General features: G+C 41.0%; 1 protein-coding gene and 2 long non-coding RNA genes across 9 annotated transcripts in view; all 3 read left to right on the top strand.

Moving 5' to 3' along the window:
- Window positions 1–19,619: 19,619 nt before the first annotated feature.
- On the top strand, window positions 19,620–28,787 carry LOC134297397 (uncharacterized). The gene is made up of 2 exons (XR_010004121.1): window positions 19,620–20,921; window positions 28,053–28,787. It is a non-coding gene; the product is annotated as an uncharacterized LOC134297397 (long non-coding RNA).
- A 72,685-nt stretch (window positions 28,788–101,472) lies between these two features.
- cd47 (CD47 molecule) lies at window positions 101,473–186,399 on the top strand. 7 transcript variants are annotated; one of them, XM_008107790.3, is made up of 11 exons: window positions 101,473–101,984; window positions 106,421–106,771; window positions 140,841–140,930; window positions 154,270–154,371; window positions 156,786–156,878; window positions 158,428–158,523; window positions 161,695–161,790; window positions 166,434–166,465; window positions 173,553–173,577; window positions 174,218–174,245; window positions 183,911–186,399. In XM_008107790.3, exons 1-10 carry the CDS (start codon window positions 101,936–101,938, stop codon window positions 174,241–174,243), a joined length of 960 nt encoding a protein of 319 aa, XP_008105997.2. In that variant the 5' UTR covers window positions 101,473–101,935; the 3' UTR covers window positions 174,244–174,245; window positions 183,911–186,399. The 7 variants fall into 7 exon arrangements, with proteins under 7 accessions (XP_008105997.2, XP_062830924.1, XP_062830926.1 ...); XM_062974854.1 differs by lacking the exon at window positions 101,473–101,984 and adding an exon at window positions 102,225–102,699; XM_062974856.1 differs by lacking the exons at window positions 101,473–101,984; window positions 173,553–173,577 and adding an exon at window positions 102,225–102,699.
- A 60,615-nt stretch (window positions 186,400–247,014) lies between these two features.
- The window catches only part of LOC134297396 (uncharacterized), a 15,401-nt gene continuing 1,399 nt past the window's right edge, over window positions 247,015–261,016 (top strand). Inside the window, exon 1 of the long non-coding RNA XR_010004120.1 lies at window positions 247,015–259,073. This is a non-coding gene — a long non-coding RNA (uncharacterized LOC134297396). The remainder of the gene's footprint in view (window positions 259,074–261,016) is intronic.

Raw genomic sequence — 261,016 nt, 5'->3', positions numbered from 1 at the left:
TTCAGTGTTCTGAATTTTAATCTATAAAACTCAGGTGTTAGTTGGAGTTTTTGCTGCACCTGTTGCTTGAATAATTTATAATCCCTATGGGTCTCCTCAGACATGTCCCCATAGATCTCTAAAAGTTTCCCGCTAATCTGAGGTCTCAAATAAATCATCCACTTCTCCTCACTAACTTCAAAATCCTTACAGCACCTTTCAAATGAAATTAAAAACTTTTCCACATCATCGTCTTTATTATACCTAGGGAATCTCTTCAGAATCATGTCTGATGCCTCAGCTCTAGAATTCCCTTCCTGGGTATTGATATGTGGTTGAGATAGTGTTAACCTCTGTTTTTCCAATTCAATCTCCAATCTTCTTAATTCCAACTCTTTCCTCAATTCTCTTTCTTTTTCTTTTTCTCTTTCCTCCATTTGTAACTTTCTCATCTCCAGTCTATATTTAAGAGTCATTTCTGACACTGGTGTTTGTTCAGAATCTGAACTCTCTTCCTGAAATGCACCTTCTTCTTCAGCAACCTTTTTCTGTCGTCTAGTGGCCATTTTTGTCAGATTTTACCTCACGGTTTTCTTCTATAAGCGATCTTAAGGCACTAAATCAGGGATGTTACACGAATCCCGCCGCTGCCACCAATGTGAAAAAAAGTGTCAGACAGAGGGGAATCCTTTCAGATCCCACCCCTATCACCAATTTGAAATGATGTAAACTAAACTTAAGTGTTACACTAAATCTCTATACGCTGCCACCAATTATATACTGTGTGTGTGATTTATTCAATTAACTGCCACCAATGTGGGGTTTGTTTTTTTTTTGAATTAATACTGATGAAACTTGGCTCCACAGACGCAAATGGAATGAGATGAGACAGATATTAACAAATAACAACAAATTTATTTGTACAAAGCTTAGTTGCGGGTTTGGATGATTAACTTATATAACTCTAAATAGACAAGTGGCTTAATAACTCTATAACCGTAGACTTTGGTGTAAATCTTCTTCCACTTTCTTACTGATGTTACCAAATTGTAGCGAACCCTAACCACAGTCGAGTTCCTTCGTGGACAATGTCCCCACTACAATAAGACTAATAATTTGATCCAATACCGATCAAATCTCAGATCCCTAGATTTTTCCCCACTAGAGATCTTACTAGATTCCCTTTAGTCTGTCCTGACTAAGGGTTTCTGTGCCAGGCCTATCTTTTCAGTACTTTCTGACTGAACAAGCCTACAGCCATGCACACACACACCCTCTCCTTCTCTCCCACACACTCTTCTCTCTCAACTCCCAACTCTCAACTCCCAACTCCCAACTGAACTGGCTTCTCTTCTTTTTTTAAAAAACCGCTCTCCTTTCCTTGGCTCCGCCCACTTCTCTCTCATGAGCTAACCAGCTTCATCTCCATGGCAACCCAACCACTGTGAAATGAAACAAAATGTCCGCTGCTTTACTCATGTTCCAAAATGGCTACTGTTAACTAAAACACAAATACACACTCCAACAGACAAAAATTAAACACAATAACTATGACTTCTCCACAGTCACATTTTAACTATGTTGTGGTGATTCTCCCCATGTAAACTGCCCTGAGTCCCTTTGTGAAGATGGAGGTGGGATACAAAAATAAAGTTGTTGTTGTTGTTGTTGTTGTTGTTGTTGTTATTTTGGAGTATGTGGGAGTATTTTGGAATTCCATATAAGGGATTCTCAACTTGTCATTTCCTTAGCGATGCAGCTAAATCTGGTTCAAAGAAGGTGGCCTTTTTGCATAGAGAGCCCATTTGTATTTTGTTGTAGTGTTTTTGTGATGGGTTTGGCCATTGCAAACCCTCCGGTGGCTCAGTGTGTTAAAGCACTGAGCTACTGAACTTGCATACCAAAAGGTCCCAGGTTCAAACCCAGGGAGCGGAGTGAGCTCCCGCTGTTAGCTCCAGCTTCTGCCAACCTAGCAGTTTGAAAACATGCAAATGTGAGTAGATCAATAGGTACCGCTCTGACGGGAAGGTAATGGCATTCCATGAAGTCATGCCGGCCACATGACCTTGGAGGTGTCTACGGACAACGCCAGCTCTTCAGCTTAGAAATGGAGATGAGCCCCAACCCCCAGAGTCGGACACGACTGGACTTAACATCAGGGGAAACCTTTACCTTTACCTTTACCTTGGCCATTGCAGAGTTACATTTTTATGTCTCTCTATATAACAAAGTTCTTATGGAGGAAAGGTCCTTCGCAGGAAAAAAAACAACCCCTAATTTACAATCAGAGTTAAGGTTGTGGGGCTGTACCCACTCCACCCAAAGCAACAAAATGTGGAGAATATATAGCTCCATCAAGAAACATCTGAATGCTGTATGCTTTCACATTCATTGCTTTCACCCCATGTTAAAACTAGAAGTATATTCTGGTCTCTGATACAGATAATTAAAACCTGGAGTCAAAGAACCGACAATGTTTCAGAACTGGAGGCATTTCTGAATGGACTAACACACAGCACAGATTTCTTTGACCTTGCTTTAGTTATCACTAAATTCCTTATTTGAGGTGAGGATTAAATGAGGACGATCATTTACACTTAGAAACAGGTAGCACAGGAGGAAGAGGACCTTTACACATAAAGGTGCAATTGTTTCTGTAAATTACACTAAATTTTACAGAGAAATTCTATATAGGTAGCTAACCTGGGACTAAGCGTATGACATACAAGCAAGCTCCCTTCTCTTGAATGTAGCTCAATTGGGCTCTGCTAAGAAAAATGGAGTAATTATGCCAAAGACTGTACTGCAGATCACTTTATAGATAGTGACACTATTAAAGTCCATGTTTCATTTTAGATTTTCTATACCACCAGTGCTTCATTAGCTGCTAGGAAGTAGTGACTGTGGTATTGTACTGAATTTTTCATTTCAGCTGGGAGTTAAGGTATAAGACAGGCCCATCAATGCCCCCATGTTTTGAGTTAGCAGGAAGTGGTGGGATGATAGCACAGGGGGAGGGGGGTGGATTAGATTTCTGACTAATGTTTCCCTTAGTTTGAGTACTGAGAGGAAAAACAGATACAGATACTGTTCTGTCTTTTCCTTGACCCCTAGGCTAATATCAACTTGAAGGGTGGATTACACTAGGGAAAGGGTTAAACGCTATCTTCCAGAGTGTGTCTCCTCTGATCTTCAAAGGTGCTGCCTGAGGTTGCTAACTAATTAAAAAACAAAATGGAGATGATTCTCCCCTGTCATGTCTGATTTGGCCCCCAGTTATCCATAAAGTCGGTCCACATGCGTGGGCGTTCATGGGTGTTTGGGCAGCTCACCCACACACAGCCGCAGCATGAGCCACCTTTCGGTTTCCACCACTAGCTCAGAACCCAGCATGCACACAAACGCAGTGTTGATAAGTGCAAAGCAAAGTACATCATAAATAATCTTAAAGATTCATGATGATGGTTGTCTTTCATAATTCAGGATGACACTTCGATTTCTTCCCCATTTCATGCCGGAGCTGTGAATTCAGATGGAGAGATGGAGAGCAGCTTTGGTCTGATTGGAACAGCATGATGTGGTCAGGGCAAGAATAATATGGTACTGATGAAGGTTTGGTTCCCCCCCCCCCCCCGTTTTCCCTCCCTGCCCCCCAGCCATGAACGTGTGAAGTTTTGTTTCTGTTGGGGGCTGCTTAGGAGAAAAATCCTATACCTTGGTATTTCTCATGAAAATGTACATTCCTTGTCTGATTCTAAAATTCCTTAGATTTTGTAGGCTTTTATTATTTTACTGTTTTATCTGGGTAAGCTCTGCACGGTGTTAACAAGGCAACTAAGAATTATTGTAAAGAAGAGTAGGCTACCGAAGGTGCTTCCAGATGATGCTTTTTTCATGTAATCACCCATCAGAGAGTCCAGATGGTGTTATCTTCCACTTAAAAACCTCCTGCATTTTCCCTGCTGTTTCTTCCATTATTTTTTCACATTTGTATTTTTTTCTTTTTAGGAAGTACTTAATGATGTACTTTGCTTTGCACTTATTTCTGCTACACTCAGATCTAAACCAAGGGTGAAAATCTGTTGCGGCTGTGTGTAGGACAGCTGTCCAAATATCTGCTAATATTCCCATGGACAGACACAATGGCTTAAAAAGGAACCAAATTACACAATACCCTAGAGTTGTGAATGCTACCAGGACCCACCATTTGGAAGAAGGGTTCTTGAGTCAAGGTTTGTATGATTGTATCCAGAGCTTTGAAGGACAATTTTTGGACTGTACTTTCCATAAACCCATAGTCCACACAGCCAGGGAACAGAGGTTATGGGGAAGAGGACATGCTTTGCATGAAGAAAGTCTCAGGTCTAATACCTGACATCCCCAATTACAAGATGTGGGCTGTATGTAATTGGAAACACAGCTCAGAAAACCACTGTTTAGACCAGGCATGGGCAAACTTTGGCCCTCCAGATGTTTTGGACTTCAACTCCCAGAATTCCTAAAAGCCAGAAGGAAGTCCAAAACACCTGGAGGGCTAAAGTTTGCCCATGCTTAGTTTAGACCATATGTGTCAAACTCAAGGTCTGATGGTCGAATCCGGCCTGCCATGTCATTTTCCTCTGGACTCCAACTCTTGCATTCTTCATCATTTGATATCATGACTAGAGTTTATGGGAGTGTGATACAGTAACATCTGGAAGGCTGCAGTTTGTTTGGTTTAGTCTAAACAGTGGTGTTTGGATTCAGACACAAGACTTGTGGATAATATGATGTCTGACTTTAAAATGACTTTAAAACCTTTCCCCAGCCTCAGAGCCTAAAGTGTTGCTGACTTGCAATTCCCATAATGCCAAGTCCACAAGACGGATAATCAAAAGTGTTGAGCCTTGTCATTCAATAACATCTGGAGACCCAAATTATGGTAGGTATACACACACACACACACACACACACACACTGTATATATATATCCCTCTGTATTCATTGAGTCTCCATCTATGGATTCAATGGCCCTTTGAAGGCAATCATAAAGCTGAATGTGGCCCTCAATGAAAATGAGTTACATTTCTGGTTTAAAACTCCCAGAATCCCCCAACAGCATTTCCACTAGTCATGCTGACTGAGGAGTGTTAGTTTGCAGTCCAAAAAAGTAACTTTGCCAAAACTGGATTTCTTGCTAACCTTTGATATGATTTTACTTTATATCAGATAAACTGTTTATATTACAATATTTTGGTAGCCTTTGATTACCTCCTAATTTTTCCAAAGGCAGATGAAAACATTACAAAGTAAAACATACCCTAAAATTCTTTGACAGGTTTCAACCAACATTTTATACCAACAGTAATTATATTGCTGGAGCTCTTTTTTATTTATATGAACACAGATCTAATAAATTACAAATATCAAAATACTTAACATTGATTAATATATTTCCTTAACCTTTCTTGTTATTTCAAAAGTCAATATATTCTTACCAAAAATTTGCTATAGAGCTTTTTTTATAGTCAGTGAAGGCGTTTAGTTATCAGGAAATTATCTGACCCTCCAAATTAGTCCATATGTATACAATTTCTAAAATATTACTAATTGCAAATACTAATTGCTACACCATAAATCTGCTGTTGCTGTCTTGATTTCTACAAAAATCCCCAGTAATTAAACACCTACACAAATTAGAATTCAACATAAGTTCAGGTTAGAGACAATTAATTTTGAATTACGTATTTGACAAAGCTATTTCTCACTTTTTTTTCTAATTAGACTTAAATGTTTATTTTCTTCTAGATATCTGTGTACCAAAGCTTTCCATTGTTCATACTTTTTATAGGCTTTTTCCTGCTTGTTAAAAGATAAGAAAAATCAATACAGTTTATGACCTTGTTTCATACCTCTCAATCATTCATGGTGATGTGCATCTACTCACCTTTTGGATGTTGACAAAATTTGCTACTTTGTCTTGGACCATCCCTACAAATGCCAGCCCTCTTGTTCTTTATTTATTACTCTAAATCCTTAAGACATGCTCAAGTGCCTAAGGCTTCCAGCTACAAGATAATCATTGCTTCTTTGTGAGATGGGCGGTGACCAGAAATGGTAGCAGGCCCCCTATCTCAATCAATTAGATACCTTGCATCACTACCACCACCTTGCAAAATATTAGGCATAAGCACAAGAATTGTAACATCAGTTCCGGATGATTCTGGGCACCTGACCAGAAGGAGTGTAATGTTTTCAACAGATTGACTGCACAGATAACCACTTAATTAATATCCATTACATCCCAACGACTTGAGGTTATGGGAAGAATAGATTTCACCTAAATATTAGGAAGAACTTTCTGATGGTAAGGGCTGTCCCACAATGGGAGTGTGATGGAGTCTCCTTCTCTGGAGGTTTTTGAAGTCTGGATGGCCATCTTTTAGGAGTACTTTGATTGTGTGTTCCTGCATGTGGGTGTGTTCTTGCAAGGAGTTGGATTGGATGGCCCAAATGGTTTTTCGAACTTTAAGTTCCTTCCTTTATATGCCCATATACACAAAGAGGGGACAGAATGCAAGAATAAGTTACATTATGCATGCAACGTGATTTTATTGTAAGTAAGTAAGTAAGTATTTTTTTTTACAACAGACATATCCCACTGGCAGAAGTATAAGAATTGCACATATGAGGGCACATTAATGTACAAGGAGGAACATGTGAATTTACATTGTTTCTATGCATTACCTTGTATACTGCACATTGCAATTACATAATAGGTTTCTAGTCATGCCCCCTGATGTTTGATCCACCTACATTGCACTATGTTGATATTCAAAATTTGAAATAACGTAACTTCGCTGGCAGATATTTATGAAGCAGTGTAGGATCTCAGCCAATCTCAGCCTTCACTACATAAAGCTGAAGTGCTATGATTACAAGATTTCTTGAAAGGACAGTTTGCATTCAGTCGTCTAGCAGGGTATGTTTTCCCATCACTTTGTTTCTCTACAATGATATGATGGTGTAACTTGTGGCCTTTTTGATGCGTTGAATATAATGCAGGGCACACTTTTGATGGGCAGAGTTAGCTGTCTGGTTTATTCATGTTATCACATATGTCTGCACCCTTTTCATTCTGAAAATGAAACGCTCTGTGCTTCAGTGACACAACTATCAGCAAGCCTATCATTAGTGGCTATAGTTGAAGGTTATCTAGATGATAAACAAAGTTCTGAAAGCATTCTTACATTTTTGCTGTAACTAGGGAGATTTTACAAAATACACATTAAGGCTGAAATACTTTCCTCACTTACTAGGAAATAGGCTTGTTTGAACTTGGTAAAACAAAAATGAATAGGCATGTACAGAATCATGCTGAAACTGTTACTATCCTGACCTCATATAAAGTGTACTTTTTTCTTCTTAAAATGAATGAATTTTCGTGTCCTAACTTACAAGACAATAAACTCCCATTTTTACAAATGAGTTTATAAAAGAGTAAGATATTTTAACATTAAATTCATCAGAGTGAGATAGGAGCTTAAATAATTTGTTGTTATTTGCCACTAACCGAGTTCCTTCATGGCTTCCTTTCCAAGTCTTAACCTTCTGACTTCTTGACTAGGTAAAAGGGATATTCACAATTGTTTTTGCCTTTGATGAAAAGGGTGTTTCAACACATGAAGACACCCTGTTGAGAAAATGGGCAACTAGCTTGTTTCCAAAAGGTACCTAATCCATCTGAACAAATTTTACAGGAATTGGGAAAAAATGTGCTGAGGATATGCATTCTTTTGCTATAAAGTGCCATTTTCCAAGACCTGTACCAAAGTGATTTGATACATTTTGATAATTTTGATCAGTACACAATATCATACTCCTCGCCAATAACTTCCTGCCACCTACAACTCATTTTTCAATTATTTTGGATTTGGTACTTTTTGGAAACAAACATGACAAATAATTTTGCATTTTTTCCAGGGAAAAAAGCATTTGCTCTATAAAAATGTGCAGACAACGGTTCTGTGTAAAATACACTTTTCTGCACAAAATATTAGATTTTGTACAAGAAAAGAGCTTTTTTGCTGAAAATTCTTTTTGCCCAATGTCCCAAGAATAGAAAAGATGCACAAAAACCTTGCACAGTCATGCCCATTAGGAATAAAACATTTCACATTATTTCATCTTGCATATGAGGACAAACTAAGGAAAAATGTACATCCCTAGAACACGGCATCATAGATGCTGGGACAATGGGGAAAATTGTGAGGTATTGGACACAATTCAGTGTTCCATGCAACCTCTAGGTAAACTTGCTCCTTCTACCTGTGTAGCCTGTTAGTAATGTTGAAGAAAAAATGTAATTGTCAGTCTGTTTGGTTTCTGTGCAATGGATGAGGTAGATGTGGGTGACATGTTGTGCTTTATCAGAGACAGTCAAATGCTGTGGATCAGCTCAAGAGCTCTCCAACATTTGAACTGAGCCACTTGGCAGCCAAATCTAAAGCTCTTTGAAATTATCTTGCAATTGCTGAAAATCTGGAACTCAAATCTGTTTAACCATAAGAAAACTAAACCAGATGTTAGAAACTGTAGATTTTTGGACACCTTCTAAGATTCCCCAGCCATACATGATGTTCATTGGTCATGTTGATTGGAGGAATCTTGGAGTTGTCGTTTTCTGTGCCTAGGATACAGACTGTACTCTTTAATGATCCCACTCTGCCTCTCACTGACATAACATGGCAGTAACTTTGGACAATGCCATTGTATGCCCAAGTTGTGAAGAAACGGTTAAATGCCCAGGTGTATAACACTGGCTACTTGCCATTTTTACTAAAACACGGTGTCTTGAGCAGGAAATGACAGAAGAATCATGCCTTTCTTTGATAAACTGGAAGGGTCAAATGTGAGTATCAGATACCCAGCAGAAAGCCTACTTTAGAGTTCACAGCTTGTACTCGCAGTGTTAGAAGAGGCAAAGCAACATTAAATAGTAATAATAGCAGCAATATCATATAGCATCTGTGTAGTGCTTCAAAGTGTTCGAAGCATTTCATGTGTATTATCTCAACCATCCAGAGAGTAGGTCAGTACTATAGGTAAGTCGGTATTATTATCCCTCTCTCTTCCAAAGGCTGAGATACTAAGTGGCCCAACAGAAACTGCAGGAGTTCACGGCAGGAACAAAGTTTGAAATGAGGTTTGACTTTCTGCATCACAGCTCTGTCTGTTCTTACCTACCACAGCTAGGCTAGCTCAGCCTCTTGGCATGAGTCTTGAGTCATTTTCTGGTTATCTCCTTAGAGGTATTTTTTGACATGTGAGAAGCAGCTTTTAACGGCCCGTCCAGTATCTGCTTATTGCTATGCTTGCTGAGCTGACTGCCATTATGAACTCACACTGAATGAAATCAGCATGAGCCAGGATCTCTTGTATAACACAGTCTAGAGTTAGTATCACAAGAAAGGCCAAATGAGTCAAGTTTACAAAATTAGGAAGTCGCCTGCAATGCATGGACTACTGGGCCCCAGGGGGAAATTAGCCCTTTAGGATCTCCTATAAGACTATGACCTTTACATTACATTACATTAATGTTTGTTGATTTCTTAGCTTTTGGATAGTATATCCTCCAGTTCTAAGGTTCTTTTACTAAGATGTAGTTCCCAGAACAGTGAGATTTAAAATATAATATACTAGTATTTTCAGTTCTACCTTTTTGCCTTTGTCTCAATTCAGCTGGAATGTGGTCTCCAAGATCCTCAGCTGGAATTTGGCCCATAGGATGCATTGACAATATTGGGCTAGATGGTTAGATGACTCTCTGAAGGCAGGGTCCTATGCTCCTGTGCAGCTAATGGTGAAGAATGATGCGAGGCACCAACCAATAATATCTGGAGGACCACATATTCCCTAGCCCTGCTATAATGCTTGTTTAGGGTGTCAATGGAGGTATTTATACCCTTCTTTTCTCCTGTCATAGAACCAAAACTTAAAATATTCAGCTAAAATCTTATTTTACAAAAGTTTTAAAAAGTTCAACAGTTCAACAAAAAAACCCACAAAGGGTAAAGGATTTCTATTTTTATTGCCATGGCAACATCTTATGGAATAGGCAGTTCAGGAAATGAGAATTCTCAGCCAAAATGCTGAAGTTCCTCTCCAAAGTACACAACCCAGGATTCCATAAAGCGCAGTTAAAGTGGAAGCCTAATGCTACACCTGTGTAATGTGAAAGCCCCCAAAATTGAGACAAAGTGTCACATAGTGGTCACAATCCTACATGATCAAAACATGATGTATGAGAGATCCACTAGTGGAGATATGCTATGCTGGCACTACACAACATTTATACAGAACACAAGGATTATGCAACACAATTTCATGAATGGGCCCTGTTGTCAGTTCATAATGACAGGGCACAGATGTTATACAAATGCCAGCACAGCAACCCATGGGCCAAAAGGAAATGCGTGCCTGTAGTCTCATGTGCCTATGCAGCTTCACCCTAGGCAATCCCAAGAGGAGCTGCAGGATGACAATATGTAACATATCGTGGGCATTGGACTGATTTGGACAGGCAGTTGCCCCTCACACTTAGATGAGTATTCTATCTGAAATGAATCATCTCTCCAATTGGTGGCATCAACTGGCCCACCCAAAGGTAAAAGTCCACTGCACTGAACCTCATTTCCTCCAGGGATGTTCCATCGCCTAGGTTTCTGGGTATTTCCTTCCAATGTTTGTAATTGTTCCACTTCTTGCTACGCTATAGTCTGGTTCTTATGCTGAACTTGAGCACTGACAATTCCCTGGTTAGAGTTCCACATGCTTTCATGGTGTCAGTGGTCTCGTGGATTATGTTCCCAGCCAGAGCCATGTCCCAGTTCTCTTGGAAAAACTTAAAATGATTGTTTCTGCTATCACCCAGTTGACACCTCTGTCTGCTCCCTGGCCCTGGTGCCAGGATGGCCGTGACTCAGGTGCCTGGGTTCCTGATGGCCTTGCATCTTTGTCTGTCATGGTAGATTGGACACAACTGTTTTTGTGTGACAACTAGGCTTGATCGATCCATGAAAAATTTGATTCTAAACTCGTTTCAAAACTAGAGGGGGGGCAGCTTTTCGTTTCTGATGGTATTTCCGAATTTGGCCCCCAAATTTTTTTGAAATTAACGAAAATTCGTTATTTTCTAAATTAATTCGTTAATGGCGGACGCGCATGCGCAATTCCCAAAAACAGCACAGAGGGAGAGGACTTTACAGGACTCTCCCACCCTCATTTTTTGAGTGATCTTCTTCAAACTTGGTACAGTGGTAGAACACATTTAACACTGATAGCTCACCAAAATTTGGAACGTTTCCCTTATCCTCTGATTTTTGGAGAATTTTCATAGCTTTTATAATAAACCATTTTTTAATAATTGCAGAAATCTGTTCCTGGTTTGAAAGTCTTATTTCCTGTTAAATTGGGTTGTTTTTACTGTGAAAGTCATTGTTCTACTTCAGAAACTTTGTTTTTGTGGCTGAAACTTTGTTAAATTGGTGTGTGTGTGATATATACTGTATATAGTCCCTGCTTATGTGTGTGTGTGTGTGTGTGTGTGTGTGTGTGTATAGGTGAAGGTAAAGGTATCCCTTGACGTTAAGTTCAGTCATGTCTGACTCTGGGGGTTGGTGCTCATCTCCATTTCTAAACCCAAGAGCCAGTGTTGTCCATAGACACCTCCAAGGTCATGTGGCCGGCATGACTACATGGAGTGCCATTACCTTCCCAGAAACACCCAGAAAATGGGAATTCCAGACAGGAAACAATCAGGGCCAGCTAATACCTCCCAACAAAGGATTCCCCCAGGTAGGAAGCAGCCAGGCTTTGAAGCTGCAAGGCTATTCAATGCTAATCAAGGTGACCAATTGCAACATTCACACTTGCCTCCCACAGACAAGAGTTCTTTCTCCCACCCTGGACCTTCCACAGATATATAAACCCCACTTGCCTAGCTTCGCACAGACGTCAAAACCTCTATGTCTGCCACAGATGTGGGTGAAACGTCAGGAGAGAATGCTTCTGGCACATGGCCATAGAGCCCGGAATACATACCACAACAGTGTGATCCCAGCCATGAAAGCTTTCGACAACACAACCACAGTATCCATTCAAGTTCATGTAGCGTGGTATGGACTGGAGACCTGTATTGGGGGGAGGGAGGGTGCGAATCTGGGCCCCTGGGAGTCGTAGTCCTCCCTCCCTCCCTCCCCGGGAGCAGCCGAGGACAGGCCTGGCCCACACCCCCTCGCATCCCGGGCCTCTTCCTCCTCACCGCTGGGCCCCTCTCTGTCTCTCCAGGCCTGAGCTGAGGCGAGGCGGCGGCGGCGGTGGCCATTTCCCCCCTCCGTCTTCCTCCTCCTCGGCCTCCTTCCCCCTCACCCCCTCCCATTGGCTGAGCCCGTGACACCCCTTTTGCTGAGGGGCAAAAGGAAAGGAGTTTGGGTGATTTGCAAAAGCTTTTTTTTCCTAACGAAAAAAAACGAAGAAATAAGAAAAAACGGCCTCTCGCAATTCGAAACCGCGATATCCAGACGTGTGGACAATCAAGGTCGTATATTGCTTCAAAACAAACGAAAATAACGAATTAATAACGGGTAACGGGGAAATCGAATTATTTGAGCAAGCCTAGTGACAACCCATAGTGGATCTAAATGAAACAGCAGGGCTGTACATGAACTAGGTAACCTCATGTTCTCAGCCATATGTGGTGCAAACTGCATCAGATTGGCCAAATTGAACCACAGCAGAGGCGTCTGCTGGTCTCAACAGTGGGGTTTTCAAACTGGAACTGATAAATATTAAAAGGCCTTCCTTGTGAGATATCATAATGGTATGCCACATTCTGTTTCTTCAGTGCTGTTGCTTGCTACCGATGTCCATTTTGCAAATGCCAGGGACCATAAAACATCTGTGCCCTATTATGTCTTTGATCTGCACATGAAATTGCCATCTTTGCATCTCTGGCTGTGAATGATTTTGTATTGCTATTCAGGCTTTGCAAATGGATTTGCACGTGTGGAGAACAGAAAGATGACATGATGGTGTGCTGATGGTATTTTTCTCCCTTTTTATTGAGTCAACAAATAGACGTAGTGCCCTTTTCTAAAAAGTAGAAGCTTAACACTAGGCTCAGCCACAAACAGCACAAAAGCCTGCAGTAGGAGAGAGAGACAGAGAGAAAAAAGCAATTATCTGTGTCATTTATTCTGCTGATGGATCAATGTGAGAAACAGAAGCAGCATTAAAGCTAAATCAGTCACTTCAGATTAAGTTCATGCCGAGTGCTTGCGTTTGAGGCAAGGGACTCAATCCATATGATTAATAAAATTAAGAACTATTTTTGTCACTCCGCGGTAATGAAATATTCTGTGAGGCCAAATGTTGGTGAGAAAGGTGATCACCCAACTCAGATTACCAAGACAAATGGGGGAAAGAAAATAATGCACCCAGCATTTGGCATTATTTAGTTGTGAAGGGGGTGGGGTAGGGAGAAACACTCTTCTTGGCTGAACTCCTAGGCACCCTTATTTGGCACTGAACTCAGGAGTGCTTCAGAATGGACTCAGTGTGACTCTTGAGAAAATGGGAATAGGATCAGCCTGCTCAGCTGCACAACTGGTCCGGACACTAGAGAATAATTCCCTCTGAATGCAGTGGACTTAACGTCTAAGTAATAATCACATATGGGAATGGGCTGCTAACCCTGTACATTTTATAAAACATAGCTATTTGGTAGAGCTAGCCCACAGTAGTCCAGTCGCTTCCCAATTAAACTACTGTTACATGCTCTGCTTGGGGTTGCCCTTGTAGCTGGCTTACAGCTAGTCTAAAACACTACAGTGAGGTTGCTGAGTACTATATAAACACCACATAACACAAGTCTTAAAAGAATTGTACTGGCTGGCAATATACTTCCAATCTGAATTCAAAGTGTTGATGGTTAGATTCACACTGTGACATCACTAGAGGTGTGGCACAGGGAGGAGGACTGCACCGATGACACCATAAAGTTGATATTAAAATCCTCCTCTTGCTCTAAATGGTTGGAGGGTGTCTCCTTCTCTTCCTGCTCCTCCCTCCCTCTCTCCCTTCCTTTCCCTCTTCCAAACAGGCTTAACCTCCCTGGGCTGTGGCCACCTTCCATATGCCACAGCAGTTTTCAAATGAAAGCCAATGGGGTGGGAAGGAGAGACCTGTTGCTGCAATGATGGCTTCATCTCAGACAATAATCTTACTTTTCCTCCTGTTCACTCAGCAATTGTAGCTCCCTGCTGATTCATAGGATGACTGCTCTGATAAACAAGGCAACAAGTTCTCAGCTGGACTCTCTAGTGGCCAACGATTTCCTAGTGCCTGGGCCCTAGTGTGAGGCTCTCCCCTTCTCCACACTAGGAGACACCAACCCTAATGAAACCACTGCATTAAAAGCCCTAAATCAGTGGTTCTCAACCTGTGGGTCCCCAGGTGTTTTGACCTACAACTCCCAGAAATCCCAGCCAATTTACCAGGTGTTAGGATTTCTGGGAATTGAAAGCCGAAACATCTGGGGACCCACAGGTTGAAAACCACTGGGAACTTAATGCTTATAGGAGCATAGTCCTGGGGCAGGTTTCGGTTGATTGTTTCACAAAAAAGAAATGAGGATGAATGGGTCCAAAGGGCTTTGCACACTCCAGTGTGCGTGTGTGTGGCCGGGGGGGGGGGGGGAGGTTGCAAAAATACCACAAGCTGCAATATCCACAACCCTGCTCCAGGTAATGATTCAGGAAACTTAAATTCTACATCTTTGTTAGACCTAGTGATGTGTGCGAAATTGTATGAGGGCCAGCCAGAAGTACCTGAGCCAGACTTTAATGATGTCACTATGTGGATCACAACTATTTGTAAAATGGTTGGAGTGAGTGAGTGGAGTCATCTTCTCAAGGTAATTCTGAGAATTATAGTTCAAATAGAGTAACATTTACAAGCTTTGCTCTAAGATCACATGGCAGGCAATGCGGCAATAATGGCTATTCTGGCAGTTCACAGCAAGTTCTTATCGTCAACTGGAGAGTCAATGACTAACTCGCTAGAAGGCTTCCATAGATCTGCCACTTGACCTTCTGACTTCTCCTTTCCTTCTTCTAGGTTGTAAATCCTTAGGCATCTTGCAGCCCCTTGCCAACAATTATGGCCACAGGCCAGGATCATTTCAATAACTATAATCCTTCTGCTAGAATACCATGCCTGGGGCTGGTCTAGTCTGGGGCTGGAAGATAGCCCTCCTCTTTATGTAATTTGACATTGCCTCAGAAATGTTAACATCAAGATAGAAAAAACAATTCACCAGATCAGTAGTCCTCATAAATCCGGAGAAAAAATATTGAAATATTTATCTCAAGATTATATGCATGAGGCATGGCTGATTAAGATGTTACTGTTGGTAATATTAATCTCTAATATACTGCACAGTTGGTCAAGAGGAAGCCTTGAGAGCCCCCTGCTCAATGAAAAGAGACTGGGCAGTGGGGAAGTGAACACAATGAAGATGGCACCATTATGCTCAGCTCCATGTCCCTTGCACAGATGAATTTAAATTGATTGAGCAGCATGCCTGATTACAGCACTTTGTGACTGTTCGAAATCTAGATCTGTGACGAACAGCCAGGTCTCCTTGGTTAAATCTGACTAAGAGTCCCAGAATACAATCCCCAGCCAGCATGAACATTAGCAATGCCAACTTGGGGGTTGCCTGGAAATTATAATTTTAAAATGTTTTTAAGTTCTGGGTTTTTTATATATAAAAAAGTAAGATGCTGTTTCCTTAAATTGCAGCATTATCCTTCTGAGAATGTCAGTGTTGAACTGTGTCCTTTCTGCACAGTTGGGTGTGAGCATGCACAGAGTTACACATATAGACAGTGGGAGGGAGGAGAGGCACACAGAGAGAAAACAGGAATATTCTCCACATTCCATCCCACTGTTATTCTGTGAGGAGATCTGTTTGTGCTCTAGCAGCCATGAAGCATTATAGTGTCAATGCCCTGTGACCAAAGTCACATCTCCCAAAGGCATTTATTTCATCACTAGGATTTCAGTTAACAGTAATTGCATCCGCAACAGCAGTTCACTTCATTTCCTGGCAAGAGGTTGCAACAGAATGTCAGTCAGACCAGGTTGTGATAGTTCATCACATTGGTCAGATGTGGAGCTATCTTTTTATTGCTGGGTATTTGTTGTTCAATCTTGAAAGGGTGCGGGAGACACAAAAACCCTTAAAAATAAAATAAAGGCTTTAAAAAACCTCTAGGAAAGAAACGTAGAGGGAATTCTCAAGTGAAATTCAGAACAGTTAAAATCATCAAGATAAGCTTCTGCATGGCTACTCAGAAGTAAGTCCCACTCTTGTCAACAAGGCTTTTTGGTTGCTATGTGCTGTCAGATCAACTCCGATTTATCAAGTCAACCATATCATAGAGTTTTCTTGGCAAGGATTATTCAGAGGAGATTTGCCATTGCCTTCCTCTTAGACTGAGAGAGTACATCTTCCGTAACGGAGTGGGGATTCAAACCTCCCAGAGTCCTAATCCACTGAGCACAAGGTTCTTGAATAAGCCTTGCTGCCAACTAAATGTATAGAGCTGGAGTGGGAAACGTGGAGTCCCTTCAAGATGCTTGGTCAACTATAGCTCCCTAATTCCTCACCATTGACTATGCTTGCTAGGGCTGCTGAGATGTGTTGTCCAACCACTTCAGATTATTCTCACCCTTGGCAGAAGTTTACAACACAGCCACATTGATTCAGAGCGATGGATTTGTTAATTTCAATTGGACTTTCCTTGGCTTTGAATCTCAGCGGAAAGCTAATGGAAGACATCAGAAGAAGCACTTACCTGGGTTGTCATATGCTCGCCAGGGGGGAATCAATCCTCAACTTGTCCAACATGTTGTGCATTTTCACAGCCAGAATGTTTTGTGTCCCCTTCCCTTTCTCCCCCCTCTGACTCCTTTCATCCTTAAATTCCTCCAGGCAGCCCAGCTGCGCAGGTGGCCAGCCATCAGCCGTAATGAGTTTTGCACTCCGCCTCCACCTGCTGCTGCTCTTTAGAGCTAGTTTTCAACCCGAGGCACAACCGAGTGGCCTTAATCTGACGAAAGACGAGATAACTGTAGTGCTAAATGAAACTGAAGGGGGGTGGGGTGGATTGGGATTGTTCTTTTGCTGTGAAAAGTTGGTCCGCGTGGCTGAGCGCATGCTGCTACATTAAAAGGAGGAAGAGGCGGTGCTGATTTTGTACTTGCCACTTAACCGAAAGAAATGTGACAGTGGCATCCTTTGTTCTCCTTCACCTCCAACTTGAGCCACATGGAGACATTGCCGACAGGCCAGCAAATAATATGGCCTGGTCTGCTTTTGAGACTTTGATGGCTTTTCAGAAATTGACAGGCAAAGCTGAGCACAGAGGCTGTTAAACTGTCCACGTTAACAAATACTGCTAAAAGCAAAGCTCTTGAGTTTCTTGAAAACTTGGCTCCTTTAACACAGGAAGAGGAAAAACTTGTGGAAATATGAGTTGGTAGAAAATTGCAAATTCAAAGGATTCCTGTCAGAGACAGGAGTATAAAAACCCACCTCAGAAATCTAGGGAACAGGCAGAAATGCCATGAGAGACTATTCGTCCATCTAGACCTGCATTCTTTACTAACGCTACCAGAGCAAAAACTGGAGGGGGCTTCTGAATTGTTCAGCAGATGTTTACCTCCAAATGTCTATGCTGACTGACAAAGCATTTTGAGAACTACAATGTGGAACTGTGAGGTCCTCCAGATGTTGTTGGATTGCAAATCCCATAACCAGGGCCACAGCCAGAAAAAAAAAATCGTGGGAGGGGAGTTGATTTTTTTTTTTTTTAGTGAATCATGAAGAGTAGTTCCATAACACAAAATAATTTAGGAATCAGCTTCAATCGACAAACTTCAGTGGACACTCATGGGGATTTGATTAATCAGTTAAAAGTAATCAGTTTTTTTTTCAAACCTGAAAATTTTCAGGAGGGTTTTGAACCCCTCCCCCCCCTCCCCGGCTACAGCCCTGCCCATAACACAGCCAGTACAAAAGAATAGTGGGCATTGCAATCCAACGGCCTCTGGACAGCTACAGGTTGTCCACCTGTGCTCAACCGTAATATGCATTTTGTCTCATTTGCTACTTGGTGGCTCATTCAGATGGAAAATATGTGTTCTATTGATACAAAACACGAAACAGTTAATGCTTGGGACTCCATTTCCAAGATTTCAGGGTTATTCTGGCCAGTGAATCCTAGCAGTTGTAGTCTAAAGCAGTAATTTTCCCAACCTGTGTGCTGAATTATAGTTCCTTGCCAGAGTATGTGTATAGCCTTTCAGGAAAACACTGGCTTTATCAGAAAACACTGTGAAGCAATTGCCTGAGTAGATTTCATACAAGATGCCCAGTTTCTGTTTTTGACCTCCATGGCTGTGTGATGTTAAAAATGCATGGAGGGTAGGGAAAGAACATGTTCACTTCAGGTAAAAACAATATCTAAGGCTGGTAGTGCAGATAGCTTTTTCTTGAGTTTGCAGTTAGGACTGTGCCTGAACATACTCCAATAGTAACGGGAAGAGGCACAGCAGCACTTTTGTAACCTTCGGTTACACTTAATTTTAATAATTAAGTGTTGGAGGCCAATGTCACAGCAGTGGGGATACCTGCTCTGGATTTTTGTTTGAACTTTAAAGACCCTATCCAAAGTAGATAGGGTTAAACAATTTTGATAGCTCATGGGACATAGGAACATTAGTAGTAATGCATCATAGAAGGTTGGTTTTCATAATTCACACTCTCAAACAGCATGGGAGAAATGAGTAAAAATACGCATTAAAATACACAATAACTGTATTGTATGTGTGCATGTACTCACATGACCTGCTGGGTTATGGCAACCCTGTGAATTTCACAGGCAAAGAATACTCAAAGGCAGTTCTGCCAGTTTCTTTCTCTAAAATATAGCCTACAGCACCTGGTATTTATTGATATTCTTCCATCCCAGTACTATTTATTATTTTATTTATTTACAGTATTTATATTCCGCCCTTCTCACCCCGAAGGGGACTCAGGGCGGATCACATTATATACATATAGGGCAAACATTCAATGCCCATATACACATAGAACCGAGACAGAGACAGACGCAGAGGCAATTTAACAATCTCCTGAGGGGATGTTCGATTCTGGCCACAGGGGGGAGCAGCTGCTTCATCATCCACTGTGACAGCACTTCCTCATTCCAACATCGTAAATTAGTTAAATTTGCCTCCCCACTTTAGAAGTGGTACCTTATTTCCTACTTGATAGATGCAACTATCTTTCGGATTTCTAGGTCAGCAACGGGCAGGGGCTATTTTTTTTATTTTTTTAATTGACGGGCGCTCACCCTGCCACGGGCTGGCCTCAAACTCATGACCTCATGGTCAGAGTGATTTATTGGAGCAGGCTGCTCACCAGCCTGTGCCACAGCCCGGCCCCTAGTCAGAACTGCTCCTGCTTAGGTACCAAGATCAGACAGGATGTAGTGCCTTTAGGGTATTTAAGTCATAATAACTACATGGGAGTTTTATTATAGAAATTATATTATAGAAATTCTGACAGGAAATCAACTAGCTAATGAGTCCTATGTGTACTAGTGTGATGACTCATGGGCCTTGTAGTCCTGTTCCTAGTACTATTGTGGCAGACGAAGAGGAAAACATGGGGTTTTCGCCGGTTCAGCAAGAGCCGGAGTCCCTTCACCTGCAGGATGTTGATGTTTGCCCTCAAGAATTCAGCCAAACAGGCCTTGGGCAGAACTCCCCTCCGTTTCCCAGGAAGGAGTCTTATTCTAGAGAAAGGGGAGTCAGAGAAGCCCAACAGAGGAGTTTACGCATAGCTGCCAAACATCAAGCTGATTAGGCCTGCTTCCCTTGGGAAATTCTAAGGAGTCACACATCTGGACAGAGTTGGGTTTCGCTTCTCGTTCTCTAGGGAAAGAGTTCTGTTGGCGGGAAAACGAGACCCAATATAGGTGTTTGGCGCGAGGGATTCTTTGCGGAGTCAATTGATCACCTTCAGGAGAGAGATCGTGTGTGGACTTCGTACCCCAGTTCCTTGCTTCCCGGATCAAGCTTCAAGCCTTGCCCTGCCTCGCGGTTTTACCACAGACCCTGCTTCATGCTTCATGTTTTGCCTTGTCTCCAGTCACGGACCTAGTTAAGAATCAAGTTTATTTCCAGCCTTGTTGTCAAGCTTCATTGGACTCTAAGACTCTGTTATTTCCCCACACTATTGCTTGGCAAAGTGTGTGTTTCGGTCAAGTGGATTAAAACTTTGAACTCTAATATCATTTATTGGACAATACATTTTTGGACTATATTTGACCTCATTTGAAAGGTCTGCTTCTGAACTATATTCTTCACTTGTTTTTATTGATTTTATATATTTCTTTAATAAAGATATTAGATAGAGACTGGCCTCTGTGTAGGGTTATTGGTGCCCAGCAGCCAGGGACCTGACAACTAGGTAAACAAAGCAAATAAATATAAGTAAATAATATACAATTCAATGAATCAGGCTTTGATAAAACGTCAAAGGGCACCATTTCCTGCAAGACTGGGGGCTGAGACATTTCTTCAAAACTAGGCTTCAATTGTGAAGACAATTTCAATTCCAGGAAGCTGTTGAGGTTAGGTCGAAGCAAATTCAGGGATCAAAGTTTCTTGGAGGAAAGAGCTACAAAAGAGGACTTGAGAAGATGAAAGGGAGGAAAGTTGTTTCAAGAGGTTTTCATTTCTATTTTTTGGATATAGAAAGAAGCACAGAGATTAACCCTCACACTGGGTTGCAGTCACATAAGCGGAGAGGCGAACAATGGGGAAAGGTGAGTCTTGAGAGTTAAAGTTAAAATCAACATGGGAAGAGAAACTAGACCCAGTGCTATGAGTGCAGAAGTCTTGATGGTCTGGTCTTGAACTCTTGTAAGTTCAGCTGTTTGTAGCGCTGATGAATAAGGATGGCCATCTCCTTATGTGATCAGCTCATGGGCAAGAACAAAACATGATCTTCTCTCCACAGTGGAAACAGTTGCACCTATTGAATTTGGCCAGTGATGATTAATGTGGTTCATTTTTTTGAACAGTTAATGTGCTGCTCAATGAGCAAATTTCTTCATATATTTTGAGATCTTAAAAACTTGAATATGAGAATCTGAAACTGGCAGATTCATCCACTTCTGTTCCCCAATCATCCATATACAGTAAAGTCTCACTTATCTAACATAAACGGGCCAACAGAACGTTGGATAAGCAAAAATATTGGATAATAAGGAGGGATCAAGAAAAAGCCTATTAAATGTCAAATTACATTATGATTTTAGAAATTAAGCACCAAAACATCATGTTTTACAACAAGAAAACAACAGAAAAAACAGTTCAATACATGGTAACATTATGAAGTAATGACTGTATTTACGAATTTAGCACCAAAACATTCCAATGTATTGAAAACATTGACTACAAAAATATTGACTAATAAAAATTGACTACAAATAAAGATAGAATTGCATAAAATGAACTTACAGTAACAACATTGTCAGAAGTTAAATCCATAAAAAGTTCAGTCCTTGTTGCCTAGAAAAACAGCTGTGGATCTGGGTGGGAGGCAGACTGAGTTGGATAGTCCAGAACATTGGATAAGTGAAAGTTGGATAAACGAGACGCTACTGTATATACTGTGTGTGTATGTATGTATGTATGTATGTACGTGTGTGTGTGTATACACACACACACACACACACACACACACACACTAGTACAAATGGAATAGCTGCTTAGGCAGAGATCAGTAGGATCTGGTTTCATTCAAGTCAATGGTGAGGACCTCTTGATTATGGCACTTTTTGGGGGTGAAACTTACACCACTTTTTGGATTATAACATACAGAATCCATTAGCCAACAGCTGGGGTTTGGGGAAAAAACAGAATGGAAGTACATGCAATATAGAAATTACACTACAAAGAATTTACTCTTTCATTCCACCTTAAATACTATCTTATTCAAAGGCAAAAGAACCTATTCCCTAGCTCTAGTAAATGCAAATCCAAGCCCCATTTACCCTATTTACAGTATTTGGTTATTTATAACTTGTTTTCCAAAAGATTATATGGTTGGCTGACATGGGGAGTGTCTAGACTGCAGAAAATCACAAGTTCAATTCATGGCAGCTCCATTTATCTGGAGTAGACAGTTCTCGGCTACAAAACTCCAATTTCTATGTGACAATTTCATAACAGTTTTTTTTTTAAAAAAAGCACCCTCCTTATTAATTACATTTGCTTGGTCAATACTCTGGATTTCTGCTACGCACTGTAACTATGTCCTATGTCAGATGTGACAGAAATGTATTGATTTCTTTATAACTGTATTTATAAACCCATATAGATGAACCTGTTAGGCATGGGGCTTTGCAAATCTGAAGGCAGTATGAATAAAAGTTATAATAAAATTCTTTGATGAGGGTGTGGAAGATCAACAAAGTAGGGTTTGTAAAAAATAATCAGAAGAAATTGCACCTTTTGTAATATGACAGATGTCTGTGTGCTTCTGGGAACAGAGGCTGCATCTACACCAGGCGAAATATTCTGAAATATAGCTGCACCAGATATACCATGGGGGTCCTCCAAATCTGATCAGCAGTACAGTTGGTCAACCAGGCAGTCAGTGGATTAGCAGTAGTGCCCTGTGGCCACCACTATTGTTTTGCTGGCCAGAAGCATCTCTCCACCAGAGTGCCCAGCCATGTGCCCATCAGAAACAATATCATCTGTGAGGCTCTTCCAGGGAGCTGCTTCTGGTTGGTGAAACAGTGGCAGGTCTTTCCGACATGTGGACACTGGATCATTCTGGATCCAGCCCAATTCAGCTGTCCAAAAGTCCAAAACACTATGGAGTCACTCAGGAGTTTTCTAGAAGTTCTGGAGTAACTTGCAATTCTTTGTGTGATGGATTAAAGGCTGGAAGAAGTAATTCTGCTGTGGAACAGTCCATATATCACATAGACTACTTGTAGTAAGTTTGAGGTGAGTACCGTATAAACTCGAGTATAAGCCGACTCGAATATAAGCCTAGGCACCTAATTTTGCCACAAAAAACTGGGATAACTCATTGACTCGAGTATTATACAAGGCTGGGAAATGCAGCAGCTATTAATAAATTTCAAAAATAAAAATAGATACCAATAAAATTACATTAATTGAGGCATCAGTAGGTTAAATGTTTTTGAATATTTACATAAAATTGTAATTTAAGATAATAACAAGACTTTAATAAGATGACGACTCAACTCTGATTACCTATATACTCAAGTATAAGCCAACCCGAATATAAGCCGGCCATGATCCTCACTCGAGTATAAGCCGAGGAGGGCTTTTTCAGCCCTAAAAAGGGCTGGAAAACTCGACTTATACTTCAGTATACTTGCGTATGATGCACCTAAGAATACAGAGATTGCAGCCTAAACCATGACATGAGAAATGAAACTGTGAAGAGTTGCAAGTTGCTGTTGTAAGTGCCATTGACCGCCATGGATATTACTTCTGAGTTCGTATAAATAAGATGGTCGATTAGATAATTTCATAATGTCATCACTGTTTTGAAAGTCTTACCTTTTCACTGAGCCTCTACAAGAAAAATAATGAAAAAGATGATTATGGTGTAATTTCAATATTGAGCTATCAAAGCAAAGCAAAGCAATCTTTTATATAAAAAAGCCCAAGATCCCATGTTGTCAGATGCAACTATAATGATGGAGCTCTGTTGTCATTGTTATGTCTAGTAATGCCACCTCTTTTTAAAATGTCAATCTTTCTTTTTGTATATTTGTAGGATTTCAATGTATCTGAAAACTTCCAATTTAAAAATTACACACATAGTCCTCTGCTTTTCAGCATAGCAGTGCCCCACTGAAGGATTGCTTAAATGCTGGACTTATGATCCTGTAACTACTGGCAATTTAGGTTCACAATTATTTCCAACCTAATGTGACTCCCAATCCCCACATTTCAGCCTGGCAGCTTCCCAACAGAGAGACCTCCAGGTTGCTGCAGATCAGGGCACTGGGGAATGATGACTGCAGTACTTATGTGATTGTGAGATGCATGGAAAATCAGCAACTGGAGAGACCCCTTGAATCTAGAGTCTCAATACTAATAATGGCCAGGAGAGTGCTGCAAATGTCATTTTTGCAGTGCTTTGGAAATCCTTTGGTTGGGGCCCTGTCAGGCTAAAAGGTGGTATGTAGGGGGTCACATTTGTTGTAAACCTAAATCACCCAGCAGTTTTGAGGTTCTAAATTTAGCTTATGATCTCATAATTATTGAACAGAATGCCATCCATACTTATGTTTAAGCAATCTTATAATATTTCTAGATATTTAACACTGAGGCGGATTAAACAATGAGTATAGCGAGTGTCCCATTAAGCAGACTTTACTCTTGCATTGTTGGTTAATATCATACCGTCAGGCTTTTTGGATCCATCCTATGGTTGTTTCTACTGCTGTTGCTACATGTCTTCAAGTTGTCTTTAACTTATATTGACCCTATCATAGTAACATACTCATAGCCCCCACCCACCCACCCCCAAAATCAAAATCTTGGTGTCTTGGTTTTTACAGATGTTCCTGGGGTTATTTGGGGGTGCTGATTAGACTGCATCAGCTATAGTTCCTTCAATATATAGTTATCATAATTCCTTATGGATGAGCAGATGAAGAATATTATTTGGCATATGTTCTGTAGCTCAAAAACCAGAGCTGACAGGGAGAAACTGGTGCCATTTTCGGAATCAGCAGATCAAATACACCCAGAAATAGTTCTAATATTGATGCCCCAAAATGTGTGTTGGTCAGGGAAGAGGTTTGCCATTGCCTGCTTCTAACTCAGTGGTTCCCAACCTGTGGGTTCCGAGATGTTTTGGCCTAAAAATCCCAGAAATCCCAGCCAGTTTACCAGCTGTTAGGATTTCTGGGAGTTGAAGACCAAAACATCTGGGGACCCACAGGTTGAGAACCACATTTCCCCCTGGAGAACTCACTTTGGTATAAGGGAGGGGGGTGTCTAGATCTCTAATATTTATTTTTGGTGACATAACTATGGTTGGTAAACATCCCCACATCATGCATGCAAATATATGTATTTATGTTTTAAATATAAGGATCCAATTGCTGTTGTTGTCTCCTACATCTGTATTCCCATAGGATAGGATGGCTTGTAACTGCTCCTATTTACCTGCCCCACCTACTGCTAACTCCTTTATCACTTTTCACAGCAACACGACTTCAGAGGGCCGGCCACACAACAAAAATCTAGGATAAAAGGCAAGGCTTTTTTGCATCAGATTAAGCCTTCATGTATCAAAAAGAGCCGAATCCAAGTGAAGTATCAATAATGCCATGTGTCCAGACCATAGCAGCTACGAGAAGATGGGTCCTGGGTCCTATGTGAAGATGGGTCCTATGGCTGTATATCTTTGCTGTGACTAGAATACTTCTATTGCTAACACAGAATGAACTTATTTACCTCCATTTGGCAGCTGGCTCATAAGGACTCACCGCCGCTTAGCTGTAGATTGCTTGTAAGCATTTTTATCCCCAGAATTTCAGATGAAGTTATGAAATATAAGCTTTTGTCCTCAAGCCTTTATTGAAATAGAATTACAGAGATTTATGAAAGAGGAGTCAAACAGTATTGGGTCATCAAATCTGTTTGTGCTGCATACAGAGTGGGTAGCAGTCTTACGTGATCCTTTGAAGCTTCCTTCTCTATATACATATTCTAAGTGCACTTAACTTGTATTTTATATAAGAACATGATGCTGGGTAACAGTTTTCCTTAGAATTGGCCTTTAATATGTCATTCATTTCATCCTTTCTGCAAGAATCTATGGCTCAGATTAGGACAATTTACCCTTCAAGTTGCCAGCATATCATTTCTATGGTGTTACTAGATACAAAGGCAACATTAAAAAAACCCTATGCAGAACCATGAGACAAAAAGATATCCACTTGTGTGGAATCCCTTTTATTAAAATCAACTAAAATATCTCAAGAGTTTGGAAATTGTGACTTTTAGGCTCTTTATCAAGTTTAGTACATAATAATAATAATAATAATAATAATAATAATAATAATAATAATAATAACAACAACAACAACAACAACAACAACAATTTATTTTTCTGTCACATCTCCATCTCCCCGTAGGGACTTGGGGTGGCTAACACAGGGTCAAGCCCAAAAACAAATAAAAACACAGTAAAAATACAGGTAAAACAGCATCATTAATCAAATAAAACACATTAGACCAGATGATACAGTCCAATAACAATACAATTACTGTAAAAACCAATTTAAAAATGTGAGATAATGACAATAAGGACCACCATTTAAGAAAAGTGAAGTAAAATGGGAGGGAGGTCTAGGCAAAAGTGCAGCGATGTATATTATAGTGCCATATGGAGCATAGAAGAACAAAATGCTCAAACATTCTCAGGAGAATTGGAGTGAGGTAGGACTTCAATTTATTTACAGGGGAGAGTAAAGTGCGAGATATAGTGAAATCGTTTAAATAGAGGTTTAATCATGGGGACTAGATTATTCAAAAGCACACTGGAAGAGTCAAGTTTTAACTGCTTTTAAAAAGATGATAGGGTAGGTGCTTGCCTGATCTCCCTGGGAAGGGAGTTCCAGATCTGGGGGGCCACTACAGAGAAGGCCCTCTCCCTCATCCCGACAAGCCGAGCTTGTGATGGAGGTAGAAGCGCGAGAAGGGCCTCCCCAGATGATCGAAGAGATCATGCAGGTTCATAGGGAGAAACAGTTCACGAAGGTAGGCGGGCCCCAAACCGTTTAGGGCTTTATAGGTAAGAACCTGCACCTTGAATTGGGACCAGAAAATAATTGGTAGCCACTGGAGCTCCTTAAACAGGTGGAGTTGACTGCTCCCTGTAATTTGCTCCCATTAACAGTCTGGCCACCGATAGTTAGACCAGTTGTAGATTCTGGGCCACCTTCAAGGGCAACCCCATGTAGAGTGCATTGCAATAGTCCAATCTGTAGGTAACTAGGGCGTGGACCACAGTGACCAAGTCAAACCTCACGAGGTATGATCACAGCTGGCACACAAGTTTTAATTGTGCAAAGGCCCTCCTAGCCACTGCCAACACCTGAGCATCAAGTATCAAAGCTGAATCCAGGAGGACCCCCAGATTTTGTACATAGTACAAAGAACGTAGGGTTGAAAGAAGATAAAGGAAAATCCCTAATTTGGCTATATGTTGTAGTCCTGAGATCTGTATTTTAATGTAGCCCAGTAATAAAGATTCCAGACTGAAGGGATCATTCAGAAGCAAGTGGGTATCCAACTCTGAGATTGGAAAGCTACCTTTATCCTAACCCATTTTAGATAGTTATAGCTAGTGGCTCTCATTTCATGTGGTCATTAATTTTATTTTTGCCTGAAGTTTGAAGTAGCTGTCCAAGGTCCTGAACTAATTTTGAGATCAGGTTCAACATCTTTCACTGCAGTTTTACACATTTGAGCTAAACCCCTAAGCTCATTCACTACTCAGCTGACACGGGGCACCACTGATGATAGTATTTGAGAGGAAATCCATTGCAATTATTCATCGCAGTGTTGGGAAAAAAGTAACATATTGATCTGCTCATGACTTTTCTATTACATGATGTTCATTTTTGGAAGAAAAATAACCCTTACAACTGATAGGAGGATGGTATAAAACTTTTACAATTCTCATTAAAATGCATCTAAAATGCCCTTTACAAGTAAAGTCTGCAAGTAACTAGGAACCATGTGTAGTTTCTAGTGACTTTATAATTTCAACAATAAAGTTGTGCTTATTCAATATAGTACTTTGGGCTTGGAAGTTCATTCCACTCATATCATCTCTTCATGAACTAGTCACAGCTAATGTTTCTTGTACGTTTTACGCACAGGGTCAGATTCAACCAAGCAATGCCTTCTGGGATGAGGAAGCAATGGTGGCTCTCCATTTCTGAAGACACAACCGTTGTAACTTTGTCTATCTCCTTGGGTGAAACACACAGGAACCTGAGTCAGCACGGACCAGGAAGTGAAGAGAAACACAACAAGCGTTATATGAAATATCACCTGAAAATGGTCCCCATCACAAGATGAAATGCGTTTTCATGTGAAGGACTGAAATGGCTTTTGAGCCTTGAAAGTTTGCTCATTTGTGTGAACATCTGATTGTTGTTGATGCAGAACAGAAAGCGGGAGAAAGGGACATTTGTAATTCAAATAAGCATTTCTGACTAATACAGCTTGAACACTTGACATGACAAAGCGACTGAAGCAAGAACGGCTTTAGGCCTCGTGTGAAAATGCCCTAACTCTAAACCATGGTCAATCCAGTGGAAAAGGAAATATGCTTTCAAAGGGAATAATAAACCTACTTTTCAAAGGAAATGTAATCTAGAAGCAAAGGGGATAAAACAGAGACACTTGACAGAAAAACTATAGTTTATCACAATAATACTAACAAAATAATTCTATGTACTAATGTATTTAATATCCCTATGTAATAAAAAAAAGGCCTAGCAGAATATACATTAATTCTAGTGGAGTTTAATTTTGAATAGCCATGTATAAAGTTTGCAGTTCAAAATCCAGATTTGGCAATCTGAATTATCATTAAAAGTTTGACATAACCATTGTTAGTCATATATCTTGTGCTATATATATGAGAAATTGAAAGGATTAGCCAGCGATGAATGAGGAACAATAAATGGTTGCAGAAGCAAAAGAAAAGCAACAATTTCTTGGTGCAAAATGCAATGTCAACTAAATGACTTTTACTGATTATCAGATGGTGTATTTCCTGTTTTTTGAACATCACAAGTGAACCAAATCCCAATTTCATAGTGTTTGTTGATTTGTATCCTTTTGCATAGCGATCAGCAATATCTCACTGAATGTGTCAGTTTCAATGCACCGAAGAGGAACTTCCTCCACCCAGATTTCATCTTCAGAAATGTTACAGCAATTCTGAGATTTGGCAATCTGAATCATCACTAAAAGTCTGATATAATCAATGTTAGTCATACACCATGTTCTATATATGGAGAAATTAGAGGACTAGCCAAGGATGACTGTTCCAAGAGCTCCAGAGGGGGCATTTCTTGCACTCTAAGGCCTTTGTTCCTTCTCAGAAGCAGCTTCATTTACCCCTAATATCAATAGTATGTATAGCAGTGGTTCTCAACTTGGGCTCCCCATATGGTTTTGGCCTACAATTCCCAGAAATCCCAGCCAGTTTACCAGCTGTTAGGTTTTTTGGGAGTTGAAAGCCAAAAACATCTGGGGACTCCAGGTTGAGAACCATTGATGTATAGGAACCGTAACTTCTGTCAATCCTTGTTAGGGACCTCTAGAATTTCTTCTAGTACTCCCCAAGCAATAATGCCAGAAGCTATAATATTCTTCAGCAATAACGTCTGCAACAACATAGTATACTAGATTGATAACGTAATGTTCTGGTAAGTACAAGGAGAGTTAAGAGGCTGCTTGGAAAAGTAAGCTGCATGAAGTTTTGATTCCAAAGAAAAGAGCCATGACAAAATGGCACCAAAGTGTTATGACTATGCAGTGTGTGTTTATTATATTTAAGTGGTTAGACTACATAGTAAGTGAATAGGGGTGAGGACTTGGATTTTCCCATCATAGGCCCTCTTCCATTCCTCTTTATAGCATCGTGTCACTGGACTCAGTGTTATGTGGAACTTTTCTACTGGGTCCTTCTTCCACAAACCATCAAGCAGACCACTCGCCTTATTCCTTTATTCTTATAGGGAAAACAGAATAGTGCAAAAGCAGGTGGTGTTTTCCATGCCCATGGGGTGTTTAATCCATTTCATGTTTTGGCTGTCTAAAGGAGCTCTCCAAGATCTTGTGTCTGTTCTTGGAAAGCAGTGTTAAAGGCTGGATTAAAACCTGGGGTCCGTCTATAGTCCCAGTGACATGAGCTGGGCATCACTAGCCATTATGGGAACACAGAAGTGATCTGTTCTCTATCAACACGCCCAAGAATTGGGCTGGCTGAGAGGTAGACTGGGAGCTGAGTAGACTGAGAATGCTCCCTTTTGATCATTCTGTGTATGAAGAAAGTGAAGCTAAAGCATTTTTAGGAGCTGGCTAAGTCTTAGTACAGAACAAATCAAAGTCAGAAAAATGTCTTCTGAGAGTAGGCTACAAAGTGAAAACAGCAACGATTCTCTTGTGATTGTAGGGCAATCCCTAGTGCTATCGATTATTAGAGATGGAAGGGCCTCTACATTTCCTGAAAATGATACAGGATTGGTGAAGGGTCTAGGTTAGATGAAAGCATCTGGAAGAGCCAGTTTTAATCTTATGTGAGGAATCCAGAATAGATACACTTTTCCCCAGAGTATAGATTCTAGCATATATTATTTGGAATATATTCCTGGGACAACAGTTTTCACAGTTGCTGTACAGACATCAAGTTTCAGTTCAACACACTCACAAGATGCTGTGAAGATGTGAGTTGATTTTTTATATTTGGAAAAAATAAATTTTCTTAATATACTTCAAACTACTATTCCATTAACTATGGGCAGCTGCTATGGGAAAATGCGAAGAAAATGCAATCGCGTCTTTTAAGAATAGACCACAGCAAAACTGGCCATCTAGTTCAAATAAATGAATAATTTTATGCTCTTATTAATCCAAACCCTCATGAATCAAACAACTGGCCAGCAATGCAACAATCTATTCCAGTTAAGGAAAGAATTTGCCTATTGTGAGGATAGAAGCTTTTGCTCCCGCAGCTTACTCTAATCCAATCATATATTTCCTTCCCTTCTAATTAATTTCACCCACTTACAAAATTCAGGAGTGTGAAATTTGGAGCTTTGTTATTTTTAGGGACAATGCTGAACTAGGAGAATGTTTTTTTGGTAATATCGCTGCCACTTTAATAATATATAAATTAACCTATAAAACCTGAGTTGACTTACTCACAGGTCAATGTAACCATTGTACCTTAACTCGTGTGTGTGTGTGTGTGTATAGAGAGAGAGAAGGAGAGAGATCCCCTTCTCTGAGTAAATTGGTGGAAGGTAAGCTTAATACATCCCAGGAGAACCTAAAAGAAGGACTTTTACTTTCTCTGTTGTGGTAGCACTTCTGGTGTATTTGAATGCCTGGGCAAATAAATTGTGGTGTCTGTCAAGTGGCATTAGTACTTTCCCCTCTTTGCAGAAGGGCCCTTGACTTATCCATGAGTCATATCAAAATCCATAACTGCATCTAAAACCTGACCTCAATTTATACATGAGGTTGACTTTTAATGAGTATATACAGTAATAGTAAATCAATGAAAAGATCCGTATTTCTTGCTAGTAGATCAAAATGACTGGAATGTTGCAGTTCTGCTCAGACCCCAGCAACATCACCAAAAAACAAACCTCCATGATTACAGGAGAAAAAGAAAACAGTAAGAGAGTTAATCTACACCTGGAAGTATTCTGTTATCATTACACTAGATTTATGTTGTGTGTTTTGAGGGCTGTGGGAGAGATATTGCAATTGAAAACAAATGGCAAGAGACAAAAGGGAAACATAGTAATGGAACATATTGGATAAACTTTGATAAAGGCCTAAGGAATAAAAGAGTGAATTACTTAAATACAGAACACAATCAGGAATGTGGAAAACTCTTATACATACACTAATAATGTAACAATAATAACTTTATTTTTTGTATCCCGCCTCCATCTCCCCAAAGGGACTTAGGGTGGCTTACATATGGCACAAGGTGCCTAAAACAACACATAAAATAAACACACAGTACAATACAATATAAAACCACTAGTATATAAAGCAATAATTTGAACTGAGAACAGTGTCCAATAACCTATAGTGTCATCTGTCATAAAAACATGGTCAACTGTAAACAAGAAGAAAGAAAAGGAGTAATGCAAGTTGTAGCTAAGGAACAAGGGAATGGGATAAAGGTGCTGTGCTGTATCATAATTGCAGACCACTGAGCTAGACATTCTCAAAGGCTTGTCAAACATCCAGGTCTTCATTTCCCAATTCAACTAAGCACACACGGGCTTTTTTGGTGGTGCCACAATAGTCAATGAAATAATAATGTAAAAACATACCATGGTTCTCTCTTCGGAAAGTGGTCTTAAAGCTCCAGGAACTAGGTCAAGATTATATATTTTAAAAACACAGACATTTTAGTTGCCTTTTATTAATTAGTGATAGACAAGGTTTTTTTCAACAGTGAACATTTTTATCCTGCTGTTTTTAATGGAATTATTTGCCTGCTTGACTGTTTTTATTTTTAGTTGTTAAATTGGCTGCATATATATTCGTGGTTTTTTTTTAAAAAAATGCTCTTAATTAAGTGTGTGTGTGTTTAACATAGCTTTTAATTTTTGCTACCTCCTGTGGGAACTTGTCTCTCAAACTGTCTCTCAATTTGAAAAGGGGGACTAAAATATCCCCAGTAAATACATAAATAAGCTTTGTACAAGTACAGCAATCATACATGCAGAGCCATTAAGCTGAGGCATCCCTACTGCTCCTTGGTTGTAGTGAGTGGAAGTCTGAGAGCTTAGAGGGAGATTTCAAGGCATTGAATCCAAGACAACCAACCTGATACAAACCTCCTGGATTAATACATGGATGAGAACATTGTATGTTGCATGTCTCAAATTGTTGCAGTACAGTTTGTAACTCCAAAATGCACCTAATGCATTTTGCTTGTTTCTAAACATGTACTTTATTGGGAAAACACATCCCAATCCATATTTAAATACACATTCACATAGGCTTACTTGGTGTGGATTCAAAAAGGCTTATTAAAGAAGACAGGGGAACAACATAGAAGTGAACATATGCAAATCAGGCGCAGGTTGGAAATACACCAATCCTTTCATCTCCAGATAAAGTTGAAACTTCCAGTATACAGTTTGCTTTTGGCTGCTGTGCAAGTTCCTGAATTATCTCTTTTAATTATTTTGTTTGGTACTTAGCTTCTTTTGCAGCATCTTGACGTTGCCAAATGCTTTAAATACACTGTTGTTTAAACTTTATTTATTTAAGCTTATTTGAAAAGGTTCACATGCTATAAAGAAGACATTCTGTCACACTGACTGGGAAAAACATTGTATAACTGCACTAGAATAATTCCTTCTAGATCTCACATTCTGTGTAGATACGAAGGGAAAGTGCTCATTTGTTTCAATGGCTTAGCTCTGCTCATATGAATCCCAATTAGTTTTGGGTTAACCCATCCACAGGGTCAAGATGCTATTTATACCTTTTAAAACCAAGAAGTTCAGTGCATCAGAAGTAGCAACTTAATATTCTGCTTCCTAAAGAAGGCAGTTGTGAGACCTATATTTTAAAAGCCATCTCCGAACCCCTCCATAATGGATAACTATTGGCCAGTGTCCAACCTTCCCCCTTTGAGCAAGGTTTTGGGGCATGTGTTGGTCTCCAAACTCCAGGGATTTCTGGATGACATGAATTACTTAGATTTATTTCAGTCTGGTTTTAGGCCTGGCTAATGAACAGAGATAGCTTTGGTTGCCTTGATGGATGACCTACGTAGAGAGCTAGACAGGGAGAGTGTGTCCCTGTTGGTTCTCCTGGATCTCTAAGTGGGTTTAGATACCATTGGCCATGGTAGCCTTCTGGGTCATATCACTGAAATGGGGCTGGGACGCACTGTTTTACAGTGGCTCTGGTCCTTCCTGGAGGGCTGTGCCAAAAGGTGGTGCTGGGGAACTCCTGTTTGAACCCCTGGCCATTGTCCTGTGTGGTTCCTCAGCGTTCTGTTATGTCCTCCATGCTGTTTAACATATGCATGAAACCACTGGGAGAGGTCATCTATAGTTTTGGGGTGCAGTGCCACCTATATACAGATGACACCCAAATCCACTTCTCCTTCCCATCTAAAACCAAGGAAGCAGTCCTGACCCTAAACCAATGTCTGTCATCACTAATTGATTGGATGACAGCAAACAAATTGAAACTTAATCCAGACAAGACAGAGGTACTCCTGGTCAGTCAGAAGGCAGACCAGGGAATAGGGATCTGGCCTGTGCTGGATGGGGTCACCCCCCCCCCCCCCGAAGATACAGGTCCACAGTTTGGGGGTCCTCCTGGACTTGGCACTGAACCTGGAGGCCCAGGTATCTGTGATGATCATGGGGGGCTTTGCACAATTAAAACTTGTGTGCCAACTGTACCCATTCCTTGAGAAGCAAGTCATGATGGTACATGCCTTAGTTACATCCTGTCTGGATGGCTGTAATATGCTTTACATGGGGCTGCCTCTGAATAGTGCTCGAAAACTTCAGCTGGTCCAAAGAGCTGCAGCAGGTTGCTAACTGGGGCTGGCTACAGGGAGTGGACAACCCCCCTGTTGCAGTAGCCCTACTGGCTGCCAGTCTGTTTCTGGGCACAATTCAAAGTGCTGGTTATGGCTCAGGTCCAGGCTATTTGTACAAACCTGCCGCAGGCCCTGAGATCTTCAAGAGATGCCCTTCTCTCAGTCCCACCTCCATCTCAAGCTTGGTTGGTGGGAACGAGACAGCGGGCCTTCCTTCTTGATGGCTGCCCCTCAACTGGAACTCACTGCCCAGGGAAGCCAGAATGGCCCCCTCCCTGCTATCCTTCCAGCGGCAGGCTAAAACCTAAAATTCAGCCAGGCTTTTAAAGAAAGCTTTTAAGATCAAGTCAGGCTGGATCAACACTACCCTATAACGGAGGATCTGATCCCAGATTATATGTTTGGAACTGGATTATATGAATTTATACTGCCATATAATCCACTTCAAAGCAGATAATCTGGATTCTATATGACAGTGTAGAAGGACCCTATGGGGGTGCTGTGCTTTTTAGCTTTGAATATGTTTTTATGGATCTTAACTTTGAATCTTCTAATACCATTGATATCTAAGTCTGTTTTTATGTTTGTTTTAGTAGTTTTTAAATTGTATTGAAATGCTTTTAATGTAAGCCATATTGAGTCTCCTTGTGGAGAGAAAAAACAGGGTAAAAATAAACATCATCATCATCATCATTATTAATTCCTCCCACAAAAAATGGGATGCAAGGATCATAGAGTTGAAAGAGACCGCAAGGGCCATCCAGTTCACCCCCCTGCCATGCAGGAAGAAAGTGGCTTAAAAATTTAAATGATTACATTGTAATTAAAAACATATCATTTAAACTATTAGTAATGTTACAACAACTTAACATAAACACTTAAAAATAATTAAAAACAGTTTAAAACAACAGTTTGTCATATTATGGCGCCCTTTTCAAGCCTGTGGAATAAAAAAGTTTGTGTCTACTGTTGGAAGGGCAGCAAGGAAGAAACCTTTCTAACATACTTAAGGTGTATCTTAGGGGCAGTGACTAATAAGATCCTATTTTATGTCCCACCAATCATACCTGTAAAGGTGATAGGACTGAGAGAATGGCCTACAGGAATGGGGTGAGGCTGAAAAAAAATCTTCCTAAGTTCTGGTTTCTTTTCTTCCACTTTAAAAGAAAAAAGTGAATGAATACAGGGAAGTCATAGTCTCACTCTATTCTTCTTTGATCAGACTTCACCTGGAGGACTGTATCCCATTCTAAGCACTGCAATTGAAGAAGGAAATTGACAAGTTAGAGAAGGGTGACCAAAATGATCGAAGGTTTGGAAGCCAAGCCCTATGAAGAATGGCTTAGGGAGCTGAGTATGTTTAGCTTGGAGAAAAGAAGGCTGAGAGGGGACGGACATGATAGCCATGTTTAAATATCTGAAAGAATGTCATATTGAGGAGGAGGCAAGCCTGTTTTCTGCTGCTCTGGAGACTTGGAGCAATGGATTCAAATTACAGGAAAGGAGATTCCACCTAAACTTCAGAAAGAACTTCCTGACAATAAAAGCTGTTTGGCAATGGAGTACACTGCCTTGGAGCAGTTTTAAACAGAGGTGGGATGGCCAATTGGCCATCTGTCGGGGGTGCTTTGATTATATTTTCCTGCATGGCAGGGGGTTGAACTGGATTGCCCTTGTAGGTATCTTCCAACTCTATGATTCTAAGATTCTAAAAGATGGGAAGAAATCTGGCAAAAGTGAACACATTCAAAGTTGAAGAGTGAGGGCAAAATAAACAAGATAAAATATAGCTATGAGGTTTGTTTTACATTTATGGTTGGAAAGAGACACAAACCACTGGGTAAGGGAGACTGCTCCTTGACCTACAATATTATTTTAGAATGTGTCCCAAAAAGATTACACAGTTCTATCAGTTCCATACAGCATTAACCATCATGTATAATCCCCATGGAATCTTTCTAGGAGGACCTTACCAAACTTGGATTCCATGATTCCATAGAATGGAACCATGACAATTAAAGGGGCATGAAACTGATACAACTGTATAGCACAGATGCAACAGAGCACAGAATCTGTCAGGATTTACTTTTTTCTCCTCTTATGCAAATTTATTACTCACTACACTTTCATATAACTATAACATTTCTTCTTATTAGTAGAATCTTCTCAATGAGCCGAAGCACCTCAGGTATGGTCTAAATTCTTCCTCATGGGCCCCATCTAAACTGCCATATAATGCAGGTTGTAAGTGCACTACATGGCTAGTGTGGACTCATATAATGAAGTTCAATGAAGTTCAGGGGTGTCAAACTCACTTTCATAGAGGCCCACATCTGCATTATGACATGGCAACCATAATGCAGATGTGGGCCTCGATGAAAGTGAGTTTGACCCTAACACATTACCCCTTGGCTGTTCTTTTTTTCCCTTTTTTATTACAAAAAGTGTGCTACTTGTTACTTGCTGCTTATGAGAGATGAATGATGCTGTTGACACTTTTCTGTTGTCCATTTTTAGAAAAAAAAAATCACCCAAAATGCCCAAAGCTTCCTCTGAAATGACATTTCTACATTAGTAAGTAACCTGTTTCTCATTACATCCTCACGTACACACAAATTGACCTCACTTCTGAAATGTTTAAAAGTATATGGCATTTCTCCATGTCACTTGGGGGGCTTTTGACATGAAATAAATAACTTGGGGGGGGGGGTTACTAGCATGCAATGGGTTAGTTTCAGACCTTGGAGAGAGACCCAAATGCATAACATACAAACGTTTTCCTCTTTTCTCCTGAAATAGCCTCTGTTTTGTTGCAGACAGAAGACTCAAACCAGTCAGTGGGAAGGAACTGTGCTTGTTAGGCATATTTCTATAGAAAATTGTTTTGCTCAGTGGCCTGGCTCAGCTTGTTCTGTCAAGTATATACTCTGTGGATTGAAAGAGCAGGACAGTCATTTTTAAAATCAAGGAAAACGTGTTAGTGGCTTTCTTCATCTGATCTGACCTTCTCCATCTTGCCTGATTCTTGGCCTCTGTCCACTTGCCTGGTCATCCTTTCTTCTGTTTCTGGAAGCCCCCAGGTAGTAGCAAAACTTACACTGATATCTGTCACGGCAGCCTGGCATAAAACTAGAGTAACAGCACAATGACTGATATCAGCCATAACAAGAAGAGACAGATCTTTGTCCACCAATGAGATCTGCCGACCTTTCAGCAGCTTTTTTTAAACCAGTGTTTTGAGTGCAGGAGACAGAGCAAAAAAATTTGAAAAATTCTATCTCTTCAGATTAACTTCGAATAGCAACAAGAGCAAGTGCTGCCGAAACTGAAAATCCTGGGTATAAAAGTCCTATGACTCCCCTGCATTGTTCCAAAGTCATAAACAACATGCAGCTCTTGCCTTTAACTGCTTTACTCAGAGAAGGGAATGGTTACTTTTTTCTTTTTCTTTCTTTCTTTCTTTCTTTCTTTCTTTCTTTCTTTCTTTCTTTCTTTTTTTACTATGGTTAAGGTATAGTACTTACGTTTGCCAAAGGACTGGCCAATTTGACCCAAATTTTGGGGGGGCAAATTTTTGATTAAAATTTATAGACTTAAACATAAGTATATAAAGTAAATAAAATGCATTAAGTAATTAATAATTATCTGCCCTACAACAATATCCCACATTTGGAGCAGTAACAACTACTTTCCTTGGCCCAATGGTAGGGCAGATGCTGGTTATTACTGAAGATGAATGTGTCAAAACAGGAACCATATAGTCATTTCCAGCAGCCACACTTAATAATCACTCCCTTGTCTCGCCCTCTCTTTCTATTCTGACCTTTCTCCATTATTATTCTCTTAAGAAAATCTGATTTGCACTTCTGTGGTTCTTACTTTAATCAGTAGTTAAATGCAGCATTTTGTTTGTTTTTTTGAAACCCTTCCCATACATTTGCCTCCTGACAGACACACACGTACTGCAGACAATGGTGCCATTGCTCAATCTATTCCTTATCGACACTGGAATACAAAGGCAACACAAGCAGGCTTCTGTTTCCCAGTGCGACCAGGTTAACCCTGGATGCCACTCACTGGTGCCTTCCACCCACTACAGCAATACAGCTGTTGCTGCTCTTGCTGAAGGATTATGGTCTTCTTTCATTGGTATCTGGCTGGCCAGAAGTACAGTAGCTCTTGCAAACAGACACAGATTCTGTTGTTAGACAACATTATGATTGTGGCTGTATTGTTGTGAGGTCTGATAATCTTAAAAACAGGATTTCCCAAATAGAGAAATAGGATATTAGTTGCAGAAATAATGTTTCTTTTCAAAAACAGAAGCACAGAGACTGAGAATATATTTAACTGGAAGCCTCATCCCCTAATGTCAATCATTTAGGTCCTGAGTGAGAAATGAATCCCCTCTTGTGCGTGCTCAGAGACATCTATCTTTCTTATTATACTATCAGCCTTCTACATGTACTAGAGTTAGAGGTGTAGGAGCCCACAGAAGGAAAGGAAAATGTAACTGGAAAAACACAGTTATTAATCTGAGAGAACACCTCTCTAGAAACTCTAGGTTCTCCAGCATGACTCCATAGTCAACATCTGGTGGTGGCACTTGGTGATCGGATCACACTAGAGAACCTAGAGTTTTTTTTTTAGATAAGTGCTCTCTCTAGGAATCTCTAGATTAGAGCTTTCAAAACATTTAATGTTGGTGACTCACCTTTTTAGACATGCATCACTTAATGACAAATTAGATTTTACTAGCAAACCAGAGGTTAAACCAAACCCTTATAAGAGATATAGAAACATACACAAATTGTAATAATGAAATATATGGCACCACAACATACCTCATGAAAGCATTTCAGATTTTTTAAAAATATGTGGTTTGTAAGATAGTATCAATTCCTAAGATTTTTGTCATTTCTTGTTAGGTTCATGTGACACACCTACACACTGCAGCCAACACACTAATGCGTCATGACACACAGTTTGGAAAGCTCTGCTCTGAATCTTCCAGTGTGACTAATGTTCAACTTCTGGGGCAATTAACTATAGAGCTGCACTGAAGGATCTAGAGATTGCTAGAGAAAATATTTTAATCAAATCTACAAATCAAATCTGCAAAAGTCAAACCCACAAATGTGGGAGTTGGCTGTATTACATATTCCAGATTTAAGTCCTGATATTATGTTTGCCCCCTGGGTACAGTACATGTAGGCATAATGTATGGTGTGGAATTATAGACTTGAGAGACCTGACTCACAATTGTCTATTCCTTTCCCAATGGGTTTGCTAGCACATACCTCCCTTGAGTCAGGTCACTGATGATGGACATCTCCCTCTAACTTTAGCACACAGGGCGCTGCTGTGGCATCTGTATGCATCTCTGACCATATTCATTTGTGCACAGCACAACTGGGCCCATTCATGAAAACGTTTTTCATATTCTGTCTAGAAGTTGTGTAGTGGTTGCATGGCGTATCTCCACCAGTGGACTTTTACACTATGCAACAATGATGTACAATTGTGGACACTATGTTCTAAGCCAGTGGTTCTCAACCTGTGGGTCCCCAGATATTTTGGCCTTAAACTACCAGAAATCCTAACAGCTGGTAAACTGGCTGGGATTTCTGGGAGTTGTGGGGCAAAACACCTGGGGACCCATAGATTGAGAAGCACTATTCTAAGCATATGCTGAATGAAACATAGACTCACAGAATCACAGAATTATAGAGTTGGAAGAAACCACAAGGGTCATCCAGTCTAACACAATCAAACATGCCAAGCTCTTTCACATTACAGAATTGTAGTACTTTGATCCCACTTTAATTGTCATGAAATTTAATTGTCATATGAAACACTGAGATTTGTAGTCTGGAGAGAGACTTAACATCTTTCACTATATAGAATGAAGCTCTCTGCCAGAAAATGCTTAATAATCTCAAAAACCTACAAAAGCCAGGATTCCATAGGACAAAGTCATGGTAAAGTAGTACAAAATTGATATAGTTGCATAGTGTGAATGCATCCAGAATTTTCAAGCCTGACCCAATTCATAGAGTTGGACTGAGGGTGGAATGGAAAGTGTAACCCAGAATTGTTGGCAGGGAGGAACAAAGCAAGGCATTCAAGGACATTCAAGCTTTTGGATGGGGGGATGATTCCTAGGAGTTTCTAGATACAGACATAATTTGTGTTGCAATGAAATTATGGGCTACAAAAATCCAGGAACCCATTTAAACTACACTGTACTCTTAATTTCATTTAACTACTGTGCTTCCATCTAAGTTTTGTGAGGAACTGGAGTTCTGGAGCTGAGAATTCTAAATGTTCTTCCTTAAAGATGCCAACACCATAATTCTTTAGGAGAGGATCATGACAGTTAAGTAGAATAACAGTGCTATTATTTGGTGGTGTGGCTTCAAAGAATTAATTCAGCAAACATCTCCATGAGCATGAACCAGGCTGTACATTAGTTCCATCCCTCTTTCACAATTCCCAGTGATCAGCTTGGCCAGTGTTCAAGGGCTATGGGAGTTATCATGTGTAAAACATCTAAAGGACTCCACACTATTTTTATTCTTTTCTGCACCACAACACCAAAGTGCGGCACACACAACAGAAATAAATGGATATTCTTCTGCCTATCTGCTATCCTTGATTTCATCTCCCTCTGCGGTGTTCGGTAAATGAATAATAAAATGAATAATCATAAGATGATTGAAGTCAGAAAAGAGCTTTTGATCTGAGTAATAGAAGATCTGCACTGAGAACCAAAACAGTGGCTTGATATAAAAGGAGGGGGTGAAACTGTAGCTTGAAGGGGAAGGAAATGGAGCAGCCTGAATGGAAGAGAAAGATGCCTGGCCAATTCAGTGAAGGCCAAGTACAAATCAGTGCAATTCCTGTTTACCGAAACAGGGTGTGCAGAAAAGGTTTTTAGATGTGCATAAAAGAGAATCGTAATGAGGGAGGGTTGGGAAAACTGGAGGGGTTAGTTTAGGACAGTTACTACATCAGAGCGGGGTGGAGGGAGAGACAAGAGTAAAAGGCATAATTAAATGATTGGGGAGGGTGAAGTTGCAATGCCTTTTTTTAAAAAAAGACTATAATAATGATGTTTTTCACACTGCTCTTTTCTCTAAATAGCTGGAAAGGTTCCAGTTGTTATGAAGAGGGATATTACATATCTCCTGCAATCACAAAGAGCCTGTTAAGATAAGTGTTGGATGATACAAGCAGTAGCTTTTTTGCAGTGTGTACAAACTGGGATAACACTCCCATTGTTTGCTTGATCCTTCGCCTTTTCTCCTAAAAGGGAAAGGCCAGCCAGTTTGTGTGTGTGAGTGAGTGTGTGTGGGTGTGTGTGTGAGAGAGAGACAGAGAGAGAGAGAGAGAGAAAGAAAGAGAGAGAGAGAGAGAGAGAGAGAGAGAGAGAGAGAGAGAATATATATAGTCGTTTTTGCCTTAGCCATATTCCCCTTCTTCTCACTGCCTTTATTTTAGACAGAGGTAGAGCTTGGGAAAGTTCTTTTTTCCAAAATCTCCCTGGAAGTTGTAGTCCAAAAATAAAGCAACTTTCCCAAACTGTGACAAGCCACCACCTTTTTGTGTGAATTCCTCATGTTGTGCCAGCAGGATTTCAAGGAGAGTAGTTCAGAGATGTTCCTTTCTAATGCAAACGGTTTTTATTTACAGGAGTTCATGGACTAATAAAACATGGGGCATAGTGAGAGGCAGAGAGAGAAAAGATGTTTTTAAAAAACAGCTACAGTTTTAGCAAAGGCAATTAAAGTTGTTTATGAAAATAGTGGCCTCTTTGTTTGGACAAACAGGGTTGGCCCAAATGTTGGTCAAAAGGTATTGGCACCCTGAGAGACAGAGAGAGAGAGGTTGATTTTGGGAATTGCAAAAAAGGCAGTAGTTTACTAATTTATTTATGGTTATTGTATAGGAAGAAATTGGCAAAACCTTCTCTGAGTATTTCTTACTTAAGGAAACCCTACTAAATTCATAAGGTCACCAGAAGTTGGCAGGGGACTTGAAGACACAGACACAAAGGATGAGAGTTTTTCATTTTGTCTGGTCTTGAATAAAATGTGTGCACATGGCTTCAAGTCTCCTGTCAACTTCCGTCAACCCCATGAATTTCATAAGACTTTTGAGGCAAGAAATATAAGAATATTATAACAGGAAGGGGTCACAAGGGACATCTAGTCCAATCCCCTGCCATGCAGAGATACTCAACAACAGCATTCTTGAAAGATGCCATCTGACCTTTGAAGATCTGTAAGCAAATACTTTCAAAGAAGGAGAGTGCTCCCTCACCCCAGACAGACTACTCTACTCTCAAAGAGTTCTTATAATAAAAAAATTATTCCAAAGGCTCTTTTCTTGTAATCTGAACCCATTGGTTATCATTCTAGTCTCTGGAGCAGCAAAAACCCCTCTCTATTATATGATATCCCTTTGGCTACCATGACATTTCTTAGTCTTCAGTTCTTCAAGCTAAACATACCCACTTCCCAGAGTCATTTATCATAAGACTTTGTATCCCTATCTCAATAACCATTTTGAATTGTGGTGCACAAAACTGAAACTCTACATTACAGGTGAACTCTGACCAAAGCAAAACAGACTAGTACCAATACTTCCCTCGATCTTGAACCCATTCTTCCTTTCCAGAATCACACTGCCTTTTTGGACTGCTGCATCACATGGATAACTCATATTTTCATGTGCATTGTTTTCAAGATCACCTATATTTGTGCATTCTATTTTTCCTACCTAGATGTAATACCTTATATTTATTCTTGTTGAAATCATTTTGTTAGTTTTGGCCAAGCCCTCCGAACTGTCAATATCATTTTGAATCCTGATCCTGTCCTCTGGAAAATTTGCTGTCTCCCCTCCCGTTTTGGTGTCATCTGTAAATCTGATAGTCATGCCTCCTATTCCACCATCTGAGTCATGTTAAACAACCCTGGAGCCAGGACAGAACCCTGAAGCATCATATTAGTCACTTCCTTCCAGCATGAAGGGCATGGTGAAATATTAAAGGTGAAATATAGCCCACAGCACCTGGCATTCCTTGGCAGTTCCTCATTAAATATCAACCAGGCTTTTCCTTGACTTCCAAGAACAAATGGGATCTGGTACCTTCTAGATGAGTGCAGGGGTATCATTTGCTGCTCGGCTTGAGATAGGATAATTTGCTAGGCCAGACCCTGGTCATGTGTGAAAGAGATGAATCTCAGAACCATAGAATAGAATAATAGAGTTGAAGGAGACCACAAGGTCATTCAGCCTTTGTTTGAAAATCTCCGGAGAAAGACGCCACAATATTCTGAGACAGCATATATCATTGTTAAACAGCTCTTACTGTTTGAAAGCTCTTCCTAATGTTTACACAGAATCTTTTTTTCTGTAGTTTGAATCCATTGCTCTGTGTCCTAGCAAAAAAACAGCTGGCTCAGTCTTCAATATTTCCTTTCAAATATTTAAACATTGCTATCATGTTATCTCTTAACCTTCTCTAGGCTAAACATGCTCATCTCCTTGAGCTTCTCTTCAAATCTTTTACCATTTTGCTTGCCCTTCTCTGGATATGTTTTAGCTTGTCTATAACCTTCGTAAATTGTGGTGCCCATAACAGGACATAGTATTCCAGGTGAGGTCTGGCCAAAGCAGGATAGAGTGGGATAGAGTGAGACCGAGACTCTTTTCTCCATGTAGACACTAGCCTTCTATTGATGCAGCCTAGAATCAGGTTGACACTTAAAACTCCCCAGTTCTTCTGCAACTCTCTTATAAAGTCAGACTTGAGGGGATGTTAAATTTTGCTTTGTATTTAACATGCACAGGTATTTAAAATGTAAATAGCATCAGCTGGAAGCGAGGGTAATAATTAAGAGGATCAAAGTAGGCAGTGTGTATGTGGGATTTTAACCGTTTGCTCCCATGTGGTCATCCTGAGGAAGCTCTCTTCTCTGAAGCAGGGGTTTCTTTTTAATTCTGTGGCAGTAGTGGTGGGAGAAGACCCCCATTGACATCAATTGAAGATTTCTTCGCAGTGCAGATCCTACCTTCAGAGGAAAGTTTCTCTTCAGAACATCAGCAGGAAAAGAAAGGATTAAATTCTCTTCCATGCTTACTTCAGCACCCCCGCTATTTACATTTTTAAAAAATCCTGTACACTAAATGAAATGTATTGGCTTATAGTTTGGTCCATTGTAGACAATCAGATATACAATTTTCGAAAGAACAGTTAAGATTGGCAGTGGGCAGAATGTGTCACCATTTGCTGCTTGGCTTTTGTCAGAAAAATGACTTGGGTTGTGGCTACACTGACTGCTAAAAAATGGGTTCAGCCCAGAGTCGAAATTCTCTAGAATAGCCCCAGAGGCACCCTCTCAAACCTGCTGTGTTAGCAAGGTAAGACCACATTGTTCATGTCATCACCACCACTTTCAGCCAGCTAAAGAGCTTTCTGCAAGATTCTGGCTGTTGTGGGCATCCTGTGGTAACATTTGTAGAGGCAGATGTGGAACCAGGAAGATGGATGGAACAAATCTCCCCACCTTTTTTCCTTATCACATTAGTATCAAAGAAGAATTCAGACAAATAGCCAGCTCCTGTAGGGAAAAGGTTCGCAAGGCTAAGGTGCAAAATGAGCTCAGGCATGCCAGGGATATTAAAAACAATAAAATGGCTTCTTTGCTTACATCAGTAGAAAAAGGAGGAACAAGGAAGCAATAGGGCCTCTACGAGGAGAAAATAGAATAATGCTGACAGGGGATAGGGAAAATGCAGGACTAATTAATGCCTTCTTTGCCTCAGTCTTTTCACAAAAAGAAAGCCACCCTCAACCTCAGCAGCATGGAGTGGACGAAGGATTAGGGGAAATCCAGCCTCAAATAGGAAAACAAGTCATCCAGGAATACCTGGCCGCTCTAAATGAATTCAAGTCACCAGGGCCAGATCAGCTACATCCAAGAGTATTGAAGGAACTAGCAGAAGTTATTTCAGAACCACTGGCAATCATCTTTGAGAGTTCTTGGAGAACAGGAGAAGTCCCAGCAGATTGGAGGAGGGCGAATGTGGTCCCTATCTTCAAGAAGGGAAAAAAGGACGACCCAAACAATTACCGGCCAGTCAGCCTCACATCGATACCAGGCAAAATTCTGGAAAAGATCATTAAGGAAGCGGTCTGCAAACACTTAGAAACGAATACGGTCATCACTAATAGTCAACACGGATTTGTCAAAAACAGGTCATGCCAAACTAATCTGATCTCTTTGTTTGGTAGAGTTACAAGTTGGGTAGATGCAGGGAACGTCGTGGATCTAGCGTATCTGGATTTCAATAAGGCCTTCAACAAGGTCCCCCACGATTTTCTGGGAAACAAGCTAGTCAAATGTGGGCTAGGCAAAACTACGGTTAGGTGGATCTGTAATTGGTTAAGTGAATGAACCCAAAGGGTGCTCACCAATGCGTCTTCTTTATCCTGGATAGAAGTCATGAGTGGAGTACTGCAGGGTTCCGTCCTGGGCCCGGTTCTGTTCAACACCTTTATTAATGACTTAGATGAAGGGTTAGAAGGCATGATCATCAAGTTTGCAGACAACACCAAATTGGGCGGAATAGCTAACACTCCAGAAGACAAGAACAGAATTCAAAACGATCTTAACAGATTAGAGAGATGGACCGAAACTAACAAAATGAAGTTCAACAAGGACAAATGTAAGATACTCCACTTAGGCAGAAAAAAATGAAATGCAAAGATACAAAATGGGGGACGCCTGGCTCAACAGCAGTACGTGTGAAAAAGACCTTGGAGTCCTCGTGGACAACAAGTTTAAACATATGATGCGGCGGCAAAAAAAGCCAACGGGATTTTGGCCTGCTTCAATAGGAGTCTAGTGTCTAGATCCAGGGAAGTCATGCTACCCCTCTATTCTGCCTTTGTCAGACCACACCTAGAATACTGTGTACAATTCTGGACATCGCAGTTGAAGGGAGATGTTGATAAGCTAGGAAGTGTCCGAGGGAGGGTGACTAAAATGATTAAGGGTCTGGAGAACAAGCCCTATGAAGAGCGGCTTAAAGAGCTGGGCAAATTTAGCCTGCAGAAGAGAAAGCTGAGACATGATAGCCATATATAAATATGTGAGGGGAAGTCATAGGGAGGAAGGAGCAAGCTTGTTTTCTGCCACCCTGGAGACTAGGCCATGGAACAGTGGCTTTAAACTACAGGAAAGGAGATTCCACCTGAACATTAGGAAAAACTTCCTCACTGTGCAAGCTGTTCAGCAGTGGAACTTTCTGCCCCGGAGTGTGGTGAAGGCTTCTTCTTTGGAGGCTTTTAAGCAGAGGCTGGATGGCCGTCTACCGGGGGTGCTTTGAATGAGATTTTCCTGCTTCTTGGAAGGGGGTTGGACTGGATGGCTCACAAGGTCTCTTTCAACTCTATGATTCTATTATTCTATGATGTCAGCATGGGGTGCCCATGATGGCCAAGGGGGCTCACATGGAGCTCTGTGGCCGCATGGAAGCACTAAGGCAGCAGTATGAGCACAATCCATCTCCTTTTGTCAGTGTTGATGATGACAGAGGAATGGGGATGGTGTTGGTGCTCCATGTGGGCAGTAGACCAGTGTAAATGGGACCTAGTCCTGTTGTCCACACTGCTCTGAAGCCAAGTGGTTACTTCTGAGTTTCCGGTAAACTTTAGAACATCTACCAACTTTTCCTAATAGAGGGCTGTACTGAATTAAACTGATTTATCTCACAATACTTATTAACTGATTTAACCATCAAAGTGGAGAAATATTGGGTTGTTGTATGTTTTCCAGGTTGCATGGCCATGTTCCAGAAGTATTCAGAAGAATACTTCTGGAACATGGCCATACAGCCTGGAAAACATACAACAATCCTGTGATCCCCGCTATGAAAGCCTTCAACAACACATGGAGAAATATTGCGGGAACAGCCAGGACTAAACTCCATGTAGTTGAGCCATTGAATCAACCATAGCCTTCCCTCCCACACAAACACACAAACAACAGACATAATAACTAGCTATATAATTTGATGTTAACCGCCCCAATTATTCAGCTGTTTACAGCAATTTCAAATTATAATCTGCCTCTTAAAAAATACCCTGCTATTCCAAATCCACTGTGACTTCAGCTTACCTTACTCTACCAAAGAAACAGTTAATTAGAGTTCTGTCCTTGTTCATATGTTGGAGGTGCATGCTGGGCATGCTTCATGCATGTGAGCAAATGATAGTGTTTTGGATGCAGGCATGCATTATTAAATGGTCCTGTGAGATTTACAGTTCAGCCACTATTGTGTGCATATTGAGACTTGTCATCACAATCTACTCAGTGAAGTCCAGTCAGATGAAAGTGTTCTCTCAGCAGGATCTGAAAACAGAGAAATAGCATATCATGTGTATTCAGAGAAGGTAAACCTTCGTTCAAACCTTTTGCCATTGAAAGCATCTTAATATTCTAAAAATGCATTTTGGGCTCATTAAACCTTGTTATGTGTTGTATGATTATTTGCTGGCTGATTTGAAAGGAAATTGTAGACACAAATCAAAACCTGGATGGTGTGTTTACTCTGGAGGAATGGCCCACTGATTTATCATTTATCATACACCCAGGGTAATGAAAAGACAAAGCTGTCTCTAGGTCAGACAGGTAACCTGTCTTTCTCAGTATCTTTTACTTACCCTTTTTTTATTTGTATGTCGTCATTCTCTTAAATCCTTAAAGGAATCAGATACTGAGGGTCAGCTCTGGTTAATATTTGGATGAGAGATTGCCAAGAAACATCAGGTGCTGCAACAACAACAACAACAACACAAATTCATTTCTTACCTGCCTCTCATCGTGGCTCATAGGTGATATTTCTGAGGGAGAAAATGACATATATTCCTTGCCTAAGAAAACCGTATGAAATTCACAGGGTTGTCATATGCCAACAGGCAACTTGAAGGCACACAAACAAACATTCTCAAAAGAATGTTGCTTAAGGTGGATACAAATGTTAAAATCAAACAGAACAAATACAACTATAGCAACAACAACAAAAAAAACAGATTGGAAGTCCTAGTAAAAGACAATGACTAGAATAATAACATTCATCCAGTTCAAAAAAGCTGTGTTTTTTGGTGTGTGTATATGTGCCTGTTAATTTATGGCAAGTGCTAACAGAGGCGGTCCACAGGCAAGGCCATTTAGGCGCTTGCCTGTGGCGCAATAATACCTGGGGCACAGTCGAGGCGCCCCCGCATGCGCACGGTGCCGCCGCCGTTGCCGTGTCCGTTGGCCAGGCCCGAAGGAAGGCCCAAAGGTGGGCGGCGGGCCCATCGCCCAAAAGCGGGTGGAGAGTGCACATGCTGGCATGCAGGGTGGGCCCATGCCGGCGTGGGCCCGCCCCGCATGCCAGCATGCGCGCTCTACAGGAGGCTGCCGCGGCCTCACCCACTGCCGCAGACATCGCTGCTGCCACCAGAAGGCTCAGGTGGGTGCACGCTCTATAGGTGAAGTTTTTCAGAGATTGGTTTGTGGGGGGGGGCACCAAAATTTGGGGGGAGGAATTCTCTTTGCCTACTCTTCAAAATTGCCTAGGGATGGCTCTGAGTACTAAGCAGAGCTGACCCTACTTAATTTCCAAGTCTTATGTTTTCTAATGTATGGTTAGCATTTTGCCATTATGTTGTAAACTGCTTTGAGTCCCCCCAGGGGTGAGAAAAGGGGTATATAAATGCAGTAAATAAATAATAAATAAATAAGTTCAGACAGGATCTGGTTCTTTTAACATCTAGAATCTCTGAGTTGGCTTGACTGGCAAAGACCTACCTGGATTTTAAAAAAGGTCTTTTCCAATCTGCTCTTAGGGAAAGAGAGGCCTGTTTCATCACCTGTGACCAGTTAACTAGGAAGTAGGAGCCCCCGGTGGCGCAATGGGCTAAACCCTAGTGCTGGCAGGACTGCAGACTAAAAGGTCTGGGGAGCAGAGTGAGCTTCCGTTTGTCAGCTCCAGTTTCTCATGCGGGGACATGAGAGAAGTCTTCCACAGGATGGTGAAAAATCCGGGTGTCCCCTGGGCAATATCCTTGCAGACAGCCAATTCTCTCACACCAGAAGCAACTTGCAGTTTTTCAAGTTGCTCCTGACATGAAAAAAACAAAACAAAAACAGGAAGTATTAGAGACTGAATGTGAGCAAAACAAGAGCTCCATTGCTAAACTGCGGTAAAATCCTGGTCCCCTGCAGCCATAATTGCTGCCATCTTTAAACCTCTCTTCCTCTTTGTAAATCAATGAACAAACCTTCTTTCCCCCTTTAAAATATGTTTCTCCCTTACAACCTACTCTGCTTTTTAAAACCCTTGATGTTTCTTCCGCCCTTCATTCATATTCGTTCCCCAAATAGCTCTATTTTGGGCCCATGTTGGGCATGTGTAATGCAAGACTGTGCCCAAGGCAATCCCAATAAACAGAAGAGAAATTTCACAACCACTAAAACTTCTATGAAATGTCATTAGAATATTTCATGTAGAAGCAGTAGCTGAATTATGGAAGTCATAATGGGTATTTGCTCAACATGTTAATCTTTGTTTAACATTGTTAAACTACCACTTTTACTTTGGGATGTAAAACAAATCTTAAGAGAATCTTATGTTACCTTAAATCCTTATGGATATGATATTGCATAAATGTTTGTGGAACAGAATGTCTTCCTTTCCTCCATTTTTTAAAATGTGGGGTTTTAAAACTGAGACTGGTGAGAATTTTGCTTAGTTTTTTTTAAAAAATGGCAACTCTCCAAAATTTCAAAATTTGTTCATGCATTTCATGGAAATACCTTGAAATTTCAAAAATATGAAGGCAGGCTTGCTCATTCAAGTACAGAGCTTTGAGAACTTTGTTCTGGATTTGAAACTGTATGTTCAACTTTGGGCTCCTAAAAATTGGTCAACTTGAGTAAACTGTACAGATGTTTAAAAATCTGGTAAGTGCTTATATACTTTGTGCCTAGGTTTTGGTGCAAGATATACCTTTTTCCCATTTTTCAAAACTTTATTACAGTCCAAAGATCCAATTTGTTCAGCTGAAAAAAGTGCCCAACTGCAAACAGAGTAATAAACTGATAAAACTAATTAAACGCAGGACAACATGCAATACAAGATACATATGAAAACGGGCAAAGTCACTGCAAATAGATACAGGACAAGTTTCAACCTGAGTCTAATACAGGAAGTTGTCTTATCCTGGCTACCTTAGAGAAAAACTTGGCAACAGCCAAGTCACGTGGGGGAAATTGTCTTCTAATAAAAACTTTACATGGAATTGGGCTGATCTACTGATTGAGTTTCTTAGTAGTGGGTCAATAAGATGTAGCTGAGCCTGTTTATAAAAACTGCAGGACAAGAAGATGTGATACATTCAACATCCTGATTATTGCATGGGCAAAGTCTTGCACTGTATGGGACTCCCACAAATCTACCTCAAAGCACTTCAGATAGGAACACATTGCACCTTGTCTTGGAGAATAGGCAGTGATATTTGGTCACAGTCCAGTTCTTAAAATAATTTGCTTTATGGAGAGGCCCAGCACAGTGTATACTTAAGGCGCTTGAGGAACAAGAAACATATGAACGAGAATACAGCTCACAGAAGGCAATGTCCCACAGTCTTAGCTTATTAGATTTAAGTGCCATGTCAAAACCCAGATGAGATAAGAGGGATGAAGATAGGCTGATAGAAGAGGCTTTTTAAAGACTCAGTTGCTAGCAGGCATGTAGCCGGGGGCGGGGAGGCTTGAGGGGCTTCAGCCCCCCCCCCCCTGAAATTCTCAAGGTGGTCCGCGAAAAGGCCTTACATTTATTATTTAAACTGTTATGTTTATTCATATCATGATCTGATCACTGTGCTCAATATATCCCATATGCATGGGGGTATTGGCATAACGATACAAAAGATTTGCTAGGGTAGACCCTCTCCCACTCAGACTCAGCCCCCCCCCCCCAACCAAAATCCCAGCCCCTCCCGAAACAAAATCCCGGCTACAGGCCTGGTTGCTAGTATAGTCATCCTGGGCTAGATGGTGAGTCAGACCTGAGCCCAGCCTGAAAACACTGACCTTAAGCCAATATTTAAGGGCCCATCACCAAGCTCTTTTTGACAGGTGGATTTCCCTGGATTCTAGCAGCAAGACACAGGATGGCACACATCCGGCAAACTGGAAGAAGGCCCTCAAGAACTGAAATAGCTGCTGGTCTATCTTAGGTTTTAAGCCACTAGTCCAGATGCTGGATGCATACAGCAACTGGGTAGCTGTCGGCGTTAAAAACTTATAATAGATGGAAAATACCCAGCCCCTGATGTTTACCTGTACTTTCAGTGAAATAGAAGATATGTGAGTGGACCAGGAAATAATCTGATAGAAAAGCAGTCTCAGATGTTGAAAGTTTCTGGGCCTTCCATGTCCACGTGCGCTGGCGTGCATGCTCTCTAGGGGGCTACCATCGCCGCCGCCTCATGTATTTTTCAGCAATTTGTTTGGGGGGGGGAACGCCAAAATTGGGGGGTGCCAAAATTCTGGTCGCCTACTCCCGAAAATTACCTCAGGATGGCTCTGCCTATTTGGGATTGGATTTCCCCTAATCCTTCATCCACTCCATGTTGCTGAGGTTGAGGCTGGCTTTCTTTGCGTGAGAAGACTGAGGCAAAGAAGGTATTAATTAGTTCTGCCTTTTTCCTTTCCCCTGTCAGCATTACCCCATCTTCTCCTTGCAGAGGCTCTATTGCTTCCCTGTTCTTCCTTTTTCTACTGACATAAGCAAAGAAGCCCTTTTTATTGTTTTTAATGTCCCTGGCAAGTTTGAGCTCATTTTGCGCTTTAGCCTTGCAAACCTTTTCCCTACTGGAGTTGGTTATTTGTTTGAATTCTTATTTGGTGATTTCTCCCTTTTCCACTTTCTGTACATGTCTCTTTTGAGTCTTAGCCCAGTTAGAAGTTCTTTGGACATCCATTCTGGCTTCTTTGCACTTGTCTTATTTTTTTCTTTGTTGGCACTGTTTGCATTTGTGCCTTGACTATTTAGTTTTGAAAAATTACCATCTATCCTTAACTTCCTTGTCTTGTCCTGATGTCCTTATCCATTATCTCATTTCCTCCTGCCTTGGCTAACTGTGTTGAACCAGGGTATGGCTTTTGGAATAGGTTTTCCTTTGACATTCCTTCTCTCATCATATGTCCCAGTTACCAGATTGTTTCTTTTGCCATTAGGATGCTAAAGGGATATAGGAGTTTAGAACTATATGAATTCTTTACAAAAAAGTTATATGTGTAAGACAGGGAACTTGGTATTAAGGGAGGAACATGGTAGAAAATGGGTTTAGTTCATACAGAAGAAAGAAATCCCACCCACACTATAGTTAACCATGGACTTTTTGTGTGCTAAGTTTTGGTCGTATTCGCTCCATGACTTCCATCACTTACATTCTGTCCTTTGTCCAACCTTTGTCCAATTTGATCTTCTCCATATTATGAATAGCTTTACATACTGGATTTAACTCATGCAGATGGGTAAGATTTTCATTTGGCCCATTTGTTAGCAAGCACTTACCAACATTTTAAAATAAACTTGATGGGAAAGATTTCTTTAAAAAATCTAAATATGAGAGAAAGCAAAATGGCAAATTCATTTATCCCTACTTATTATTAAAAGTTTCTGTACATAGTTTGATGCTATTATGCATGCAAAATTGTTTTACATTAATGTAAAGTTATATCAATGCCACATATAGTGCTGTTATAAATAGCTATATCTAGGCATCACATAAATATAATGAGTATAAGTGTATTTGGATCTTTGTTGAAGGAAAAACATCTGAAATGGTTAAATTGGAGTGCAGAAGCTGCCTTTGCAAGATAACTGCCCCCCATTCAGTGCAGCCTGTGGGCGTTTGCTACAAGGAAACACATATACGGTGTAGATATGCTCTTGCAAAAATCCAGTGCAAACAGGTTTGAAAGTGTAACAAGACAATTTTCAGGGGGTCAGAGCCAAAAATTGGGAGCGAAGGAACAGAAGAGTTTTGGCACTGAAACTATAAAAGAGGTTTCTGTGGAAAATAGTCTTCAAATAACACATTTTAATTAAAAAGTAGGATACGTTGTGAGGCTTCTCAAAAAAGTGAATCAATATTCTCCACAGGCAAACAGTTGTGTAAAGTACACAATAGAAACTAGGAAGCAAATGTATAGAGTGCAAGTCTGACTGTAATGATTTGAACTGTCTAATGAGCTGTGATTTCTCTGGCAAACTGGCAGATAAACAAGGCCATTTGAAACGCCTCCAAATGTGTTACTTTAAAAAGCCATGATTATTACATTTGCTTTTCTCTGATGAAGTATGGAATGCCTTTAGGGTTTCAGTACATGTGTCAAAATGGAGAATGAATGTTCACACACAGTTATAGATACATTAAAGGATAGGCCAGCAACACACAAAGTGGTCATGCATGGAAAGGCTTCCTTTGTACATGCACAATATTTTAGTAAAGTCACATGCAGGGCTCTATTTCTAACTCCGTTTTTGCATGCCAAAACATATTTTTAAGCACTTAACTGCAACTATAGACATTTGGAAATTGAAAGAAAATGTTATTGGGGACAAGGTTCCCATTGGCTGCTTCTGTAAGTATGTCCCTGCCCATGTGGGTAGGGAAGAGAGGAAAGAAGAGGATTTAAGATAAGCCACTGACAGATCTTAGCTAAGATTGTCTGAGGCTGGATCTACACTGCCCTATAGGCCAAGATCTGATACCAGATTATCTGCTTATCCCAGATTAACTGGCAGTGTAGACTCATATAATCTAGTTCAAATCTGGGATCAGATCCTGGGATATAAGGCAGTGTGGATCTAGCCTGAATGAAAACTGCCAAGGCCTCCTGCGCCTTTAATGACTGTGCAAAATTGAACATTTCAGCCACTGTTGCTTGTTACTTGGTTGTATGACAAGCAATTCACTCTTCTACATTAAAAATACATGAGTTCTTTTTGGTCTAGCAACCTAAGCCCTAAAAACTGAGCAAGAATTTAAAAAGTTGTTAAGCATTTTTAAAGAAGGACCAAAGAAGAACATGTGGTAGGATGCAGGAAAATTCATCAACCTTGATGGCTGTAAAAGGAGGCTAGGCGAATTCACCAAGGAGGAAGAAGAGGCTTTTTATGATCACTGATTATAATGAGTGTCAACATCCTTCAGTTCCAAACAGTATCCTTGGAAAAAGAGTCATAGAGAATAGATTTAGAAGGCACTCCAAGGACCATCCATGCAGGAACGTACAATCAAAGCACTTCCGACAGATAGCCATCAAGCCTCGATTGAAAAACCTCCAGAGTTAGAGATCCACCACATTCCAAGGCTGCATCAAGAAGTTTTTCCTAATGTTTAGATAGAATCTCTATCTTCTTATGTTGCAATGCTCTTCTTATGTTGCTATCATGGAATTCAATACTGAAAACCTTAACAAAGAAAGGGGTCATCTCTTACTGGCATAGCATCCTCCATGCTTTAAAATGGTAGTAATAATGTGCTCCCTTTGCACCCTCAAGGTTAAAAGTGGTGGTAGAGAAGGGATAAACACTATTGGAGGAGAGAAACATTATGAGAAGAATGGGCTTTCTCTTTTTCCATACCATTTCAGCCTTGGTTGAAGAAAAGATATGTAAGGACAACAGTGGCCCCTTCCACACAGCTGTATAAAATCCACATTGAACTGGATTATATGGCAGTGTGGACTCAGATAATCTATTTCAAAGCAGAAATTGTAGATTATCTGCCTTGATATTCTGGGTTATATGGCTGTGTGGAAAGACCCAGTGTAGCATAGTTACATAACTACATAAATACAGTAGAACTTCAGGGAGTAGAACTATGTCTATGATTTTGCAGAGGTGCTATCTCAATCAAAATGGGTCTTTGGTCTTCCAGATACTACAACTCCCATGGTTGGAGATTTTGAGAGTTGGACATTTGGAGGGTCAATGTTTCTCTGTCTTTGATATAGACACTATTGTATACTATGCATCACACTGCATCACTCTAATGTACGTTACTGTTGTGCATAGAACTATGATCTGACATGTTAACAATTCATTTTTAACACCTCAGTATAATGAATTTCTGTACAGAAGAAAGACTTTCTCCCACTTCAATATATACCAGATTGCTCCCTAAAACTGATAACGAATTTGTATGGTACATACAATGCGAGAGCCTGAAACACAGTTACCTATTACATATCGTAAAGGACTCTACTGCTCAGGGCTTTAAGAACAATCCTGCAATGTTGAATTTAATCCATTTAACCTCCAGGCAATGAAGGCAAAGAATAGAGCAGGAGAAATATGGTCATAGTTGTCAAAAACAGTACTGTAAGCAGCTGTGTACATGCTGCAAGTGGCAGAAAAGCGCGGCTGGAAGCTCACAGAAGAGGGGATTACAAGTAGAAACAAGGATACTTTGCCCATGGACCTTGCTTGACACTGGAGCTTTGAAGTTGCTTCTGACTATGAACACAGAATGTTTCGTGAGCAGAGACACTGTTTTTCTACTCCCTCCAAGGCCTCTGTGTTATTATCTACAGAGGCTGGCTTGTCAGTTCCAAGTTCACACTTAGTTGAGTGGTAAGAGCTTGTCTATTGCCCAACGTAGATTTCAGAACTCTAGCCTTTGCCCTTCAGTCTTGTTCACTTCTTGTGGTTTTCTCCTGCAGCATTAAAACCATCCTTATTTGGAAAGGTGCTCCAGTTTCTCAAGCCTGGCCGCACTATTTATTTTCAAGACTTTCTATTTTAAACATTTTATTGTCCTTTCAAAATGTAAATTCTTTATTGCTTCATGCCAAGCTGTAGTTTAAAAATGATCTTGCTCTTTTAGTATCTTATTATTTTTAGATGTCATCTTGAAGCATACAAGAAAAGGCATGATCGAAATGTAATAAGCAATTAAACAAATGTTATTTTCCATCTAGGCACAACATTCTTTGTTGCCTGGTGGCAGGTTCTTTTCACATCAAAGTATAATTTAGTTGGGTGAATGTGTTGGCAGTTGTTTTGAGCAGTTGAATAGTCGTCTCCCATGGTGGTGTAGGAAAGAGTAGATCAAAGGCATGATCCTCATTCCTTCTGTTCTTCCCTACTGCTAACTTAATTTCTATCATAAAAATATGAGAACATAAGAAGGGGCGCAATAGGTCAAACCAAAGGCATTCTGTTCAGCAGGACATCAGTACAACTATACCATCCCAATTTTGCAACCCACCAGTTGATATATAAAGACGTACAGGCATCTGGCTAGTAGCCATTGATGGCCCCATCCTTCATGTATTGAAGATGAATTTCAGTAGCAGAGAGATTTCTCTATTCATGTAGACTACTTGCACACATTAGAAATCTCTAAACTGTGAGAGAAGCCTACACTCACCAAAGTCTCCCTAGTCAAAAGAAATGATGAAAAGGGGAACAGGGGAATATAAGAAGTAGGATCATTTTTTTATTTTTTAAATGAATTTGTAATGTACTTTAATTCCAACTTCTCCACCATGTAATGGTCTAACTACTTCAGTGGACAAATCCAGCAACTCCTTTACCATCACATGCTCGCCAATATTTCACAGATGAAATCTGAAATTCGTGTTCCCAAACAACATCAGAGCACAACCAAGATCGTATAAGTTATTAATGAGGAAGAACACAGAAGCTAGGAGAAGCTGCAGCAATTTGTTTTTCCCCAAACCTATTGGGAAGGGAATGCTTCCACCAGTTCCTCTCCTCCCTTCCTGCTGAGTTAAACTCAGCTTGGAACTACTGAAGTAAGCTGACAACAAAGGGAGGAGGAAGAGAGTGAAATGGGGATATTTTAAAAAGAGCTGAAAAGTGGGACAGGAGTGGATTAATCAGAACTGCCCCTGTCAAACAGTTGGATGGTATGCCAGCACTCCATCTCCACAGTGGGCATCCTCTCCCTCTTTTCCTTATATTACATTCTCTTATCCATGGAAGCCTAACAACACAGTGCATCATGCCAGCTTGCAACAGAGGGTGACTAAAACACATTTTTTAATCCATCACAGCAGCACAGAATCCTTTCTCTTGTGCATCAGATCTAATTTTAGATTTATTGAAATGCTTTATTTATACAGTAGATATTCTTTATCCTCCTTTTTTTGGGTTGCACTTCAAGAGCTTGGAGCAAAAGCAGTGCAAAAGAAAATGGAAGGAGGACTTACCTAGGCTATGACAACTGGTTGAAAGGACTAGATGAAAAAGGCTGGACCATTGGTAACAGGCAGAGAATTGTCAGGTTTTTGACTCCTGGCTCACTCCAGATATTTTGTGATTGAAAAATATATAGTTCAACAAAGAACTTGTTGAGAATGGGCAGCAACAGCAGTGAGAGATTTGTTGTTTTAGTTCTCACATTTTCTTAAAATATCCAACAGTATTTTTGTTATTCCAGACAATGTTCTGGCAATACTCAGCACCAACCAACGAGCTATGCTTAACTTGATCTGGAAAAGTCCTATCATCCATCCATCTGTCTGTCTGTCTGTCTGTCTGCCTGATCTATGTATCTTCTATCTTTTTCCTTCTTTCTCTATTTCTTTCTAGCTGAGAAAAACATGTTGTACTAGTTAGAGTACTGGAACTGAATTGGATAGAGTTGAGTTCAAATCACTACAAAGCTATTTAAGTAGGGTAGGAAACCGTAGGCCCTGAGTTTGAATATGGCCCTTCACGAGTTTCAATTTGACCCACCTAGGGTTTGAATCTGACCAATTGGGCTTCTCTAGATGGTCGCATTCCCTCTGCTAAGTCACAACCAGCTGGTAGGTTCCCAACTTTCCCTCTCTCTGGCCATGTCTACATGGGCCAACCAAAGTGAGCTCACCTTGCTACTGGGAGTCCACATGACATTTGGCTGGTTTTACAGCAGTGCGGCTTCCAACCATCAATCTAGAACAAGGGGGACTGGAATTTACTTCATATTTTCCTGGAATTACCCCAGTGCTTTTGAAGTGTGAGCAGCTAGATCAGGCCTGATCCTGAGTCCACATATCAACAGAAGCAGTCCCCACCATAGCCTTGCTAGCTATGTCACTTCTGGTGGTCGTATGTCACCTCATGAGAAGTAATGTCACCAGCAAGACTCTGCCAAGGTGCTGCTTTTGGATGGCAAAGTGGCAGTGGCCCCAATGTGCTCTTGGTCCAGCCAACTGTCTCAACATCAAAAGGTTTCAGGGATGCTCCAAGCGATATCCAGGGCGGCTTTGGAACACAGCACTCTAGATTATTTGGGCAGCCTTAGGCCCCTTCCACACTGTCATATAAAATCCAGATTATCTTCTTTGAACTGAATTATATGGCAGTGTAGACTCATATAATCCAGTTTAAATCAGATAATCTGGATTTTCTGCTTTGATAAACTGGATTATATGGCAGTGTAGAAGGGGCCTAAGTTACCTGCATTAAGAACTAGCATTTGTGGTCCCATTATTTTGTCTTTGATCCCATGCACCAGTGAAATGCAGCCACTAGAGAACCTATCTAAATTTCTATCTGCTTTCAGCTTTCACACTGAAAAGCATTCCATTCCTTTGGTTAAACCCATTGCATATTGCTTGGCCTCCCCAGCCTAACCTATCTTACAGGGTTATTATGTTATGTAACAGGAAAAAAAGGTATAGAACTGTACATGTTGGGCCAAAAGTCACAAAGGGGTCCTGTATATACTATATATGATTCTATGGTATTGGAAACCATTTATGAGATTTTTTTTTCACTCGTAATATACATTTATTTCCTAAACATACTGTATATGATGCAGTGGCATTGTAAATGAAAAACCAAAAAGGAGGTTGGATGGCCATCTGTCGGGGGTGCTTTGAATGCGATTTCCTGCTTCTTAGCAGGGGGTTGGACTGGATGGCCCATGAGGTCTCTTCCAACTCTACTATTCTATGATTCTATGATTCTATGAGGTGTTATTAAATATTGACTTCTAAAGCAAAGTAAGTTACAGAATTCAATAGGAAATTATAAGGGCGTAGGGATTTTCCAGTGTAGTGCGGCATGATTTAAAGATTAATGAATGATAGATTCTGGACTAAGTTATAAACAATCAGTGAACATTTAAAACTATAAACTTTAGATAGATGGGTGAGATCTAGACTATCTAGACCAGACTATGATGAAATAGTCCAAAATTAGGATTGTTGTTGTGTGCCTTCAAGTCGTTTCAGACTTAGGTCAACCCTAAGTCTAAAGTTTAGGACAGGGGCCAGGTAAATGACCTTGGAGGGCCACATCTGGCCCACGGGCCATAGTTTGGGAACCCCTGGTCTTGACTCTCGTGGCTTATTCTTGGCCTTGCAGCTCTTCTTATGTCTGTGGTGGAGTCTCCATTGGCCTGTAGAGCCCAGTTTAGGTGGTTCAGTTCCCCTTGGAGGAGGTGGGGTTTGCAGATTCTATTTGCATGGTCTGCCAGGGCTTTGTGCGTCTTTCTGAGGCCATTCATAATTGACAATATATCTACACTATAAAATTTGGTTTGATGCCACTTTAACTGCTATGGCTCAGTGCTATAAAATCATGGAAGTCGTAGATCTGCAAAATGTTTAGCTTTCTCTGCCAAAGAGTGCATGTGCCTCAGGAAACTATGAAACCCGGGAATCCATAGCATTGAGCCATGGGTAGTTAAAGTAGTGGCAAACTGCATTATTTCTACAGTGTAGATAAATGAAACTTGAATGATAGGATGAGACCATAGGCCATATCCTACAACTGACTTTTATTAATGGCTTCAGCATATAATTATATTTGTTCTACATTTTAAAAACACTTCTCAAGAACTGGTAATTGTTAGGTGAGAAGACCATTTCAGTATGTTAATACACAAAATTTAAAAACCTTATTTTTAATTCAATGTGTGTATATATACTAGTTATATATATATACATTTAAAAAAATACCACGTGGCTTACCAATGAAAATTATCCAAATACAGACTGAAAATACAAAACACAAACGTGAAAAGCATAATATTATTGGGGGGGGGGGAATCAAGATTCACAATAGGCATTGGAAGAGTCATAGACCACCTTGACTAGTCTTCAAATGACTCAATAGATTTAGGTGAGGAAGTATGTCACCAAACAGTGAAACTAAATTACTTGAGATTCTTAATACAAAAGGAACAAATTCCATTAGTGAGATGGATATGTGCCACCTCATCACTCCAGGTATCTCTATGTCCTCCAATTTGATTCTATGGTCATCTTACAATGGAAGTTGATCATAAAGTCATTCTGGAAGACTTAGAAATGTCTAGAAAAGTTAAAAATAGCAATTTATTTGCACATTTTCACTTTCACAAAGGTCTTGTAACCCTCACCCAAGCAAATATGGAGAACTGCCTGTAATACAACTGGCTTTGCACACAACAAACTAACTGAACTCAGTGGCCAACTAGTTTCTCATGGGAAGCCCACAAGAAAGGAAATGAGTGCAATAGTACCTGCCAGCTTATGTTTTGCAGCAACCGCCTTTGATAAATGCTGTTATTGTGCTGCCGTTGCTTTGCTGTTACAAGGCAGCTTGCATAACCATAGAACATAACATCCTTTAGAAACAAGCAAATCCAGACAGCATATTTTTTTAAATACAGCCTTGCCCAGTTATGCCAGACATGAATAAAACACTAGCAAGAGAATAAATAAATAATGATTTTAAAAGATTTTAAGAACTGCTTGATCATTTTGAAGCAGCAGCCTTAGGATACTTCATTTAAGAGAAAGTGCTCTAAAATATTGAGTTCCCAAAACCCACATAAAGTTTCACATTTTGAAACCATGTGCATCTTAGTGGGCTGAACATGTGTAATTCTCTTGGGCCACAAGGGAAAAGGCCATGTCTCTCCTGTGCATATACTTACCAACTTATCACATCGAGAAATTTCCCAGTTGTAGGACACTTCAGTCTCTTTTCAAGCATGGAGATGGGATGAGCTCATTGCATGAGTTAAACTACTCCTGGCTGTCATGTGTAGTTGAAAAGAGGCAGAAGTGTCCTGAAAAGAGGAAACTCCAACAATCAACTTCATCCCATTGAGAAATTTTCCCCTCGTACATGACGCTTTTCAAGCATGGAGAGGCATAGAGCTCATCACATGTTCCAGGGTTGAAAAGAGATAGAAATGTCCTGAAAGGAAGGAACTCTGAACATGAGCCAGCAATCATGTTCAGAGATCCTACCTCTTATCACACTTTATTCCCATGTCTGCAACTGAAAAACAGGTGCAATGGGAACCATCACAGTTGCCTGTCCTATTTCATTGCACAACTGTCAGGAATGGTTTTAACCTGGATTGCTGTCTCTTGTATCCTGTAGGCTTTGATACAGAACCATAGGACCCCATGGAAAGCAATGGTTTTATCCTGGAGTACTTATACTTATAACCCTTATACTAGCAGTTACTTCTGACCAGTTGTACCTGTTGGTTAACTCCTCGACATAGCCACAGGGTTCACCCCAGTTTAAGGTTCTCCCCATGGTCTCATAGCACCTTAACTTCCTTCATGCTTACAAGTTTCACTCAGTGCACTTTGCCCAGTCCATTGTATGATTTTATTAGTGTGTTTTATGTGTTTTATAATGACTGTGATTTTATTTTATGCCTTTTAATTTTATTTGTGTGTTTTTTGTATTTGATACTCTGTATACTGGTTTTATATCTGTGAGCTGCCCCGAGTCCCTCTGGGGAGATGGTGGCGGGGTATAAAAATAAAATTATTATTATTATTATTATTATTATTATTATTATTATTATTATTACTTGTATCCTTGTGTCCTATGGGCTTTGATGCAGAACCATAGAATCTCATAGAAAGCAATGGTTTTATCTTGGATCACTGCCTCTTGTATCCTATAGAGTTTGGGGCAGAACCATAGGATCCCATGGACATAAATAGAAACTGGTGTCAGTCTCCTTTAATGTAAAGGACTTTGGGCAGGGCAAGGAATCTCTTGGTTTTATATATATATATATATATTGTTGTTTCTCCTGATTAAAAACAAAAAAAGTTATACTGACCTTGTGATGAATGTAGGATGAATGTATTGCCAGCTCTTAAATTTCCATGTGTGAGTGTGATGGGGAGGCAGAACTTGAAACAGGACTGCTTATTATATAAGGTCATATACTTTTAAAGGGGTGGTCACACATGCTTTCCCCTCTCAATGTGATAAGGTGGTTAATCAAATCTACAGCTGATGCTACAGGCAGGTCCTCTAAAGCAGGTATGGGCAAGCTATAGCCCATGGGCTGGATGCGGCCTGTTGGGCTCTCTGGCCCCGGAACTCTCGGCAAGCCTTCTTGCTGAGAGGATGGCCCTGCAGTCACACACGGCTGCCCAGAACTCTCCTGAGAGCTCAGGACATCCACATGTCAGAGATCTTCACTCTTTGGCAGAGAAGGCTAAAGGTCTTGAGAAATTACGACGCCCAGGACTCCATAGCCTTGAACTATGGCAGTTAAAGTGGGGATCAAACACATGAATTCTCCCCCCTCTGCATCAACCAAAACTATCCACGCACAAGCCCCCCTCCCTCCTGGCCCGGTCCAGCCCCTGTGTCAAATTTTAAAATGCAATGCAGCCCCAATGTGAAAAAGTTTGCTTATGCCCGTTCTAAAGAATATTTGAATGCTTAGGTTGGTTTGTAAGTTTGTAGGTAATCCTTTAGCAAGTTGTGTACATCTTTCAAAGTCAATCCAGCTATTTGAACTTGGCCCAGAAATGCACTAGAAACTAGAATTGGTGTCATGTCTTCTGACCACCTGGTTTCTAAGTGCATCAAAGTGAAATTCCTAAACCACCTTTAAAATATTACTAGGCTGAGTGTATTGCCATAGTATAATCTGCTTAGCCATGGGAACAGTAGGCAATTAAGGTAAATGCTAGCCTCTCTGGAGAGGATTGCAGCTCATGTGCTAGCTTAAGTGAGTAAGAAACACTTCTAGCCCCCATAGTGGCGGGAAAGGACTCCCAAAAAAGGAATGTGGTCCTTTAGGGAAAATATAAGAAGCTTGACATACAACTCTATCCAGATCAATTAACCTCCACATTCCACCCTACTTCCATATTGTATGCCTCTATACTGCAGAATTACTGCAGTTTGACACCATTTGAACTGCCATGGCTCAATGATATGGAATCCTGAGATTTTTAGTTTACTGAGTCACCTGCACTCTTTGGCAAAGAAGGCTATAGACCAGGCAAGGACAAATTTCATCCCTCCAGGTGTTTTGGACTTCAACTCCCACAATTCCTAACAGCCTTGGTTGCAATTTAAGGTCTCACAAAGCCTATATTTGATCCCAAACCTGGCACACATCAACTGCTAAAAGATATGCTTTATTGGTAGAAAATAACAAATCTGCAACGGAAAAAAACATCACTCGTCTTTAATTGATGGATTCCAACATCCCTTCCTGGCAATTACTGTAGTTGTACTGGGCCTTTATATAACTCTATTTGGCTAATCCACTGCTTCTGAAACTGTGGGTCCTGATCCAAAATGAAGCCCCCTTAGCTTAATGTTGAAATCACAAAAAATTGGCAAAAAGTTTCTGAACACCACCTAGACATTTACACAAATCTGTTAGCAGTGTTTGCAGTGGAATCTGTGGAACATGTATCAGCTGTACTTCATAAAAAGGAAAATCAGCCTGTCTAGTCAGCCTTGCGAATGTTGATTTGTTGTAAGTAAATATTTGATTTTACACCTATTTTATATACCTATATACCTGAGGTCATGTAAAAAAAAATCCTAGGTGGAAAGGGGTCTCAAGTGGAAAAAGTTTAAGAAGCCCTGAAGCCATGGCCAAAAACACTGCTCTTCATGGCTGGCTAATGGGGTGCCTAGGTATGAGGCCAATGGAAGATGGACTGTAGGAACTATAGACCAATCAGATTGCTCTCAATCATGGGAAAACTCTATGCACGATACTTATGCAAGAGACTCTCTTCCTTTCTGGAGTCAAACATCACAATTACTGATGCACAAGCAGCTTTTAGAAAGAACTATTCAACTACAGACTTTCCCATCTGCTGAGAAACATGTCAGACTACTATAAGGCAAGCTGCTTGTGGCCTTCACGGACTGGAAATCAGCATTCAATTCCATCTCAAGAAACAAACTATGGGAAATGCTGAATAAGATACTGAAAGACAAAAGACTTCTAGGCCTTATCAAGGTCCTTTACACAGACAAGAAACTTCAGATCAAATGTTGCAATCTGGACCAACTCTCTGGTGAGATGTCCATGTCCAGAGGAGTACGTCAAGGATGTATCCTTGCCCCCACCCTGTTCAATATATTCATAAATGACATGGAGGAAACCCTTCTGAACCCCAATGGACACTTGCCCAAGCTAGGAACTAGAATAGTGGTTCTCAACCTGTGGGTCCCCAGATGTTTTGGCTTTCAATTCCCAGAAATCCTAACAGCTGGTAAACTGGCTGAGATTTCTGGGAGTTGTAGGCCAAAACACTTGGGGACCCACAGGTTGAGAACCACTGAACTAGGAGAACCCCTTACTCTTTTATGCAGATGATGTTGCCATTATCTCACACTCCAGGGCAGGTCTAAGCTACTTACTAAAGAAATTCCTGAATAACTGTTCCCAGAACAACCTATAAATCAGCTATGTGAAATCTAAAGTTCTGGTATTTGAATTCCCCCCCCCCCCCATGCTATTGGTCTCTTGATGGGCATATTCTAGAACAGGTCAGAACTTTCCAATATCTGGGGCTTTTTTTCACCACAGATTATCCTGCTCTACTCAGATTGCTTCTATTACACTCAAAGCTCAAATAAGCCGTTCAGTTATTTTGTGTTTTACCACTATTAAAGGGAGGCAGTTCATACCTTCGGTCACTAAAGTCTTTAATGCCAAGGCTCCCATGGTATATACATACAGTACACAAGAAAACAAAGGAAATAAAATATGCATGCTTGACTAATTTCCTGTTCTAATAGCTCTGAGAACCACAGGAGCAGGTTGTTTACAGGAAAGTTTACTCTTGATGAATCTGGTGCTAGCTATATTGATGTACAGTTCAGTCCTATACTTGGATGTTGGTTATGTTGTTTAATGGAATTCACACTCAGGTAAATGGATATAAGGTTGAAGCCTTAGTTACATTAATCATGAGCAATTACATCTATTACATTGTTCTTAAATTTGGAATAATGACGAAGAATGAGTCATAGCAAAGAAGTTTTGAAATGATACTGTTGTACCAATATTACATAGCCAAAAAAAGCACTTCAGCACATGAAATTCACAAAACAGTCTGGCTGTATTGGTACAAACACATTTTTAAAAAATGAACAAATTAATTGTACTTGTCACTCAACTGTAATGATTATTTATTAATATTTATAAACTGGTGTGAGAGTACTGGGATGGACATGAGAGTTTCTCACAAGAGAAACTGCATTTCTAATTCCAGAAATGTTTTTTCCCCTGAAAATCTATTTAGAAAACGACAACTCAAAAAGGCACACAAATTGCAATCAGTTGCTAAAAAGAACCTGTTAGTAGGGTGGTGGTATATTTTGCTGCTTTTTTTACTTAATCATTTGGAGACAGCTAACCGTTCAAAGCTGTTAAGATCTAAAAAGGACGTTCTTTTTTTGACACAGAAAGTAGGAGGAAGTCAGAACCTTTTTTAGAAATCTGATCAGGCTTCCAGAGGCACTTGTAAAGTGAGCCAAATTTAATGGCAAAGTTAGAAGAGCAGCACAATTAAAATCAATACTACTTATAGTTATGATGGGGAGAGGCCCTCGCTCAGTGTAGAGTATGTACTTTGCATGCAAAAAGGACCCAAATTCAGTCCATGGAATCTTCCATTATTAAATGGCTGCTATCAGTTAGAGAAAAATGAACAAATGACTCCAAGTAACATAGTTATTTATGATTTATATATTACATTTTTATCCCACCCTTTTATCAAGAAATTCAGGATAACATGTTTAATAATCCTATCTGTTAGCTTTGCAACAAAAGCCATGTGAAGAAGAATAAGCCTACAGATAGTGTATCTACACTGTAGAATTAATACAGTTTGATCCTACTTTAACTGTCATGGCTCAATTCCACCAGTGAACTTCATGTCTGGGATTTGAAATTGGATCGCTCAAGTCCAATAGTCCAACCACCTTTTGTGTGCATTTGGGGAATGGCGAGATTTGTTTAACTGTACTGGTATGGCACACCCTTCAATTTTTCGCAGGTAAAATTGAGACATATCTGGCGCAGCAACAGCAGAGTATGGTCAAGATAGCAAACGTTTTCAATGAGAAAGAACTGAGAAGCTGCAGTTTTGTTTTGACTGGTTCTGCAGGGAAGGGAAAGATTCATCACTTCCTATTTTCTCCCTCCTCCAAGTTAATTGAATATGAACAACTTTTGCATTTAGAAGTCAGTTTGTAGCAACAGAAATAAGGTGCTGTTGAGGGAACAACACAGGAGAAGAAAAAAGAAACCAGGACATTATACAGGTAACTGAAAAATGGGACAAGGGATTAATTGGAGCTGTCCTTGCCAAATTGGAATTATTGGAGGGTCTTATGTACTGAGAACATGAGTTAAATGTATTCACATGCAATATTCTTTATTGAGTTCTCGGCCATATTCCATGACCAGGACATGTCACAGCTATGAGATTACTTCCAAAAGCATCTGATTTCCAAACACTATCTTTATGGAATGGCATCAGATGTGTGTCATAGTCACATGCTGAATACATCTGCAGTGGGTTGTCATTGTGCCAGTAGCATGCAAAAATCTAATCCCTGATGAGTTTAAGAGAGTGGTTGTGAAAGTGAAACTTTTGGGTCCCCAAGGCCATTTTTAATTCTTTGTTGTTGTTGTTCTTGTTGTTGTATGCCTTCAAGTTGTTTCTGGCTTACTGTGACTTTAACCTCTTATGTGGTTTCTTGGCAGGATTTGTTCAGAGGGGGGTTGCCTTTACCTTTGAGGCTGAGACCATGTGACTCACTCAAAGTCCCCCAGTGGGTTTTATGGCTGAGCTGGTCTATGTTCTCCAGAGTTGTAACTAAACAGTTGTTACTGAACAGTTACAACTCTGGCGTTCTTTTATGTACAGCCAGCAGATCAACTTTTCTCCATTTGATAGGTAAGGTCTTCGATTTCAGCTTCAGTCTGGAGTTAACACATGAGGCTTCGAAATCTCAAAAGACTCCATCAAAAGAGAAGTGGGACTCCTGACAACTGTTGGTTGTTTTTTTTCTTCGTATTTCTGATGGTTGATTCTGGGGCCATAAATGGGTTCAGCATGTATAACAAATTCATGCAGTGCCCTGCATTGTCTCAACCTAGTTGCCAGTTGGTTGTTGTGTGGCTCTTTCCTGTTTCCACCTAGTGCTGAGCTGGCAGTTCATGGCAAGCCCTTAATTATGAAAAAGGCCTCTGATGCCCCAGTTTAGCTCTATTAACACCTCAAAAAGCTTGGTTACACTGTGGATATATTAGATTATTTGAATACATTTTTAAAATATGTATTCCTTTGAAACTCATGCACTGTTCCATGGGTGTCTATTTGTATTTACTGATTGGTGCTGGTGACTCCACATCCAGCCAGGGATTGTTATGCAGAAACATAGATCTCTTTAGCTGGGCTGAGACACTGGTACATAAGTTTGGTTTATATACCCTATATATTCTTTAAATATTAGTCGAAACATAAAACCCTCCAAACCTGGGTTGGTTTATCCATGGGTAAATGTGAGTGCTGTATGTTAATCCTATTTTTAAAAAAGGAGCAATTCCTATTGTGCTGATTCTGGCTTTTCTGAATTACTTACTTACTTAGGTGATCCCTCATAGTTCGAGGATGATTATCTTCCATTTCTGTTGTCTTGGGGGTGTGTCCGTAGGTGGCTGAAGAGACCTATTCTTGATCTGCATGTTCTACCACAGTGAGGACATCGGTTTCCAGGTGGAAGGCGGTCCCGGTCAGGGTTGGCTTAACAGGCCTTCCTCTTGGCACGTTTCTCCCTTAAGCCCTCCATTTGTGCCTCTTCAAACTCCGTAGCACTGCTGGTCACAGCTGACCTCCAATTAGAGCACTCAAGGGCCAGGGCTTCCCAGTTTTCAATGTCTATGCCACAGTTTTTAAGGTTGGCTTTGAGCCCATCTTTAAATCTCTTTTCCTGCCCACCAACATTACATTTCCTGTTCTTGAGTTTGGAGTAGAGTAACTGCTTTGGGAGACGGTGATTGGGCATTCGGACAACGTGGCCAGTCCAGCAGAGTTGATGGCATAGGAGCATCGCTTCAATGCTGGTGGTCTTTGTTTCCTCAAGCATGCTGACATTTGTCCGCCTGTCTTCCCAAGAGATTTGCAGGATTTTTCTGAGGCAACGCTGATGGAAACGCTCCAGGAGTTTGGTGTGACGTCTGTAGACCGTCCACGTTTCACAGGCATAGAGCATGGTTGGGAGGACAATGGCTTTGTAAACAAGTACCTTGGTATCTCTACGGATGTCCCGATCAGCAAACACTCTCTGCTTCATTCGGAAGAATGCTGCACTCACAGAGCTCAGGCGGTGTTGTATTTCAGTGTCAATGTTGACTTTTGTGGAGAGGTGGCTGCCAAGGTAGCAGAAATGGTCAACGTTTTCTAATGTTACACCATTAAGCTGTATTCCTGGCATTGCAGAGGGATTAGCTGGTGCCTGTTGGAAGAGCACTTTGGTTTTCTTGATGTTCAATGAAAGGCCGAGCTTCTCGTATGCTTCTGCGAAGGTGTTTAGAGTAGCTTGTAGGTCTTCTTCTGAGTGCGCACAGACTACGTTGTCATTGGCATATTGGAGTTCTATAACAGATGTTGTGGTGACCTTGGTTTTGGCTCTCAGTCTGCTGAGGTTAAATAGCTTGCCATCTGTCCGATAGATGATTTCCAAACCGGTGGGAAGCTTCCCATCAACAAGATGAAATATCATAGCGATGAAGATGGAAAATAAGGTAGGGGCAATAACACATCCCTGCTTGACACCTGATTCCACCTTAAATGGGTCACTTTGGGAGCCGTTGCTGTCCAAGACGCCATCGTGCCATTATGGAGGAGCCGCAGGATGTTCACAAATTTGTCAGGGCACCCGATTTTTTGGAGGATGGTCCAGAGAGCGCTGCGATTCACTGTGTCAAATGCCTATGCAACATCAATGAATGCCATGGACAGAGGTTGATTTTGTTCCCTGCATTTTTCTTGGAGCTGTCGTGCAGTGAAGATCATGTCCACTGTTCCTCTGGAGGGACGGAAGCCATTCTGGGATTCTGGGAGGGTGTCTTCTGAAACAGGGAGAAGGCGGTTTGCAAGGATCCTTGCGAGAATTTTCCCAGTGGAGGTTAGAAGGGAGTTACCGTGATAGTTCCCACAGTCTGTTCTATCTCCTTTCTTGAAAAGGGTGATGATGGTGGCATCCTTGAAGTGTGCTGGGATTTTCTTGGTCACCCACACTTTTTCAATGAGCTGGTGGAGTTGTTGTATCAGCTCAGGTCCACCCTCTTTGAAGATTTCAGCAGGGATCCCATCAGGTCCGCTGATGGCATTGCTGACTTCTTCCAAACTAGGCAGTGCTACAAGCTCATCCCTGGTTTGTTGTTGCATTGGAGCTGCAATTCAGCAGGTTTGGTAGTTCTCTTTCCAACGTAGTGCAATTGATGTTTTGTCCTTTAGAAGTTTGGTTCCATCTGATGAGCGTAGAGGCTGTATGCCATGGTTTCTTGGTCCATAGATGATCTTTGTGGCTTTGAAAAATCCCTGAGCATCATGGGTGTCTGCAAAGTGTTGGATTTCTTCAGCCTTCTTTGTCCACCAGATGTTCTTGAGTTCTCTGGTCCTTCTTTGGACCTCAGCTTTTGCACTGGCATAGATCTTTTTCTTAGCAGCACAGTTGGTGTCTCTGCCATGTTATCAATTAACTGTTGGATCTCTTTGTCGTTATCGTCAAGCCTGTCTTGATGTTTCTTAGTTTGGTATCCAATGGTTTCTTCGCAGGCTGTGATGATGGAGGTCTTCAGTTTATTACAATGTTCCTCAACATATTCGGGGTGTTCTGTGCGTAGATGATCCTTGAGTGTTGTTTGGAGAAGGGCTCGTTTGGAGGGCTCCTGAAGGGCTTGGGTGTTCATTTTGCTCCTTATTTTTCTTTCTTGGAGTCTGCGTTTGGGGACGATCTTGATAGCCATTGTGGATCAGATTAACCTGTGGTCTGTCCAGCAGTCATCAGCACCTGTCATGGCTCTTGTGAGAAGCACATCGTGGTGGTCTCTGGCACGTGTAATTACATAGTCCAAGAGGTGCCAATGCTTTGATCGGGGGTGCTTCCATGATGTCTTGAGCTTGTTTTTCTGGCGGAAGAGCATGTTGGTGATGACAAGGTTGTGCTCTCCACATTTGGTCTAAACATAAACATAGTCTGCCTCTGTTATCCTTGACTGAACTGCCGCATCCAGAGAGGTCACCACTCTGCGGCCAAAAAATTAAAATAAACTTTGGAACATGGAACGTACGGACACTGTTGGATAACACTGACAGCAAACGCCCCAAACGCAGGACTGCTATCATTGCAAGGGAGCTGGGATGCTTTAACATCGACATAGAAGCCCTTCAAGAGACCCGGAGAGCAGGAGAGGGACAGCTGAAGGAAGAAAAAGGAGGCTACACCTTCTTCTGGAAGGGACTGCCTGAAGAAGAGTGAAGAATACACGGAGTTGGCTTTGCTATTCGAGATGATCTGGTGAAGCACCACTGGCATCAATGAACAACTCTCAACCCTCTGAATTAACCTTGCCAAAAACCAACAGGCAAACATCATATGTGCCTATGCACCATCACTAGATGTTGATGAAGACATCAAGGAAAATTTTTATTGTCAGCTGGACACCATCCTATTGGAGATACCTAAGGAGGACAAAATCATTCTCCTGGGGGACTTTAATGCAAGAGTCGGAAGGGACTCCGACCTGTGGCCTGGGATCATAGGAAAAGAAGGGGTCGGAAACAGCCTGGACAAGTCTACATACGGACCACCAAACGCAGCGCCCAAACAAGAGTCAAAGAACATGAAAGGCACTGCAGACTAATTCAACCAGAGAAATCAGCCATAGCAGAGCATTTGATGAACCAGCCTGGACACAGAATACTATTTGAGAACACAAAAATGCTGGACCATTCTAACAACTATCATGTCAGACTACACAGAGAAGCCATTGAAATCCACAAGCATGTGGACAACTTCAACAGAAAAGAAGAAACCATGAAAATGAACAAAATCTGGCTACCAGTATTACAAAACTCCAAAATCAAAACAGTAGATGGGAACCAACACAATAAGGACTTGACTAAACAAAGGATGCCCCCAGGCAAGGGACAAAACATTTCCAATGCCAATTAGGGTGATTAACTGAAACATTAATGCTGGCTCCCAGTGACAAAGAACTCTTGCCACACCTTGGACTATACACAGATATATATTCTTTCCTTTCCTTACTTAATTTATCCATACCTCACAACCTCTGAGGATGCCTGCCATAGATGTGGGCGAAACGTCAGGAGAGAATACTTCTGGAACATGGCCACATAGCCCGAAAGACATACAACAACCCTGTGATCCCGGCCATGAAAGCCTTCGACAACATATTACTGATTCTTTGAAACTGGGTTTGAAAATCAGTGTGCACAAAACACAGCTTGGCAAATTGGCCATAGGGATGTGGCAACACTAAGGTTACCTTCTTCTCTTTGGAAAAGTGTGGTTTCATGCAGACCAATGCTTCTCAAACCTTGTCACGAACTGAAATAAACCAGGGGAGGAAGGAAAGGAGGAACCAAGTTACTAAGGCAACATAAACACATCTCAGCAAGCAGCATTTATGCATACAAGCTGAAATGTGAGACAGATGAGGAATCACAAGGAATTGTCGTAAGTAATCTGCATTTGACCAAATAGACATGACTAAAGATACACGCCTTCAGGATATACACTGTTCAGCCATTATTTATTTATTTAAAAGCCATGGCTTTGAACAGCCCACTACAAAGCAGTTTATTTCATTCCTTATTTAGGTTCAATGATAATTATTTGAGGCAGGAAGAGCAAAGTAAAAAGGAGAGAAAGGAGGGTTATGTTGGCCTATAACATTCCTAAAATCCCTTAAAAGAAGCGACACAAAGAAAGCAAATGTCTTCGGTGTTGACACAAGGAGGAGGAGGAAGAACTTGATCCATTGACTTATAGTATGCTTCAAAGGTCCACCATGGAACAAAAAGCTAAGAGCAGGATCAAGGAGGAATAGAAGTTAATTTACCACTTCATTACATTGATTAAATTCCACTGAGTGCTACACTTAAAATTCGGGAAGCCCCTGTTCACATCATATTATTTTGACCTCAAGTGTAGGAGAGAGCATTCTTTGCGTAGTTTTAAGCGTGGAGGCCAGCAGTCTTCTACAACATTTCAGGAGGTGGTGGGGAAATTGATTTTTTGAAATCATCTGGAATTTTGGCCTTTCCTCTAATATAATGACATTTGTTGCTCCCAGTTTAAAATGTGGGAGGGGAAGTTGTGGGAGTATCCAGATCTTTGGGATTCAGAAGCTGGATTATATGGCAGTGTAGATGGGGCCTCCACTTATCAGAAGCAAGTAGGAATACCATGTTTCCCCAAAAATAAGACAGTGTCTTATATTAATTTTTGCTCCCAAAGATGCGCTAGGTCTTATTTTCAGGGAATGTCTTAGTTTTCCATGAAGAATTCACATCTATTGTTGAACAAAAAACGAACATTTATTATATACTGTACAGTAGTTGTCATCACAAACCAGCATAACCAGACAAACTGTGAATCCTATCAAGAATTTCTTGTTACTACCATTATTTCCATGTACAACACTCTATGGTACGTACATTTACCAATCCTTCATGCTCTGGTGTTCTGTTCAGCAGTCATGCTTCCAAACAAAAACTTTGCTAGGTCTTACTTTCAGGGGAGGCCTTATATTTAGCAATTCAGCAAAACCTCTACTAGGTCTTATTTTCTGGGGATGTCTTATTTTAGGGGAAACAGAGTAGTGCAGTGGACCACCTTGATTAGCACTGAATAGCCTTGCAGTGTCAAAGCCTGACTGCAGTTATGCAATGATGCAAGTATCCAGATCTTTGGGATTCAGAAGCTGGATTATGGCAGTGTAGATGGGGCCGCCACTTATCAGAGGCAAGTGGGAATAATGCAGTTGGCCACCTTGATTAGCATTGACTAGCCTTGCAATGTCAAAGCCTGGCTGCAATTATGCAATGATGCAAGGATCCCCTAGTAATTTGTATATGATTATGAAAGTATTATAGACCATATATGACCTTTGTTCCCAGAGCGCATAGAGCTAAGTTGCAGAGTTTGTCCCCCTTCCCCCATGCCAGAAATAACACTGAAATACCTAATCCCTCTTCCTTCCTCCCTTCCCCCCCCCCCCCTTCTTGGTAGCATCCCAAAGGGATAAACTGAGTATGTTCAGAAACTTTTTGGCTCTCACGTTAATGCAGAGCAAGGCTGAGATTTCAAAGAGAGGAGGATTTCTTTCAACAAATAATGAGGGCGGAGGGGCGGCCCCCCCCCTCAGAACTGTAATGTGATGAGAAATTAACTCAAAGAATGCTGATACATACTGAGTTGCATGGATGTGTGATGAGGGTAAGCAATTCTTCCGTTTCATAGGAAAAATCGAGCTCTACTCAGCCAAACGTTTTCATCCGTTTAATTGCCTTAATGCGATGAAGTCCTTATTAATACCTTGTAGTCAAAAGGCAACTTGAAGGTATACCTACCTACACATGTCTACCAAGTGACCAATCAGAAGCCATCCAGAAGAAGTAGCTTAATGGCTTGGAATGGATAGTTATGTCGAATGGTTAGGATCGCTTTCACCCTAGATATATAAAAACAATTTTGGGGGGAAGCAACAATATGGTCTTCCATTGAAAAACATTTGAAATTGTTAATGCTTTAGGTCAGTGGTTCTCAACTTGTGGGTCCCCAGATGGTACACTGGCTGGTAAACTGGCTGATATTTCTGGGAGTTGTAGGCCAAGGTAAAGTTTCCCCCCTGACATTAAGTCTAGTCGTGTCCAACTATGGGGGTGGTCTTCATCTCCATTTCTAAGCTGAAGAGCCGGCGTTGTTCGTATACACCTCCAAAGTCATGTGGCTGGCATGACTGCATGGAGCGCCCTTATCTTTCCACAGGAGCAGGACCCATTGGACCCTAATAATTACAGCAGTGATGCATAGATGTGGCAATGAGTTTTCAAGTTCTCCAGTTTTCTACAAGCAGGCATAATTCAATGAAAATAAATTAGAAGATGAGGGAAGAAATGGAAACAGAATGTAAAACCCAAAGTTCCTAAATCTTGCTTGGTGGATGGGCTTTGCTCCTGTATGTGTGTGTGTGTGTAGCTGCAAGAGGATTACTTCAGGCTCAGAGAAGAAAATATGGTAATGTATCAGCTTCCAACTTTCATGGATGCAAAGGTAGTGGTTTTTTTCTCCATCTCCACCAACAAGATAGTTGTCTGATACTCAGAGAACTACTCATTTCTTTCTTGAGGCTCACAGCCTCCTGAGATGGTTAAAAGCTTTTTTAAAAAGCACCATACTGCTTCAGATCCAAGTTTTGAAATTGTTCCCTTTTCCATCCGCTTTATGATTTGCTGCATTCTGGTCATTATTTTTACAACCTCTATCAGTGACCACTGAAAATATATGCACCTGAACTGTATGCGTATATGTATATGTATACTGTATGTATGTATATGTGTGTGTGTTTATGTATATATGTATGTGTGTGACTGAAACAGACATGCATTGTCTTACATCAGTCTGAACTAGAATGTTAAGTACAAGTCTGTTACATTTATACGGTTAGTAGGTTGGACATTCACTTTAGTTATCTGCTGTGGAGCGAGTTTTGAAAAAAATGAAGCAATCAGAACCTAGAATAAATGTATGTGTGTTTCTAGCTGAATCCTTTACATTTGAGCCTTTTAAATATATATATTTTTGGGGAGATGTTATCAATCACTAGCCCATGGCCATGGAGTTGGGTTGCCATTTGTAGCCTACCACTCTAAGGAGCTCTCTGTCCACTCATTTTAGAGGCTAGAAGCCAATAGGTTTCTGGATTTAATACTTTTGTAGGATGATATCCCCTAAAAGAAAACCAGCATTTGGGAATATTTGGACTACAAATACCAGAACCCTCCAATCAGGATGCCCAATGGACATGCTGGCTGGGGTTTCTGGGAGTTTTATTCCCCACAAAGTGACTTTTGCTGCTGCTAGTACTGCCATTGATCAAGCAGGATGAAATCTTCATGCATGTGTAAAGTTCTGTGCTTTAAAAGCACCACAAAGCATTTCAAGAACAAGGCCTCTCTGTTGTACAACTGGTGTCATAGGAACAGTTCTTTGTTGTTTCTTGAATGTATGGTATCCTGGCTCCAGAAAGCAAAGTAAACAGTTTTGATTTCTGAACAACAAACGCCCCTGGCTAAAAAATGCTGCCACCGCTGATAGGTATGGTATTATTTCTTGCTTTCACTAGCTGAGCACTTCTCTGCTTGCTAAGAGAGGAGTGTGGAGGAAGACTCAAAAACATCTGTTTTACATATAACAGAAGCCGCTCTTGTTGTGGTGTGGGTCTACTGCAAGATTGGGGGTGGGTGGGGGCTCCAAATGACATAGCTGCAGGATGCTAAAGTCTCTGGAGAAGGCTAGCTCACTATGGGCAGGATGCGCTGAGAAACTGATCCATACCGTCACTTAGAAGTACATGCATGGCTAGAGAGTGGTGTGCGGAGAAGAAAGCAGCTGGGAGTGATTTTGGTGGGTGTAGTTGCCAACACTTATCAACAGAAAAAAATGAAGAGATTGTAATCAGCAAATCTTCCCTTAGCTGCACCTAGGCATGCATGAACTGACACATGCACACACACTTCAGAAGCCCGACCCTTCCATCTGTCTCGTACAGGCTCTGTATCCATAGCATCAGAATGTTTTCTAATCTTTAATAGAGTGATCCTCTCAACATCGCTCTATAAACCAGGACTGGCTAGTAGCCTGCTTTATAAAAACTGAACTGTAAAATGCCACAGGGACAAGGAGGAGGCCATGGATGTGATGAAGCTATAAGTTGTATTCTCAGAATGACAGGTTCTGGTATTTCAGTTCTTCAAAAGGAAGGAAGGAAGGAAGGAAGGAAGGAAGGAAGGAAGGAAGGAAGGAAGGAAGGAAGGAAGGAAAGAAAGAAGGAAGGAGGGAAAGGATTTTAGAATATCTGCATGATGTTTCACTGTAGAAATGCCCACTCACACTACATTACTTTAGTTTTGTGATCCCTCTCAGCCAAGTCCACAACTGGCCAACCGTGAGGATTCTACCCTTTAGCTCACTAAATGTGAAAACTCGCACAATCCCACTGTGATTACCACGATGGAGGGCTTTCCTTGATCCCTGCCACTGCCACAATATAAGGAATTCCTTCTGCCCCAGCTGTGACCCCGAATGTAAGGACTGTGGAAATGCCCTCAAAATACCTAGGACAGCAGATCTCAACCTGTGGGTCCCCAGGAGTTTTGGCCTACAACTCCCAGAAATCCCAGCCAGTTTACCAGCTGTTAGAGGAACCTCCAGTGGCCTAGGGGATAAAAGCCTTGTGACTTGAAGGTTGGGTTGCTGACCTGAAGGCTGCCAGGTTCGAATCCCACCTGGGGAGAGCGCGGATGAGCTCCCTCTATCAGCTCCAGCTCCATGCGGGGACATGAGAGAAGCCTCCCACAAGGATGGTAAAACATCAAAACATCCGGGCGTCCCCTAGGCAACGTCTTTGCAGACAGCCAATTCTCTCACTCCAGAAGCAACTCCGGTTGCTCCTGACACGGAAAAAAAAAACAGCTGTTAGGATTTCTGGGAGTTGAAGGCCAAAACATTTGGGGACCCACAGGTTGAGAACCACTGACCTAGGAAGATGTTTTAAACTTCTGCCTTTGATGGAAACCACCCCATTATATTCAATGCTGCTATCAGATATCTTGTCTCAATCCAAGCTCTCCTATAGGTAGCATTTCTGGAGGCCAAAAATGCATATATAAAACACAAATCTTTATTTACAGATTAAATATCATATTTATTACATTTAAAACACCACAAACTTTCTTTACCTTTCCTTTCCTTATACTCTAATATACACTCTCTCTTTATCTTTCTTACTAGATTACCCATCTCAGCATTCCATAGGGCAGAACCATGGCAGTTAAAATGGAATAATAGCCCTACAATTGTGTAGTGTGAATGGACCAAAGGGTCTGCATCTCTGCTCAGTCATGGACACCCACTGGGTGACATTGGTCAATTCACACTCTTCCAGCATCTGAGGAAGATAATGGCAAACCACTTTTGAAGAAATCTTGCTGTGAAAACCTTATGATAAGGTTATTTACTATATGTCAGAGAGAACAACCCAACTCCTACTCTCACCTCAGGAAGTTGTGTTCATCAGGGCTTGGAAAAAAAATCATTTTTTGAACAAAAAAGGTCCCCTATGCCTATAACCAGCATGGCTAGTAACTTTGAGAGTGTGTGGTCCCTGAAAGTAACTTTTCTAAGCTCTGCAGCAGACATTTCCACAAACAAGTGGGTCAGAAAATGCAGTGCTGGAAGCCTGATAAGTGTTGCATCTATAATTTAGAAGTTTTCTAAGATGTCACCAAGGGAAGAAATAACTGAGAAACATGAAAATGCAGCTGTCTTTTGATTGCCTTCTTCAGCAAAGGCATTAGCAAGGCAGGAGCGCTGGCAGAAGATGAGACCAGCAGGAGACCAGTCCCTCTCCAACCTTTCTTCGGTGGAATCTTGTCCAATTAAAATCATCTCAGTCCATTGTGATCCGCTGGCGCTCTGCTGCTGACCTCCCAGGTTCAGGCAATCATGCCTGCGGAGAACAAATTACTTTGGTTCTCTCGAATCTTCAGTCGGAAGCCGGAGTATGCTTTTTGAATGATCGCACAGAGACTGTGTAAGCACTGTAGAGGGGCATTGCTAAGAAACAAAGATATTTTATAAGAGAAGCATCCGGGTCTCAATTAGGAAACAGGGACTTCTCTGGAAGGCAGCTGTTCAACACATTGGGATTATCTAAAGACATTAGTTGGCAGTAGAATAAGAGGAGGCAAACAAAACATTTCTCTCTGCACCTCATAATGTGGATTTCATTCATGATTCAGTTGTCACAAGATGTGATAATGTTTTCTAGCTAGGAATGGCTTTAAAAGGGGATTAGACATATTTGTGAGGAAGATGTATGTGTGGGGCCACTCAACAGTTATTAGTTGAGGTGTCTGGGATGTATCCACACTGCACAGTTATAGTATTTTAATACCACTTTAATTGACATGGCTATATCTTACAGAGACTGTGGCTTTGTGAATAATTATTTCCCATTGAACTTGAATGTTATATTTAAAGAGAGAGCATGAATATTCAACTTTCAAATCCTTGGAGTTCTCTACTGTGGAGCCATGACACTTAAAATAGTATCATCCAGCTGTAATTGTGCAGTGTGGAAAAATCCTGAAACCTATATGTTTAGAATACATCTAAGTAGACAGCAACTACCTTACTAAACCACATGAACAGCAAACAGAAAGAAATGGAGATAGCAGTTAAGCCTCATCAGTTTCCCCCCAGCATATTTGAAAAACATACTTCTAAAGGTTTGCCCACCAAAATAAAAATTCCTAAAGAAGTGGAGTCTGGTGAAAGAAAAAATAATAATCCCTCTTCTTTCCATGTTATTTCTGCCTCTGGTACCAAAGCTTCTGTTTAAGAAGTAATGCCCAGGAGCACTTCTACCTTGTTAACTGAGATATACCTCTATATACTCATTTTTAAAAGCATTTCAGCAATCTGTAGAATTCAATCATTTCAAATTGATAAACAGATAGTTAAGAGCTCATTTCTTCCCCATTTGGCAACACAACGTGAGCAAGGATTCAGACCACCCTAGGGAGAGAGTATTAATGTTGGCAATCAGCCATAAGAAGTCCCTCTTCCTTGTTTCCACCAGATGTATGTGGGGAAGGCAGTGGGGCTGAGAGAAGGGAAACATTAAAATAGAATTAAACTATTAAAATATTTAAAGAGCATACAAAGAAGAGCAATGATAAAAATCAGTTAAAGATAGTACAATTAAAACAATACGACACCTCTGAAAAGCACTTCTCAAAGCCTGTGGGTATAGTAAAGTCTTTTCTTGCGAATAAAGGACTTCAAGGAAGAGCTTTCCAAAGAGGGCTCTCTCCTGCTGATATCAACAGCTAGATTCACAATGAGAATGGAAGCTGCAAAATCTTAGGTAGCCAGGCCTCAAAGGCTTTTCTTCAGGGATGTTTACTGCCTCTTGCCTCGCTTCTTTGTTTTAGCACCTACTTTCCTTAGGGTTTTAGAGGGAGTAGAGCAAAGAAAATGTAATACCAATCTAAGCATGTATTAAACTCTCGGGCTGTAATCCTATGGATATTTACTTCCAGGGGAGGAAGTACAGGTTGAGCATCACCTATTTGGAATTTCAAAATCCTAAATATTCCAAAAACCAAAATTATTAACATAAGTGGTTACATCTTTGTTTTCTGGTGGTTCAATGTACACAAACTTTGTTCCATGCACAAAATAACTGAAAACATTGTACACAATTACCTTTAGGCTATGTTGAAAAGATACATAAGGAACATAAATGAGTTTCATGTTAGGCTTGAATCCCAGTTCCAAGATAAGACGTTATGTAAGTATATGCAAACAGAGGCATTCAAAAATCCAAAAAACCTCTGGTCCCAAGCATTTCAGATGAAGGTAACTCAACTGGTACTACTAAACCCTCTGAAATTTCCTATCACATAGACATGTGTACCTTTGCAATAAAGTATCCATAACTTTTATTAGACCTATTTAGTTGTGCAGAAAAGCCAAATTCTGTGCTTCCTCCTTCAGAGACAGCAGAAATCAGAAAAGGGGACCTTAAAATACTGTGCTTGAGGTTTTAGTCTGAGTAGGAAGGTCGTTGTGATATGAATGCATCATAATATTTGTTCCCAATTCTATTTTTCTGCAGAAACTTATTTTACCCCAGCTGCTTTTATTCCCAGTGTAGAAATTCATTAAGTATTTCTATAGGTCCTGTATAAGAAATACTATATGGGTACTTTTGTCCTTTTGCCACAAGTTTCACAGACGAAGTGGGTGATGAACCAGCAAAATGTCAACATGAGCTGCTGGAACTGCAAAACAACAGTGAACTGGAAGGCAAAATACAGCAACGTGACTCTTGTGGAGTTCGACAAGCTGTGTGCTCATGATAAAGCATCTCCAGAGACATGCTTTTAGAATAGCATCTTTGTTTGAAACAACCTACTGCTGTGAGCAGTTGTTCCTGAAGCGAACACTTGCAAAGATCCACCACCGGCTTCACACCAGATGAGAAAGGCAGTTGCGAATCCTTGGACCATTAATAGAAGAGAATGTTCAAAAACGGTCCAAACAAAAGCATGCAAATCAGAAATGGAACAAAAAAAAAAAAGGACAGGACACAATTGAAGGACAGGAAAAGAAGGCGAGCACCACACATAGTTTTTTCTACTATATAAGGCTGTGTCTGCACTTCAGAGGTATAGTGGTCCAATACCATTTAGAATGTCATGGCTCCATCATATGGAATCCTAGCATTTGCAGGTTGGTGAGATGGAATTTCTGCTGGAGAACATTTGAACTATGAGCTTTCTAGTAGAGAATTTGAAGTACCTCACAAAACTACAAATTCCAAGATCCCAAAGCACAGAGCCATGACAGCTAAAGCATACTTTGCAACATTTGACAGATGAAAATTGGGACATACATGGCCAAGCAACATCAGAGTGTGGTCAAAATGGCAAAAATTATTAATGAGGGAAAATGCAGAAGGGGGAAAAGCTGCAACAGCTAGCTTTTGCCTGGGGTACTGGAACGGCAAAACATTTTCCTCCTCTTCTCTCTTTCTGCTGAGTCAATTGAGTATAAATTGCATTTTCAGTTTCAATTAGGTTTGCAGCAACTGAAGTAAGCTGAGGAACTAGGAGGAAAGTGCGTGAAAAATCAAATGAAAAAGTGAGATGATAGTGGATTAATCAAGACAGTCCCTGCCATATTGGAAGGTGTGGTTCAAGTACTGTCAGATTTTGTAGTTCACAGAACACATTAAGGATGGCACTCTGTTAGTAATTTATGGACATGTAAATACAGTTTATGCATACGTACATTCATTTTTGACCAAGGTACAGAGGAATGACTTCTTGCCCTTCTACTCTGTCTTAAAACCTCCCATGGTTCAGAGAGACACCTGCTGCTGTTGCTTGCAGGCAGAGGAGTTAGAGAAGCTATTTGGACCATAAAGATACAGTTGCTCTGAACTCCCATGGGAAGGAAAATGTAGGTGCATTCCACCTGAGAAAGCTTTCCTTTCTCTACAACCAAGCTTAAACCGGCTGCTTTTCCATACTCTGAAATGCCTCTACCACCATTAAGTGAAAACAGCAGAGGCTTGAAAACTGATAAGCAGTGGGAGGACTCCAAGCTGTGTGCGCAGAGCTGAAGGTCTGGATTTTTTAAGGGGGATATACAGTTGACCATCTATGGCATGTGCAGCTAGTCTCCTTTTTGTTTCCTGCTTACCCTGTACGGTCATTCTCATATATAGAAATATTAATTTAAAAAATCAACCCCAAACCTGGGTCACCTTATCCATGGGTCAATGTGAGCATTCTACCTTAACTCTTAGGCCCCTTCTACACTGTCCTCATATCTCAGTATCTAATCCCGTATTATCTATTTATCCCAGATTATATGCCAGTGGATACACATATAATCAAGTTCAAAGCAGATAACCTGGGATTAGATCTTGACATATAAGAACAATAGAGAAGGGGACCTTATTATTTTTTTTAAAAGAATCAATCCTTTCTCTGGGGAGCACAGAAAAAGTGAGAGCTTAGTCCATCCCGGGAGAACCTAAAAGAAGTACCAACATCCCCTACTCTCTCTGCTTTGGTGCCTTTTTTGGCCTTTTTAATGCCCGAGTAGGGAAATGACAGCGGCAGCCATGGACAATTGGCTCTTTGAGACAACATGGGTGCTTTCCCTTCTCTACAGAATGAACCTTGGCTTATCCATGCATCATGTCAAAAATCTATAATTTTAGCTCCAAAATCTTTCCTCGACTAATACATTAAATGAGAATATACATGAGTATATACAGTATATGTGTTTTTCCGTACCCTCTCTACAGAACTAAAGGGATATGTGGGATCTTGTCCTAGGAATGGCATTCTTAGCTCTGCCCATGTTTACGTTGGCCTTCCCCACTGCTAGGACATGCTCCTTGAAAGCCTTTCCAAAAGGGAATTCTGCTCTCAACCCTTATCTAGGATATATGCATCTAACCTTTTCCCCTTGTGGGTGAAATCATCTCAGACTGGGGGAGAACTGATTTAAGTAAATAAATGAAAGACCTCCCCTAAAGATCTTAAAAATCTTGGAAGGCTCATGTGGGAAAACCCAGGCTCCCAAAGCAGCTAATACTAATATGAAACATGCAGTTATTTAAGAAAAGCAATTCCTATATGCAAATGTTCAGAGATTTAATTGATTAATTAATTGATTAATGGGCTAAGATTTCTTTAATCAGATGATAGCCCCACTAATCACTTAATTAAACTGAGTGCTCTGTGAAATAGTATCTTCTTAACTTGCTGCCTGAGGCTCAAGCTAGGCATTACATGAGAGGCATGAATGCATTTTCCACATCTGTTTGATTGTCAAAGTCACCTTGTACCCTGGGGTTAATAAGCACTGGCCTTGGGGAAAAGGTTTCTTTTTATTACTATTGTACTGCAGCATGAAGGAAAGAATTAAGTTCGTTCTCCTCACCTCATTCTTCTTAGCAGCAGTCTTCTCCTATGCTGATGGCTGCTATTTCCGTTTTTGAAAATGCTTGTACAATATATTTCCATGCATACTTCTAAATATGAGCCAGAGTGGTGCAGTGGTTTGAATGTTAGAGTATTAGTGTGGGTGACTGAAGTTCAAATCAGCACTCGGGCATGGAAGCCACTGGTTGACCTTGGGCCAGTCTCACTCTCTCAGACTATAAAGAAGGCAATAGCAAACATCCTCTGAATAAACCTTGCCAGGAAAACTATATAACACGGTCACTTTTATAAGTCAAAGTTGAAATGAAGGCACATAACAACTACTACTACTACTATTACCACTTTTACTTCTTAACAATGAGAAAGCTCAATGAGCCTCCCTTGCAAAATATTACTACAGTTCAATTTAACAGTATCAGTGCAGAGGCCAAGGGTGGGGCAAACTGTGACCCTCCAGGTATAACTGAACTGTAAATCCCATCAATGCTGGCCATCATGACCAACTGTGTGATATTCTGGGAGCTGCACTTCAACATGTAGAGGCTGCACTTTGCTCATTCCTGATATAGGCAACTTTTGACTGGCTTGATTCTGATGCCACTGTGCAAAATGCATGATTGTGCGTTCTACCACTGAGGTATATGACCCTCTGTCCTCCCAACCCTGTTATACATCTATGAAACATGGACCATCTGCAGACATCACACTCAACATCTGGAATGATTCCATAAGCGTTGCCTCCAAAAAATCCTGCAAATCTTTTGGGAAGACAGGGGGACAAATGTCAGTGTTCTGGAAGAAACAAAGACCACCAGCACTAAAGTGATGATCCTCCGCCATCAACTTCGATGAACTGGTCACACTGTCCAAATGTCCAATCACTGTCTCCCAAAGCATTTACTATACAGTGTTCCCTCACTACTTCGCGGTTCGATTTCACGGATTTGCTGTTTCGCGGTTTTTCAATAAACTCTAAAAGACTATTATAAATCTTAAAAAATTACAATTTACAGCCTAAGGAAGGGAGGAAGGAGAAGCCAAAGGGAGAGAAAAGGAGTCCAACAGGAGGAAGAGGAGGTGATTTATCAACATACGAATGGTTGATAAAGACTTAAAATAGTGTATAACTACTAAAATAATGTATAAATAATAAAATAAATATAGTGTCCCTACTTCGCGGATGGTCCTGGAACCTAACCCCAGCGATAAGTGAGGGAACACTGTACTCTCAATTCAAGGATGGAAAAAACAATGGTAGTGGGGAAAAAATAGATTTAAAGATCCGCTAACCTTAAAAACTGTGGCAAAGGTGCCGTCGAGCATTCTAACTGGAGGTCAGCTGTTACCAACAGTGATGTGGAATTTGAAGAAGCACGAATGGAGGGCAAAAGGGAGAAATGTGTCAAGAGGAAGGCATGCCAAGCCAACCCTTGTCAGGACTACCTCACATCTGGAAATTGATGTCCTTACTGTGAAAGAACATGCAGATCAAGACTAGGTCCCTACAGTCACCTATGGACCCACTGCCAAGATCCTACACCAGGAAGGCAATCATACTCGGCCATGATGATGATGGCCATTCAGAAGTCCTCAACAACTGTCAATATTTATTTTCAGTTAGGCATTATGAAAGTTGTTGTTACAATCTTGTTAGGACTACATGTTACCCAATCCTCCCTCACCTCAAAGCTGAAGCACAGTTGTGCTTCTTTCATGCAGATTGTGAGTATATTTCTCAGGAGTTACAGAACTTCAACTTTGCTCAGCTCTAGTCAGCATGGCCAATGGATATCATTAATGAAATGTGTTGTGCAACAACAGAAGGGCCTCCAGATTTTGCATCTCTGTGTTGGGACATAGAACAGGAATTATCTCTTTAAAAAGGCTCTTCCTGTTGTTGAGTTGTAGCTCTACTATCTGTGAGGGAGTGTTACCTCCCTGTCTTCCAAAAAGGAACAGATTTAGCTGAAGATACAGACAGGCAAGTTTCATCCGATTTGGTCAAAGATAGTTTACTCAGAATACAGATGTTCGTGAGCTCAGGGTTGCAAATTAATTGCGACCCAGAGCAAGAAAACCAGATACTTTTTTCTTTTTCTACTTTAGTCTTATATGTACACAATGGGGAGCGATGTATGTATACCAATCATATATAGTCACCCAATGAATTAGCACAAGTCCTTTGCATATAACCAATTGACAGTTAAGTTGCCTAATATGGCAACAACAGGAACTAGCGGAAGCATGGTTTTACAGCAGCCCATTCAATTGAAAGCTGGCGTTGCTGTCTTGGTTTAATGAGGTGGCTGCTAAACTCTATTTTACACTCTTGCTCTCAGGAGTAGGAAACAAGCTCTGTTTTCCATGCTGACTCTGTCAATACTTCTAGACTAGCAACAACTGGAATCAATATTGTTGTGTTTGTGTGCCTTCAAGTGGTTTCTGACTTCTGGTGAACCTATCATGGAGTTTCCTGGGACTTAGATTGTATGACTCATACAAGATCATCCAGTGGTTAACCACTGGGATTCGGACTGTTCTCTAGAGTTTTAGTCCAACATTTAAACCACTACACCAACCCTCTCCTAAATACATGTACATGGCATGTTGGTGATATGTATTCTGGTTCAGAACAACAAAACGTTGCAAGATCATTCATGTGCATGTGTCCTTTGAGAACATAATAGCCAATTCAGGATGTCAACTCCCTAAATCTCTCAGTGGTGACACAGAAAGAGGATTCTGGGAGTTATAGTCCAACAGTGATTTTTCCAAGATCTGGCATAGAACCTTCAATCTTGAGCTACTATCACTAATTATCAATTTTATTTATCCAGTACACTTGTTTTCCACCATTTCCTACACAGTCCTGACCTGCCTTGATGAGTTCTCATAATGCCCCTGTGAGCCTGGTTCAAAGCCACTGGGTGAGCTTGTAAGCTGAGTGGGGATTTCAACCCCAGAAGTCCCTTCAGAACACATGTCTGAATTTGGAAAATCCATTGTCATGTTTGGAGATACTGAGAGTGGCTGTCCCAAAAAACAAAAACAAAAAAGTAAGCTTTTAAAGCCCTGTGCCACATTGGTTTTCACATGGAGAGCCATGGTAGCATAATGAATCATTACTGCTGTGGTAGCTAACACCAGGTTCCTTTCAGATCTACAGCTGCTGCTATGGGCTGTGCCTTCGCTCTGCTAGACAACCAGCACATTTGCTACACAGCTGTTTTGCTGAACTGTGAATCCTTTGGAGAGGCACCACCAGTAGCTCGTTGTGTGTACGTGCTGCTGTTGCTGGTAAGCCAAATGTGGGTGTGCTAGGCAGCAGGGAGTGGGTGTGCTCAGAGAGCTTCCTTGGCAGCCAAGCGATGAGTGGGTGTGAGGCAGCTGCAGAGCTCTGGACTCAGCCGCACGACTAAGGTAGAACTGCAGAGTGATCCCCTAATATAGATGGCACTCTGTGTGTGAGCGCAGGCAAGTCCAAAAATCCAGCCTGTGCCTTGGGTCTATTCAAGTAGTTTTCTCTGAGGACTGCATTGGAAACAGCATCCTCCTCCCCTCCCTACACAGAGTCTGTTAGCTTCAGTCAATTTCAGCAGGCTATCAATGAGTGCCTTTTGACTCCCACTGCAGGGAGAAAACTGGCCGGGTATAGTGTTGGTTTTTCCCTTCTGCAAGTTTCCCCAGTCCCCGCTCATGCCCTTTTATTAAACAGCCAGCTGGGCTGAATTGCTGTAGGGAACCTTGATCACAGAGAGAGATTTCCGAATGCTCCACGACCTCTCAGGCAGAAAACACAATTAATCTAAGGTCAGGGGGCAAAGAAGTAGGCACAGAGGAGGCAGGGAAAGAACAATCTCCCCCACATGCCCTAGATCACAAACCTACATTATCTAAACTGGGGAGTTACAGGGTTCACACCAACGGAAGATGACTTCCAACAAGATTTAGACTCAGCCCTGAATCCCATTTTAATGTCACACAGGATATTCTGGATAATGTGTAGTGTGCAGTTCCTTATCACACAATAATAAAATATTGCCCATTTTCTGTCCCACAAGGAGCCAGTAGTTCTAGGCAGACCCAAGTATCTTAGTTTTAATCAAATTGACATCTGCACTTCTATCTCAGCTTCATCCAATTCATTTTTCCTTTGCTCTAATTATATTCTCTGGGCAGTGTTTATATTTACCATGCTTTGGCTGCTATTCTATGAATAAGAAATCTCCACTGAACAGAGCAGGATTTAATTCTGAGTAAATATACATAGGATTGTGCTCTCTATGAGCAGTCTGACAAAAGTGAAGTATACCACAAATGCTGAATATCTTACCTATCTGCTCACTTAACCAATGTATTGGCATTCCTGACTGTACGCTACAAGAGATAGAATAATAGAGTGAGGTTCATTTTACTCAACTTTTTAAAGGCAGCCATTTTAGTTTGTTGCTGCAAAAACAAGAACATGATTTGTAACAATTTGCAGACTAGAAACTGCACCATAGGATAAGCTTCCATGGAGAACTGCCCCACTTTATCAGACAGATAACACTTTGTGCATGCTGCAGCTATAGAGGAAATGTATGGTATACACTTGTTAGGTTATAGGTCTCACAGGATTCCTTGCCATTTTATCCAATTATATTTTACCTTTTGGCATCAATATTAAAATTATTACACTGATTAGGAATGCTATTTTGCCCCTTGTGAATAACTGGAACTTCTCAACTTAGTTACTAGTGTTAGTTCACAGGTTTTTTAAAATACATTGACTACTTATCTGCTAAATTACCAAACATCAGAGACCACAATATTGTTGTTAATATGCGGAGGCTCCAGCCTCAAGATTGGCATGCCATTATAAAGTTTGGGTATCCAAAATACTCTAAAATTCAAAATTGTACATATAGGTGGCTGAGATAATTACATCTTTGCTTTCTGATGGTTTAGTCTACACAAACTTTGTTTCATGCTCAAAAATATTTAATACCATGTATAAAATTACCTTTAGGCTATGTGTACAAGGTGCATATCTATATATATAAAAGAGTGATGGAATTCGAGCACCGAGCAAAACAGCAAAACTAAACACCCTCCAAACTCCAAATTTGACAACAGAATCCATTATCCACGCCGCCAGGTTGAAACAACAAAACATCGGGTCAGAACCTCCACAGGATCCGCTCACCCCACACTCCTCCAAAACAAGCTTTGCCGTTCCCTCTCTCTGTTACCCCTCCTCCCATGACGTCACTCCCCGGCCAGCCGACAACGGCTGTTCCCCTCGCGTGCGCCCTGCTCGCAAGCCCCACCCCCCTGGGAGACGGAGCCCCAGCTTCTCCTTCTGGCTGCCTCCTTCCCCTCACTCGCCGCCATCATCAGGATCTCTCACCAGATCACCCTCCTCAGCTTCTTCCCCAACTCAGGGAAAACGCCAGCCAAGCACACCGACGACGAGGAAGCCACAGGTACCACCTCCAGCCCAACTTGAATAACATTGAGAAGCCTACGGGAGTCCATTGTTGGCCAACTTGAATACCATGGAATACCCTTGCAGCATCAAAGCCTGGCTGCTTCACACCTAGGAGACTCCATTGTTGGCCAACTTGAATACCATGGAATAGCCTTGCAGCATCAAAGCCTGGCTGCTTCACACCTAGGGGACTCCATTGTTGGCCAACTTGAATACCATTGAGTAGCCTTGCAGCATCAAAACCTGGCTGCTTCATACCTAGGGGACTTCATTGTCGGCCAACTTGAATACCATTGAATAGCCTTGCAGCATCAAAGCCTGGCTGCTTCATACCTAGGGGACTCCATTGTCGGCCAACTTGAATACCATTGAGTAGTCTTGCAGCATCAAAGCCTGGCTGCTTCATACCTAGGGGACTTCATTGTTGGCCAACTTGAATACCATTGAATAGCCTTGCAGCATCAAAGTCTGGCTGCTTCATACCTAGGGGACTCCATTGTCGGCCAACTTGAATACCATTGAATAGCCTTGCAGCATCAAAGCCTGGCTGCTTCATACCTAGGGGACTCCATTGTCGGCCAACTTGAATACCATTGAATAGCCTTGCAGCATCAAAGCCTGGCTGCTTCATACCTAGGAGACTCCATTGTTGGCCAACTTGAATACCCTTGCAGCATCAAAGCCTGGCTGCTTCATACCTACGTGGAATCCTCTTTATGCCACCTTCCGTGCCATGAAGAAAACCCCACTAAGGACTACGCCACAGCAACGCGTGGCCAGGTACAGCTAGTGTATCATAAATTAGTTTGGTGTTTAGAAGTTGTTTTCATTTACAGTCTATCTCATTATGTACATATATACACAGATATTCTGAAATCCAAAATCCAAAACACTTGTGGATCCAAGCATTTTGTATAAGGAATACTGACCCTGGTTATAAAATTGTTTAAGGCATAACATTAATATACCAAGAAAACAATAAAATATATAGGATTCTATATGCAAAGATAGTTTTAAACTTTTATATTTTTGATTGGTAATTCATCGGAAGACTCAATTACTGACCAACAAGGTCCTGATCCTTGGCATCTAAACATTTTGTGGGGTTCAAACCAGCTTGCTCTCCTGTTTCTGGGTCCATGCCCAACGTCCAGTTTTTGCTGATACTATTGTGACCAGGACGCTCAAGTTCTATGGTCGATATATTTACTTAATCAAAAATATTTATCCCCAAGAATTGAAAAGTTTCCAGTCCAGCTCACAATGAAAGGAAAAATAAAAATTCAAAAAGGATAGCAGTATTAATTAATACAGCAAATAGCCTAAGGGAACAAACTTCGACACCTGATTGTCAGCAGAAATAGCAGTATGCAACGAGGCATTCCCCATTTGGGATATCATGACTCAAAATATATAAAGCAAACTTTCTGTAGATATAGGTCAGCAGAAACATCCTAGTCCCAGTCTGTTCAACCCTTTGAAAGTTGAAACCAGCACTTGAATTGCCTTGGAAACAGATGAATAGCCCATGAAGATGCACAGATTTTGAAGTTATATAAGCATTGTATGGGAAATTCCATCAGAATTGGGGTAAAATTCTTTTTTTATACAAGGAAAGTACATCTTTGTATTTCTTGTCCTCACAAACACAAAGAAACGATTCCCTCACTATTTTCTCCACCGCACCAAAATTATGAAGTTTTGGGGAATCTTTGAATACTAACCACCCTGAGTCCCTCTGGGGAGATAGGGCAGTCTACAAAGCATAGGCTGGCTGGACATCTGTTGGGAGTACTTTGATTGTATGTTGCTGCATGGCAGAAGATTGGACTTGAATGGCTCTGGTGGTATTTTCCAATGATTCACTATGATTCTATTATTTTTTCAATAAAATATTTTGGAGAGAAATGCGTGTGTTTTCTACAAAGAAAACATGTTTCTTCCACAAGATTTGCTGTTTTCTGCACACTAAACTCATTTTCTGTACAAAAGCAATTATTTATGAAGAAAATCCAGATGCATTTTTATGGAAATGAAAAGCGTGTGGGACTTGGCAAAGTGGGAAGAAATATATGCAGTTATTCTACCAGATATTGTTTTTCAAGCATCAAGAAACTCTGTCTCAACTGGAAACAAGTTTAGAAAATGAATATTCTTTCCAGCCCCCATCCCACACCGTCTGGAAAGAGACAGCATGTACAGCAAGACCCTCATATTCATGGGAGATATGTTCTCGGCCATATTGTGATTTACTGAAACTGCATATATGACTGAACACATTCAATTACCTGATGTCTGGTCCTAGCTGGAGGAAGTAAAGTTGAGCTGAAGTATACCTCTTTAGGAATTTGCTTGTGAGACTCTTATGGTAACCTCTGGGGGAAGCATATCAGAGACCCTCCTAGAGAAATCATTTCCCCCCCAGACACAGATAACTAAAACCATGGATAAGGGTTCAACGGATATATGAAACTTAGTGTATATGTAAGCTGCATCTCATCAACATACCCAGTAGTTTCATGTAGACCAGATGTGACCCACGGGCCAAACATAATTCAAATTGTAGCCCCTTCTGCCAATCTCTACTTTTGCACTGTTGAATTTTGCTGATGTGGCAGTGGCTGAAAAAGCTGCACAGTCCATTTATGAACATGTAGGTGGCAAACTTATTTTAAAGCACAAGCACATTCCTAGGAACCTCTCAATCATGTTGTGGCCAATGTTTTTAAAAATGTTTTTCACATTCCTTGTTCTTAAAAGGGAAATGTGGTATTTTGTTGCTATAAGGTCAAACTTTAGTGGCAAACTGGGTGATGCAATCATGATTTCAGGGGATAGGGAATTTGTCCCTTAAATCCATGGAACATGATCATCCTAACGTAGATGTTAATATTGAAGACAAAAAAAGGATTCTTGTGATAATGCATAAACATTAGGCAACAGGGGGGCATCCTTGTCATTGTGGCAGTGAATCTATTCCAGGGTTTTTGCTAACTTCATAGGACCTATCCAAGGTGCTGATTGTATTTAAGAAGAGGATACAGAATTTTAGAAAATTTATTTACACCCTGGATTAAAACGTGGGATGTCTTAATTGCTCTACTAAAATGGAAGTCCTCAACCACTATTGTGGAGCAGCCATCTTTCAACACCACCTTTTGGAGTTCTCCTAAGAAACATCTGCTGCCAATGAAATATGGTGCTTTCCGTTCCAGAAGACAAGCCAGAAGGATATCATGATTGATAGCCTCAAATGCTGCTAAGCAGTCCAAGACAATCAACAGGATCACGCTCTGCTGATCCATCTCCTAGTAGAAATTGTCAACTGTGACTATCAGAGAATTTCAGCCCCAAAACAAAGTTGTTGCTGTTATTTTCAAGTCGTTTGCGCCTTATGGCAACCCTAAAGCAAACTTATCACAGGGATTTATTGGCAAAATTTCTTATTCAGAAAAGCAGGGTAGGGCACAATTCTGCCCTTCCCATTAAAAAGGTAAAGGTTTCCCCTGACGTTAAATCCAGTCGTGATCGACTCTGGGGGTTGATGCTCATCTCCATTTCTAAGCCAAAGAGCCGGCGTTGTCCATAGACATCTCCAAGGTCATGTGGCCAGCATGACTGTATGAAGCAGTGTTACCTTCCCACCAGAGCGGTACCTATTGATCTACTCACATTTGCATGTTTTCGAACTGCAAAAGGAAACTGCTGAAGCCTTCTCTGCCTCATGCCCCCCCCCCCCCCGAATCATTTATATATTTTGCCATCTTGACCAAACTCTAACATTGCTTGGCCACATATGTCTTGCTTTTCAGACATTAAATGTTGGAGGGCATTGTTGATGTGTGCACCAAGCTATTTCTGAATTATGGTGACCCTAATGCAAAACTATCACAGGGTTTTTCAGATTTATTCAGAGGGGTTTTTGCCTTTACTTGCATCCGAGGCTGAGGGAGTGTGATTTCTTGATGTCATCCAATGAGTTTTCATGGCCAAGCTCAGATTTGCGTTTTTGTTTCCAGAGTCATAGTCTAACACTCAAAACATTATTCTATGCTGGCCAAATCCAGAGGGGGAAGCCAAATTGAAATAGGTCAGCACTATATACGAAAATGGAACGAGGGCACTGTCACATACACAGCACCTGTATGAATATTATGTGTCTGAGGTAAGTCAATAATTTTTAAAATCGGAATGATCTATTCATAATTTGCTATGATTGTCTCCTGTTGCCACAGCTTTTGTCAAGGCAGGCAGGACTACATTGACAAGGAATATTGTACACATTCCCAAACTCTATAAACTCATATATTTACATTTTTTTTAAATGTCAAGAAGAGATCAAATGTACATCCAATACTGATTAGGTAGCCAGCAAGTTCAATTAGATTGGATGCAAGCAAATTAATCCACAATGGTTAGCACACAACATCAGAGCAGTTATTGAATATTTCTCTAACTGTCCTTGACAACCAACCTGTAAAGTCATGGAACATGCTAGCTGAATGCTATCATGTAAATCCTTTGATTGCTTTGACACTATCTTCCTTAAGAAATAGGCCTTCAAACCGAGATTAAGAAACCAAACTGGATTTAATAAATGGGAGAGATTACCTAACACATTCACCAGAAATGTCTGAATGGTTGTGATGAAGAATCCCTTCTGGAGCTATAAGAAATCCACGTACAATCCAGACCCACTATCTTTTGCAAGTAGACTGTTCCAGATGGTCCAGATGGTCCCAGCATCGCTTTGAGGACGCTCTACACATTCCCCAGCTTCACCTCCCTCCAGTCCAGTAGAAAACACCAAATCACATTTACAATATGCTTATCACCTCTGAGAAATCTGTAGTCCCAGATATAATCTAAAAGTAGCCTATGACTGACATGGAGGCCATGAATCGCTGAACTCCGCAATCCCAGGACTGCCATGAAGGCCATGAAATATTGAGCTTTCTGAGTGCAGAGTAGCACCTATATATTGATGGTGCTGTTGCCAGGATGACAATCCTGGAGTTTCTACCCCGGTCTGTAAAGCCATTTCTAACTGTTTTCTCCCACATCGTCCCAACAGCCCAGAGTTGGAAAGGATGGTGCCAGCTCAATACACCAAAGTGATCACAACTACTGATTGACACAACCAAGAGAAACCTTTTTGTTCAGCCTGGTTATGAAAATTCTGTATGCCCTCCTCCCTATCCACTGGACTGATATCTTTTATTTCATTTATATACAAAATATGTCATCTTCAGGCATTTTCTAGGTTCTCTAGTATGATTCCATGGTATTTTTGGTCCAGAAATCCTTCTGGAATCCCACACATCCACACAAAGTCTGGGAATATATTTTCTAAAAATGTTAGTCATATCGTACACACCACACTGGTTGGCAAATGTAACTTCCTATGCACTCACTTGGCACAGAACATCTACACTGTAGAATGAATGTAGATCAACACCATTTTAACTGACATGGCTCAATGCTATAAAATCATGGGAGCTGTAGTTTGGTGAAGCACCAGTACTCTGGCAGAGAAGACTAAAGACCTTATAAGACTACAATTACCACAATTCAATAGCACTGAGCTATGCTAGTTAAAGTGGTGTGAAACTGCATTCATTCTACAGCGTAGATGCACCTTAAACCACCAACTGAAAACTGGGTTGGTCATAATTGGAAGACTGGAAAAAGGAAATGGGAACAATATTGAATATATTGCACAACATAACCAAATCTCGGTTTATATCATTACATGCTGGGTCTTCAAAATGCTGCTCCTGTGGGTTTTTTTTTAAGTCCTTACAAATTATTTCTATGAGTGCACTAATGAATGGGATGTTAACTACCACTAATGCACAACACTTCTGTTTATGTGGGAGATGACCAAGTGTGGCTGAATAGCATCTCAACGAGTCTCAATTTGTTGGAAACAACGAGTTGATGTCAAACAAAACAGAAAAATTAGAGAGGCTGAAAACACCTTTATTCCAAATTACATTGGTTCCCATATTCTTCTCCGAGGCCATGTCTATGGTAACACTGAACATTGAATGCAATTTCAAACTGATATTTAAGAAAGTGGTTTACACAGGAATCCTCGAACATGTTTGAGGTCCCAATGGGGATGACACAAATCACAGAGAACAGATGTGAGATTTTGGTGTGGTTTTGTCATCCAACTGTTGCAGTTGGCAGCAGACCCATAGCCAGAAAAAAAAAATCGGGAAGAGCTGAAACTTTTCCCCCCGATATGATTTTTGAGATCAGTGTCTCTTGACCTGGCATGAGATCTCAACAAGGCCCCGAAATGACCACCACTGTGCAAAGGTTCTTCACAGATAATAATAATAATAATAATAATAATAATAATAATAACAACAACAACAACAACAACAATAATAACTTTATTCTTATATCCCACCACTATCTCCCCAAAAGGACTCGGGGTGGCTTACATGGGGACCAAGCTCAGAGAATCAAAATTAAAATATAGCACAATAAAATACATTGCATTATAATAATTAAAAAACAAACCATACAGCAACCTATAAAACATAAAACCATCAACAACAAAAACCAATAGCTGGGCATGTCCAGAGCTGAAGGGGTGAGGTGGGCTTGTGCAATATAACTGTGAGGCAGGGCTCAGAATAAGGTGCTTAAACCAGATATTAGGTTAGGGTTAGAGGGCCAAGTCAAATTGATGGACTAATTAATCAAGGGTATAGTGGGAATTTCCAGAGCTGAAAGGGTGGGGGCGAGACTGTGTAATACAACTGTGAGGGTGGGGCTAGGTGCTAAAGTGCTAAATTAGATATTAGGTTAGGGCTAGAAGGGCCAAGTCAAATTGATGACCCAATTAATGAAATATATTTCATTAATTTCATTTGATATCTACTGAATCATTGCTCCCTCTTAAAGCCACAAAGAAAAATAGTTTCCACAATTTGCAGAAGTTTCTTTTTGTTTTCTTCTGATTTCCTTTATCATGATAACGGGTTACATTAGGACATTTTCCACTGTGAATTAGCAAGACATTTTCAACCAAGCGCAAGTTCTTCTGATGGTACGCTGTCTATTGGTACTGCTACTGGTGTCTGTTGCATTTTTCCATCGCACAAATGGTTTAGCAACCAATGCATCAAACTGCTGATGACCATCTTTACCCCAACTTCTCCTCTAGACACGACACCGTATTTACAGAGCACACCTTGTACATTAAATGAGTAGGCTAACCAGATCTACTACTGTGGACAAGAGGAACACCAAAGAAATGGAGTAGCCTTCATAGTTAATAATAAAGTTAAGAAAGCAGTGATTGGATACAACCCAAAAAATGATAGAATGATCTCAATTCGAGTTCAAGGCAAGCCATTTAACATCACAGTGATCCAAATATTATGTTCTTGGCATTAAATGTTGCCAACTGTTGTAAGCTGCCCTGAGTCCCCCCGGATGAGAAGGGCGGGGTATAAATGCTGGAAATAAATAAATAAATAAAATATATGCCCCAACCACAGCTGCTGAAGAAGCAGAATTAGATCAGTTCTATGAGGATCTGCAACACCTACTGGATAACACACCAAAAAGAGACATTATTCTCATTACAGGAGATTGGAATGCTAAGGTGGGCAGTCAAACGACAACTGGGATCACAGGCAAGCATGGTCTGGGACAACCAAACGAAGTAGGACGTAGGCTGATAGAATTTTGTCAGGAAAACTCAATGTGCATAACAAACACTCTCTTCCAACAACCTAAAAGACGGCTTTACACATGGACTTCACCAGATGGTCAACACCGAAATCAGATTGACTACATCCTTTGTGGCCAAAGGTGGCGGACATCCATCCAGTCGGTGAAAACAAGACCTGGAGCTGACTGTAGTTCAGACCACGAACTTCTTATTGCAAAATTTAGAATCAGACTAAAGAGAATGGGGAAAATACACAGACCAATTAGGTATGATCTCACAAATATTCCTAATGAATATGCAGTGGAAGTGAAGAATAGATTTCAGGGACTAGACTTGATAGAGTCCCAGAAGAACTATGGACAGAAGTTCGCAACATTGTTCAGGAGGCAGCAACAAAGTACGTCCCAAAGAAAAAGAAAACAAAGAAGGCAAAATGACTGTCTGTTGAGACACTGAAAGTAGCGCAAGAAAGAAGGAAGGCTAAAGGAAACAGTGATAGGGAGAGATACGCCCAATTAAATGCACAATTCCAGAGGTTAACCAGGAGAGACAAGGAACTATTTTTGAACAAGCAATGCATGGAAGTGGAAGAAGACAATAGGATAGGAAGGACAAGAGATCTCTTCCAGAAAATCAGAAACATCAGAGGCAAATTTCAGGCAAAAATGGGCTTGATTAAAAACAAAGATGGAAAGGACCTAACAGAAGCTGAAGAGATCAAGAATAGGTGGCGAGAATATACAGAAGATCTGTATAGGAAGGATAATAATATAGAGGATAGCTTTGATGGTGTGGTGAGTGAATTAGAACCAGACATCCTGAGGAGTGAGGTTGAATGGGCCTTAAGAAGCATTGCTAACAACAAGGCAGCAGGAGACGACGGGATCCCAGCTGAGCTGTTTAAAATCTTGGAAGATGATGCTGTCAAGGTGATGCATGCCGTATGCCAGCAAATATGGAAAACACAATTGGCCATCAAATTGGAAAAAATCCATTTATATCCCCATACCAAAAAAGGGAAACGCTAAAGAATGTTCAAACTTCCGTACAATGGCACTTATTTCCCATGCCAGTAAGGTAATGCTCAAGATCCTGCAAGACTCCAGCAATACATGGAGCGAGAGTTGCCAGATGTCCAAGCTGGGTTCAGAAAAGGCAGAGGAATAAGAGACCAAATTGCCAATATCCGCTGGATAATGGAGGAAGCCAGGGAGTTTCAGAAAAACATCTACTTCTGCTTTATTGACTATTCTAAAGCCTTTGACTGTGTGGATCATAAAAAACTATGGCATGTTCTTGGTGGTATGGGGATACCAAGTCACCTTGTCTGTCTCCTGAGAAATCTGTATAAAGACCAAGTAGCCACAGTAAGAACAGATCACGGAACAACAGACTGGTTCAAGATTGGGAAAGGAGTACGGCAGGGCTGTATACTATCGCCCTAGCTATTCAACTTGTATGCAGAACACATCATGCGACGTGCGGGGCTTGACGAATCCAAGGCTGGAGGTAAAATTTCTGGAAGAAACATTAACAACCTTAGGTATGCAGGTGATACCACTCTGATGGCTGAAAGTGAGGAAGAGCTGAGGAGCCTTATCACCAAGGTGAAAGAAGAAAGTGCAAAAGCCGGGTTGCAGTTAAACATCAAGAAAACCAAGATCATGGCAACCAGACCGATTGACAACAGGCAAATAGAGGTAGAAAACGTGAAGGCGCAAAGATAACTGCAGATGCAGACTGTAGCCAGGAAATCAGAAGATGTTTACTTCTTGGGAGGAGAGCAATGGCCAACCTTGACAAAATAGTGAAGAGCAGAGACATCACACTGGCCACGAAGGTCCGCACAGTCAAAGCAATGGTATTCCCCATAGTGATCTATGCTTGCGAGAGCTGGACCATAAGGAAGGCTGAGCGAAGGAAGATAGAAGCTTTTGAACTTTGGTGTTGGAGGAAAATCCAGAGAGTGCCTTGGACCGCAAGAAGATCCAAGCAGTCCATCATCTAGGAAATAATGCCCGGCTGCTCACTGGAGGGAAGGATATTAGAGGCAAAGCTGAAGTATTTTGGCCACATCATGAGGAGACAGGAAAGCTTGGAAAAGATCACGATGCTGGGGAAAAAGGAAGGAAAAAGGAAGAGAGGCCAACCAAGGGAAAGATGGATGGACGGTATCCTTGAAGAGACTGGCTTGACCTTGAAGGAACTGGGGGCGGTGACGGCCGACAGGGACCTCTGGCGTGGACTGGTCCATGAGGTCACGAAGAGTCGAAAACAACTGAACAAGTGAGACGATGACGAACCAGGAAAATATGTTGAACCATTTGGGTTGACAACCTAGACGCCTCTTCTTATCTATAAGAAATACATAGCCTGGCAATGGATTCTATGGATTCTGTACCAATTGAGCTTTCACTTGGTCATCTGAAGAAGTCTTGTTCATATAAAGTCCAAGGTCTAACAATGACACAGCTTCGTATCTTTGCTCCTGTTTCATGGTTTGGCAGGGCTTGGATTAGATGAATCAGTCAGTAGGAGACACGGCAGTTGCCACAGTTTTCACCTGCAATCCAGGTCAAATCCTGCCCCCTTGCCTTTGCCTGCAGGTAGGCCAACTTAGTCGCTTTCATTATGTCAGCTATTGCAATGTAAATTAGTAGAAAGGTAGATAATGTTATAATGAGATAGTGCTTGCTTTTCTGGAGGGACTCAAATGGTTGCTTCTTAACATAGATTTGGTTAACCAGTTAAAATTCATAAGTTTTGTTGTTTATTTGTTCAGTCACTTCTGCCTCTTGATAACCTCATGGACCAGGCCAGGCCAGAACTTCCTGTCAGCTGGCCATGCCTCCCCCCCCCCCCCCCCAAGCTCCTTCACGGTCAAATCCGTCACTTCAAGGATGACATCTATTTTAACCTTGGTTGGCCCCTCTTCCTTTTTCCTTCCATTTTCCCCAGCATCATTATCTTCTCCAAGGTCTGCTGTCTTCTCATTATGTGGCCAAAGGACCATCTTTGCCTTTCATATCCTTCCCTCCAGTGAGCAGCTGGGCTTGATTTCTTGGAGTATGCACAGGTTTGATTTTCTTGAGGTCCAAGGCACTCTCAGAATGTTCCTCTAACACCACAGTTCAGAAACTCCTATCTTCCTTTGCTCAGTCTTCCATATGGTCCAGCTCTTGCATCCATAGGTTACTATGGGGAATAATTTAACTATGCGGACCTTTATTGCCAGTCTGATGTCTCTACTCTTAGCTCTTTTATTGAGATTGGCCATTGCTCTCCTCCCAAAAAGGGAACGCCTTCTGATTTCCTGGCTGTAATACACGTCTGCAGTCATCTTCGCGCCTAGAAATACAAAGTCTGTTACTATCTCCACATTTTCTTCCGCTATTTGCTAGTTATCAATCAGTCTGGTTGCCATCATCTTGTTTTTTATGTTTAACTGTAACCCAGCTTTTGCACTTTCTTCTTTCACCTTGGTTATAAGGTTCCTCAGCTCCTCCTCATTTTCAGCCATCAAAGTGGTATCATCTGCATATCTAAGGTTGTTAATGTTTCTTCCAGCAATTTTAACTTTAGCCTTGGATTCATTAAGCCCTGCACTGTCACATAATGTGTTCTGCATATAAGTTGAATAGGTAGGGTGGGAGTACACAACCCTGCCGTACTTTTTTCCCAATCTTGAACCAGTATGTTTTTCCATGGTCTGTTATTGCCGTTGCAACTTGGCTGTTATACAGATTCCTTAGAAGACAAACACGGTGGCTTGGTAAATTTGTAGAAAGGTAGGCAATGATAGTATGAACCATCAAAATTTGGTTGAGATAGTTCTGGAGGGACTCTAATTGTTGTTACTCATAGACTCAGCATGACTATTTGGTTAACTAGTGAAAATTCACGAGTAAACCAGGTTGTAGAACGACCCTGTAATCAAAAAGTTGCCTTGAATTGTGCTCTCGATGGTTTTGCCTTAAATTGCTGAGCCCCACAATCCTATCTATGAAGGTCGTTGGCCTTAATTGCTATTGAAACAAAACAGGAAAAATCTGGATTTGGCTGTGAAACGGAATAGAAAAGGCCACTTTACTTCCGAATCCAAGGCTTTCACAAGAGATTTGCATTTGAATCCTAATGTCTGTAATATCTGTTTGGGCTGCAACTTTAGAGACTTGTTATTTCCCAATTATGTAGCAATTGTTTGGGTATGAATCCCAGACGTTTCAACTTTTCGATGGGGTGCAACAGGGCTCTGGCGCAGGCATGGGCCAACTTGGGGGCCTCCCTCCCTGCAGGTGTTTTGGACTTCAACTCCCACCATTCCTCACAGCCTCAGGCCCCTTCCTTTTCCCCCTCAACCGCTTAAGCGAAAAGGAAAGGGCCTGAGGCTGTGAGGAATGGTGGGAGTTGAAGTCCAAAACACCTGCAAGGGGGGGGGGGGGCAAGTTGGCCCATGCCTGCTCTGGAGGTTGGGGCGAATCCAAAAGCCGGTGGAAAAGTCTACCTCGACGCCCGTCCGCTGCGCCAGCATCGCTTCCTATCCACAAACTGGGCGAGGCGTGACGCAGGACTCTCCCTGCTCCTCCCTCCGCTTCGGTTTCGCCAAGAACTCGGCGTGAACTCCGAGGCTTGCGCATTGCCTGCCTCGCCTCTCTTCTGAGGAGAGACAGAGGGAGCGCGAGCGAGAAGAACCAACCAACCAAGCACCGAGTTCCAGCGCGAGCGTTAACGGTCCCTCCACCGCGGCGGGAGGGGGGGCACGCTCCGCTGTTCCCGCTGTTCCCTCCTCTCCTCCCACCCTCCCTCCCTCCCGCGGTAGAGCATCTCTTTCTCTCTCTCTGTGGTGGCCCCGCCCTTCTCGCTGCGGCTGGAGGGAGCTCGTCGTCAGGCTGCGGGTTGGTTGGGCGGCTCCGGAGAGCTCCCAACGCGCTTCCCCCACCCCCCCTATTATTATTATTAGTAGTAGTATTTTCGTTTTTTCCCCTCCCCTTTTCGTCCCTCTTGGCCTTCCAATCCCTCCCTGAGGAGTGAGAGAGACTGAGAGAGCCAAAGCCATCCCAGCGCTGGAGATGTGGGTGCTGCGCGTGTGTTGGGTGCTACTGGGCACCTTGGCTGCCGGTGAGTAGTACTGAGAACCTTTCTTTTCCTTCCTTCCCTCACGGCTGCCCATTTGTAACGGCTTGAACTGTGTTCCTCTCAGTGGTGAGTGAGGATAGGGGAGCCAAGCCGTTGGCTTGCTTGCCCCGCGCGCGAGGTTGGAGGCAGCAGTAACAGCTGCGCAATTCGCTCACCCGCTTTCTCGCTCGCGCTCTCCCTGTCTTTGGCTCTTTCTACCCTCTCTCTCTCTCTCTCTCTCTCTCTCAGTGTGTGTGTATGGGGCTCGCGCTCTCTCCTCTGTGGCTCGCGCTCCTCTATGTGCGCGCGCGTGTGACCCTTTCTCTCTCTCTGTGTGTGTGTGTGTGTGGCTCGCGCTCTCCCTCCTTCGGCTCTTTAATTGGACCGAGGCGTTTTGTCCTGAGCGACGAGCGCGTGGGAGGGAAATGGGGAAGTCGGCAGGGACGAAGGAGGAAGCGGAGGGGGGGGGGGTGGGCTTTTTGGAGGGGTCCTGCCAAAAGTGCGCCACACGGACGCCGGTCTTTAGCGTCGTCGTCCCCCGCCGTTCATCCTCTTCTCCTTCCTCCTCCTCCTTCCATTTGTTTCTTCGGGCGGAGAGAGAGGAGAGGATGCGCTCGGGGATTGGCTCTCTCCCGCTCCCTGCTTAGGCTCGCTCTCCCTCCATCAGCCGCGCTTCGGGATGCTTTCCTGCTTCGGAGTCGGCATCAGCAGCAGCCTTGTACTGTATATGGGGGGCTAAACGGGCGGGAGAGGCTGCTGAGGTGGAGGCTCCTTTGGAGGCTTTTAAACAGAGGCTGGATGGCCATCTGTCGGGGGTGGGGGGGGGGTGCTTTGAATGAGATTTTCCTGCTTCTTGGCAGCGGGTTGGACTGGATGGCCCACGAGGTCCCTTCCAATTCAATGATTCTATGAAATGGCAGAAGTTGTCATGTGCAGCTGACCCCAGGTTTTGCATGGGTGCTTTTTCTTCTCTCCATAGAATGGCCCTTGACATATACACGGGTCATCACAAAAATCCATCTGTCGGGGGTGCTTTGAATGCGATTTGAATGCGAACTGCAGTGCTTTGGACTGGATGGCCCATGTAGTCTCTTCCAACTCTGATTCTATGATTCACGAGTTCATGTAGCTCAGTACTATTGACATTGAACAAGTCCTATGAGAAAGAGCTGGGCATTGAACGTGATTTTCCTACTTCTTGACAGGGGGTTCGATTGGGTGGCCCGTGAGGTCTCTTCCAACTCTGTGATTCTATGTTTAGCCTGCAGAAGAGAAGACTGAGAGAAGACATGATGACCATGTATAAATATGTGAGGGGAAGTCATAGGGAGGAGGGAGCAGGCTTGTTTTCTGCTGCCCTGAAGACGAGTTTGCGGAACAATGGATACAAACTACAGGAAAGGAGATTCCACCTGAACATTAATAAGAACTTCCTCTTGAAAGCTGTTCAGCAGTGGAATTCTGCCCTGGAGTGTGGTGGAGGTGCCTTCTTTGGAGGCTTTTAAGCATAGGCTGGATGGCTATCTGCCAGGCCATGTATAAATATATGAAAGGAAGTCACAGGGAGGGAGTTGGACTGGATGGCCCATGAGGTCTCTTCCAACTCTATGATTCTAGGTGTACACCGCTCCCTTCCCCCCCTTTATCTCTCGCAGTCCCCGCAGTAGCCTTCTCCCACAAACAAACACATCATCCCTGCGCTAAAAGCCATAAGTTGTTTGGGTTCTCACTCCTCTTGCATCACCCATCCTGTGCCCGCCCCACCCGAATCAGTTCTTCAGTTTGTGAGTTGCTGTGAGTTTTCCAGGCTGTATGGCTATGTTCCAGAGACATTCTCTCCTGACATTTTGCCTAGACATCCTCAGAGGTTGTGAGGTCTATTGGAAACTAGGCAAGAGAGGTTTATATATACATGTCCAGGGTGGCAAAACGTTGCAATTAATCACCTATGATTAGCATTGAAAAGTCTTGCAGCTTCAAGGCCTCGCTGATTCCCGCCTGGGGGAATCCTTTGTTGGGAGATATTTTTTCTGGCCTTGATTTTTCTTCAGTCTGCTTTCTACACTGACCACTTACTGCAGTTTCAAAAAGGTGTTTCACTCGGATGTGTGGACTGCCTTGAGTCCCTGTGAGGAGAAAAGATGGTAGAAATCAAAATAATAATTCCGCATGCTTCTGGGAAGTGTGTGTGTGTGTGGGGGGGGGAGAGAGAGTTTGCTGCCTAGCTGTGGCAGCTAGCTTGGAACTGCATTAAATGGTCAGTGTGGATAGAGCCTAGCGCTTGCCCTATTATTATTTTTTCATGTCAGGACCAACTTGAGAAACTGCAAGTCGCTTCTGGTGTGAGAGAATTGGCCATCTGCAAGGACGTTGCACAGGGGATGGCCGGATGTTTGATGTTTTACCATCCTGTGGGAGGCTTCTCTCATGTCCCCGCATGGGGAGCTGGAGCTGATAGAGGGAGCTCACCTTCCTTCCCCATATTCGAATCACTGACCTGTCAGTCAGCAATCCTGCCGGCAGGGGCTCCTGGTGCTTATCATGCCTGCCGCACAAAACAAGCAGGAGAGGCAGGCGTTCTCTGTCCTCGCTCACACTGACACGTACACGCAGTGCACATACTTTTCCCGCCTTCTCCTCCCCCCCCCCACCTGAATCTACATTCCTGTGAGCCAGGCATCGTTTGGGCTTCTTCACACTGTGCGCTCCCGTTTTCTTTTTTCACACTTAATCATTCTGGGTGATGGCTCTTGCCCTTGACAGCGCCTGCCTAAATGGTCGTGACAGCGTGTGATCAGCCTCTTGCTCCTTGCTTCCCTGGCTTTCTTTCCCTCCCTGCCTGCCTGCCTGCCTCCTTCCCTGCTGCTGTGGGGCTCCCAAACTTTGGCACACACAATCGCAGTAGTGCCCCTCAATGACAGAGTCAAGGGGAAGGTTACATCGGGGTTGGATTGGGAAAGAAAGCCCCAACAGCCCCATTTCCTGGGACGTTCCCCTGTCAAGATATAGACAGATAGAATGGTCCACCCTCCACCTATAATAGTGCCTGTGCTCCTGCCTGTATGTGGATCGTAAAGATTTGGCTTCTTTTTGTGGATTTCAAGTGACAGAAAAGCTACGTGTTCCTTCTTTTCTTTTAATGCTGGGGCCTGGAACTAACATTGGATGTTTCTAGTCTGCAGAGTGAAAGGCTCTCTCAGATCGTGTGGCCTTGTCACAGATGAAAATGTAACTTCTGTTTTCATCTCCACAAAAAGTTCTTGTAAACATCTGGTGGTCTAAATGTATGGTAGTGTGTGTAATTGCTCTTGGAATCTGACACTGTTTTCAGGAGCTGAATAGTTTGAGGAATGTGCCAAAATAGTATCATTTAAATCTGTTCCAAGTTTTTCCTGTTGTCTGAATACGACCAAAGCAAGTTTTTCTCAAGGCAGTTGGCTTGTTATGAAATCAGGTAGAGCTTGTGAAAGTATTTAGGTCTCAAAAAATTGGTTTACATGATGCACTAGGATGCTTAGTCCTATGAAGCTTTGGAAGTTCAAATAATTCGCCTACTTCCCAGTGGACATTTTAGATGCTTGCATGTGGCTGATTTCTGCAAAGTTAGTTGAATTTTGAAGTTAGTTCAAACCCACTTTCCCATTGGTATGATCAAGGTTCCTTAAAAATGGATAAAACTTTCACAAAAGTATTGTAATAAATACATGCAAAAAAATAAAGAGAAAAGCTGATAGATGGCTTTGATGCCATCGTCTTCTAGAGTTACTAGCTCTTCACTGAGATAATAGAAGCAACAGAATAATAAATTCAATAATAATAATAATAATAATAATAATAATAATAATAAAACTTTATTTATACCCCGCCACCATCTCCCCAATGGGGACTCAGGGCGGCTTACATGGGGCCACGCCCAAAACAATACAATGTAAACAGCATATAAAAGAACAGCACAACAATACAATAAACAATACAGTAAATAATATCCATTACAAAATAAAACAAGGAGACAATAAAAACAAGGGCAGACCACATGAACATTAAGTTAAAACTCGGGGTGAGAAAGACATAAAAATAAAAACCACAGCGAACAGGGTCATAAGGGAGTGGGGTATTCTGGAGGATAGATATTAGGGGGAGCAACGGAAAAGAAATATAAAATGGTTACTCTCCAAAAGCGCAGCGAAAGAGCCATGTTTTCAAGTCTTTCTTGAAGGCTGCTAGTGTGCTAGGCTGCTAAATTCAACTGATGTTACCACAATTTCAGAGACCGGAAAGGAAGCAAGAGGGAGAGAAAGTTGTTCTGGCTGAAGAACAGTGTTAGAAATATGTAAATGAATACAGGCACATTCCATCTAGAACTATTATTGAGATTTTCATGATAGAACCAGTATAGATTTATTAAAACAAACAAACTGAATGACTTTGTTTTCTTTCAGGTTCTGCCCAGCTGTACTTTGAAAAGGTTCGGTCTGTTACACTGGACATTTGCAACACGAGTGCCATAATACCTTGCAGAGTAACTAATCTAATACTGCACAGGACTAACGCAATATTTGTGAAGTGGAAATTACAAGGAAGCGAATTTTTTTCTTATGATGGAGTTGAAAATAAAGTCACAAGAAACAGTACTTTTCAGTCTGCCAATTTACTGGATTTATCATTGCTACCGAATGGCACTGCTTCGCTTATCCTGTCAAGAGAAGAGGCCCCCCCAGGAAACTACACCTGTGATGTAGCAGAATCAAGTAGAGAAGGAGACACTATAGTCGAACTTATACATATTTCAAGTAAGCATTCGTCTGGTATTTCCCATTCCTTATATATTGGGTATTTGTGAACTGCAGTCCCCAAATTATGTTCATTCTTGGGTTAATAATAAAATATTTTTGACCTTCTTGACTCAATTACTAACTGTAGCATCTGCTTACAAGTCATCTGCTTTTCCATTTTTTATTTTAAAAAATTATTAAAAACTTGGGTGATGGGGAGGATATTTATGATCCTTGATATCTTTCATGTTGGAAAGCCCAGTGGCAGTTGGGTTGTTGTGAGTTTTGTGGGTTGTATGGCCATGTTCCAGAAGCATTCTCTCCTGATGTCTCACCCACATCTATAGCAGGCATCCTCAGAGGTTGTGAGGTCTGTTGGAAACTAGTCAAGTGGGGTTTTTATATCGTTGGAATGTCCAGGGTGGGAGAAAGAACTCTTGTCTGGCAATTGTTGGACAGAAACTGTGATTCGGTTGTAGCTCATGTGTCTTATGTGTCAAAGGAACCAAGTTTATTCTTCATCTCAAGGTAAAGGAGAAATCCTCAAGAACTAATGTCAGTCACTGTTCATGGTACTAGACCAGATGAATGAATAATCTGACTCATAGAATCATAGACTCAATATGTGACAGTTTCCTATCTGCCAGGAAATCAGGCAGTTTTCTCTGTGATTAGCCAGTGTGGTATAGTGGTTAGTGTGTCAGAGCAGGACTGGGAGAAATCCAGGTTTGAATCTGCACAGCACACCCATGAAGCCCTGGAATAGCTCCAAACCTGTCATTCTCAACCTAACTTCTACAAGATTGTTTTCTACTGCCCTAGAGACTAGGACACTGAACAACGGCTTCAAACTACTGGAAAGGAGATTCTACCTGAACATTAGAAAGAACATCCTAACTGTGAGAGCTGTTTGACAGTGGAACTCTCTGCTCCAAACTGTGGTGGAGGCTCCTCCTTTGGAGGCTTTTAAACAGAGGCTGGACGGCCATCTGTCGGGGGTGTTTTGAATGAGAATTTCCTGTTTCTTGGTAGGGAGTTAGACTGGATGGCCCACGAGGTCTCTTCCAACTTTATGATTCTATGATTATAAGATGATTGTGAAAACAAACAGCAGTATGTCTGTGTGTGTCTGAGAAACCATGTATACAGAAAGAATTCTCAAAATTGAGAAGTGAGCTTTTGACAGAAGGGCACACATTGTTTGAGAGATAAGGTTATCAGCTCTCCATTGCTACCTGATGGTGGAAGATCAAAAAGGACAGGGAGATAATGCATGTAGGGGCTACAGTAAAATGGTAACAGGATGGAGCATATTGGAAAAAACAGTCTACTGTGTGTAATTACATTTGAATACTCCAATTTTTAGAAATAGGCCCTTGAATTTCTGGCAGGTTTAAAGAGGAAGTGTGGTTTCATAAAATCGGAACCATTTTCATGAGCAAGTGAGTTTTAGCTGGGAGGGTCAAGATGAACATTTGCAAACTAAAGACTTTGTGGATAGAACATTTAACTGGTTCAGGAGAAGGAGAAAACAGTATTTAATTATCCTATGGAACAAACTGCTGTGTTTACATGCTGTGATTACAATTAGCCTAAGTGTTAAAATGGATTGAATAAATTCTTAGAGAATAAATGTATTAGTTTTAACAGATGAATGTAGAAAGAAAGCCTCTATATAATTTTAAAAATATGATTGTCAGTTTTTCATTTTTATATGACTTCTGTCACTTAATTAGCATACTTTGTTGTCACTATATAACTTTAACATGCTGATAGAATAATTTAAAGATGTTTTTGTTTTGATCTTAGAGAATTGGGGGGAGTGGGTTAAAGAAGACTAGGCATGCTTCTAGTGTGTATAATGATGACAGTTTTGGGTGGAAAAAACTGAGACTGGTATACATTGTTGTTTTATGATGATTAATGCTGCTTGCTACATATACAAGGAAATCTTGAGTGCCAAACTTGATATTTTGTAGTAAGTGTGGCTAACAATATCTTTACAGATTACTTTAGAAATGAGTGAGTTACAGGAGATTTACCATTTCCCATTTCTTCCCACTGCAGCATCTTACTATTGGTATCTATTGAGGGTTGTTTGCAGGACCCTCACAAATACAAAAACATTCATGCCCAAATCCCTATTAACAATGGTTCAGAGTAGTTGTGGATACAGCTGCCAGGCATTCAGATTTCTTGGGCTTCCCAGCCTCCATGAAGCCTGACAGATACTTGCTTCTACCTTTGAGGCACGAGGCAGAAACAGGTAGCTGACTGCCAAGATTTTTCACCACCTTTACTACCCTACACCATTTTAAATTGAGGTGTATTGAGTAAAGCTCACCTTGTGTTTACAGTCTCTCGGCAAGTTTTGTGAGGGAGTAGCATGCCCTGCTAGTTACCCTCTTCTGCTTTGCAACGGAGCTCTGCTGCCTCCAAAGTAGAAGTGGGCATTTGACATGTTCCTCACCATGGGCATGGCAGTAGTTCTCTGAATCTTCGCTGTGGTATATCCCAGGCCTTATTGTAAGTGACTAAAACTAAAATCATGAAATGCTGAAGCCAAATCAAGCTAAATATTCTAACTCAGGCCTCTTCCCCACAGCTGTATAAAATCCACATTGAACTGGATTATATGGCAGTGTGGACTCATAATCCAGTTGAAAGCAGATATTGTGGATTGTCTTGATATTCTAGGTTACATGGCTGTATGGAAGGACTCTCATATGGCAGTGAAGTGAACAGGCAAGACAAACAGGTGTCTGTGTGGGCTTTTGGCAGGGGAGTTTACCCAGGAGGCCCAAATTTCTGTTCCAATCATTATTTAATTCTCTACTTCTGCTAAATGTGGATAGCGAGGGAACTCATGAGGCCACCTGCAGCAGCTGTGGAATGTTTGTGCTCTTGCCAGAGGATGTGGATAGCTATACTTGCAGCAAGTACAATTTAGTGGCCCTCTTGGAAGAGAAGCCCCAGTGTCTCGAGCCTTAGCTAATCATACTACAACATACTAGAGGGAAGAGGCTGCCCTGGATCCAGCAGGAGAATCACACGGGATCTCTGAAGAGGAGGTCACTCCTCAAACACAAGAAGTAGACACTTGGAGGAATGTTACATATAGAAGTAGAAGGACCAAGAATCATTCTGTAAGTTTGGAACTAGATAATCAATTCAAAATTCTTTCCAGCATCAATAATGATACAGACAAAAAGGTGTGCAATAGAGTTTGTTCTCAGGGAATGTGCAGGGGGACCCTGGAAGAGTCAGCACAAGAAATTGCCCATGCCAAACCTGCAAGAAGACATATAGTTGTGGTAGGGATTCACTGCTGAGCGGACATGACAGGATGACTTCAGAGGTATGCTGTCTCCTTGGCACAAAGATCCAAGATGTAACAGAGGCAAACAAGGCTTGTGAAGCCCATAGACTGTTACCCCTTCCTTTTGGTCTATGTGGAAACCAATGACAATGCAAGATGTAGCCTTTGGGAAATCACCCAGGATGATGAAGCTATGGGCAGGAAGATGAAGGCCTTTGATGCCTGGGTCGAATTATTCAACACCTTTTCCTCAGCCTGTAGAGGATGGAGAGGAGGATGCAGTAAGGGAAATGTAGCACAGAATAGGTGAAGGGGCAATACAGAAATATCTGGCTAATCTAAATGAATTCTAGTCTCCAGGGCCAGGTGAACTACATCCAAGAGTATTACAAAAACTGGCAGAAGTAGCCACTGGCAATCATGAGAATTCATGGAGAGCAGGAAAAGTTCCTGCAGACTAGAAGAAAGCAAATGTCCCTATCTTCAAAAAAAAAAAAAAAAAAAAAAAAAAAGAGGGGGGGAGAGGACCCAATCAATTACAGTAGAGTCTCACTTATCCAACACTCGCTTATCCAACATTCTGGATTATCCAACGCATTTTTGTAGTCAATGTTTTCAATATATCGTGATATTTTGGTGCTAAATTCGTAAATACAGTAATTACTACATAGCATTACTGCGTATTGAACTACCTTTTCTGTCAAATTTGTAGTATAACATGATGTTTTGGTGCTTAATTAGTAAAATCATAAACTAATTTGATGTTTAATAGGCTTTTCCTTAATGCCTCCTTATTATCCAACATATTCACTTATCCAACATTCTGCCGGCCTGTTTATGTTGGATAAGTGGGACTCTACTGTACCACCCAGTCAGCCTGACATCAATACCAGGAATGATTCTAGAGCAGATGATTAAACAGACATTCCGTAAACACTTAGAAAGGAATGCTATATTCACACAAAGTCAACATGGGTTTCCCAAAAAACATTTTTGTATAGTCTTACAAGCTTGGTAGATGAAAGGAATTCTGGAAATATAGCATATTTTAATTTCAGTAAGGCCTTTGACAAGGTTCCCCATGACATTCTCACAAAAAGCTAATAAAATGGGGGCTAGACAATGCTACTATTAGGTGGATTGGGAATTGGTTGACTGTCCGAACCCAAAGGTGCATACCAATTGTTCTTCCTCATCTGAAAGAGAAGTGACCAGTGGAGTACAACAGGATTCTGTTCTGGACTCAGTGCTATTTCAGATTTTTATCAGTGACCTGGACAATGGAATTGAAGGCACACTTGTCAAATTTACAGATTATACCGAATTGGGAGGACTAGGACAGAATCAGAATCTGAAATGACCTTGACAGATTAGAGAGCTGGGCTAAAAGTAACAAAATGAATTTCAACTGAGGAAAATGTATTGTACTACACTTACAATAATAGAATCATAGAATAGAGTTGGAAGTGACCACATGGATCATCTAGCCCAACCCCTAGCCATGCAGGAAAAGCATTATCAAAGTACTCCTGACAGATGGCCATCCAGCCTCTGTTTAAAAGCTTCCAAGGAAGGAGCTTCCACCACACTCTGAGGCAGAGAGTTCTACTGCTGAACAGCTCTTACAGTCAGGAAGTTCTTCCTAATGTTGGAATCTCCTTTCCTGTAATTTTAACCCATTGCTCTGTGTCCTATTTTCCAGGGCAGCAGAAAACAATCCTGCTCCCTCTTACTTAAGATATCCTTTCACATATTTATACATGGCTATCATGTCTCCTCTGGATATTATCATTATCACTTATTCTGTATCTTTTCATTTTCATTTTTTTCTGCCTAAGTTGCAGATAATAAAAATTATATGCACAGGTAATAGGATGAGTATCTTGAAAACAGTCTGTGTGAAAATGATCTAGGAGTCCATTAAACCACAAGCTGAACATGAGTCAACAGTGTGATGCAGCAGCTAAAAAGGCCAATATGATTCTAGGCTGAATCAATAGTCTATAGTCTTGAGATTGAGGGAAGTCATGGTCCAACCCTTTTCTGCTTTAGTCAGACCTCACATGGAATACTGTGTCTAGTTCTGGGCACCACAATTCAGGAAGAATATTGACAAGCTAGAATGTGTCCAGCGAAGTGTGACCAAAATGATTGAAGGTTTGGAAACCAAGCCCTTTGAGGAATGGCTTAGGAAGCTGGGTATGTTTAGTTTGGAGAAAAGAAGACTGAGAGGGGACATGAGAGCCATGTTTAAATATATTAAAGGATGTCACATTGAGAACAGAGCAAGCTTGTTTTCTGCTGCTCTGAAGACTAGGACACGGATTCAGATTGCAGGAAAAGAGATTCCACCAAAACATTAGGAAGAACTTCCTGACAGCAAGGGCTGTTCAGCAGTGGAATATGCTGCCTCAGATAGTGGTGGAGTGTCCTTCCCTGGAGCTTTTTAAGTAGAGGCTGGACGACCATCTGTTGTGGGTACTTTGATTGTGTATTTCTGCATGGCAGGGCATTGTACTGCATTGCTCTTTTGGTCTCTTCCAACTCTTACTATTCTGTTTGCTTCCTCTTATATCATAATTTTACAGAATGGCAGGGAATTGTCTTTTTGTCCCCTGTGAAGTGCCATGCACTCTAAATGCACTGTGAAAATAACAGGTTTGATAATTAAAATGGCTGCAGGGAGTAAGTGTTCTGCTCCAGTGGTCTTCAGTTCTAACTGGAACCCTTACAGACAACCATTTTGTGTTGTTTCTTGCATCTGTCTTGTCACTTAAAAAACAGAAACATGATTGTTCTCTACCTGTACATCATGATCACCATTTCCATTTCCTATGGTAATAGCAAAACAAGTTGGTTAGATGCTTGACAGTTTGAAATGGGGATGCTCATGAATAAGGCAGTGGCTTCTACATTACAGTGAGGTGCCTTAGCTGTGAAAAGTATATACATTGGTAAGTTAAAAGGGAAGATGCAGATTGGTGTAGTGTCTTGAGTGTTGGATTGCAACTCCAGGAGACGGGATTCAAATCCCCTGTCAGCCAGGGTGATCATGGGCAAGTCGTACTTGGCCTCAGAGAAAGGCAAGGCAAATCTCCTCTGAACAAATCTTGTTGAGGAACCTGAGGTTGGAATCACCTTAGGTGCTCCACATGTTAAAAAAAAAGATCTGAGGGGACATTGACGTATTAAAAGGGGCTCCCTGCCAGACCTGGTAAAGACTTGTGAATGACTCAGCTTTATGGAAAAGGGATAGAATTGTGGGTTTCCATATGATGTTAGACTTCAACAGCAATGTGACAGCATTGCTAGTCACCCAGTATCTGGAGAGCTATACCTTGTCTGCCAACAGTATGCTGATACTAGTTGAGCAAACTAGTACTGGCTGATCAAAATTATGGAATAACCTGTATTACTGGTTGGAAAGACAACTTATTTCCTGTTTCCCTGAGTTCACAGGACCCATTGTTGTCAAGAAGAATTGCCTGTTCATGTCTGTTCACCTGAAATGAAACCTAAAATGGATTTTGTATGAGTAGTGTGTGAAAAGTTGGGGAAACACACAAAAATGAAATTCATTTTCATGCAAGTCAAGGGAACATTTGAAACCTCTGTATGCAATTGAATGCAGTATTTGATGTGGCAGTAATTTAGGTGGAATAAACCTAGTTAATAGTGTGCAGAATGTTTACAGGAGGAATTTTAGGCCTAAGATCCAAACTGGCCTCAGGAATACTCCTATAATGCAATGTTACATTTATAGGACCATCAACTTATCTTTTTATTCATTTCACCATACTTTATTTGCTTTTGTAGTTGTTATTTTGTTCCAGAATAGACTGGCTAAATATCTGCTATGGTTTGGTTCCAAGACCCCCTGTGGGTACCAAAATATGTGGATGCCCAAATCTCATTACTCAATACAATGGCATAGTAAAAGTGTGCCCCTTATATAAAATGGCAACTCAAGGTTTTCCGTATGGAATTTTGGGGAAATATTTTCAAGCCAGTTATGGTTAAATACGTTGATGAAGAATCCATAGATATGGAGAGTATAGATTTCATTTACCTGAAGGTAAGCAAATTGTCTGGATAGATACATAGCAATAAATATGATGAGTCCAGAACAGGTTTTAAGCCCCCCCCCCCACACACACACACACAGCTCAGTCTTTTGAAGACAACCATGAGGCTTATGTGGCCCTCAGTGAAAATGAATTTGACATCCCTGATCTAAGGTAACCCAGGAGGTTTCCATACCTGAACAGGGATTTCAGTCTTGGTCTCTCAATTATCCTAGTCCAATATTCAAGCTACTATAGCCCTCTGGCACTTCTGTTTGTAGAACAATATTTTTTGGAATATCAAGATTGTAATTCAGGAAGAAATTGGTCCCTAATAATATTACAAATGAGGAGCCCCGGTGACAAAGTGTGTTAAAGCACTGAGCTGCTGAACTTGCAGACCGAAAGGTCCCAGGTTCAAACCCCGGGTCTGCCGGGAGTGGCCGCTGTTAGCTCCAGCTCCTGCCAACCTAGCAGTTCAAAAACATGCCAATGTGAGTAGATCAATAGGTACCGCTACGGCGGGAAGGTAACGGCGCTCCATGCAGTCATGCTGGCCACATGACCTTGGAGGTGTCTATGGACAATGCTGGCTCTTTGGCTTAAAAATGGAGATGAGCACCAACCCCCAGAGTCAGACATGACTGGACTTAACATCAGGGGAAACCTTTACCTTACCTAATATTACAAATATGTTTGACCTGGAGGGTTTAATGTTGGGGTTGAATGCCATGAATTTTACCTTTCCTCTGTGCCCCACGGGCTACTGTATGGGAAAGTTTCAGGCAGAAGAAACAGTCAGGTAGAAATAACAGGAACAGGACACAATTACAAAGAGATTACCCACTTTCCAGGGCAAAACTGGGAATGGCCAGGGGTTGTGGGCACTACAGTCCGAATTTAGAGGATTACACTCTTGCCAACCCTTTGCCTCCACCCCCTTTTCACCAAATGACATTTCCAGGTGTGGGCAAAAGTATGGTGAAATTGCCACCATTTGGGGGTGTTTTTGGAACTATTAGAAGGCAAAAGGCCCCTCGTTGATAATTTTATATTTTGGAGTATTTTCGATTTTGGATTTCTGGATAAGGGATGCTTAACTTATATAGGAAGTAGAGTATGGAAGACCAGGTACAGCCGCTTCTTCTTACAGAACTGTTATCCTTGATATGCTGGGAGAGGCAATGGTAGCCTTATACGTGGCAGATATATCTCAGAAAAAACAGGACAGGAGGTACTCCCATATCCCAGTATTTTATAAATTCAAGGATGTACTCTAAATCTAGTGTTCTTTGGAATCGGAAGACATCCTGCATAGAAACATGCATTGTCCTCTATCACATACAACTCCACACATAGAGAAGATTACAGTGCCTGTCAAGATACTTCCCACAACAGCTATTATATTATGCAAAATAAATTATGCACATGCATATAATTTGCATAATTTATAGATTGTAAAATTGGTTTCTCTGGATGAGGTACTTTGTAACCTGTACTCTAATTAATATATTGATATTAAGAAGTAATAAGATTTTATCAATATAAATATTTGATTATTAGATATGTACACCTATAACAGTTGACCTTGGAGCAACCATAATTCTAGGTCACCTTCGGCCATAGATTAATGGTGAATGTTTAACAATACAATATTGTGAAGTATCCTTTGTGAGTATGCTTTTAAAGTTAATATGTGCATGTGATGTTTTAAAAGTAGTACAATTTGTTGCTTTGCTTACTACTAAAGAGAGAGATGTGTCATAATGAAGTTGGAATAATAGATAAGATAAATAGAATTTACAACAAAATGTTGTGGGACACCCTCATTCTGTAAGAGGAGTGCTTATCTTAAGAGTTCCAAGCAACCATGTCTGCCTCTTGATATGAGTAGAAGCCACATTTTTTACTCACTTTTAAATTTTCATTTATTTATTTATATCCAGCTTTCTGTCTCCATATGGAGATTCATTAGCTTTCGAAGAGACAAATGAATCTACAACAGAAAGTTGCAGTATGGAGAACTCCAATTCAGAATTCTAGCCAGCTATTCTTCTTTCCATTCTGATTCTTTCCCACCCTTATGTTTCATTTCTTTCTCTCAAAGAGGGACTCATTTTTGTAAATTTTCAACCTCACCAAATTTGGGGGGTTTCCTCAAACCTTTCCTGAAAATTATTTTGGAAATCATGGTGTTTGCTTAAGCCTTGTGATAAAGTATCCTTTATGAATGTGTAGTGGCATTTTGATTGCATAAATACTGGCACTAGGATAATGAGTTCATGATGTTTACTGCCAATATGTCCACTAGTTCTCACCATTTTAAAACTTATTAACCTACAGTTATACAGAACCTTAGAATCAAAGAGTTGAGGAGAATCGTAAGGACAATCTAGTTCAGCCCCTGTTGCACATGAATGCTCAACTACATCCACTTTCTAAAAGGAGAGACCACAATTCTCTGAGAAAGTCTGTTCCACTCTCAAACAGTTTTTACAGTAAAAATGTTCTTTGTAATCTTTAGGTGGAATTTCTACTTGTAATTTGAATCTATTGGTTATCAGTCTCATCTCTGGAGTAAAAGAAAACAAACTCACTCCATTTTCCATGTGGTATCTGTGGCTTTAGGTACTTAATGATACCTATCACATCTCAGTCTTCCCCCCCCCCCCCCACATTCTAAACATACCCAGGGTATGTAAATTTAATGCAGTCTGACACCACTGTAGCTGCCTTTGCTTAATGCTATGGAATCATTTGAGTTGTAGTTTGGTAAAGCACCAGCACTATTTGGCAGAGAAGGCTAAAGACTGTATAAAACTACAACTCTCATGATTGTGGTAGATGCTGGGTCATAGAATCATATAGCTAGAAGCGGACTTCAGGTCCAATTGGGCCACTGGCCCAATCAGATGACCATACAACCTTAGACATGATAATAATAGTAATAACCCCAGGGGCCATCTAGTCCAACCTGACACAACCTATGGGGCCTCCGCACTGCTGGCACAGCCTGTGGGGCTTTCATGCGCTGCCGGGGCCTCGCTTTTACCTCCACTTCAGTGCCAGGTCCCTTCTCTTCCCTTGAGACCAGATTCTGGTCCATGGCACCCCGTCTGCCCTTCGCACGGCTTGTATGCCCATCCTTGGGGGTAGCCTTGGCAGAGCCTGCTCAGAGGAAGGAGCTGCAGTCTGGGGAAGGCCTAGGTGGCGCCTGTGGGTGGCTGCTTACCGGACGGGGTGCAGGTGGCTTTTCTCCACATCGCTGGGCCACTCTTTGTGGGGATTTGGCAGCAGCAACAACAAAGTGGGAGGGAGGGGCCAATTGCAGAGCGGTGAGCTCCTGGCCTGCCATCAGCACACCATGTCACAGTTGAGAGGGACCCCAGTGAAGGCGGATAGGAGAGGCCAGAGCTTGTGGAGGAGAAGCCACTGAGCCTCACAGAGGGGAAGGAGGCAGGCAGGCGGCGGGCCGCAAGCAGGCAGCGTGGAGACGCCATAGGCTGCTCAGGCAGCTGTGGGGCTTCACAAGTCACTTTTTTCCTTGGTGGGGGGGCTGCCTGTGTTTCGCAGAGCCCTAAGGGCTCTGTAGAGCACTATTTGATAACTGCTGCTCTAGAATCGTCTATGTAGTGATTTATGATGGTTTAATGTACATAAACTTTGTTTCATGCATAAAAATTACTTTCAGCCTATGTGTATAGGATGTCTGTGAAGCATACTTGAATTTTGCATTTATACTTAAGTCTAATTTCCAAGATATCTCATCCTATATGTACAGTATATGCAAATACAATTATTCCAAATCCTGAAAAATCTACAGCACTTCAGGTCGCAATCATTTGTCATAAGGGATACTCAACTAGTACTGATATAAAAACTTCATTTTAAAAATTAAAACCTAGTGTTGCAGCCTTTGGTACATGCCAAACCCATACCAACAATTGTAGCTGATAAAGTTTTGATGCAGGCAGAAAAACTGTGAGCACACTGTTCTCCATAATCTTGCCTGGAAGCACATCATAATTATGAAAGTGAAGAATACAATAAAAATACCATAATGAAATCCAAAACAACACATACTAAAATCTGACAACAGCTATGCCTAAATCTTAGCACAACAGTATAACTCAACTTCAATGCAGCTTACACAATTGAAGCTTAAGAGGAGCTATATGAGGGCTTACCCACAGGGGGTGCAGGCTAGAAAAAGTAGAATTTTCTGCTTTTATTATATTTTTAAGTGCCTCCTTCTTTGTGCAGAAATGCAAGGCAAAGCATATGCAGTTAGTGTTATATGCAGTTGCTCATATTCAAGGGAAAGCCTGTAAAAATAAAACCTTCCTCCCTTTTCAGGAACCTGACCTAATTGAATGCAAAACCACTATAATAACTGGAAATATTTTTGAGATATTAGACTGCCTGTAATTGGGTTCTGGATGTTTGGTTAGTGTTAATATTGGATTCCTCACTGGGAATTCCTTTTTAGCTCAGGGGCTAAAATCTTGTGGTCTGCCAGATGTTATTGGGCTGCATGGCCCAGCAGCCTTAGTCAGCACAGTTAGAGATGGGAAATGTAGAGAGTTCCAGTGGTTCTTGTGGAGGACTAGCTACTTCTTCACGAGATGGTTAGTTATGATTCTGAGGCTGTAGTCCTGTAGCCATCTACCTCAGAGTAAAGTCCATCAAAATAAATGAAAATTAACAGAATCTAAGGTACACTTTTTCTTGTTTAAGGGGCTTATATTAGCTGATTTGGGGGGTGGGGGTGGGGTTTAAAACCATCTTACATCTGAGAGAGGAGGAGGAGGAAGCCCAGCCCCAAACAGCTGCGGTTTTCGAGTTTTTTTAATTGTCTTACCTCAAAGAGGGGAGGAGGAGCCCCAGCCCCAAACAGCTCTGCCAGGTATTGGAAAATAGCTGCACCCAGTTTCTGGGCACATATTCTTTTGGCAATTATGAATCTCCATGGATATGTGGAGACCATCTTTTGAAAACCACTAGTCAAGAAGAGCATGACTTTGTTAGAAGTCAATTCTTTGAACAAGTGACATTCATAAGCATTCATGCAATGGCACACAGGTAACTCAGCTGTTAAACTGAAGAATCATGTCTTTGAACTGCCAAGGACAAAGACATGCCACTGCAAAAGTATATTTGGCTAGCAGAGGATGGTTGTTTCTTTAAAGTTGAAATTGCAGTTGTATTTGCCCAAAATATGTACACTCCCTTTAAAACATTTTATAGTTTAAAATATGAACTCAGAAATAAAAAACAAAGTCTTATTTGAAAATGGCATATCTTGTTTACCCATTAACATCTTTATTAATTCACCATACAGGTACATTTATTATTGAAGTTCAGTTACAGATAGGATGTAGTTTCTCTGTGTTGAGAAACATCATTCTTAATCAATAGTTCATAGACTTTAAATATACTTGTACTCCCTGAAGCCCATAAGCATACTTCTATATTGAAGTCTCTAAAGCATATATGCATCCACCTCCATTGAGGTCTGATACAAAACACATACGCCTGCTTTCATTGAAGACCAAACACACACTGAATACAAAATGGAGTCCTGAGTCTGAACATGCTCAGTACAGTCACGCGTCTATAAGCCCTCCCACACCAAAGAGGTAAGTCAAACTGGCAAATCAACATACACATAGAATACAGGTTAGCAAATATATACATTAACAAATAAATAGTGAAAGGTTGGGAGGTTGCTATTTCCAACAGGCCATCACTATTTTGTGCTCAACTTCAGCCAGACAGCTGTTTACATCTGGCTGACCAAAGCACCACTTCCTGCTTTTGCTGTCTCCCCAATGGGACCATAGGCTTTGTAAAAATCAAGTTTCTTTATGCTCCCTTCTCAACCTACAGGAAAGATTGCACTACAAAGCCACAAAAATGGTATTGTGCATGCAGAGGAAATTCTAAAAAATAGAATAGTCACACCCGCATTTTGGGCAGGAGCGGTTCAACTGCCAGGCAAACTAGGCACTTGCCTGTGGCGCCATCTTGTAGGGGGCGCCATTGAGGTGCTCCCGGGGGCGCATGCATGCATGCGCGCATGCATGTTGAGGTGCACGCAGGAGCACCTCAACTGCGCCTTCGATAACATGGCACCACCTTCCAGCCAGCCTGGGCTTTCCGGGCGGCGTGCGCACTCTCCAGCTGCTTCAACCGGCGGAAGGAAGCTTCCTTCCGTTGGTTGAAGTGGCTGGAGAGCGCGCACGCCACCCTGCGTGCCGATGTGGGCTCGCCCTGCGAGCCAGCATGCACCCGCCCTGCATGCCAGCATGCGCGCTCTCCAGGAGGTTGCTGAGGCCTCACCCGCAGCCGCCGCTTCCTCCTCCTCCTCCTCCTCCTCCTCCTCCTCCTCCTCAGAGGTTGTGAAGTCTGTAGAAAGCAAGGCAAGTGGTGGTTATTTATCTGTGGAATAATATCCAGGGTGGGAGAAAGAGCTCTTGTCTGTTTGAGGCTAGTGTGAATGTTGAAATTGGCCAGCTTGATTAGCATTTAATGGCCTTGCAGCTTCAAAGTCTGGCTGCTTCCTCCCTGGGGGCATCCTTGGTTGGGGGGTGTTAGTTGGCCCTGATTGCTTCCTGTCTGAATTTACCCTGTTTTCAGATTGTTGTTCTTTATTTAGGCTTTTCCTTAATCACTCCTTATTATCCAACATTTTCGCTTATCCAACTCTTTTATTTTTCAGTGATTGGTTTTGGGGGGGGGGGGGTGCCAAAATTTCTGTTCGCCTACACTTGAAAATTACCTTGGATCTGCCCTGATTTTGGGGGTCCCAAAATGGGTTTCTTCCTCTCCTTACACAATTGTCACAAGTCTTTATAAAACTGAGAAATTCCATTCCCTCCAAAGACAGTTTAAACAAACACCGAGCTCTTCTCTGCTTCCTTCCCCCTAAAAGATAGTTTGAACACAGAGCTCTCCCTTTCCTCTTTGTCTTGGGGCTAACAGGTTTTTTTTTTTTTTAAAAAAATACCCTTAGAATCCAGAAAGTATCAATTTGTTTTCATTTTAAAATAGTTGCACCCCCCTTTTTAGTAAGGGGAATAAAAGTGTGACTATTATGTGAAGAAATATGGTATTAGAAGAAAATTATTTTTTCCCCCAAAATTGAAGTCTTAAAAATGGGGTACACCTTACATTCAGTTGCACCTCAGATTTGGTGTAATACTGTATTTCTGTTTCAAAATATATCATTGCACAGAGAATGTACCATATCTCATTGCATAATGGTCACCACTGAGTAATAATCATCCCCTCTTTTGAGTCCCAAATTTATTTATTTTTCTCTCCTCGTGTAATAGTTGTGCCAGTATTGTCACTTTCTTCATTGTATTGAGCCTGAAAGCACTGGGTGAAGAGAGTGACAATGCCACTTTTTGACCTTTGTCCTTCTCAATCTGTGGGCATAGGGAGCAGGTGAAGACAAAGATGGGAAGGACAGCACCGCGCTGAAGGGGCTCAGCAGCTGTGAGGGGCTGCCAGGCCAGATCTTACCTGAAGAGTGGCCTCTTCCTGCCCACAATTTCACTTCAAAGCAGGCCCTCTTCCGTTGTCCTCCACAGCTGGAGTAAAGCATCCAGAAATAAGGCAGGGGTGGAGAGATCTTTCTGGGGTGCTGTGATGACTCATGGGCCTTGTAGTCCTGCTCATGACATTGCAATGCCTGATGAAGAAGAAAACTTGGGTTTTTTACCTTCCCAGTCAGAACTGGAATCTTCTCAGCCAGATCTTTCCCAGGCAGATCTGGGAACCTTGCACCTGCAAGAAAGTTGTGTCCCAGAAGTATGTCAAACAAACCCTGAGCCTACATCTCCCGTGTTCTCTCGCCATGAGTTTTGTAAACAACAGAGGGGTTTGGAAGCAGCTTCGCGCAGGAGTGCGAGGATAGCAGCTAAGAATGTACCCAATTAAGTCTGCTTTTCGTGAGAATCTTTAAGGAGTCAGACATCTGGTCTCAGAGTTTAGCTTTCGTTTCTGGTTCCCAGAGAACTGCTTCGGCGGGAAAGTTAGACTCTATATAGGTGTTTTACCCGCGTAGTAACTTCGCGGAGTCAATTCGTCAGCCTCCGGAGCGAGTTGTGTCTGGACAGCGCGCTCCGATTCAAGTCTCGTTCCTGCTCAAGCCTTGCCTTGTTTCCAGCCTCCGCTCCTGTTTCCCAGCCTTTGTTTACCTACGGATCTTGCCTTGTTTCCCAGGATTAACCCTTGCCTTGTTTCACGGATTTTACCAAGTTATTCCACGGACCTTGTTCTTGTTCCTCGTTACCTTGTTCCACGTTTCAAGCCTTGTTTCAAGTATCAAGTTATTTCCTAGCCTTGCTCAAGTTCATGGACTAAAGGACCTTGTCATCTCCCCTCACTTTGCCTGGCAAAGTGAGTGTTTCGGTTATTGGATTACAACTTTGGACCTTAATATTTCATATTGGACATTGTTTCTTTGGACTAATTTTGACCTTTCCTGAAAGGTCTGCTTCTGGACTAACTTTTACATTTGCTTTTACTAACTTTATATATTCCCTTAATAAAGATATTAGATAGAATCTGGCCTCTGCGTATGGTTATTGGTGCTCTGTAGCCTGGGTCGTGACAGTTTGACTCCGCCACCCTAAGCACCAATTAACCTCGGCCAGAATGTCTACCGGAGCCGGACCTGGACCGGGCGGCCAGCCGATTACCTACACCATCGACAAGGATGAGGTGGACCGAATCCGTGATAAGCTCAATGCACAGGATGGGGAAATAAAGGGTTTGAAGGAACGCGGAATCCGTCTTCCGGCCATGGCGTTGCCAACCAAATTTACTGGAGAAGCTTCTAAGGTTCATGTTTTCCGTCGCCAATGCCAAGCTTATCTAGAGGCCCGTGATGCCGAGTTTCCCCAGGAAGACATCAAGGTGGCGTGGATTTACAGTCTCCTAGACGGGCCAGCGGCTAACTGGGCGACGGCTCTGTTCGACCAAGCCTCCCCACATCTAAGGTCAGCGCAACATTTCTTGGACCACCTTAAGGCGACCTGGGGAATCGAGGACAATTTGGAGGCCGCCGGGCACAAACTCCGCCGCCTCTTCCAAGGAGACAGGCCCATGTCTCAGTACATAGCCGAGTTCCGAGTGCTGGCCCACAACACCGGCTGGAACGATGTTGCCCTCAGAGGACAATTTCGGGAGGGTCTCAACATTGAAATGCTGGAGGAAATCTCCAAGGTGGATCCTCCCCAAACGCTGGAAGCACTCATCGATCAATGTTTACGGGCTGAAGTCATGATAGCCAACAGAAAACAGTGGGTCCGAGGCCAGAGCGGTAGAACTGGGGCAAAACCCCCCGCTCCCGTCAGCGTTCAGCCGCGTCCAGTGTGGAGACCCCCACCACCATCCCCATACCCCAGAGGGAGCGAGGAGGTGCCGATGCAGTTGGGCAATGTGCGTCCCAGATTAGATGCCGCCGAGAAGGCCCGCCGCCAACGCCTAAATCTCTGCTGGTATTGCGGGAATGGGGGCCACTTCGCCAGAGAGTGCCCAGCCAAAGGGAAGCCCGCCGCCCGTCTTGCGGCGGCGTCCTCCACGGAGACGAAGGCGTCTGAGGTGGCTGGCACACAGCCGGCGGGGGAAGCCAACGACCGGGCGTAGAGAGGCTCGCCAACCCGGTCAAGAAACCCATTCAAGAGCCGCCAACCGGGGTCCTGTTCCTTCTAGTGGTCACCTTATGGTCAGCAAAAAGGGGACCCGTCATGATCCACGCCATGATAGACTCAGGAGCTACCAACAATTTCATTGATAGAGAGTATGCCGACTCTCTGGGATTACAATATCATGACTTCAAGAATGCCCGTGTGGTGCAAGCCATTGATGGCCGCCCTCTCAAGACGGGCCCCGTAAGCCAGTGGTCGGAACCCACCAGGATGTGGATAAGGGAACATATGGAAGAGATTTCCTTCTTTGTTACTGAGGTTCCCCATTTCCCTGTGATTTTGGGGATTCCATGGCTGACACTTCACGACCCAAGCATCTCCTGGTCCAACAGAGAACTGCAGTTTGCTTCAAAGTACTGCCAAAATCATTGCCTCGTAGCCAAGGTCTGCCATGCCACAGACACCGAGCCCATTATCACCTTGCCAAAGAAATACTCCGAGTATTGGGATGTATTCAATGAAAAAGAAGCCGAAAGGTTACCCCCACATAGACCTTATGACTGTGCCATTGACTTGGTGGAGGGGGCCCCGATCCCGCGAGGGCATCTCTACTCCCTGACTGAACCAGAGCAAGAAGCTCTCAGGGAATTCATAGAGACAAACCTTCGCAAGGGATTCATCAGACCCTCTCAATCCCCAGCCGCCTCCCCAGTGATGTTTGTGAAAAAGAAGTCAGGGGAATTACGCTTGGTGGTGGACTACAGAGCATTGAATAATATCACCAAGCGGAACAGCTATCCCCTGCCCTTAATCTCGGATCTACTAGACCGACTTCGAGGAGCCAAGGTTTACACCAAGCTGGATCTTCGGGGAGCTTACAACTTAGTTCGCATCAGAGAAGGGGACGAGTGGAAGACCGCCTTCCAGACTAAATTCGGATTATTCGAGTCCCGAGTTATGAATTATGGATTATGCGGAGCTCCCGCAACGTTCCAGCATTTTGTCAATGACATTTTCCAGGACTATCTAGATAGGTTCTTGATAATCTACCTGGACGATTTTTTGGTGTTTTCTAGATCACAATCAGAACATGAGAACCACGTCAAAATGGTGTTACAACGATTGCGGGATCATGGACTTTATGCCAAGCTGGAAAAATGCGCTTTTGATCTACAAGAGGTAGATTTCCTTGGATACCGTATCTCGCCTCTAGGGCTCTCCATGGATCCAGCCAAGGTTTCCGCAGTATTGGAATGGCGGGCGCCAACTAACAAGAAAGAGGTGCAGCGATTCTTGGGGTTCGCGAACTACTACCGCAAGTTCATTCCAGATTTTGCCCGCTGGTCTGACCCAATCACTAGCTGCATCCGTGGAAAACGGCCCTTCCGCTGGACTGATCAAGCAGAGAAAGGGTTCCAGCAACTAAAGAAATTATTCACATCCCAGCCAATCCTTCAGCATCCAGATCCTGAAACCCTTTTTGTGGTGCAAGCGGACGCCTCTGATGTGGCAATTGGGGCTGTGCTCCTACAACCGGTGGGAGATCACCTTCATCCTTGTGCTTATTATTCTCGTCAACTAACCGCACCAGAGAGGAACTATACCATTTGGGAAAAAGAACTATTAGCCATAAAGGCAGCTTTTGAAACTTGGAGACATTGGCTAGAAGGGGCCAAATTTCCCATTGAAGTCCACACTGATCATCGGAATCTAGAACATCTAAGAACTGCCCGCAAGCTAAATCAAAGGCAGCAACGTTGGGCTTTATTCTTTGAACGTTTCAACTTCCAGATTCATTATGTGACCCCAGCCCAAACCAAGCAAGCAGACGCCCTGTCACGTAAACCGGAATACGCTGCAGGACGCAAGGAGACCTTTGAATCCCAACTACTACAACCCGAGAACTTTGCCACGCTCACAGTGGGGAACACCAAATCCACTCCCATTGATTCAACTCCCCCTAATCCAGGGCCCATCTGTGCTCAAGAAATCAGGGCTAGTCAGCAAGCAGATGCCTGGGCGCAGGACCAACTTCGTCAAGGTCTGCACTTTCCCTTTTCGCTTAAAGATGGACTGCTTTGCTATAGAAATCATGTTTATATCCCACCCGGACCGGGCAGGGAAAAAGTACTTCGTCTGTGTCATGACTGCAAACCAGCAGGGCATTTCGGACTATTTAAAACCATGCATTTGATCCTAAGAGATTTCTGGTGGCCCAAGATCCGCAAGGATGTAGAAAAATATGTTAACACCTGCCCAGTATGCCAGCGCTCCAAGATAAGAAGGGAGAAGCCCTCAGGGCTTCTACACCCCCTTCCTAACCCATCTCGCCCATGGGAAATAATTTCTGCGGATTTTATCACTGACTTACCACCTTCCTGTGGATTCACCACGATCCTAGTGGTGGTGGACCTTTTCACCAAGTTAGCCCATTTCATTCCCTGTGAAGGTCTTCCCACGGCCCAAGAGACTGCAGATTTATTCCTCCAACATGTTTTCAGACTACATGGATTGCCCAAGAGTTTGGTCACAGACCGTGGATCCCAATTCACCTCTCGTTTCTGGAAGGCACTACAAAAACTATTGGGCATAGACTCTCGTTTATCTTCAGCTCATCATCCCCAAACGGATGGGCAAACGGAGCGCACCAATGCCACTTTGGAACAGTACCTTCGCTGTTATGTAAACTACCAACAGGACAATTGGGCTTCTCTGTTACCACTGTCGGAATTTGCCTACAACAATGGAGTCCAGGCTTCTACAAAAGAAACGCCGTTCTTTGCAAACTACGGCTTCCATCCACGTTTCTTTCCCCCTGTCATTGAAACTTCAGAAGTTCCCGCAGCAGAAGATTGGCTGCAGGAACTCACAGCGGTGCAACAACTTTTGCTTCAGCAACTGGAACAAGCCAAGGAGGACTATAAACGTCACGCGGACAAACATCGCCAGCCGGGCCCCGAAATCAAGGTAGGAGATCGGGTTTTTCTGTCCACTCGCTTTTTGCCCTCCCACCGCCCTTGCCGGAAGTTAGATGCCCGTTTCATTGGCCCCTATCCAGTGGTGGCGCAATTAAACCCCGTGACTTTCAAACTCCAACTTCCGCGTTCAATGCGCATTCACCCAGTGTTTCACCGCTCCCTGCTCCTTCCGGCGGATGGTGTGCGGCCAGATGTAGACCGGCCGGCCCCCGTCCCTATTTTGGTGGATGGGGAGGACGAGTTCGAGGTTCAGGACATTTTGGATTCTCGCTTTCACCGCCGCCGCCTGCAATATCTCATTGACTGGGTGGGTTTTGGCCCTGAGGAACGCTCTTGGGAAGACGCCTCCACAGTCCATGCTCCTGATCTAACCCGTCGCTTTCATCAGACCTATCCCGCCAAGCCACGACCTCGCGCCTCGGGGAGAGAGTCCCAGTTTGGGAGGGGCCTTGAGGAGGGGGATAGTGTGATGACTCATGGGCCTTGTAGTCCTGCTCATGACATTGCAATGCCTGATGAAGAAGAAAACTTGGGTTTTTTACCTTCCCAGTCAGAACTGGAATCTTCTCAGCCAGATCTTTCCCAGGCAGATCTGGGAACCTTGCACCTGCAAGAAAGTTGTGTCCCAGAAGTATGTCAAACAAACCCTGAGCCTACATCTCCCGTGTTCTCTCGCCATGAGTTTTGTAAACAACAGAGGGGTTTGGAAGCAGCTTCGCGCAGGAGTGCGAGGATAGCAGCTAAGAATGTACCCAATTAAGTCTGCTTTTCGTGAGAATCTTTAAGGAGTCAGACATCTGGTCTCAGAGTTTAGCTTTCGTTTCTGGTTCCCAGAGAACTGCTTCGGCGGGAAAGTTAGACTCTATATAGGTGTTTTACCCGCGTAGTAACTTCGCGGAGTCAATTCGTCAGCCTCCGGAGCGAGTTGTGTCTGGACAGCGCGCTCCGATTCAAGTCTCGTTCCTGCTCAAGCCTTGCCTTGTTTCCAGCCTCCGCTCCTGTTTCCCAGCCTTTGTTTACCTACGGATCTTGCCTTGTTTCCCAGGATTAACCCTTGCCTTGTTTCACGGATTTTACCAAGTTATTCCACGGACCTTGTTCTTGTTCCTCGTTACCTTGTTCCACGTTTCAAGCCTTGTTTCAAGTATCAAGTTATTTCCTAGCCTTGCTCAAGTTCATGGACTAAAGGACCTTGTCATCTCCCCTCACTTTGCCTGGCAAAGTGAGTGTTTCGGTTATTGGATTACAACTTTGGACCTTAATATTTCATATTGGACATTGTTTCTTTGGACTAATTTTGACCTTTCCTGAAAGGTCTGCTTCTGGACTAACTTTTACATTTGCTTTTACTAACTTTATATATTCCCTTAATAAAGATATTAGATAGAATCTGGCCTCTGCGTATGGTTATTGGTGCTCTGTAGCCTGGGTCGTGACAGGTGCAGACACCACAGCAGCCGGATGACCCTCTGTCACACCTCCAGCATGGCCTTAAGGCTTGCAGGGTGCAGAGACAATCTTGTCCACCATCACCCCATGGTCTGCAAGTAATACTGACAATTTTTAATAGTCACACCCACTTTTGGCTAAAAAACAGGTGAAATAAATGTGACTATTAGGCCATGAAATACAGTGATACCTTGATTAAGAGTTTAATTTGTTCAGTGACCAAGCTCTTTACTCAAATTGCTCTTATCTCAAAGCAATGTTCCATTGAACTGCATTGAAATGCTATTAATCTGTTCTAGCCCCCCCCCCAAACCTGCTCCCACATTATTGTTACGTGCTTTAAAATAAGAAAATGTACTTTATAAATGACAAATAATGTATAAATGCACATTCACATGGCACAATAAAAAAGATAACCTTTAAAATGGTAGAAGCACAAAATTGTGGCAAGGAAGCACAAAGTGAAGAGGCAGAAGCATCATTTTCTTCAAACTTCTCATTTCAGCCTCCCTCCCTCCCTTGTTCTCTCTCTTCATGAAGCCAAATATACCAGGAATAAAACCCACACAAAATCAACTAACCTAAAGTTCCTCCAAAAGCAAAGCAGACAGCAATCTCCTGAAGAGGAAAAGCTCGAGGCACAGAGGCTGTTCCCTTGAAGCCCTGTACTCTCATGCTAGCACACTCCCTCTCGCACTAGCTCTTAACTCAAAATGCTCTTAAGTTGTGTTGCTCTTAAATTGATGTTCCATTGTATTACAATTGTAGTATTAGTTACAGTACAGCTTTCATATCTGCAGGTAATACATTTCTGAACATACTGTGGAAACAGGAAACTGTGGATCATAGGACATCCTATTGAAATGAATGACTTTTATTGGAAATTACCATAGTCTTACAGGGGGATTTAGAACATTCCTGGAGAGGTATTCTTTCAAGGAATTTGCCTAGGTCCTCCAGGATGACTCTGTGTTAACTTCTATTGGAAGTATACCATAACTAGAAAATTCTTAAGAGATAATGTATTTTGTTGGATGTGGGTAGATAAAAATGTGGTTGCTGGACCCACGCATAAAGGGGGATTGTATTGCATACTCCATTTTTCAGTAAGTGCCCAGACCTTTACTCACAGTTGAAACCACCTGCAAATTTTCAGGCCTTTTCTGTCTGTCCTGACATGGCAGAACTTTAGATTTAACCCACTTGTGCTCCTAATCCTCACTCACTTAAGTTATATTAAAACTTTAACAACGGGAAATATCCTTTTCTGTTAAGAGAAAGGGAAAGCAGGAGAAGAAAAGGAAACTACTGATTCTCTGAGTTGAGTGAAGTTCCAAGGATTTCTGAATCTGAGAGGTAGAGAAGAGAATGCTTCAGTGCTGCAATCTTTACCCCTTCCAATCCCCATCAGCTGGAATCAGAAGAGAAAGGGTGAAGGAAAAAGGAGATAGCCTTCAAGGACAGCTTTCCTTGTTTTGGCATCAAAACTGTAAATTAGGGCCAAACACAAGAGGACTAGAAAAAAGAGGAAGAAGGGAAGTTCTTGATGCTGAAGTCTGCAGAGAAAATGATAGAGGAGGGGAACAAAAAGAGCAAGCTCAGGCCGGTTCCACACAGGGGAAAAGTCCAGTCTGATCGAGGTTTAAAAAACTCTGGTTAGGCCAGACTTCTATCCCCACACTGGCCCAATATCCACGCTTTCCTGGGGGATGGTGTCCAGAAGCCCTGTAAGAAGGTCTGGCAATTTTCCTTCTCATCCCTTTTTCTGGCGCATCATTTCTACGTGCCAGGATAGGGCCGGCAGCAGGGAAAAGTTATCTTTCTTTTTAAGTCTTGTTTAAGGGGTTTTGGGAGGGGTGGGGCTGTCTTGGGTTTTTCAGGCTGCAGGAACCCAAAAATCCTGAGATAGCTGTGTGAATTGGGATCGGAAGTTGTGCGACACAATCTGTGGGCCCAATCCACACAGCACCCACAGCTTGAAAGACCTGGGTCTTTCTAGCTGTCAAAATTGGGCACACAGCAGGGTTTATCTGCTTTGTGCCGAAGGAATTCATCTTTACCTGAGGCCTCGTTTGGATGCCCCAGGTAAAAATATGGGAGGGTGCGCATTTTCCACCCTGTGTGAATGTGTCTTCAGCTGTGTCAGCCCAAATGCTGCCAGCACTGTTTTGAAGGGATGTCTCAGCTGATGAAGACTCACATTGTTACGTGCCTTCAAGTTGACACCATTGTATGCTGACCTTGCCATAGTGGTGTTTTTGTTGTTGTTGGAAAGATTAATTCAGAGGCTTGCCACTGTCCTCCTCTAAGGCTTGAAAAAGTATAACTCACCTAATTTCACTCAAGAGTTTCCCAATGGGAATGCTGGTTGCAGGAATTGAGGTCCTGGTCTCCTGAAGTCCTGGTTAGATACACCAACCATTACACCATGCTGGCTTTGAGTTTCCTTCCCTCAGTTGGACAGCTGCAGAAGTAGCAGTACCTGTAGCTGCAGGGAGTAACTGCTGTTTGCACACTTCTTGCTCTCCTACCCATAGCTCACTATCACCTAGAAAAATGGAAAACGAATTGAAAGCGAGAAAAGCTCTTATCAGGAAGTTTTCCTAATGTTTGGGTGGACTTTCTTTCGGAATGTTTTGCTTTGGATTTTTTTGTTAGGGATATATACTACATTGAAGGGATATATGTAGGGATATATACTACATTGAAGGTAATTTAGATAGGCAACAAGAAATAGGTACTGTGGAGAAGTATAATGTTCAATAGAAACTGCATTTGTTAAAAAGCAGGTATTGCCACTGTGAATATCTAAGTCTTGAAACTGAGAGAATCAGAGGTGGGATTTAATTTGTAAGTCATTTAGTCAAGGTCCTTTGGAAATAGTGAAAAAGTACCTCCTTAGCTGACCATCTAAATTTTGCTTAAGCAGGAGAGTAGCATCTTCCAAGATAGTCTTTTGTACTGCTACCTTTTCACTATGTAACATGATTTTTGTTCATGGGTTATAAATGTCATTTTAATTGGTTCTGTCATAAAAACATGGAGAAATTTATTAAACAACCAAAGTGTTGTCTTTGTGGGACATCCTGTAGCACATTTTGCTATAGTTTTTCAATGAATATCTCATCAAGTCTCAACCAATTCAACAAAGTTTCTGGAGTATAACAACTAGGCTTGCTCAAATAATTCGTTTTCCCCGTTAACCGTTATTAATTCGTTATTTTCGTTTGTTTTGAAGCAATTTTGAAGCATTGGTTGTCCACACGTCTGGATATCGCGGTTTCGAATCGCGAGAGGCCGTTTTTCGTTATGTCGTCGTTTTTTTCGTTAGGAAAAAAAAGCTTTTGCAAAAAAAAAAAAAAGCCACCCGAAAGGTGGCTACTCTCTGCGGGCCTCCAGGTGCCCCCCACGGACCCATACACTTTGCCGCCTTCCCCGGCAGCCGGAAAGGCCGCGGAGGCTCCAGGCGGCCGCTGCACATCCAGGCCTCAATTTCTGCCCTTCCCCAACAGCCGACATACATACACACGCACACACACACACACATCTCCATATCCATGTACACCCGCCCTCCTCCACTACCTCCTCGCCCCTTCCCGGGAGGGCATCTCTTTCCTGGGACGGCGTCCTATGTGAGGCCAGTGCTTGGCGCCTGGCTAGGCCTCGCCTCCCTTCTCAGGCAGCAGGCCCAGCCAAACCCTTCCTCCACCTTTCCCTCCTGCAAAGGGCAGCCGCTCGGAAGCCCAAGGCAGCAGGATGGCGACAGAGGAAAACCACCCTCTGTGGCTGTGCTCCGACCTCAGCCAGCAAAACATTCTGGACTCCAACTCCCAGAAACGCTTGCAAGCTTCTTCAATGGCTATGAATTCTGGGAGTTGAAGACCCAAGCGGTTTCCAGCAATGCCAATGGATGGCGTTCGGGACTCCAACTCCCAGAAACCCTCGTGGATGGTTCAAAGACCAGGGATTCTGGGAGATGAAGTCCACGGTACCGGTTGAAAAGGCCATTGGCCAGGCGCCAAGGGAAAAAGGACGGCAAAAACAAAGTCACCCTCCTTTTCTATATGACTGGCCTTCATGGTCTCTCAATTAGCAATAATAATAATAATCTGTGGAAGGTCCAGGGTGGGAGAAAGAACTCTTGTCTGTGGGAGGCAAGTGTGAATGTTGCAATTGGTCACCTTGATTAGCATTGAATAGCCTTGCAGCTTCAAAGCCTGGCTGCTTCCTACCTGGGGGAATCCTTTGTTGGGAGGTATTAGCTGGCCCTGATTGTTTCCTGTCTGGAATTCCCATTTTCTGGGTGTTGTTCTTTTACTGTCCTGATTTTAGCTTTTCTGTAGCTAAAAATGCATATAAAATTGATTCTATAGGGAGGATAAATGATTGGATTTCAACTCCTACAGCTTAGCTTTCTCTGCCAATAATGGTACCATATCAAACTAAACCTCCCAAGATTCTGTAGCAGTGAGCCATCTTGGATATTGTAAGGGATTTTTATTATTATCATTATTATTATTATTATTATTATTATTATTATTATTATTATTATTATTATTAGACCTTGCTCCCAGGAAGGTGCCTTCGCTGTGGCTCCCAACTTATCTATCTATCTACCTTTCCACATATTCTCCACATTGTGTGTATGTGTATGTATATTATATATACATGAGCCCCGATGGCGAAGTGTGTTAAAGCACTGAGCTGCTGAACTTGCAGACCGAAAGGTCCCAGGTTCAAATCCCGGGAGCAGAGTGAGTGCCCGCTGTTAGCTCCAGCTTCTGCCAACCTAGCAGCTTGAAAACATGCCAATGTGAGTAGATCAATAGGTACCGCTCTGGCGGGAAGGTAATGGCACTCCATGTAGTCATGCCGGCCACATGACCTTGGAGGTGTCTATGGACAACACTGGCTCTTGGGCTTAGAAATGGAGATGAGCACCAACCCCCAGAATCAGACATGACTGAACTTAACGTCAAGGGATACCTTTACCTTTACCTATACACACACACACACACACACACACACACATTATGCAGGGACTATATATATATTATATATACACAGTATATATCACACACACACCAATTTAACAAAGTTTCAGCCACAAAAACAAAGTTTCTGAAGTAGAACAATGACTTTCACAGTAAAGACAACCCAATTTAACAGGAAATAAGATTTTCAAACCAGGAACAGATTTCTGCAATTATTAAAAAATGGTTTATTATAAAAGCTATGAAAATTCGCCAAAAATCAGAGGATAAGGGAAACGTTCCAAATTTTGGTGAGCTATCAGTGTTAAATGTGTTCTACCACTGTACCAAGTTGGAAGAAGATCACTCAAAAAATGAGGGTGGGAGAGTCCTGTAAAGTCCTCTCCCTCTGTGCTGTTTTTGGGAATTGCGCATGCGCGTCCGCCATTAACGAATTAATTTAGAAAATAACGAATTTTCATTAATTTCGAATTTTTGGGGGGGCCAAATTCGGAAATACCATCAGAAACGAAAAGCTGCCCCCCTCTAGTTTTGAAACGAGTTTAGAATCAAATTTTTCGTGGATCGATCAAGCCTAATAACAACTACTGTACTGTCAAATTATGTATCATAGAATTAAACAGGTATAACACTTTCAAACCAGTAATAGAACATTTTTCAAACTTTGTTACATAGTGTTATCAGATACATGTTCCTAATGTTTAGTTCCAGTTCCTTTAATCCTGTAATTTAATTTGCAAAACTGAGGACGAAAAGCCCCAAAGGAAGCAACAAGCAGAAAGCTGATTGATGGAGGCATGAGAGCAACTTGCTGACATTTCTACACAAATTACATTCTGGAAACAAATTATTTACATTAAATTAGATTAAAGTGCTAAGAAACAATATAATTAAAACAGGCGGAGAAACACTTAATTGAGATATACATAGCAGCTAAATAAACTTGTACCAACATTTCTGTAAGAATATTTTATAGATACTGTATATTTCCTCATTCACAAAGGTGGTTTTCCTGGGTCTCATACCTTTCAGAATTTATTTATAAAAGCTGATTGCATTCACAAAGGAAACATGACACCACCTTCTGGTAAAAAAGGAAACAGCAATGATACCACGTGGCCTCCTGAAAACCATGTTATATCAACTTGTTCCATTTCAAGAATTAGCAAATAATGATAACTCTAAATTTGAACACTTTTGTAATTTTTTATGGTAAATTGTCTCTAGTCAATTTGCATTCATCCAAAACCTTGTTTTTAAAAAAATAAAAGATTGAAATTTGCCTTCAGTCTTTTTAAAAAGAGTTATGTGTAAAGAATTGTTAGATCAAATTATCCCCCAAAGAACACCTACTCATGCATGCACCCACCCACACACTATATTATTTTATTCTTGGTCTGTAATTCCCAGAATTCATCTAATGCATCTAAATAATCTTGAGAAAGATAAGAAACATAGTTGGTGACTATTATACTACAGTTTATTTTCACTATTGGCAGTCTTGCGTCATAATAAATGAGATACAAATCCTCAGTCACAAAGTTTGTTGGATGGCCAGACCTGTTTGTCCACCTGACGTTGGAAGCAAGAATCATGCTCCATGTTGATCCCTTTGGAGTAAAAGCAGGATACAAATTTAATATGAAAATGCATAGTATAAAACAAGTGGAGGTATAGTTTAGTGTTGGCATCTGTTTGGGGCAAAAAAGGAGTCCTATAGTGTGGCAAGTTGGCAACCAGCCATGAACACAGAAGTACTCATGTATTAATATACTTGGTTGCCAGTTCAGGATCGTACACACTGAGATTTCAGAGTCAGCAGCTATGAAGCCCTGTGTGTGTTCCCTAACAGTTGTAAAATGTGTGTGTGTGAGAGAGAGAGAGGGGTGGGGGGAGATTTCTGGTGTCCTGCACCACTTCTATTTAGTTACAGTAGAGTCCCGCTTATCCAACATTCTGGATTATCCAACGAATTTTTATAGTCAATGTTTTCCAAATATCATGATATTTTGGTGCGAAATTCGTAAATACAGTAATTGCTACATAGCATTACTGCGTATTGAACTACTTTTTCTGCCAGATTTGTTGTATAACATGTTTTGATGCTTAATTTGTAAAATCATAACCTAATTTGATGTTTAATAGGCTTCTCCTTAATCCCTCCTTATTATCCAACATATTCACTTATCCAACATTCTGCCGGCCCATTTATGTTGGATAAGTGAGACTCTACTGTATTTCATTTTTATAACTTTCCATTAACATTCCCATTTGGATGCTTAATAGTTATGCCTTTTCTGAAGCCCATTCCCATCCTTCCCCAAAGTCCCTCTGTACATGTTAAGGGAGATAGGATCGAGAAGGAAGAGGAGCTGTGGTTCATTTTGTTTCCAACCGGAATTCTGCAGAATATCTATCTGTCTGTCTGTCTGTCTGTCTGTCTGTCTGTCTGTCTGTCTGTCTGTCTGTCTATCTATCTATCTATCTATCTATCTATCTATCTATCTATCTATCTATCTATCTCAGGTAAGAGGCAGGGGATTTATAATGCTCTCCTTTAGGACATAACACAAGGAGAAGACAAGGAAAATTGTGAACTAGTGTGAATCTTTTAAGTGGATTCTTGAAAAGTAGAAATCCCTTTGAACCCAAATAGCAGGAATTATCACGTGCAGCAGATCCCAAGTTTGGCATGGGTGCTTTTTCTTCTCTCTATAGAATGACTCTTGACATATACACGGTTCATTACAAAATCCATAATTTTAGCCCCCAAACTTGCTCAACTAATACATGAGTATACAGGGTAAACCTGGAAGTCAAAGTATAGTGGATTCTCCAGATCCACAGGAGTTTGGTTCCAGGACTATCTGCAAATGCCAAAAAATGTGGACAATCATGTCCAATATTATTAAATGGTGGTGTTGTGTACACATATGTTCAGTATGTCCATATTCATGTTATTACCATTTTATGCATAGGACATGATTCTTATTTGATAAAAATTACAAATATGTAGGGTCCACTGTAAATTTCTACTTTGTTCCAACTTTTGCTAACATGAGGATTTTAAAAGAAATGGAACTACTAATGTTGTGCTCATGTGAGCTTTTAGCTAATGGAACAGTTATAGAGGCACAAACTAAAGCTAGAAAGGAGTCACTACCATTCATTATCTTGATGACATAAAAATATACGGTTTCTAGCTATTATGGGGAAAATGGTATTATGATGCTTTACTGAACAAAGGAAAAATTAAACCAGATGCATTTTATATAAACTGGTATCTTTTTTAAAGTATACTAATGACACAAACACCAATATTAGTTTCAGATAAAAATACAGAGTACTATAGAATAGTAAAAATAAGCACTGTAGTTTGAAGTGGTTTATTCAGTGAATTTTTAAAAGACTCTATCTTTGCAATATTCAGCTGGGCTCTATTTAAGAGTTGTTAAGATTTTAACTTTCAACATGCATACTTTTGCTTTTTTAAAAATTATGGCATAACTGCATTAATTTTCCCTTGTCAGATATTTAGTAGAATCTACTGTAATTTCATCTGCCATCTCAGCAGGGTGCAAGTCAAGGAGGCAAACTTGAATTTCTGCCATTTTAGGTAGAATCTGTTTTTATTTCCTCATTTTGCCTAGTAACCATTTGAACCAATCAGTTGCTGAAGTGGGCTGTGTTCTGCCTATAGGAACATGGGAGAGACAGGAGGTTAATCCCTTTCAAATTCTGGTGCCTTCTTTGGTAATTGCCCCCCAAAGATAGCAACAGTTTGGTTTAGCTCCCCAGCATAGTAAAGAAGACACACAAACTTCAATGTGGTTTGTTTTAGCAGTCTCATCATGCTTTCCATTGCTGCTCTTTATCCAGATAACTCTTTCTCTGGGTATCAACCTGTAACTGCAGGAGCTAAAAGCAAGGTCCATTAATTCAGAATCCAGGTGTAGGCCAGACTGCTAGTAACCATAGTAGTTTAGGCAGGGCCGTAGCCAGAAAAATTGGGGGAGGTGGGGGTTTGAAAATTTGGGGGTGGTTGAACCCCTGGCACCCCCCACCCCCACTACAAACCTGTCAATATCTGTTTGAGATAGTGCCTGGAGGGACTCTTAATGTTTTGCGTCTCATAGATTTAGCATGGGGATTTGGTTAACCAATTAAAATTCATGAGTAAACCAGGGTTTTTTTTATAACCTGAAAAATTTCAGGGGGGGGGTGTGGTTGAACCCCTAACCCCCCCCCCCCACTACAGGCCTGAGTTTAGGGTCTGTCTACACTGTTGAATTAATCCAGTTTGATCCCACTTTAACTTCCACGGCACAGTGCTGTGGAATCCTGGAATTTGTAGCTTGGTAAGGCACTAGCACTCTTTGTCAGAGAAGGCTAAAAACCTTGTATGATTCCACAGCATTGAACAATGGCGGGTAAGTGGTGTCAGACAGCTCCCCTGGAGACCACCTTAACTGCCGTAACTCCATCCTTTGGAATCCTGGGATTTTTAGTTTGTTGTAGTGCCACATCTCTCAGGCAGAGAAGGGTATATCTCACAAAACTTAAGAACCCCAAAATTCAATTTAGGGGGTATAAAATTTCTGTATTTCTGTCCTAGTTGCCTGTAACTTACTTAGTTAATTATTTAAAGAATTTTAACCCACCTTCAGCAGAAATGGCTTCCAGAATTGCCTGTAGGAGATCAATATCAAATGCAGATGTTCTCCCTACAGGCTTACAATCTGAAAGAAAAGATAGATAGGTATGGACAGGGAGACTAAGGGAGAAGGGTGAATATGAAGATGAGTTAAGCAACTTAAGTCTGTTATTTTGAGATGAGCATGTTGCTGGTTGGCTCAGCCATGTTTTGCAGCATTGCTGGTTCTTGGGCAGAGGTGTACATTTTTGTTTCATTCACTGTGGCATGCAAAACAGAACACAATATTCTCTTCCTGGACAAGAATAAAGCCATTTTAATGCATTTTCAGTGAGTTTTCTCTTTTTGGCATTTTTGGGGTTAACATTCCATGATAGGTTAAAAAAATTGAACACCTTAGTGGAAGTTACAATTTCCACAAAACCCAGTGGCTGTCATGCATTATTTTTGGAATTTTGTGCAAAACAAAGCTTTTTACACCTTTACAAAAGGCAACTGTGGTAGTTTACACTTTCTGTCTTATTGGAAATGGAAAAAATCTCAGTATTTCATATATCCCTATCTCTGCATACATTTCAAGCTAGTTTCTTTCTAGATTAGACTACTGTTCCTTTGATTCTCTGGACTATAATGATCTTCCAGATAGGAAGGCCACGGAAATAAGTGCTTTGTGATTCGGCTAGGTTTTTTATACATTATTTGATATAGCATGCTATGAATAAATTTCCTATGAGATACCACATGGCTCAGGTCTCAGCTCTTAGCTGGATCTGTTCATTGTATATTTTAAAGAATTGCATGGAGGCTGGGCTGCACTGTACTGAAGCAGTTATTAAGCACATCAGGGAAACTTTGGAATATCATTGAGTTTACTCAAACCATATGCTTTGTTTCTCCAAGAATATCATAACTGCTTTGGGTGGTTTCTAAAGGACTTATTAGCTTTTTCAGTGTGTTCTTTGACTGCTTCCCCCCCCCCCCCCCTTGTTTTCATCAGTGAAGTTTCTGCAGAATTTCAGAAATAGCTGTGTGCTTCTACTCTTTCAAGTTCTATATACCCATCCCATGCCACACACACTGGAATTGATTCAGAGTGGGTACTCTAGGCCAACCCCAGGGGGTCCGCATAGTTAGGCTCCGACCCCCCCCCCCTTCTCTCACTGCTTTGGCGCTCCAGCCAGCATCAATATATCCAATGCTCAATGACTACCAGCATTTTCATGCCTGATCATACCATTATACCGAGTCAGTGATGGTGGCACTAAGTGGCATCCTCTGACCATGGGCCGCTTGAGCCTAAGAAAGGGAGATGGCCATGTAAACAGTGCTGGATGATTTTGCTCCAACTGTTCATATAACATGCTCAAAGTGCAGAGAAGCTTTGGGGCATCCCTCAACTTCAGGTAATGTAAGGCAAGGGTGCATGAAGCAGCCTTTCTAGTTATTAGATCAAATCAGCCTTGTGCATCATTGGGATGCCATGAAGTCCATTCGCCCCTGCCCTATCTAATTCCGCCTGTGTAGATGTGTCCCCATTCAATTCTGTTTTCAAATTTAACACATATGCTGTCTTTTCTGCACTAACCTTGAGTTTTCCCATGCAACTTGCCTGAAAATATATAGTTCTGAGCTTCATAGGACTATTAAGGCACAGGGCTTATATGAAAAAATTAACAACCTCCAGTTGTGGTGTTTGTGACTGTACTTGACAATTGCTGAAGTGTGTGCAGTGAATTTGCTCCTAGATCTGTTCAATTTCTCCCATTCATGGGAGTTTGGAGAAGGGGATGCTTCCACACCAATGTCTCCTAGCACTACCATAAAAAGACATAGCAAATGTGATCCATATTTACCTTGGAACATCTGAAGTATGCTACGGACCCAGATTCTCTTCAGTGTCCCCCTGATCCCCATGATCTTGCTTTTCTTAAGTCATTAGCATTAACTGGTTTGATTAAGGAGATGTTGAATTAATGTTAGGATGCAAAGTGCTTAGAAAACAAACTCTGTGGTGGTACAGATTTTATAAGCATTTAGGATGGATAGCAAGCCATTGTAATAAAACATGTTTGGAGTTCCAATTTGTTAGCATATTGACCTGAAATTGAGCATGAATTAATGAACTTGGTGGTAGAGACTAGATTAGGAGAACAATAAAACTGAAGAATGTGCATTTTCAAATAGGGCTATACAGAGAGTGTATCTCCAGGTGTTGTTGAACAGTAACTTCCACCAATAATAACCAAGGGATGAGAGATGCTGAATATTGCAGTTAAACATCATCTGAAGAGTTGCACTTCATCAACCCCAATCTAGAACTATTTAAAAAGCATTTTAATTCAAAAGTGTCTGTCTGTCTGTATGTCTGTGGATGCCGTAGCTTAGAGCAATCCTTGCTCATGATTCTAAACTGGAACAAGTTTTTCTTCATTTCCTTTGAAAATAGTCCACTTGAAAGCAATGTAGAATTATATGTTCAAATCTTTAATGCATGTGCACATATTTAGTAACTATACTCCAGGGGATACCAGTGGATGGAATATAAAGGTTTTTAATATCTGCTGATAGTCTGCTCTATTATCTTTCTGATGTTCTCTGTAAAATGCTTATGGAATGTCAAAATGAAATTGGAGAGCTGTCTTTTAATGTTCATTTTCCCTCCTTTCCCCCTGAGAGTAAGTATATTGAGATGGAGAAGCTGCTAGTATAGGGAATAGAGAAATGTCCAAGAGACTGGTTCAGGAATATCCAGTCATGCTATCATTTTTAAGTGGAAAGAGAACAATTATGACTTAGGCTGTGAATGGTTTGTTTATCAAAACGTATCTAGAAAACACAAATGTGCAAAGGGATTCATATTTTCCCCCCAATTAATTTAGAACCAGTAATTTGTAAGGTAGCCCTAGCTTATGTTATGTATTTCTACAATAATACAGGTGATATTTACTATATTTATTTTACTTGTAGCTTCATGGTTTCAGCCCACAGAAAACTCCTTCATCATTGCCACCGTGATTGTTGCAGCTGTTTTGTATTTTTCTCAGTCAGTGGTTGTAGGTAAGTACTACGTTTCATATTCTTTTATCAGTGCTAGGGCTTATTTTATTATGAAGTACTTTCCATATGAATTAGAAATGATTAAATGGGGAGAAATGCTCTGCAGCCCCCTTCTTCAAATATTTAAGGTTACACACTTTGAGCAATGTGTAATATAACTTTTAACTAATATTTTCTATGCTTTAAATATAATATAGAATGAAAGATGGCATTACAATTAATTTGACGTCTGCCATTTTTTGTGTATACAGTACAATCTATGAATGGTAATTAATGCTTTCTACAATTGATAGTACAAAAGAAGCTTGTACATGTCTCTGGCTTTTCAACATCTTAGTCATCTAATTAACATAAAGATAGGTGCTGGCTGCTATTATATTATCCCAAACCATTCCTTCTTTTTATACAATTATTCTGTTAAGATACTAGTATAGAAATATTATGCCTTTTTGTTACGCATCTATTTCTCCAGTAGATAATATTATACTCATCCTTTCTAGACTGTTTTAAAAGAGTATTTCAAATATTCATGTTCAGCTGAGGAAAAGAGAGATATTTGAGTGTTATGAACAGCTATAGACAAGTACAATTGTAGCTTTTTGCTGTTGGTACACTGCTACAATTTAGGAGAAATGGCAGGAACACAAAAACAGGCAGAGGGACCTCTTTTTGCTCACTCTTACTTTGAGAGATCAAGACTTACCTGTGTGTGTATCTGTGTGCCTTCAAGTGACCACATGAATTTCATAGGATTTCTTAGTCAAAAATACTCAAAGGTGATTTTCCAGTTCCTTCTTCTGAAATACAGTATAACATACAGAACCTGGTATTCACTGGTTGTCCCTCATCCAAGTTCTAACCAGAACTATGCTTAGCATCCAAGATCTGGTGGGATCTGGTGCCTTTACCATATGTAGGCTATCAGAGCTTCTATCTAGAACAAAAAAATGTTCATGCTAGTTGGTGAAAGGACATACCTTTATCATTTAAAAACAAGTACAGTGAAACCTCGACTTACGAGTGCACCAACTTATAAGTTTTTCAAGTTCTAGTGTTGCTTCTACTAGTGCCCCCCTTTTCTAGCAGATTGCCTTTCAATGCATTTCAATGGGAAAATTGTTTTCAGATAAGAGCAATTTGTGGTAAGAGTTTGGTCACAGAACAAATTAAACTCATAAGTCTAGGTATCACTGTAATCCTTTCCCTCCTGTGTCATTGCACCAGGGTGAAATGATAAAGGGGAATGGTTCCAGGCACTTGAAAAGAACCAGAGAAGCCCTCCTTGGGTCCCAAAGATCTCAATAGCTATTGGCTGGTTGCTGATAATGGCTATTTCTGCTGAGATACTTAGATGGATGGTTGTTATACAACTCCAGTCAATTTTAGAGTGAATTGTGTTTCTAGATGAATTTCAGTCTAGCTTTAGACCTTGTGTCAGTCTGCTTTGATTGATTTTTGCCAAGGAACATATAGTGAGGTGTAGCCTTGCTCCTGATGTTCTGGATATGCTGTATGGGTTGGGCACTGGAGGTGCTTTGGTACAATGCTACCATTGTACCAATAACAGAATGATGGTGTTGGAAAACTATTTGCTTGCTAAAGCCTTGCTTTTTATATTGTTAGGTTCCATATGGCCCTTTTCTATTCTCCCATGCTATTTAACTTTTGCCTCAAGGATAGGAAACCTCTTTCAGAATGAAAACTGATTTCAGTTCCATAGATGTTCTGAGCAGTTTGTTTTTAGTTTTTCAGAAAGTGGTGGAAACTGTAGAAAGGCTGTGAAATTAACAAATTATGGTATTGGGAACAGTGATGTTACCATATGAAGAACTGCAGAGTGCTAGATTTAGCACCAGGGCACAAGTTTCACCTTTCTTGATATACATGATATTATTGAGGGTTTTGGGATATGTCAAAAAACAGGTGATACCTAATTTTATTAATTCTCACATCTAGTTTGAGTTAAGCAGTTTGTTTGTTTTTTTCGTGTCAGTGACTTGAGAAACTGCAAGTCACTTCTGGTGTGAGAGAATTGGCCGTCTGCAAGGACGTTGCCCAGGGGACGCCCGGATGTTTTGATGTTTTTATCATCCTTGTGGGAGGCTTCTCTCATGTCCCTGCCTGGAGCTGGAGCTGATAGAGGGAGCTCATCCGTGCTCTCCCTGGGTGGGATTCGAACCTGGCAGCTTTCAGATCAGCAACCCAACTTTCAAGTAACAAGGCTTTAATCCACTACATCCCCAGGGGCTCCTCAGTTAAGCAGAGTAATTATATAAATGAAGGCCAATAAACTGAGTCTCAGTAGAGGCAGTTACAAACATCTGACTTACAAACCACTCCTAGACAGCAGGAAGTGAGAGAAATGTACCTCCTGGAAGGGAAATTCCCTCCTGAGTTACATTGGAAAATTGTCTCCACTGAAGCTTTCTCACCAATCATTTCCAAAATAAGCCAATCATTTCAAAATTCAATTATTACAGGGACAGAAAGTGAGATTAAATCTTCTGAACAGGGGCACAGACAGCAAAACAAACACCACAGGTGAGGCCTTGTTTGTTTTTGGAGGTTAGGTATTCTTAGTTTGGTCATATGTTATGATATTTCTTAGGAAAAAAAACTCAGTCCTTCCTATTATTTTTATGAAGGTTCTCATTAGAAAATGTATAAGGATGTGGGTGAGCTACAATTCCCAAAAAAACTTGGATCAGTCCTCTCAAAACTCCCCCAGTATTCAGTTGGCCATGTTGGGTCCGTGTGCCAAATTTGATCCGTCATCTGCTGGGTTCAGTGTTCTCTGGATAAAGGTGAACTACAACTCCCAGATTCCCAGGGTAATCACCCCGAAACTGTGCCGTGTTGGGTCTGTGTGCCAAGTGTGGTTCAGATCCATCATCTGCTGGTTTTAGTGTTTTCTGAATACGGGTGAGCTGTAACTCCTGGATGCCAAATTTAATCACCCCTAAACCCTGCCAGTATACAAAGTTGGCAGTGTTAGGTCTGTGTGGCAAATTTAGTCCAGATCCATCCACAGATGGATTCAGTGTTCTCTGGATAAGGGTGAACTACAACTTTCATATTCCCAGGGCAATCTTCCTGAAACACCTGCCAGGATTCACAGCTGGCCTTGTTGAGTCTGTGTGCCAAGTTTAGTCCAGATCCGTCATCTGCTGGATTCAGTATTCTCTGAATGTGGGTGAACTATAACTCTCTGATGCCAAGATCAATCACCCACAAAGCCTGCCAATATTCACAGTTGGCCATGTTGGGTCTGTGTGCCAAGTTTGGTCCAGATCTGTCATTTGCTGGGTTCAGTGTTCTCTGAATACAGGTGAACTATAACTCTCTGATGGCAAGGTCAATCACCCCAAGTTGGCCACGTTGGGTCTGTGTGCCAAATTTGGTCCAGAGCATTCATTGGTGGGGTTCAGAGGGCTTAAGGAATACAGGTGAACTATAACTCCCAAAGTTCTTTCTTTTCTTTTTCTTTCCTTTCTTCCTTCTTTCCTTCCTCCTTCCTCCTTCCCTTACATTCTGTTCTTTCCTTCTTTTGTCTTCCCTTCCCTTCTTTTGTCTTTCCTTCCTTCTCTTTCCTCCCTCCCTCCATTCTCTTCCACCCTTCCTTCCTTCCATCCTTCTCTTTCTCCCTCCTCTTTTTCCTTCCCCCTTTCCACCTGGCAGATGTTTAGCTGGAAGAAGACAAGGTAGAGAGGGAACATGAGGGGGGAAATTGCTTTTCTGCTGCTCTAGAGACCAGGGCACAAGGGAGCAATGGGTTGAAAAGATGAGGAAGGACTTCCTGGGAAGTGGCACAGGCTGCCTGAAAGTGTAGCGGAGTCTCCTTCTCTGGAGGCTTTTCCGCAGAAGCTATCTATCAGAAGCTTTGATTGTGTCTTCTTGCATGGTAGGGGGTTGGACTGAATGGCCATTCTATATCAGGAAAGGCAATATGGGGTCTCATGGACACACTTTTTCTCTCCTGTCCACCATCTCATCCTGATCAAGGCCAACCCCTTTGGGATCTAAAGGTTTCCTGTCTGGGAGGTGTCTTTGATGGAGGGGAAAACAGAAAATCCAGAAGGAAATTGTCCCTGAATGAAAGCCTTCACTTCTGTATCGTGTTTGTTGAGGACATTGGCAGGGCTCTTGGACATGTTCATGGCACTCTCTATAACCTGCAAAACAATAATCCACTATTACATTAATAAAGTAATCACAAACATATACTTGTTCCCACAACTTATAAAGGGTGCAACAAGCAGTAATATACAATGAAACAAAAATTTACAAAGACACCAGACCTCCAGGTGGCCGGCCAATTGTTTCTGGATCTGGTTCAATTCTTGAACCATTAGCAAAATTTGTGGATGCATTTTTACAGCCTTTTGTTAAACAAACCAGGTCTTACATCAAGGACACCAAGCACTTCATTAATCTCATAGAAAAGCTTTCTATCCCTTCAGATTGTGATGACTCATGGGCCTTGTAGTCCTGTTCCTAGTACTATTGTGGCAGACGAAGAGGAAAACATGGGATTTCCGCCGTTTCAGCCAGAATCGGAGCCTCTCCACCTGGAGGATGTTTGTCCTCAAGAATGTAGCCAAACAGGCCTTGGGCAGAATTCCCCCCCCGTTTTCCCGGAGGGACAATTATAATAGAGATAGAGGAGCCAGAGAGGCTAATCGCCTGAGCCTGAGAATCGCTGCCAAACAACTAGCTGATTAGGTCTGCTTCCCTTGGGAAATTCTAAGGAGTCATGCATCTGGACAGAGTTGGGTTTCGCTTCTCGTTCTCTAGGGAAAGTGTTCTGTTGGCGGGAAAACGAGACCCAATATAGGTGCTGGTCGCAAGGGGAACTTTGCGGAGTCAATTGTTCAGCTTGAGGAGAGAGATCGTGTGTGGACTTCGTAACCCCAGTTCCTTGTTTCCCGGATCAAGTTTCCAGCCTTGCCTTGTTTCACGGACTTCTTTGGACTCTGTTCATGTTTCATGTTTGCCTCGTTTCAAATCTTTGATCTAGCCAAGAATCAAGTTTACTTTCCAGCCTTGTTGTCAAGCTACATTGGATCTTAAAGACTCTGTCATTCCCCACACTATTGCTTGGCAAAGTGTGTGTTTCGGTCAAGTGGATTATAACTTTGGACTCTAATATCTTATATTGGACAATACATTTCTGGACTGTATTTGACCTCATCTGAAAGGTCTGCTTCTGAACTTTATTCTACACTTGTTTTTATTGACTTTATATATTTCTATAATAAAGATATTAGATAGATTCTGGCCTCTGTGTAAGGTTATTGGTGCTCTGCAGCCTGGGTCCTGACACAGATGCCATTTTAATAACAATGGATGTCACTTCATTATATACCAGCATCCCTTTACCAGAAGCACGTGGTATATGTGTGTACACATTAGATTCAAGAATAAATCTACACCCCCTATCCACCTTCTATTGGACTTAATTGACATGGTTCTTGAGAATAATTATTTCAAGTTTGACTAACAATTTCATTTCCAGATTCAGGGTGTAGCTATGAGAAGTGCAGTCACCCCCAGTATTGCCAATTTATTTATGAATGATTTAGAAACAAAATCTATGCTGAATCCCACACAAAATCCGGTGTTTGACAGCATGATAAAATATTGTAGGTACATAGACTATGTTTTTGTCATTATGCGTAGCCATCAAACAGCACAAGAACGATTAATATGGGCCAACACCATTCATCCTCAGATTAAATTTAGGGGCCATATCAATTCAAATAATATAGCATATTTAGTAGACATGTGTATGAACTTCGTTCTTATATTTTCTGAGCACCTGCACAGTCACACATGCCCTGCCGCCCACCACACCCTTTGAATTGAAAGGAGGGAGGCGTAGTGGTTCCTTCCTGCTTGCTTGCTTCCTTACTGTTGCTCCATATGCCCGCAATTTATACAGGCAAAGGTTTTCAAGAATCCACACACCAAGGCTCAATATAAGTTACATCATTTTGCCACTTGTGCCACCAAAGGAGTAGTGTATGTCATCACATGTCCCTGTTCTCTCATGTATATTGGCCAAATGAGCAGGCAAGTGAAATACTGTATTGAACATAAGAGCAAGATTAGAAACCATTCAACTGACTCCATTCTTTATAATGCGGAGTCACGAAATCTTAGAAGTTGTCCTCCCCCCCCCCCCCCCCCCGCTCAAACATTGATCTTTGTACCAAACTTTTACAACTTGAATCTTTCTGGATTTTCACTCTTTCACACAACACTACTATTACTTTCTGCAACCCTGTGGAGTAGCCTTTAAAGGTGTTCTTAGAGCAACAATTAAAACATCACAAATTTCATCGCCAGGCCTCATGAAGTGTTACTATATTAAATAGCAGAGTCGGCCTCACAGTTTTGTGTTTGCTATGGAATGAAACTGAGCAGAGCATCACTCTTTGTGTAATTTTATCTTTGTACTTATAATTTGCAATTTGTATGTTTGAGGTATGTGGGGTTTGTGCTATCAAGAAGTTACTCCTTAGCCACTCTAGTTCATTCCCTTTATGTCCACTTTATTTTGTAAAATTAGAACTTTTCCACCTGAAGAAGATGTTGTCAAGGTCCTCCATAAGAAAGCATAGAGGAAAATCTTTGTATATAACCTCTTTTGGAAATTTCCTTTGACAAGAAAGAGATAATATTAAAGAGGACATCTGCTTTAAAGAGGAAATCTGCTTAAAGAAACCTGTTGGAAATTCCTTCCTACAAGAATGAAATAGTAACCAGTATTGTGAATATAACAGATCTATGTTTCATTGTATGTTTCATTGCTTGTTGCATACTTTATAAATTGTGGGAACAAGTATATGTTTGTGATCACTTTATTATTGTAATAGTGGATTATGGTTTTGCTGATCCAAGGGAATCCATTTTCTTTATATTTGCTCTCTATAACATGCATGAGACTCTTTTCTTGAGGTGGAAACCTGCTGAATGATCATCAGACAGTTCTCATGCTGTACTGAATCATGTCTGAATTGATTTGTATATAAAATGAACCTGAGTCTGTTATGTATTGAATATAATATGACTTGAGTCCAGTTTGTTTATAAAAATTCTGCTTATCTTCAGTGCATAAGTGGAGACTTGAAAATGCCAGGTGTTATTTATTTTACTTTTATGACTTGAAATTTCATTCTTATTCAAAATCTGCTGCCCTGCTCATTGGGACAGTGTAACAGCCAATATCTTGTCAGAACCCCACTAATTGCTTTGGACATCAGTGTGAGTGCAGTATATATTAAAGGTAAAGGTTTTCCCCTGACATTAGGTCTAGTCGTGTCTGACTCTGGGAGTTGGTGCTCACCTCTATTTCTAAGTCGAAGAGCCGGCGTTGACACCTCCAAGGTCATGTGGCTGGCATGACTGCATGGAGTGCCATTACCTTCCCGCCAGAGTGGTACTATTGATCTATTCACATTTGCATGTTTTCGAACTGCTAAGTTGGCAGAAGCTGGAGCTCACCCCACTCCCGGAATTCGAACCACCAACCTTTCGGACAGCAATTTCAGCAGCTCAGCGGTTTGATCCGCTGTGCCACCGGGAACCTCTACAGTATATATAGATCCCATTGTGCAAGGAGGACCCTTCACATCTATTATTATTTTATTTATTATATTTATTTATACGCTACTTTTTCTTTATTACCCTTTATCCAAAGGGGACTCAAATCTGCTATGTGATTCAGCATTTAGCATGGGAGGTTAGCCCAATGCTTGTAGGCACTATTTCTCAGCACACTGATTAAGTAAACAGTATGGGTAGTAAATACAGCTTTTTCTATTTATTTCCTATTTGTTACTGTTCTGCAGAAGTGAACTGAAAGCCAGTGACTGTATTGATATGTTAGAAAAATGGCTTTAGTGAAAAGAAATTACTGTTGACTGTTCGGCTTTCAAATGCCACTCTTTAGAATTGTATTTACAAGTACAGTATTCTTTCTTCTTTATAAAAAAAACACCACGCTGCGTCTTTTCTACCTCATACAATATATAAAGTTAAGATTCTTGACTAGAAATGTGCCTGGTAGTTTGTTTAACAATGCTTAGGGCAGAAGAGAGCGCAGCTGGCAATAGCGAGTGTACGGTTTTTCCAACTTCTTTTCTTTGGAAGACTACCAAAGTGCAGTGTAAACCTATGAACCATCAGCCTTTGAAATGAACCACTTCTATAGTATGCCTAATTTGACTGCATTTTTAAAAGACTACCATGTTCAGCTGAAATAGAAAAGAGAATGTAGTATCTGATCTGTCTCTTGTATGGAGATCTGGTGGCAGATGAGTTGAACTCTATGCAGAGTACTTGTAATTTGAAATAAAATCAGAGGTACAGCAACACTTAGTTCTAGAGCTGTAGATTCTCCTGGTGAGGTACAGCATTTGTGCGATTGAGATGGACAAAGAGATTGTTGGAATGCAGCATCTCTTACCAGCCTCATGTTGACATGGAACATGTGGGGTTGGAACAGAGGGTCTCATTTTACCAATGTGAAACCTGGCTGGAATTTTGCAGATTGTGTAGTGTATACTTTCATGGAGCCACAGGAGTGACTTCCTCTTCATAGCTGTGATTAGCACAAACCCGAATTCTGTAGGAGTTGCATGATAACTGCAAATGTGGTGATGGAGTTAAGGGTCAGGTGTTAGTTAGGCTAATGTGCAGCATCAAAACTGGGTTTAAAAATTGTGAAAGGATAGTCTTGCTTGCTGCATTTCCCCCTTTTTAAAATCTGTGATCCTGACTTGTATAAACCATAGTTAATTTTTGTATTTATTTTCCAAATATTTTCTCAATTCTGATGCTCACCCTTTTTGACTAAATTACCTTCCCAAAATTAGGGTGTACATTAGATACACGTAATATGGTAAATACATTTTTGGGTTTCAGGGTTTTGAAAATTGAGGTGTGCATTAGATTTGATTGCACATTAGACTCCTGTAAATATGGTATTTAAAAGGGTAGTTTTTTCTACATATTATTGTAATATACACTATTCCTTTTAAATAATTATCAAGACCCTTACTGGTTAAAATTAAATCGTTTTCTGTCATCCAGTCCCTACAGGTTTAGGCCTAAACTTACTTGTTTGGTAGGGGAGGCTTACTGTCACTTTAGCAAATTCCCATTGATACTATTTTTGTGCAAAGAAATTAATCATTGATGGTGCAGGGAGTGCAAAAGCAAGTGTTTTGGATCTGGAAACCAAGAATTAGAAATGCCACGGCATAGGTCATATGTTTTATTCATTTTATATATCAATGTGGGCTTTTGTCGAATCCCTGGGTTTTCAAATCGTGAGAGGCATGAGGGCCCAAGGTTACCATGCTGTTTCTATATCAGGTTGTATTATTGACTGTGAGTAGTGAATGTGTCTGTTTCTAAGGTTCTAAATACTTATGACTGTTGACAAGGCAGTATTAATACTGTCTGATATAGCATGAGAAACAGCAAGTACTGAAGGGTTTTACATCAAGAAAGCTGCCTGTCCCCTACTCCTGCTTATAACTCTGGTTTTGTATGACTCTACCTCACTAGGGGCGGAGAATTCACTTGAACAATGTGGAACTGCTGTGGAAAGGCAGAAATAATTCTGTAGTGAAAAATAAGTCAGAACTGCATGATCTGTAAATACTTACAAATAAATATAGACTATAACATATAGTAGAGCAACATGTTTTGTTTTCATATAGCAGCCTGCACATGTGTACCTTTTTTCAGTAACAATTACCCATCTTTACTTGAGACTAATGCGCAATCGAATCTAATGTGCACTTCAATTTTCAAAACCCTGAAACCAAATAAAGAAAAAAGTTTTTGCTGGCAAATGTAATGCGCAGTGGTAAAAAAGTGCACTCTTTGTAATTTGGCCAAAAAAGGTGTGCATTACAGTTGCTACATGCTTATAATTCATTCTTTAAAAACAATACTGTTAGATCAATAAAAGCTTTCAGCAATGGAAAAGAAAACCTTGGGGTGCAGCTATGCTGTAGAATGAATCCTCTTTATCTTCCCTCCTGTGGAATTCTGGGGTTTGTAATTTAGGGACACTCAAGATCCTTCTGGCTGAAAATATTAAAAGATCCTCTCAAAAATACAAACTCTTGAATTCTGCAGAAGGCAGCCAGAGGATTTAAAGTGGGATGCACACTTGAAGCAGATGAACAAAGCAGCGGGAACCAAGCAGCCTGCTCGCCAAGCAGCCAGCCAAGGGAGGCTCCCTCAACCCTCTCCAGCTGAAAGAAAAGGACAGGGGGGCAGGGTAGTGGTGAGGACCAGGAGTCAGCTGGAGATAGGGATGGATGCATGAGGTTGGGCGAAGGAAAGGGAGCCAAGAGAGGAACCAGCAGTGCCTGGAAATAAATATCTCCAAGCTTCATAAGGAGTGTACAAAGTTTCAGCCAGGCTCCACCCTCTCCATGTCAAAAGTACTTCCTTCTCTAAAGCTTCCTCAGAGTGGGGAGAAAACTAGAAATTCAGCCTTTTTAGCAAGCCCCGTAAAAGGCAAAAACATATTTTCTGCTGCTCCAGAGATTAAGACATGAAACAGTGGTTTCAAAATGCAGTTAAGAGATTCCACTTAAACATTAGGAAGAACTTTCTGATGATAAGAGCTGTTGAATATGTGTTCTTCAATATTTCCTTATTGGCAACTTTATAGGCAGAGGCTGGATGGCAGTCTGTCAGTAGGGCTTTGACTGGATGTTGCTGCATAGCAGAAATGGGGTTGGGCTGGATGGCTTTTGGGGTATCTTCCATTTCTAGGACTCTGTAAAACAAGCACATCCATTTCATTAGTATGCAAACTGGTTTTCATCTTTAATAAATAGTAAAATACCACTCTTCCAAAGAACATTTAAAAATAAAATTATGATTTATTATAGTAAATGCTTGATTTGTATACATATTTTATATACTTATATACCTGGGTCATGCAGACATTTCTCTTTCAAAGTGGGGTCATGAAAGGAAAAAGTTTAAGAAGACCTGATCTAGATCCATTTCAGTTTGGCTTCAGACTGAGATATGGGATAGAGATACAGTAGCTTTGGTCGCCTTGGTGGATGACCTATGTCAGTCAAAAACAAATCTGAGAATTGGGATTAGATTTGGTTGCACTCTCCCTGAAGACACACCCACCCACCCCAAGACCCCCAAGATTCATAAGACAGTATAGAGTACTTCTGGATTCAGGGTGACATGATTTCACTCTTTAAATACTTTAAAGGCTGTCACAGAGAGGCCTGTTCTCTGCTGCCCCAGAGAGTGTGGTCAGGTCTAAGTTTTGAAGCTAGAGTAGATTTTGATTGAAATTAGAAGGAGACTCTTAAAAACAAGAATGGTTTGACAGTTAAACTAATTGCCTAGTGAGTTTGGTGGGGCCTACTTCTCTGGATGTCTTCAAAAAGAGGCTGAACCTGCTGGGAATGCTCTAGCTGGAGAGCCTATATTTTGAGCAGTGTGTTGGACTTAGTGGCCCATGAAGATCCTTCCATGCTACTCTTTGAACTTTCATAATAATAATAACAATAACAATACCAATTTTATTTTTATATCCCGCCACCATCTCCCCAAAGGGACTCGGGGCAGCTTACAAGCGGGATCAAGCCCAATAATAACAGATTTAACCAAACAAAAACATATTTAAAAATGCAAATAATATATAACAAGCTAATAATTAAACAATTAAAACAATAAAGTATAAAACCTCATCAAAATAAATCAAAACCAATCTCAATAACCGGAACCAAGACTATAGTGGGCATATCAAGAGTAGAGAGGTCAGGGCTGGGCATGGGCTTGTACAAAAATAGATTGTAGGGTCAGGGCCTTTCGGTATGGAATAGGATCTGAGACCATTCATCTAATCTAAATTCATAATAAAAGCGAAAACCCGTATGTGTGTATGTGGCACGGATGTCTGCTCACACAGACAGCCTCTGGCCTCCACAAACAGGCTATACTTCCCAGGGTTAAAAATCTAGCAAGTCACTCTTTTCCACTGACATTGTCATTACAGCGAGCGCCATGAAAATGCAGCCCAAACCCTGCCAATGTCCTTCCCAAACACTACAGCCCACCACCCAAGGAATGCTTTCATTTGGGGAAGTTGTAGTTCACCCTGCATCAAGTCAGAGCACTGTCACTCCTACTGGGGAATATACAGGAGTTGTAGTTCACCTATACCCAGAACGCTATGAACCCAAACAAGGATGGGTCTGGGCCAAACTTACCATGCAGACCCGATATGCCCAGATTTGACTACTGGTGGGTTTGGAGGGGAACTGGACTGGAAGTTCAGGAGTAGTAGGTACTAAGATTTATAGTTCACCTGCAATGAATGAGCATCACACTTGGCACACAGAGCCCCCATAATCAATACAACATATTGGATGTTTGGGGAAAATTGAGTTATAGTTCACCTGCACCCAGATAAACACGGACCCCCATCAACAATGCACTAGGAGCACACTTCACACAGAGAAGCCTCATGACCTACTGAACATACTGCAGGTATTTGTGGGAAGGGGCCTTGATTTTGGGAGTTGTAGTTCACCTCCATCCAAAGACCACTGAACCCAGCCAATGATGAATCTAGACTTGCCACACAGACTGAACTTGGCACACAGACTGAATATTGCCTGCTGTGACTACTGATAGATAGGGAATCTGGAAATTGCAGTAGTTCACCCCCATCCACAGAGTACTGCACCACACGATTCTGGGAATTGTAGTTCACCCACTCCAAACAGAATACATAACATTAAAACACAAATAATACCATTCTCAAATGACCCGGGCATCGCCGGGTCCCCAAGCTAGTATTTTGATAAATCTTAATTGAAGTTTGTCTGTGAGGGGTTCCTGACTAGAATTATTCCACTTAATTATGGCATTTACATAAATGTATACTTAGAATTCATTAAGTACTTCACTGTGTCTATTCTAACTAGGACTGGCAATTGCATTTAAGTAGGACAGCTCTCTTAGATCTAAAAAATCAATTATGTACACAGAATTATATTTACCTTTTTTCTCTCCTTGTCTGTTTTACTTCTTTCATTCCTAGTCTTCTGTTATTTTTATAAACCTTTTTCAGACATGTATGAAGAGAAGACAGCAGCATGACCATTCTTGTATATCTTCATTTATAAATTGTGTTGTCATAAATTCTTTTCAGAAACATTGTCTTAATATTATATTGATGTACTTCCAGAAGGCATAATTTAAACATGATATGGTGTTCTTCAACTACTAGTTTTGGAAGTGTTACTTTCTTCTGTTTTTTTCTTTCTTACAGCAATGAGGTTTGACATGACACTTTCTAAGAAGATTGGCTTATTTCTTGCAGAACTAATAGTAATCTTTCTTGCTGCGATAGGTGTCATTCTTTTAATTCCAGGTAAGGTGCACCCTAACTTAAGTTCTTGAAGTAAGATCAGGCCAATAGTTGGTTGATTGTCTCAATTTGACCATGCAGAGAGTAGGTTCTATATCTTAGGGGAGCTGATGTCACCTGTTTGGAAATGCAAACTGAAAAAATAACAGCTTTTAAACCTTGGTTCTTTCCAAAACTAAGCTTCCACTTACTTAATAGCATAATCTTAAGTGAGAGGTTGGATTTTGCAAACTTACCATATTTCATCACGTAATAGTCCCATTTTTTTTCTTTAAAAGGGGGATACGACTATTATGCTGTGGCAACTATTATGCAGTCAAAAATGCCCCCGAATCAACACAAGGCTCTGTAGATACAGAGGGAACAGATGGAGGGGAACCTGCTCTCCCACCTGCCTGCCCGCCCCCTTTACTTGGGTTTTTTTTTTTTTTCCGTGTCAGGAGCAACCTGAGTTGCTTCTGGTGTGAGAGAATTGGCTGTATGCAAGGACGTTGCCCAGGGGACGCCCGGATGTTTTGATGTTTTTACCATCCTTGTGGGAGGCTTCTCTCATGTCCCTGCATGGAGCTGGAGTTGATAGAGGGAGCTCATCCACACTCTCCCCGGGTGGGGTATCGAACCTGGCAGCCTTTAGGTCAGCAACCCAACCTTCAAGTCACAAGGCTTTAACCTACTCCGCCACCGGCGGCTCTTTCTTTTACTTGCTTTACTTTACTTTACTTCGTGCTGTGTGGATTCAAGCCCCATGTTTTTAATGGTTATGCTTTTAATTTATTTTGATTTTTTGATTGTTTGATTACATTTTTAACTTTTGTATGAAGCACACTTTCTGCTTTATGGGTTTTAACTATTGTAAGTCATCTCATGTTCCAGATGGGAAAAGGCAGGATATAAATAAATATAGTAGTAATTAAACTAAGAATAGGTGCTTTAGGCAATGCACCAGCGTGCATTTTGGTTTAAATTTTATGGGAGGAAATAAACACACTGAAAACTTCAATAGACATCCATGTCCAATAACTTATGAATTATATATTTAAATATGTCTTGGGGTAAAAAAAAATCTGGGGAAAATATCTGCACAATCGTAATTCACAAATAGCACAGTGTATAGGTCATTTAAGGAGCAGAAATCTCAGTTTGAGATCTTTTGATGCAGGGAAGATCTCCTCTCCTACCTTCCACAGCAATTTCCACAGGGTCTTCCCCATGCCCAACATCTTACAAGAGGTAAGAAAGAAACATTGAAAATGTCATAGAAGAGAGGAAGATGTGGGTTCAGAATTCTCTTATTTCCCACCCATGCTGCTAAGATAAATCTAGACCAACTTGAAGGCGCTCTAGATCAGGCCTACACAACATATAGCCTAGGGTGCAGCCCCCCCCCATCCCTGCTGCCACTTGTGTCCTCTGTTGCCCCCTCCTCTAAGCCTGGTGAACGTGTGGGGAGACTGGGCTGCCCCTCACAAATTGAGACCTCGAATATGTGCCTTCCAGACCAGAAAAATGAATTATGTTAAATATAGTATTCATATATCTGCCTCTCCACTTTCTGTATTTGAAGCTATCTTGCTCCTAAACTTGGTGTCCAGCCCTTTCAACTTAGTGGCAGATGTTTCTGCTATTAGTACAAAGCAGTTATTTGCCACAAATGCTACAGTAAGACTGTACATTACATGGTTGTCATATTGAGATCATATTCCAGCAGTTGCTGGTCATGTGATCTCTTACACTACACACTGGTTCTTTATTTCCTTAGCTGTTCAAGCTATTTTACTTTTAAAAGTCATTTAAAAAACCCAGCCTGTTTTTGGGAGGAGTGGGGTGGGATCCTTGCCCAGATGGCCTGCAATCTGCGACAGGCAAAGTTTGGAACATTTGGAATAAATCCAGCATTTGGTTTAAATGGTTAAAACAAAAAAGTAGCAATTGAAATTTGTGTTTCTTTCAGTAGTCTCGATATGACTACTTTTATATTGTCTAAGTAGATTGGATGGCTGTGTAATGCATGAATTCCTGTTATGTAAACGTTTAACAGAAAAATTGTATTTTTCTCATGTTGGTTTTCCCTGAAGGAACATTTAAGTAGGTCACTTTCATAATTTTCTGCTTCTTTTAGAATATAGTGAATAAAGTCATCTTGAGGGATAGAATTTGTATTAATCCCATTTAAATACTCTGAGTCCTCCAAGTATTAATATTGCTTCCTTTATTATATACCCAAAAATAAAATGGACAAAGTGTTGGTTGGCTGAGCTATGTATTCGTGGCTCTGGTATGTGCTTTTCTGCAAGAAGCAGTTCTGTGGTTGCTTGTGAAATACTCTGAAACTCAAATTTAAATAGAAGATAGGTGCATGTTTGAAAGTCTTCTTTGTATTATGATTAATGGCTTCTGCTTTAATTGTTCTTTTATAGCGGGATATGAATCTTCACAACAAATTGGACTTGCCTTAATAGTAGTGCCTGCTTTTATTTTAGTGCCCATTCTCCACTTTCTGTTCACATCAGGTAAGAATCTGTTGATTTCCTAACTTTGAAAATTATTCCCAGAATTGAATATAAAAGACAGAAGGAGGCAAAGTGGAAGTGAGGAATTGGAGGGAAGGGGTAGAATATTCTTATTAGCTCTGTCCTGGAATGCTCCTGGGAAAGTCTTACTGTTACTGAAGTTTGGCATTTCTCAGAGTTGTGGGATCGCATGGGGGGCTTTGTGGAGTCAGGAGTTTCTTTTCTTCTGTTGCTGTTTTGAAGAGTCATCTGTTATTTTCCTCTGCCAAATGGCACATTTACATGGAATAGGTTAATGTGTGGCATTTGTGCTTGGAGCTGCCCCAGATCCAGCATGTAACTACTGGATCATGTCATATGTATCCAGACAATCCAACCTGTCATTTGCTGGCTCTTTGCTGGCCATGGAGCTCCCTGCTAGTGCTTGGCCATTGCTTGACACATCTGGTAAGATTATAATGGAGTTCCCTGTTCTGACCTCAGCAGACACTATTGCAATGGCTAGAGGTTTATAGGGTGTTCAGTGGATAGTGAGAACCCATAGCATCATGGGGACAACCCATCCCCTTTACGACGCTGTTTAGCACAGCAAAAGGGTCGTGGAAGTGGTGTGATTGTGAATTATTTGAGTGAAAATGAACCCAATCTAGCTGTTCAGACAGCCACAAAACCTTTATATACTTTGGAATTTCCCACAATCACCAGAGTATTGCCTGACTTCATTCATGTGGAGCACAGTTAAGTTCAGGGCAAAAAACTCCAGATACTTACTGGAAATCACTGTGTATCAGGTAGGGTTCAGGGTGAGCATGACCTTTTTTTAGTAATGTACACAAGCCCAAAGACAAGAAACAGAGCCAGAAAAATGTATAAGCAGGTGGGCTTGAATCCAAGACTCCTTTTAGCACGAACACAACTACATGTGTTCACAGAGAAAATCTAGCTAGTTCATGGGATTGGGCTAAGTTTCTTGTATGGTACAACCCCCGTATCCACAGAAGGTACATTCCAGAATCCCTGTGGATACCTGAAAACATGGATAATAGTAAACGTTATATTTTGACTATACTTGAGCCAAAAGCATACCATAAAATACACTGAAGAACCTAAAGAGATTCACAAACACTCCAATTTATGGACTTCCTTAGCCGCCGCCCCCCCCCCCCCCCCCCCCAGTACAGTTTTTTGATAAGCTTGGGATGGAAGAATGCCATAGACCTAGAAAGGTCCACAAACACATTTTTGGAGTGTGGATCTGAAATCATTTGATATCAGATCTGTGGATATGGGTATTGTACTGTTTATCCTTTGTATTTAAGCATATTGTTTTTATTGTGATGTTGGAAAATAAATTAGATTAGAACCTCCAGCTCTGGGAGTATTTTTTGTTGACAGTTATGCTTGTTTTTGCTTGCCCTACATGTTATATAAGACATACATTTCTCCCAGTTTAAATGAATATTTAAAACATCTCTATTTGTTTTGTTTTCATTTATGTATCAGTTGGTTTCACAATTCTTTTCTCAATAATGTATTATTGTTTCTCTAGTTTTTGAGAAGCAACCTCTGTTTGCAATTATTTTGGTATTCCTGAAAGCAATTGGATATATAATTGCCGTGGCTGGGTTTGGTTTGTGTGTGCTAGGTAAGCAATATATTTTATAATATTTTATGCATTTTTGTTGTAAAGAAATTACTTACCCTTGTATTTTCAAGAGGAGTCATGCAGCACACTGACAAGTACCCTACACAACAGCTTTTCCACATTATGAAAATCATAAAGGATTTCAAAGAAGAGAAACTTTGAGTACATTTAATATTGTTTTATCTCATGAACAAACATTGGCCTGAAGTTGGTGTTACATTTTCATCATCATGTTTCTGCCTCACAGTCCTGAATCTTGTAAGCTTGGGCTTAAAATAGGTTTGCTTTAAATTATTAACTCTACAGGCTGCACATCCTAAAGATGCTTCCAAAACTGCTGCTGGCAGTTTTGCAGGGCTTGGAAAAGTCAGTTATAACTTCCATAATCTCCCAGCCAGCATGGCCATTGGACATCTGGAGCAAAACCATCTTTTTCAAGCCTTGGCTTTTTGCAATTGTTTTAATTTGAATTCAGAAGCTTAGTATGTGCTCTTTATATCCACTTCTGAACAGTGACATGTACATGCATTCAAGAGATGAGAAAAACTGGACAGCTTTATATTTTTCACACATAACTTTAACTAATATTAAACTTTTACAAAATGACATATGTTTTATCACAAGGTATAAAAGCTGGAAAATATTTTTATGTGGTAAGAACAATTCAAAATAAGAGAAATGCAATTTTAGGGATGGGCAGCCTACGGTACTGATGGCATGCTAGACATCTTTACTGTTTGTGTTCTTTTGCAGATATCTTTGCAGCGAATGTATACAGACAGAACCATGTCTGTTCGACTTTATGTTTAGAAGAGCATGCCTCTGTGAAATTCTTCTTACTGACGCTCTTAGAACAAACAAACAAAACAAGACTATCTTTGCTGCAGGCTTTTTAAATGAAGTAAAATGTATAAAATAAGGAAGGCTATTTAAAAATGAGAGCCAAATGCTATGAATTGGCTTTAGCTGCAAGAGAGCAATTACTACCTTGTGCCTAAAGCTTCAGTGTTTGGTAAATTGGCTTTATTTTAATTACTAGACATGTTTACCTTTTATCTTGCTTAGAAGATGCAGTCAACTCACAGCTGCAGTGGTTCCTGTGGATTCCATAGATCTTTTTAAGTTATATGATATCAGCAGGGAATGCTGTTTCTGCTGTACAATTTTTAGTCAAGGCTTTTTAAAACAGAGATTACATGTGTATTTGTACACAGACAATAAATATGCGTGCTTGGGAGACTTAGCAGAGGAAGAATTTATCAAGAAAGCACAAGCGTACTTAAATTTCTGTTAAGATGCCTGGAATTGAACAAAGCTTTCTGTAAGAGATTTTTTTTGGATCATGCTGATAGCTTGTGTCATTTCAGAAGTTTTCTAGATTTAAACAACCTGTAATGCAAGTTTACTCACAGTACAAATGTGTATGTGTTAGTATAAGAGGGTTCCTAGATGCTTAAGTTTCTTTGGAGCTGGGGTGTTAATCCAGTCTCCCCACACTGACTTCAGATTGCCTATCTTAATTTGAATATTTTTTTCTCTAAGATGAAAATGAAATTAATCTGTCACTTTTCAAGAAGGTTAATTATTTCTGAAAAAAATAATTTGTGTATTTATACAGTAGAGTTCCAATTATCCGACTTCTGTTTATCCGACGCACCCGGAAAAGCCCCTCCCCATGGATGCCCAGTGCTTGGAGAGGCCCCCTGTGAGTGGCTTCCTAGAAAAACACTTGTTTCTCTAGGCAGCAAGGCTCCAAGCCGGGAGCTTGGCAGGGAGGTCAGGGACTTTTGTACAGCATGCATGGAGGAGCCCTCCAGGGGGTGCTGAGGGGAAGGCCAAACTCAAGAGGCGCCCTTTGAGCTACTTCTGAAACTTCTCTCTCTGGAGGTGATGGGCAGGTGCCTCGAGGGAGGGAGGCTCCGCAGGAGAACTCAATGGAGGTTTTATTCTCCCTGCGCCTTGCTTGCTCAACTTTGAGGAGCTCAGAGGCTCCCACCAGCTGCTCTGAGGCAGCAGATGGCAGGGGCTCCATGTGGAAGAGGGCGCGGAGCTGTGAGGAGGCGCAGAAGGAAGCCGTCGCTGCTGTGCTTATGGCACTCCCTCCTCCACTGCCACCTCCTTTGCATCCTCCTGGGGCAGCCCAAGGAAGAGGGAGAGAAAAGTCCTCCTTTCTCTCCCTCTCCCTAGCTCCCTTCGACTCAGCAGAGCTCCCTTCCTCTAGCTGCCCCAGGAAGGTGCGAAGGAGAAGGCGGCAGAGGGGGGGGAGCAGATACAGCGGCAGCACCTCCTCGCAACTCTGCGCCCTGTTCCGCATGGAGCCCCCACTGTCCGCCACCTCAGAGCAGCTGGTGGGAGCTTCTGAGCTCCTCAAAGGTGAGCAAGCAAGGTGCAGGGAGAATAAAACTTCCATTGAGTTCTCCTTCGGAGCCTGCCTCCCTTGAGGCACCTGCTTACCGCCTCCAGAGAGAGAAGTTTCAGAAGTAGCTCAAAGGGCGCCTCTCGGGTTTGACCCCCGCCTTGGATAATAGGGCATCCCTATTATCCAACAGTTCCGGTTATCTGTCATTCGGCCCGCCCCTTTATGTTGGATAACTGGTTGTTGGATACTGTATATGCAAATGTATTATGTTGAAATATTGTTGAATGAAATCCTTTGGCGGCACTAACTGGCTTAAGAAGCATGTTTAGGAGGACAGGTATTAGCAGACATAGTTGTGAAGTCAGAGGTCGTTCATTGTAACTATGTCCCATTGTAACTGGAGAATTTAAGCTGCGGCTTATTGCTGCATCAAATTGTGTTCCGGATACCATGTACAACTTTAAGTAATTCAGAAAACCATTTTTGTAACTGTCAGGCACAGTCATGCAGAAATAATTTAAACAAGTTTAGTATTTGAGAAATTACTCAGCCCTTACAATACAGTACATACATGAAAAAGGTCATTTTACATTCCAAGATGGCTATGCATCTTTCAGCCCTATAGCTGTATAGAATTTCATATAAGAAATGCATAATCAGGAAGCTCTGCATAGTAGTTATCCGCAGCCAAGGAAATAATTGTATTATAAATGTTTTCATTTTGAAAGTCTGCAGCTATTCTTTCACAATTTATTTCGAAGAAAATAGAATTTTAAAATGCTGACCTAAATATCCCTTTTCCCTCCAAACAGCATGCCCTCCCAAACAAGGTTCTATCATGATTGCAGGCTTAGCAATTATTGACATTGTAGCAGCAATTGGCCTAATTTATCTCATTGTTATTGGTGGTAAGTAATTTAAATTATACTTGAAGTTCTTTGTTTAAAATCATGTAATTCCTGAATGTTCAGAAGAGAATATTCTTGATGAGTATTGATGTGTTGATTGACCAGTAGGGATTTTTGTGTGGGAGGAAGTGTGGCTATAAAAGAAAGGTTTTGGGACATTTGAGATGGTTGACATGAATGAAAGAAGCTGGCAAGGTGTGCATCTACATTGCTTTGTCTGTAGACATCAAGGGTCTGGTTGGAGGCCATAACTCCTTTCTGTCTGTTGCCCCCAATTTTTAAAAAATGGGCAAAGAAGAAACAGGAAATTGTTGGTGTTTATTATTGGGAACAAGATCAGCTAGCATAAGCAAGTAAGATGATATTTATGGGATAGCTTGCATGTGGTCTAATACAAGTCATTAATCCTGTCCTGTTTCAGGCATATGAGAAATGTACATGTTCCTATTTATGTAACATTTATATCCAGTAATTCTTTAAAATGTAAAATGCATAGGCTATTGTGGAACAAAACCTTCTCTCAGCTCTGGGCAGTTGTTGTCTATCTATGTGTGTTTGAAAATAACCGAATTGGATTTTCATATAAAAAGTATCTAAAGGAATTTTATATGTAATGTTCTCCTACATACTTAAGAGTTCTCTGACAAAAGATATAATTTAATAAGCTAGCAAAGAGAAAATGCAGACTCACTGAAATGGAATTATCTTAAGCACATAACCTGTTACTGTATTGTTGATAGTATAGTTGTACACTGTTCATAGGCCTTGAGATCTTAAGCAAAATTGTCACTTTAATGCATGCTACAATTTGCCAGTCAACTACATAGCTTTCTCTATGTGAGTATGTCTTATAAAAGTTAAGTCTTATAACTTTCTTTTATAAGACTGTGTCTCATCTTGAGTTTTTGGGTTCTACATAGAAACAATTGATGACTGCTATAAAATGTGTGCATGTATGGCTGTGATTCTTTACTTGCACAGAAGGTGTGTGTGTGTGGGGGGGCTGTACCTCTGTAATTTGCATATTTTGTATTTGTTAGTAGCAAACTTGTTAACATTTACCCCATATCACTTTGGCTCTAGGTGGATCTTGAAGCATCAGAATAGGAAATATTCATGCGGGATGGACTTTCTTTTCTTACAACAGGGAGATGTTTGATGGTGTTGATTATTAGGGTTGGGAAGCTGTAAGAAGTAGGTTATTTTGAGAAGAATAAAAGCTTGCATTCTTGTTCTACTCGTGCATCAATTGTAGGGTGGAGGATAAGGCAGAGCCACAAGCTCAAAGGTGGAAAGGAAAAAGAACAGATCAAACAGCATGGGAACATATTCTAGTTTGCAGGAGATAGCACATGGTATGACGTTAATCATAATAGGAAATTAGCAATTGTAATGTAAAACCTCAAGTACAGTACAGAATAAACATGAAGACAAACCAAACAAATGTCTGCAAAAAATGTACTGAATGGCAACAAGGGTCTTTTTCCCTCTAAAAAATTCTAGCTATGATGAATTGAGCATTCATATGCAGAATGCTCAGTATTGGAAGTTAATGTGCTGAGCTATATAACTCATCTGTGCAGGCCTAGTAAGAATACAAAGGAATGATGATGGCTGCAAATCTGGGACACAGCTAAGTATATTAAAATTTGCACCCTGAAATCATTTTAAAAGTAACTCCATTGATTGGATTCAGGCTTGATTCAGGTAAATTGTTTTCATTGCATTGGGCTATAGCAAATATGGGAGTTGCATGAAGTTGTCATAGTTTTAGAAATGCCCAAGTTCTGAAGATGCTGATAAAGAATGTTCCGCCATTCAGATGTTTGCAGGGTATTCCAGGATAACCAGAATTTGTCAACAAGACAGATTATTATTCTCTCTTCATAGGGCAGAGAAATTTACCCTGGCCTCTCTATTATTATGTATTCTTGGCAAGCAGATGATCTTCAGTAGTCCTTAGGTCAACCTAAACATCTGCCACATTGAGAGCCTTTTTACTACTTCTGGAAATCCACATTATTGTAATTATTTAATTTAAAATACCCTAAAGACATCAGATCCTGCTTGGTCCTGGAAGCTATGCTGTGTTAACTCTTGTTAGTACTTGGATGGAGAACACCAAAAAATACCTGATATTGGCTATATTTTAGGCTATATTTCAGATGACAAAACTGGAAAAAATGTTTTTTTAGAAAACATTGTAAAATCCATTACATTGCCATTAGTCAATTGGGGACTTGAAGGCACTTCTATATATACAACTATTAAAATATCTAATATCTGATCCTAAATTGAATTTAATTTTGGTTTTCATTTAGTTCTAAATCTTTTTGGAATGCCATAATTATCATTTAAACTTAGTTTTTCTTAGAACAGAAAAATACATTAGGTTAGGCTTTATGTAAAAAATATTACTTTTATATTCCATCCCTGCTAGAAACTGACCATTTTTAGTTTGCTTGAAGATATTTATATGCCATCTTTCCAGTATAAATAGCAGTGCCTAAAAGGGAATTTAATTCATATCATGAAAATTGCAGCACAATAAAACAAAACTAAAACCAGCAGAAATAAAGAAATTAAAGATGATAATTTTGTCTGGTTGCGGTAGCCAGTTACCACCAAAGACTGGTTCACACATCCACTTACATTTGATGACTGTAATTTCCATGGTGATTTGCTTGAGTGAATGAGCAATCACAGATCTGAAGGTCAAGAGAAATGTTTTTATTTTTTAACTTTGACTGCTCTAGAAGGAAGTGTAAATGCAGGGTGAAGGTAAAGGGTGGGCAACTGAACTTGCCATTTTGATCTCTGTCTATCTTTCTCTCACTAACAAGCACACACGCACATGCTACAGCTTTTTCTTTTAGTAGCCTCCCAAGAGCAAGAAACATGATAGATTACCCCTTACTTGAAATAAGAAATAAATGGCTCACCAGGTCAGACTAGCTAGTCACCACCCTCAGAGGCAATAGTGAGCAACAAGAAAGGTAACAGATTGGGGGTATATTTACACTGTAGAATTAATACAGTTTAATATCACTTTAATTGTCATGGCTCAATGCTGCAGAATCATAGGAGTTGTAGTTTTACAAGATCGTTAATCTTCTCTGCCAAAGATTGCTGTGTCTCACCAAACTCCAACACCAAACTCTAGATAGAATTGTGCCATGATAGTTAAAGTGATGTGATGTCAACAGTACAATGTAGATGGATCCTGGGAGGCACCATGGGATTGTGAATTACTACAGCTAGGGGCCATGAGGGAAGTTTTTATGTTTTTAAAATCAGTGCTTTTTAGCAAAACAAAACCCCTCCCAAAAAAAAAAAACAACCCAATCCTTTTTTGAACTAGACATATTAGGCATTTTGTTTTTAACCCATCCTCTCACCTCCCCCCCACCCCCACCCCAATCTTTTGGAGGACTTGGGTGGGGGCATGGAGGATTAAATGGCTTTGGATGGCTGCATGTAATGTACAAACTGCACTTTTTTCACACCTGCTGATACACATGTCTGGTATGGAAATGAGCAAGGATGTTCTAAGCGGGGTCTCCTTTACTGTAGAAATCTGACCCATCGGAGGTTTGTTTTGTCATCTTCCTATTGTTCTTTCACCATGAGAGAATTTTTTTCCTATTCAATCAGGCTTTGAAAGCAGAGTAGCTGTTGAAAGTGCTTTTAAAAATTGTGCTATATTGCTTTTATTTTTGTTTTAAAGTGGCTGTGTTATAAATTGTGCCTGAACTTTCCCTTGAAGTCAAGATGACTAAACTGAAGCTAGTGTATCTTCTTCATACTACGAGAAGAGATGACTTCTATAACAGAAAAGACAATGTTTGGTAAAGTGAAGGCAATAGGAAAAGAGGAAGACCGCATTCTAGAGGCTTAGACTCAATCAGGAAAACCATGGCCCTGACTATTCCAAGATCTGAGCAACGCTATTGAGGATAGGATGACTTGGGAACGGAAGAGAGGATGGTGTCTTATTTTTCTGGCTGCCATAAGTTGAAGTTGATTTGAAGATAGTTAACAATATTGTGCATTTCAACTGTTTTTATACACATCCATTTTTTTCTTGAGTGAGATATAAATAAAATGATTAAACGGCAGCTCCAGACCCAATATATGTTCTTAGCTCTCTTCAATAAGGGTCATTTGTTGGTAGCACTCTTGGGTCAATTGTTCCATTTCTTCAGGTCTTTTCCTCTCTTCAAGCTTAGCAAATTTGAGTGATTTTACATTGAAAGCAGAGCATAGAAAAATTCAGAGGAAATTGTCTGAGCTTCTTGATCTTAGATTTTATCTGTTTTCATTGCATATACAAAGGCTTTGTATTTAGATAGTCTTGTTGGTATGAAGGCAAGTATTTGCAGGACCGAGCCAGTACTAGTTCTTGAAATCCTGGATGGTGTTCTAAGCGTGTGGTTTGTTAGTATTCACTACTTTTCATTCTTCCCCACCTTGTATGACTGTTGTGATATAATCTCTTTAAAGATGGAAATAGACCAGAAAGCCTTCAGATAGGACAATAAAGCTGAAAATATTTATTGATCTTGTAACTTAGTAGTAATTAGATTCAGCTACCTTGTATGACCAGCAAGAAAATATCTTCTATATTTTTCTTGTAATCCTAGGTTCCAGCTTGAGAGATCATCAGCCGCCAAGGGTAAGCTTAAAATGAATGCATTTGGGGTGACTAGATGGCTCAGGGGATATGTAATGAGATGCTGAGCCTTTCACAACTGGTTGGAACCAGGTTGGTAGCAAGCAAAGTTCATACTGCCATTCATTGGCTATCTAGAGTATTTTAGTGATGAGACCATTCGACCTTGATTTGTCACATTATTATTTCAACTCTAAGAAGCTATTCCAACAATACCGTTTCCCACCTCATTCCATATGCAAATGCTGCAAAAAAAAAAGGACTGACCTACAGCTTGACGAATCATCCATTGGAACCATTAAAAGTCCATCTATCGTGGGGGACATCTGTTAAACTAGGGGGAAATGAAATAGGGTTAATCCATGCAAGATACATTCTGTGTGGTTGCTTTGAGTCCTGATATATGGTGAGAGACTTGTTCGGCTATGGTTTAGCTAAATTGCTAAATTAATTATGGTTCATATATTAAACAAATTTCAGGGGATTGACACAATAGCTGTATTGATCTGCTATGATATACCAGAGCTCTGAAGAAATCTGTTTTACTGTGTATTACTCCACCTTGGCTCCTTCTGCAGGCAGGAGTGGATAAACAAACTGTCAACAGTTTTTGGTCCATGATGACATCAGAACCAGGATGTCTGTGAAATCTCACATATGAGTTTGTCTGTGCATGTGTGGTGCAGTTCGGAACCTTCTAGATACCTATAATGAAACATTTGGCGTTACCTCTGCTGACCCTCCCCATATAGTGTAAGTAGTCATGGGCAGGGTTTCTCCGTTCCTTTTTTCCACCACCGCCTGCAGCTAGGAACCTTTCTCTCTCTGTACTTTGCTTTGCTACTTGTTGCCTTCTAACAATTTTCTCACCTTTCACCTTCCGGGAGAATAGAGCATACTGGCCGATGCCCTCATTAGGGCACAAGCTCCCAATCATAAATGGCATCTGAAACCACAATCTGCTCAACTTCTCTTCGACCACTGGGGCCAACCAGCATGGACTTAATTGTGTCTCCTCTAAAATCCAAGCAACTGTTCCAGGATGCCTGGGAGACACCTTCCTCTTCACCTGGGCTTTTCCTCCAGTACCTTTGATTACCAAAGTTTTGGCAAAGATAATCTCAGATCAGGCGGACTGCATCCTAGTCACTCAGTGGTGACTTCGTCAAGTGTGGTTTGCACCACTCCTTCGGGCCTCGAGAAGCAAGTTCATTCACCTCTCACTCAGCCCCAGCCTCCTGATGCAACAGTCAGATCCAGTACACTACACAGACCCGTCATCCCTCTGCCTCACTGCTTGGAGAATACAGTCATCCTGTCCCTCTCTACAGCAGCAAAACTAATCATCAAAGCTGCTCAGAAAGCATCAACCAAAATATCATACACCTACAAGTGGTCAGGTTTTACCCCCTTTTGCGGCCAATAGGATCTCGACCCCATCACCACTCCTATGCCACTGATCTTAGACTTTCTAGCCCATCTGTCAGCAAAGGGATTCTCTCTCTCTTCTCCCTAAAATGCTACCTGGGGTATTTTTGTATGTGCGATTTCATAGACACCACAAAGAAGAATTGGTTGCTTATCTGTAACCATGATTCTTTGAATGGTGACGTGTGAAATTTGTACATCCCTGCCCATTCTCTTCACTGTTGTGCTGCTGGCCATAGTGGCTGGGGACCTGAGGCTTAGCCCTGCCCACAGCTACTTATACTATAAGGGGAGGGTGAGTGGGGCCACTGCCAAAATGTTTCATTCTAGAGATCTAGAAGGTTCCGAACTGCACCGTGCCTGCATCGTCAAACCCATATGTGTTAATTTCCAGAGATCACCACTCGAAGAAACATGGCTACAAAAAGCAACCAATTCTTATCATTTAATTCTTCCCAAAAAAAACTGAAGTCATAAGCTGGGGCTTATTTAGCTGACTCCATTCACAGTCGGAGCCAAAGAAGAGTAATTGGACATGGAGTACTAGCTTGTAATTCCTAATTGATTAGCAAGGACTAAATTCTGGTTTGTCTTACCGTCCGAACCCTCTTGTTTTGAGAAGGGAAATATCTTGCAGGAATTGCTGTCTTGAATTGCCTTCTGTAGAGTCTGGTGAAAATAGAGGAGTATAATGCTATATCTGGTCCCATCCCGGGATAAAGGGATGGAACCAATAAATCTGTATATGTTTGCATACACTCTTTACCAGGGAGATACTAGTTGGAGGCCACATCCTATTTATTTTTTTCAGGCCCCTTCCATATAGCTGAATAAAATACCACATTATCTGCTTTGAACTGAAATATATGGCTGTGTGGAATCCAATAACCCAATTCAAAACAGATATTGTGGGATTTTCTGCCTTGATATTTTGGGTTATATGGCTGTGTGGAATGACTCCCATCAGTGCTACCTTAATATTTACAGATATTTAGATCATCTGGAGACTGAAGGATAGTTGTTAAGTTTTCCTTCCTGCAACCAACTGATAGGGTAGTCAATCTACTTACTGTTCAACTTTGGACAGTAGGTGGTATTTATACGATTAAATGGTCCCTCAGCAATGATCCCTCAGTTGCATGGGTAAAGATACATTCAAGCAGGCATTGGAATTTACCTTTCTTCCTTACGTGCTGAAAAAGTAATGGAGATGAGAGCAAGGGGCCCAAGAGTATACAGGGCCCATTTACAGTTTGAAGAGCTCTCACCAGAACATGATCCACCATCTCCTATCTTTGTATTTGGTATCCAGGCACTTGGATTCCCCCCACCCCCGGCTCTCAATCAGTTATCTGATGTGTCACAATGAGGGATGGATGTTTCTTGAAGCATATTTGAAAAATAAAGTGAAGCATAGGTGTTTCTAATTTTCCTTCAGCTGTCAGACTTGAGACTTCACTTGAAGTTTCCTTTTTCCTCTGGCAGTATGAACAAGTTGCAATCCATGTTCACTGCTATTCTTTTATAAATCACTAGCCGTGCCCGGCCACGCGTTGCTGTGGCAAAGTGGTGGTGCTATTGGTTAAAAGTTGTTGTGGAATTTTTATTTGACGTTATTTCTATTTTTTAAATTAATTTTATTGTAACTTATCTTTTTTATTTATTATATTTTATTATTTTGTTGTATTATTTTTAGTTATTTTGTTATAGTATTTTATTGTATTAATTTTTTTAGTGTTTTTAATTATTTTTATTGTATTATTTGTATTTATTTTATTTTTTATTCTTTTATTAACACTGGGCTGAGTGGGTTGCTAGGAGACCAAGTGGGCAGAGCTTAGAGCCTTCTAAGTGGCAGCAATTGGATAAAAACAATTATTTCTCTCCCTCTAGTTAGGACTTTATTTTTCTTTGCTTTTTGTTGTATCAACCTAGAGGCGTGGATGATGGGTTGTGTTGTCAAATTTCGAGGTTGGGGGGCTTGTAGTTTTGTTGTTTTGTGGGTCGCCGTGATGCCATCACTCTTTTATATATATAGATGACCTTTTTTTCCTTACCAATTTCCTGTCAATGAGGGGTAGACTTTGATCTGCCATGTAAGCTCCTTGGTTTTAAATCCAAAATTACAAAAGAAGCAGTAATGCAATTTTCTTAGTTCATATATTAGATTCCTAATAGGTATTAGGTGCAGGAGGTTTATGGATTCCTCCTTTCCATGGCTTTTGACTGCAACCTTTGTGTAGTCATGTTTCCTCTGCATCTTTGACAAGAGCTCTACATTTTCAAACCTGTTTAAAAGGACAATTCTGTTAAACTGGTTTTCTAGATTTAAAAAATGTATATGCTGTCCTTCAATTACAGTTTTTCTGAGCAATAAAATACAGTAATAAAATATCCTCAGATGTAAAACAGTAGTAAAAGAGTGTAGTAAATGCAGCTAGAAAGGGGTGGGAATAGTGTAAGGGACTAGTGTAACTGAGTTGCTGGATAACATGAGTTACATGCCGCCTAAATTTATTGAATGGAGTTGTATAGGTGAGAGCCTCCATTATCAGTACCAAGACCCAGACAGACTCATGATGGGAAGGAGATGTTTTCTCAAATATAATTGATTAGTTTTTAACTGTTGCTACAGTGTCAAATGGGCAGTGTTCCCATAGTGCCCACGAAGAACATTGTCTGTGGTTTTCCTCTGATGCAAATTTCTTTATTTTTTAGAATAACCCACATTAATGTGGGTAATCAGCACTCCACATAATTAATATGTGGGCTTCCTGATCCCAAAGTCCATACACTAAGTATGGGTGTGTGAACAGGATAGGTCTGTGTATGTAGCCAGGATCAGAACTGGAATGTAACTCTACAGGAGTCCACTTCCATTGGAAGACTATAAGAGCAGAGGCCTATCAGTATATTTTTCCATAGTGCAGATAATCCAGGCACAATGTATAGACGTTGTGGAAATGGATGGAGAAACTGTGACATTTAAGGCTGTAGACTATATCTGCTTAGTATTTGTCATCTGATCATAATATACATAGTACACACACTAATAACTGAAAACCGGGTATTTTGTTTCCATTACAATTTTTTGTTTACCAAATAGATTTTTGATGCTGATCACATAAATAACTTCAAAATTGTCACATCACGAAGGTTTTTGAGAAACTGTCAATTTTTATTTACAATTGCTGCAAACTTTTGAAATATTTTCTTGTTCGATAGTAACTTGCATGATTTTTAGACTGCTCATATAGTATATTTGACAGTCATAACTAATATTATGTCACATATAACAGAGACTCAGCCTGTCACAATAATAAATTTCCGATCATGTAGAAACTTGCTCAGGCATGCTAGAGGCATGGACACTAGAGGATGAGGAGGTAGGCAATGATGGCAATCAGATGCAGGTGGAAGCTGATTCTGAACCTGACTTTGTGGCATCAACATCCAGCGATCCTTGTTTAATATCTCAGGCAGAGCTGAACAATCTGGTCAGAGATTGTATCAAAGAGTCAGGCAGAGCTGCTTGGATCAAAGCTGGAAGGATGGAATATTTTGTCATCTGGTATGAAAATCTCAAAATTCCATCACCGTGATGAAGATTTGACAAAATATTTTAGCCAAGCTGACAGTCTGACCTTTTCCTGTGACATCAACGGATTGTTTTGTGCTCTCAGATGTGACTATGACCCAACAGAATGATGATTGATTATTGACTCATCATTCATAGTATCATGCACAATAGCAATATCTACCCTTCTATACTTGTCTGACATGCCGTTCATATGAAAAATCATATAAAAACATGCAACTTCTACTGAACCGCCTTCAATACTCGAAGCACAACTGAAATTTATGTGGTGATCTTAAGGTGGTTGCAATTCAACTGGGTTTGCAGCTTGGTTACACAAAGTATTGCTGTTTCTTTTGTGAGTGGGACAGTTGAGCAAGACATTTTCATTATATCAGAAAAGACTGGCTTCCCCACAATAATGGGTTTCAGGGAAGAAGAACATTGCACATGCTCCATTTGTTGATCCAAAGAAGATGTTTTTTTCCACCTTTACACATCAAACTCAGGCTAATGAAAAACTTCATTAAGGGAATGAACAAGCAAAGTGAAGCCTCAGTTTTTTTTGTGGCAGATGTTTTTACGCATAAGTGATGCGAAGATAAAAGACGGTGTTTTCATTGGCCCAAAAACCCGGGATGTGATGAAGGACAGCCACTTTGATGGTCTTTTACAGGGTGAAAACATGTTGTCTCTGACAGTCTTCAAAAATGTTGTTTATAATTTTTGGGCAACTGTAAAACACCAGATTATTTCCAACAGGTTGAAAGTCTGTTTCAGGCATACAAATAAATGAAGTTGAACATTGTCACTGAAGATACATTTTCTTCATTCCCACTTGGACTTCTTTCCAGACAACCTGAGCTCTGTGAGTGACAAACATGGTGAAAGGTTTCATCAGGACAATGCCAAGATGGAGAAACGATATCAGAGCAAGTAGAAATCCATCTATGTTGGGTGTCTATTGTTGGACTCTCATCCGCAAAGCATTAGACAATGATTACAAACAAAAATCTGCTGCAAAACATTTTTGGTTTTGCTTCCTGATTACACCATTACTGTCATAGTGTATGGCTCTATAGACATATAGAAATGCTTAGGATGTATAACCTTATCCTGGTAAACTACATGATCCAGACATGAGAAGTACATGCATCTGTTCAGCGTGTTAAAATCTACTTAGTTCACTCAAAATTGTGGAGGAAACAAAACATTCCCAAAAAATTGGTGACCAGTGTAATCATGTAGGAGACTTCTGTTTCTCTTTTTCAACTTATGCAATTTAGGCATATAATGGAATCCATTTTATTAGTTTATATCTGTGCTTTGAAATATACCCAGTTCACAGAGATTAAAACTCAATTTCTTGTCCTGTTTGTAGTGGTTAATTAAACATTCTTAGGATGGTGGATTTGGTATTTGGCAATGTTGTCATTGGTGTGGAAAGCTGCAGATAACTATTGACACACAGCATTCTGGAAAGAAAGATAGATGGAATTGTGTTGGGTTTTGGAATCATATCTGCTCCTAAAACAATGTCCTATTAATAACATTTTACCAAAAGTAAGTCCTTTTGAAATCAGTGAGTGTTTCTTCTGAGTGTATGAAAAATTTCAGCCTTTGTGTCCTTTCTCTGTTTTAAGAAAATGAAGAACTATATACTAATTTTGTCATAATCCCTAAAACTGCTAATGTGTTGAACCAAAGAGCCCCAGTCCTAATACTATTGACTTTTACATTTTTATCATAGGAATTGGGCTGGCGGGGGCGGGTGCTTACAGGTAGTTTGCTACTAGTTAAAGAGTTACATTTAGACGTAGCCCAGTTAAATGTGTTGGTTGGTCTTTGCTTTGTGTATTTCAGCTAAATTGTACATAGATGCTTAAAAGAGTACCTTCAAGCAGCAGCTTTGGTGTCAGTAACCACCAAGAAATAACTAAAACTGTTACTAAATTTACTAATGTTCTGCTGCTTCTTCTATTTATTTTGTAGAATCACTATTTATTGTATATATCTATTAGAGTTATTTAATTTTGGAGATCCAAGCTAGACATGAAGGCTTTATATATTTTAAATATTTTACAGAAAGCTGTCGAAGAATCCCTTAATGGTAGGTGGTAATTGAAATTTTGTACTTTATTGTAGGGTCTTGACTTTGCTGATTTATGTAGGGTGTTGACTCAGTTTGAACAGATATTTATACAAGATAATGTAAAATTCATGGCCTTAAATTATAGATGCTTCATAGATTGCTAATGGGTAACCACAGGTACTAAGAGATATTTAGTGACAGATAAATCCTTCTTAGTTTGGACCCCTGTCCTGCTTGGCTTGCTGTTTTAGGAGAAATCATATTTTGAACTTGCAAATTGCCTTACGAAAAGGAACTAATCAACCAATCTCTTTATGAAAGAGAAAGTAGATGGTGAACTATCTGCTGCATGGGGTGCATGGATTTCTGGGAAAGTGTTTAGGTAAAACTTTCCTCCTTGTGTGTCTTACCTTTGAATTTCTGAGTGACTCATTTGATCCAATTGGCTAAGATAAAAATCCTGCTAAAACGGATGTAAATTTAAGTGACATGTCACTGTATTATAATTGGGAAGACATGTCAGTTCTTCACTTTCCCCCCACTATGCATGGAATTTTAGCATGCTGAAACACAATCTTAAAATCTAACCTTTACTAAGATCATAGTTCTTTATTTATTTATTTTCTTATCTAACAACTATTTGCTTCATTTTTCAAAGATGCAAAAGGAGTGATGTTAGAATGATGGTGAGTATATTTTGCCTGCATGTATTGCTCATATTTTTCAATCAGGCATTTCCTTCTGTTATTAATAATGGTTTAAACATAAAACTGGGAATAAATATATGGTCACCAATCAGAATTTCTACTACAGTTCTCATCCCAATAGGATACAAACTTCGTGCCTAGTGATCATTTTCTCTTATTAAAAATTGAAACATTTGTTTTTAATAAAATAATGATGTACTACAGTTGTATAGCCAGTGAAACACTGTACATAAGCTTGCTGATTTATAGTACCAGGTTGTTTTTAGTATTATTACTACAACTCTGATAACTATTTCTAGTAGTAGCAGTAGTAGTAGTAGTAGTTCTTTTTGTTATTAACATAACCAGAATATATCCCTGAATTCCTTCAGAAGCCCAATAAGATATAGATCCCACTCCCATTTTTTTTACATAGTGTTGAATTTTAAAACTCAGCGCAACAGAGATCTGTGATAAAGAGATTATGTGCCACTTTCAGCTGCTTTGAAGCTATTGGAAATTTGAAGTGACACGCCTCTTTCCTGCTTGTACTCTGAAATCCTTTGGCACATGCAGAAAGCTTAAGAATTAAAGACTCAGAAGTGAACAGGGATAAAAGATGGCTACTCAGCCAAGAGAAAAATTAGTTTGCCATTGTCTGTTATCACTTGCATTATAGTGTCTGTTTTTAGGTTTAAATGAATTCTGGTAGCTTGCTAAAATACATCTTGTCTTTACAACTTGCATTTTTTTTACTAGATTTCAACATTTTAAAAGTCTGTGTTTAAAAGTAGGTGTCTTGTAGTACAAGCTATTTGTGTATATTCTTTGTACTGTATTGCTGAATTGCGATGTGCACCAGCCCTAGTCAGCACAGCTAATGGTAATGGAGTCAGTACCATCTGGTGGATCACAAGGTGCTCACCCCTGCTGTGCACAAATAACAAACATTTTCTCAGTATGGTTTCATGTTTAACTAAAGTGGCACCATCCACACATAAGAGGGAGATACCAAGAGGAAACATCAAGGCTTAAAAAATGTTACAAATATTTTTTGGAATGTACATCCCCCCTCCCCAAAGGGGTAGAAGGGGGTTTAATGACAACAGAGTAGCCTCATTGTCATGGAATGATAGTTGAACAGAATGGATGAAGAAATTGAAAATTGTGGGTATGTTAGTGGCAAGAGTGTTGGGTGGGACTGAAATATTAGCCCTCCAGCATTTCCCAAGTGAAACATAGAATGAGCCCTGAAACTGAGCAGATGGCAAACAAATAGTAACTTTGGCCAAAGAATCTACCAAGCCTTAGCACTGTTTTTAGTCCAATCTACTCACAGTACTGGTTGAGATAGATCCATATCTGAGGTCTGTGTGACCAGCACAGAATGTATCTAGACCAGTGCAGAATGCAATTAGAGCATGTTTGTTGTTTAAGAGGATGTTTCTCAGGGTCTGGCACTGTATGTAGCCTTAACATCTGGTTGTTGGTCCTAGCCACATAATATTGCAGTCATAACATTTCTAGCATAGCACAAATGACAGAGCTCAGCAAATAATACAGGCTATGGGGAGACATCAGCTGTTTTCAAAATTGACTTGATCAGGCTCACTAAACAGATCAGCATTCAGGTGAATCTTTATGCCAACAATAGTTTCCTGGAAGAATTCCATGGCTAGCTCAGAATTCTGAACAGGAGAGTTTTCTGTTGCCATTTAATAGACTTTTTACTCTATTATTTTTATTTGTAAAGGAAGGTAATGTAAAAGAAAAGTCACATTGATTAGGTATGTTGCCATTCTGTTTAATTATGTATATTTGAAATATGTTCTGTAAAGATGTTTGTAGGACAAATGTGTCTGGCAATTTCATGACTGACTACCTGTTAATCGTGTAGTGCCCCATAGGCATGTTGTGTATACATTTTTTTTTCTTTAGAAATAAAGTAAAATACTAATTTTGTTATTGGTCAACTGCAAGAAACAAGAAAAAATAATTAAGCAAATGTTCATATTCTGTGTACTTCATTCATCATCTCTGACTTGCTATTTACTTCATACTTCATTGACTTCTGTTTAAACTAAATCCATTACATGAGGATCAAGATTAATTAATCTATGACTGCAACCTAACTAGCGAGTAATTAGGTCTCAGTCATTCAAGCAGTTCATCAATGTGCTAATCATGAGTATTTCATCAGTTTGTTCCATGTGCAACTTCTTTTACTAGGTTTAATCAGAAAGTAATTGAAATTCATTTAAACAACTTTGCCACCCCCTAGAAGTTGATGGGAATACCAGAACTTCATAAATCCCTACAATAGTATGAATCAGAGGTTGTAAAAGTGCAGGCCTAGGACCTATTTTGCAGTCCAGAAGACTCCACACTACCTCCCAGATGTGTTTTGCCGCCCAGTCAGTGCCTCTACAGTGCTCCACTCTTTGAAGGAATCCTCCAATGCCTCCCCTCCAACCTAACCGAAGGCAAAACCAGAATACTGATTGTGTGGCCTACAAGGGAGGTAGGGGGGCTGCAATGACTCCTATTTCCTGTGCAGTTACCAATTTCTGATATAAATGCATATGGTAGAATCTGACAAGCAGGTAGTGAGCTCCGCATGCAAATATGGTTGCTTCAGATCACATATCTAGTTAAAAGTCCTTTGTGCTTTCTCAAAACCCGCTCTCGAAGGCTGACATTTCCCAGCAAAACGCCTGATGTTCCTAAATCCTGACATCTGAAACTGAAATCAGGAAGACCTTTCTGGTAATGAATTACACAGGCTAACAACTGAAAGAGCACCAGTGTGCTTTTTTTTTTTCCTTCTGGTGGAGTTTACAATTCACCTTTTCTTTAAAAAATGGTTCTGTGCTATCAATGAATATTGCAAATTTTGTTGAGCTTTGTTTCATGATCTAGTAAAATTTTGTTAAAAATTCTGGCGCATAAAATACAAAATACGTTATAATAGCACTAGATGTTAAAACTATAATACATAGACTTCACTATCAAATAACTATGACAAGCACTAAGCAGCACCAAATCTGACCACTTTCTTTGTAATCTGAGACTATGGATTAAAAGTTAAGATTTTAGAAGAGAGAGTGTATGCAATGTAGCTGGATTATTATTTTTTAGACAATAACCATGCAAAAACACCGACTACTGCATTGGAAGGCACAGTATAATAGCATATGCCCACCTCCCCTTAATTGCAGCTTATGTATATATGCTGTAAAGTTGTGTGATATCTCTTCTCCAAAAGTGCAAAGGTAAAATAATAAGTTAGAATAGGCTGAAGGTTCTTCTGAATTTGAGCATTGTTGGGTTATCTAGGTAATTTACTGGTATATATATACCATATCCCTAAAAGGAGAACATTATATAAACAATCTTGCATAGTGGTATGATTCTGTGTCTCAAATTCTGTGATTATTGTTTTCACTTTCATATCCATAGATTGAATAAAAGACTCAGTGTAACCCATTGACTTTCAGTCAAATTGGATAAAAATTGTTCTCTCATCTTAGTGGGAAAAAAACCTTTATTTGAACATAATCCACAGTGTTGTTTAGATAGTTCAACAAGCACAGACATGAAAACCTACACCCAAATAGAGGTCTTATTCATCTTCTATCTGCTTGATCTGAGGTCTAATAATGAGACATACTTTAGTCTTGCCATAGTTGAAAGTCTATTGCCATAATAAATGGCATGTCTCAGTCATTGCCTTAAACAAGTGCTGCTCTAACTCTCCCAGTTCCTGCTTTGTTAAATTTTGTGGTTTCAACCTCTACAAGGGTAGTGTAGATACTGCAGTGCTTATATAAGTATAATGTATAGGTTAATTTCCATTCATCATTAGAAGTATTGATTTTCCAAGCTTCTAATTCTTTGTAAATATCTTTTCACAGAAGAGTCTGTACTCTTCACACATCCCACTGAGATGGAAACTTTGGAATAACTGTACTAGGTTGGTGGGTTGTTCCCTAGGAACATTCTACAAAAATATCCAGAATGCAGGAGTTTGTATGTTTGTCTGTGCAGAATACAATGAAATATGTGGAAGTAGAACATGGCGAAACATTAGCAACCCTCCCACTTACTTTTATAGAATGGGATCTATCTGAAGGACCGTATTTTTCTGTATGAACTTGCTTTGGGTTTGTGTAACTCTAACCTCTAAGCTCTTCAGAGGTGGCTGTTGTCTGCTCCTATCAATCTCACAAACTTGTATTGTATTGTGTTTTTTGGTGCAAGCAAGTAAAGCTTTTTATTCAGGTGGGCTTTTAGCAATTGACTGAATGTTGCAAAAGGGACATTTAATTGACTGATACCGTACTTATCTCTTGATGTGTTTTAAAATTGCTTTTTATTTCAGTGGGCTTGTTTAATGTTGTATTTTGTTTAACTCTCATTGGAGTGGATTTTGAAAAACTTGCACTGAGATGCTGCTGAGGTACTTTAATAAGCAGATGAGAATTCCAGTGTATATTGGGATAAAAATACTCACCTCCATGGGAGGAATTCCATAATATTCAAATATCTTGGTCAAAAAATGTATGCTCAGATGAGGCAGAACATTTATTTCAAGTAGCTGGTATACCTTCATTTCTTGGGGGGGGGGGGGGAGAGTAGGAAGCTGCATATACTTCCACAGTTTTTGTTGAAAATCCCTAAAATTAAGGCACTGGAAAGTGACTGCTTATATTATTATTTTTCTTTTTGGTAGGAATAACTAACACAAATGGAGCCCCCGGTGGCACAGTGGATTAAACCGCAGAGCTGCTGAATTTGCTGACCGAAAGGTCAGAGGTTCGAATCTGGGGAGCGGAGTAAGCTCCTGCTGTTAGCCCCAGCTTCTGCCAACCTAGCTGTTCGAAAACATGCAAATGTGAGTAGATCAATAGGTACTGTTCCAGCAGGAAGGTAAAAGTGCTCCATGCACTCATGCCGGCCACATGACCTTAGAGGCTTAGAAATGGAGATGAGCACCAACCCCTAGAGTCAGACATGACTGGACTTACTGTCAGGGGGAAACTTTTACCTTTACCTAACTAGTACAAAATTTGGGGTAGAAAATCACTCCTTGCAATTGCAATTTTAAAATAAATAACACTGAATTAGAATAGATAAAACCATATATCATTTCTTGTTTTTAAAAAATCTATCTAAGAGTTAAAGGCTTTCTTCAGTTACAACAATTTTGCCTACTGAGAGAAAGAGAGCACACATGACACCCAACTGAGCCTCCTCTGGAAGGGAGTGCCATCAATTGGTAATAGCTATGGAGAAGGCTGTCTCCTTCTTCCTCAAGAAACGTGCCTGTGATGATGGTAGAACAAAGAGTAAGCCTTTCCTGGAAGATATTTAAAGCTAGGCTGGTTTATGGAGCTAAGCAAGCAGATGTTCCACATGTGTACTGTCTTTTGGTTTTTTTTATCTGCATTCTACTCAAAAGTAACAACATTTTCAATGTGTTCATGGCATATTCTATCAACTGGTGCCAATGTATATTAGGTCTTTGGTTAGCAAACCTGCCAGTTTTATACCAGTGGGGGAAAAAATCTTCAATCACGCGAATCCCATGGGGAAAGATTGTTTTGCTAATGTTGTTGCCACTTTTCAAGCATGGGTTCCCAGGGGTTCCTGTGGTGGGCCAACAGTTCCTGACTAGGTAAACATCTCCTTCTAAAGGATATGATGGCTTAGTATCTCAGCACCGCAACAGTTTCATGCCATTTTAAGTACATGTACTATTGACACTTTGGTCTTAACTCAATGGTTACATTGATCATGTTGCGCCATGTTCAGAGATGTGCAAATAGACTACTTGTCCTGAATGCAGGCTCCACATTGTTTTTTTATTCCCTTCACATGGAACCTTAGGTACATTGTGAAAGCACTAAAATCTCTCCAGGTTTATTGTCTCTCTGATGAGACAGGATAACACAGTTCCTCCATTACCTAGTATTTTTCAGGATAAACCCTTGAATGACAAAGTATTTTCATTCATTCATTCAAACATTTATATCTTGATCAATAGTCTAAGGTCTTGAGACAGTATATCATTAAAACAAATTAGAACAAATTCAAAGAATAATTTTGAAATACTAAAAGCATATTAAATACTATGGAGCTAAAATAGCCAGAAGGGGATAATGTGGGGGAAATGCCCCACACATTACCTTGAGGCCATTACGTGTTATTGGAGAGCAAGATTGATCATATATGCTCCACATATAATAAAGATCACTTTTCACATTCAGACATTCAAAGCTCCTTTAAGCATTCTGGACAATATACTATAATATATTATTTTATAAAAGTTCTTTTAAAAATTATATCATAATGTAAATTTCAGCACCATTAACCACATCCATCCCAATTACCCCATTTGTTATATTCAAAAGTTCCTAGCCCATACAGACTTTCACTTATTCTTCCATTTCAGAACAGGAGTTTATATATTTTACCAATCACACATTCATTCTTCATACATAATTGCAATTCCAATTAATATTTATTCTGTTCCAAATCACGATTCTTTTATCTATTTTAAATCTTTCACATAACTGTAAATATGAAAATCATTGAAAACTATATACCTCTGCAAGTAACTGCTAGTTCAACTTAATTTTATATTCTCCTTGATCATTCTCCAAAGGGTTTTGGTACATCTGCCATTTTTCTTTTCTGTAATGAGCTTCTTGAGCCAGAAAGGTGTTTTTGGACACAACCTGGGTTTGTATCAATTCCATATTCTTAACAAAGCACATCAAAATCCATATAACCTTAACTTTATAATACCATAAATATCTGTACTGCCCAAACCCCAAATCTAATCTTTTGTTTCTCAAAATCATTCATTCTTTTAACCAAACAACAATAAACCTAGTAAGCCCGCTCTTCCTGTTTGCCTAGCATCATAAAATACCTTAAATTTAATTATTGGGTTTTTCCCAGATAAATTAGCTTCCATTGTAATTCCATTGTCAAAACTGGAATTGTCTGAAACAAGAACAACATTCTGGGCTAGACATATTTTTTTAACTAAGATTCTCCTCCAAATCTTGATCTTGACTTTCCAGAGTTGGCTTTCAGTAGATGAACCAGCTTGAAAATCTCTAAACATGCATTTTATCTTGCAGTTCGAAGACTTTTAAAAAATAAATCAAGATTAAGTGTGCAACTTTGGGTTGATGGCTGTCTTCAGTGTAACCTACCTCACAGAGTTGTAATGAAAACAAAATTAGAGAGGAAGTCTTTGTTCACTCGCTACCTTGAAATATTGGAAGAAAGCTATTTTGGAAGAAATATATAAATGCTAGTAACCCAGATGAATCTATTTCTGGATCCTTATAGCTCAACATAACTATATTTTATTTTCTTAGTGAAAATCTTTTAGATTTTTACATTTTCAGAAAGCTACGTTTAGTTGTTAAAATCCATTCTATCCTCCTAAGAAAGTGAATTTTGCAAGAAACATAAACTGCAGAAAATTGTTAGTATTTTGTTTTCTTTTTCCCTGGCAGTTGCAAAATGAAGATAATCTTTTGGAGAGTTTGTTTATGACACAGAAACACAACTGGTTGCTGAATGATAAGTGTAATTTCAATCAGCTGTTTCATTGTTGCACAATGTTAGAATATTTGTATTCTATAAAAAATATTCTTCAGACAGTCCAAGCCTGCAAGCTGGTTCAGATTACCCCATCTGATTTATCGCATGATTATTGTGGTAAACACGTTCAACTGAACAGCTGTAACTGGGATTTGATAAAAAGGTGTCCCCTCCCCAGCCTCAGATGTAGTTATTTTTGTACCTTGTTCAGTGGTTCCCAACCTTTGGTGTTTTGGACTTTAACACCAGAAATTCCAGCCATCTTACAAGCTGTTAGAAATTGTGGTAGGTGAAGTTCACAACACCTGGAGGACCAAAGGTGGGAACCACTGATCTAGTTGAAGAAACTCTTCTGTTGAAATTGACCTTTTTTTAGTGTTCTGTTATTGACAGTGTCTGTTGCTATATAGCAGGCATGGGCAAACTAAGGCCCAGGGGCCATATGCCCCCCCCCCCCGGGTGCTCACTGCAGGCCCTCCTCATTTTCCCTGTCCTCTTGACAGAATGACACTGTGTCCCGCCATGTCCTTATGGCAAAAATATGGGGGAGGAAGGCATGCAGCATCTGAGAGCCCTCTGGAGGGCTCTCAGCCACCACTTGTTTCGCCATCCTCCCGGCATATTAAGGATGGTGTGAGTGGCCACATCTTTATGCCGGGAGGATGGCACAAGGAAGGTACACGGCAGCTGAGAGCCCCCCCCCCGAGCACTCTCAACTGCTGCCTGTCTTGCCCTCCCCCTGGCATAATGCCAAGAGGACAGCCTGAGGATTTGGGAGAGGAAAATCTGTGCACTCGCCGTGTGTCCTGCCTTCCTCCTGGCATAAGGATGGGATGAGCAGCCCTACCCTGTCCTCTCCTGGCCCTGCCTTTTTCCGGAATCTCCCCACCCCCTCCCCCCTCGCCCTCCCCCCTTGCCCAGCCTCCTAGCCCGGCCCTAAGGCAAAAAGGTTTGCCCATGCCTGCTATATAGGGTTGATAGAGGTACCGTTGTGTGTATTACAGTTGAAGAATGTTGTATGTTTAAACATTTACATGTCTGTGGTGTGAATGACAATATAGCAGATCTATATTTAGAAGATATAGGCCATTATTTCTTCACTAACTGGGGAAGTATCCAGTAGGGGTGTTTTTCATCAGAACCTTTGAAGATGCCAAGGGTTAAATATGAGATCTACCAGAAAGGTAGGGGGAAAAGACTCTGGAAGTATTGAAACTTTATAGTGCTTTTTGTTTTGATTTTTCTGCATATTCATAGTTTTACATCCAAACTTTTTAAAAAATAATTTGTGTTTCTTTCCCTCCCAAATCCCTTGGTTTCTTCCTCCTCCCCTCTTATTGATCACATAAATTCAGGAAACATTTCAGAAATTGATTCTCAACAATTATTCACGAATTATAGTCACGGTGTTAAAGTGCTCTGTCAGTGATTCTAGTTATGCATTAAGTTCATTTTCTTTTGTTGCAGTCTTCTTTCCCACACTTGAACTCTATTGAATCTGGGTTCTTGGAAACAATTGCTGTGTCTTGGCAATGGCCATCTTAATCACAACCATAGAGAGATGCATTTCATTATGGGAAATACCCAATATATTAAAAGTAAATGGGAAGTGGGGATGAAAAGTCCTTGGTAATGCTAGGGACTCCCTGGGAATATTTCAAAATGGAAAAGTGTCATGTAGATCTCCAGATTTGGTTTGCATAGAAACAAAACCTGGGACTTCCATTGAGTATATCTATATCTCTTCCAATGAAGTTTACATTTGAACTAGTTAACACACCTAATAGACATCTGAATTGCATTTGCACATTCATCAGTAAGTTTGGGGATCTGAAAGTAGTTCTAAAAATAATTTTGCTAGTCTTGTACAGCAGTTGCTATGGCAAATTGGCTGTGTTGCTGCTGTTTCAAGTCACTTTTCCCCTTCACTTTCAGAGGCATAAAAAAGTAAATTCTTGGGAGGAAAATGATTAAGTAGGTTTTTCTTAATGGAAAGTAAATTGATCAGATTTTTGAATAATGATTTTGTGTTTACTTTCTAGTCCCTCTTGTGAAGTAACTGAATCTGCTATGGACATGGGAACAAGTGGAGAGAGACTTTTGTTGATACACCGTGGCCTTGATGATGCACTACTCAAAGAAAAAAGAAAATCAGGAAATTAATTGTTTTTGCATGTGTGGTAAAGTGCTGTAATTACTGACATGATGTAACTTTATAGTCACAGCAGCTGTAGTAACTTTCGAGAGAGAAGTGAGTGTATGCACGTGAGGTTCTTTTCTTTGGGGGTGGCTGAGGGCAAGACTACAAAAGACTCTTTTTACCCACTGTAATATGTCTATTTCGTGCTGCACTTCTCAGAACAGTCGAACTGCCGCTTTGCATAAAGACCAAACTATGAAGGACTAATTTCAACCATCACAATATTGGCACATTAGCTACTTTCTCTGGGCCACTGGACAGCAACTTCTTATAAAGAATCCTGTCTCCATCCTCAAAATCCAACACAAAACACAAGTCATAAAGCTGCAATGCTGAAAGTGGAAAGCAGGGATGTTCTCCTTGTCCCAGAGGTGATTTTATTTACTCTTCCAGTTACGTTGTGGAAGTTACTTTTTTCAGGTGGCCTGGAAATTAGCCAAAATCTGCCCTGTGTTACACTAAGAAAGCGTTGCACTATGAGAACTTGGGTATATTTGGTCACAGATCAGACTTCTTTGGGACCACTTAAGCAAATCTTTGTACTGCATGATAAATTATACTATTTTCTTTCTGAATTTTACTCACTTTCCTCTAAAAACCAACCCAAATCCAACTTACCTTATGACATTTTGTATGACAAATGGGCAACAACTGCATTGGAATAAGGGTACTCTTTCATAACCTTTATTCTTAAATATATAGTGCGAACATGAGTGGATGTGATACAGGATGAACAGATACTGTACCTTGTATAACATTTTTAAAGAACTATAGCAGTTAGCCTTTTTTTCTAAAGAAAAACTTGGTTTCCAACTCTTTTCGTATCACAAAAGTCCAATCCACCCACCTGCTGTTAGTATTTCTGCTGTATATACTGGAATTCTTAGTGTGCTTTGGTGATCAGTATTGTAGTTCAAGTAACTTTCTATTTTTCCTGTTCTTTCATTTAAAAGCAAGGGCCATGTTCAGCTTTAGTGGCACAAATCCCAACTTCTATACTGCCAAATATAGTCTTTTAAAGTTCATAATGTTAAGAATCAACCATAATACTTCTGCTAATTAAACCACATTTTTTCCTATTTTCACCAGAACCATGCAGATAGTGAGAGGAACAGTTCTTTTTCATACTATAGGTTACCAGCATTGCAAATTGCATTCAGTTGAAAGTATGAGTTTATTTACACTGCAGTTATAGCAGTTGGATAAAAAAATCAGTCACGGTTCCTTTGGACAGAATTTTGGGATTTATAATTTGGTAAAATACTTAGGATTTGCTTCTAGAAAGTTCTGAACGTTTACAGCAGTAGAGTTCTCTAGCACCAAAATGTCAAGTACAAATCCTATGCTACCATAGTATGCACCATTTTTTATTTACTACAGTAGAGTCTCACTTACCCAACATAAACGGGCCGGCAGAACGTTGGATAAGCGAATATGTTGGATAATAAGGAGAGATTAAGAAAAAGCCTATTAAACATTAAATTAGATTATGATTTTACAAATTAAGCATCAAAACATCATGTTTTACAACAAAATTGACAGAAAAATAGTTCATTACACATTAATGCTCTGTAGTAATTACTGTATTTACGAATTTAGCACCAAAATATCACAATGCATTGAAAACATTGACTACAAAAATGCATTGGATAATCCAGAACGTTGGATAAGTGAGTAATGGATAAGTGAGACTCTACTGTATTCATTTTATGGATATTTTGTCTTTCTTCCAACATGGGACCCAAGGCCGTGATGATAATTGAAGTGGTATCGAACTACTGTAACTGTATAGCACAGTGTAGATATACTTATTTATGTATTATTATTTTTCTGAATTAAAAATTGATTTCCAACAGTTGCTTTGGAAGAAAAATCGGATATAAATAATGAAATACAATGAAATGAAATAAATAACTCTTTTGTATCATCGCTGTGATCCTGCCTTTCAGTGATTCCCATGTGTCGAATTCTGCAAGAGTATCTATGGAATTGTATTCTTGTGCCTGTCTGGTTTTCATTAATGTTGAAAGCATTCCATACAAAATCTGTTCTACTCAACCTACATGGAAAGCTGTTGTTTGATCTTCTGCCACTGTCCTACAGAAAAACTGTTCACAATGAACTCATTACAAAAGCATTATTTTAAAACTGTATTTTTATTATTATTCTGAGACCCAACTTGCAGTTACTTCCCTTTTTGTAAAGTAAGGTCAGTTTCATGAAATGCTCATTTGTTACAAATATTCTGTGAGATTTTTTCTCATTCTCCTTACGGCTTCCCAGTTGTCAGTGCTTTCCCCCCCCTTACCAATAAACTGTGTTTCACCTTTATGAAGATATAATGCTTGTTTTATTTTAAAATAGATAGATAATGGTTTTATGCTCCATGCCCTAACTTTCCTACTTATGCAACAAAACACCAATAGCCATCTGGTAGATCCCCATGTTCCTCCTACTCCACCTGATCAAACAGTGCTGTCAAAAGGGAAGAACACTTGTTGAAACTGGGGATTTTCGATGCCCCTTGGCTCTTTTTCTTAAAGTGTTACATTCTCTGGGAGTAGAGATATCATATATTGCTTCTGGGTTTTGTTAAGAATTTTACTTTATATACCAGTAGAATAGTCAATTGCTCATATTTCAGCAAAACTTTCAAATGTGATTTGTGAGCATCTGGACCAAGATGTATTTATTCCTTTAATAATGCCTAAACTTAACGGAAGGGCTTCATTCACTTTGCCTGGTTTGAATAAGGTGGGATTCAGAATCAGTGCTTTTTATTTAGTGAGATACAATGACTGCAGTATTGCTGATAAGCTTTAAAATCTGGCAATACTGAATCTTTAATTATATTCCTCTGTGTGTGCTTGAAATTCTGTAACAAACAAAATTATTGTATATACTCATATAAATTGACCTCTTATATACATTGAAAGTGGTTTTGGGGCCCAAATTATGGATTTTTATATGATCCATGGATAAGTTGAGGGTCATTCCACAAAGTGGCAATGCTACCTCGGGGCCAACTGCCCCTGGCCCCCACCGCTGCCATTTTCCACTGCCATTTTCCTGCCAAAAGTGGAAACAGTGGAAAAGGTCAGTGCTTTTTAAAGGTTCTCCCAGAGTGAACCAAGATCTTCCTTTCACCACTCTATTTGGAGAAGGGGGTCATTCCTTTTTTTTGATAAGAATTAAGGTACAGTACTTACAGTGACGCATGGATAAGTCAATCCAGGTTTTGGGGGTTGGTTTTTTACTAAAATGTCTAGGTTTACGCATGAGTATATATAGTATATATATTTGTTGATCAATGAAAGAATTCCATTCCAAGTACATAGTTTGCTGATGGATCTGATTTCTGGGTCACCAGAAGATGCTGTCCCGTGAATGTATCCCATGCTACGTGCAATTTTAAGTTATTTTTGTTAAGAAGGAATAGGGAAGACATGGTTCCTCAGATGTTGGACTTCAGCTCCATTCATTCCTTACTTTGGGTTAGCTGCGAGTGATCTGAATTGCTGCCAGACATTTGGAGGCCATACGGTCCCCATTTCTGTTATATAGGAAAACAACAGGGTATACAGTTGTATTCAACACCAATGGATAAAGCCAAATTCTTTTCTATAAATACACAATTCCTGAGACTTATTGAAAGACTTGTATTCTGCATATGCCCTTTTCGGAAAGGTATAACATTACATGTTTTAAATTTCATATAGCTGCCTTTAAAAAGTGTTAACTTTTATAAATTACTCCTTTCGTTTTCCTAATGTTTAAGAAACCAAAGTGGTTGTTTTAAAGATTGTGTGGATTCTTTCTTCTTCTCCTTGCAAATATAAAGCCACATTTCTGTTTCTCCATTTGGAGAAATCTTTCAAACGTAAGTGTGTTTTTATTTATTGAACATGGCTTTGTAAATAGAACTATATAATTTAAATAAAACTGTTTACATTTTTTGTGCTTCTCCTTGAGTCAGCATAATAATTTCAGGGTCTGTCAGGTTGCTTTTCCATCACAGTAAGCCTGTAAACTATGGTAAATTATTACACTTTCTTGTTTTAACACCGTGCATAACATTGCCCCCTTTATTCACTGTACACATATAACTATTAAAGCAACACCAAAAATCAGCAATGTGGTATTTGAAACAGTTTACTACTGTAGTCTAAGTGATCATGTAATAACATTGCATGTTTGAATTTGATTTAAAACCTTGTCTTAAAAAATAAAGCTTAAGTTATTAAGTTCCTAGAAGCTACAAACATCAATGCAAATATAATGGAAATGGAACTTTACCTAGCATAAAATGTGCTGTTTTCTACACTTTGGGGAGCATAGTGTAGTGTAGTTTTAGTCACTGGGAGCTTTATAATGCATAGAGGACATTTTTCATTCAAGTCTAATAGCATTGCGGCATTTTTTGAAAAACATTTTTAATGATTCCACCTGAGAAATTTTAGTAGAACCTGTGAAGGAAAGGAATTTATTGGATTAGATGCCTGGCAGACCAAATCCTGTAGCAATTGCTTATAGAACACATTAATTCTTTTCTGTAAATTAATGAATAATAAAATAAGTCTGTTGCATCTGCTTCTAGATATGCCTGAAATATCTAGGGGCTAAATCAGTTGCTAGCGGCATCTAAAAAAGGCACATTCAGTCACATGGTAAATCATAATATAGTAATTTACGCAAGTGCCATTGATTTGATGGAGGTGCTCCAACTATGATTACAAAATGGATTTAGAGGCCCACATGTTCTAGAGCAAAAGTCTATGACGTTTAGGTATTGAAACAGATACAACAGTGCAAGACTTGTGTTTTTTGTGTCAACTACTCCAGGCATTCCCAAATGACTTGTCTTTTTTGAAAACCACCTAATCCATTGCCCCCGTTTATCTTTTTTTTAAAAAGAGCTTTTTAAAACCAGAAATAGATTTCTTGCCTCCTTCAATTGACCAGCCCAATTTAGGGTCACAATGAACATCAAGACATTCGTAGTTGTGGGTGTACTTTCAATCTATACTATGTATTGTGCAAACACACAACGGGTCTATAAGCCATTAAATACAAGGTGTTTCAAAATGATGGAGCCAGTTTCAATGCAGTATATTTCATGATAGCAACATGTTACAATTACACAAAATGTTACAAATGGCTTAATGAGTTACTGAGTTTACTAACCATTCTGAGCCACAAAGAAATCTAAAAAAAATCCCTGCAAATGAAGAATATCTCATTAGGTCTTATGTCGCAGGGTCGCCATCTTGCAAGTGACTAAGGCTAGGGATTGTGCCCTGAGAGAAGCATCTAGCGGCAATTATTTGAAACTTTGCCCCCCTTCAAATCATAATCATTCATGGGCTGTTTGTGGTTATAGAGATACAGCAAGTTCAAATCAGTTCCATCTTTTCAAAACACCCTGTATAAGCCACCAAGGCATGCAGAGTGTAGAATGTAGAATGTATGTGTGTAGGAGTTTGTATCCCAATTGTATATTGATTTAACTAAACAACAGATTAGGGCTCTGATTGAGGCATCTCAAAATATCCCCCCACTACCCCCACCATCAATCCAGTCACCATTACATGTTCCCTACATGTGGTGGAATAGCTGTTGATACTCAAACTTGACATACCTTAAGGCAGAATGAGAAAAATGCAGTTTCTGACCATATAAGCTGTCTTTCCTATTCTTTTTTTTAATGGCAAGTCATACTTTTCAGGAGTGAAGTAATTGACCAATTAGAGGGGGAAATTAGGATTCAGGAGGTTCTGAAGTTTCCTGAAAAGCATGAGGATGACCTTCCAAGATCCTTGTCACCAATTTCCCACACCTCTGGAAGTTCCCCACTTTTGCCTTGGGGTCTGTATGCTACAGTTGTGGGTGGAAGTTTCACCAAACTGTCTCTGACCGTCCTCTTCTGCAGACAGGTTGCTCAGCTGCCACTGCCCTTTTTGTGCCCATGTGATCCATAGCTAAGTCTTCATGAGGAGGAAGCAGCTATGGAACACTTCCCCAACAAGATAAGACAGCAATGAAGTAATGGTGTTCACTTTCCTGAGCAATTGCCGGCATGCACATGTTTACATGGCTGTGTAGAGCTTTGAAATATCCTATTTTAGTCTCTATTCGCAGTATTCATATTTCCTTCAAGTGCTCTCAGCCCAGGCATCAAGTTAAGATACTACATTAAAACAAACACATTACAAGTATAAGTTGCAAGTTCATTGGAGAACTTGGCTGAACAAACAGTACCATGCTTTTTTTTTTCTCACCCCAACAGCTGTCAGACCCCAGAAGCAGCTGGTTTTAGCTCAGAGGCTCAGAAATGTGGGTGCATTCATAGGCAATGCACACCTTCCTTTTCCATCTCCCCAAAGCCCAGAGCAGCTGCATCTTCATCTTAATTCTGTCCTTTCCTTCCCTGACGGCTGCCTTTGTGTGTGGGAGGGAGAGGTTTTGGATGGAGTGCAAAGGACTAAAGAATAGCTCTTTACACACCATACCCAAAAAGACATATGTGTGTGTCAGCCACACTTAACTCACATGTATAGCATTGATGAAGCTGCCCATAGATTGCTTGATGGAGACAACTAGCATTTATTGGCTCATTAGTAAACCAAGCAGCATTTTGTATACATGCAGCAGCATATTTTCTACATTTCCTTTGTCTAGTTTTGAGGAGTAAAGCACAATGAGTCTATTTAAGACAGAATTGGGATGTTATACTGTTCTCCATCCAGTACAGCAAGAATGAACATCAAAAAATCGAGGATCAATTTTTGGCCCCTGAAGCCAAGCAATGACTGTCATCATCACAATCCCTTTAAAAAACCAGAGAATGAAATTCATTCCTTGTTTTTTAAAAATGCAATTTTTAAAAAAGCAGTGGAAGAGGGTTCTACAAACTATTTAAAATATGCATTGCTACTCTTAGACATTTTCAGGACAGACTATCCTTTTGGCATAAAAGGCAGTCCAGGGGGTATAGAACCATACTGGGGGATACTCCGCCCCTCATGGAGTTTACGTTTCATAGAATCATAGAGTCGAAAGAGACCTCAAGAGCCATCTAGTTCAACTCTGACACACAGGAATGCACAAAGCCCTCCCAATCTTTGACCATTTAGCCTCTGTTTAAAAACTTCAAGAGAAGGTGATTTCACCACACTCTTAAGCTAGCAATCACATTCAAATAGCTCTTACCATCAGGAAATTCTTCTTAACATTTAAGTTCCTAATGTTTAGGTGAAATCTCTTTTCCTTTCATTCAGATCCATAGTCCAATACTGTACTGGATTGACATTTCTACATATGTGGCTTACATCCCACAAAACCAATAGGTTTTGTAGTTTTGTATGAAATATGGCAGTCCAGCTTCTAAAAGCTCAAGCACAACATCAGCAAAACATCAGAAGTGGCCAACCTTTGTCAGATCTAGGAACCATTCCTTGTTTCCTGAGACTTACCATAGGGCCCTTCCCACTAAGCCAAGAAGTCCATTTCTGGTTTGGGAGAAGGCCATTTTTACTTAAAACAAGCCATCACAGGTACCATATCTGATTTTACGGGAGAGCCATGTTTCCTTGAAGATTCCAGGAACACCATTTTCTCTTTTACTAAAGTGAAAAATGTATATATAATTTCCAAACACTGAAGTTCTGTACGATCCGAGCTAAGGTAAGCTACTCCTAAATGCTCTCTGAAGATCCCTTGAATTTGAAAGGGGGGGGGGGGTCTACAACCTTCAAACAAACTTTTATTCTGGCATGATTGCTTTAATGGTCACAATAATTAGATTTCCACTTTCTTTTTTTAAAAAATCATTCTACTAGGTGCTGTAGGCTATGCTTCAGATGAAGTCTAACAAAGCTACCTCTGACCAATCCTTGCCTAAGAAAAACTCTATAAAATTCATGGGAGATATGACCTGAAGACACATATGCACACAAAGACCACAAATTTCAGTGAATTTGTTAATATTGAGTTAGTGATGTTAGATATTCTGAGTGTAGGCACATCTTGTACCTCAGGCAATGCAACAAATTTAGAAGAATTTTTCAAACTACTCCAGCCATAACAATACAAAAATTATATTATTGCATTTATAATAAATACCAAAGCTTGATAGCATGCAAATACAAATCTGTTGTTGTTGTTTCTGGCATGAGCTGCAAAACAAGAAAACAAGCCTGCTACTATACTTTCTTCATAATACCTCCATCTGGTTTGTGTTCAAAATTTTGCTGATGTTTCACCTTCTTCCCAACTTCTGAGTTTGCCCATATTGCATTTATTTGAATTCCCACTTCTCTAGATTATATCTTCTACCCAGCCCAAAGATCTGCCTTTCTTTTGCATTGCAAAGCTTTTTGGCTCATTAGCTTACTGACATTACATTAAGTATTGATTAAGCTGCGTAACAGATATTTATCATGCCTGTGGCCTTCTGGTTTTATCAGTTTCTTTGTCATGCTTAGTTAGCAGCCTATATGGAAGAGATTTCTGGCATTGTATTTTTTAATTCTTTATTTCTCCTTTACCACCAAATGTGATATACCTAAAAAGAATGCAATTGTAGTACTGTCAGTTTAATTGAAGTGTAAAGTTTTAAAATTCTCCTTAAAATGCACAAACATGAGAGTGGCACCTAAAAGTATACTGAAGTTTGGTCAAGTTACGCTTAAAAGAACATTCCAAAGTCCATATGTCATCTTATAGAAGACACTATATTTTCGAAATGTATTGTACACTACTTTCAGTGGAACTATCATGCTGTCTACACTCAGGCTGCAGCAGGGCCCAAGTTAACATCCATCATAATTAACATCCTGTTGAATACTGGGATTTGTGGTTTAAGGAGTGGTATTTAGACTATTCCAGCCAGAAAACTCTAATACAGGTATGGACAAACCCAGGCCCGGGGGGGGGGGGGCAGATGCAGCCCCTTGGGCTCTTTTCTCGGGCCCTCCTCTCTCATTATCATCCTATATTTCCTTCCTTCTCTCTTTCTTTCCTCCTTCCATCCTACCCTTCCTTCCTTACCTCCCTCTTTCTCTCTCCCTCCTTCCTTCCCTTCCACCCTTTCATCCTTCCTTCCCTTTTTCCTTCCTCCTTTCCTTCCTACCCATTTGTCTTTCCTTCCTTCTCTCTTCCCTCCCTCCATTCCCGTCCACTCTTCCTTCCTTCTTTTTTTTCCTTCCTCCTTTCTTCCCTTCCCATACACCCCTTTTTGTGTAAAGGCTGAGCCTCCAAAGGGAGAGGTGTGTGCATATTGTTGTGTTGGGGAGAGAAAGAAAGAGAGGGAAAGTGAGAGGTGGGTGTGACAGGAGGGAAAGTCTCCTTTTTTTGGGGGGTAGTCAGACCTTTTAAATTCTCTTTTGATCATGAAACAATCAACCCTCTCCAACTCACCATATAAACAATTCAGATCTCATTCCCAACATGGGCAGTTCTGTCTCTTGGAGAGTAGAGATATCAACAAAAGTGCCTCTACCTGTTTTGCTGTAACTGGCACTGCAAGGACATGATCTACAGAGAGTTTGCATGGACTCCTGGAAGTATCTGCAGATCCCTACCACAGCACATTCAAGAAAATAGATGGTCATGTTGTTGCTCTTCTTTCTGCCCTTCAAAAAGATGGAAATGGTATTGGGGGGAGGCAAGGAGAGGGAGTTGCTGCTTGCAAGATGTATCTTTGAGTGATATTGGAAAACATAACTACTGAGATGCAGCTACTACATAATAGATATCAAATTCAGGAATCCATTCAATGTCCCCCATACTCCACCCCTTGGCTTAATTTCTTGGAAAAGGAGTTACCTATCCCATGTTTTCCCCCCACACACACACTTCCCTTACTTCATCACACAAAAATAAGTTTAGGCTGATCAGAGAAGGAGATTTTGGGAACCATAGGTGACTACTTATACCTATACTGTAAAAGTTTTTAAAGTTTTCTTTTTATAAATAAATGAAGCCAGCAGTTCCAATGCTGGGCCAACTTATTTTGCCTATTTTTAGAAAACTGGGAGAGTTGGTAATTGGAGTTTAATTTAGAATATGAAATAACATTCCAGCTTTTTTTTTTGAAAAATGATCAGACAAACATTGAATAGAAAAGAGAACAGACTTCTTGTTTAAAATGCAAAATGCAACTAGTGCAAAAAGAATGTCCAAGGAATAATGAACACCTCATTTATTCTTAATGAAATAATGGATCGTTCATAGGTTCAACACTTGCCTCATTAGACTTTGTACGTGCTCCTGGTGTCTGGTCCCCACAGAAAAGGTTAAAATAATCTGATTTCTGCTGTTCTTTAGGATCTCGAAGAAGAAGAAGTTAATTTAAAAGTTGATATTTTTAAAAAGTATAAAGCCTTCTAGAAATGGTTCCAAAGCTATGGCTCTTTAAATTGGGATTCTAATGTGTAACCACCATTCTTAATTCAGCCCACCCAATATTTCTCTAAGGGATCATTGATACCACAGTCTTATATAGTCAATTAAAATACAGCTTTCCCCCCATTACTTATAGTAATAATCAAAGCTGTAGAAGAGCAAAGAACATTTGCAACAGAATTTACAGAATTGTTACTTAACTTCAATGTGAAATGAATCAAGTCTTAACTTTCCTGTGGTTAAGCTGACTCTTTCTTTGAGTGCAGGGAGAAATGTGAAGGCAGCAGAATTTAGGTTTTAATGAGCCAGTTGAATAGCTTTTCTTGGGATGTGATAAAGAATGCAGAACTTATTAGTTGCAGTTGCAGACGCCTGGCATATGTCACTGTCACATGCTACATCTGTAGCAGTAAATCAATGCTTTAGAGACCTGTAAATTCAGCTGCCAATACACCCTGCTTAAGTCTGTATTTCCCATTAGAAAGACACTGTTGTGCTGCAGATAATGGAGTGACCCGAGATTCAAGTCAAAGCCCGATTGTCTTCTGATGTTTTGCCATTCTCTGTGGTTCAGCAGAATATGAAAGTGGGAAATCCATTAAAAAGAACTATTAACCCTCCAGTTCTGGCATTAAAATTGTGTCTCCTCCATTTTTTAAATGGTGTTAATACTTGGATTTGATTTTTCTATCTTCTAACATTTCTCTGTGGTAACAACATCTCCCGCAGTACCTTTAGCTGGTTTGTGGAAAGGTTGTAAAAATGTTGTAGGCTCAAGAATTCTTCGGTAGTGCCTGTCCCAATGCTTTAGCTGAAGCTTGACAAAGGTGAGAAAGGCCATGTGTGGGATGACACCTAATCTGCACTGACTGACTGGTTCAGCTTCCATGTTGGGAAATAGTCTCATGCAAGCCCATTACAGCCCACATATGGCTGGATGGCCATATGGATGGGGGTGCTTTGAATGCAATTTCCTGCTTCTTAGTGGGGGGTTGGACTGGATGGCCCATGAGGTCTCTTCCAAGTCTATGATTCTATACAATAAGAAAAGCATCCATTGCCTTAATCCAGAGTGTTGCACCAAAATAAGAACCAGACACCCGAGATTGGATTAAAATCTTGGGAGTCTTCTTTGTGGAGAGAAAAAAGGGGTATAAATAAATGTAAGTAATAGTAAATAATAATAATAATAATAATAATAATAATAATAATAATAATAATAATAATCTGGACACAATTTTCTCTGCGTAACCATTGCACAATCTGAAGGTGAGGATAAGAGGTCTGTGCCTGCAGAGCAGGTCCAGTCTCCTTACATGTTCCCTACATGTGGTGGGCTAGTCGTACTCCCCCACCCACACCCATATTACTCAACATTTTAGTTTCCAGGATTTCCTCTTACACACTTTACTTCCTACCGTATTAGGGTCCAGCCCCTGGCCTTGCATGGATTTCCTTCCCTGTATGCCCAATCTTTGTTCCAGACCTCTCTTCAAATTGTCCACCATAATCTGTAGGTTATGATATCTGGCTTTTGTATCACCTACCTTCAGCCATCTCAAGTTCCTGGTAACTTCTCTGTTAGCATATTCCACAGCATTGACAGCTTCTGGAAAACAAGCACCTGCCCATGCTCTTCTCTTATTCCATAGCAGATGTATACTTAAAACACTGCTATTAGTGTATCGAAATTAGCCATGGCCCTGGAAACGAACTATAATCTACATATTTGTGTGATGACATTGTCACATAGGTGAACATTTTGGTTGTGGGTCCTTTTTTGCTTTGAGCTCAATTGGACATGATATGAAAGCCTGCCACTTCATTTCTCATTTCTTAAACCACCAAATGTTGGGAATGAGTGATATTCCTAAATCTCATCCCAGTTGCTACCATACATCTTTCTGCCCAAAAGGCTAGAATGTGGTTGCATATCCGGATTGTGAGAGGCAGATGTGTTGACAAGCATAAATAATTAACAGGTGGGTGGTGATTGGAGACATAGTGTTCACCCTGCCTTCTGTTGTAAGCCTAACATACTCAGGGAAGGTGAGTGACTTCCATTTTCCCAGCTTCTGTACAAGTTTGGCAGCAATCCTCAAGAAGTATGGTTTCACCAATCCTAAAGGAGTAAGGTGAAAGGCTAGCTGGGAGGAGGCCTACTGCCACTATTGCTTTTTTAAAAAAGAATTTTGTGAAATGGATATCGATTCATATTGAGTTGACCACATGTATGCAAAGGGTCCCTTTGATGGAGAGTAGGAGGACTTTTAAGAAAGCCCCAAGAAGGAAGCTGTCCTCTGTAGAGCACCAACTTCAATTCACGGAAGATGATGAAACATTGATGACACAGGGAGTGAAAGCAGTATGCTCCTCCAATTCATATTTTTAAGCACCTCAGTTTGATAGTTATTATAAGGCACATTCTTTGCATATTCTAATATGTACTGAATGGTTATAGAGATAGGAACACAGTTACATCATTTGGATTTTCCACTTAATTCCTTTTTTCCTAGGCACTCCTCACTCTACTATATGTGAGCATGACTTGTTGTGATACCTGAATGTACCTCAAATGTACTTAAGATGTCATGGAAGCTAAAGTTTTGTGCAGATGTACTCCAAGGCATACAAAATAACTGAGTCCAGTTTTGTGGGGGAAAGTGAGAAATAAATAAAGATAGCAACCGCTCCAGTAATACTCATTTAAAAGTCTAAAGACTTGATATATTTACATACAGCACTTAAATTTTAGCACTCTAAGCAGATTATAGGAAGCTGCCTTAAATCAAGTCAGACCAGTGACTCAGGTAGTTCAGCATCATTGACATTGATTGGCAGAGGCTCTCTAGGGTTTCAGAAAGCAGCCTTGTCCCAGCCCTACCTGGAGATGTTAAGAACGGAACCTGGGACCTTCTGCACACAAAACATTTGCTCTGCTACCGAACTACAGCTTTTCACCTGTCAAAGTGTTGCTGAGAATGTTTGGCAATGACAGGCTTCATACCCTTGGATCTGTTTTGAAGAAATTTCCTGTAGCAGACACATGTGTATGTTTTCCTTGATAATGATATATATTAACATTGGCTGTCAACCTATATTACAGGTACGGATACATAAACTAGAGTTACGGATATCTAACAACTCTATATTAAGTTGTATTATACATTCAGGTGGTGACCTTATATTCATGATCAGAAATCTCCCTGAATACCACCTTGAACTCCAAGAAGACCATCGGAGCCATGGAGGTCTATTCTGCTGGTAATTGGGGTGCAGTGAATGACTTTGCCAGCCTTCTCCCTCCACCCAGTGAGGCTGTGAGACTGAAAAGCAAGGGCTCCCATTGCAATCCCTCATTGCACCACGCCTTGCTGGTAGGAGAGGGTTCAACAGGCACTGATGGCAGCAGAACAGACCTTCATCAGCTGGAAGCTGTTATGGCTGGTTTGGGAAGTCTAGTCAAGAGATTATAAACAATTACTCATTCATAAGTAAGACATTGATGTAGGAGCTCAGCCTGTGATTGTTTGTTTCTCTTTATTGTCATTTTAAAAAAGAGTGGATTGAAATTATCCAGGACCAAGATGCAGCATAGACATTACAAATAATTCCTATGACACTTTAGCCGAAGCTTCCTGTCATCCTGCATTTAATTTCCATTCTTGCTTTGTTCCATGTCCAGCAGGTGAAAACTAATGAGTGTATGTCTTTGCTTCCATTCTCATGCAGTCAAATGACAAATTGAGTAGGATAGGAGAAAGGGCTGTGCTTTTCCTGCTATTCATTGCACTGATTAGTCAAGGATGAGGCCTTTGGTGTACACACCAGATCTCTTTACAAACAACAGTAGGCCACCTTGGAGTCGCATTTACTCAGGAGGATCTTGGGTTCATACCTTAATGAAAAATGCTAAGGTATTTTTTGCTTGTTAAATCTGCCATGCATTTTTTCTCGCAGTCAATATATTTGCCCTTATTTTGTAAATCACTATCATTATCATTAGATGTGACTTTTTAATTTCTAATTTGAATCTCAAAGTCAAATGGAAATTGCTTGCTCTTTGGATATGATGTGATAACTGATTTTAATTCACAGTTCAAATATTTTCTAAAGCCTTTGAAATTTCAGATTTCTTTTATGTTTATAATTTTGTTCACAGGTTGAGCATCCCTTATCCAGAATCCAAAACTGAAATACTCCAAAATTTTAATTTGTCTGCATGTGTGGCTATGATGATGATACCATTGCTTTCTGATGGTTCAATGTACACAAACTTTGTTTCATGTACAAAATTATTAAATATATTGAATAACATTGCCATCAGGTTATGTGTATAAGATGCATGTAAAACATAACTGAACTCCATCTTTAGACTTTACTCTCACCTGCAAGATATCTCATTATGTAAATACCAAGGTATTCCAAGATGTTGCTTACCCAAACATTTCAGGTAAAGGATACTCGACTTGCATTCATGTAATCTACATTTGGCAATTTATATTTGGATTTTTAAAATGTGTGTATAGTCTCTCCCTTCTCATATATGCCTTTTTATTTTAATTAGCATGAATGCCTTTGGCAGCACTGTTTTATTGTTTTATTTTCGTATAGCACCAAGTATATTAATAATACTATCATCACCATTATCATCATCTCACTATCTCCATAAATGTATTAACAATATCAGCTCTCAGCTAGATTGCAGTTAAATACTTGGAAGAACGTACCATGGAGAATCAGGACTGAGGAATCATGCTGTATCTATACAACGTCATAATTTATTCCAAGCCTCTCCTTGGGACAGTAATCCTGGCCCTCAGGAAGCACAGTATCAGGCCTCAGAGAACAAGGAGATTTTGTGGAAAGAAGGATTCTTGTCACTTTCCAGAGGTGGAGTAGATGTTTTTAATAATAGAGATTGTCTATAGATAAATAGTTTACTTGTTTATTTATTTATTTATTTACAGCATTTATTTTCCACCCTTCTCACCCCGAAGGGGACTCAGGGCAGATCACAGAATACATATACGGCAAACATTCAATGCTGTTATACAGAAAGGACAGACAACAGATAGAGGTATATATATAGGCATTTTCCCATCTTTGGTGTCTTAGAGGTTGTGCTCGATTCCGGCCAAAGGGGGTGCTGTCGCTCCATCCTTCATGTTGAATGGCCCTGATCACAGATGTCCTTCTTTCTTTTGACCGCCGGTATTTTCTGGTATTTCCTTTTTATGGTGCCATAAAATTCCTCCCTGCTTAAGCGGTACCTAATTTATCTACTCAAAGTTGTTTTCACACTGCTTAGGTGGGCAGTGAGCTAGGCTGAAGTCAGGCCTCACCCTGACCTGGCCTTCAAACTGCCAAACTTTTGAATGGATTTCAAAAGATTTATTGCAGCTGGTGTTTAACCTCTTCAATGGCAAGAGATTGGGCTACATGATACTTTGGGTGCTTTCCAACTTGGGTGCTTTACTGTTATACAATTCTATGGTACTATATCATGCCTAGAAATAGTTTTGTGGGATACTGCTCCTAGAATCTTCCAGCCAGAGGATTTGGAGAAAACTGTAGACCATTTCCACCCCCCAACCCTAAATCTGCTCAAACGTTTCACACCAAGAGTTGAAGCTAAATAACCAAAACAAAGTGGAATGCAGCATAATAGGCACCCTTTTTAATAAAGGCTCTGCATCTATGTGTTACTAAATATCTATGCAACAGGTAAACACAGATCTCTCTAGCCTCTTATGAATGTTGAGCACCCAATATTCACCATCATCAGGAGATGATGTATTGCTGTCATTGTTAATTTAATCTCCATGTGTTCTGAAAGACCTTGTTTACTCTGAGCCTTCCTTTGTTTCCTTGCTTTTAAAAAACTCATATTGTTCTAAGAGTATGGAGGCTTATTGGTAGTACATGTATCAGGTAGGTGATGCAATTATCTTTTAAGGACTTTGAGATCTTTTCATTTTAACACCAGGAGTTGTCTCTCTCTTCCAATCCCATTTCTTTCTTTCCTTATTTTTCTTTTTTTTTCTGTGCTCACTTACTAATGTTGTGGCATATATTGTTTTATGAATCACAAATGTTCTCTTCCTAACTAAGAATATTCAGTTTCTCATTCTAATAACACCAACGTTTTCTTTGCGTAGCAACATATGTGTTCTGTGTTGATTATTTTAAATGACTCAAGCTTGGATCAAACCTTCATGACAGCTAGCATTCCATAAACATTCTAAGACTTCTAACGTCATAGAAAATTACAAGCATTTTAGTGTCTTGGGGAACAGCAATACAAAATTAGGGAGCTATGTGACAGAAGAAGTTTTGTGGTGAAAGGTCATTCAACTAGAGTTCAATGAGGAGGAAAAAAAAGATGGAGGGTGCATCTACATAGTAAAATTAATGCAGTTTGATACCATGGCTAAATTTAAAAGCATTGACAGTACTAAAACTGCCAAGGCTCAGTGCCATAGCACCCTGAGAGAAAGAAGTTGAGAAGAAACATGATTTTGGGTGAGAAATGAGAAAGTGAAAACCCACATAGCAAAACTTACAAAGAAGGGGTCTCTGCTGGCAGAACAAGAATTAAGACACCATTAAGCTTGAGAGCAGATGTTGTGAAAAATCAGGAGACTTACCATAATCTGGAGGTTTAAAATTCATATTTGATTTGAACTGAATGTAAGGCTGTAGTTCCCTCCATTTTTTATACCATTGCTATAGTAACACCTAGAATTATCAGTTCCCCAGATGGCTTGTTTAAAATGCATAATGAAACATATTTATATTAATTTTAAATAGAGAGCAATTAGTATGAATAAAATTAAAGGGAAACTAAAAATTGAAAGTTACTAATTTAATATGGTATACCAAAGTACATCACATTATATCGAGAAAGGAACATATAAATATATCACATTAAAAAAGGTACTCAGCAGAGCCTCAGTGAGAGCTAACTATTAAGAGAAATGTTAGTTGAGTGCTGTGATTATTTCTATCCTTTTGCAGAAAGAAATTTCAGGAACACACAGTTCCTGACTTTTTCCATTTGTGCAGGCTGCCCAGGAGGCCTTGCTATGGATGTGCCATTTATGACAGTATGTTGCTAACTGGAACCTAAAGCTACAGGGATGATACAGTTTCCTAAGGTTTCCAATTGTCAGGGATAATGTGAATTGTAATTCATCACTTCTGGACTGTACCCAGGATACTTATCCCTTGCTGTATTTCATAACACAGAGTGCCACTGAAAATTCTCCCAGTCATAGAATCATAGAATCATAGTTAGAAGAGACCTCGTGGGCCATCCAGTCCAACCCCCTGCCAAGAAGCAGGGAAATCACATTCAAAGCATCCCCGACAGATGGCCATCCAACCTCTGCTTAAAAGCCTCCAAAGGAGCCTCCACCACAATCGGTGGCAGAGAGTTCCACGGCTGAACAGCTCTCACAGTGAGGAAGTTCTTCCTAATGTTCAGGTGGAATCTCCTTTCCTGTCATTTGAAGCCATTGCTCCATGTCCTAGTCTCCAGGCAGCAGAAAACAAGCATGCTCCCTCCTCCCTATGACTTCCCCTCACATATTTATACATGGCTAACATGTGTCCTCTCAGCCTTCTCTTCTGCAGGCTAAACATGTCCGCCTCTTTAAGCAGCTCCTCATAGGGCTCACTCTTCAGATCCTTGATCATTTTAGTCGCCCTCCTCTGGACACTTTCCAGCTTGTCAACATCTCCCATTGTGCTGCCCAGAATTGGACACAGTGTGATTCCAGGTGTGGTCTGACCAAGGCAAAATAGAGGGGTAGCATGATTTCTCTGGATCTAGACACTATACTCCTGTTTATGCAGGCTAAAATCCCATTGGCTTTTTTAGCTGCCGCATGACATTGTTGGCTCCTGTTTAACTTGTTGCCCCCAAGGACTCCCAAGATCTTTTTCACCCAAACCGCTATCAAGCCAGGCATTCCCCATTCTGTATCTTTGCATTTCATTTTTTCTGCTTAAGTGGAGTATCTTGCATTTGTCCCTGTTGAACTTCATTTTATTAGTTTCTTCCTATATCTCTAGTCTTTTAAGATTGTTTTGAATTCTGCTCCTGTCTTCTGGAGAATTAGCTATACCTCCCAATTTGGTGCTATTTGCAAACTTGATGATCATGCCTTTTTAACCCTTCATCTAAATCATTTATAAAGATGTTGAACAGAACCGGGCCCAGGATGGGACCCTGCGGCACTCCACTCATCACTTCTTTCCAGGATGAGGAGGAAGCATTAATGAGCACCCTCTGGGTTCATTCACTTACCCAATTACAGATCCATCTAACCGTAGTTTTGCCTAGCCCACATTTGACTACTTGGTTTGTCAGAAGATCATGGGAGATCTTGTCAAATGCCTTACTGAAATAATGCCTTACTTCTAAGAGATGGACAATAAGAGGATGCTATTTGAGAAACTCAAACTCGAAGGTCTCTTGGATGCAAGGATTTAGTTGTGAGAGCCTTAGGAATAAGAAAAAACAAATCCTTCAAAGCAATATTGTTTTTAAACACCACCACCAAAACTATTAACAACATTTCATTCAAAATTGATAATGCTGAATAATAATACAGCGCTCAAAAGAAAGACAAACCCTCTGGCACATTAAAGAGCATTAGATAAAGCCAAACTCCAATTGTGGTGCATCAGGAATGGGAAAAGCAACTCTAGAATTCAAAAGGGGATTAGGACTTGCCAAGGGGAATCTGATCTTCTGGTGAATACTCCAGTGATTAATCTTGCTTTAAAAATTCAGATGAAATGCTGGTTTTTGTAGCCTCACTGGTGTAAACCCTAACAGTGCCCCTGAAAATATTTACCATATTAAACTTCTCATTATCCAATTTCCTCAAATATGTTATAATTTGCTGAGGTTTAATAATTCAGGAGTCATTTATCAATATTTCAGGATGCTTTCCTTGGTAAATGGCATTGAGCCGGATTCAGTGACTCTGAGCCAAGCACAAATATTTGATGAGTAAATTCTTCCGCTGGAGTGAAGCCGTTATTTACCAATATATGACAAAGGGACCCAAGGAATGCAAAAAGAAATAAACTTGTTGTATCAGGCACCATCTGCCCGATTCTGCTGACTCTGGTGAGATCTCTGATAAGCAGCCCACTCCTGGCTCTCCATAGGCAACTAACATCAGGACCTCCATTTTCCCCCCAAGGCTCCTCTGCTTTTCTGTGAAGGCGGAATTCATTGCATTGATGCCAGCGCTGGCAAGGAATCTTTCTTTCATTCTCTCTTCTGTAAAAATGTTAACCTTTTATAAAGCGCTGGCCTAGACAATTGTTGAGCGTATCCTTTTGATAAGGTAAGGAGCAGCAAGTGTTCTCAAGTGTTTACTATCCCTATTCCTTTCTTATTTTTCACACTAATAACACTGTCTCAAGAAATTGAATGAACAACATTCTTTTTCCTCCCATCCTTGGCAAAGGTTCAAGGCTTCTTTTTTGCATTTGGCTTTTTTTTAAGGTGTTGAATTCCTTCTATTGTAGTACTTTCAGAAATTTCATTATAAAAGAAAGAAAATCAAAACTTCACTTCCTGGATGTCCAGAAGATTTAATGGACGAGTAGTCTTGTTTTACTCCATCCTTCAAAAATAGCAGCAAGAGACGTTAACTCTATAGTTGATATTGGTTAGTTACATATATTCTAATATTTTCTGCCTGCTGTTATTTTAACTTCCTATCCTATGCCATTTATTTTTATTTATTTCGTGTCAAAAGCATTGCATAACAAATACATTTTAAAATGATGGGGGGAAAAAAGGAAATCACAAGCAACTAAATAGTTTTAGACCAAAAACGGGCAACAGCGACCGCATTGTCCGTAGCTTTAAACAACTCCGTGCATGAGGCAGGACATTGTGGGCAAGCATACATATGCGGAGTTGTTTGTTCTGCTCCACAGTCACACAAGGTGGAGGATTCCTCCAGGTAGTGCCACCTCGCCAAGTTGTCTTTAGATCTGCCCACTCCACTTCTGAGTCTGTTCAGGGACTTCCAAGTTTCTTGGTTTGCCCCTCTGGTGGGAGGAGGCTGATAATCATGCAGTGGATGGCTTTCACAGTGTTCGACCTTATTTCTCTCACCGTTAGCAGCAACTTCCCGTTGCACGTCAGGAGGGGCAATGCCAGCTAACTTGTAGAGTTTATCAACAGGTGTAGGTTTAAGGCATCCTGTGATTATTCTGCATGTTTCGTTTAGTGCTATGTCCACCTGCTTCGCATGGGCAGATTTTTGCCAGACAGTACAGGCACACTCAGCAGTTGAGAAAGACAAGGCCAGGGCTGATGTTCTTATTACTTGTGGGCAGCCACGCCATGAGCTGCCAGTCAGTTTCTGCAGGATGTTGTTGCATGCAGCTACTTTGTGCTTGGTGTTCATGCAGTGTTTCCTATATGTTAATGTTCGATCTAAGGTGACACCAAGATATTTAGGATGGAAACAGTGTTCGAGCTCTTGGCCTTCCCAAGTAACTTTCAGTTTCCTATTGGCTTCACGGTTACGTAGGTGGAAAGCACACACTTGTGTCTTGGCAGGGTTAGGCTTCAGGTGGTTCTCTTTGTAGTAGCTGGAGAGATCTTTCAAGGCATTAGTGAGTTGCTTTTCAACTGTTTCAAAATCTTTCGCTTGTGTTGTGAGGCCAATGTCATCAGCATATATAAAACCCTTTGTGAGTGGTGGTTGTGACTGGTCGTTCGTGAAGATGTTAAATAAGGTAGGTGCAAGAACGCTGCCTTGGGGTAAACCATTCCTTTGCCTCCTCCATCTGCATTGGATCCTATGCCATTATTGCCATCTACTGTTGGAAATAGCAACCTCCCAAGCCACTCCCTATTCATTTGTTAATGTATATATCTGGTAACCTGTATTCTATATGTATGTTGATTTGACTCTTTTGTGTGAGGAGTTATAGCCATGTGATTATACTGAGCATGTGCAAACTCAAGACTCCATTTTGTATTCAGTATCTATTTGGACTTCAATGGGAGCAGAAATCTTGCATCAGACCTCGGAGGAGGTGAATGCAGATAAGTTGCTGTTTGGACTTTAGTGGAGGAGTCAGTTTAGAGACTTCAATATTTGCTTATGGAATTCAGTGAATACTACTATACTAAAGACTATGAAGTATTGATTAAGACTGATACCCTGTGTTCTCAACACCGAGAGAAGAACTATATCCTATCTGTAACTGAACTATATTAAGAAATGTGCCTGTATGGTGAATTAATACAAGATATGTTATTTTTCAAAGAAGGCTTTATCTCCGAGAGCATATTTTAACGAAGAGGTTTAAAGGGAGTGTATATCTTTTGGGCAACTTCAACTGCAAAGAAACAACCATCCTCTACTAGCCAAATATATTTTTGTAGTGGCATGTCTTGGCAGTCTAGAGACATGGTTCTTCAGTTTAGCAGTTGAAGTTACTTGTGTGCTATTACATGAATGCTTGTGAATATCACTTGTTAAAAGAGTTGACTTCTAACAAGGTCATGCTTTTCCTGACTTTCCAAAGGTGGTCTCCACATATTCATGGAGATTCACATTTGCCAAAAGGATATGCGCCCAGAGATTGGGTGCAGTGATGTTCCAATATCTTATGCAATAAGTTACGTTTTGCAATAGGTTATGGAATGTTCAATAACAACTCCCATCTTTAATGTGAAACTTTGACAAGTTTCATTTACAGCACTTTGATTAATCTACATTTACATTCAAATCTCTTCCTTAGGACATAATAGGGACATTGAGAAAAAGATAGCTTCGCAAAGGATTTTAGACATTGAAGCACAGAAGGAGATAGCCAATCTGTCAAATACAGGCTCTTTGAAGTGGTTAGGTCATTTTAAACAAAATTTCCAGCGGGCGCATTACTTAAAAGTTGCCCCGTTTTTGTTCAAAGCATTTAAATGGAGATCAGAGTATATAAATCAAATTGGTATACAGTGTAAGGGGGATGAGGACGCTGATGTGCATACCTAAGATTAAGGTACATTTGGTTACATGTTGGCCTCCCGTTTTTTATCTTTGTACTTATATATTTATAATTTTATCTGGGCTGGATGTGTACTATATGCTGTGTTTATATTGTCTGTTTTGATAAGGCCAATTTGCTGATCAGTAAAAATCATTTCATTTCATTTACATTTACATTCCAATTCATAACTCCTGCAGATAAAATGATTCCTTTTAACAATGTTTGTACTGATAATAATCAATAGAGGTTAAAGATGAGAGAGGAGTTTGTGGTGGTGGTGGTGGTGGGGGGGTGTTATTCAATTCAATGCTTTGCCTATAGATGGATAACTGAACAATTTAAAATGGAAAACTAAATATTTGGATTTGAAACAGTCAAAAAAGAGTTTTTGTGTTCAGCATATGACCACATGGTTGCTAAAATGTATAAGTTGATGTTAAAATAGGGAATTGAGCAGAACAAATGAAGGATTGTATGATCAAATGGGCTCCAAATATAGGTACATAAATCCAGGTGGAACAATGGGAGAAAATGTGGATGAAAAGTTTGAAATTTACTTTGAGTAATGATTTGAAGAAGAAGAAAAATGAGATGATGTATTTGAGATCAAAGAGGATTTCTAAGATGTAAAAGGGCAGCTCTAACAAATATTGGAAATGTGGGGACATTTTATTATATGTGGTGGTCTTGTGGAAAGGCTCAGAAATACTGGACTCAAATACATTTAATGCTGGAAGATATTGTTAAGGTTACGGTGAATCAATGGATTATTAAGATGAAGTCATGGCAGTTTTGGTGGGGATGGAGATGGACATACTGATTTAAATCACTTTTTCCATTAGTATGTTATCTTTGCCAGTTACCTATCCTGAATATCCCACCATTTAACAAGTTTGGATAACCCCTGGGTTTTAGTATTATAAGACAGGGAACTCAACTTCTCTATATCCACTTTCTTCACACCATGCATTATATGGCATACTTAATCATGTCTACACTTAACTAAACTCTTTGTGTGTATGTGTGTGTGTGTGCCTTCTAGTTGCCTGTTGTCTGTCAACTTATGATAGCTCCAACAAATTTTCATTGGGTTATCTTACACAAGGATTACTCAGAGGTGGTTTTGCCAGTTTCTTTCTCTAAAATATAGCCTATTTATTGGTGGTCTACCATTCAATTACAAACTAGGGCTGACCATGCTTTGCTTCAAATATCAAGCAAGATCTGATGCCTTTATGGTATTTAGGCCTAACTAAACTACATTGAGGGGCCCCTGGTGGCACAGTGCGTTAAAGCGCTGAGCTGCTGAACTTGCGGACCAAAAGGTGCCAGGTTCAAATGCCGGGAGCAGAATGAGCGCCCGCTGTTAGCCCCAGCTCCTTCCAACCTAGCAGTTCGAAAACATGCAAATGTGAGTAGATCAATAGGTACCGCTCCGGCTGGAAGGTAACGGCGCTCCATGCAGTCATGCCAGCCACATGACCTTGGAGGTGTCTACGGACAACGCCGGCTCTTCGGCTTAGAAATGGAGATGAGCACCAACCCCCAGAGTCGGTCACGACTGGACTTAACGTCAGGGGAAAACCTTTACCTTTACCTTTTTAAACTACAGTATCCTAAACATTGACCAGTATCCTGCTGGTGGCATGTGCAAACATAAACCACCATATGCTTTAATATGTTTTTGATATATACATTTTCTTCCTCCATCTGCAAAGCCCTATAGGACTCACTGTTCTACTGTCATAACCACTCACATGGCCATCCAGTGGCTGCTGCAGAGATTGGAGAAGCATCTGGCTATATGTCTCATAGTGAGATATTGATATTGAGCTCTCAATTGATTTGAACAGAAGTTATTGGTTTGCATTTGGTTATGGGATTACAGACAGGCCCTTCTCTGAACCCACTTTCCACTCTCCACCAGGCATATGGTACATATTCAGGGAGGCTATTACACCAGAACCACAAGTCCTGTGAGTTGTGGATGGAAAGCATTAATGGAGTTCCACCTAGAATCATAGAGTTGAAAGAGACCACAAAGGCCATCCAACCCAACCCCCTGCCATGCAGGAAAAGCATGCAGGAAATGGGTGTTAATATTATATATTAGACCAATAGCTAGCTACTCTGGGAATGTAAGTTGAGCCTGGGAGAGGAAAGCCTCCACATTACAGTCAAAGCAACAATTAACAGGTATACACCTAGTCTCTGTTTAAAAGCCTCTAAAAAAGAGCTTCCACCACACTAAAAAGAACAGTGGAACACAGTGAGTTCCACTGTTCAACAGCTATTATGGTCAGGAAGTTCTTCATAATGTTCAGGCGGAAGCTCCTTTCTTGTAATTTGAACCTATTGCTGTGAGTCCTGATCTCCAGGGCAACAAAAACACGCCTGCTCCCTCTTCCTTATGAAAGCCTTTCAAATATTTAAACATGCATGGCTATCATGTCTCCTCTCAGCCTTCTCTTCTGCAGGCAAAACATACCCAGTACTTTTAGTCTCTCCTTATAGGGCATAGTCTCCAGACCTTTGTTCATTTTAGTCCCCCATGTCAATATCCCTCTTGAAATGTGGTGCCCAGAATTTCAGATGAGGCCTGACCAAAGCAGAACTTTTAAACTACACTATAAGATCTTGATCACTGTAAGATTTGCAAAAGAGAGTTGATGCAGTCTCCTAATATTCTGGCTATCCCCCTCTGATTCTAAAATATACTTTCTGAGACTTGGCAATGAGAACAGTAGATAGCAATCAAAATGTAGTTGCATCAGAATCAAAGACTGGATGTTATATATTACACATAATAAAAATATTACCTGCAGTGAGTTAATTTGTGTGTGGGAAATGAAATATCACTGTCGTCATTCTGTTTCTTATTAATGCAAGAACTAGCAAAGTAGTTGAAGAGGGGGAGTTGCTACTTCCCTTAACTATGCAAGGTAGCCAAGGGAATGTTGATTTAATTTTTACTTTGAAACATAGATCCTGTGCTGCTCAGCCCCAAAGGAACACAGGAGCCTGTATACTATTTCCAAATCCACCCACATTTTAGATCAATGTAATATTCTGAAGCAACTCCAGGATCTAATAGCACTTTACTAACTTATTTTTCATCATTCGTTCCCACCAAATATACTAAAACAATCAAGAGGCCCCAAACGCCTGCTAAAGTACCTTCTCCCAAACTCTAAAAAGAAAGTGCATGAAAACCTTCTTTTTATGTTCTTACTGTAGTGATTTTAGCTAGGACTGTGGTTAAAAGGGTCCGTGCCCAGGGAGCAGTCACTTAAACCAGATGAGCCAGGACTGAGAAACAAACTCACCAAGTTGAAGACAAACCACAGAGGTTTATTATGATTCGGCCAAAAAGGATGCAATTACAAGCAATTTGCTTCAAAGGGTACAAGCACAAATTCACAGAAAAATTCAAGACATCTTAAACAGTTTTGAAAGTTATTCAGACTTCCTGCTCCCTTCCCTGATTGGCTGAAAAAGAGGCAGGCTAGGATCTGCTCCCAGATTGCCTGGGGCTTCCCTTGATGTCACAGCCTGCAGGAGAAGTTTTCCATGGTGGGAAAAATGGCAGCCAGTGGCTGGACAGTTCAAAGAACCAATCTGTTGCAGATATGCCCCCTGGGAGGGCAGTCCATGAGGAAACAATGGTGTGGATATGCAGATCTTTGATTAACTCAAGTGTCTGGTTCCATGTGAGACAAAGGTACAGAGCCTCAAAGACAAAGATGTTGGATTGAAACAATCAAATACTTGCCTGCCAGCATTGAAGGTTAATTAATGCACATCAACTAAGCCCCTTCTTCTGCGGGAATGGCAGACTCCCAGCATCAGGTTAAATGGACAAATATCCTGAGCTTATTTTGTTGGTAAAGAAGATCAGCTATCTATACATACACACTGTGGTTCCATCTTAGGAAATAGCTGGAGAGTTCTTGGCCAAGGTCCCCTTTCCCAAGAGATTACCTTTCTCAAGAAGTACTGGCTTTAGCCTATAAAGCTCTAAACGGTGCCGGCCCAGCTTATCTGTCCGAAAGTGTCTCCTGCTACGACCCACCTCGAAGCTTGAGATCATCAGATGAGGCCCTGCTCGCGGTCCCGTCAGCCTCACAGGTGCGGCTGGCGGGGACGAGAGACAGGGCCTTTTCAGTAGTGGCTCCCCGCCTATGGAACGCCCTCCCCATTGAAGTCAGGCAGACTCCCTCCCTCCTAGGAAGGTTAAAACTTGGTTGTGGGGCCAGGCTTTCGAATAACAATTAGCAGCGTTCATTACTATTATGTACGCTGGAACTCAATTGACAGACCCAGTCTTTTAAACTTGAACATGCCTATCTGTATTTTACAATGAATTTTATGAATGTCCGATGTAAGTTAATTTTTTAACTGATTTATAGTGTATTGTACAATTTTTATATATGCGTTTTATTGCAAGCCGCCCTGAGTCCCCTGTAGGGTGAGAAGGGTGGGATATAAATATTGTAATAAATAAATAAATAATGTAAACAGGGAGCACGAAGAGGTGGCTGCCTTCAAGTTACATTTTGATCCATATATTAGGAAGAGTTTATGCACTTCATATAAGGAATTGACAGTACACACAGTATAGAAAAGACATAAACTATACAGAAATCAACAAATTCATACATTTTATTAAATGGTTTAGAATTGATAGAGTTCTAAAGCTTCAGAATTTCCCAACTCCAGACCTAAGGAAAAGGTTTTAATAAAAAGAAAAAATAAAGTATTTGCTTGTAGTCTCTTAACAAACTATAAATCTTTCGGGGGTGGGGGGTGGGAGAGTATCATGGCTCAATAACATTACCTTCTAAAAGCAACAAATTGTTACACACTTTACTTTCATGTTTGGCTATAAAACACTGGCAGTTTTACTTCTACCTTTCTATGCTGTGTTACAACCTATACAGTTTTACATTTTCTCGTCTTTGGAGCAACATTTTTATTGAGCTTATTTACCATGATCTATTCGTGGTCAGTCACCTCAATCTCTGCTCCCATCAATATACGTGAGAAGTTTGGATCCCGCCAATTCTCTCCATGCATTCTTTGTAATCTTGTTCTGTGTTTAACCAGTTGCAATATTTGCCATTGTCCATGTCATTGTTCATTTTGCTCACATTTTATGAAAGAGTTTAAAACCACTAGTCCCAATACAGATCCTTGGAGAATACATGCCATGTTTAAATATTTGAAAGGATGTCATATTGAAGATGGAGCAGGCTTGTTTTCTTCTGCTCTAGAGACGAGGACATGGATCAATGGATTCAAACTGCAGGAAAAGAGATTCTACCTGAATATGAGGAAAAACCTTTTGATGATAAGAACTAGCTGACAGTGGAACATATTGCCTGGGAGTATGATGGAGTCTCCTTTTTGGAGGCTTTTAAACAGAGGCTGGATAGTCATCTGCCAGGAGTGTTTTGACTGTGTATTGCTGCATAGTAGCAGGTTGGACTGGATAACCTTTGTGGTGTCTTCCAACTCTGTGATTCTATGATTCTGCATCCTTAGAAAATCCCACATTTTACCTCTTTGCAGCAACTGTCCATGAATTCCTGAACCCTGCTAGGTTCTAGCTCAAGGGTAGGCAAAGCATGAACCATGGGCTATATGCAGTTGTCCATACCCCAAAGTGTAGCCCCTAAACCCTATACAAATTCATCCAAACTACTCAGTGTTTGTGTCCTGACAACTCTTGATATAACCCCAGACTTTTAAAAAGTCTATTCATCTATACTGTTTTGTAGGTTTGTGCAATTCAGCCAAAAAGCATGCTATTTGGGGGTCCATTTTCAGCCAACCCCTCATTCTGTTTACTGGGAAGTTACTCTAATCGGGAGGCGTGTTGCGGTTTTCATTCAGCAAAGATTCAGCCCATTGGCTACAATGGGAAATTTTAAAGACTCATTCAAGTCATTTTAAGGTCTATCTGCATGAAACCTACCTCTGTTTTAGACCCCCATTTACAACTGCAGGCCTGCCAAGCTGCAGAACAATTCACCAATCTACTGATTTTTAAGAATTATTCTAAGCTCTTAAAATAACATTTTTTTTTTTAAAAAAAGACAAACTACAAGAGAATGGGAATGATAGTTGCTGGTTGTGTCCATTCTCAGCCAATCAGAGCGTGGACACAACCAGGCCTTTTATTGGCTGAGAAACACACAGAGAGAAAAACTTCAACTTCAATCATGCTTCAAGAGGAACTCAGAGGCTTTTCAATGCCCACCCCAAACAAGTTTTTCTGGGAAAGCAAGTTTCTAACAGGGCCCTCTTTGGAAGAGGAGCCTAGGGAAGGGCTGTTGTATATTTTCCGGGCTGTATGGCCATGTTCCAGAAGTAATACTTTTGGAACATGGCCATACAGCCTGGAAAATATACAACAACCCTGTGATCCTGGCCATGAAAGCCTTCAACGACACATTGAGCCTAGGGAACTTTTCTGCTGCCGGGGAGGAAGAAAAGATGCTGCAGGATCTTCTCCAGGAGCCCCGTGGCAGACTGCTGCCTCAGGTATAATGCAGACTTAACTCCATCCTCTCCAGTAGCTGATAAATCTGGTTCTCTTGTTCCGTTTTGCCCAGCTTTTCGGTTCACTCTTCCCCATTCTATTTTTGGGGATTACTTGAAAGGGGCCATCAAATACCACAAATCACTTTCGTTCAAACTGATCTGGGCCCAAACCTACTGTTTTGTCTTCTTCTCCCCAGCTCAGTGGCATATTTAGGACAGGACACACAATGCTAGATGCCCTTAGTATTGAGCTAAGTACAAGCTAAACAGGTGTAGCACTTGCAGACACAAGGGTCACAGATTTTACTGTAATATTGTCAGTATCATTGCCTCTGGTCAGTAATTCAGGATCTCAAATTACCCAGCAAAACAATTAACAGAACAGTGACAAAAGACATGACAAGGAAGAAAACATTTTGATTGCCAAATTGAACTTAGGCAAAAGTTCTCCCCAAAATGCTACCCAGCATGATGACAAGCAATCTGATTGTAAAACTGAAGTATAAGTATAGCCCTCTCACAAAGCACAAATATCTGGGTTTCACACCAGCCTTGTTCTGCTCCAGAACGTAACACAGCATAAACCCATTGTGTCTAAATATCATTCTAGCTTTATTTGATGGGTTTATCAATCAAGCCTGCAATACATTTAATCAGTACTGCTGCTTGTCCAAAATTAGAACCATTTTTAAAAATTACATTGCTTTAAATATTTTGGCTTTTTTAATCATTCTGGAATTAGGACAGACATAAGCTTTGTGTTCTCCTCAAGATTTGTTTTGATTTGCCAGGAAGAAAACAAAATTCAGTTGAAATTCTAGGGAGGGATTCAACTCGCTGACAATTTTGACAGGCAGCAACATTTGACAGACATAAGACACAATACACATGGAAACTGCCTACACTTTGGAACCTTTTAATGTGAGCAACATGAATTCCAGTGGATAAAACAAGCCTTGGAAGGGCTATAGGCTCAGTGAAATAACATGCAGATTGTTCCAGATTCAATCCTGGTTAATTCCAAGTAGGGCTAGGAAGGATTTCTGTCTAAAACTCAAGAAAGGCAGCACCAGTCTATTGGGAGGCATTTAAAATTGCTGGGGCTTTGAAAGATCAGGCAGGGGGGTTGGAGAGCTTCAACAATTTCCCTGTGAGAGCTACATATATTTTATAGGTTGCACTATACCCACCTGTAATTGAACAGTACAAAGTGAGATGATTAAATGGTCTATTTTGGTATAAGACATTTTCCTATAGTACTATGATCAGAGCTTGGGAATACTGAAACTTGGACAACAGCCCAGCCGGTGTCCAGTTGTCCTGGGGACTCTGGGGTTCATAGTTTTCTCATTTTCTTGCTATTGGGTTCCACTGGAAATGTAAGACACAGTATCACATACGTTTTTATTACACAAACCTGCGATTCTGTGGCACAATCACTGGGACTGCATCCATACTGGGATGTGAATCTTCATTACCACACCTGTTCATTCTGTTCATTCATATAATTACAATGATTCATTGATGTGTGATCCCGCAATTCTACTTCTGCATACCCTAATAATGCTCCTTCCCTCACCTCCACTTCTCTGTAATTTATTTTTAAAAGAAATTTTTGCTGTTCCAGCAATTGTTATTTTTAAAGGGAAACACTGAAAAATATTATCAAGGGAGGGAGTAGTAGAGGGGAGAATCTCACCCCCGGCATCATTTCACTATCAGCATGCCAGCACAGAAGTGGAATAGACCCACTGCACAAGGTAGGTGATGGGAACATTGTGGTACTGGCAGTTATTGACAGGTGTTACTTGTGAATAGGGGAGATGGATGAATCGCAGGTAAGCGGTAGACTTGGAGCAGGATGAGCATGGAATTGTGTGGTAGATACTGTCACATGTGCCTGCTTCAATGCCAATTTGCCTGCCTTGTGTGATAAACTCCAATGCAATTTGTAGGCAGGGGGATTATAACATGTAACTTTAGTTTTGCTAAGCACTAACCTATACTCAGCATTGTTGTCTGGCCTGCTTGATGGTCTGCATGTTGAATATATTAGGTTTGACAATGTAGCAGTTATCTGCAAAAGTATAAGTGGGGCTGATGGCCTTTTAAAATACGAGTCTGGTGCCGAGTGCAGCCTGATTTCTAGAAAAGTCTACATTGAATATTTTTCAGCAGCCATTGCAAAATACAGGAAACTGCCTGCGGATTATTGGCCCACCTAGATTAGCAATGGTGACATTAACAGGCAGTAACTCTTCAAGGGCTTCAGATAGAAATGTTTGTCATTGTTGGATCATACCTGTAATTTTATGCATGCAAAACACAACAGCTGCAACATTCTACAAATGAACCTGATATACCTTCTCTCTCTCTCTTTCTTCCTTCAACAACTCTAACCCTTTCCACCTGTCCAATATCCTTGATGCTCTATTGAAATATGTGGCCAGAGACATTTGAGGAAAAGGAGTGGAGAGCTGCAGCAGCATCGTTAGAACAGTTGCCTGACCTGACATTTCCCCCCATTTAAGACACATTATATTTTTAAAATAAAAATAAACAGAATGTAGTGGTAGTGTGGCAAGATCAGCCATAGCAGACGCCATCTCAGGGTGCCCACGCTTGCTATGTCCTAGCTCTGATGGAATGGTATGAAATCACAGGTGCATATGGAGAGGGGATTTTTTAATTATGTGTTTGTAAGCTTTTCTTTTTAAAATAAAAAGAAACCCAGGTGTGAAAACTGAACTTGTGTAACTGCAGCAGAAGCCTGTGCACTCACAATTAGTGTTCAAGTGCTGTCAGAACTGTCAGGACAACTGTGCCTGGTAGCACACGAACAGGTTCAATTGTTAGTTCTAGCTGAAGGAAGGGAAGGAGGCAGCACAGTCCCTTCACAAAGCAGGCTAAAGTCACCTGCATTGGGCTTCAGGATTCCAAAGGTCTTATTTAGACAGCCTTCAAACTTGAGAGTATGAAGAACAGCGGTGTGTCCCTGTACACATTTCTCCAGAGTCCACTTCTGCTGCTTACATTTGCCAGATTTTCTGGAAATCAATACAGAATACATGAAGCAGGCCTTTATAAGTCCTCCTTAAGTCTCATGAGAGGAGAACCTCTTGTGAGATTGCAGAGCTCTGTGAGATTTCAAATCCCAGGGTAACCCAAAAGCCCTTGCAAATTTTGCAGCCATCATGGGATGGGAACTCTACTCTGTTTCTCTTTATGAGCATTGTTGGGCAGAACGGAAGAAGAATGGTGCTATGTCAGCCAAAATCCTAGCACACAGAGCCCTGGCCCTTGGACAGTAAGGTCTGATTGCTGCACACATACTAAATGCTTGGTGCTCAGTCTGATGCTAATGTTGCTGTTGACTGCTCTCAAATGCAAGGGAATGTGGCATTGACAATCCAGTTCACCATCTTTCCCATATGCTGATAGGCACTTATGAAACTTATCAATTCCTGAAAGACCTGGAGGACGTGATGGGACAGTAAATGTGTGGTTGAAGAAACAAGAAATGATGTTCTGACCAGCTGAGATATGTTGGTCTCATCCACCTCCCTCACAAAGGCTTTAACAGCCAACTAGCTTGTGAAAGAAGAAATTGCTCAGAGACGCATAGGGTTCATAAGTCTTACCATCTATAGCGACCATGACAAAACGTCAGCATATTCTACCAAAGCTCCCCACTGGAAATTTGAGCTGCTCCAACTGTATGGCAGCCAATTCCAAGAAAATAATTTCATATTTTTTTTGTCAAAGGCTATGGAAGGCCTAGGTTAGAACTGTGGGCATATCATATCCATCATATCTGGCCATTAGAAGAACTTTGTGCATTAAGGAACAGTCCATGATACAGCCGAAGGCTAGTTAGGAAATAAGCAAAGACAAACACAACTGTGGGTTTCAAAGCAATACTTGGTGACAAAAGATTGGCACAGACAGAGGCAACCAGCAGGAAAAGAAACTGTTAGCAAGTCATAGAAAAATTATCAAGGAATATGGGAAAAAAACTGGTAAAACTGGGTTCAAAGAGCATTCTGATGGCAGACTCCATATCCATTCCAAGAAAAATCCATATTCAAAAATCCCCGATGCAAGTCTCCTCTCATCATCATCAAGCTACAAGCTATCAGCTTCTTCTCACAGAATTTTCAGTATCAGCTTGGCCCTAAAGGTTGGAGCAGAGAACAGACAATCTAAGTGTATAAGGCTCTCAGTTTTCTGTGCTTCTTTGGCCCTTTCCACACAGCTGAATAAAATCCCATATTATCTGCTTTGAACTGTAATATATGGCAATGTGGACTCAGATAACCCTGTTCAAAGATGTTCCCATGAAGAAGAGGGGTTCCAGGTAGAGCAAACTGAGGACTTCCTCCATTGTCCCCTTCTCTCCTGATTTGGACACAGCCATGCTTACAGATATCCCAGAAACCAGAGATGAATGTGTTATCCACTGATTCCTTTTGGGTAAAGGCACAAACCTATACCCTTGTGTCCCATGTGGATATACAAAGCTACAGATAATAGTGAAACTTACTGAAATGAAGAACTTTTGGCCAAAGAATACCATAGTTATGCTGGAGGATGTAGAAAATATCTAGAGAGGACATATTTGTCAGACATGGATAAGTGAAACTGGATACCAGTCCTGCAGATACAGTGGTTGTATTGTATTTCTAAGTAAGGGTACAGATACAGTGAGGAGAATGGTACAGATACAGTGAGGAGAATGACTAGATTTGGCATTCAAAATCTGCTTCCATGGGCAGCTGTCAGGGCCAAAAAATGCTTCCTCTTTATCCAGATTACCCATCCACTCCCTCATATAATCACGGAGTAGGAAGAGAGCTCATGGCCCATCCAGTCCAATCCCCTGCCAAGAAGCAGAAAAATCACATTCAAAGCACCCCCAACAGATGGCCATCCAGCCTCTGCTTAAAAGCCTCCAAAGAAGGAGCCTCCACCACAGTCCGGGGCAGAATTCCACTGCCAAACAGCTCTCACAGTGAGGAAGTTCTTAATGTTCAGGTAGGATCTCCTTTCCTGTAGATTACATGGAAGGAACCACCAAATACTACAAATCACTTTCGGTCAAACTGATCTGGGCCCAAACCTACTGTTTGTCTTCGTCTCCCCGGCTCAGTGGAATATTTAGGACAGGACACACAACGCTAGATGCCCTTAGTATTGGGCTAAGCACAAGCTAAACAGGTGTAGTAGTATTGGGTTTAAAGGAAGGTGCTCATCCTTCTGGCACTTTGTTCAGGGGCCCTCTGAAAGTGAAAGTTGCCCATTTCAGTGATTTTGCCTAGATTACAAGATTTTCATATACAATGTGTTTTGATGGTCCAGTGGTCAATACTGTGTTGACACTGCTGACACCACAAACCAGCCGGCATATTTGCAGGTTCAGCAGGTGTTTTTCTGCAGCAAGCTGTTAAAACAATGTGCTTTGCATATTTTTTGTTAATGCTTAAAATGCCAGTAACGCCGCCCCTCACTGTTTCCTTTTGCACAGCTCATTCTGCTTCCTTCTCTGAATACTCCAGGGGACCCCCTCTAGCAAAAATAGAAAAGAGATGTGATGGATTTTTAATGATGGAATGAAGGCCTGAAAGCTTCTATATCTATCAAAGTGAGGCAATTTTTTTGTGCTGTTCCTCATGTACAGATACTAAAGTTAAATTTGTTCTCCCATAGGCTTAGGATGGGAACATACAGCTTTAAAGACCCACTGTAAGAACAGAAGATCTAATTGCAGCATGTGGGAAAGACCTCTCTTGTTTCCACTGAACTTTGTATAGGAGTCCTTTACTGCTCGTCTCAAAACACGTAGATAGCAATGCTCTCTGCTGATTTAGCAACACCTTATCAGACTATGAAGGGGACTGTCTGTTGGAAAATTTGCAGTAGCTCCCTGGAGAAAATTGGGGGAGCTACAGTACCTTATTCCTCTTACTTCATAGCATTATGTGAAACCTAAAATGTTGGATAAGACCAATATCTATTTAATCTAGTTTCCTGTTTTGCACAGTAGTGTTCTATACGAAGAGACTGTAGATGTCATGAAATGCAAGTTATAGTACATGGGAAGGTGGTTCAAGATGGGTCAAGCCAATCCAGGTCATGTTTGGAAAATCTAGGAAGTTTACCAAAGATGAAGGGGAAGGAGGGCAGTTGCCAAGTTTTAGCTTTTCACACGCAGTCTTAAGGAAAGCCCAAAGGGAAAAACAATGAGAAATATATTTAAGCCATGCAAAGGTCAAGAATCCAAATAAATCACTTTCCCAATAAATCTACTTGAGAGCTGAGTACAATAAAAGCTTTATAGTTGCTGGGAGATTGCTGTTGCTAGGAGATTTAGGACTTTATCATACAAAGCTGGTAAACCTCAATTATGAAATATAACAGCTTATTTGGTTGGTACTTATTAGATGACACCATGTTTCTCTGACTGTTCCTTGTATTTCAACTGTCAGTGGAGTGTATTGTCACTGATGGGAGAAACCTTTCAATGGCTCCCAATATCACTGCTATTCCAACATGGCCTTTAGTGCAATGGGTCCCTTTGGCTGCAGTTGGGATATTTTGGCAGTCACGTAGTGAGTGCAGTTCCTCTCCTCTCACCCTCTCCTGCTCACTATTCCCAATCAGTGTGAGGCTGCTTTCACTTAATTTTCTTTTAGGTCTTTTTGGGTAAAGTGTAATTGCTGCAAAAATACACTGAAAAAATTGAAATATGTGCATGTGCTGGACAGGGCATACATTGTAGAAAGGGTGTGTTAGATAAGAAGTGTGAGTGATTGTGTCACTGTGCATCACCACAGTAGCACAGACTGTAGAGCAGTGTGATAGTGATTGTATCAATAATAGTATGTTTCTGTTCACATCAACAATGTAATTGCTGTGAGGTAATAGGCTGGTGTGATAAAGTCCTTATAGACTTTGACTCACCGGGTGGATAAATCTCATTTAAGCCTCTGCAAAAGTTGTTAACTTTTTGGCACTGTTGCTTTTTTGTGTCAGGAGTGACTTGAGAAACTACATGTCGCTTCCTGTGTGAGAGAATTGGCTGTCTGCAAGGATGTTGCTCACGGGATGCCTGGATGTTTGATGTTTTACCATCCTGTGTGAGTCTTTTTTCATGTCTCCACATGGGGAGCTAGAGCTGACAGCCGGGAGCTTATCTAACTCCCCAGATTTGAACCACCGACCTTTCGGTCAGCAGCCCTGCCTGCACAAGGGTTTAACCCATTGTGCCACCAAAAGGTTGGTTCAACCGTGAGGCAATTTAGGCAATTGCTTGTGATGCCATCCTCTAGGGGGTGCAGTTGTGGGGCTCCCGCGTGCACACACATGCATTCATGTGTGCAAGCGCACACCCCGCCTCCTCCTCCAAGGGTTGCTCGCCTTTGGGCGTTTGGCTGTGGGCCCGCCTTCGGGGGCCCGTGGCCACCTTTGGCCTGTGGCTGGCTTCGGGGCCTGGCCCAGGGCCAGGCCCGCTGCCACCTGGGCCAGGCCCGCCTTAACCCACACATTGGCAGGCATCCTCAGAGGTTGTGAGGTCTGTTGGAAGCTAGGTAAGAGGGGTCTATATATCTGTGGAAAGTCCAGGGTGGGAGAAAGAGCTCTTATCTGTTTGAGGCTAGTGTGAATGTTGCAGTTGGCCAGCTTGATTAGCATTTAATGGCCTTGCAGATTCAAAGCCTGGCTGCTTCCTCCCTGGGGGCATCCTTGGTTGGGAGGTGTTGCCTGGCCCTGATTGTTTCCTGTCTGGATTTCTCCTGTTTTCAGAGTGTTGTTCTTTATTTACTGTCCTGATTTTAGAGTTTTTTTAATACTGGGGGCCAGATTCCCTTTCAGTGGCCTTTTAATTATCTGCCTTGACATTCTCGGTTATATGGCTGTGTGGAAGGAGCCTCAGGGCTCTTCCACACAGCCATATAACCCAGAATATCAAAGCAGAATAACCCACAATATCTGTTTTGAACTGGGTTATCTGAGTCCACACTGCCCTATATCCCAGTTCTATGTTTGGTGCTAAATTAGCAAAGATAGTAATTCCTACATAATATTACCATGTATTGAACTGCTTTTTCTGTTGATTTGTTGCAAAACATGATGTTTTGGTGCTTAATTTGTAAAATCATAATGTAATTTAATGTTTAATAGGCTTTTCCTTAACCCCTCCTTATTATCAAACATTTTTGCTTATCCAACACTTATTTTTCAGTGATTGGTTGGGAGGGGGTGCCAAAATTCTGTTAGCTTACACTTGAAAATTACCTAGGGCCGGCCCTGGCCACCCAGGCTCTGGCACTGATGCTGATGTGCTGCAAATGACAGTGGTGCATCTTTAATGTATAGCCATTCCAACTGAAGGTCCCCATCAGCTGTATCTGCTATGAGCTGCTCAGATTCTGAGAGAAAGACATTTCCTGGAGCTAGAGGCTGGTTTACACCTGATTCTTCTGTGTCAGATTTGTTGAGATTCCACAGGATGAGTAATGACAAATCACTAATCAGATGCCCCAGGAAGCTCATAGACAAGACATGTTGGTCTATAGCAATGGATCCTCAGCTTGGAAGAAACACATACTGGTGTCTCACAGCTATTAGTTAGTGAGTTTTACACTCTGTGAATTTAACTAATTACCTTTTAAGAAGAATATAAGAAACATAAAACAGGCCATTTGTAAGAAGTAATAATAAATTTTCAGCTTAATTAACTTCCCTGATATCTAGAAGAGTGCATACATAGCTAGGGCTATGGGCACAGAACACTTTTTCAAATGTATGCGGAAAAGGGGAATGAGCAAGAAACTGAATCCAGCCCTCTAATCCTGTTTCATAACAGCTGTTTGGTGGCATCCAGATGGGGAAGGGTTTTTTTTTCCATTCCATCACCTGAGATATCGCTTTCCAAACATTTCATGCTGGTGACACACTTTTTAGACATGCATCATTTCATGACACAGTAATTCAGTTTTACTGGTAAATCAGAAGTTAAACTAACCCCTTAAAAGAGTGACCGATGCATACATAAATAATAATGAAATGTATGGGGATATATTACATATATGATTTATTGCTTACTTCACATTGACTCAGAGGTTTCTCAGTATGTTTGTGCAGCACGCCTACACACTGTAGCCAACATAGTAATGTGTCGTGACACATAGTTTGGAAAGCTCTGTTCTAAGAAGAGCCCATCCCTTGCAGATTTTTTAACTGGGAAGATTGGATCCTGCCAACTCTCTCTATGTGTTGTTTGTAATCTTGTTCTGCATTGTCAAAGATTAAAGCCATTTTCTCATCTTCTGTTTTTCTCTCTGCTAAATAGCATAAATTCTCAATTTGTAATGCATATCATGTATCTAGTATTTATTACAAATTAAACAGGTAGCCCAGTTGCTTGGTATATCTGCCTATCTCATTTGTTTGTTTGTTTGTTTGCTTGTTTGTTGTTGTTGTTCACAGTCTAACACAGTCTTACCAACAAGATTCAAGAATCTAGGAATCAAGTATCATGAGAAAATTGTACATATTCCAAAGAGTGTCACTTGTTATCACTGCATTGTTATGATCCTTCCTAATGCTATTTTATTCAAATGTTGGTTCAGTCCTTTGGAAGTGCTTCCAGAGTACCTCTTACTACTGAAAACACTCTCATTTTCTTTTCCCAGGAGTAGCAACAAAATTACCAATATTCTCTATCAACCTACCCATTTATTAGCTGAGATCTTACATCAGCAGACATAGCTACAAGAATGGTGCTCTATCTTTGCAAGGACCTCTGGCAATTCTACCACCCCAAAACTTATATCCTAAGCCAGGTTGTGTTCAATGGAAATGTTTCCAAGGCTGGAAGCTGGTCCCTCAGTGGGATCCTATTCCCAGTGATCCTCTCAGAGCAGCCTGTAGTTGAAAGCATTGTGGTTATCATTTGCTGATATCCTAGTATTTAGTACCTCAGAAACTATTCGGTGGAAGTACTGTCTGGCTTCAATGGTCACATATTATGTTTATGCTCCCATTTCTGTTGCAATGCTTATCTGTACCTTACTGTATCAGTTGGGTGTATCTTTGGGTGGAAATGATGATGTGTATTCAGACCTGGGTCATCAGTGGTTACATATTTCATACAGGGTTTGCTCTGGAGTTGGAGTATGTATGGTTGGCTTAGTAATTATGTTTCAGACTACAACTGAGTGAGCTCTTGCCATCACTACTGGTCGTCCATTTACATTCTCGCTCTAGATCACCACTCCCAGTTAGCCCTGCTGCCAGTAAGACAAGGCAGAGTCTGTAGATCAGTGGTTCTCAACCTGTGGGTCCCCAGGTGCTGTGTCATTCCTACTCACTAGGAAACCTCTGGCATCATGCTAATGGAGGCCGGATAAGTTATTTTTTTTTAAAAGGGGTTTGGAAGGTTTTGGGGAGGGGGTTAAGGTGTCTGGGTGTTCTCCCAAAAGGTTCCGGGTGTGCATCTGGACACCCGTCCCAGAAAGCACACACTTTCTGAGGCATGTGTGGATTAGGACAGGGGAATATTCACGTTTTTCAAATGTGAATGTTTCTGGTTTAAAGGCTGTCTGGGTGCATCCTTAATCCTATAGTAAGAAAAGGACGAATTCAAAAAATACCTTAACACGAAAGAATATGTATCTGTGGTTATGTATCTATAACAAAGTCATAGAGGACATTGTGCATATTTTGTTAGATTGTTGTTTATATGACAACGTGAGATCCCAGTACAGTAGAGTCTCACTTATACAACATAAACGGGCTGGCAGAACGTTGGATAAGCGAATATGTTGGATAATAAGGAGGGATTAAGGAAAAGCCTATTAAACATCAAAATAGGTTATGATTTTACAACTTAAGCACCAAAACATCATGTTATACAACAAATTTGACAGAAAAAATAGTTCAATACACAGTAATGCTATGTGGTAATTACTGTATTTACAAATTTAGCACCAAAATATCATGATGTATTGAAAACATTGACTACAAAAATGCGTTGGATAATCCAGAACGTTGGATAAGTGAGACTCTACTGTATTTACTACTGATTTTGGTTAGAACAACCAACTAGAATCCAGTTACCCAACTGTCCTGTTTTCTTTCTGGAGAGAATCCATACTTATTTTGCTGCACAGCTACATTCATTATAAAAGCTGCCTACCTGAGAGATCTCTTTATTTCACAAAACGGGGTCCCTTGTCATGGCGATGAACTTATCTAAATTCTCCGACCAGTTGCAACTCACCACTCTACTCCCCCCACTTTCAACTTGTAACTTAATCCCATTTTACCAAACCTATTATTTAAATTATAGTGTTTCAATTTATTTTAGTTAACTATTACAGGAGCTTTAGGATAGTGATGTACGTTTATTTGTTTGTGTATTCTTGTCTTTTGTCTTTTATTGTTGATATGCTCAGTGGATTAATCAATAAACAAATCTATCTGTAAACCTGTATGTTTAACTTGCTTTTTAAATCAATGTGTGTTTAATTGTGTTTTAACATTGTATTGAGAGTGTAAATCTCTAAGGCTTTTATGTATTAGAATTCTTAGCAAGAAAACTCTAGTGCCTTTACAACTACAAATTCCGGAGCCCCCAGTGGCGCAATGGGTTAAATCCTTGTGCCGGTAGGACTGCTGACATGAAGGTTGAGTTGCTGACCTGAAGGTTTGCGGTTCAAATTTGGGGAGAGCGCGGATGAGCTCCCTCTATCAGCTCCAGCTCCCCATGCAGGGATATGAGAGAAGCCTACCACAAGGATGGTAAAGCATCAAAACATCCAGGCATCCCCTGGGCAACGTCCTTGCAGATGGCCAATTCTCTCACACCAGAAGCAACTTGAAGTTTCTTAAGCCACTCCTTAGTCTGTTGCTCCAGGTTGTAGTGGGTAATACCATCCAGTTGAACATTGAATTCAACTGCCATTCTGTTTGACTTCTGTACTAACCAAAAGCTCTCCCCCCCCCTTTTTTTTTTTGACACAGGTAGCATAATATCTTGATCTGGTCCTGCCTCATTATTTTGCTTTGTTCTTGTCATTGATGCCACACTACTAGAAGGCAGATGAAGAGGCAACAACAATAAAGAAAGAAGACAGCTAGATGACTGCTAAGTCAGTGTTTTGAAAAGTTACTTTTTAAAATGATAGATAACTAGTGACCATGCTTGGGAAGGAAGGGGAATATTCAAAAAATCAAGAGCATTATAAGCTTTGGGTAATTTGTGCCCCCCCCCCCTTACAAAAATGTCAGCCTTATTAAGTATTTGGATCTCCTTGACTGAGGTGGATCAGATCTCAAAACTATATTATTCTATGGTATAATTAGATAACTCTGACAGAAATCAGGGGAGTATCAATTCTCCCCTTGAAAAAATGCCAACATTCTCATGCCTTCTGCTCTAGAGGTAGTCAGCTAATTCTAATTTGTAATTTTGACTAAGGCTGAATTCCTTGAGGCCCCTTACCTTGGAAAGTATTTCTAGGAGTTCAGTCATCAAGCTGCCTTCATGTCAAGACTTTTTCTCAAATTGAGCCTCATTTGTGCAAAATTCACATTGGAGCCACATGCATTAAATATGATGGGGATCACAAGCCAAGGAGTGTTAGTATGAAAGTGACAGCTAGAAACGCATTAAAATATTCACTGCAAAATAGGATAAAATTACCAAAATACCCACACTACAAGCAAAATACACTCTTCCGATCTCTTCTAGTATGCCACCCTCCTCAAATAATCTCAGTCAAAGTAGTCATGTTCTTTGATAGATACTGTGTTTTGACAACATTCAAGACATGTATTTTTCCCCAGTATTCGGTTATGGTAAAGCCGTATTCCTTAGGTTTATGCCTGCCATTTGAAAGTACATTAACATCTCTCAAAGCGTAGAAACTTAGTTTAAAAAAGTTATCACTTTAAAACTCAGATTTTAGTTGCTGCTGTAGCTATTTCGAAAAACAACTTTCCTGTTGCAGAGCCTGGAATGTTGGGTTCGAAAATGAATTTGATAATATTAGCATTAAATGTCAGAAAATTAATGAAGTGACATGAATAGTAATGATTAACACATTTTCATTGGTTGAGCTGTCATTAGTTAACTCATACAATACATTTGTATTGGGCCAAACAATGGCATCACAGAGAATGGCATGGAAGTTATCACTGGGTAACTGAGTTCCACTGTTGAGCTGTTCTTATTTAGCTTTCTCTGCCAAAAAGTGCTGGTGCCTCACCAAACTACAATTCCCCTTATTCCATGGAATTGAGCCATGGCAGCTGTATCAATCTGCATACATTCTTGACATAGATGCATCCACTGTTAACCTGAAGGGGACAGATCCTGTTATTGTATCCTTTATGGGCTCTTTTTGATCTTTAAAAGCTGTTCTCCTTCAGCCTAAATCCCCCCTCCATGGGCTACAAAACCACACTTATTGCTTGTGAATTGCATTCAGGGTAAACCTTGCCCCGTTTCGTGACCAGGCTTTTGTTGGGGGTCCCGATCCGTTTCTTGGGAGTCTCCTGAAATCAGAAGGGTAGATGTTGGTTTTTGGTTTGGGCCCCCGAAAATCAGACCATTATGGGGGGGGGAGGGGCTTCCCACTCAGGTTTCTCTTCCTAGTACGAGCTTTAAGAAGGCTTCAGAGCAGGGGTCCCCAAACTAAGGCCCGGGGGCCGGATGCGGCCCTCCAAGGTCATTTACCTGGCCCCCGCCCTCATTTATAATATAAGATTTTTATATCAGTTTTAATAATATAATATATTGTATATACATATGATATTTATAATAATATTATCATTTTATACAATATAATATTAATAATAATACCATATGATAATATTAATTATTATATTAATAATAATAAAGCACTGAGCTGGAGACCGAAAGGTGCCAGGTTCAAAACCCGGGAGCAGCGGGAGCACCTGCTGTTAGTTCCAGCTCCTGCCAACCTAGCAGTTCGAAAACATGCCAATGTGAGTAGATCAATAGGTACCGCTCCGGCGGGAAGGTAACGGCGCTCCATGCAGTCATGCCAGTGGCTACATGACCTTGTAGGTGTCTACGGACAATGCCGGCTCTTCGGCTTAGAAATGGAGATGAGCACCAACTCCAGAGTCAGACATGACTGGATTTAACGTCAGGGGAAACCTTTACCTTTTTAATATTAATTATATGTTATATATTACATATAATATTACAGTACAGTGGTATAGTTAAATATAGTAATATATCTTGCTAATATCGTGCTATGCTAATAATATAATATATTGTATGTACATACAGCTGCTCTGAGTTCCCTTCAGGGTGAGAAGGGTGGGATATAAATGTAGTAAATAAATGTAGTAAATGAATAAATAAATAATTTTGGACTTAGGCTTGCCCAAAGTCTGAAATGACTTTAAGACACACAACAACAACAATCCTAATTAACCTATCTCATTAGCCAGAAGCAGGCCCACATTTCCTATTGAAATCCTGATAGGTTTATGTTGGTTAAAATTATTTTCATTTTTAAATATTGTATTGGTCTTTCATTGTTATTGTTGTTGTTTTGCACTACAAATAAGACATGTGCAGTGTGCATAGGAATTTTTTTTTTCAAATGATAATTTGGCCCCTCAACAGTCTGAATGACAGCGGACCGGCCCTCTGCTTTAAAAGTTTGAGGACCCCTGCTTCAGAGTTACGAATTGGGTCGATACAGGGAATGCCGTGGATGTAGCCTACCTAGATTTCAGTAAGGCCTTCGACAAAGTCCCTCACAACCTTCTGGCAAACAAACTAGTAAAATGTGGACTAGACAAAACTACAGTTAGGTGGATCTGTAATTGGCTAAGCGAACGAACCCAAAGGGTGCTCACCAATGCGTCGTCTTCATCTTGGAAAGAAGTCACGAGTGGAGTGCCTCAGGGTTCTGTCCTGGGCCTGGTTCTGTTCAACATCTTTATTAATGACTTAGACGAAGGGTTAGAAGGCACGATCATCAAGTTTGCAGACGACACAAAACTGGGAGGGATAGCCAACACTCCAGAAGACAGGAGCAGAATTCAAAACGATCTTGACAGACTAGAGAGATGGGCCGAAACTAACAAAATGAAGTTCAACAGGGACAAATGCAAGATACTTCACTTCGGCAGAAAAAATGGAATGCAAAGATACAGAATGGGGGACGCCTGGCTAGACAGCAGTACATGTGAAAAAGATCTTGGAGTCCTTGTGGAGAACAAGTTAAACATGAGCCAGCAATGTGATGCGGCTGCTAAGAAAGCCAACGGGATTTTGGCCTGCATCAATAGGGGAATAGCGTCTAGATCCAGGGAAGTCATGATCCCCCTCTATTCTGCCTTGGTCAGACCACACCTGGAATACTGTGTCCAATTTTGGGCACCGCAGTTGAAGGGAGATGTTGACAAGCTGGAAAGCGTCCAGAGGAGGGCGACTAAAATGATCAAAGGTCTGGAGAACAAGCCCTATGAGGAGCGGCTTAAAGAACTGGGCATGTTTAGCCTGCAGAAGAGAAGGCTGAGAGGAGACATGATAGCCATGTACAAATATGTGAGGGGAAGTCATAGGGAGGAGGGAGCAAGCTTGTTTTCTGCTGCCCTGCAGACTAGGACACGGAACAATGGCTTCAAACTACAGGAAAGGAGATTCTACCTGAACATCAGGAAGAACTTCCTCACAGTGACAGCTGTTCGGCAGTGGAACTCTCTCCCCCGGACTGTGGTGGAGGCTCCTTCTTTGGAGGCTTTTAAACAGAGGCTGGATGGCCATCTGTTGGGGGTGCTTTGAATGCGATTTCCTGCTTCTTGGCAGGGGGTTGGACTGGATGGCCCATGAGGTCTCTTCCAACTCTACTATTCTATGATTCTATGATTCAATTCTTACCTGCTGTTTCTACTCTACGCTCGCACTTTCCAGGCCTGCCTGCATGCCATACCACACACACACACTCTCCTTGAAAAGAGTGTGTGTGTGTGGAATGCAGGTCTGGAAAGCGTGTGCGCTTGCCAGTGCCTGCAGCTGAGCGCCTCTTACTCTAGAGTAAGAGGTGCTCAGCTGTAGGTGCTGGCAGGCGCACAGACTTTTGTGCTTGCATGCCACACACACACGCTCTTTCCAAGGCAAGGAGGCAAGTTCTGGGAGGTGCTGGGCTGCAGATGAAAGCAGGCTTTCGTGTCAAGCAGATTTTCATGTGGGGAGGGGGATTCCCATTTTGTGCTCCCGAAAAAAATTGAAGACACGGAAGACACGGAAAAAATGGTAGAAATGGTAGGAACGAATTCCACATACAACCCTATTGTGAATAGTCAGAGTCAAACATCTCTGGGATCCATCAGGTCGAGAAAGGCTGTCCCACAACATGGAAATTCTCAAATTTAGGTTGCCACACATCTAGCTGCCTTATTTCTTTTTACCACCACTAACATGGTAACTTCACCTAATCTTCAAATGTCTTGCTTATTAAAAGTTAATAGGGATTTCTTTCAGTTAATGTTGTGTTCTATGAGGAGCAACTTAGGGTATTAGTTAGTTAGGCTTAGAGAAGAGAAGGTTAAGAGGAAACATAATAGCCACATTACAGCCTTATCACATGGGGCAAAATAAGTATTCTAGGATACTTCTGTCCCAGTTCACCCATGGAGTCCCATGCTGCTCATCATATGATGAAGGGTTACTTCTGGTGGGGCTCCATGGGTGAACTGGGGTGGTAGCATGGTAGGAGGCTGTTGCCACAAAAGCCGCCCCATGATCCATAAGAAAAAATAGGGCTACTTTGGGTGACAGCTGTGTGGCGATGCTTTCCCACGTGGGATGGGGAAGCGTTAGCTGCCAGTCAGGGTGTCAGGATTGCCCTGCTGCCACCCTGATTCACCATAGAGGCTAGCAAATCACAACGGTAGTAAGGCTACATGTGATGAGGATGTCACATTGAGGAGTGAACAAGCTTGTTTTCTACTGCTCCAGAGACTTGGAAGGAGAGCAATAGATTCAAACTAAGTGAAAAGAGATTCCACCTAAATATTAGGAAGAATTTCCTGATAGTAAAAACTGTTTGATAGTGGAATATGAGTGTGGTGGAATATTCTTTTGGAAGGCTTTTAAACAGAAGTCTGTCAAGAGTACTTTGATTGTAGAATCATAGAATCAGAGTTGGAAGAGATGTCATGGCCCATCCAGTCCAACCCCCTGCTAGAAGCAGGAAATCGCACTCAAAGCACCCCCAACAGAGGGCCATCCATCCTCTGATTAAAAGCTTCCAAAGAAGGAGCCTCCACCACACTCTGCGGCAGAGAGTTCCAGTGCCGAACAGCTCTCACAGTGAGGAAGTTCCTCCTAATGTTCAGGTGGAACCTCCTTTCCTTTAGTTTAAAGCCATTGTTCCGTGCCTTAGTCTCCAGGGCAACAAAAAAACAAGCTTGCTCCTTCCTCCTTATGATTTCTCCTCACATATTTATACATGGCTATAATGTCTCCTCTCAGCCTTCATTTCTGCAGGCTAAACATGCCCAGCTCTTTAAGCCACTCCTCGTAGGGCTTGTTCTCTAGACCTTTGATCATTTTAGCCACCCACCTCTGGATACATTCCAGTTTGTCAACATCTCCCTTAAATTGTGGTGCCCAGAATTTGACACAGTGTTCCAGGTGTGGTCTGACCAAGGCAGAATAGATGGATAGCATGACTTCTATGTAAATTCTTGCATGGCAGGGGTTGAATTGGATTGTCTTTGTGGTCTCTTCCCTGTCTATGATTCTATGTCCCTCTTCACATGGGGCTAAATTTGGCGACATAGAGTAAATTAGGCGTGGTCACCCACCCAGCTGGCCGGGTATGTGGTGCTGGGGTCCCCATGCCCCTTTACAAAGCAGAGCACGGCTGGGTGAAAAGGTCACATGGGACCCTGTTCCAGCACAAGTACTGCAAAAAGTGGATAGAGTGAACATTTGTCAATCAATCAGAGACGGAAAATTCTTTATCATAAGTGGTTTGAGGGTCTCTGATTATATGCAGAATATGTGCTGCACAATGAATCACTGCATCCTTTGTGACTTCTGATGAATACGTGTGATCAGCAAAGATCAGTCACATAATACATGTTTTGTACGTAGGAGCCAAATATCTCAAATTCAATCAGTATCATTTTAAATAATCAGGTATCTCACAAGCCTACTGTTCTTTATGTTCTTGTCTTGCTGTGATTAAGGCAAAGGAGGAGGTTGTGGAAGAGGAGGAGGAGAAGCGACAAGCAGAACATAATAAGCAGACCTGTCCACTTTCAGTTACTAACTGGCCTTCTGAACAAAGGGACAGAGAGTGGAGTTATGCTGGTGGAGTGTTATTCTCTGGTGCAACATTATGCTCTATCAATCACAGGGAAGCCAACAAATTATGAAAGCTTATGATTCTTTCCTCGTCTATATTTTAATTCAGAAGACAGCAATTTATGCCTCTCCAGATGGTGTTTGCAGATCCCATCATCCCTTACTAATGGTCATGATGGGTGGAACTCAAAAAAGCTGAAGCCTACTGGCACGTGGTGAGTCACAAGTAAGTAGTAGGCAGAGGCGGTCCAACCGTCAGGCAAAGGAGGCATTTGCCTGTGGCGCCATCGTCGGGGGGCGCCGTTGAGGCCCCTGGAGAATGGCACCGCCATCTGCTTCCTCCTCCTCCTCTCTGGGCATTCCTGCGGGGGGCGGGGCCGTGGGGGGGCCACACACCCTGGCCCGCCCCCGTACCATGTGGCCCCGCCCCTACTCGAGGCCAGGGCTGAGAATGAGCCAGGCCGCAAGCATCCCGGCCCTTTCCCCTTGCCTTCTGCCTCAAGGAAAGAGGGCAGTTCCTGGGCTCAATGGCTGCTGGGCCAAGAGAACCAGGGCCCTGGACTCATCCACTGGATTTACTTACTGAAACGTGAGTGGGGGGATGGGTTAAACAGTATCCAAGAACCTCCAGGAGAACTGGAGCTCCCTGGGGCTCCTGCTCCGCTTTTGCCTCACTTTCCCTCCTCCCCCCCCGCCATCCAGCCCCCCTCCCACTGCCTGGTGCCCCTCAGGTGCATCTATATGCAGGCTCCGAGGCAGATTGGCACCACTTTCCCTGCCCCAGGCATCCTGCTGCGCCCCCTCCCTTCCCTTCCCAGCTGAGCCCTCTGCTAGGCTATTCAATGCTAATCAAGGTGGCCAATTGCAACATTAGGAATTGTGGGAGTTATTGGAAATAATTATCAACCAGTGTTAAAAAAAAACTCTAAATAAATAAAGTAAATAAAGAACAACATTCAGAAGACAGAGGAATTCCAGACACGAAACAATCAGGGACAGCTAACACCTCCCAACAAAGGATTCCCTCAGGCAGGAAGCAGCCAGGCTTTGGAGCTGCAATCCTATTTAATGCTAATCAAGCTGGCCGATTGCAACATTCACACTTGCCTCAAACAGAAAAGAGTTCTTTTTCCCACCGTGGACATCATTCCACAGATATATAAACCCCACTTGTCTAGTTTCCAACAGACCTCACAACCTCTAAGGATGCCTGCTATAGATGTGGGCGAAACATCAGGAGAGAATGCTTCTGGAGCATGGCCATACAGCCCGATAACTCACAGCAACCCTTTGACTCCAGCTATGAAAGCCTTCGGTATTAATTCTAACATGCAGCCTTGCATAACCGCTCCATTTCTTCAAAAAAAGAACAAAAACTCCAGAGTATGGGAAGCTGCAGTCCTCCATTTCTATTTCATGTCATGGGATTTTTAGGTGGATATTTGGTACAGTAGAGTCTCAGTTATCCAACACTCACTTATCCAAAGTTCTGGATTATCCAACGCATTTTTGTAGCTAATGTTTTCAATACATCATGATATTTTGGTGCTAAATTTGTAAATAGAGTAATTACTACATAGCATTACTGCGTGTTGAACTACTTTTTCTGTCAAATTCGTTGTATAACATGATGTTTTGGTGCTTAATCTGTAAAATCATAACCTAATTTGATGTTTAATAGGCTTTTCATTAATCCCTCCTTATTATCCAACATATTCGCTTATCCAACATTCACCCGGCCCGTTTATGTTGGATAAGTGAGACTCTCCTGTATATGCATAAAGGAAAGCCAGCAAAGGAGCTGGAAAAAGTCTTCTGCAGGACCCCCAGCTCCTCTTCCTCTCTCTCTCTCTCTCTCTCTCTCTCTCTCTCTCTCTCTCTCTCTCCCTCTCTCTCTCTGCTTCATTCGGAAAAATGCTGCACTCGCAGAGCTCAGGCGGTGTTGTATTTCAGTGTCAATGTTGACTTTTGTGGAGAGGTGGCTGCCAAGGTAGCGGAAATGGTCAACGTTTTCTAATGTGACACCATTAAGCTGTATTCCTGGCTTTGCAGAGGGATTAGCTGGTGCCTGTTGGAAGAGCACTTTGATTTTCTCGATGTTCAGTGAGAGGCCAAGCTTCTCGTATGCTTCTGCAAAGGTGTTTAGGGTGGCTTGTAGGTCTTCTTCTGAATGCGCGCAGACTACGTTGTCATCGGCATATTGGAGTTCTATAACAGATGTTGTGGTGACCTTGGTTTTGGCTTTCAGTCTGCTGAGGTTAAATAGCTTGCCATCTGTCCGATAGATGATTTCCACTCCGGTGGGAAGCTTCCCGTCAACAAGGTGAAGTATCATAACGATGAAGATGGAAAATAAGGTAGGGGCAATAACACATCCCTGCTTGACACCTGATTCCACCTTAAATGGGTCACTTTGGGAGCCGTTGCTGTCCAAGATTGTTGCCATCATGTCATCATGGAGGAGCCGCAGAATGTTCACAAATTTGTCAGGGCACCCGATTTTTTGGAGAATGGTCCAGAGAGCGCTGCGATTCACTGTGTCGAATGCCTTTGCAAGGTCAATGAATGCCATGTACAGAGGTTGGTTTTGTTCCCTGCATTTTTCTTGGAGCTGTCGAGCAGTGAAGATCATGTCCACTGTTCCTCTGGAGGGACAGAAGCCATTCTGGAATTCTGGGAGGGTGTCTTCTGAGACAGGGAAAAGGCAGTTTGCAAGGATTCTTGCGAGGATTTTCCCGGCGGAGGTTAGAAGGGAGATACCGCGATAGTTCCCGCAGTCTGTTCTGTCCCCTTTCATGTCTCCTTGTCATGTTGCTCAACTGACCCACAATTTGCATTTCTGCCTGCTGTAGCAGGAAGAAGGAATGCCCAGCTTTCCAAAGGTTATATGCTACTTAGGGCCCTTCCAGATAGGACCTATATCCCAGGATCCAATCACAAATTTTCTGTTTATCCCAGATTATCTGGCAGTGCGGACTCATATAATCCAGTTTAACATCAAAAGCCTGGGATGGAATCCTGGAATGTGAACTATTCCACACCCTGCTCCTTTGGATCTTAATAATAATAATAATAATAATAATAATAATAATAATAATAATAATAATAATTTGTGTGTTGTCATGACCAGAATCAACGCTTTTATTTTTCAGTGATTGGTTTGGGGGAGGGGGGGGGCGCCAAAATTTCTGTTCGCCTACACTTGAAAATTGCCTTGGACCTCCTCTGGTAGTAGGCTTAGTTCTTGTCAGTTTCACCCTGTAGAAATGGTTATTTCAGGAGACAGCCCTTTCTTTAATTGCTGCCTGCTCCTTGTTGGTTGCCTTCAGAATTATCAGCCTGGTCCCTTTCTGTTCTTGCTCTGTACACATTATCCTCATACCCCAATAAAATAACACTTTTTGACACCACAATATACGGGAGATATTCACCTGTACTTCTTCATTCTAAACTTACCTGATACCACTGCTTCAGGCATTGTGGTATCTCCAGAATAATCTTGTAACTATACCAATGTAAAGTTAGTATCCTGCCAGTTTCCCTACTTCACTGGCTATGGATAGAAAAGCATTGTGATCACTGTACACTGCACTATGGTTGTTTACATCAAGAATACTGGTCACCAACCCACACCATAGTCAATCTGGTGGGTCTCTTCTGTCTGCTGTACATATATTAGTCTGATCAGTCTGATGTAGTCAACTAGCCCTCTTTTCTATAAGCAAACAATAGACACTGACCCAAATCCAGTTGCTTAGTCCTAAGTAGAGTAGATCAGCTGAATCAATTGTTGAATGCAGAGTCAACGTATAAGTAAATTCCATTGATTCTCTACATTTACTCTAGAGTACTCAAGCCACTGTCATCAGCAACAATACAACTGATCACAGCAAACTTCCTCCTTGGAGATCATATGTTTTATACCATATACAACATTCAATCTGCAACCCTCCACCCACTTCAGCCAGGAGCTCAGTGGGCCTTATCTCCAATTAAATGTGTAGCTTTTTATATTCTAACCCGCAAGACAGGGAGGAGGTTAACAAGATTTTCTTTGGCATGTTCTACCAATACATAATGGTTCATTTAAATAAATATTTGCAATTTGCTTATAGGACTTCTTCAGCTACTGAAAAAATTGCTCTTGGCATAACACTCCAAAACCAATTTAAAAATATTCAATATACTAGGAAAACCTAAAAACAATGAATAAGAAATAAGCAGAGAAAACATATGTGAAATACATTGATTTGCTTGTGTATACACAAGCCCAAGTATATATTCTTATCTAGCATGGTTTCACATAGTTTAAATTGATCAGCCTGCCTGCCACCCACACAGCCTTGTTTTCATTCTTCTCATCAGTGACTCAACTTTATGTACCCCATCATTCCCACATAAACTTTTTTTTCTGCTCTCACAGGGGCCACAAGCAAGAAAACCCAGGAAGAGGTGATGCAGCTCATAATGAGAGGATGGTGCTGGGGTTGTGGGTGTACAAAATAGTTTTGTGTTGTGGTTTCTGCTCCATCTGGGACACAACAGAGGGGATGATTCTCATTGTAATGTTTGCAGTAGATCTATTCATAGGTCTAGGTCAGTTATTTGAGATGGCCTGTACAGAGCCCAGGTTGTCTAGTGTTGTCCTGGACAAGCTATGAGACCTGACTTGTGGCCTTGGTCATGGAAGGAACTCTAAAATAAAGCCTACATCCTTAAATCTTCTGCCAGATTAGCAGCCACATCATCATTATGACTGTGGAGCTGTAGAAGGAAAATTGTGGCTCTGCCTAGAGCCTGACGAAGACAAGATTAAGAGGAATTGTGACAGCCACCTTTAAATATCTTGAAAGGCTGACATGTCAGAAGATGGGAGTGCGCTTGTTTCTGTTGCTCCATAGACTAGGAACCAACATTTTGACTAATCATTTGTAACAATTTTCTGATGGTAAATGTTATTTTACAGTTGTGGTAGAACACCTGATCAGCACATCTGCCAAACCAAACATACTTTTATTTTAATTTTATTTACTTTGTTTTATATCCTGTCCTCTCTCCCTCGCTGAAGGACTCAGAGCAGCTAACACTCTGCAGTGATTACAAATGCATAAAGATCGGAGAACACAAAAGTTAAAACAACACTGCATAATAAAGATGATAAACAGTATTAGGTGCACTTTGGCTCAGGCAACAAAATGTTTGGGAACAATCTTACCACATGAAGTGCCAACATCTGCTGTTTCTCCCAGACCTTCATAGCAAAGGGTAGGGAAGCAGTTTGCTCTAACCCACCACAACCTTGAATGCCATCCTGGGAGGAAGGCGGGATATACATTAAATTGAATTAAACTTGGAGTTTAGGAGAATGTGGTTGCCACAACATCAATGGGGACATGAAACTGGATCTCCCACATCTCAACCTGAAGGGGTCACTTGGCCTTGGCCAAAGTGACTCCATTTTAGAATGCCTGTCTGCTTTAAAAATCCAGGGATCAGTCTGTCCCCCATAAGTATAAAGTTTGCAAACTTGCTGTCTTAGGACATCATGTGTTTATGTTTAAGCAAGAATTCAGTTGTGGTCAGCCGATTCTGAGAAATGTATGCAATATATAAATTACATGTGTTTTGCTTGCACCTGTCGAAAGTTGTGGTTAGAAGTTGTTGACAACTCAGGAAATTCTAGCTCACCACAAACTGAACTGGGAATTTCCAGTAAAATTTAGTTCAGAAAGAGGAACTAGAAATCTGTAAACAACCAGGGTATAAAAAGGACCCCAGAGCTTGAGTCGGGGGAGACGATCTTTACTGACCCCACCACTACGTGTGGTCATCGTCTACCTGTAGCTACAAATAAAGGTGTTTTTGTCCTCAACCTTTGGACTCCGAGTGATGACTCATAACAGCTTGGTAAGAACCCGGCAATTTATAGAGTGATTGGGGGGAATTCCCAAATCACCCCTTTCATTTCTGGCGCCCAACGTGGGGCCCGGAATTTTGGGATTTGTAGTTTTGCCAAGACTCTGTTGAAGTCCACTCGGAGTTGCTCTTGGGAGCAAGGCGTGCTCCCTCCCCTTCCAGGGTGCTGCGTACGGTCCGCACCGAGACGTGGCCACGGCCTCTTAATAGAGGTAAAGACCGGTGGTTCCCTTCACATCACCCGAGGTAAGGGAAGGCGTGCTCTCCTCCAAAACAGAAGTTGTGAGACAACCACCACTCGTGGAAAGGCGGCCGCCGCGGGACGGGACGAAAATTAGGCAAGTATACCTCTTGAACCGCTTGTTGTTGTTGTTAGGTTGATCTTTCACACCCCAGTGGGTGGGAAAGAAGAAGCTTTGCAGGGAGGGAAGTTTTAAATTGTAAAGATAGTTCCAGGTCCCGTAGGAATCCCTTGGGAACCAAGAGAACCCCATAGGGAGAAAAGAGCTCTAGGAAAGACCTGAAAAGGGAGATCCAATCGGGTCTAGGAGGCAAACCCTAGTAACAAGACGTGCACGGGTGATCCAAACACGGTCCGGGGGCATACTCCATTAGGAAATTGGTTTTTTTACATACCACCATGGGTGGGAAAGAATCAAAAGAATCGGGAGGGTCCATGACCCCCCTCCAATGTATGTTAAATAATTTTGAGCAATTTAAGAAGTACACTACTGAGAAAGGAATGAGGCCAAATAAGTTGCGTGCGTTGTGTGAGTTAGAATGGGTCTCATTTCCCCTCACTCCCCAGTGGCCTTCCAAAGGTTCACTCGATCCTGTTCTGATTTTAAGTGTTTATAGATTTGTTGCAGACGTGCATCCAAATCAGTTCAAATACATCTCTGCTTGGTATGATGTGGTGCGAAAACAACCTGAATGGTTGGGAGAATGTGAATGCATGAATGTGGATGATGTGATGACCGAGAGGAAGAGAGGAGTTGGTTCAGGTGATTCCCAAAGGGAAATTGACACCCCAATGGGAAAGAAATGGGGAAGGCAGTACCTCCCCTATCCAAATTCAGGGGATCCGGCCCATGAACCTATGCCGGCTCGCCCATATACACCTGCCCTCTATCCTCCACTGTCACCACTTAAAGGGGGAGGTGCAATGGGGAGATTCCACCCCACTGCAGCTGCTAGAGTCCCTGTGCGGGAGCCTGTGATGGGTTCTAGCCTCGGACCATACCTACCCCCGGAAGAAAGTGAATGGAATCTGAATGGAGCAAAAGCACAGGCACTTGAGGAATTGGAGCAAATGAGAAGGGCTCGTAGGTATGGAAAGTTAAGTGAAGTTGAGTCACCACAGCTGGTGCCCATTTCTCCAGATGATCAAGGGAACCATAGGTTTGGAACTAGGAATCTGTTTCAGTATAAACCCTTCACCTCTCTAGATATTTTGAATATCAAAAAGGCCCGCCCCGCTTGGACAGAAGATCCAAGGGGCATGGCAAATCTGGTTGAAGGTATCATTCTGACACATAATCCTAGTTGGATGGATTTGAAGCAGTTGATAGAAATGTTGCTGACCGCAGAAGAAAGAGTGTTGTTGACTCAAGTAGGTAGACAAGAGGCTGTGAGAGAACATGCAAACTCAAATAGTTTAGATGCTGTTGATGTATACCAGGAAAAAGTGTTCCCAGTGAGAGTAGACCCTCGATGGGATCCAAATACAGCAAATGGTAGGGATTCTTTGAGATTGTACCAGAAGTTAATTGTTTGTGCTTTGAAGAAAGGAACTCCAAGAGTTCCCAATGTAAGAAGGATTTACCAGATGGAACAGGAGCAGGATGAAAGTCCGGTGGCATTTTTGGAGAGGCTTAGAGAAGCATTTGAGAAGTTTTCTCCTTATGATATGAAGGATTGGAATGATCATGCCGATGGAAAGATAGTGTTGAAAAGTGTTTTCATCAGCCAATGTTGGCCAGACATACGGAGAGAGTTGCAGAAGGAGGTGGGGTTGGCCCACCTGACATTAGAAAGGATATTGGAAATTGCAAATCAGGTTTATTTGTCTCGAGAGGCTATGCAAGTGAAACGGGAGGAGGCGAGAGCGTCTCATAGAGCCAAGGTTTTGGCTGCTGTGTTCCAGGGAGACCAGCCCAGTTGGGGCCCGGTTGCAGCCGGGCTAGTGGACCCAGCCCTGGATGTTTATGGGCTGGCGTCTTGTTGTTAAAATGTAATTCTTTAAGTCCTTAGTAGTTGATTTCGCCGAAGATGCCAAGGGTCTAGAGTTTTGTGATTATATACTCAGGGTGGGGGTGCCAACCACTGCTGAGAGAGTTGTAGAGGTCAGGCGTGCCATGTCAAGGGATGCAATCCCTAGGTACGGGATGCTCTACACATTGGGGTTGACAATGGCCTAGCCATTTGTTCACCAGGTGGCAAAGGCTCTGCCTTTGTGCACCAGGTCCTTGGGTGCCTAACTCAGTTGTTAGGAACCGCTTGGAAGTTGCATTGTGTTATTGACCTTAGTCTTCGAGGAAAGAACGAACAGGGCTCTGAAGGGAAGTCCAATCTCTGGACATGTTGTTAAAATAAACTATATAAGTATGCTGGTGTCATCCCTTTTCCCGTTACTGCGCTACATTTTTTCTTACCAGGAGACCAGGGTTGGCTGAAAAATTGGCAGTGTAATCCCCTCGGCTAAGGTGGAAAGAACCACTGGAGGCGTTCGACCACTGGAGGTGGTCCTGATAACTCCTACTACTGTGAAGTTAAGAGATGTGAAGCCGGGGTACATTACACTTGCATCAAAAAGGGACTACACCACCAAAGATCCTGACTCCTGGAAGGTAAACCTGCATAAGGACAATCCACTCAAACTCACACACCCTAAGGGTCAAGCTACCAAGAGCTGCCCTGAAGAGGAGGGGCCCGAAGCTACCTAGAGCTAGCCCCAGAGGTCAGGTTACCAAGAACCGCCTTGAAGAAGGAAGGAGGGTACACTTCCGAGAGTGTCCCAAAAGACCGAATGGACACTTGGGTTTGGGTGTGGGGAATTGTGGGTACCTGTGTGGGTTGTATTCTGTTTCTGTGTTGGCTAAAGTGTTGTAATATTGAGGACAAACACAAGGGTAAAGATGAGGACACAATTGTGCTTTTTAATGTTGATCATGATGCCGTTGGTGCAGGCACATATGGGTTGGGACAGGAACATGTTCCACCAACTAATTAAAGATATAGTAAAGGAAGCAGAAGTAAAAGACTGCTGGGTTTGTGCCCATAGCCCTCGTTCCCAATATGAGGGTTGGGTCATGAAAGCAGGTCCATTGCTGGATCTAAGTGGATGGAAACTGTTCACCCCTTGGACATACGCTGACCATGAGGGGTTGACTGATTCAGCTCAATTTATGTTGGCCCATGATGAATCTGCACCAACCGCATCAGCTTGTTTGACACGATCAAAAGATGGGATCTCAGAGATTGAACATAAGAATTATCCCCAAGCCACCCTTATAGAGGTAGGAGATTACCCCCATTGTAATTTCTCTCTCCCTGTATACTATGACAATATACACCATAGAGTTAAACAGCCACAACCACAAAGATTAAGAAGGCAAGCTTCCTCGCCAGAGGGTGATGACAAGACACCACCCTCTCGTCCGGCACGTAATGGGAAAGCAAATAACCCCCCTAAGATGTATGTGGTTAAGCCCGGGTCGGAGCTGCCTCAGGCAGCAATTCAGCCACCTGTGGCGGGAGCGGCGGCTCCACCACAACTGCCTGTGGGTGGTGCTGAACCTTCACCACGATCACCAGTGGCGAGAGCTGCACCCCCACCGCGGCAAGATCTGGTCCGGACACGAGGAAACTTCCCAATGGAATATCAAATTCCTGGTAGGCCAAGGCCCGGTATTTTGCTTGACAACCATGCCATGGGAGGATTGCCTCCGGGATATTTCTGGATATGTGGGAAGTGGGGAGGTAAAGTCTTGCCCCCACTGTGGGTTGGTACCTGCACCATTGGTACCCTAGTCCCCACCAATATTGAGATACACCCGCGAGAGCAGCCCCTGCAAGCATTGGGAGCAACTGACCGGTGGAACAGGCCTAAAAGATCATATGATGAAAAACGTGGCTACAATCCTGATAATACGTACCTAAATGAGGGAGAACGATTTGGAGCAATTCTGTTTCCTTGGGTGGGAGCTGCCCTAAATGTTAAACAACTGAGAAGGATTTCCGCACAGCTGGAAATTATGGCTAATCAGACTGTCTTTGGCATAAAAGCACTCCAGACCGAAATTGATTCATTGACAGGAGTTCTCATGCAACACAAGATGGCGCTAGATTACCTTTTGGCGGCAGAAGGCGGTTTATGTGTATGGTTAAATATAACCTGCTGCCATTACATCAATGAGTCTGGAGTTATTGAATCTGATGTGGCCAAGATTAACAGCGTTGTCTTCACCATAAGGGCTAAATACACCCCAAAGGGAACCGGCTGGATTGATTGGCTTTTGAATTTTTTTCCGGATATCTGGTGGCTGAGGGACCTCATCAAAATATTGTTTGTAATTTTGCTGATTGTAATTCTTGCCTTGCTTTTTCTGCCATGTATCATGTTGTGCTTGAGAAACATGGTTGCCAGACTGATCACTGATATTTTCACTCAGCGCAGGGAAGTTCAGCGTGTCATGTACATGCAGTTAAACACCATGGAACAAGACACCACCCCACTGTAATTGGGAAGGTGAAATAGCCTGTGTAACCAAGAAAATGTCTTCCTTGGTTACAAGAAAAAACGGGGGAATGAAGGGGTCACTTGGCCTTGGCCAAAGTGACTCCATTTTAGAATGCCTGTCTGCTTTAAAAATCCAGGGATCAGTCTGTCCCCCATAAGTATAAAGTTTGCAAACTTGCTGTCTTAGGACATCATGTGTTTATGTTTAAGCAAGAATTCAGTTGTGGTCAGCCGATTCTGAGAAATGTATGCAATATATAAATTACATGTGTTTTGCTTGCACCTGTCGAAAGTTGTGGTTAGAAGTTGTTGACAACTCAGGAAATTCTAGCTCACCACAAACTGAACTGGGAATTTCCAGTAAAATTTAGTTCAGAAAGAGGAACTAGAAATCTGTAAACAACCAGGGTATAAAAAGGACCCCAGAGCTTGAGTCGGGGGAGACGATCTTTACTGACCCCACCACTACGTGTGGTCATCGTCTACCTGTAGCTACAAATAAAGGTGTTTTTGTCCTCAACCTTTGGACTCCGAGTGATGACTCATAACAGCTTGGTAAGAACCCGGCAATTTATAGAGTGATTGGGGGGAATTCCCAAATCACCCCTTTCAAACCAAGCAATCTAACCACTGCTCTTTGCTGACAGAAAATAAGGTCATTCGATCTCAGCAAAGTAGTTATTGTTTAAGTATGACACACAGCATAAACAAACCACTGGTGTGTGGGCAACGTGAGTAGCAATGTTACTCTGTTGATGTAACTGCTATTATTCTCTGTAGCACTGAGAACGACAAGATTATGAACAGTCCTTCCCTCTGGAAGCGTGCTCACGGAATTGTCCCTTTTCTGTGTTCATTAGCACAGGACCCCATCTGTGTGTTTCATATAATGTTTTATTATTTTCGTTTTCCTTAAAAAACACTGGGCTCAGAAAGATGACCCGTTCCTAGACAAAACCTCTATTGAAGAGGGACCTTCAGGCAGACCAGTGCTGTGCTAGCCAATGCTGTTAATTTCACTAAGACCTTTTGTGACCAAATTAGAAACAGACAACTGTTAGCACAAATGCTTCTGCCTTTTTGCCTATAATCTTCACCAAGCTGACACGGAGTATTGATTTCTCCTGCGTGAATATCAGCTGGTGCCTCTTCTTCTTAGGCACTCTCAGCAAGCATTACGAGTTTCATAGCTTGTTGCTTGTATCCTTTTAAAAGAGAGGTTCTCAGGCTTACATCTTCTGTGAAGCCCATGCCATCTGTGGAAGGATAGGTTGTAGATACCACGTCAGCAAAAAAGAAAGCACAACACACTCATTGTTCTCTATTTTTGTCTTAAATATTGAAATCCATATGCCGTAACCAAGCGAAATTGGATAGGGCCATGGGCGCAAATCCACACTCAGTTGTGAATTTTGATGGAGAAATATTATTACCTAAATTCAACTCTTTGCCTCAGCTGGAGTAACCTACTGGATTAATTAGATTTACCTACATGTTGACTCACCATTGAACAATTAATTCAATCGGTTTACTTTAGCAGGAAATAAACAACATAATTTAAATCCGATATCTGGGGGCCAAGTTAGATGTAGCACTAAAAGGTTTTTTGAATGTAAGGTGTGCGTATTGATTGCTGAAATTATAGTAGGTGGGAGACACTCTGTTGCAATCCTGATAATTATTAAAATCCAAAAATGTACATAAATCTGTCTCCAGATGAGTCAGTACATGATGTTTTTAAGGCACTCAGAGGCTTGGAGCTTTGCACACTAGATTTCAAAGGAATAATAATAATAATAACTATTTATATTCCACTCTATCTCCCCGAGTGGACTCAAAGCGGATTACAACATACATAGATAGGCAAACATTCAGTGCCTTTAATACAGTGGAATAACAATGACATATAAATACACAGAACAAAGGTAATAGCTTCCCCTTTTATCTCTGGCTTACTGGAGCTGGTGCTCAACTCTGGCCTTGGGGAGGTGCTCTTGTTCCATTTCCAAGCCGAGGAGCCTGTTGTCCGTAGACACCTCCTGGTCATGTTGCCGGCATGGCTGCCTGGGCGCCTTTATTACCTTCCTGCCGAAGTGATACCTACTGATCTACTCACATTTGCATGTTTTCAAACTGCTAGGTTGGCAGGAGCTAGCGCTAACAGTGGGAGCTCACCCCAACTCAGCAGATTCAATGGTTTAATCTGTTGGGCCACTGTGACCCTGTATTGCCTTTATTTCCTACCATGGAAGAAAATAGTACTGTTTTGTCCTTGTGTCCCAAACATTGCATGGCCAGCAAGTGATGTGGCTTTACTTACTTGAAACCCCCCTCTACAATCATCTTAAATTATGAAGAAGCATGTGCCCCTATATTATCATAAACATTCCGCTAAAATGACTTTAAAATTATGTTGTTTAAGAAAGATATCACACAGTGTGGGTTTTGTGTATGTGTGTGTGCAGCATAGCCAACATGGTTACCCTGGATATATATCTGATCATTATCAGTCTCTTGAAGTCTCAAACACATCGATCCTAAAATAGAATTTTATGAGGATCAAAAAGCTAGGACGATAAACCTTTCCTCCTCTCTCATCTTCTCGGAGAAACTTGGATAAGAAAATGGCTTAAGCCCGTAAGAGTTTTCACCCTCCCTGCAACTGATATGCATGTGTGAATGCTGTTGATACCGAATAAAAAAGTAAGAGATAATATGTTTTTAAGACTATCAGGGTGGAGATGCACCTCTTCTATAATAATTCAACCTGAGCTGTTGTGAATTTAAATATCCTATTAAACTTTATTTTGTTTTTATAAGAAGTAAACTATTTGAGTCATTTTGACCTTAGGACGCAGGCTTGACCCTACCTTTAGGCAGGACAAAACAGTCATCACAGGTAACAGGTGCTGGTAAGATCAACAAAGAATCAGGAGCACAGTGTGTTGTCGAAGGCTTTCATGGCCAGAATCACAGGGTTGTTGTATGTCTTTCAGGCTGTATGGCCATGTTCCAGAAGTATTCTCTCCTGATGTTTCGCCCACATCTATGGCAGCCATCCTCAGAGGTTGTGAGGTATGGATAAACTAAGGAAAGGAGAGGAAAGAATATATATCTGTGTAGAGTCCAGGGTGTGGCAAGAGTCCTTTGTCACTGGGAAGCCAGCATTAATGTTTCAGTTAATCACCCTAATTAGCATTGGAAAGGTTTTGTCTCTTGCCTGGGGGCATCCTTTGTTCAGTCATTAGCTGTCCTCTGTCCTCAGAGTGTTGGTTCCCATCTACTGTTTTGATTTTAGAGTTTTTTTAATACTGGTAGCCAGATTTTGTTCATTTTCATGGTCTCTTCCTTTCTGTTGAAGTTGTCCACATGCTTGTGGATTTCAATGGCTTCTCTGTGTAGTCTGACATGATAGTTGTTGGAGTGATCCAGCATTTCTCTGTTCTCAAATAATATCCTGTGTCCAGGCTGGTTCATCAAGTGCTCTGCTATGGCTGATTTCTCTGGTTGAATTAGTCTGCAGTGCCTTTCATGTTCTTTGACTCTTGTTTGGGTGCTGCGTTTGGTGGTCCCTATGTATACTTGTCCACAGCTGCATGGTATCCGGTAGACTCCTGCAGAGGAGAGAGGATCCCTCTTGTCCTTCGCTGACCATAGTATTTGTTGGATTTTCTTTGTGGGTCTCTAGATAGTTTGTAGATTGTGCTTCTTCATCAGTTTGCCTATGCGGTCAGTGGTTCCCTTGATGTATGGTAAGAACACCTTTCCTCTGGGTGGATCTTTGGCTTGACTCTCATGGCTTGTTCTTGGCCTTACAGCTCTTCCGATGTCTGTGGTGGAATATCCATTGGCCTGTAGAGCCCAATTTAGGTGGTTGAGTTCACCTTGGAGGAGGTGAGGTTCGCAGATTCTTTGTGCACGGTCTGTCAGGGCTTTGATTGTGCTCCTTTTTTGACTTGGGTGATGGTTGGAGTTTTTATGAAGGTACCTATCTGTGTGTGTAGGTTTTCTGTAAACTGTGTGGCCCAATTGTTGATTGGGTTTGCGGATGACCAGAACATCTAGAAATGGCAGTTTTCCTTAATAATAATAATATAATAATAATTTTATTCTTATATCCAGCCCCATCTCCCCGGAGGGACTCGGGGCGGCTTACATGGGGCCATGCCCAGACACGACAGCACAAATCAGATAAAACATTAAACTGAGCAGTAAAACTTCAACATGATTAAAAACAGTCATAAAAGTCAATATAGACAATAATATTAAAATCCCGATTTGGGTCAAAAGATCCAGGCCAAGGTGCAAAGCAATATCAAGTTATCAGGGAGGGATAATTATACAGCAGGTGTAATACTTAAAGTGCTGAATGAATCCTAAAAACAATCCAGAGGGTCTACTGCTTAATAGGTAAATAACATGATCCCACAAGGATCAGTCAACGAAGGCCTTCTGGAATAGCCAAGTTTTCAGGCTCTTCCTGAAAGAAAGTAGGGTAGGGGCCTGCCTAATCTCCCTGGGGAGCGAATTCCACAGCCGGGGGGCCACGGCGGAGAAGGCCCTCTCCCTCGCCCCCACCAACCGCAACTGCGAAGTTGGTGGAAGCGAGAGGAGGGCCTCCCCCGACGAGCGAAGAGGTCGTGCGGGTTCATAGGGGGAAATGCGGTCTCGAAGGTAGGTGGGTCCCAAACCGTTTAGGGCTTTGTAGGTGATAACCTGCACCTTGAATTGGGCTCGGAAAATAAATGGCAGCCAGTGGAGCTCTTTAAACAGCGGCGTTGAGCGCGCCCTGTAATCTGCCCCAGTTAGAAACCTGGCTGCCGATCGTTGTACTAGTTGTAGTTTCCCTATTCCTCCTCCTTGTCAAAGCCAGTGAGCAAGGGTACATCTTAAGCTGTTTCTTGAAGGTGGGGGGGGGGAAGGTGGGGGGGGGGGAGAAGGGGGCCATCTTTAACTTCTTAGGAAGGGTGTTCCAGAGGTGGGAGGGGGTGGCCACAGAGAAGGCCCCTTCTCCTTCCAACGCTTGAGACGGGGGTGGGACCGAGAGCAGGGCCTCCTCCGATGACAGCAGTGTCCAAGTTGGTATATAGTGGGAGATGCGGTTCATCAAATAGTCTGGACCTGAGACATTTAGGGCTTTTTTTAAAAAAGCATGTTACACATAGATACAGTAATAGTATAACTGGGAATTTATTCTATGGAAAAATTACACATAAATGATTTTTATAGAAAACATCATTTCTGAAGAGGAAATTGCATTTCTATGCAGAAATTAATATTTCTGTATTGAAATATTACTTACCAAGCATAAAATGTTGTCTCCTGTTCAGCAGATGTTTTCTGCATAAAACAAACACATGCTAATTTTGTACAAAAGTCCCAAATTGCATATAGCCTTTGAAAATTGTGTGGTTGAAGAAAATGGCTGAAAGTGCTCATCATTGCGACATTGGAGAAGAAATGTATCCGTAGGCTGTGCTCAGTGACTCTGGCAGCTAAAGTCAGAAAGTACCTTTTCTCAATTGTGGTGGGTTATAAACAAGAACTTGTGGTAAAATATTGGAAATGTCATATTAGAGCTGTGTTGCTAGCATAAGAAACTCAACACAAAATTCTTGGAGGGACATGACACTATTTAAGCATTGCATGAATTCCTCCCAACCCCACTATTCATGTGCACGTGTGAATGTTAGTGCAGACCAAAAAGTGAAAAAAATCTTTTAAATATACACGCACAGAGAGAAAGATAGAAAACACACACACAATAGCATCCATGTGTATATTCTAGCTGATCTAGGCTTAACAACTACATTCTACAATGCAGAAATGCAAACACTGTCTTAGTATCATGTGAAAATGCCCCGAGGTAACATTCTTGGTAAAGTGGGAAGATAGAAAAGACTGTCAGGCTGAGAGGCAGTGGCTGTCAGCAAGTGCTGCAAATGTACTCTTTAATTATTCAGTGCTGTATTTGACCTAGGGCATGTCCTTATACGGCTTCTCTCAGGATCAGATGCTGTTCTCCATTGGTTTGCAGCATGATGACTGACAGACCAAGGTGGATAGTCTTCTCCCTTGCCAGCTTTCTGCCATGGATGCAGGTGGGAGCTTATTTATCCCCAACTGGGATGCACAGCTATAGGTACCAACATTTACTACAGCCGTATTCCCTAAGATCTTGGAATCATATGAGTTTTCTAATCCTTCATCAATGTAGGAAAACTACTGCTACAGCATCCCTGTTAAAGGTTCCTCCAGTCTTAAAATCATCTAATAAGTGGTATCTCATTGTAAATGAGCTGGGGGAAAATATTATTTGAGCTATTTAATGAATGTATGTATTTACTTTATTTTTATTCTGCCTTTCTCCCATTTCAGGGACTCAAGGCAGCTCACAGCAAATATGACAGGAAACAATTAAAACATTAAAATTGCATTAAATATGAATATAAAAATTAAAAAAGAAATATCTCATGTCCTGAACCTAAAAATATTAGAATATATTTAAAGCTACACTTAAAAACTACACAGCCTCGCAAATTCCCACACACATCATCTGCAGCAATCTGTCTCTCATCATTCCATAAACACTTGATGGCAGAGGTATATTTTCATTTGCCTGCAAAAGGCAAACAGGGATGGGGCCATCTTTCTAGGGAAGGAAGTTCCAGAGTCTGGGAGAAGTCACCGAATAGGCCCTCTCCCATGTTCTCACCAAATACACCTGTGGGGGTGGGGTGACAGAGAGAAGGCCTTCTACAGATTATCTTGGTGTTCTTGGGGCCCTTCCAGACATGCCCAAAAATGCGGGATCTGTCACACTTTTACCTGAGGTGTCCAAACGACACTTCAGGTAAAAGCAAATTATTTCAGAACAAAGTAGGTTTTCCCTGTTTTGTTCTGAATTAATTAGACACTTGGTAAGATCTTAGGTAAGACCCGGGTCTTACCAGATGAGGCTCCTATGTGGATTGGGCCTAGGGACTGCATTATGCGATCCTGAGACCCAATCCACTCAGCCATCTCAGTTTCCGAAAAGACACCCACCCTCTCCCTCCAAACCTCCAAAACAAACCTTAAAACTTTTTTTTAAAAAAAAATGGGCCGGGCCACCATTACAGTGCCAGGAGAGGGGGGAGGAATGAACCCCCCCCCCCGGTCTCCTGGTGCATCATTTCTACATACCAGGAAAATGGAAGGATCACCGTAATGGCAGCCCAGTATGTTTTTTTAAATTGTAAGGCTTGTTTTCTGAGATTTCAGGATGGCTGGATGCCATCCCAGTAGTTACTGAGATGGTATCTAGACCCCCCCCCCCCTGAAAAGCCCAGGTTTTGGGTGTGTGTGTGAACTTAAACTTGCACCGAAGCAGGCTTTTTAAACCCACTTTGGTGCCAGTTTAAGTTATATCTGGAAGCGCCCTTACATGCTCATATAGAGATATATGGTTTTTCAAATACCTGTGCCCAAGCTGTATAGACTTTATGGGTCAACTTGGGTGATCTTGGTTGACCCATACACTTTCAGAAAACCCCATAAGTTGGAAATGACTTGATGGCAAGTAAAATTAACAGTCTTTAAGCTAGACATCCCAGCAACTTCAGTTTTCTCTTGTAAAACATGGCCTACTTCTTCCTTATGGTCTTTGCTGCCCATTCCAGTCTATTGATGTTTTTTCCCTAAACTATGGTGTTTAAAACTAGAATATTGTTTCAGATGAAGTTCTGGGTACAGTCTACCAGCCAGGTACACATCTGCCTAACAGCACAATATAATTTACATTTTACCAGCTTGTTAACAACAATATTATAGACTTATAAGACTCACTAAAATCCAAGATAAATTGCTACTACAGCATTCCCTTGATATATCAAATGAGTAGCTTTTTTTGTTTATTTTTTAAAAGACAAAGTCAGCCTGACAAGACCTTTCTTTGAGAAACTTTACTCGTAGAGTTGGAAGAGACCTCGTGTGCCATCCAGTCCAACCCCCTGCAAGAAGCAGGAAAATCTCATTCAACGCACCTTAATGCTTTAGATTTACCATGAAAATTACTCCCACTCTGTTCTCATGAGAATGTTTTTACAAAATCCCTTGATGTATGCTTGTCAACACAACATGTTATGCCATCCCCTGAGCAGGGTGAAAGAAGAAGGCCTATTCCCCATTGTCACTAACAGAGCTTGGGAAATTTATTTCCTTGGACTACATCTTTCAGAATCCCCATAACAGTATAAACACTGTCCATGCTGGCTAAGGGATTCTGGTTGTCAGTTCAGAAGAAAATGTTTCCAACCTCCGATTTCCATACACTGTGTCTGAACTTGAAGATTCCCATTTACTTATCTCTGGTGCACCTATCTCTGTATTACTTTAATCCTTTCTGGAAGTAATATAAGATAGCAATTCTGTAGATACATGCTGAATATTGGTCTAAATCCTTTTGTCAGTTCTAACTAGAGAAGACCTAATAAAGCAATAGAATTTACCTGTGTTTTATCTTACATTTAACTATGGAGTCAATGAGTTTATTCTCATTCAGATTAAGCCATAATTCTAGGCAATATTTATTATTTGAACCTCATGCTAAAATCTCATATCTTCAGATACTGTAGTCTTTTTTATAGGTTGTTTAAAATGTTTATGACAGTTTTCCTTCATTTATAAGGATGAAAAACATCTATTTGGAAATTGCGGCAGATAGAAGTAGAAAGGAGGAGGAGGTTCCAGCTGACAAAAAGATTGATTCTCAGTTAAAACAGACACTTCATCAGATCTGTAGCTTTTGAATGACTGTGTCAAAGATGAAGCCTGACCAGCCAGCATTCTTTGGACTAGTGAAAAATTGCTATCATTTAAAAACTCAAACACCATATTTATACTACAGATGTTCTCTTAACACAGGTTTCTGGGAAGAAAACAAGATAACCAAAAATTCTTGATTATAGCTTAAGAAAGCAATGCAATTTTGGGCTTCCAATCAATTGCCTCCCACATCCCTGGGATCTCACTGATGTAGAATCTCTGGCTATTATGTGTTGCCCTTTGTCAGTTTTGTTGATAAAAAGTTAAAGAGTCCACACATGCTTAAATAATAGAATTTAAACTGATGAACTTTACTGTTTCTTTCAAGGGCATAGAATTATGCACCATAGCTTGGAAATGTAATGCCTTGGGAATTCTGGGAACTGCAGTCCATTTTTCCCCAAACTCTAAATGAGAGGAAGCATGGATACATTATGCTTAAATTGAGATCAATAATACCTTTCTGGGAATGCAGAAATATATTCTTTTGAGAAAACCACCCTACAAAATATTATTAGTTGCATAAGATATACACATCTTCACTGAAGCTTTGATCTCTGCTGTTAGAAAATAAAACCTGGGCTGTAGCACAGCTTGTAAATCACCAGCAGTAATAAGATCTACCAACCGAAAGCCCGGACGGGGTGAGCACCCGACTGTTAAGCCCTGCTCACTGTTTACCTGAGCAGTTTGAAAACAGCTGAGCTGTAAATAGAGAAATTAGATACCGTTAATTTAGCGGGGGGCGTATTTTACGACACCATAAATTGCCAGTGACCAAAAAGAAGGAGGAAGTCCTGATGGCTTTTTGTCATAGAGAATGGAACAACAGCACCCCTCTGTGGCTGAATCTGAGCACAACCTGCAAGGCACAACTTCCGAACACGATCTCCAAGGCACCGAAGCTGGACTTCAAACACAACATATCTCCTTTCTATCTTTTCTGTTCTGTTCTGTTCTGTTCTGTCCTGTCCAAAGGGCATTGAATGTTTGCCATATATGTGTACTGTGATCCACCCTGACTCCCCTTGGGGAGTCAGGGCGGAATATAAATAAAGTGCTATCATCATCATCATCATCATCATCATCATCATCATCATCATCATCTGACTTGGCCATGGTGGTCCGCGCCTTAGTTACCTCTAGATTGGACTACTGCAATGCGCTCTATTTGGTACTGACTCTGAAGATGGCTCAGAAATTGCAGTTGATACAAAGATTGGTGACCAGGTTATTAATTGGAGCGCATTACAGGGAACGGTCAACCCCCTGTTTAAATAGCTCCACTGGCTGCCAATAAGTTTCCGGGCCCAATTCAAGGTGTAGGTTATCATCTACAAAGCCCTAAATGGTTTGGGACCTGCCTATCTTCGTGATTGCATCTTCTTCTATGAACCTGCGTGAGCTCTAAGATCTGTGGAGGAGGCCCTTCTCTTGCTCCCACCACCGTCTCAAGCCTTCTCTGTGGTGCCCCCCCCCCGCGCTCTGGAACTCTTTCCCCAGGGAGATTAGACTGGTACCCACCTTGTCCACATTCCACAAAGATCTAAAAATGTGGATGTTCTGTTGTGCTTTCGATTAAACAGTTCACAGGAAATCCTGCGCCCACTATAACTACCATCAGTCCTCGCACTTTATCTCTGTCCTTCGTCCTATAGCTTTAGCACTAAATGACATTGCTCCTTCAGTTCTAATTTATTATTCTCCTTCATTTTGTCCTCCAGTCCTATTCTGGAAGTATACTACACAAGTCCCTTCCCCCCAAATTTCAGTACTCATTACGGGACAGATTTTTGGTTGTTGATGATGCTGTTTTATTGTCTTTTGTAATGTTGTTGATTTTATTGAGTTATGTTTTAATCTATGGTTGGTTTTAATCTTGTTGGATTGGGCTTGTTCCCCATGTAAACTGCCCCAAGTCCCTTCAGGGAGATGGAGACAGGATATAAAACTTAAGTTGTTGTTGTTGTTGTTGTATGACACAGCAAACAAGATAGATATGCTGGATTTCGTATAACAAAATCACAAGTCAAACACTTCCCAAGTGTCTAGGATTGTGTGATGTATTTTTATTATTATACCTGAGTTTTTAACAATTCAGAAATTGTTGCTGGCACATGGCAAAGTTAGATCACATAGTTTTAACCTTTATGACTCCCCCCCCCACCAAATTCTGAGAAGTATAGTATAACAAAAAAGATTACTATTTTTTTCTTTCAGAAATCCTTCTTGCTTACTTCCAGCCATCAAGAAATGAATTTAGAGAAAGCATCTGAACTGTGGATTTCTGAGCCGTTGTAAAGCCTATATGTATATGTAAATCCTCTTACTTGCAGAATGTTCCAAAGATGCAAGAAGAAACATTCAAGTGTTTGTCAAAAGTGTGTTCAGAAATATATTTAATACAAAGGAGATAAAACCACAAAATCTAAAACATTTGTTTTACTATGTAGACTCCACATTATCTGTGTTACATTTCAGAATTACATAAATAGAAAGGTTATGTTTGTTAATCTGAGAAACAGACTTCATTCATTAATGACCTAAGATCTTTTTCCCTCTGAAGGCATGCCTCCACACCATGATTCCTGTTACTATTTTTGGGAGTGAGGAGCTCTCTGGAGTCCCTTTCCCTTGGCTCTGGTCAAGGCACACCAGCAATATGATGGACCTCATCATAAGCAGGCTTCCTCCTGTTTCTACACACTTTAAAATCAGAGTGTCACAAATGCTATCACACAATGCAAGACTAGGTACTTAGAAGTGGAAAAAGACACAAAATGTAATGTGTGATGGTCATTGTTGTATTTCTTCATGTAATTAGCACTTTATGACTTTTACTTATGAGCATTCTTAAGTTTTCCTCAAGTCTACTCTTGCCGTCATTACCCCACAAGAACAGACATTTCAATGGTAATTTTTAAAATATCTATATGATAAATTGCTGAAATTTTGCAATATAGAATATTTCCCAAAATCCCAAAATTTTGCACTTTTGTTACTGCATAGTTACCCTTATTTTTTAAAAAGAAAGAAAGAAAATGAAATCGATATGGATGGAGATCATCATTCTGCTCATGATGGCAGATGAAGTGGATGATAAGGTAGATTAAATTCTCCACTTTTAAACAACATGAATAGGTACGGAATGCCACGATAAGAAGATGCCCCTGCTTTCACCTGCTCTCTCCCTCAAATGGGATGAAGTCTGGTGTCTACACAAGCATCCTGCATCAAAGCTAAGGCTGCAAGTCACTGAGTTGGTTGCAGACAAGGACTTGCCTTATTCACTGTTGGTGAAGGATCTGGTGGTGATCCAAGGAGACATCACATTCCTCACTCAAATACGCTCACAATGTAATGAAGTCAAAAAGATCCTGGAAGAGCTAAAGCTGCATTTGGTTGAGGTTACTGATGAGGGAGCCACTTTGGGTGGAAGTTATGTCCTTTTCACAGGTAGAGTGTTAATTGTGGGCATATCCAAATATTATTTTATTTATCCCGTTCTGGTTAGTGCACCAGGACGATGACAGGCTAGTGACGCACAATCTTCTTTATATCACTGGCAGGTGGCTAATTTTTCTAATTGTTATGCATATTTACATATTAAAGCTAAGTTGTGTCATCAAAATGGGATTAATTGTGTTTTTAATTCATCTTTTTCTTGTTTCTTGTTTTAATTTTGTTCCATTTACATTTTATATTAATTTGAATGAGTCATCAAATCAAATCTTATTTTAAATACATTAATCATCACTGATTTCAATAGCATTTTTGATCAAACAGGTGCCTGAAATTCAACCTGTAAGATCTGGCCCTTAAAGTATGAGTTAATGCCATGTTGCAATGACAGTTTTGCACTTACACTGAGCTGATTGAGGCTGGCACTAAGGGTCAAGGTAGATGTTAAGGGAAATACATACTTCCTACAATTTACTTGTTTTATATCAAATTTTACTAAGAGATAAATGCCTCACCAATCACATATGCCATTTCGAAGTCTGATTGGTGAGGCATTTATCTCTTAGTTGTCGAAGGCTTTCATGGCTGGAATGACTGGGTTGCTGTGAGTTTTCCAGGATGTATGACCATGTTACAGAAGCGTTATCTCTATGTGACCTTGGGAAGGCCAATACCTCTCAATCTACACCTTCTACACCCAGGTTTGTGAATTGTGAGTATTTGGAAGCTTTTTGAGTATATAGGGAGGGACTATTCTCAGAACAACAAAAAAGAAGAAAAGGACATGGAAGCTGTGCCCTTGCATGATCCATTAGGGCACAGGATATGACAAGCAATAGATTACATGATATAATGACATAAATCTGTTCAGATTCTATCACTTTCCAAAGCACTGGGAAAATTTCATTTCTAAAATTTTGAGCTCTTGACAGGTTCAGAAGGAACCATATCCTGTAGCCCATAGCATGTACCTTGTGGGCAAGAATAAGTAGTTTGCAAACTAAGATGATAATCCATGTTTTATGGAAGGTGTGCTAAAGTCCATGTTTTATGGGTCAACTAAGCAAGTATAGGAGAAACATTCCTACCTGCAGTATATACCTGTCCTATTTAATTGCCTATTATTTCCTTCAATGAAGTGCTAGGGAAATATATGGACATTTTTTTTATTTGCAATGCAACCTGTCTTAATATCGGGACCAAGATCTGGATGCACAAAATATACTGAAAATAAAACACAATTATATAGACATCTGCCATTACATTTCTTTTTCAAGAAAATGAAGATATTTATCTGAACGGAGTTCATGAAGGCAAGCAAATATATTCCAGCTGCCAGTGATTTTATTTTAGAAAGAGGCTTAATGAACTTTATAAGGTAATTGTAAGTTGTATTGTGCAGGAAAGGTCTTTATACCAACTAATGAAATGCGGCTACCTCTTCATTAAAATCTGTGAGATGTTTCATAGCAATTCTCTACATTGTAACCATGGAAATGGGGTAATATATAGCATCAGAACGAAGTGATATGTAGCAATGAAATGCCCCCAGATACTGAATGTTTGCTGAAACACTTAAAACAAATCAAATAGCTTGATGGTTATTCCATAAACCCAAGTAGCCAGCATTGTATATCTTCTTTATGTAGAGGAGACAAAATTGACTGCTGAGGCCAAAAACAGCAACATATTTTCAGCGTAACAGTCTTGGCACAGTTTCTAGCCACATGTGTTGTGATTAATGGCCCAGATAGGTATTTACGTATCTCCTGGACCAAGAAAAAGTGACTTTTTTGAACCAAGGAAACATATTTATGGGTGGCTGTTGACCACGCAAGAAACTACAACAAATTCCAAAATCCACAAAAGAGTGATATCTTTATTGGCCAACCAAAATGAAGAAAATACATCTTGTAAGCTTTCAAATCATACAAGAGAAGAAAAGGGACAATTTGTTCGAATCCCATGCTTACAACTGGAGTCACCTCTGTTGTTAGTTACAATGATCTGGAGGGATCTCAAATGTAGGCAGAGACCTTCTTGGTCTTGTGGGGATGTGGGACTAAGGGCAGCAAAATATGGTTAATAAAATTTCATCTCTATTAGCAACAGAAGAGTAACTTCCCTTGGGATTCTGGCTGCTTCTGCCTTCTTTGAAGCTAACTGTCCCTGTCTTAGGCAGCGAACATTGAATTTCTCAAGAACTAAAGCTCTCAGAATCCCCCAGGACATATGACCACATTTCTTAGTGTAGATATTTGATTCTTCTATGCTCAGTGATGCCTGAGTGATTATCTTAGAGGCTCAGGCTTTAGTTACAAGGCACATGACAGCAACATCCCTTGAACAAATGCTACCTGGTAAACACACTGTTGTGTTCATTTCATTTCTTTCATCTGTGAGAGCCAAAGTTTCAGTCCTTTAAAAGAATGTCCTAAGAGAATTAAGAAGAGCCCCACCTGATCAGATCAAAGGCTTGTTTAGCTATATTTCTCTACAGATTCTGTTCCCAGACAGATGCCTATGTCAGCGTGCCAGAAGTGTAAAAATACACACACACCCCCCCACACACACTTGTGTTTCCCAAAAAACTGATATACACAGAAGCACAGTCAAAAGAATATCGAGTCATCAGGACTAGCAGCCATTTATAGCTTTATCCTCATCATGTTACAGCATGAGTTTATTTAAACCAATATACAGGTTGTGGAGTAAGTAATGCCATCACACAGTCAAAATCTGTTATCATGGCTGCAGTTCTCCAGAGAAAGGCACCTGGCGACCAAAAATATTGTCAGCTTTCTGATCCTAAGCTCAGCCTCCCAGTTTTTTCTAGTAACATCTCTTAAGCGCTGACAAAAGCTACCGTGCATTGTTCTTTAAAGGATTTTCTTCTTCCCTCCTACCTTGTATTAAGAGCCAACTGTCTAGCTCCAGCAAATTCCCACTGAAACATGTTACCAAACTATCAGGTCAGGCATGGGCAAACTTCAGCCCTCCAGGTGTTTTGGACTTCAATTCCTAACAGCCTGCTGGATATTAGGAATTGTGAGAGTTGAAGTCCAAAACACCTGGAGGGCCGAGGTTTGCCCATTTGTCATGTAAGGGACTTTGTGAGGTAAAGGACTCCGTCCAAGTATTGCACTGGGGCAATCCACACAGTAGTGCTGTTCACAAAAATCTCATAAAGGACGTGCATCAAGACCAGTGGTTCTCAACCTGTGGATCCCCAGATGTTTGGCCTTCAACTCCCAGAAATCCTAACAGCTGGTAAATTGACTGGAATTTCTGGGAGTTGTAGGCCAAAACACCTGGGGACCCACAGGTTGAAAACCACTGATCAAGACCATTCTGAACCCTTTGAAAGATGGAACACTGATGCCAGGCTTGTTAACTGGGTGTTTTTACTAAAGCCTCAAGTTCCGAGATCCAGAACCTGGTAGAAAAACATAATTTCCTTTCACACCATACCATTAAAAAACCATGATTCCAGTTTGACTATCACAGCCAGTACCACATGGGCTTTCAGATTACACTGTCCAACATCTAGCATTTGTTGCCTCAAATGCTAGATCTGTTTCTGGGTATAGAAAATCATCGTAGCCATATCTAAGAAAATGATACAGTCTATCCAATCTAATTTTCTGTATCAGCACCCCAAATAACTCCAGGAACAAGCCTAAAAACTAAAACACCCATACCAGCATATAATACCATTTTAAAGGAGCTGTATTGACTTCCACTTTAAATTCAAGTTCATGTTTTAGCTGGAGAGCCTTCACTGAACAGGAAGTTGGACTCTATGACCCATGAGACCCCTTCCAACTCTATGATTCACCCCCCCCCCCCTAAATGGTTTGAGATTTGGGAGAGGGCCTTCTTAGCTGTGGTACCACAACTATACACTTGTACAACCTTGGAGGTCCAACTGCTGCCTGCTTTGCTTTCTTTCCAGTGCCACGTCAAATAAAGACTTTCTTGTTAAAGATTTTAATACAATTTTATTTCAAAGGTATACATGCATACGGTTTTAAATTCTTTCAGGAACGTTTTTGGTTGTTGCTTTTTAAAATGTTTTCAACTATTGCTAGATGTTTTCATCTTGTTAAAAATATTTCTGTTTTAATTGTATGCTGATCTGAGAATTGGTCATAAAGGGCAAGATAGAAGTGGTTTAATAATAAATAAATAAATAAATAAAAGTATTAATTAATTTTAAATCCTTTCAAGGCAAGGGGTTTTTATTTTAAGGAATAAGCAACAGCCAAGAACAATTTAGATGATTTCTAGTAGATTAATGAAAACCTGTGCTCTTCTCCCTTAGGCCTGTAGGCAAAGCCTTCCTTTGCAGCTGTGTGAAATGTCATTACACAAATGTCATAGGCCCCTGTTGGCTAGTGGCCATGACATCATCATTGACCCATGACACAGTTCCTCTTTTTCACGTCTGGTACCATTTTGTGTCTTTTGAAAAATATACCTTTTCTATATAATATAATTGTAAAAATACTTCTCTCTTACTTTTTTAGAGCTTCAGGTGAGGATTGCTGAATCATTCGAACTGGACAGCCTGTAGCTACATCTTTGAACACGCCAGAAATGATGGCAATCACAGGCAAAGATATAGGTCCTACTTATCTCTGCTAAATAATAAAGTTCTGCCACTGCAATTATGTGGAAATCTGGGAGAGCAATGGACATCTATCTGGCGATGGATCCTTCTCCTTGGTACAAATCCCCCTTCCAGTTGGGGGCTGTTTGGGTCAGATAAATGGAAATGTTCCTGGTGTCAGCTGACGACCATTGGGGAAACCATTGCAAAAGAAGACCCTAAATGTCTCCTTGAAAAATATTGAGAGGAATATTCACTACCATGCAATTTCTTGTTACAGTAATGTATATCACCTAGATCAGGGCTTCTTAAACTTTTTCCCACTTGCAACCAATTTCCACATGATACACTTTCACATGATCCCAGGTATATAGACATACTAGCTTGTGGACCCGGCGATGCCGGTATTATTCGTCTTTTAGTGTTATGTTTTCTGTTTGGAGTGGGTGAACTGCAATTCCCAGAATTGTGGCTGAATCCTCCCCAAACCCTGCCAGTATTATAAGTTGGCCATTTTGGGCCTGTGTACCAGGTGTGCTGCAGTACTCTCTGGATGGGGGTGAACTACTGCAACTTCCAGATTCCCGGGGCAATTGCCCCGAAATATCTATCAGTATCCCCAGCAGGTAATATTCAGTCTGTGTGCCAAGTTTGGTCTAGAATTGTCATTGGCTATATTCAGTGGTCTTTGGATGGAGGTGAACTAAACTCCCAAAATCAAGGCCCCTTCCCACAAATACCTGCAGTATGTTCAGTAGGTCATGTTTATCTGGCTGCAGGTGAACTATAACTCCCTTTTTCCCAAACTTGTCCAATATGTTGTATTGGTTATGGGGGCTCTGTGTGCCAAGTGTGATGCTCATTCATTGCAGGTGAACTATAAATCCCAGTACCTACTACTCCTCAACTTCCAGTCCAGTTTCCCTCAAAACCCACCAGTAGTCAAATCTGGGCATATTGGGTCTGCATGGCAAGTTTGGCCAAGAGCCATCATTATTTGGGTTCATAGTGTTCTGGGTATAGGTGAACTACAACTCCTCTATATTCCTCAGTAGGAGTGACAGTGCTCTGACTTGATGCAGGGTGAACTACAACTTCCACCATGTGGAGTCAGTTCCTAAACTCCTCCAGTAAGTTTAGTTGGAGCTCAGTTCTGCTCTGTTTGTTATGCAGAGAGATTGGAAAGGAAAGGGCAGTGGGCGGGGCCATGCAAATTCCACAGCAATGGCGAACCCTGGGATGCCTGCCTGTGGTGGAAGAAAAAGCAAAATCTAGGATTAAATGGTCCTCAAACGAAAGCATTACTTGGGTGGTGGGCCGTAGTGTTGGGGAGGACATGGGCAGGAGCTGGGCTGCATATTCATGGCGCTCGCTGTGACCACAATGTCAGTGGAAAAGAGTGACTTGCTAGATTGACCCTGGGAACTATAGCCAGTTTGTGGAGGCTGTCTGTGTGAGCAGACATTTGTGCAACATACACATACAGGTTTTCGCTTTTATTATGGATTTACATTTAGATTAGATAAAATGGGTATAAAAATCAAACATTTGCTGATAATAAATCAGCATTTGCAAGGCTTGCTAAACAGGTTGGTTCTCTTTTTTTATTAAGTACAGCTGACTATTTTCCGTAAACACTGCACATTGGTGCTAATAGATTTGTGTAAAAATTTGGCGACCCCTGTTTTTTCTTATGGGATTCCATTTGGGATCAGGACCCATACTTTAAGAAGCAGTTACCCAGGTAATTATGGCCTATGCCTCCTGCCTCTATCCTTTCCCATAGGTGCCTCTCTATTTAGCAATAACTTTAATTCACTAATTCTCCACTCTTTGGGAAGACAATCTTTTCTCCTTCACATTTGAGGTCTCATTTCCAATGTTCCAAACTCGTTATTTTTGTGTGCCCAAGTCAATTTATGACAATCTAAAAGTGAACCTATCACAGGGTTTTTGTGGCAGAATTGCACACATTGTAGAGTTGGAAGAGACCACAAAGGCCATCCAGTCCAGCCCTCTTGCCATGCAGGAACACCCAATCAAAGTACTCTCAATTGAT

Source organism: Anolis carolinensis, chromosome 3 (genome assembly GCF_035594765.1).
Source record: "Anolis carolinensis isolate JA03-04 chromosome 3, rAnoCar3.1.pri, whole genome shotgun sequence".
Classification (NCBI taxonomy): Eukaryota; Metazoa; Chordata; class Lepidosauria; order Squamata; family Dactyloidae; genus Anolis; species Anolis carolinensis.
This window is presented reverse-complemented; position numbering and strand designations above follow the sequence as displayed.

What these genes read in the sequence shown, in the direction of transcription:
- cd47 (XM_062974854.1), top strand. Translation starts at nt 102,240, where the DNA reads ATGGGGCTCGCGCTCTCTCCTCTGTGGCTCGCGCTCCTCTATGTGCGC. An exon ending in TCGGCATCAGCAGCAGCCTT is followed by an intron (nt 102,700 to 106,420) that starts GTACTGTATATG and finishes GTTTTCTTTCAG; the next exon opens with GTTCTGCCCAGCTGTACTTT. An exon ending in CGAACTTATACATATTTCAA is followed by an intron (nt 106,772 to 140,840) that starts GTAAGCATTCGT and finishes TTTTACTTGTAG; the next exon opens with CTTCATGGTTTCAGCCCACA.